At 32.2% G+C, this 242,998-nt stretch overlaps 6 protein-coding genes across 12 annotated transcripts in view; 3 read left to right on the top strand and 3 right to left on the bottom strand.

Annotated features, from left to right (window-relative positions):
• The window catches only part of LOC134714563 (solute carrier family 49 member 4-like), a 14,088-nt gene extending 4,224 nt beyond the window's left edge, over positions 1-9,864 (top strand). Inside the window, exons 4-12 of the mRNA XM_063575916.1 lie at positions 136-190; positions 1,313-1,389; positions 3,115-3,168; positions 4,057-4,186; positions 4,756-4,864; positions 6,372-6,439; positions 7,672-7,790; positions 8,187-8,369; positions 9,355-9,864. Coding sequence (XP_063431986.1) covers positions 136-190; positions 1,313-1,389; positions 3,115-3,168; positions 4,057-4,186; positions 4,756-4,864; positions 6,372-6,439; positions 7,672-7,790; positions 8,187-8,369; positions 9,355-9,551 — 992 coding nt within the window. The 3' untranslated portion in view covers positions 9,552-9,864. The remainder of the gene's footprint in view (positions 1-135; positions 191-1,312; positions 1,390-3,114; positions 3,169-4,056; positions 4,187-4,755; positions 4,865-6,371; positions 6,440-7,671; positions 7,791-8,186; positions 8,370-9,354) is intronic.
• Positions 9,865-23,484: 13,620 nt separating this feature from the next.
• On the bottom strand, positions 23,485-45,564 carry LOC134714581 (isocitrate dehydrogenase [NAD] subunit gamma, mitochondrial-like). 5 transcript variants are annotated; one of them, XR_010106553.1, is made up of 14 exons: positions 45,446-45,564; positions 42,564-42,614; positions 41,544-41,638; positions 40,525-40,640; positions 39,822-39,879; positions 31,956-32,088; positions 30,999-31,132; positions 30,425-30,527; positions 29,898-30,044; positions 28,405-28,499; positions 27,629-27,689; positions 27,203-27,291; positions 26,428-26,533; positions 23,485-23,731 (listed from the first exon to the last, which is right to left on the bottom strand). XR_010106553.1 is itself a non-coding variant. In XM_063575962.1 (14 exons), the coding sequence occupies exons 1-13, from the start codon at positions 45,515-45,517 to the stop codon at positions 24,360-24,362; spliced, it is 1,164 nt and encodes a 387-aa protein (XP_063432032.1). In that variant the 5' UTR covers positions 45,518-45,564; the 3' UTR covers positions 23,485-23,731; positions 24,344-24,359. The 5 variants fall into 5 exon arrangements, 4 of the variants coding, with proteins under 4 accessions (XP_063432032.1, XP_063432011.1, XP_063432041.1 ...); XM_063575962.1 differs by lacking the exon at positions 26,428-26,533 and adding an exon at positions 24,344-24,369; XM_063575941.1 differs by having other exon boundaries at positions 26,477-26,533.
• LOC134714603 (ankyrin repeat domain-containing protein 6-like) lies at positions 45,562-56,376 on the top strand. Its single transcript, XM_063575984.1, has 5 exons — positions 45,562-45,694; positions 47,786-47,927; positions 49,432-49,583; positions 49,861-50,060; positions 55,271-56,376. Exons 2-5 carry the CDS (start codon positions 47,786-47,788, stop codon positions 55,779-55,781), a joined length of 1,005 nt encoding a protein of 334 aa, XP_063432054.1. The 5' UTR covers positions 45,562-45,694; the 3' UTR covers positions 55,782-56,376.
• A 14,079-nt stretch (positions 56,377-70,455) lies between these two features.
• Positions 70,456-76,816, bottom strand: LOC134714571 (carnosine synthase 1-like). Its single transcript, XM_063575930.1, has 3 exons — positions 76,678-76,816; positions 72,431-72,551; positions 70,456-71,693 (listed from the first exon to the last, which is right to left on the bottom strand). Exons 2-3 carry the CDS (start codon positions 72,542-72,544, stop codon positions 70,518-70,520), a joined length of 1,290 nt encoding a protein of 429 aa, XP_063432000.1. The 5' UTR covers positions 72,545-72,551; positions 76,678-76,816; the 3' UTR covers positions 70,456-70,517.
• A 2,330-nt stretch (positions 76,817-79,146) lies between these two features.
• Positions 79,147-145,145, top strand: LOC134714608 (protein O-linked-mannose beta-1,2-N-acetylglucosaminyltransferase 1-like). 3 transcript variants are annotated; one of them, XM_063576014.1, is made up of 27 exons: positions 79,147-79,255; positions 82,202-82,286; positions 82,576-82,665; positions 83,113-83,160; positions 84,273-84,375; positions 85,325-85,383; positions 87,801-87,851; positions 88,208-88,289; positions 93,219-93,248; positions 96,207-96,303; positions 96,613-96,679; positions 103,064-103,235; positions 103,949-104,058; positions 107,461-107,545; positions 108,909-109,035; positions 109,736-109,805; positions 113,123-113,221; positions 115,504-115,599; positions 119,760-119,836; positions 120,237-120,330; positions 121,563-121,612; positions 122,377-122,503; positions 122,885-123,017; positions 124,457-124,618; positions 129,715-129,876; positions 132,067-132,198; positions 143,888-145,145. In XM_063576014.1, the coding sequence occupies exons 2-27, from the start codon at positions 82,244-82,246 to the stop codon at positions 143,997-143,999; spliced, it is 2,478 nt and encodes an 825-aa protein (XP_063432084.1). In that variant the 5' UTR covers positions 79,147-79,255; positions 82,202-82,243; the 3' UTR covers positions 144,000-145,145. The 3 variants fall into 3 exon arrangements, with proteins under 3 accessions (XP_063432084.1, XP_063432076.1, XP_063432067.1); XM_063576006.1 differs by lacking the exon at positions 93,219-93,248 and adding an exon at positions 101,376-101,393 and having other exon boundaries at positions 96,177-96,303; positions 96,613-96,661; XM_063575997.1 differs by lacking the exon at positions 93,219-93,248 and having other exon boundaries at positions 96,177-96,303.
• Positions 145,146-169,976: 24,831 nt separating this feature from the next.
• LOC134714627 (MIP-related peptides-like) lies at positions 169,977-204,865 on the bottom strand. Its single transcript, XM_063576027.1, has 4 exons — positions 204,660-204,865; positions 175,059-175,142; positions 171,928-172,459; positions 169,977-170,249 (listed from the first exon to the last, which is right to left on the bottom strand). The coding sequence occupies exons 1-4, from the start codon at positions 204,847-204,849 to the stop codon at positions 170,246-170,248; spliced, it is 810 nt and encodes a 269-aa protein (XP_063432097.1). The 5' UTR covers positions 204,850-204,865; the 3' UTR covers positions 169,977-170,245.
• Positions 204,866-242,998: the final 38,133 nt, after the last annotated feature.

The raw sequence follows: 242,998 nt of genomic DNA on the forward strand, positions 1-242,998 counted from the left end.
CAAACTTCAACCTATGTTTAACGTCACGAAGTGAAACATAGGAGTCATACGTCGAAGAACTATAGAACTGTGGCTCTGTTCCAACATCACAAATGTGTGAGTTTTCGTCATATATATAATGCTCTATTATTGCAGGTCCACAGCTAGTGTCGGCTCCAAAATACAAAACAATAGTAGCACAAGATATAAGGTAACATTATGAAAGTTTACATTGAACTGTCAGATAATTTCAAATAGTAGGCCCTGTGTGCAGTATGTATACAATTGCTGTCACGTCTAGTCAGAATGGGAAAGTCAAATTTGAATTAAGCCTCATGTAGAGAGATTGTCTCGCTCCATGCATGTTAAAAACCCTTTCAAACAAGATTTATAGTATCGTCTATAATTATATATCCTTATTTTCCAGTGGCATTCAGTCCGTGAACCCCTCATGCAGGAACATTTAGTTATTATTGTTACATGTAATTTGGTATCAGCCTGAATATGCATTAAATATTTGAGCCTGAACGATAAGCAATCAACAACAACTGTATCAACAATCAATCAAGATGTCGGTAAAACTTTCGATGTGATGACTTGAATAATTACGAACCTACCAATGCAAGATCGTCCTAGTAAGCAGCGAATTTAAAGTATTTCCGAAAATTTACTTTAAGAGAGCTTTTAGGTGTAGAATTGGAATTCACATGTTTTAAGTGTTCTATTATTGGTTTTTTTCTTTAATTTCAAAGATGATAAGTTAATGTTATCTTTTATAAATATTCCAACAACAAAAAAGAAATTAGCATGCATTAAGCATACCAAACGAGAAAACACCATTGTATACGGAACAAAGAGACATAATATACCAAAGGAACAATTAAAATTCATAAGTCGAAGCTGGAAACAGTATATATATGTTCCTGGTCGAAGAGAGCCCGACAAATTCTAATAAGTCAAACAATAGGCTCCAATACTCTTTATAAAACTTAGTACGGAGCAAGGCACCCAACCATGCATAAGACGAGGTTTTTGATCGCCGTTTGGAAGGCTAAGCAAATCAATCTAAATATGTGGCACTCGGTATCTTGATTTTGATAAAGACAAATCAGGAAAAAAATAGTATTATATGGTGTCACAAACGAGGAGAAGAAAACGGGGATCGTAACAATAAAGTAGCATAATTGGTTTCTAAATGAATATCGACTTTTCAGTAGACCTCAAAAGATTGACATCATAGTCATGATATTGATTAAGGGTTTTGCCTACATTAATTATATACAGGATTATTATTATGCAAACGTCAGTAAAACATTCTTTCTTTTGTTTCTAGCATGTTTAGTGGACACTCTTTTAATGTTGTTAATGGAACAACCACACCTGCATCAAATATATCTCATAATCATACAGGTATGAAAGTAGACATAGATAAAGCTTCAATATAATTATATTAAGACATTTTGTTTCAGTGATAACATGGGATCTCGATTCCCGTCGTAATGTATCGTCGTGCTCCGTGCTCTTCTGGTAGAGCTTCAAGTGAACTGTGAATTCTATGTTATTATCACATCTTTAAATGTGACCCCAAGACAAATATGCTTGTATGAACACAAACTAAGCCGAGGGTAGGATGTGATGACATAAGAATATAAACACAAAACTAAGGAGAAATAAAAACCCGTAAGAACAATAGCCAGGAAAATTATCCCAGGGGAAAAATACATTCAACGGTTCACAGAAAAACAAGAATGAGAAGTCACCTACAACCAAGAATGAGAAGTCACCTACAACCAAGAATGAGAAGTCACCTACAACCAGTGTTTATCTCACGTGATCTGAAGATGTTAGCAGTTTCTTGTCAGCAGGTTGACACGATCAAGAAGTTATGACCGCTAAACCCCGCCTATTCTCATTTCGTTCCATTGATTGACTGTTGGCTGCTTAAAGTCTAATGGGAAATGTGTCGTGCATGCTCAGGGCAAGGAAATACAATATGTAGGTCCTGTTATAAATTTCGTCCGGGATAAAGTTGGAGAATTTGGACTTTCACTGGAAAATGAAGCCATCATTTCCCCGGGGGTATCACCAGCCCAGTAGTCAGCACTTTTTCTGTGCTGACATGAATTATCATTGATATGGCTATATTTATAATTAACTGTTTACAAACCTCAGGCATGGATTACATTAGCTGGATTTGGCAAAACTTCAAGTAAGTTTGGTCCTCAATACTCTTCAACTTCGTACTTTATTTGGCCTTTTTAACGTTTTTGGATTCGAGCGTCACTGGTGAGTCTTTTGTAGACGAAACGCGGGTCTGGCGTATATACAAAATTTAGTACTGGTATCTATGATGAGTTTATTTGCTAGGGATAGAACTTTATCCTTGCAGCAGGCCTCCAAAAGACCCCTTAAAGAGTTCTTGCAAGAGTTCTGAACGTGCAGTAAGCATGGAACTATCTCTACACGAGACGTGACTGCGTATGTGTAACGACCACAATTGAACAGGTCATTTCTGCCAGTCGGAAGAAGACCTAAGTGGCCATATTTTCCTCCTTTGGTTTCTCAAATAAGACTACAGAACCAGGACATTTATGGCCGTAATATTGACTACCAAGCTGTTTACGGTCAACTGTCAGACTAGTCGAGACCCAGTTTATGTGTAGTTCATTGTATCCCCCGCGAACGATTTTTGGAGCATAGAAATCACTCTCGTTGCCAGTCTGTGCTTGTCTCGTTTTGACCAATATTTTTCTTTCTTTGAAGGTCATTAATATATGTTTATATTATGTTGCCCACTAGAAGAGTATGTATGCATCATCTATGCCAATAATTAATCAAAACATTGAGGTTGGGTCCTCATGTTATTACTTTTGTTTGAAAACACCTCTAGTTTATTTTAATCACCAACTTCTAAGATATATAGAATTGCATTACCAATTCGTTTGTAGTACATTTAGCTTCTACTATGTCTTTAAAAGAAAATTATAAATAGAATAAATCTGGTATATGAATGCAAAGTTTTGTTCTATTTTAAACATATTTTTTTATAATAATGTATAAAGTTGAAAATATACCTAAAACAAAAGTACATCTTAACAGACTGCCTGCTGATATCATTATCTTTATCATTTGTAGTGCTGTTAAATTTAGAGCAATTGAAAGACGACATCATGCGATTAATGTATTATGGTAAGTGTCAGAGTTTAAAGAGAACGACATCATTCGTGTATTTAGTACGCGGATGTATGTAAACCCACTTTAGAAACGTTGCGATAATTCTTTTAAAATAAAGTAGATGTTAATACTGTAAAGCTCAAGTGACTGGTATCAGTTAATCCGCCTCTCAATCAAACACGCACTATTTACAAAGATGTATGTTTTATGCTGATTAGGAATACATTAGTATCGCATTATTGTCAACATGGTAAACAAAAATTGGTCTACAGTTGATCATCATATAATACAACACATTAAATAAAAAAAATCATGTCTTAATTGTCGCCGCTGCAGGTATCACTGCGAATGTTTCAAGGTAAATTTGAATAGTCTTATATAATATGACAAATGATTAAATCTTGGAGACAAAATGTAAGAAAATCATTTTCCAAGAAGTTACATGAATTTCTCATTGTTAAATGTCATTCAGAAAATCTGATCTCCCTCACGTGTCCGTCTACTATAATTGTTGGTTTGTGTTCAGAACTGTTTGCCATTTGAAACTGGACAAATAACAGTTAATCCATCAAATGTCTGGTATTTAAATGTAAAAACCAGAAAACTTACCCCGAAACTCGACAACAACAAAAAAATAACATCCTAAAGATAAACATTCGGTCCTCATCTAAAGACAAGTGCCTACCTCTATATGTCTCCGAATATGAACTGATTGTGATAGGTTGTGGTAATTTACCATAGCCAACCACAGTTAAAAAAAAGACATTTACTGACGAGTTGCCAGCTGATTATACTCGGTCTCAAACAAGCCTTCATATCACAAAAAAAGACTTACATAGAAAGACTTAATCTTGATATGATTGTATATTAAAAGATTTTTAATATATAAATATTTTGTTTTAGAATGTGGTTTAGCAGCTTTAGTATTTATTGCCGTCCTTATATATTTTCCTGATAAGCCTCCATCGGCACCAAGTTACACAGCATCAGTCAAAAGAGTTGACTATCTAAATGCATTTTGTAAATTATTGACGTAAGTATCAATGAAATGGTATATATGTCTGCGTTTGTGTAGTGATAACTGCATATCATACCTGTCCATTAACGAAAGCTTGCGTTTTTTTCCCAGCTAAAGTAACGGGAGAGAATAGTTGCGGCTGCGCAAAGCGAGACAGTGTTGCAGATGTGACGAGTGTAAACCCGTCTGCTCTAACATTCTTCGGTTGGTTTATAGGCACAATATATAAATGAGTAAATTGAAATGTGGTGCAAACGTTGATAAGACAGTAACCCAACGACAAATACAGCCCAAACTACATCTAAATATGATTGATAATTGGTCTCCGTAATCTGTGCTGATTTAAGATTCTATGTTACTTGCGCATAATTATATTAATTTATTATTAATCCCAACCCGCGGAATCCACACAAGTGAATTCCTTATAATCCAAAAAAAAAGTCTCGTCTGAATATAAACTGGAGGATGAACTAGTTAAAGCTAATGTTACGTAAATATGGTCAAATGACACTGCTATGTATTGTTTTTGTCATTTCTCCTGAACTAAAACGGACATATTCAAATTGATATTCTGTTTCCTACAGCAATGGCCCTTTGTGGTTGATCTCATTGGCTTGTGCAATACCAACGGGTGTGTACGGAGCATGGGGCGCTGTACTGGATTTAATACTCAACCCTGTAGGAATATCTCAGGTACGATTACATATTAATGAAGGTAAAAAAATATATATAACGTTGTTCAAATCTTTTTGACAGCCACGTTTTTCTACTTAGTAAATAAAACCAGAATCCATAAAACTATCTTCTATATTTACTGTATACATAAGAAGGATTTATGAGTAACATAACTTCATATAAATAAAAACTTTATTTTGATTTGGCTTATACACAATGTAACAAAACTGATATATTGTGATAGCTATAAAGATACGGGGCTGAAGTACGTCCATTATTCATAGTTCATTATTCATTATTCAATAATGAATAATGAAATAGTTCATTATTCACTATTCAATATTGAAAAATGAATAATGAATAATGAAATGGTTTATGTTTCATTATTCAAATTGAACCGGTGAATAGTGAAAAAAATATAAAAAAATTTGACCGTGACACTATAGCTATATTTTGATTCGCAATGACCATAAAAGGGTTGACGGACGACTTAAATGCAACACTATGCATAAAAATGAGGAAATATAAAAAAGAAGATGTGGTATTATTATCAACGAGACAAACATCCACAAAAGACCAAAATGACACAGACATCAACAACTATAGCTCACCGTACAGCCTACAACAATGAGCAAAGCCCATACCGCATAGTCAGCTATGAAAGGCCCCAATAAAACAATGTAAAATAATTTAAACAAGACAACTAACGGCCTTATTTATTTTTAAAAAATGAACGAAAAACAAATATGTAACACATAGACAAATGACAACCACTAAATTACAGACTCCTGAATTGGTATAGACACATACATAAATAATTCAACGGGGTTAAACATGTTAGCCAATTTTGAATTATGAAATGGATATTTTGAATAATGGAATAGACTGCTGCGACCTTTTAGCCCCTAATTATAGATAAACCTTATACCTCATTCGAAAGCTTATTACGAGAGGAACACCATGTATATAGTCAACATGTTCCGCAACGCATATTAGAGGACTTAAATGTCGAAATACGCGTGAAAGTTAAGAAATAGCCAATTTTGAATAATGAAATGGATATTTTGAATAATGGAATGGACTGCTGCGACCTTTTAGCCCCTAATTATAGATAAACCTTATACCTCATTCGAAAGCTTATTACGAGAGGAATACCATGTATATAGTCAACATGTTCCGAAACGCATATTAGAGGACTTAAATGTCGAAATACGCGTGAAAGTTAAGAAATAGCCAATTTTGAATAATAAAATGGATATTTTGAATAATGGAATGGACTGCTGCGACCCTTTAGCCTCTAATTATAGATAAACTTAATACCTCATTCGAAAGCTTATAACGAGAGGAACAAGATGTATATAGTCAACATGCTCCACAACGCATATTACAGGACTAAAATGTCGAAATACGCGTGAAAGTTAAGAAATAGCCAATTTTGAATAATGAAATGGATATTTTGAATAATGGAATGGACTGCTGCGACCGTTTATAAAGATTGTGTTTTAAATTAAGTATATTTTTGCAGATGGAAGCCGGTTGGGTAGGATTTTACGCCACAATAGCAGGTGGTGTATCTTGTGTTTTTGTAGCCAGGTAAGATAACCCGATAAAACACTTAACCAGACGGGCACTGTACTCTTAAACTCCTATAAAAAAAAGTTCTATTACATTGATTTGGTTTGACAGTAGGTAGACATAAGATACAGAAAAAAGTATTAATAGAAGAGATGTGGGACACACTATTTTTTTAACAAACATTTTCGTCTTCATTGGTGATAAGAACGCTGAAAATCTGCCGCTAAGACAACTTAACTTCTTGAAAATCAGTAAAAAGAGCTATCATATAAGCCGATTCGATCGTCAAGATGTTTGTCTAAACATATTTCTCAAGTTTTCAACATCATTCTTTCTACAGTAAAATGACCTTTATAGAAATAGTGTTATGATGTATACTAAACAGAGTATGGATTCTTTAAATTTCAATCTTTCTCCAAACATGTTCAATTACAGTCTCAGTCACTATTTGCAATAATATCAAAACTTTTGATTGTTCTACGCTTTGTCCTTCTTTTCCCACACACTTTCAAATGAAATATCTAAAATAAAATCTTAAGTTAATTCTTATATTCAGATAATTTTTACGTTTCACACATGAAAATCAAACCAAACATTTACGGAAAAAGAGACATGTTTTGCTCCCTATTGTTAATTCTCCCTTTTTGGTCAGATATGTTCCTTTGTTCTATGCTTTATTTAAATCTCTCCGCGTGTTACATAATCAATTAACAGCATAATGGAACACAATTTAATAGAACGAGCCACGCTATTTAAAGTTATTAGAGATGAAAAAAAAAATTATGGTGAATAACTTAAGAGAAACATTTTCGCTTTTTACTTAATTTGATTGCAGATTTTAATAAGTATAAAACCCATATTTTATTAGAGAATTTGATGTCTCTTCACTTCGAAAGTTTTTTCATTATATTCGTTTGCTCTGTAACTGTACCGATTGCGTCCTATTCCCGATTATGATAGTTTGGCTCAGTGTGAATTCAACTGGCGGGTAATACGTGCATAGCAGGAGACTCTTACCATGTCGACGCACCATGTAACGTTCGATTTGGATTTTATGTGGTATAGTTCACTCTTTTTTTTGTGTTTTTTTTTCTCCCGTGATTTTTCGTTTCTATCTCTATTTACGAGATAAAATCGTCGCTGCAACTACTGTTGCATTAATTTAATATTTCCACATCTTTATATAAACAATAAACAATGTGATACTAGCTTGACGACTAAGTTTATGATTGTTTTTCTTTTCCTTTAAGGTTTTCCGATATATTTATGAAACATATGAAGTTGTTTCTGATGTGTTTATTTTTGTGCGGAGGAGGTGCAATTGTATGGTTTACTCTTATATGTACCAAAGTTTTAGCGTTCTTTACTGGTAAGTGTTAAATTTCCTGTCGAATATCTTTTTTTGAAGAGGGGACTTTCGCCACATTACTATCTTTAAAGAGAGTAAGTTGTTTCTTGTACTTCCTATTTTAGCTGAGTGTGTCCAGTTGTTCCAAAAATATGCAAAAATTAAAAAATAAACAATTGTTACAAGACTAAATATTCCCCAAAAGCACAAATCAGTGATGTATAACTCGTTCGGTTAAACGACATAGAGATCAGTGTGATTCAACGGACAAACGAATAATTTGATCTGAAACATCACAATATATATAATTGTTGTTGAAATAGGTGTCTGTGAACTTGTTATGGTCCATAGTATTTGCTTAGTACGACCCTTTTCGATACGAATTTATATTATTGACATTTTTCTCTTAATTTTCAGTACAGTTATACACCTCTAGTATTCTAGCAGGAATGTTTGTAAATGGTGGAATTGCGTTATTTTATGAACTATGTGCTGAAACGTCATATCCGGTCGCAGAAGGTGTAACTGGAGCTTTTCTGACGATTTTAAACAGCACTAGTGGTACTGTACTACTTTTTGTTCTACAGATACCTGGAATAGGTAAGGAAACAAACAACTAAAATTATATAAAAAAAAAAGTTGTCATGTTAATCAACAAGTGAACAAGCTTTACCTATGCAATAATGTATGTATGGTTGCATGCAGATTTAGTTACTATGAGTGAACGCAATATATGTTTACAAACATCTAAATGTCATGTGTAACAACTCTTCTAATGACAATATATATAAATCGAATAATCAAGGCTGGCACTAAAATTTACATATTCTTCGTTTCGAATTTAGCCGAAAAAATTTTGATATACAAATTGGCTTTGCCCTTGCAATTTTTTTACCTCCTTCAACGAAATTAAAAGCCATGCGTTCGTGACATCTCCGCATACACTCTGACTTATGACTAGGCTATATATTTATAGTTTTTGTTAGTCAAGTGATGCTTACTTTCGTCAGCTTTACCTCGTGGTTTATACACCCGATTATAATGCAGTGTATGTTGTTGATGGAATATATTATGAGTATATATATATATGTATATATTACATTTACATCAAAAGAATACAAATGACAATGTTGTAGGGAGTCTCTGTTACAAGGGAAAAATCAAAATAGGAAAACATTAGACCGAAATACAAACAAACAAAACAGTACTACCACGAACTACGTGTCCGTACAACAATTGGTAGATGCAAGCTCATTTTAATACAAAGCTAGAGTGGCATACGGTGATTAAGATAAGATCTTTTCTTAATGGACACAAAAAGGACATAATTCAGGAAATTTTTATGATTTGATGTGGTAACATTCGAGAATTTAGTTAAACAGACATACGCTTGTGGAATTGTTTTATTGACTTCTTAGGAAAATGATGATACATTGTATTCATGCTGTTTTTCATAAAAATCAAAGCTAAGTTCTCAAAATCCCTTTTTAAATACAAATGTTCATAAAATTATTCTTCTTACATGTAGTGTAAAACTTCTTTTTTCCACATGAGATGTTTAAAGTTCATTTCGTTTGTATTTCAGGGACATCATGGGTCAATTGGGCAGTGGTAGGAAGTATAGGTGCTGGACTTTTGTGTTTAATAATCTTCCCTGAACGATACGGAAGAACAGATCTGGATATAGCCATTCGGAGTTACACTGATATGGTTATAGATGTACCAGGTCTTACTGTTGACAATCCTACTACAAACCAAGCTGATGGTAGCCATTGTGAATGAACTCGGTTTTCATCTGTCGTTTAATCGATTTTGCTCTTTAATAATTGCCTAGACAGTTACAAATACAGTAAAGTCAACTGTCTAGCCCAGTTTTGCCAACCGATTATGCCAGTCTTGCAATACAATTGAAGATAAGAAACATTTTATTTTGTATTGCAGGAAACACTACTCTATAACGCAGTCATTAGAACTCCGGGTAGGGAAGTCGTGATTGCATTATAAACTTTATTGTTAAATATTATTGTAAGTTTGTTTATTTATGAAATGAATGCATTCTTTTTATTATTTTAAACAATAAGCATATTTTCAGTTAGTAATTTATATAAAGTTAAATCTTCAGTAACTGTTGCTTCATCAGCAGCGCAACAATTTTGTCTGGTTCGGGATTTCTTTAGCGTCTAGTTAAAAAATACTGACCTGAGTTGTGAACTCGGAAATATTTGTTAGTATACTGCTGAAATCCAGATGCAATATAAAAGAATGCGATGTGAGAGCACATAACTAATACACGACTACCAATTTTACATTTACAATACCAACAAGTACAATATACTCGTCGAATGAAATCCATATTTGGTAATGTCGGCTCTGAATTAAAACCTAATATTTTTATAGATACAAATGGAAAATGATTGTGCTAGTTGATACTGTACGGTACCCATGCCCCAAAATATAAAATGGTCTTTTTCAAAGTCTTCAACATTAATTTAAGAGAATGTTGTATGATTGATGAGACATTTATCCATCCATGACCAAAGGACAAGGACGTAACTAGTTGTCACGCACCATAATACCTTCAACAATGATCAAAACCCATACTCAAATGTCCCAGCATGACAAATTGTTCAATAATTCAAAGAGAGAAAACACATGGCCTGATTCATAATTAAAACAGTAAAAGGGAAAACAAATATGGCCGACAAAAACCATTGCCAACAACTCGGAATGACAGGGATATAAAGAATGAGATATAGATAACACATGTTTGTTAGCATTCGGAATCCCCTTAATCTTACACAGTACAAATAGAAACTAAAAATCCGTTGGAAAGATAAGATAAACAGGGATCACAACAAACTACATTAGCAAAAACACAAAGGTCACAAATGGTACCGAAAAAAAGTAGTCGCAGTAACATATAAACTATATTGAGGCTAGTTCAAAGCGAATTTGAACCAAATAATTAATCAAGACAAAAATATACAGTAATACATATTACAAGTTTGAACCCTGACGACACTGAAAATAAAAAATTCACGCATTTACCTATCATATGATGATACGATGATGTGATAAACTTAACAATAACTATTTTACCTGATTCCTTATAATACTCACATTATGTTGACACGTCTTAGTTCGTTTGTGCTAGCTCTGACATTTTAAACAAGCTAAACAATTACAGCATCGTCTGTTTTTCCGAAGTTTACCGATTACCTCTAGTCAGAAGAGCGCACTGTTTACAGGGGAAGTAATATTTTGTCACCAGTTCGCCCACTGTAGTATCTATTGATATGTGTTAAAAAATGTCATAAAAAAGATAGGTCACCACGCATTTTCTCAAGCTACAGGTCGTGACTATATGACAAATTTTGTATGGATTATACAGGAAAACGCACCATTATGTGATTAAAAGCTAAATTAAATGATAGAATTGTAAAATAAAGTACGAGAAGATAGTTTTTTATAAAATAATTTGAGAATATCAAAAGAAAAGATAGGGTCACCGTGCTTTTTTCAAGCTAAAATACAAAATAGCAAAATTCCATGTAGATTCCTTCAGAAAATGCACTATTTAAGAGTTACCTTCCCTTAAAATGCTAATTTAAAAATATTAAAAATCAAGCAGAAATAATCAACACTTGTACAAATATTAATATTTATAAATTATAATCTAATAAATTTGTTCTTTTAAATGCAAATTCACGTTAGTTATCTGCATTCCTGCATCAAATTTTGCTAACTTCATTCAAAATCTTGACCTTAGATTCTCCGTTTTTTACAATCCAAGATGGCGAAAGACACCCAAACCACCTTCAGTCATTTCAATTGATATCTTATAGTGCGTCTTTCTATGTTGTGATGTAACACTATTTTTTCAGATAAGGGTGAAGGTTGGTACCAATAGAAACGTTAACTAACGTTGCATATGTTTGCACCTATCCTAAGTCAGGAACCTGGAGTCGACTTCACAAAAAAAAACTTAATTAAGGACTTAGATTGATCGTAAGTCATGAACGATTCAGTAAACTTACAATCAATCTTAGTCGGAAGTTATTTTTGTGAAATCGACTCCTGGTATTCAGACAGTAGTTGCCGTTTGTTGATGTGGTTCATAAGTGTTTCTCGGTTCTCATTTGTTACATGGATTAGACCGTTGGTTTTCCCGAATGAATGGTTTCACGTGACACATGTATTTTTGAAGCCCATTTGCTTTGTTGTTCTGTGTGAGCCTAGGCTCTGTGTTTAACACCGTACTTGTGTCCTTGTCCATGAAATTTTGTCAGTTCCATCTGGACTATATTTCACTGAAAAATCACTATGAAATTCTGTTCATGACAATACTTCACTATGACATACTGGTTTTGAAAATATTTTTAATCGAATTATAGCACAATTAGAAATAGTACACAAGCATGCAGCATGCACATTTTTAGATTCATACAAATACAATAAAAATGGTTAATTATAGATTAAAGAATTGTCTAACGTATGTTTCATTTTATAACATAAAATTATACTGTACACATATAAGTAATGAACTGACAATTGTTTATTTTGTAAATATATACATGATAAACACAAGGTTAGCACGTGTGGCAGGAAAAATACTCCTTTATACCTTCGTTAACATGAATATATGTTGAAAACCTCCCAATCATGAGACAAAATTCCACGACAATCTGTCTATGAAATATTGTCTCAATACTCACAAAATATAACCTCTCTTTAAAAGGACACAATTTCATAGATTTAATCTGTGAAATATCGACGGTCTCAATTTACACAAAATATAACCCTCCGTTTAACAAAACGAAATTCCATAGTATTCATGTGTGAAATATTGTCTATAAACAGACAAAATTTCGCTATGAAAATTTGTCCTTCTTTGGACATTTGTCCATAGACGAGAACAGAATTTCATGATACAAAGTTATGAAATATTGTCTCATGGGACACTATTTTGCTTTACACTTTGACCCATAATGGTTTACTCTGCAAATTGTGACTTGGATGGAGAGATATCTCATTACCACTCATACCACCTCCTCTGAAATATATTTAAATACAAAACTCGATACGAGCTTGGTATCGCATGTGTATCTAATGAAATAAATTTCTCGCGTATTGCTTTTCTTTTTATAATTTGCAACTTGTACGGAATTTTTCCGGACTGGTTTTTATTATTATGTTATCAGTATCACATGAGCAGTCACGTGCTAATCATCGTACCGTCAAAATGGCGAAAGGATTCTCATTTTCCTTCTTCTTCGTACTTTTAGTTTTGACATTATTGTTTCCTGGAGTTCATGCATTTGATGCAGGGGACGCAATAGCCCTCGTCTTAGGACTAATTATTGGAGTTCTTGGTATTTGTGCATGTCTTGGATATTACGCCAGAAAGCGAGCGGGATGAAAAACTCGTGACACATCATCATATTGACTCAAAACATTACATTAATTTCATGTGCATCTTTTGGTGTTTCATCAACTATTTATATTTTAACAATGAATATTGAATAACTCGTGGCTTTTTATCAATCCAAGTATGAAAATTAGATTCCATTTGATGAGAATGGTAGATGTGAACCGAAGACAGGATGAACTGAAGACAAACTGAAGATTCTTACAAAGGAAAATACAAAATGAACAGGGGAGATTGTGCAATTTTGGATTTAAAAACTACTTCACCTATACAAAATTTATTAAAATAATGACCGCAGATCAGTGAAATCCAGTCCAGAGACCATGCATAGTTGTCTGCACATTAAATTCACAAGAAGAAAACTGTTTATTGACATTAAAGTTCAAATATTTCATTTTCAGTAAATTTACATAAACAATTATCAAGCATCAACTATTATGTGCAATATAAATTGTATATTGAACAAATTAGGGTGGGGGTTTTCACAGAACAAAATTTTCTACACCATAGGCATACAGAATGTGATATAAATTTTAATAATGTCAGATTAACATTCCAGTGACTTTCATGTTGCTTTGATATCAGTACATGTATGTACAAAAATGTATGAGAGTATATAAGTGTATGAGATTAAAAAGTGAGTTATTAGATACAAATGTTGTGCTGGTTTTTTTTTTATTCAATGGTGACTGATCAATGTACAAGATTGGACTTTCTTTCGTTGAAAGGTTCTTGCATTGCATTCACTTTAAGTTGGGTTACAGCTAGTAAGTTCATTAAAAACTTTATATTGGGGACCCCATGATTGTCCCATCTTTATCTTTTTGCAAATTTAACTTAACATCAAGCAGCTTGTGATCATGCTCTACACATGATACTGGCACCCTGCGCCTTTCAATTTCTAGCTGTAGACTGTGTAGTGATGTGTAATGAGCTTTCAGACCACCACTCATCAACTTCATGTTTACCAACTAAATGTAGCAGTGGTATAATAAGTATTGAGCTCATGTTCACTGTTCAGCTTGTTAAAAGGGGTTGTTTTCAGGAAAAAGGTACATGTTCATCTACTGGAATAAACTTAGGGAGGTCTTAAGAGCATTTAATTATTTGGCACCTGACATAATAAAATGAAAAGTGAAATTAACCAGTAAATTAAAAAACTGATTATTGTATTGGTAAATGAATATTATGAAATATAGGCATTAGAAGGTACATATAACATTGTATAAAAGACCTAGATGCTAATTGCTTCATGCCTTGTCTTATGATACAAAGTTTATGTCTATCATATGCACATATCCATTGTCTAATGACCCCCCTTTTTGAGGGTTTAGCCCCTGCTTGATATATATTTTGAGAGTGTTTTTGTCATATGAAATACTCACAACTTTGAGTAATTGAATAAGTGTATTTGATTTATGGGATCCCTGCTAGGTACATTTGTAGAACATATCTGACAAATACATGTAGGGTTAACCTGAACTTGGCCTCATTTCATTGATCAATTTACATGTTTTTGACTTTGACTTCATTTCATGAATCTTGTTATATGTTTCAAGATTTATAACAAAAATAAGGAGAAGTGGTTTGATTGCCAATTAGACTGCAGCTATAAAAAAAATAAGGAGAAGTGGTTTGATTGCCAATGAGACTGCAGCTATAACAAAAATAAGGAGAAATGGTTTGATTGCCAATGAGACTGCAGCTATAACAAAAATAAGGAGAAGTAGTGTGATTGCCAATGAGACTGCAGCTTAATCAAAGAAGGCAAAGACACCAATTTGCAAAGAAGAAGTAAATAAAGAAAGCATGATGTTTTTAACTATCCACCAAAGTTCAAATGATGTTGATGTAAGCAATTAAAATCAACAAAGAGAAAAGCCCATACCATCCATATGGTTGGCTATAAAGTCCCTGACTTAAAACAATAAGAAAAAAATCAACTTAGAAAATTAAGGACCTAATTTATGACAAAACAGTCTTTGAAATACAAATATGATAGATATCACGAATCATGATAGGCAAAGTATTACCCGCCCGGGAATTCCCGGGTGGGAAAACCCGGGTTTTCCCAGGCTGGGCAATACTCCCAGAAATGAGGAATACTGGGCATTACTGGGCAATATGATTTCTTAAGCTTATTTCAATATAAAATAGTAAAGTCTTTGTGTAGTTTCATAATAACAGCTAAATATATACTTTTTATACAGATAACCATTGACAGACATTTCTAAAAGAATGAAAAATTCAATTTCATTCCCTTCTATGTAGCCGGAATACAAGATTTCCACATTTAAGGAAACCTTGTTAATTACCAAGCATTGTTTCAATAATCCATACTTTGAAAAAAAAAATTATTGCAATGTTTAAGTGAATTGTTAATTTAAATGTTATACATTCATACATTTGTCATATTGCTAAATAAACACCCTAAGGGGTCATGCCATTAACACTTATAAATTTGAAAGAACTTATTATTGTTACATAAACAAATCTGCATTCTAATCAGAATAATTACTTACTAATTAGTGACAGTACATATATACATTATTTAAATGTAATTTTTCTTACATCATGTACATGTAATTGTTAATTCTTTATAGGAGTTAAATTTATTTAAAAAAAAAGTTTTTTGCTTTTTGATTTACAGTTTTACCAATCCAGACAAACAAAAAAGGTTATATAAATCTTAAATGTATAAAATTTGAGTTTGATCACTGAATCCTCTATAAAATTCAGACTAGTATTTGATATTGCCCAGTATTACCCACTAAAACCCAGTAAAACCCGGGTTTTCCCAGTATTTCCCACTGGGCTGGGCAATACTCATAAAACCCGGGTTTTTGCCAACCCTGATCATGATAGATATAAACCAACAACCATTGAACTGTAGGCTCCTTATTTTGGACAGTCACATAAAAAATATGGCAGGTTTAAACATGTTTGCAAGTGCTAAACTCTCCCCTTAACCAGAGGCAGTGGTGTAACAGTACAACATAAGAACAAATATAAAAATCAGTTGAAAAGACGTGCATGTAACGCATCAGATGGATACAACCAGAAATACATGTAACAAAAACACATATTGGACTTGGACAGATGCTAATAAATTAATTTGTACATAAAAAAAAAAGTGCTGATCTAAAATACTCCCAGTGAATGACAACAAACAATTTATAAAAAAACATGATCATGTACCTAAGAAAGAAATATCAATCAGTTCACATCCAATGGATTTAGGGTAAAAATGCATTAACAGTCAAAGAAAAACATGAAACATGATCTTGTGCAAAGCCAAACTGTGAGTATGACAGATTGTAATACAGTCAAACTTTAATTTCATGACAGTGAAAGGACATTTGTGTAATATTTAGTACGGTTTCAATTTACTGATACTGATTAACACCAATAAATATAATATTCAAAGATTTAATTACAGTGTTGAACAGGTTTGTGTTGCCAATTTAAATATAATGAGATCTGGTATGACTGCCAATGAGACAAGTATTCCACAGAGTTTAAGTAAAGTTGACGTAAGCAATCATAGGCAAATGTATGTACTTCAACCACGAGAAATCCATACCAAATTGTCAGCAATGAAAGACACCAACATTAAACAAATCATTAAAACAAAAATATTTTCTTGTTGGAGATAATTCCAGCTTCCCGGTTGGGAACTTTCCATTTCTATGTAGCAACATTCCAGCATCGCCTGCACACGTAGTATATATCTACCAATTGATAAGATATTACCGGACATTTATTTCCTATCATGATTTCCTTCATATAGGGTTGCTGCGCACAAGAAAGCTATTAAACCACGAGTTCCAAATGATGTGATTGAAAGCATCCCTTTGTAAGTTTTACAGACGCCATCACAAGTTGGTTGACAGTTATGAAAAATCAATTTCACAGGTGATAGCGGATATTTTCCTTATGTCGTAACTTCAATCCTGTTCCCTTTTCACGAAAAGGGAACAGGATTGAAGTTACGACATACGGAAGTATGGTTACCCTACAAAGGGTGTAAAGATCCAGGGAAGAAGAAGAAGAAGATATACCAAATTAGACTTATTTCCGGGTTTGTATGAACACGAGAAACACAACGGGTGTCACATGTAGAGCATGATCTGCTTAGCATTTCGGAGCACATGAAATCAACCCCGGTTTGGAAGGGTTTGCGCTGCTCAGTTGGGTTTTTTTAATGTTTCGTTTCGTGTACTATTTATCTTTTTAGTCATGTCAAGATTATTCTCGATTTATGAGTTTGGATGTCCCTCTGGTATCTTTCGACCTCTTCTGTGTATGTATTCTAACATTAGACACGTATCCTTTTGAATATGGCATAGTTTCACGGTACAGAAATAAAGAGAAGGTATACACGAGCCTTTATTTGGCCGCTGAATTTAAAAAAAAACAGTTTTGTTGGTCACATTGTAAAATATATAGTTGTGGGACAAAATGGATGTGTGCTTATGTTTTAATGCCGGAAAACGATATTTTACACGCATTAACATTTTTATGAAGAAGAATATCTTTTTGGGTGAAGTCAAAGATCAAGTCTAAATATCAATGGCAAGATCTCTTAATGGGCTATTTGGACAGTTTTTTCTTTCTTTTTTTTTTATCGTTTTTGCGCTTAGTTTAAGAAGTTTGAATCCTGAATGGAAATATGAAAGACAACACTCCAAACTGTTAACACTGGCAATATCTGTCAGAGTATTGTCTTATATAACATTAAAAAGTTTATAAAATTTATGATAGCCAATGAGAAAACTATCTTCAAAAGTTCAAATGTAGTAAGTGGGTATAAGCAAACGCACGGCCTTCAACATGCCGTGTAGTTGGCTATAAAAGGCATCGACATGAAAAATACGAAACAATCAATCGAGAAAACTTTACAGCTTAATTTATCATTGTTTGTTTTGCGAAAAACAAATATAACGATGGACTGACGACAACCAACTTCAGTCTCCCAAATTGGGTTAGACATTTCCAGTAATAAAAAATCAAGTTTCCCTAAAATAGCTGATTTCGTTAATTTCAATGTATTTCAACGAAAAAATAAAGCCGAAGACGTGTTAACGTACTGAGTCAACACAAAAGGTTTGATAATCTGACCAAACGTGTTGTAATTTCTACATCTTTAAACCTCTGATAGAAGTGTGCCGAATATTAAATGAAAAGAAACAAGAGTTATGTGAACAAAGCCTCCTCGAAACATAGTTACCATAATGTTACCACTATAACTCCCAGTGTAGTCTTTTATGAATTTCAACACTATAGGTAGAAATTTCGACGACTTTAAGTACAAAACCATTTAAAAAAAAACCTTACAGGAACCCGTCAACCATAACTGTTTACCAAACCGAAACCATTCAATGTAACTATCACAAACAGCTTATCTACACGATGTGACATATAACAACAGCTACTGAAATTATATAGAATACCGACTCCTTCGTGATTTCCTATCTGCAATACCAATTCGGTGGAATTTCGTTTGAATTAAAAGCGCCCGAGATGTCAAATAACCTATACATGTGTCGTGATTGTGAACACATTCAATGTCATGAGATAGAAGAGAGACGAAAGATACCAGAGGGAGAGTCAAACTCATAGATAGATAATAAACTGACAACGCCATGGCTAAAAATAAAAAGACAAACAGACAAATAATAGTACAGAAGACACAACATAAAAAACTAAAGATCACTAAAGACTAAGCAACCTGAACCCCACCGATAATTTAGGGTGATTTCAGGTGCTCCGAAAGGGTAAGCAGATCCTGCTCCACATGTGTCACCCGTCGTGTTGCATATGTTATTACAATTTCGGTAAATTGTTTTATTCGGTATAGGTCACATTCGTGAAAAGACAAAGGGTATTTAGTTAAAACATAAGGAAAATATCCGATATCTTCTGTGAAACGGTTATTCCATAACGGTCAACCAACTCGTGATAGCGTCCGTAAAATTAACGAAGGGAGGATTTCAACTTTACCCTTTGGAATTCTTAATTGGTTTAATAGCTTCCTTGTGAGTAGCAATCCTCTATCAAGAAAATCATGATAGGAAACACAAGCCCGGGAATATCGTATCAATTGGGAGATATATACTCCGTATGCAGGCGCTACTGGAATGTTGCTACATAGAAATGGAAAAAATCACAATTGGGAAGCTGAAATCATCCCTTTTGTCGTAAAGTTTAGTTTTTAATTAACCCTCATTGTCAATTTCTAGAAGTAATTAAAGATATGAGGCAGACTAAGCTGTATCTGTAGTATCCTTTATCTCTAATTCGATGGGATAGATTCGTTCAACACAGTCACCAAATTTTGTATTATTGAGTGAAAGAACATAATCTATATAGCGGAACGTATCATTGAAAAACAGGTCCGATCTGTCGAGATTAATATTGAAACTCAACCAAACAACTTTAAATTTGTTTTGCTTTTATTTTATTTTTTTCATGTACTTTTTTTTTGTCTTTTTCTTTTTGATTCATTGCGTTGTCAGTTTATTTAAAATTTCGAGTTACGAGTTTGAATATCCCTTTGGTATCTTACGCCTCTCTTTTGCTACTGCAGAATCAGTCATTGCTAAATTGGAAGATAAATCGAAAGATATTGAAGAGTCTAATCGTAAACACAAACAAATAAATCCTATAAATGGAGAGTATTTATTACAAAAATGACGGAAACTATTTTTAAGATAACCCCCGTGCGCATAATCATTATAGTTGTGTACGCCTAACAGAAGTTCCTCTAGAAATTTGTTATGAACAAATTTTTTTATCTCTTTTTGTTGGAACAAATATCATATAACCTTTATTCCGTAAGTAAACAAATCTTGTAACATTTATTTCTGTGGAATAATTATTACAGAATATATCTTCAATTCGTACTTATTTTAAGAAGAACTTTTATTTCATGACAATTGAACTACAAATACAATAAAAGGATGAAACAGATTCGCATGTTATATATAAAACTTGAGAATGTCCGTAACGACTTTCACGTAAACAGTTTAGAAAATCTGATTAAAATCGGAAACCTGACTATAAATCTTTACAAGTCAAAATTAGATTCAACAATACAACTGTGCGTTACAATCCCAACAATTGAAGTGTATGTCCTCGTACATGACGACATGTAGACCACCATTGTCCTGTTATGTTAAAGGTAGAAAACCGAGGTCACAAATGATGGTGAACCATCGAAAGCACAGTCGTAGCTCAAACGACACTGTTAGCACACACTGCCTGCCAAACAATGAATATTCCAAACATGAGGCGTTTGAAACTGGGAAGATTGATTGTAAACCTAACGTAAACACAGTCAATATTTTGCAAAAAACATTTTTTTTTTGGAAAATGTACCCAACATAACCAAACCACCCTGAACGAATAACAACCACCATCAACTAATATCTGCATGGAATCACCAACCTCCCATCATACTAATAGTATATCGACAACCTTAGAACATCAAGAGCAATTGTTATATTACTTCGAAATCATTGACAATTATATATATTTTAAATGTCATGTCAAATGTGTAGCCAACACCATCTAAGTTAATCGAGACCACAAGAGAAGTGATGAATAGTTGTTTGTTACAAACAGAAAATCTCAAATTCAGTTACTAGTATTAAAGAGTCAGAGGTATATTAAAACAGGAGAAAATTTGACAAAATCAAACATGGACTATTTTTGCACAAAATGTGGATTACAACTGGTATTACATTTAGCTAAACCTTCCACTGGTTTGACAGACTTAGTTGATTTTTATTAAGACATACGAACAAAGTTGATGAGAAAACAGACATATTAATTATGTTAATGCGATAATTAGTTCCAGCAGCCAAAATTGTGTAAACATATATCACACTGAGACATACAACAAATCTGACTACAAAGTCAAACAAAGATACAGCTAAATCTAACATTGACGCCAACAACACAATTTTGAAGTATGACAATCTAATTAAAATATAAATCTCTCAATATTAAATTAGATTGGTAGTATAAAATTAAATACAGTTTATACAGTATAATCTTTTTCTGTGAATTACAAATCAAGTAATATATAAAGACAAGGGTAAACAAAATGATAACAACCATAATAAACCTCTTACGTTCTGATCGCACATCTAGGCCTAACTACACCAATAACGTCCAAGGCAAAAAAAAAAAGCTTAAAAAATATTGAAGAAGACACTTAATATTAGGTTTCGGTAATTTTCGCTGAACATTTTTAGAAAAAAATGCTACAGTAGTATACAAATCAAGTAAGAGAAAGGACGAAAACGCTCTCTTGCAATAGTCTGGCTCATAAATCTACTGTTTAGACACCGATGAAGTCAGTCTACAAAGCCCGGCTGAGCTGCAAAAAGTAAAATCTACAAATATACTGAACAACTCCGAGGAAAATTCAAAAAGGAAAGTTGGCGAAATCAAAATCTCAAACACATTAAACGAATGCAAGCTCTTGAAAACTGTATGAATTAGGAAACATATACTTCATATTAATATATACTTGTTTGGGAACTAGACCATGAGACTACATATTTTCACGATGCTTCAGGCGGAACGAACTCAACTCAAATTGGTAATAGCACTGAAAGTACGCTATGGCTAATTAGTCACCACAGCCTCAGGCTTTATTGTAATCATTAAATCACCTCTCAGAGTGATCAAGAAGCAGATTGTATCAATGTAGAGCTCCGTCTTAATCAAAGACTTGGAAAAGGGAAATTGAAATCCGTTCATCCTTGCCCCTGGTGACCGGCATAGATACAGCCTGTTGATAAAAAAGTTATCAAAGGTACCAGGATTATAATTAAGTACGCCAGACGCGCGTTTCGTCTACATAAGACTCATCAGTGACGCTCATATCAAAATATTTATAAAGACAGTAGTCAACAACAAATCCGGATTACAAACTAAAACCGAGGCCGGAAAACGCACCAAGTTTAAAGGGAAAACAACGCAACAACAGAAATACTGAACTGCCATAAATAACACCAACATCGAAATAAAAGGCAAAACAGTGTAGTGGAAATGTGTTGCTCATAAAATATCAACAGTATCACTGCTGAAGGTTAAACCTCTGAAAACACTACAACTAAAAGTGGTGTACCAGAAAGAACAATTTCATATCCTATGATTTTCCTTTGGTATATAAATGGTATTGGATATTAGAGATAAAATCAAGTCAAAGTTGCACCTTTTCCGCAAATGACAGCCTTTTATACCTGTGAACAGATTAAACTGCTGACTTAATATATTTTGATGTTATATTTCACATGACTATAAAAGAGGGAGTTTTGGCTTGCCTCAAAACCAGGTTCAATCCACTATTTTTTCCTTTAAAAATGTCCTGTACCAAGTCAGGAATATGGCCATTGTTATATTTTAGTTCTTTTCTGTGTGTTACATTTTAACATTGCGTCGTTTGTTTTCTCTTATTTTTAGTGTAAAATGAATACGCATTGCTATAAGACGTGTCACGGTACTTGTCTATCCCATATTCATGTATTTGGTTTTGATGTTATATTTGTTATTCTTGTGGGATTTTGTCTGATGCTTAGTCCGGTTCTGTGTGTGTTACATTGTAGTGATGTGTCATTGTTCTCCTCTTATATTTAATGTCTTTCTCTCAGTTTCAGTTTGTTACCCGGATTTTGTTTTTTGTCCATGGATTTATGAGTTTTGAAGAGCGGTATACTACTGTTGCCTTTATTTAATTTAGGAGAGAGTATATCAAGCTTTAGTAAGGCAAAATGTTGAATATAGGAATAGCTAGAGATTGAAGGAAAACTTCTTTTGTTGAAGTACACTAACTAGCTATAGGATATTAATGGCTATTTTATGTTGAGAGTGAAATTTGCAAACCTTTTAATTTGTTATCTGGTCTCTAATGCGGCCAAGTTTAAATCATTTAGTATGTTGGTAACTGATCAAGGTTCTTAACTGTATTGATGTTTAATGTCAGGAGCTGATATTCCATGCTCTATTATTTTCTTTTTTATGATAAAACAAGGTGATTGTGGCCAGTTTTGGTTGCAATTGGCTATGTAGCTTCATAGGAAGAGATTTTATAACAGTAAATGGGTGATAACAATTAAATGATGCCAAGTGATGAGAAACGCTTACTTGGACATGGAATTTTGGGCAATATGTGTAAGCTAAAAGTGAATTCAAAGTTTTGACACAACAATTTAATAAATAATGAAACAATATTGCTTTTCTATGTATACAATAAAACTACAGTTAAAATACAACTACATGTATGAAAACAATTTATTGTCTTATTTATGAAGTAACTTTTTGATCTTATTAAGAGGATTTCACATAATGAATCTTGAAGATAATGTATTGAATTGATAGCTTAAAGTTATTGACTTCCATCAGCTGTAACTAGTTTTTATACAGGAAAATCTGTTATAAACATTCCATATAAACTTTTATTACTTTATCACAGTCCAGAAAGTTGAAGTTAAAAGATCAAGAGATTCATCTCATCAGTTTCCTGCAAATAAAAAAGTTTTTCTTAGTGACAATAAAAAAATATGAGAAATTTATACATAGTATTTTGACTAAAAGCTATGAAATTTACATCAAATAGAGAAAGGTCATAGATTTTAAACAGTTATTTTATTGTATTAATCTGTTTTTTTTATGAATAAAACCTTTATCCCTCCATAGAATGTTCAAAACAATTATTTTAATAACATAAATAGATTAGCTAGTTTAACAACATTACAAAAGAATGAGGCACCTTTGCAAAAATGTTTTCCTGTTTATCATTGGTCTGAGAATCAAATTCAAGTAAATATAGTTTACCGTTGTTTAAAAATATCAATATGTTTTAAAATTAGACAACATTAATATCACAAAAACAAAAGGTTGAAAATAAATATGATCAAAGAAACATTCAGTTCGGCTAAAATGTTTTTTTTTGTAGTTTAACCTTGGTTGGGGAGTCAGATTCAGTGAATACATCTTTGTAACCTATAAACAATAAATATTGACAACATAACAAAACGATTTTAAAACATAAAAATAATCAATAACTAACAAATTCAATAAAATATTGACAACATTTTTGAAATGCAACATTCACTGACAATGTGCAACTCACCACTTTGAACATTCAATCATTCCAAGCTGCAAGCAACAAGTATTTATATTTCAACTGTTTTGATTAATTATCAACATTTTTTAAATTCTGGCTGTTTGAATGTCTTTTATAATAATATCAGTACATTGTAATAGATAAACAGCTGCTCCTTGAGTGCATGCTATGTCTATCACTTTATATTGATCATTGAAATAATATATCACCAGAACAACTAATCTGAAAATATTTAAAATTGAAACATTACCCTCAATTTGCTTTCTCCTTTTATAGATTTTACAAGATGATCAGTTTGTAGATATGAATTCAAACTGCAATTTGGTAAAACATATTAGCAAACTGAAATTGTGAAAGTACAGAGCCTTTTGAAAACGTATAGTTACTTTAAATAACATCAAATGTCCTATGATATCCAAAAATAATCAATGTGTATGACTCATACACTAACAAATGTTGACTTGAATTGCTCTTTATAAAAAATTTCAAAATAATCATTCCTCTAACATGTAGTTTCTATGATCTGCATATTTTTGCACAAATCATCAATGTTGTCACAGGCATTTGCCTTAAACTGGCGAAATATTTTCCCTGTATGACTTGTAGGGTTAGGGTCAGTAGTTTCTACAAATACTTTTTAGACTTTCGTTTGCAAAATGTTCCATGATTTTGTATCGACACAACGGGGTTCATAAACATGGGAATGACTTATGGATACAAATTAATTACAGTTAGAATTTTGGTATAATTAAAAACAAACTGAATGTGATAGAATTAAACAGAAGTTTGTTTGTGTGAAATTAAAGAAATATGGTAAAAATTCTTATAGTTGTGATACAGTATATTTACACCAATTCAGAAACAAATTTGTAAGTTAAATATAAATTAGACTGATTCAGAAACAAATTTGCAAGTTATAATTAACACTGATTAAGAAACAAATTTTTAAGTAAATATATTTATCTTTATGTCTTATTTGTAATAAAATTGAGAATGGAAATGGGGAATGTGTCAAAGAGACAACAACCCGACCAACAGCAGAAGGTCACCAACAGGTCTTCAATGTAGCGAAAAATTCTCGCGCTTGGAGGCACCCTTCAGCTGGCCCCTAAACAAATATATACTAGTTCAGTGATAATGAACGCCATACTAATTTCCAAATTGTACACAAGAAACTAAAATTAAGATAATACAAGACTAACAAAGGCCAGAGGCTCCTGACTTGGGACAGGCGCAAAATTGTGTAAAATTGATTTGTTAACACCCCTAGATGTTAGTTCAGTGCATTCGGTGATCTTGTATAAATTATGGATACAGACTAGCTCAAGTAGAGCTTAACAAGATACATTGTACATGTTGCAATATATGGCTTATCTAAATACATGTAGTACAACAGAATGTTCCAACCTTGCACCTCTTGATCTAGAAAAATATCTTTTATCTAAAAATATGTCATTCCTTTATTTTACATTGATACAAATGAAGAAGAAAAAGAGTTAACCATTTTTAGAAAGGAAAATATCAAGCAATATTTTATTTGCTTTCAAAAAACTAAACCTAGCAGCAATTGGAGAGTGATTTCCCCAATTTCAAATTGCATACACAAAAGAGGAAAAGTCAGAGGAATATAGCGAGTAATTAAAAGACATATGAACAGGAATATTATTCTAGCTGTGTGCAACTTGTGGAAAATCTGCAATGTCTTTGCAATCTGAAAGCTAGAGGTGCTGTTATAAATGACAGAAGCTCCTAATAACCAAACAAGCATTTGTATGTAGTTTTAGTTTGGGATGAACATGCTGATCATATTTATTATCTATTTCATAGACAAGTATCACTTAAATTATAAACATCAAATCAATCCTAAATTTTAGTGAACTCTATCCATTTATCAACCTTTTAAGTTACCGGTATACCCTTGACCGTTAATTGAAAAAAATAGCTGCAAAATCAGTAGATTTTTCTCAGAGATACTTTGAAACCTGATTTTTGCAATGATTAATAAATGTCTTGAAATACATATGTTATCAAAGGCATGTGTAAAACACATTAAAACTAAGTTATTTGTGTATGACCTTAAAACTACATACTGAATGCTCTTATGCAAGGATTGAATTGGTTGTTCAAGGCGTTTGTTACCACTATGACTGGTGTCATGGTTTTGCACTGTATAAATTTTGTGCTACATTTCCACTCCTAATTGGAAGGAAATAGGAACAAAACATAATATAACATTATACAGGCTAAACATCAATCCTACAAAGAACTTTGCTATGGTTAGATTAATCTATATTAGTTTATATTCTATCTTCACAAACAATGCACTTTAAAATACCAGAATTTATTTCTTTTGTTTCTCCCACAATCTAAAAGTTAACATAATAAAATCTTCAGAAATAAATAAAAAAATAAAACTGTGACAAAAACATACAACAGTGTTTTATAAGTTTTAATAGCCTGAAAAATAACTTTTATGTTATTACTGTCTTAAAATCAAATTAGAGTCTTTTTGTTCCAATTTAATAACTCAGTTAAAACACACAATGAGTTAATATGGTGATTGCTATGTAAAACAACAAAACTTGAAGTACCATATCTTATAAATGTGCCATTTAAAATGAAATATGCATACACTTGTGTATATTATTGTGGATGAACTTATTCCAGTATTATTACAACAATGCATGTTTTGCAGCTGATGCAGGTAACAGATTCCTGCTAAGTTATTTGTACAAAAAAATAATTTGCCATGTCAACCATCTGGACAAAAACAAAACATGTCAGATCAAACATTTTCTATGTCATATAATATGTATTGCATTATTTGATATTATAAACTTAAAATGTACACCATTATTTGCTTACCAACTTCTAGCTTTAGGTTTGATATCGTCTATTATAGCCTGTACAACCTCTAATGTTGTTGCTTGTCCTCCCAAGTCTGGGGTATGGATCTACAAAACAAAGATTCTTCAATAACTTCTACTAATATTTATCTTTTAAAAGTAAATTTGAAAAGTTTTATATAGATTTTTGAACAAAAGACACAAAATATGAGATTAATCATTGTATTTTCCAAGTGCTGCATACACATAATGTTATCAAAATATAAAATTTATTTTTGAAAAACCAATATATTTTTTCAATAAAAAAAACACTGCAAAAACTTCAGAAAAGATTGTTATATTGCTCCACCTGACTGCTGCAATTTCCCATATAGTTGAATGACAGTATGTTTAAGTATCATGATGAAAACAAAATAAGAAAATATTGAATGTAATTTGTACTTACCTTCTTTTCACATAATACATCCATCACAGAGTCTCTTATTAAAGTGGCATGTTCATATTGGCTGAATATAAAGTAAAAATGTAAATAACATTATTTGTTTCAGTAAAATCACAATACATCTCAACTTGAGTAAAACAGAAACTTGTTGAAACTAATTTTTCTTAACAGGACATGCAATGAATATCATTTAGGATAGTAACTTAATCTTTGATATCCTAGAAGTCAGACTTGAAATCACATAAAAGTAAAATTACTTTGTTGCTATTTTCATACACTGTTATGGATATGCATTCCCCAGTGACATAATTCAAAAATTATATTTGGTTTTCCACATTTTCCTTTCACAAAATATAGAAACATGGCTAAATTCTGTCTCACCCAACAATTTTAGTAGCAGTGACCTTGATCCTCCATCCAATAACATTAGGCTTTTCCCAATCAATTTGTCTTCCATCTATATAAGTTTTTTTACAAATCAAGTCTGGTACACTCAAGCAATCATATGTTAAAAATAACTTGTTTCCAACAAACAGCATGATGAGCAAATGACCAAATGAAAGGACAAAAGGACAGACAGAGGGAAAAAAGACAACTAACATCCAAATTTATTGGCTTAGCTGATATAATGATGTTTCATACTAAACATTAACTTTTGTTACAAACAAATTGGCTTATAAATAAACTATATGGCTTTTAATTCAAGCTCCCTTTATAATTTAGCATATTGATAGTCAATATCAAACATTATGTCCATAAGTTATTAAAAATCAACCTACCCTAAATAATCTAACATGTCACAAGCTGCTAATAACATCCCTGAGGGATTGGCTATGTTCTTTCCTTTCAAAGATCTTCCTGAATTCCTTGTTCCCTGTATAAAGCATGTAACTTTTAAGAACATATCATGTTCATTTAGTTTCTATAACATATTAAATAATGTTATCACTTTTTTGAAACAACAAGGCATGGAAAATTACTAAATGACAAAAAATGAACATGTACGGTATTTATTTGATTGTTGGAGTTCTGAAATTGTGATTGTACCAAAACTATAAGCTTACCAGTGATTTTGCTAGCGCTCGTCACTTTCGTATTTTACGAAAAGAATTTTCGAAATGACGAAAATATTTCATTTCAATTTCGTCACTTAAATTTGGAAAGTGTAAAAATTTTTACACATCATATTTCTTGAATTCTACCTGTCTTTATGTTTCTGACAAGTTTATGACCCTCAGGTAATTAACGTTTACCACAGGTATTGAAAGTTGTGATGACAAGTAATCCGCCTATCGCCAATCAGATGGGTCACTAATCCCTTAATTATTATTATAAAACCTCATAAATGACCATCATAATAATCTATCTAAGTTAAATCAGTCAGTCAGCATTTCATTTTAATCATTTCTCACAATTCTGTCGTATTTTCTTCATTTGAACAAAATTCATAATCTTCCCGGACATTTCAACTTTATTTTACTTTCAATATTTCCTTTACGATCATTATTTGCAGTTTGCTTGTCCTACTTTCGTCATTTTAATGTATTTTCGTCATACTTTATATAAATGTTCATCAAAAACTTTCGACAACTTCGATTAAAAAGAATGAAATTTATTCAAAACGTAAATATTTTCACTTGCAAACAGGTGCTTCCTGTTCTATGTATTGTGCATGCGTGAAAGTTCGTAGATGAATCCGGTTTTATTCTGAAATTATTATTCAATTGTCACTTCCCGTTTTCATTTCATTTCGTTTAAAAATATAAGTAAACGTGATCTACAGTCTACAGTCATTAGAATCGTCACATTAAGTATAGATGCAGATCCTTCTATCCAATAATAAAGAAATTGATTCCAAATAGATATTTAAACGTATTTTCAAGGATATAAATGATTGTGAAGTGAAAAAGTCGTTACAAGTTCATTTGTGCAGTGGTTTAAAAAATAGAGGCACCCAACTTTTGTTGATCAGGGGTGTGCCCTGAAAATAACTGAAGTAAAGTTGTGAACCATATTACCAAATCCCTGATCTTATCTTCATATCTTAGCATCACATCAGTCAATTAATTCAACATTGACAATAACTGCCTACATTAGCAATCCTAATGTCTTCAAAGATCCTAGACTAGTCCTTGAAGGACTTAGACATATATGTATAGCTAGTTATATAATCATCCTAGACCCCTTGCTATTATAAAAAATAAGCCTGAATTTTATCACGCGCAAAAGTGACTAAAGCCCTCAAAATCCTATCTGAAACCCTGAAGCTTACTAATTCAAATACTGCATAGTCTTCACCCAGATTCATACCGGGCACCACACCTGGTCCACCAACCAAGCCTGCTGCTATGTTACTCAGGATATTACCATACAAGTTAGGCATCAATAACACATCAAATTGCTGGGGTCTAGATACCATCTGAAATCAAACAACATATTAAATATTTCCGTGAATACTAAACATAAAAGAATGTTAACTATTTAAAACAAACCAGTGGACCAAAAAGAAATGACATTTTTCAAACATTTCATAGTATTTTATTCTTTGCCTTACTTGTCAGAAAAAAGTCTTGTATGGTTATTTTGCAGAATGCATTCCATTCTCAATTTTTGTATTTATTATTCAAAGAAGGCACTAGTATCCTCAATATCAAAAACAGTTTTTGTTTTTGTGTAGTCAAATGTAATCAATCTAAAACTAAAGTAATGCAACAAAAATCAAATTATTTTCACATCCAATCCACAGTAACATACCCATTACTACTATAATAAATGATAAAGTGATTTTAAACTCTATACCTGCATACTAGCATTATCTATGATCATATCATTAAACTCTATATCTGGATACAAACAAGCAACTTTTCTACAGCTTTCTAAAAATAAACCATCTCCAAGTTTCCTGCAAAACAAAACAACGGTCAAAGACAAAATATCTTACAGACATGTACTATAAACTGTCAACTGACTAATAAATGTATCTAAATTTTCAAGTATTTCCATGCTATAATTTTGTACTTTTTAACCTTAAAAATGACTTTGTATGTAAATGATCACACATAACCTCCTTCTGTACAGGAAATTATATAACTTCTTGCAATCTTTAATTTATACAAGATATTCCTCAATAATATAATAATTTTCACATTTATCATTTAAACATTTTTTTTCTCATAAGATTTTAGGTGTACATGTATCTGACATGAGTTCTTGAATTTTTTTATTTTTTTTTCAATAAGTATAAATTTATACTAAAACAACTTTGTTTTATGGCTGTGCTAAAATCTTGCATCTAAATTTTAAAAAAATATTTATAATTAAAACCAACGTGTGTGTTACCAGAAAAGTTATATAATTCTCTGCAACTACATACATTATATTAGCCTTATGAATAGCTGTAACTTTCTTTCGTCCATGTCTTTTAGCAAAATCAAAAGCATATTTGGCTATTTTTGTGGACTTTTCTGCTGTGATTATTTTCAAGCTTTCTACCACTCCTGGGACATTCTAAAAATAAATTATATAATACAGTATTAAAAAAGCTGGATGTTAGATGTTTATGCTACATGAACAAGGCTACGTATTGTGACAATTTAAATTTTAAAATGATTTAGTGTTAACAATTATCTTATATGGTCATAAGGCATCATTATCCAGTAGATTGCATTAAAAAAAATATATACCACAAGATTATTTAAAAGTAACATTTAACAAAATCTAGGAAGATATCATTCGTTTGAAATCCTTTTTTATATATAAATCAAGTACAACAACCATACCCAAAGAGATAGTTGATTTAAGATATATTTCACTGGGAATATGATATGATTAGAATTTATTTTTTGACAAGACTGTGCAGTCAGACTACATTTTCTGATATGCCAATTGTAAATAGTTTTGAAATTAATGAGACGACAGAATTGAAATTGAGATTGCACTGAAATGGCTAGACTATATTATCATATCAATTATATAAAACAAGCTTAGTTGTTTTAACATTTAAATAGATAATTCTTTGTTTTGTGTTTGGTTATTACTTTTAGCTGTTGCAGTTAATGGATGATATTGAATTATTCTCTTACATCCTATAGTTCTAAGTCTCAAAAACAAAATATAAAGAAGAAAATTTATATGTTTCAAATTCATTGCATTACTCTTAAGTTTGTGTATTTATAAAAAGATTTGCCTCATTTTCTAAATTTGAGTATGCATTTACTGCATGTTCCAAGTTTGTGTATCTATAAATAGTCTTACTTCATGTTCCAAGTTTGTGTATCTATAAATAGTCTTACTTCATGTTCCAAGTTTGTGTATTTATAAATAGTCTTACTTCATGTTCTAAGTTTGTATATTCTCCTTCTGTGTTCTCTCTAATTAGGATCAGATCTATGTTATTATGTCTGGTTTTCACAGCAGGTATAGATCTACACCAAACAACACTTGCAAATAAATTTAACTGTGTTCTGGAAGGAACAATAAATTGAATAATTTTACATGTCAGACAAATACAAAATGACATTTACCTTGTTTCTTGTATTGGTTTCTATCAAGTCTTTAAATGAAAATTTTTTCAAATAATATGAACATTCAGAAAGATAAAAGCATAACTTTTTCATTTAGATTTTAAATTTGCAAAATTTTAAGATATAACTGTGATAAGTAACAATGAAGTGAAAAATGAATTGAATTTTTATGCCCCACCTACGATAGTAGAGGGGCATTATGTTTTCTGGTCTGTGCGTCCGTTCATCCGTCTGTTTGTTCGTCCATCTGTCCCGCTTCAGGTTAAAGTTTTTGGTCAAGGTAGTTTTTGATGAAGTTGAAGTCCAATCAACTTGGAACTTTCGTCCGTCTGTTAGTTTGTCCGTCTGTCCCGCTTCAGATTAAAGTTTTTGGTCAAGGTAGTTTTTGATGAAGTTGAAGTCCAATCAACTTGAAACTTAGTACACATGTTCCCTATGATATTATCTTTCTAATTTTAATGCCAAATTATATTTTTTATCCAATTTCATGGTCCATAGAACATGGAAAATGATAGTGCAAGTGGGGCATCCGTGTACTTTGGACACATTCTTGTTGTTAGAAACTTAGAGAAGTGTTATTTGTATAAACAAACACTCTAGTAATTTACCTATTGCTAGTATTGGTTCTATCATGTGACATACAAAAACATTGAGATATGGAATGATTGCTGATGAGCAAACTACCCTACAGAGTTTAAATGACCTGGATGTAAGCAATTATAGTTCAAACAATGAACTTCTAGTAAGCCAAAAATGACCCTGACATGAAACATGTCGCTCACCTTGGTATATGTGAATTAAACAAAGGAAGCAGACAGTTCATGACAAAATTGTTTTTAGGTGATTGTGATGTGTTTGTACATCTTACTTTACTGAACATTCTTGCTGCTTACAATTATCTCTATCTATAATGAACTTGTCTGTGTAGTTTCAGTGGAAAATGTTAGTAAACATTTACAAATTTTATGAAAATTGTTAAAAATCGATTATAAAGGACAATACAATAACTTCTTAGGGGGTCAATTGACCATTTTGGTCATTTAAACTTGTTTTTGAGTCTTAAATTGCTGTACATTATTGCTGTTTACAGTTCATCTCTATCTATAATAATATTCAAGATAATAACCCAAAACAGCAAAATTTCCTTAAAATTACCAATTTTATAGGGCAGCAACCTAACAACAAGTTGTACGATTCATCTAAAAATTTCACGGCAGATAGATCTTCAACAGATAAACAATTTGACCCCTTGTCAGATTTGCTCTAAATGCTTTGGTTTTAGAGTTATAAGCCAAAAACTGCATTTAACCTCCATGTTCTATTTTTAGCCGTGGTGGTTGGCCGGGTCAAAAAACACAATTTTAAAACAAGATACATCAATGATGATTGTGGCCAAGTTTCGATAAATTTGGCCCAGTAGTTTCAGAGGAAAAGATTTTTGTAAAAGATTATGGAGATTTATGAAAAATGGTTAAAAATTGACTATAAAGGGCAATAACTCCTAAAGGGGTCAACTGACCATTTTGGTCATGTTGACTTATTTGTCAAACCTTACTTTACTGAACATGATTGCTGTCTACAGTTTATCTCAATCTATAATAATATTCAAGATAATAACCAACCAGTTGCTTCACAGGGCGCAGCATTATACGACCGCAGATGTAGAACCCTGAACAGATGAGACAAGTATGGACACAACTTTTAAGTTTGATACAGCTTTAAATGTGGATTGTGATTAAATAGTTGACACAACATAGGTTTATGTCACATTATGATTTGGACCCTTTGGACCTTAATGTAGACCAATTTGAAAACTGGACCAAGAATTAAGAATCTACATACACAGTTAGATTTGGAATATCAAAGAACCCCATTTATTCAATTTTTGATGAAATCAAACAAAGTTTAATTTTGGACCCCAATTTGGACCAACTTGAAAACTGGGCCAATAATTAAAAATCTAAGTACATTTTTAGATTCAGCATATCAAAGAACCCCAAGGATTCAATTTTTGTCAAAATCAAACAAAGTTTCAGTTTGGACCCTTTGGACCTCAATGTGATCCAATTTGAAAACGGGACCAAAAATTAAGAATCTACATACACAGTTAGAATTGGCATATCAAAGAACCCCAATTATTCATTTTTTGATGAAATCAAACAAAGTTTAATTTTGGACCCTTTGGGCCCCAAATTCCTAAACTGTTGGGACCAAAACTCCCAAAATCAATACCAACCTACCTCTTATGGTCATAAACCTTGTGTTTAAATTTCATAGATTTCTATTCACTTATACTAAAGTTAAAATGTACTGATTTCAAATCAAATTTCTAATGAAGTTTGCAACAATAACTGCTCATTTAAATACATCATACAATATTAAAATGTAATAAAAAGTGCTTGTTATCACTGAATGGTAAAGATTGTTTTAATCAGGGGCGTGTCCAGGATATTTTAAAGGGGAGGCGTAGAATAAAACATTTCTCCGAGCGAAGCGAGGCGAAAAATATTTTGGACCTTTTTTTGGCTTAAAAACATAAAATAATAGAGAATTGCACTAATGTAACGGTTCCTAACTTGGAGCAGAGATGGGTCCGATTACTTTCAATGTAATTGATTAAATTACAATTACTTTGTCATTTGTACGATTAAATTAAATTAACAATTACATCATTTCTGAAATGTCTGATTAAATTAATGATTACATTGGCAAAGTAATCATGATTACATCTGATTACAATGAATTTTTAGAAAAGCACACATTTTGAATGATGTGAATGAATAAACGTTTAATATAACTATAGCATTTTTTAGAAAGAATTTTGTTTGATATATTATAAAAGAGGGACAAAATATACCAAAGGGACAATTATAAACTGTTAACTGCAAACTTCATCTATTTAATAAACCACAAAAGTTCATTACATACATACATGAACATTGTGTCACTGATTATGACCCATTACACTTCATCGTCAGTGCTCTATCCTTATATATATATGTGTTTTCAAGGTGCAGGTTATGGAGGTTAAAATATGGATAAAATAAAGTTACCAGTTAAAATCTATGTAAAATTTTAATGGAAGCGGATTAACATTGAAAACAAAATACAAGTACTAAAAATCATTGCATTTCACATATCCAGGCCAAATACATACACAAATGTGCTTATTTTAAACAAGATATGTGTCTAACTTTTGATTTAGTTTGTGCTAATTAGATAAGCTTCCACTTGTATAATTAATCTTTTATCATATATATTGTCCTACAGCTATACTAATTTGGTAATTGCAATAAAAACAAACCTTTATTGGTTTTCTACCTGTCAATCAACAGTTGACAAAAATCACAATATCAACAAAAGATTATAATTCAGGGTTAGAGAAAAGTATAACTTGAAAATAACAGTTATTATCAAATATATGTGTACATCTTTAAATTTTGAATATATGTACAATATCTTTTAACAAGGGAGACATAAGATTGTATTGTATGTCTCTTCTTGTGCTAATGAGGACTTTTCAGTACTGTAACAGTGAATTTTTATAGTATAGAAGTATACAAATCAATTAACATGCTTTATAAAGTAAACCAAACTATCTTAACATGATGAATATTTATTAAAGAAGAATAACAAAAGGGTTCATTTATTGAACATAAACAGAAATTAAGATTTTGTTCATTGTAATCAGAATGTAATCAAAAAGTAATCATGATTACAGGGTATTTTGAGAAGTAATTGATTAAATTAAATTACATGTAATCAGATTTTTGGCTGATTAATGATTACTTGAAAAATTGTAATCAATTACAGCTGATTAACGATTACAATTACAATTACCCCAAGTCTGACTTGGAGCATGTATATTTTATAGTTAAAGTGTCAGGGTGTGACATTTTTTATGCCGAGTTCTATCCATTAATTGTCTATTGTATATTAAAATGATTGGATGGATCTTAACAGCAGTAGACCAATAACGAGAAATTCTAAACTCAAGGATATAAGGAGTTACTTAACATTTCAATTCCTAGGCCAGGATTTTATGAACGAGAGGCGTGATTACGGTTGAGGGTCTATGGGGAAGCTCAGAAGCTCCTGAATTTCAACAATTTAGCATCAAATTATGAAGTAATCCCTCTATTTTTGATTAAGTTCGGGTTTCGTTGAACGACACACATGATATAAGAAAAATAAACACTGAAGAATAAAGTTCTTTCGTTCTGAGTATCGCTTTAATGTGGAAATATACATATTTCTAGTAAACATGTACCTTGACGCAAAACCTAAAATGAACACAGAAAAATACTGACGGACTCTCATTTCCAATTACTAGAGTGGATTCATTAGAACCATTTAACGTGGATTTCTCATAGCGTAATCGTCAATAATTTTATCAAAATCAAGTTTAATGTCTCTGTGAACATATAAAAGAAGCAGAGCATTTAGGCGATCCTCCTTCATGGTGCTTCTCAAATCATTCTTGATCAAATATTGTAAAAGGTATGATCTGTCTACATGTAAAATTTCAATGAATTATTATTAGTAGTTTAAATAGTGTGATTTCCCTTTAAGGGATCAGTTAGCTCTTTTGGTGGAGCTTGACGTGACGCTCGTCAAAGCAAGTAAGAAGAGAACTTTCATGATGTTTGGAAATAAAGTCGAGCATGCCCTTACATCAGTTAAGGTTGATGTTATTGACTCTGGTTTGTCCGGTTGATTTTCCCGAAACGACTACAAGAGTCTCATCTCTTGCCTGAATGTTTCAGGCGAAGGCATATCAGTATTGTAATAATCATAAACATCCTTCTCCATCTCTTCGGAGATAAGGTGAACTCGGAAAGGCAAAATTGACAGGGCACGAACAACAGAGACAGCCTCTTGACCAAAACGCATATCAAGTTGCTGAATTAGTTCATCAAGATAAGGTAAGTAGATTGCCCGTTTAAAGTATTCTTTATCTGATGAAGCGGGAACATTGTTACGTTGTGTCTGTCTAGCACAACGACGGGGCATTTTTAATTAATGAATATGATAAATTGCCATTATTCAATCATACAATACTAGCAGATTATAACGATAGTTTTTTTTTTTTTTTTTTTTTTTTAAGGGGGGGCGTACGCCCATTACGCCCTTACCTGGACCCGCCCCTGTTAATTTATCAGTTGGTAGTAAAAATGAAAATACATTGCATATTGTATTAAACTATGATTAAAGTTGATTCAACTACTATTCTATACAAAGAAAGATAACTTCAATTGAAAAAAATAATTGCTATTGCACAATATTGTACAATTAGATATTTCTTGCTATTGTGCAATACTGTGCAATTGAAAATTTCTTGCTATTGCACAATACTTAATATAATAATTTTGAATCCTGATTTGGACCAACTTGAAAACTGGGCCCATAATCAAAAATCAAAATACATGTTTAGATAAAGCATATCAAAGAAGCCCAAGAATTTAATTTTTGTTAAAATCAAACTTAGTTTAATTTTGGACCCTTTTGACCTTAATGTAGACCAATTTGAAAACTGGACCAAAAATTAAGAATCTACATACACAGTTACTGTTAGATTTGGAATATCAAAGAACCCCATTTATTAAATTTTTGATGAAATCAAACAAAGTTTAATTTTGGACCCCAATTTGGACCAACTTGAAAACTGGGCCAATAATTAAAAATCCTAATACATTTTTAGATTCAGCATATCAACGAACCCCAAGGATTCAATTTTTGTCAAAATCAAACAAAGTTTCAGTTTGGACCCTTCGGATCTAATGTAAACCAATTTGAAAACGGGACCAATAATTAAGTATCTACATACACAGTTAGATTCGGCATATCAAAGAACCCCAATTATTCATTTTTTGATGAAATCAAACAAAGTTTAATTTTGGACCCTTTGGGCCCCAAATTCCTAAACTGTTGGGACCAAAACTCCCAAAATCAATACCAACCTTCTTTTTATGGTCATAAACCTTGTGTTTAAATTTCATAGATTTCTATTCACTTATACTAAAGTTATAATGTGAAAACCAAGAAAAATGTTTATTTGGGCCCCTTTTTGGCCCCAAATTCCTAAACTGTTGGGATCTCAACTCCCCAAATCAATACCAACCTTCCTTTTGTGGTCATAAACCTTGTGTTTAAATTTCATAGATTTCTATTTACTTGAACTAAAGTTATTGTGCAAAAACCAAGAATAATGCTTATTTGGGCCCTTTTTGGCCCCTAATTCCTAAAATGTTGGGATCAAAACTCCCAAAATCAATCCCAACCTTCCTTTTGTGGTCATAAACCTTGTGTCAAAATTTCATAGATTTCTATTTACTTAAACTAAAGTTACTGTGCGAAAACCAAGAAAATGCTTATTTGGGCCCTTTTTGGCCCCTAATTCCTAAAATGTTGGGATCAAAACTCCCAAAATCAATCCCAACCTTCCTTTTATGGTCATAAACCTTGTGTTAAAATTTCATAGATTTCTATTCACTCTTACTAAAGTTACAGTGCGAAAACTAAAAGTATTCGGACAACGACGACGACGCCAACGTGATAGCAATATACGACGAAATTTTTTTCAAATTTTGCGGTCGTACAAAAACAGTAAAATTTCCTTTAAATAACCAATTTAGGGGCAGCAACCCAACAATAGGTTGTCTGATTCATCTGAAAATTACAGGGCAGATAGATCTTGACCTGATAAACAATTTTACCCCATGTCAGATTTGCTCTAAATGCTTTGGTTTTTGAGTTATAAGCCAAAAACTGCATTTTACCCCTCTTTTCTATTTTTAGCCATGGCGGCCATCTTGGTTGGTTGGCCGGGTCAAAAAACACAAATTTTAAACTAGATACATCAATGATGATTGTGGCCAAGTTTGGTTCAATTTGGCCCAGTAGTTTCAGAGGAGAAGATTTTTGTAAAAGTTAATGACGACGGACGCAGGAGGACGACGCCGGACGCAGGACGCCAAGTGATGGGAAAAGCTCACTTGGCCTTTAAGGCCAGGTGAGCTAAAAATGTGAAACAAATTCAAACAAGGAAACTAACAGCCTAATTTGTTTAAGGAATGACTGTAGTATTTTTTCTGTCTATGAAGTAATAACATAACAAATGTGGTGCACACTAAATAATCTGCATAGTGGGTTATTTTAAAGTGTGCACCACATTTGTTATGTTATTTCAAATACACAGAATAAATATTACAGTTATTTCTTATAATTTAATTCTAAATTCCATTTTAAACCGAAAAAAAAAATTAGGTCTATGGGCTGATAAACTAAACAATGTCAGCCAATCAAAAGACGTGTTACATCCGAAATTAAATTATAATAATACAATTTACTAAAAAAAAAAAAGCTACAGACCAATTACAACTATTGAATAATAGTCTCCTGACTTTGGACATGCACATAAAGAATATGGCAAGGTAAACAAATGTGTGAGCATGCGACCGCCCCTAAACCTAACACAGTGGGGTTAAAGCACAATATAATAGCTTATGAGCTCAACAGATCTATATGAAGCACATAAAAAAATTAATATAAACACAAAAGATACAAATAACCAAATTAAGAGTACTTGTCGTGTCTATAAGCTTATTTAAAGCCGATTAAAATAAATAATTATCTGGCTAATCCTTACATTTATATCTCTTCTTCATATTTACCTTAATTCAACATTCATTGATTTGAAACTGGGATCATCAAATTTTGTTTCAATATTTCCTGAAAAAGTAGTATAACTTAAATTATACATAGATTAAACAATATCAATCTGACACTATGTATATTTGTTAATAAACTCATTCTAGAATAGATATCACTATTATATGAAGGTATCTGTAAATTGAAAATAAAGGTTTACTCTAAATTTGATTTCAGGTTTAGGTCTGAATAATGTAAAAATAATTATGGAATGTGTATAAAATGGGACACCCCTGCTTTTATATAACATTATAGCATGTATTGGTTAATTATTCAAATGTTTATTTTTAGTTTAATATGTCTATATGTCATACTCCGCTTAATTCTTTCATTGATTTGTATAATTTGTGTATAAATGTTATATTATGCTGTATATTATCTATTGGATATTTATATTGTGTAAATCCAATAAGCTGTATTTGCTTACGGAAATAAAGTATTATTATAGAGGGACATAACTGAAGGCCAGTGGCTAATTAATTGGGTTTTGTGGTAATAAGCATGGTGTATATGTTTCATAGCATTTGGTACAGTCAACCTCAAGTAAGAGAACAGAAAAGAAAAATTCAGCATTTTTTCCATATGTAAAGGGGCATAACTCTAGTAAAGTAAAAGTGACGTTTATATGTGTCAGTTAAATCTGAGTTTATTTATCTAACTTCCCACCTTTAATGGCAACACCATTTCTCTGAACTGATAACAGAGCCCCTCTCATTGTTTCTGGATCTTCTTTTGATGCATTTATCTCTACTTCTTCAAAATCAATTGGAGCACCAGCATGTCTTTTAAAAAGAAAACCTCAAGTTTAGAAATGCTATTTATATTAAAGTTCATTATGTTCATAGTATTAAAAACTTTCATTTCTTTCGTAAAACCGTTGGAAAACACATGTGACCTTTTTCTTGCTGTTAATATCAAAACACAACAAAAATTTAAATTATTTGATGTCCACAAGATAATGTTTGAGCTGCGACAAATAGAAATTTACCTTATGCAAGTGCATGTATAAATATATGTAAAAAAATATTTTTGGAACATTCAAATACAAAATTATGTAACAAAAAAGCAACTTATAGATTTTCTTGTAACAAATCAATTTTCAAACATTTACAGACTTTCCATAGAGATTTTTTTAAACCAAAATAGGTTAAAAAATGTATTGATATTTATTTGCATAAGTTGATTTCTATTAGATAAAGCGCATACATACATAAGGCCAAATAAAAAAGCATGTGTGTTTCCTGTTTCCCTACCTACCCTATATTTTAAGCTTAGAAATAGCCTACCCTAAAGTTTTTTTGGTCATTTTTCAATAAGCACTGTTAAAGTCAGGATTTCTCTCCCATAGACTCAATGTAAAAAAAATTGGTAAAATAAAAAAAAATCCCTACCTACCTACCCTATTTTTTTCAAAGATGAAACAGGAAACACACATATTATTTTATTTGGCCTAATATATGCATATGCAATTCTATAAGATTTGGCTCCATTCCAATTAATGCAATGCAAACTGTAATAGATTAAGTACTGACTAACTTTCCAATACACAGATAGAAAAAAAAAATATTTGAATATGGAAAACCCTCAAAATGATTCACATTTTTTTTTTATGTCTAATGGTTTATTTTTTAACTTGGATGGAGAGTTGTCTCATTGGCACTCATACCACTTCTTTTTATATCTACCTAAAGACTTCCTGTACATGAGACATTAATTCTGGGCCTACTCCATCGCCTGTTAAAAGTGTTACTGTATTTCTTCCCCCATATCGTGATAAGTTCTGAAATGAAAAGTATATACGGTATACATGTCCTTCACATGGTAATTCAGAAATAACAGTACCAAGATCTGACCATATATATTTAACCTTACATAAACTTAGGTATTGAGGAGCCAGAATTGACCTTTACAAAATCGTGATGATGATATTATTACATGTAGTCTTAATAAGCTGTAAACTAACTTTCAGTAACTGACTACAGTACTATTACGGTAGATTGGTTCTTTGTGTCTTTTGTCTTTATGTAGATCATTTGTAGATGCTTCATGCTAATTTGGTGAGACAAACCATTTCACTCATATTTTACAGCTTGTTCTATGTTGTGCTGTTAAATTATAGGGAGGGGAGCGATCACAAACTTGTCCCCACAACATTATTAATGTCGCTATTTCATTTCTGGAGTGGTTGTTGTTGGTTTCTGTCATATTATCATGATTATATTTGTTTCATACTGTTTTATCATTATTGAATCAAGCTATTAGTTTTCTTATTTAAAATGGTTCACATTTTGTCATGTTGGACCTTTTAAAAAAAGTTTGGAAAAGTTTTGCTCATTGTTGAAAGCTGTTAAATTGATAACATCCAAATAGTTTTAACTCTCATTTAGTGGATTCTGGATAGATGTCCCATTAGAATGGAGGGGCAATTTCCTTATTTTTAAATTGTCTGTATTATCGCTAAGCATTAAGTAATAGGAATAAATAAATTGAAATGGAAAAAAGAGTTTACCAGTCTTGGATCATAATCATGATAATGGATCCCAATTTTAAATTTCGAAAAAATAATACTCATTACATTTGTACTATTCATCAGTTTAATACATAATAAATATAATTGAAGAGGTACATTGTAATATACTTTTTCACAACTCTGCTAATAATGAGTAAATAACTGAATATTCTATTGTTAGTTTATATGTATATACCTTGGGTTCTGTTTGTTTCTGTGAGTAGTTGACAACTTGCGTTCCATTAATCTGAAGTTAGAGTAACTTTGATATATTTAACATTCATGAAATGCATTGTTTTCACATTCAGCTGCTGCAATTAATCTTCAATAAATTTACATTTCAATAATCTGATTTTATTATAATTGGTTGATTCTGCAAATACATTATACCATGTTATACTCTTGTTGCCTTGAACTTGGTTGATTTGGAATTTTCCTATGCAGGTCCAAACTTTGTTCCATACAACTAAATTCTCTGTGTTAAGCCAATACACATACATGACATATAGATTTGTATCACTGCAAATTTATTTTTCAGTTTCAGTTTCTTTTTTTGACAATTTTTTGTAGGAAACTTTTTGTCTTAATATAAGCAAATCTTAGTGTATCTGTATGTATACATGAATTATGGAATGTCAATAGGGTGGGCAGCACAGGCACCTGTTTCTATCAATGGGAAGGTCGACTTTCAATGAATACTAGAAGCTAGAAAGGCAACATCAGAAGAAGCTATAAATAGTCAACCTTCTCATAGACCTTTACAATATTTGGGAATCTGAGACACTTGAACTTTTGACCTCATACAACAATAATTTTTCCTAAATTGTGATGTTTGAAATTTTCTATTGTAAGGTAAGAAATTATGAGAAACTGTGTGATTTCCAGTACTGAGGGAGAAAAATTGATAAGGTGTACATGTATATTGATAGATACAAGTGCATTTGAAGTCCAAATATAAAATAACATGAATAATGACATCTTGAAAGGCTCTTTTTTTATTTATATTTTTGGTGACAATGAGCATAATAAGGCTTTTTAATAGACATCACAAAAAAAATGAAAAAAGCCTTTCTGGATTGTGTCACAAAAAAATGAAAATAGCCTTTAAAGATGTCATGATTATTCTGATGCAGACCCAGTGACAAAGAAGGGAAGTAATGCTCTTTAATTATTGTCAAACAGAAATTTTCCGACTATTGTCATCGTCAAAGAAGTCTAAATTACAAAGTCCTTCATTTGATTCGTCAGAGGTCTCAAACAATTGTAGTACATGTAGTATAAACTGGTTTTTTTTTAAAATTGGAAGAATGGTACATGTATTACAGGCTGAAGACATAAAAAGGTCTACAGAGATTGATTCTGACTGTATAGAGTCTCAATTTGAATTCCGAGGGTTAGCAGCCTCAAAATCACCACCAGAGTATTGGAAAAATCTCGGAAGTTCATAGTCTAGATCAGAGGAACAAGCATTTCAGGGAAAAAATACATCAACTTAAAAAGAATACAACATTAGCTTTCACTGATGGCTCCTGCAAAGGAAATCCAGGTCCATGTGGGGCTGGGGCAGCTATTTTAATATCAAACAGCACAGAACATGTGGAGTTAACCCAGCAAGTTTCCAATAGAGGATCTATTTTATTAGGGGAATTAGTAGCTATCAAGCTAGTAATAGATTTTCTTATAATTCCAAACAACAGAAAAAACACTGAATCCATCCAAATTTTCTCAGACAGCCAATCAGCAATTGGAATTTTAACTTTAAATTGGAAATCAGATAATTATGGCAAAACTATTCATGATATTAAAATTGGTACATGTATTATTGGCACTTAAATTTGAAGGAATCATTGTTTCCATTGAATGGACCCCTGGACACGCTGACATACAAGGTAATGAACTAGCAGACCAACTAGCTAAAAAAGCAGCACAGGAGGCAGAAAAAATACAAAGCATTCCAACATTTACAAAGCAAGATATACAAAAAGGAGCAAAAGACAGTGTTATGGTAAAATGGCAAAACCGATGGGACACCAGTGATAAAGGAAGAAGATATTATGCCTTTCAACAAAATGTAAAAAATACACTTCCAAAAGACAAGCCGTCAACTGAAATATATAGAATAACTACTAGTCTAAGAACAGGATATTGCAATTTAAACTTTTACAAATCATAACAATATGCCCAGCACTCATCGACAAATGCAGCTGTGGACAAGTAGAAACAGTTGACCATTACCTACTGGATTGTGAAAATTATGAGGAGGCTAGAGAAAAACTCCGCTCAGCACTCTATAGCTACTTCATAACAGCAAAACTAACACTTGAATCTGAAGTATTGTTAGCAACAACAGAAAATGAAAATTACAAACATCACGTAGAAGATATTCAACATTTGTTAGGGGTCTTTATGAAAGATACTGGAAGGTTCCCAAAATAGATAGTTAGGGTTTTATAAGGGTTAATTATTTATTCAATTTTAATTTAAATTTTTTTGGTAATTAATTATTTATTTAGTTACATTTTTTTTTCTGCAGTGCCACATCATAAATACAAATGTACCAATGAGTTTTATACAAAAGTGACATAAATTTGCCAGTGTGATTCAAATTACAGAGAGATTATAGTGTCAAGTTGACACTTCTAAAGACTAAAGACTAAATTTAATGTGATATCATGGATATTATCAAGACAAGTTTATCTATTTATTGAGCAAAAAGAATTGTGCATTTTTTCTTATGCACCGAAATTAACCATTAAGTCATTTGGCAAGATTTGTTACCTTTTATCATCATAAAGATATTTGCATTTTTACGGCCCTCATGGGGAGGTCTCTCACTTGTAAATATAAATATGTTTTTAGATTTTCAAATATTTCTGATGAATATATATGAAAAATAAATATTTGATATATTTCTGTCTTGTGTTCAGAACTTTGTAAATGAAACAACAAAAAAGTATAAAACAAATTATCTGTTTTACAGCAGACGACGTGGGGAGGTCGTTTAAAATTATGCCTACTTCATGAAGCCTGTACCATTTATATGACTTCGTATGATACATTTTAACAATGGATATTTACCGAACATTTAGTGATATCTGATTTAGCCAAATTTAATAGCCTTGGCAGGCTTTTTGCAAGTGACCGCTGCATTATTGCACACTTCTGAAAAAAAATTCAGCCGGAAGTGAATAATGACCTTCAACTTAACCGGAAGTTAATGAAAATTGGGGCAGCGGATTGGGATGCAGAAATTTGCTGTTAGCAAAGAAACCATGAACGAAAACCTTTTAAAATGTTGTTGAAGAAGAATGAGCTGTCCCTTTGAAGGTTGTTATATAATGAAGTTTTAGGATAACTAATGCAAGGCACAAAGATTCATGACATTACCAATTATTTGTTCATTTTTCATTTTTCTGAGAATATAGACGGAATGGATATGAAATGTATACGGATTCTTAATAAATAAATGTTTATATTTGATCAAATTAAGATTAAAATGCTCGAACAGACCATTATCAGATCTGAAAACTATCCAAATAAATGGGGGAAACCACTGCACAAATGAAATATAGGTAAATGAATTACATAAATGTTCCAGGAAGGCAAGAGGCTGGTAATACACCTTATCGCTATTTGTCCGCCATTACTGGATATCACACAGGTTCCCATAAAATTTCAACTTCATAAAACAAAATATCTGACGCCACAATGGAAAAGTGATTGTTGTATGCGTCAAAAGGTCAAGCGGCCGGCCGTCAAGAGTAAGCTTATAGCGATAAGGTGTATGCCCTTTTATCGCTAATCCAGGCTGACCCTGCCGCTTGAACTTTTGATGCATGCAACGATTACTTTTTCATTGTGTCGTCAGATATTTTGTATTGTGACATCAAAATTTTACGGGAACCTGTGTCACAGTGTGATATCCAGTAATGGCGGACAAATAGCGATAAGGTGTATTAATATCGGGCATCATTTTAGTCCAAATAATGACGTCATAATTATTTGGACTAGCATAATTTCAGGTACAGTTAGCATTAAATTGGTTAAAATTTTACTGTGATTCGTCAAAGTATCCTTATGGTGATTCATCAGAGATCTCAAATAATTATCATTTAATAACGTCATTATTGGAAATAAAATAATGCGATTCTTCAAAATCAGTTGATGTTTTTATCGTCTGAAAGAAAGTGTGCCTTTTATCATGTATATCAAATATTAATGTTAACGTCATTTGCAAGAACTTTTACCGTTATTTGTCTTGACAGTACCCCCATTTCAACCCTCCTGAATCTTCAAGCATCCAACGATCATTTTCTACTAACATAAGCGTCTAATTAGTTTAGATTTACCTGTGATTTTTCAAATTCTCAAAAGGATTTGTCTAAGGTCTGAAATAAATATCTTTAGCGTCATTTTTTGAAAAAAATTATTGTGATGCATCAAAATCAGTAGATTTTTTTATTATCAAAAGAGAGTGTACATTTTATCAGGATGCAATATAAATTATGGTTAAGTCATTTGGCGAAACTTTTACAGTTATTTGTCATGAAGGTTCCCCAATTACTACCCTCATTAGGCACAGGTCAGCTACTACATCTACAAAATTTACACACTCTGACATTGTTCCCCATATTTCTCAAATTGTGTAAACATGGTAAATATGCACTACACATTGAACAATGAAACATTTTGGTTATATCTTTTGAGCAATTCTTTGAAGTATGACTATGTTTTTAAGTTTTCAATTTGCAGGTTATTTTTGTCACAATAATTAAGTGGGTAAAAAATGTGGCGGGTTTATAGTTTTGTAAATGAGAATTTTACCCTCCTGTTTTATGGCATTTATCAGTGTTTATGGTGTATTTGAGCTTAAAATCTAGATATATTCATTTAATTTTTATCTGAAAAAAAAAATTTATAGATGAAAAAAGCTGTAAAGCATGATAGGAAAATTCAAAGAAAAAGTCTTGTTTTTTGTAACATTTTCTAAGACAATTTGTTCAAATTACTGGGCATGTAATAACAAATTAAAGATTTTTTATGTAAATGTCTCAGATAAATGCAATGCATGCTTACTTTAAAAAAAAATTTTAACGGCAAAGCAAAAGTAAATTTTATATATTCATAAGTCATGTAAGTCTAATGATTATTTATTTTTTTATTTTTTTATTTTTGTGAGATGTATTAACTGATTAATTTTGTAGTTTGTGGCACTTCTAATTTTGTAGTTAATAAGTGTTGTTTCCCCTTTGGTAGCAATAATTGTATAGGCTACCTTTTGTAAGCTTAGCTAACATAACCTTATCATGCTTATATTTTAGTATGATTATATCATGTATATATAAAATGAACTTTTAAAAGATTGTAAATTTATGATCACATATAATAATAATAATTGGATCAAATTTCTTTTGTAAGATGGCAGTGAACAAGATGTTTATCTCAGCTCTGAAAAGAAATGATATAGACCGAGCTATTTCTCTTATGATTTGTCCAGGATACGATGTCAACTCAATAGCATACAAAGACTGTACACCACTTATACTGTCTACAAAGCTAGGTAAGTACTCAGGATGCAATGCCAACTCATTAGCATACAAAGACTGTACACCACTTATATTCTCTACAAAGCTAGGTAAGTAATTAGGATACAATGTCAACTCATCAGCATACAAAGACTGTACCCCACTTATATTGTCTACAAAGCTAGGTAAGTACTCAGGATACAATGTCAACTCATTAGCATACAAAGACTGCACACCACTTATATTGTCTACAAAGCTAGGTAAGTACTCAGGATACAATGTCAACTCATTAGCATACAAAGACTGTTCACCACTTATATTGTCTACAAAGCTAGATATAATTAGGATACAATGTCAACTCAATAGACAGCAACCATTTGATTTTCGGGGGGGGGGGAGGGGGGGGAGCTATGGATTTTTTAACCAGACAAACTTTTTTTTTCACCTTTGGCCAAAAACAATCTATTTTTTGGCGACAAGTTGAAAACAATTTGTTTCTTTCAATTTTAGCATTACATGTAGTGACAGCTGAGGGTGAAACAAACAATTTTTTTTCTCACGGTCAATCACAAATTATTTTTTTCTCCAAAAACTGGAAACTTTAAACTTTTTTTTTCCAATAAAATCCATAGCTCCCCCCACCCCAACCCCCCAGAAAATCAAATGGTTGCTCCCTTAGCATACAAAGACTGTACACCACTTATATTGACTACAAAGGACTAAAAAAAATGCATGCAAAACCAACAGATACAAAACAGTGCTAACAACCAGTGTTCTAGCTACAACTTTTGAACAGGGCGCAGCGCCCACCCTTTATTTGACACCCGTGGCTTTTTTCTGTCGTTCCTCAGGCGCTTTACCGTTTTTTATCATCGAAAAATCAGCATTTTTCTGCCTTAAAATACCATTAAAATTGTAATTGTTACATGAACAGGAAGTTCAGCTACCTGTGCAAGCTGTCAAATTAAGTGACCCATTAAGTGTATGGCTTTACCTGACAGCTTTGGTGGCAAACATATTGTTAATTAACACCAATTACCTTAGCTTTAGGTCACAAATAATTTGTGAATTCCAAAAAAGTTTGACAAACAATTTAATTACTTCCCCTTATAAGGCTTATTTATCACCTGTTTAACTTCCATCACCATAAAAGAAAAGAAAGAACTGTGACTAAAAAATAATACTTGCAAAACCAAAAGATAAAAAAACAGTGCTTCAAATGCTATTCTTCATTTAAAAATCACAGTGAAGCCCTCATCATGGTGACAAATTGTCACCTGCTTGCAAATGCAAGACAGCCACTAGCATCTGTTTATTAAGTGGAGTTCTTTTCTCGATATGGTATTGGCTTTCTTCATAAGAGAAGGCAGTACAGAAACCTGTTATTAAGTTTGTCTAATGGTTATTATGGTAAACTTGTAATAATTTGTCTTGTTTTATTTAACTTTTTATTTAAGGATCCATATTATGGTTGATACCATACCTTCTTTATTCATGTTTCCTATCTATAGCTAATTGGCTACACTTTTATATTTGTAGGATTAGTTAAGGTGGTGCAGCAGTTGTTGTCCCTTGGCGCTGATACAAACTGGCAAGATAAGAATGGTAGATCTGCTCTAACTCATGCTTGTATATCAGGCAATACAGAGATAATCAGAGAACTTTTCAAGGCTGGCTGTAATCTAAATAGGGTAAATATATTGTGTATATACGTAGTACTTAATCCAGAGGACTAGAACCCACATAGAAAAGAAGAGCTAAACCAAAGACCAGGAAAGGTTTGGTAAGACATTAAAAGGAAAGCTATTTTTTAAGGTCACAAAAAAAAAATCTTATCTGAAGTTGCAAAAGTTGATCTTTTCATCTACATCATCATCATGTATATTGAAGGATGTAAGTTATGAAATAAAACATGGGCTATATAGTTGTACCTAGAATCTAAGATTTTATATAAAATTCTAATTTTAGCCCACAGTTTTTGGGGACAGACCAATACATGAAGCTGTAGTATATGGTAGACTAGAGGCTGTAGAAGTGCTACTGAAGGCAGGAGTGGATATCAATTCTAAAAATAGTATCACAAAACAGACTGCATTACAGTTAGCTGTTCTATCAGAACAAAAAGAAGTTGTTGATCTATTGATTAGAAAGAATGTAGCCATAGACATGTAAGTCTGACAGTGTGCTTTTAGTAGCCATAGACATGTAAGTCTGATAGTGCTTTTAGTAGCCATAAACATGTAAGTCTGACAGTGTGCTTTTAGTAGCCATAGACATGTAAGTCTGATAGTGCTTTTAGTAGCCATAGACATATAAGTCTGACAGTGTGCTTTTAGTAGCCATAGACATGTAAGTCTGATAGTGCTTTTAGTAGCCATAAACATGTAAGTCTGACAGTGTGCTTTTAGTAGCCATAGACATATAAGTCTGACAGTGTGCTTTTAGAAGCCATAGACATGTAAGTCTGACAGTGTGCTTTTAGTAGCCATAGACATATAAGTCTGACATTGTGCTTTTAGACGCCATAGACATGTAAGTCTGACAGTGTGCTTTTAGTAGCCATAGACATATAAGTCTGACAGTGAGCTTTTAGTAGCCATAGACATGTAAGTCTGACAGTGGGCTTTTAGTAGCCATAGACATATAAGTCTGACAGTGTGCTTTAAGTAGCCATAGACATATAAGTCTGACAGTGTGCTTTAAGTAGCCATAGACATATAAGTCTGACAGTGCTTTTAGTAGCCATAGACATATAAGTCTGACAGCATGTATTTAGTAGCCATAGACATGTAAGTCTGACATTGTGCTTTTAGAAGCCATAGACATGTAAGTCTGACAGTGTGCTTTTAGTAGCCATAGACATGTAAGTCTGACAGTGTGCTTTTAGTAGCCATAGACATGTAAGTCTGACATTGTGCTTTTAGAAGCCATAGACATGTAAGTCTGACAGTGTGCTTTTAGTAGCCATAGACATATAAGTCTGACATTGTGCTTTTAGACGCCATAGACATGTAAGTCTGACAGTGTGCTTTTAGTAGCCATAGACATATAAGTCTGACAGTGTGCTTTTAGTAGCCATAGACATGTAAGTCTGACAGTGTGCTTTTAGTAGCCATAGACATGTAAGTCTGACAGTTTGCTTTTAGTAGCCATAGACATATAAGTCTGACAATGGGCTTTTTGTAGCCATAGACATGTAAGTCTGACAGTGGGCTTTTAGTAGCCATAGACATGTAAGTCTGACAGTGCTTTTAGTAGCCATAGACATATAAGTCTGACAGCATGTATTTAGTAGCCATAGACATGTAAGTCTGACAGTGTGCTTTTAGTAGCCATAGACATATAAGTCTGACAGCGTGTATTTAGTAGCCATAGACATAAGTCCAACAGTGTACTTTTAGTAGCCATAGACATGTAAGTCTGATAGTGCTTTTAGTAGCCATAAACATGTAAGTCTGACAGTGTATTTTTAGTAGCCATAGACATATAAGTCTGACAGTGAGCTTTTAGTAGCCATAGACATGTAAGTCTGACAGTGTGCTTTAAGTAGCCATAGACATATAAGTCTGACAGTGTGCTTTTAGTAGCCATAGACATGTAAGTCTGACAGTGTGCTTTTAGTAGCCATAGACATATAAGTCTGACAGTGTGCTTTTAGTAGCCATAGACATATAAGTCTGACAGTGAGCTTTTAGTAGCCATAGACATGTAAGTCTGACGGTGAGCTTTTAGTAGCCATAGACATATAAGTCTGACAGTGTGCTTTTAGTAGCCATAGACATGTAAGTCTGACAGTGTGCTTTTAGTAGCCATAGACATATAAGTCCGACAGTGTGCTTTTAGTAGCAAAAGACATGTAAGTCTGACAGTGTGCTTTTAGAAGCCATAGACATGTAAGTCTGATAGTGCTTTTAGTAGCCATAGCCGAGGCTCCGTGTTGAAGGCCGTACTTTAACCTATAATGGTTTAATTTTTAAATTGTTATTTGGATGGAGAGTTGTCTCATTGGCACTCACACCACATCTTCCTATATCTATAGACATGTAAGTCTGACAGTGTGTTTTTAGTTGCGATAGACATATGAGTCCGACAGTGTGCTTTTAGTAGCCATAGACATGTAAGTCTTATAGTGCTTTTAGTAGCCATAAACATGTAAGTCTGACAGTATGTTTTTAGTAGCCATAGACATATAAGTCTGACAGCGTGTATTTAGTAGCCATAGACATGTAAGTCCGACAGTGTGCTTTTAGTAGCCATAGACATGTAAGCCTGACAGTGTGCTTTTAGTAGCCATATGCATTGTAAGTCTAACAGTGTGTTTTTCTATAAAGTAGCCATAGACATATAAGTCTGACAACGTGTATTTAGTAGCCATAGACATGTAAGTGTGACTGTGCTTTTAGTAGCCATAGACATATAAATCTGACATTGTGCATTTAGTAGCCATATACATATAGGTCTGACAGTGGGCTTTTAGATGCCATATTCATGTTAGTCTGACAGTGGGCTTTTAGTAGCCATAATATTGTAAGTCTTAAAGTGTGCTTTTAGTAGCAATAGACATGCAAGTCTGACAGTGTGTTTTTAGTAGCCATAGACATGTAAGTCTGACAGTGTGTTTTTAGTAGCCATATACATGAAAGTCTGACAGTGGGCTTTTAGTAGCCATATACATTGTAAGTCTGACAGTGTGCTTTTAGTAGCCATAGACATGCAAGTCTCACAGTATGTTTTTAGTAGCCATAGACATATAAGTCTGACAATGGGCTTTTTGTAGCCATAGACATGTAAGTCTGACAGTGCTTTTAGTAGCCATAGACATATAAGTCTGACAATGGGCTTTTTGTAGCCATAGAAATGTAAGTCTGACAGTGCTTTTAGTAGCCATATACATGTAAGTCTATAGTGGGCTTTTAGTAGCCATGCATACACATGTAAGTCTGACAGTGTGCTTTTAGTAGCCATAGACATGTAAGTCTTACAATGGGCTTTTAGTAGCCATAAACATGTAAGTCTGACAGTGTGCTTTTAGTAGCCATAGACATGTAAGTCTGACAATGGGCTTTTAGTAGCCATAAACATGTAAGTCTGACAGTGTGTTTTTAGTAGCCATAGACATGTAAGTCTGACAGTGTGTTTTTAGAAGCCATAGACATATAAGTCTGACAGTGTGTTTTTAGAAGCCATAGACATGTAAGTCTGACAGTGTGCTTTTAGCAGCCATATGCATTGTAAGTCTAACAGTGTGTTTTTCTATAAAGTAGCCATAGACATATAAGTCTGACAGCGTGTATTTAGTAGCCATAGACATGTTAGTCTGACTGTGCTTTTAGTAGCCATAGACATATAAATCTGACATTGTGCATTTAGTAGCCATATACATATAGGTCTGACAGTGGGCTTTTAGTTGCCATATTCATGTTAGTCTGACAGTGGGCTTTTAGTAGCCATAATATTGTAAGTCTTAAAGTGTGCTTTTAGTAGCAATAGACATGCAAGTCTGACAGTGTGTTTTTAGTAGCCATAGACATGTAAGTCTGACAGTGTGTTTTTAGTAGCCATATACATGAAAGTCTGACAGTGGGCTTTTAGTAGCCATATACATTGTAAGTCTGACAGTGTGCTTTTAGTAGCCATAGACATGTAAGTCTGACAGTGGGCTTTTAGTAGCCATATACATTGTAAGTCTGACAGTGTATTTTTAGTAGCCATAGACATATAAGTCTGACAGTGTGTTTTTAGTAGCCATAGACATGTAAGTCTGACATTGTGCTTTTAGACGCCATATACATGAAAGTCTGACAATGGGCTTTTAGTAGCCATAGACATATAAGTCTGACAATGGGCTTTTTGTAGCCATAGACATGTAAGTCTGACAGTGCTTTTAGTAGCCATAGACATATAAGTCTGACAATGGGCTTTTTGTAGCCATAGAAATGTAAGTCTGACGGTGCTTTTAGTAGCCATATACATGTAAGTCTATAGTGGGCTTTTAGTAGCCATGCATACACATGTTAGTCTGACAGTGTGCTTTTAGTAGCCATAGACATGTAAGTCTTACAATGGGCTTTTAGTAGCCATAAACATGTAAGTCTGACAGTGTGCTTTTAGTAGCCATAGACATGTAAGTCTGACAATGGGCTTTTAGTAGCCATAAACATGTAAGTCTGACAGTGTGTTTTTAGAAGCCATAGACATGTAAGTCTGACAGTGTGTTTTTAGTAGCCATAGACATGTAAGTCTGACAGCATGTTTTTAGTAGCCATAGACATATAAGTCTGACAGTGTGTTTTTAGAAGCCATAGACATGTAAGTCTGACAGTGTGTTTTTAGTAGCCATAGACATGTAAGTCTGACAGTGTGTTTTTAGAAGCCAAAGACATGTAATAGTATGACGTAGTGCTTTTTGTAGCCATATACATTGTAAGTCTGACAGTGTGTTTTTAGAAGCCAAAGACATGTAATAGTATGACGTAGTGCTTTTTGTAGCCATAGACATATAAGTCTGACAGTGTGTTTTTAGTAGCCATAGACATGTACGTCTGACAGTGTGCTTTTAAATTTCAATTACAAAATTTTTGTCTACACTAATGAAATTTAAGCAGCAAGATAAGACTAAAATGCAGAGGATAATTAATATCTCTTAGTGTTACATTCATTTCTTACTTTTGTGCAATTGTTAAATGTTAATAGTTTTTATGCCCCACATACGATAGTAGAGGGGCATTATGTTTTCTGGTCTGTTGCTCTGTTTGTTCGTTCGTCTGTGTGTCCGTTCGCTATGCTTCAGGTTTCAGTTTTTGGTCAAGGTAGTTTTTGATGAAGCAGAAGTCCAATCAATTTGAAACTTAGTACACTTGTTGCTTATGATATGATCTTTTTAATTGTAAAGCCAAATTAGACTTTTGACCCCTATTTCACAGTCCACTGAACATGCTGGACATAGAAAATGAAAGTTAGAATTTCAGGTTAAAGTTTTTGGTCAAGGTAGTTTCTGATGAAATTGAAGTCCAATCAACTTGAAACTTAGTACACATGTTCCCTATTGTATAATCTTTCTAATTTTAATGCCAAATTAGATTTTTACCCAATTTCACAGTCCATGGAACATAGACAATGATAGTAAGATTGGGGCATCTGTGTATTTAGGACACATTCTTGTTTTTTTTTTTACTTTGTTTTTATTTTAAAAAAGTCTTGTGCAAGAGACCTGGTCATCTAGGGTTTCAACCCTATAGTTGATCATTTCTGTGTCATTTTGGTCTCTTGTGGAGAGTTGTCTCATTGACAATCATACCACATCATCTTTTTTGTAATCACATATTATGAAATATAAACTAAATGAAAAAGTAAATCCATCTTTTCTGTGTCATTGCAGCCCAACAAATGAAGGGGAAACAGCTTTACACTATGCAGTTCAAGTCAATGACTTTAGGATAGTTAAAAGTTTAATAGCAGCTGGAGCAAGCATTCATAAAAAGAACCAAATTGGTGAAACACCTTATCTTCTAGCTGTTCAGGAAGGGAAAATTGACCATGTGAAAACTTTAATTTTAGCTGGTTGCAAAATGTATTCTTCCTCCTATCTTTCACCACTTAGTCTGGCATGTACAAACTATAATCCCACTATGGTTAAATATCTTCTATCAGAGGGATACAATGCCAGTGAAGATAAATCATTTAGACAACATATATACATCAAAATGGAGGAACGACATCCAGAATTGTTGGACTATGTATATAACAGGTGCAGTAATCCATGCTCCCTAAAGGAACATTGTCGCATTTATATTAGACGGTTATTAAATAATAATATGAATGAAGTTGTTTCTGGATTAGTGTTACCAAAGACACTCAAAGAATGGATCCTGATAGATGTTATTTATTAATTAGATTTCTGTTTTAAATATCTTATAGAGCATTGGGCTTTCACTGAAAATCAATACAACATGTAGGTTCGAAACTTACTCTAATATTTTGTTATGTACATCTTGTATGGTATGGGTGTGTAGTTATCATTTACATAGTGCAGTAATCAGTTATGTTATATTTTAGGGAAAAAAAAGTATTTTAGTGGATACTTTTTTTTTAAAAGTCATCTTCTAATATATTTTCTAAATTTTAAATTTCTGTCAACATGTTTACATTTTTGTATATATGTTTCTGCTGTAAGCTAATGAGTCATTAAGTGTTACCGCTGTCAATTTTTGATAAGTTTCCTCTCTTTGAATTGGCCTAAACCAAATATATTTTTACTTGCAATTGAAAGAACTTTTATCATTGTCCAAATTCAATTAATTTGGAAGATACATATTACATATGAATGAATTTTATACTAGTGTTTATAAATATGTCACAATAGTTACAGAATATTAATAGTGTTATGAAAAACAGTTACATTCTAGGTTATAAAAAAGAAGATGTGGTATGATTGCCAATGAGACAACTATCCACAAAAGACCAAAATGACTCAGACATTAACAACTACAGCCTTCAACAATGAGCAAAGCCCATACTGCATAGTCAGCTATAAAAAGCCTGGATAAGACAATGTAAAACAATTCAAAGAGTTACAATATCATTAAACAGTTACAATGTCATGTCATTTTGTGTTTCCATTTTAATAGTGACATTTTATATTTATTTGTTTAAAGTGAATAAAATCATATATAGTTTGGTAAGCTTTAAACTTTGATAAGCTGTAGTACTTTTTTGGATGAGATAAATTGTTACATTGTCATTTTATTTTCTGTTCAAAGTTATATTTTGTATAAATATCTTCCATTCAAAAAAGGGATACCAACTTTTTCATTTTGTCTCTTTCTTCTGTTCCTTGTTTTATGTGGTCTCTTTGACAAAGGGAGACATTTTTAGGATGTCTTCTTCTTCTAGTTTTTGTTCTCATACAAAACTTAAATCTTCTTACTTTAATATGAAACAACTTGAAGTCTTAGTCCTTTCAATTTTTTTTACTTTAATATAGTTGCAAGTGAATATGATCATGTAGTTATGTTTGCTTTAAATTATATATGGTATCAGGCTCTTAATTTAAACAGGAAATTTTTGATAATTTAGTCATGTAAATGTTTAATTTTATCATGAATATAATCATGTAGTTTGGCTTCTCACAAGTCAAGACATCCTTTTAAAAAAATTAAAAGAAACGATTTCGTGATATGTATGTTAAGTAATTAATGAAATAATTCTAAATATTATTGTTTGTATGCCCTGTCTGTGTGTCAACCAGTAGAATGTCACATGCTGACTAGCAGTATCAAACGAAGAAGAAAAATTTGAGTTAGGTTTAAAAAAGTATAAAATTTTCTTGTTTGAGAATTGTTAGCATTAGTAAATGTATTACACTGAATATACCAACATATTATCTATTTCAAAAAAGTAGAAGCAGGCCCTGTATGTTCTGTATATTTTATATAGAAATAAAATCAAATGTTAGTTGGACATATTGCCAGCTTCTCTGTCAACTTTTGGGTTTTAACATGACTTTTTCTTTGAAATGTAATGTGAATGTAATGTGACCCACAGGAAATGCGGCATTTTTAGAAAAGGATACTTTTGCTTTTGATTCTGGCCTAATCTACTTATATAATTTTCAAACTCACATATACCCTATTTATATGAAGATTGTTTTTCCAGGGATATGGGACTTTTTTATAATAGAATTTTGTTATTTTGTCCTATATCTATAGACTTATAAGTTAAGCTGCAGTAGTAGATATTTTGAAATAATTTATTCTTGCTTGATTTTTTTTTAAAGACACGCCTCTTAAACTCTTTATAACTCTGAAACCATTTAGAGCAAATCTGACTGGGTTAAATTGTTTATCTTGTCAAGATCTATCTGCCATGAAATTTTCAAACGAATTGGACAAACGGTTGTTGGTTGCTGCCCCTTAATTGTCAATTTTAAGAAATTTTGCAGTTTTTTTGTTATTATCTTGAATATTATTATAGATAGAGATCAACTGTAAACAGCAATAATGTTCAGTAAAGTAAGATCTACAAATAAGTCAACACGACAAAAAATGTCAGTTGACCCTTTAAGGAGTTATTGCCCTTTAGAGTCAATTTTTAACAGTTTTCATAAATTTTTGTTATCATTTACAACTGTCGTTTGAAACTAGTAAGAGAAAGGAGTAGGGGCATACGGCCCTAATTTGGCCGGAAAATTACTGCAAATTTAAAAGTAATTGTACATATTCTTAAATAACTGAAAACTTGACTAAAGCATAAGGTATTAAGAAAAACAAAACAAATTTGACATTGAACAAGTTACCATGGCAACAAATCATGACTTTGCATATTATGTTAAATTTCGTGATTTTCCTTGATTTTTCATCAAATTTTAAATATATTTCAGATTGAAAAAGTATGTGCGCACCCAAGAAACAACTTTATATTTAGGGAGATTATGCCAATAGTTATAATAAAGCTTCTGTTAAATTATATTGTTGTTTCTTGGCTGCGCAGGATGTTTACACAACGGAAATAACGATAGAAAACTGCATAAATTCTGAATTTTTCATCGTTTTTGTAAAAACAGTACATATTATGACGTAATTGTGACGTCATTAAATAAAAATCTTTATGTTTTTATGCCCCACCTACGATAGTAGAGGGGAATTATGTTTTCTGGTCTGTGCCTCCGTTCGTTCGTTCGTTTGTCCGTCTGTGCATCCGTTCGTCCGTTCACTTCAGGTTAAAGTTTTTGGTCAAGGTAGTTTTTGATGAAGTTGTAGTCCAATCAACTTGAAACTAAGTACACATGTTCCCCATGATATGATCTTTCTAATTTTAATGCAAAATTATAGTTTTGACCCAATTTCATGGTCCACTGAACATAGAAAATAATAGTGCGAAATTCAGGTTAAAGTTTTTGGTCAAGGTAGTTTTTGATGAAGTTAAAGTTACATCAACTTGAAACTAAGTACACATGTTCCCTATGATATGATATTTCTAATTTTAATTCCAAATGAAAGTTTTGACCCCAATTTCACGGTCCACTAAACATAGAAAATGATAGTGCGAGTGGGGCATCCGTGTACTATGGACACATTCTTGTTCATTTATATTTCTTGACCCGATGTATTTCTAAATATTATGTGCCAATTTGAAATGGTTGTCAAAAATTTTATTTTCTTGGGCCAAAACTAGGCCTTAATGCCCCTACTCCTTTAACCAAACTTGGCCACAATCATCATTAGGGTATCTAGTTTAAAAAATATGTCTGTTGACCTGGCCAACCAACCAAGATGGCTGCCATGGCTAAAAATAGAACATAGGGGGTAAAATATAGGTTTTGGCTTATTACTCTGAAACCAAAGTAATTAGAGCAAATCAGACATGGGTTAAATTGTGTATCTAGTCAACATCTATCTGCCCTGGAACGTTCAGATGAATTGGACAACTGGTTGTTGGGTTTCTGCCCCCAATTGGTGATTTTTAAGGAAATTTTTCCATTTTTTGTTATTATCTTGAATACTGTTATAGATAGAGATAAGTTGTAAACAGCAATAATGTTCAGCAAAATAAGATCTACAAATAAATTAAATGATTTAAATGGTCAGTTGACCCCTTAAGGAGTAATTGCCCTTTATAGTAAATTTTTAACAATTTTCATTAATTTGGAAAGATTTTGTAAGTTTTTACAAAATATATCCTCTTTAAAAAATGGCCAAGTTTATTACAGATAGAAAAAAATGTAAGTAATAAGAATTTTCATTTAAGTAAAATCTACAAACACATCAATATCACCAAAACACAATTTTGACATGAATCCATCTGTGTCCTTTGTTTAATATGCACATAGACCAAGGTGAGTGACACAGGCTCTTGAGAGCCTCTAGTTAAGATATTTTTGTCCTAAGTTACAGGTTACAGTAGTTTAATCATTAGAAACTGATATTAAAAACCATTAAATACATTTTTAAAAGTCCTGACTTTGAATTGAACCTTCATAGTTCTAGGATTAGTTTGTCAAAATACAGTTATTTATGTTGTCATTTTCACTAGTGACATTAATTATTTTAACAATTGTATAGTTTGTAAGCGCTTCTTCTCTCAATGTGTTATTACTTGTGAGATTTTAAATGGCCAACTGTTTAGACAAGTGTATTATAAATGGATAATTGTATTATATGCTAATAAAAGTAACATGTGCTTTTTGTCATCATTGGTCATTTTAAATATTTCATTGATTCTTACACTTTTTTACCATCTTTATTTCTTTAGTGTCATTAATTATTATTTATTATAGATTTTGTTGAAGTTATTTGTTGATTTTGTTGTTGATTGTTTTTGTTTTCATGGATTTATATTGCCTTTAAGTGGTAAGATAGAGAAGAAAATATTGTGAATAAAGCTACTGAAAATGGATAAATGTGTCATTTAATATAAAGATGTATATAGAGACAATTACGTCTTGATTCTTCAACAAATGTTTACCCTCTTGTTGTGATACGAAACTCCTATTTAGCTCACCTGGCCCAAAGTGACAAGCAAGCTTTTCTCATCACTTGTTGTATGATGTCCATCTTCGTTTACATTTTGAACTTCTTCTGAAGAACCACTTAATGGTATGAAAACAAACATGGCTTGAATATCCCTTATGGGGTGCTGACTAAGTGTTGCTTTCGAAGCTCATCCATCATGCAAGATGGGCCCCAGCAGGGGACTCAGTTTCAAATAGGACTCTATGGACAATACATACAAATGTCTTCTTCAATAGAACCACTGAATGAAATGAAACCAAACATGGCTTGAATGTTTCCTATGAGGAGCTGACCAAATGTGTTTACTTTAAAGCTGTGCCATCATCCAAGATTGCTGTCAGAGGACACCAACTTAGTTTTACATAGGTACCCTTGGGTATAATACAAGCAAATGTCTTCTTTTAATAAAACCACAAAATAGAATAAAATAAAACATAGCATGAATGTTTCTAATGAGGTGCTGACCAAGTTTTGTAGCTTTGTAGGCGATCCATCATTCGAGATAGCCTTTCGCAGGGACTTCGTTTAACATAGAACCTTATAATGGCAATACATACAATTTTTTTCCTGTAGAGAACAACTGAATGGAATGAAACCAAACATGGCATGAATGTTCCTTGTGAGGTGCTGAATAAGTGCTGTTGTTTTGAAGCCGATCTATCATCCAAGTTGGGCACCACAGAGGGACTTAGGAAAATACATGCAGATGTCCCCTTTTATAGAACCATTAAATGGAACGAAATAAAACATGGCATGAATGTTTCTTACATGATGCTGACCATGTGTTGTAATTTTGTAGGTGATCAATCATCCAAGATGGCCGCCAGGACTTAATTTAACATAGGACCCTAAGGGAAATACATATAAATGTTTTCTTTTGTAGAACCACTGAATGAAATGAAACCAAACATTGCATGAATATTCCATTTGAGGTGATGACCAAGTGTATTTACTTTGTAGCAAACCCATCAAACAAGATGGCTGCCAACAGGGGACTTGGAACAAAGGACCCTTTGGGAAATACAAATGTATATTCAATAAAATTGAGAATGGAAATAGGGTATGTGTCAATGAAGCAACAACCCGACCAAAGAGCAGACAACAGCTCTTCAATAGAGAGAGAAACTCCAGCACTCGAAGGTGTGCTTCAGCTAGCCCCTACACAAGAATGTGCACTAGTTCATTGATGAAGGACATCATACTAAGCTGTCTTCTAGAAAAACGCTTGATGGATTGAAACCAAACAAGGTATGATTGTTTAAATTCTTTTGTGGTGCTGACCAAGTGTTGTTACTTTTTATTTGATTTGTTTCATAAAGTTATTTTCTACAATTTCAATTAATGTATTGGTACTTTCTGTAAACTTTACAAAAGTAATGCTTTTGATTGAATTACAGTGTAAATATTAAATCAAACTTTGCCTCAATCATTATAAGGGTATCTGTTATGATTTTAATCTATTTTTACATGATTTCCAAAACTAATGTAGAATCAGAGCGACACTGGCTCTTCGGGGCCTCTAATTTGATATAAAAATGTTGTGGGTTTGCTAGGTCACAGCACACACCATGTTTTGGTTTTATATATTGTAAGCTTACCAGAATATGCATAGATCGATTTACTCAAAACTTTACTAATTGGAATTAGTGAAAGTAGACTTCTGAATTTCTTATTTACTTTAGATTTCAGATTTAAATTTAAGCCCATTTTTTAGCTCACCTGGCCCGAAGGACCAAGTGAGCTTTTCTCATCACTTTGCGTCCGTCGTAGTCGTCTGTTAACTTTTACAATGTGACCGGTGACCCAGCCATCAAACCAAGATGGTCACCATGGCTAAAAATAGAACATAGGGGTAAAATGCAGTTTTTGGCTTATAACTCAAAAACCAAAGCATTTAGAGCAAATCTGACATGGGGGTTAACTTGTTTATCAGGGGAAGATCTATCTGCTCTGAAATTTTCAGATCATCCGAATCGGACAACCCGTTGTTGGGTTACTGCCCCTGAATTGGTAATGTTAAGGAAATTTTGCTGTTTTGACTGCCATGTTGTTTGACCTGGCAAACACTTATTGAAGTATACCACACAAGCTAGTAGATTTAACCTTGAAGATATGCCACATACCTGCTATGGTTAGAGAAAATGCGTCAGTACTATTTCAACAACTTTATAATGAGGTTTACAGTTGCAGACTACACAACAGCGTGGCAAAGACTAGAAATGGAAATCGTTACTGGATGTACCATATCAGTAGTTCTATTTTAAACAGCAATGAATCTCGTAGTAAAATTAGCAGAGAAGAGGACCAGAGGACCTGTAATGTCATCTGGGGTAAGTCAGCCACCAACAAGAGCATTCAGGGACGACATGACAATGTCCTGGAAGGCAAGTGGATGTTGCATGTACTTGTCTGGTATAGGTGACCTTATAGACTGGGCACGGATAAAGTTCAAGCCTTCAAAATCCAGGAGTCTTATATTAAGTACAAGGTGTGGTGCTATCAGCATTGAACATTACCAAGGATAACATGGCCTCTGTTGATGTACGAAGTACCTCTTACCAAAGTTGAACGTTTAGAGATAACGTTCAACAGACACTTACGCAAATGACTTGGGGTTTCAAAGAGTATTATCAGGATTGGTTTTGAACAGCACCAGTTCAAAACTTCGACTACTACTGTGTTCTATTACAGAGGAGTTTAAAGTCACCAAACCCAGACAAGTCATGATGTTAAGGTAGATATGGTGTCTTCCTCCATTTTGGATTTTGAAATACCCGAAAACAAGGTCTAGATTTTTGTCGAGCCTGCAACTTTAGTTGCAGAAAGCTCGACATAGGGATAGTGATCCGGCGGCGGTGTTAGTTCACTTCTTAAAAGCTTTGTATTTTAGTAGGTTGAAGACCTGGATGCTTCATACTTTGTAAAAAAGATGCCTCATGTTACGAAGTTTCCGTCAGTCACATGGTCAATGTCCTTCACCTCATTTTCATGGTTCAGTGACTACTTGAAAAAAAAAGTTAAAGATTTTTTGTAATGTTTAATTCTCTCTTATTAGTAGTAATAGGATAAATATATTTTGTATGTGCATACATTGCAAGGTCCTCATGCCCGTCAGACAGTTTTTACTTGACCTCGACCTCATTTCATGGATCAGTGGACAAGGTTAAGTTTTGGTGGTCAAGTCCATAACTCAGATACTATAAGCAATATGTCTTGTATATTTGGTGTATGGAAGGACTGTAAGATGTACATGTCCAAATGGCAGGTGTCATCTGACCGTGACCTAATTTTCAGGGTTCAGTGGTTATAGTTCAGTTTTTGTGTTTTAGTCTGTTTTTCTTATACTGTATGCAATAGGTCTACTATATTTGGTGTATGAAATGAATGTAAGGTGTACATGTACATGTCTAGCTGGCAGGTGTCATCTGACCTTGACCTCATTTTCATGGTGCAATAGTCAAAGTTAAGTTTTTGAGTTTTGGTCTTTTTTTCTAATTCTATATGCAATAGGTCAACTATATTTGGTGTATGGAAATATTTTATGATCTTATTGTCAGTTGCGCACGTTTTATTTGAACATGACCTCCTTTTCACGGTTCATTGCTCATGTTGCTCAGTGTTAAGTTTTTGTGTTTTTGGTCTGTTTTTCTTAATATATAAGCAATAGGTCAACTATATTTGTTGTATGGAAGAATTGTTAGCTGTAAATGTCTGCCTGGCATTGTCCATCTGACCTTGACCTTATTTTCATATGGTTCATTGGTCAATGTTTAATTTTCTTGGATAATGTTAAGTTTATGTGTTTTTATTTTATCTTGATTGAGATGTCAAGTTTATGTGACAGTTGTAATAGAGCTGTATATTATGTGACAGTTGTAATAAAGCTTTTATTTTGAAGACTATCCACAAAATATCAATGATTAGTAAAGAAGGCGAGACATTTCAGCGTGTGCACTCTTGTTGATAAATTGTGCAAATTTTGAAATTATTAGGTAATTCCTAAGTAAGATTTTTCATTATAATATAGAATATGCCATGTTTTATCATATTTATGGTTGTATTTTACGATTCATTTGTTTACAACTTTGCCAAATAAGGGGAGACAACTCAAATGCAAGGGCAGATCATTCAGATAGTGTTACTGTTACTAGTTATCAAAAGCACCAGGATTACAATTTTATACGCCAGACGCGCGTTTCGTCTATATAAGACTCATCAGTGACGCTCAGATCAAAATAGTTACAAAGCCAAACAAATACAAAGTTGAAGAGCATAGAGGACCCAAAATTCCAAAAAGCAATAGACTGTGTTAGGAATTTACACCTTTTATTACAAGATTGATCGTTTATATAAATATACAGCGTTAATTTCCATTGTTTAACGAGAGCGTACATTTCAAATGAATAAAATGAATGAAAACTACGGTTTCTTGTTTGTGCATTGTGATAAAAAGTTCGTATGTATAATTACTTTCATTTGTTTCTTACTCTGTCTTGTATTGTTCTCTTCGTACTTTTGCAAATATTCAATTTCATGACTGCATCAAGTGTTTCTATCAGTTTACCATAGTGATATCACATGGTAAGGTTAGAAATTAATGGTAAACCCTAGTTTTAAGATCCGATTTTCGATTAACAGTGGTAAGGTAATCGTTGCAAAAAATCCTGCTCAAACTTTTGTGAAAGACGTTTTAACTTTGAATTGTTGCGAGAGTTTATGTTCTATGTTGAAGGCACTTGCATATAGTGACCTGAAATACAAGTACTGTTCTATTGAGTTTAGATACATGACTTCTGTTTCTGTCCCTGACCTATGTTTGCTGTATTCGGCATGTGTAGTGCATCATGCTATGAGACATTGATACGTTATGAAATTTCGTGCAGGACTGCTTTGTGGGTTTTTTTTGGCATGGAACTCCTGACCAGACTATGACTTTTTGACTCTTGACCTATGCAGTGTGGGTGTATCATCATGATGTATACAGTGTGTTCCTTTGTATATTACCCTGAACTAGAAGTATAATTCTAAATTGACCTAGCTTGCTTCTGAATATGTAGCATGAAGATGTATTGTCATAAGATGTCTTGTGGCACGAGAAACTTTATATGATCTTGACCTTTGCCCTCATTGTACAACTTGTATATTATGTTTGAAGTATATGGAGAATCTTCTGATTGCACTCATATCTAATATTTTTATATTTTTATTAAATATTTAGTTATATTTGTATATTTTTAATTGTAAGATCGGTTTTATGTATTGGAGTTTGAACTAGTACACATTTTGAAGTCCGCCGCCGGGCGAGGGATTTTCTCACTTTGTTAAAAACCCATTGGTGACCTTTGACTGCTTTTTGCCTTTTTGTCATGTTACTGTCTCTTAAACACATTTCACATTTCCATTCTCAATTTTTGATATGAAGAATGTTTTGATCAAATGAAAACTAAATCTTTTTATTGCTGTGAAAATTAGAAAGAATATTTACTGCTCTAGTAGCACCATGTACTGCAAGTTGTGATAGATTGATAATTCAAAATGGTTCAATCATTTTACCTTGGATTTCATTTGATGGACATGTTGATATGGATAGTCTGTTTAAGCATCTTAAAAATCACACGAAGGTATACGCATGTCAATAAACTGAACTCAGTGCGAATTAAGAACCTTTAAAGTACACTTAGACAAAGAGCTCAATCTAGTGAAACACTTTTTTATGCTGGTCACTGTCTGTTATCAAACTGCACCGCAATCCTAAAAAAATATGCAAGTTAATTCTAATAGAAGTAGAAGCCAAAGGAAGTAAATAAACCGTTTACTGAAATAAATGTACACTATGTCTATGGGCCACAGATGCCCCTGCTTGTGAAAAGAAAACACAAGTAAACTCCACATATAGAAACAGGATTCACGTAATTTTGACTGTTAATTGACCATAAGCATTGTGTATAAGTTTCAAAACATTTGGTTGAGGCAACTAAAGTTAAAGAACAGAAACAGCAGATTAAGCATGATCTTTCCTATCTTTAGTCTACGTGTTGATATCTGTATCATTAGTACTAGTACCAACTTCTTATATCTAATAACTCTTGAACAGTAACACCACCAAATATCGAACTTGATAGAGCGTGTTATGGGGGTAATACGCATTACGTATAAGGTTTATAAAATTTGATTGAGTCAAATTTATTTAAAAGAACGAAAACGCTAATTCAGCATTTTCTATGTTTTTAAAGGAACATGATAACTCTTGAACGGTAAAAGTGACGCTACCAAATTTCAAATTCATTTTTTTTGTATGTGGAAATAACCATTGTCCCAGCTAGGTTAGGGAGATGGTGAAGACCCCGCTAACATGTTCAACCCCGCCCTATATTTAGTATGCATGTGCCAGTCGCAAGTCAGTGGCCTTTACATTTGTCCATTGCTTTCCTCGTTTGAATTTCGTTTTATCGTGTTTTTTTCTATGTTGTGATGTTATAATAATGTTTCATCCAGCTGCAAATGTTTGCACCTGTCCTAAGTCAGGAATCTGATGTAGTTATCGTTTGTTTGTGTAATTTATACGTTTTTCTCGTTTCTCGTTTTTTTATTTAGATTAGACCGTTGGTTTTCTCCATTGAATTGTTTTACACTAGTAGTTTTTGGGCCCTTTATAGCTTGTGGTTCGGTGAGAGCAAAGGCTCCGTATGAAGGCCGTACATTGACCTATAATGGTTTACTTTTATAAATTGTTATTTGGATATAGAGATTTGTCTCATTGGCACTCATACAACATCTTCTATACCTATTTGCTCATTGTTGAAAGCCGTATGGTGACATATAGTTGTTAATTTCTGTGCTACCTGGTCTCTTGTGGAGAGTTCTTCTTTGGCTCTCATGCCACATGAGGTGAAGGGTGTGGATCCTGCTAGCATGTTTAATCCGCCGCATTCTGTTTGTATGTACCTGTCCCAAGTCAGGAGACTCTAATTCATGAATTGTCGTTTGTTTATGTGTTACATATTTGTTTTTGTTCATTTTTTGTACATAATTTGTCCGTTTCTTTCTCAGTGCTTTTTATAACTGACTATGCGGTACGGACTTTGCTCATTGTCGAAGGCCGTAGGGTGACTTATAGCTGTTAATTTCTGTATCATTTAGTCTTTTGTGGAGTGTTCTTATTGGCACTTATGACACATCTTCTTTTTATTTTGTGTATAAGTTTTGTAGTATTTGGTTGAGGCCACTAAAGTTAAAACAACGGAACCCTTTTTTTTTTACGTTCGGGACGAACGGACTAGAGTAACTCCGCAGTTTATGTTCCTTTTCTATGGTACCAACACAGAAGTTCTGACTAGTGTGCTGGTGCTACGCATTCCACCAGCACTGTCATTAATACACACACACACACACACAATTTTATTATAAAAATATTCAATCTTCATTTTGAAGTGATTCTTTTTGGCCTATAATGATTATATAGATATAGGAAGATGTGGTGTGAGTGCCAATGAGACAACTCTCCATCCAAATAACAATTTAAAAATTAAACCATTATAGGTTAAAGTACGGCCTTCAACACGGAGCCTTGGCTCACACCGAACAACAAGCTATAAAGGGCCCCAAAATTACTAGTGTAAAACCATTCAAACGGGAAAACCAACGGTCTAATGCATGCCTTAATAATATTTCACAAGTAGTATCAAATTTGACAAATTTATTGTTATATTTTATAACTTATTTTTCAATTAAACTTAAATTGATCATCACTTTCTTTTTAAATGTCTTTTAAGATTCCGTTTTGAACAAAACGATTTGTTACATATTATATACTTCACACGTATTTCTATCAAATCTGATATTATTACAAAGCGGCTATTAAATAAAATGCATTCGAACTTTAAATGTGCATTTAAATATATATGCAATTCGTCAACTGGTGAAGTGGCTAGATGCATATATCGTTGGCCAATTGAACGACAGGTCTCCAAATTTTGTTGTTTTAAAACGTCTAGAAATATTAAAGGAAATAAATAAAAACAGAACGACTGAATTAAATAAAATAATGTTCGATATAATTAACCATTTCGATTTATTTTTAAAATCTAAACGATGCTTTATTTTTATCTAGTTTCCTAATCATTAGAATGAGAAAATAAATACCTTACAGCTTCTTTAACCGTCGATCCTGAAATGTTAACAATTTTAGCGTCTTTGACCTACTTTACCTTTTTATTCGGATACTTGTGGTTATCTTCTTCAAGTTCAACGGGAACATTAGAATAATCTAGAAAAGAACCCAGATGGAACCAGGAATTCGGGTTGCTATAACCAAACAACCCGGATGTTGAACCAGTTACCATGGTTTCGAACCAAAGAACCAAGGTTCAGAACCAAACAACCCAGATGGAACCAGGGTTTAGAACCAGAGTGCCCGGATAGAACCTTATTGCATTCGGAATTCTCATGACTTTTTATACCTTCAACGTATTTTCCAAATCATTTATTTATTTAGTATATTTATATATAATGTATCAAGAAAACGAGTCCGGTGATCCCATTTTTTCTTCTTCTTATCTGAAATAATAATATTGGAGCTATCTTCTCACATTTCATTTCAAAATTCTATGGTGTGGTTTTCGTTTTATGACCAGATATTGGGTTTTTCATGCATAATCTATACAAAATTTGACAATTTTGCTCAACCTGTAGTGTGAAAATAAGTCCGGTGACTCATTCTTTTTATTAATGTTCTGAAACAAGCAGGATATAAACTACATTTTGGCAAACTATTAAGAAATTCTTTGGATTATAATTTAGACACCCCATCTACTTGAAGAGACTGCGCAAATGACAAGGATAAAAAGCAAATGTTTATGTCAGGATAGGAAGGAAGTTGATGGCCAAGAGCGCTGTTGAAGATACAGAGAGGCGATAAAGACATAGTGGGAGTTGTAAAATCAGGACGACTTGGTTTTGATAACATTTAGCAACCACTATGACAGTCAGCAGATGCAAGCCATAGGAGGAAACTTGTTCAGCAAGCTAGGACTAACTGGACTAGTAAGAAGAAGCTTGGTAGGAAAGTTGGGAGACAGTCAGAGGAAGCTTCTGGTTGGGTATGGAGGAAAAGGGAAGGGCAGTTGAAGAGCAAGCTGGTTCCTGGCTAAGCCTGATCAACTCAGTCGGTGCACCCCCTAGAAATTGTCGTGAACAGCGTCGAAATAGTCGAGGAGAGGGGATCCACCTGATGGTAGAACCAGCTGAGCAGTGGAAACACTGTATTCAAGTTAAGGTATTCTTGACTTGCAATTTTTTTACTACATGATTACATTTCATATTATCACACATATTTTCCAAAAAATATTTGATGGCATTTGTTGTTGAATTTTAACAAGCCTCATGTTTTTCAGAATTGTCTGAAGTGTTTATTTGGTCACAATTTTGTCCTCATTTGTTTTTGTTTACACCTAATGTGGACGTGTATAATATTTTGTTTACAAATTTATATGGTTGAAATATAATATTAAATTTTAGGACCAAACATTTTTTTTTGTATACCTAATTCTATTTAAGTCCGGAAATGTAACTTATATTCGTTTATTCTTCTCATATGCAATCATTGCTATCGGATATGACGCACGTGTCCACATCGGCTGTGCCAGAGGGACAACACATGTGTCCCCTCCGGCCATATTTTTAATTTATGCAAGCACCTTCTCATTATTGTATCCCTTTCAAAGAACGTAATATTTTGATATGACAACACCAATACAAGGAGTAGGAATGAGTATTGACATGACTTTGATTAACCCCGCAACATTTGATTGTGCCTGTCTCAAGACAGGAGTCAGGTGACTAGTTGATAGACAAATACCTAAATTAGGTAAAACTTTCTAAACTATCAGTTTGTACTATCAAATCAACTATTTTGATTGTAAAGCTCAAATTTTGGGCACAATGATTGGTTAATAAAAATATATATCTATCTATCTATCACGTGATATGTACTGCCATGGTGCGATTTATTTATTTGGTGTTGTTTTTTTTTGCAATGTATCTTAAAGAGGAACATAATGGTTTTAAGTACAAATAAACAAATTGAAGTGTTTCGAATAGATTTTTTTTTTATCTATTTTAAAAGTGTTTTAAAAATTCCTTTACATCGTAACTGTCCGTGTTGAAACCTATTGAATTCCAAACTGTTAATAGTTTTTCTTTTGTTTTTCGGATATCTTGATCTATGAAAGCAAGAGAACAAAATGGTATTTCATTTCCATCATTTTCACAATCTTCTAAACTGTTGCTTAATTGGTGATAACTTATAATTCCCTTGTTATCCATATCTTTGAATAGATCAACCGTTTGTAACTTCGTCAAATGTTCTTTATGTACAGACGGTACACAAGCTATGCCCATTATTTGATGAGTTGGAACCGGTTTAGTAATTTCTGGACGAATTCCTAAACAAGTCATGAAAGTATACAATAGAAGATCGATTCCATAGCATGTCAATACCCAGTCCCTTATATAAAAACTAGGCATTCTAGCATTCATTTCTATAAGCTTTGGTCCATCAGAGGTCATTTTCATTTCGACGTTGAAAACCCCGTCGACCAACCCTATACCAATACAACATTTATGTGCAGCAGTCATAAGTTCTTCTACTGCGTCTTTTGATAGACAGCTAGGCATTGTGGCGGCTGTTTCTGTAAATCTATCCTTCCTTGTTGGGCCATAGTCGGTTACAAACGAAGCAATTAGCTCCCTCTGAAATAGTATAAGTTCAATACCATGCTGAGTCCCTTCTATGAACTCCATCAATGTGAAATTGTTTCCATGTGTTAACGCTTCATTCTCATAAGTCACTTTGAACTGTTCTAAATCTGTAATACGTTTTACACCGGCACCACAGCATCCGTTTTCCGGTTTCATAACGGCGGGAACTCCAACATAAGAAAATGCATTTTCGATGTCAGATAAAGTATTGATTTGGTAACATTTTACAATAAACTGGTGTGTCTGCTCTTTTGTTTTTAATACCTCATAAGTTGTACCTTTATATTTAGCCACATATGCTGCTTCTTGTCCTGGGCCGTGTAAATTTTGATGGTGACAAATGATTGCGGCTAAAGGGCCACATGTGTCTAAAAATGTAACACAGCCGTCAATTGTTACTCCTTTCTCCTTTAGAATTTTAATTATGCATGTTGCATGCTCCTGGTCCGTTTGGTGACTCTGAAAGTCGTATTCAATAAATGCTGTAACCTTTGAAATGGCAAGGTTTTTATCATCAGGGTCAACCAAAACAATCTACAGTAGAACATATATAATAAACAACAATGAAATAAAAACAAACGTAGCTTTGTCCTAAGTCATGCAGAATAGACTATAATAGAATAGAATGGAATGCATCAGAATGATTTAAGTTCTATCGTTGTTATTGGTTCATGCTGTCACGAAATTAAAGTTCCTTCATAAGTGGAAGAAATATTCTGTAGTATTAATTCTATTGGAGGTAATTGTTCTGTATTATAGTATTTGTTCCGTATTCCAGTATTTGTTCCGTATTACAGTATGTGTTCCTTATTACAGTATCTGTTCCGTATTGCACTTATTGGTTCCGTCAGGGACGTATATATTTTAAGTCCTTGGGTATCGAATATTTGTGCCAACAGGAACAGGAACAAATATTATGACATTGTTTAGAACAAAGAACTTCTGTTAGACGAAACAAATATACGTTGACAATACCAGTCTGTCATATCAGTTTTTCGTAAATTGTTGTGTTATAAATTAGTTTTTTTATGTTGAATTTCTCGTTTGCATGACTTTTATTTTCTCATCGGCACTCTTACCACATTTTATATATGTAGTTAAATGGGAAGTGGCTTTTATTATATTAATTTGTTGAACGTGAACTGTTAAGATGTTATTCGCTTAATTCGAAAATGAATATAAACTACTGGAAAAAAAAATATATCAGCATACATGTCAACATACATGTAACATAAAATAATTAAGTTATGTAAAGCCACTGTATCACTTACCTTAATTCCAAATTCTTTATAAACATCCCAAATAAATCGTTGACAATAACCACCAACACCAATCACCAACACAGTTTTGTCCTGCATAGCCAGAAATTCTCGTGGTGTGATCATTGCTATGCTAAATAATGTATTAAAAGATGTTTGTTTTGTTCACACATCGTTGTCAATTTAATGGAATTTTAAGCGACTGTCAAACAAGTGAGAGGTTAAGCTAGTATTTCACCAGGTAAAATCCACCAAGAAAATAACTGTACCAAGTCGGAAATATTACAGTTGTTATCCATTTGTTTGATGTGTTTGAGCTAAAGCCTTTTCATTTTGACTTTCTGTTTTGACTAATGCTCCTCGGAGTTTGGTATTTTTTGTTACTAGTATTACTTTTTAGTTTTTACAATTAACACGACAGTATTAATTAGTGAAACATAAAGTTAACGTCTTTTCATATCCCTCTTATTCCATTACTGCCGATATGTGGAGTAATGATGTAAAAACAATAATGACTAAATGTAGTCTACAAGATGTGTATTTCAATCAAAACTCAGAACGACGACCAACGGCTCAAATCGTATCTTGTGTTAAGAACAAGCTCGTTGAACTGCATCAACAGGAATGATGGCTAAATACATTGCAAGATATGCCTAAATTACGAACATATAACAACATAAAAACTGACTATAAGGTAGAGCCATACTTGAAAAAGTGTTTATCAAGACAACAACGATCCGTGATAGCCCGGATGCGAAGCGGAACTTTACATTTAGAGATCGAAAAGGGCAGATTTCGTAATGTGCCACTTGACCAACGCCTTTGTAAAATACTGTTGTCAGGTCATTGCATATTTTGACTTTAATATTGATTCACCTATAGGGTCTTTGCATCGGAACTTAACACATTTTTTTTAAAAACAGTTGTTGGCATGACACGAGTTATGTTCTTCTCATATTTTTTATGATAGTACGATACTTAACCCCTAACGGGAGGGATTGTGCCTGATATTCATATGATGAAGACATAATCTTTCAATCAGTTTAATTGAGGTCTGGAGCTGGCATGTCAGTTATTAACTGATATAGTAGTCTGGTGTTATGTGTATTTTTGTCATTTTATATATTTTCTTTAGTTACATCTTCTGACATCGAACTCGGACGTCTCTTGATCTGAATTTTAACGTGCGTATTGTTATGCGTTTACTTTTCTACATTGGCTAGAGGTAAAAGAGAGGGTTGAGATCTCATAATAGATATAGGAAGATGTGGTGTAAGTGCCAATGAGACAACTCTCTGTCCAAATAACTGTTAATTTATTCATATTAGAAGTGGGACATTTAAAGACGTATCGTATCCGTTTCTGATACGTTGACGTATCTGAGAAAATATCTACGTATCTGAGAAAATATATATGTGTTAGTGTTTAATAGATTATTTTCATGTTTAAATATATGTCTTTCTATGTTTGATATCTTTCTTTCATTTATATCCATTGCTACACTCTTTTTATTACATGATAGTTTTCAATTTATGAATACTCGTGTATATGTTAATGTAATCACTCGATATCTAAACCATCACCACTTCTCCGTCCTGAAATAAAGATTTATGATATAAAATTGAAGATGTGGTATGATTGCCAATGAGACAACTATCCACAAACCACTGAATTACAAGCTTCTGACTTGGGACAGGCACATACACAATTAATGTGTGTGTGTGGGGGGGGGGGGGGGGGTAAACATGTTAGCGGGATCCCAACCCTCCGCCTAACCTGGGACAGTGGTATAACAGTACAACATAAGGACGAACTATAAAAATCAGTTGAAAAAGGCTTAACTCAACAGATAGACAAAAAATACAAGTGGACGTGGCCGGGTACTTATACATCCCGACACAAAAAGACACAATGAACAGATCTGAGAGTACTCTCAGTATCTGACAGCTAGTTCAAAGCCACTAACAACTAATAAAAAAAATCATACCTCTGAGACTAAACAATCAATCCGTACACATCTAACATACAATGTATTTAGTGTAAAGACGTCATAAACAGCCAGAGAAAAATATGACCCTGTGCAATTCCAAGTTACAGGTATCGACAGATTGTAGATCCATGAAAATGTATATATATATAACATACTAGTAAAACTTAGTAAGCTTTTAATCTACTGATAACAAAATCCATATTTATACCAATAAAAACAAAATGCAATGATCTTATTACAGTGTTGAAAAGGTAACCTTTTAGAATTAAGTTTATTCAAAGGAGCAACAAGTTTACATGGATCATTTCTAAATTACCGAGTACGGTTTATAACAACATTTCCGTAAAATTGAGGATGTGCTATCCCGTTTGAAATAAGTTTTCTACAGATACAACAAAACTTCAAAACCAAATCTTTATACCTATGGAAAAATTTTACCAGTAATACATAGGTTGCGTTCGTTAAAAATTAAAAACGACACAACAGACACGGGCATAGCGAACAAGTTGTGAAATATAAACACCGTTAGATGGTGCCACAGGAACATCACCATCTAAAAATGGAAAATTAACAAAAGGGGACGAAAAATCGTCTCTATTGTCGTAAATTTAAGTGTGTAGTTTCCCAATTGAAACCGAAATATTTAAATCCAGGAAAGGACAGTTATTACCGAATACATTTGATTTATTTAAAGAAAGTTCTTTGGGGTACATTTCAGCAGTATATTGAGAAAATTCTTGATTATTTAACGAAAAAATATCATCAAGATAACGGTAAGTGTTATTGAATTTATCAATTTAATGCAATTTCGACGGGTCGTTACTGAGTTTAGTCATAAACTGTGATTCGTAACAGTATAAAAATAAGTCTGTTATTAAAGGGCCACAATTAGTGCCCATGGGGATTCCTACAACCTGTCGATACACTTTGTTGCCGAAACGTACGTAAATATTATCAAGGAGAAAATTAACAGCTTCAATAATCTCATCACACCTCCAGTAAGTATATCTAGCATATTTACCTTTCTCATCAGAGAAGAAGGCTTTAAATGAGTTGCAGCAAATATATCTACATTCAGCTTTACCAAACGACCATTTAATTAAATAGGAAAACTTTTGTTTAAGGTGGTACCTAACACTACAGGGAGATAACTCTGTAAAGTCAGCTTCACGTTTTTAATGACGTTGTGTTGTAAAAGGAATATTAAGCTTCTCAATGATCAAAATTGGTGTTTGTCAAACTGCTATATAACCAGTGTATTTTTTCTGACAAAACTGTTGGTTCAAATTTTTTGAAATTTTGAAATTTTTGTTAAAGTGTAAAAGTTTATACTTTGACATAATTTTATGAAAATTAAACTCTCCAAATTAATTTTAGTGAAAGAATTGGGTACCATGATCTCAATTCTATACTACCGTTTACGTAAAAATAATAATACTGATAATAATAATATCTAGCTTGAGTTTAATTATATCACTGAATAAGACCAAACAGCTGAGTGTACTGTAGTAAATAATAAGATACAAATCGGAGGTTTACAAAAACAACCAAATTATAGGACTTTTGTGTGTATTGTTTCTTATAGAAAACAACTATGTAAAATGAAGAGCAAATAATTGATTTTTTTTTTTATTAAAAAGCCTAAAACAATATATGGTATCTGTAATCCCCCCCTCGATTAGTCCAATTTTGATATCAATGTTATTGTTCCCCTACTAGAGAATTTTACGTTTGAAACGAAACTGACGTACGTTAACGCAAGAAACTTCGGCTTACAATTATATGAACTTATAAAACATAATATAAATTGTGGTTATCTCCCTGCGCCTGAAACAAAATTTCAGATTTCAGTTATAATAATGTACTTTCATGTAACAGAAACAGACCATTCGATTGGGGGGGGGGGGGGGGGGGGGCAGTTGTTGGGAATTTTCAAAACAATTTCCACGTCAGAGTCTCTATCCCCCTCCCATTTTTTTTAAATGATCGATGACTTTTAAATTACAAATTAAATACAGAATAACCGTAAACTGTCTCGAAATATCAATGTTGGCTGAACCAAAAAATGGCCGCAAAACAAGATGATTGGAATAAAAAAAATCATGTTGGCAAGCTTGGACAAATGGGCTTAATCAAAATTTCGCCGTAAAAGTTTATCCATGCACCCCCTCACCTTAAAATGAATTGGTTGCAGCCTTATCAAAAACAATGGACATCTATTTAGCTGAACAAAAGTAAAATGTGTACAAAAAAAGACGTTATAACTTACCGTTCGTGTTTTTCCAGGTTTTTTTTTTAAAAGTTAAATATGTCAGACAGCACAACTACCATTCATTCAAATACATCACTTGACTGACATCCCTTTTATATGAAATTAAGTTATTGTTGCATAAAATTTTATTAAATACGTAGCAATTTGTACGTGACCCCGTTTAAGTTTATATGTCAACAAAACCATCAACCGTTCTCGTGATAAAATATTGGCTAAAGCGTAGTAGACTGAACTGTCTAATGAACATGCTGTTATCGGTCATTGCCATGGCGTAAATAAAATTTAGACTAATGCAATCAAAGTACTCCGGTACTGTTTACTCGAATGAACCCAAGTTTGTAGATTATTACGGCACGAAGGGTCCACAGATGCATAGACAAAAGACAATTTCAAAACAAAGTGAGGAACCTCGTACTTTACATTTAAATGTATCTATTCCCTCTTTAGGGGAACAAATCATATTGAACACTGTTATTGCAGAGGCGGATTTAGGGGGGGGTAGGGTGCCCGGGCCCCCCCTTTTTGGGAAAAAATTTGGTTGCTTATATAGGGAATCACTGAAGCGTGACTGGAGCGGGCCCCCTCTTAGGTCAGTCAGTGGGCCCCCACTTATAAAAATTCCTGGGTCCGCCACTGTATTGATTGCACTATAAATGGGCATTGGTTATTGAGATATTATACCTGGGATTTTTGACATTTACTTCTTTATTCTTAATATCTTTCGAAAAATAACATTATTTGATATATTTAGATTTAAGGACATATAGGTTAAAAGTCTATAGCTAAAAAAAAACTTTGATAGTAAGTTACCGGTATATATCTATCAATTGACCATTTGCTACCTTGAAATTCAGAGTATATCTGAAACATAGCCCTGCTTGCGAAACTATTCTGTCAAGTTTTTAACGTCTAAGAACAATAAAATTGGAAGAATTTAAGATAAATGTATAATTCAGTAAATGTAAAATGTCTATGCAATGGAAAAAAAGGTAACAGGAATATTGTTCATGATACCAAATCCCTCACACACTTGACTTACTTTTTTATTTATTTATTACCTAATTACAAATTCCACATTTGCGCCGAAAAAGGGGGGTACAACTATAGCATTGATCCGGTTAAAGTCATAAGAAACCTCAAGTAAAAAAAAATTAATGCATATGTTTTTTATAAATCAATGGATAGTCTTCATTATAAAACTTATGTACATATACTTTTTTCTGAAGAAAATTCTTTAATTTATTCATATTTAGAAGAAGTTTACTTTATTTGAATTGCTTCCTTCCAGCAAGCAATTCCCCCGACATATTTTCCGTATGCAAGGTGACCTCAGTGTGACCCATCTCGTAAATATCCGGTGACCACAATACGCATGGATGTCCTTAAAATAAACTATTATCTGTATTTACATGCACAGGCACTTGTCTCAACAAAAAAGTTCCTATATACCTTAATATAATATGTTATATTAAGGTATATATAGGAAATTTTTTTTTGAGACAAGTGCCTGTGCACTGACCGATTGAAAAAAAAATGACGATTATACAAAATTTACACGAAATAAATGATAAATTCGAGTACAGAAGACTAAGTTTATGATGTGTGCATGCGTTGGTTCAAGAATTGGAAGAACATTATTTTCACCGGTCACTCGTTTCTTATGACTTTAAAAGGGGGTTGTTCAAAAGGTACCGGAATAGACTTACGGTAGTGGAATTTGTAATTAGGTAATAAATAAATAAAAAGTTATTACTCGTGTTTAATTAAATTTGTCCATATTTACCTGTAACATGAATGCGTGCATATTTTATCAAAAGCTGCACGTCTAAAGTAAAACGCGGTAATGATTTACGCAAGTGGTATGCAACGCGTTCAATACTTTTATTAACTTATAAAAGTTACCCGACCATGAGAGCAAAAATAATTATCGCTAAATAAGAGCCTATAGGTAAACATACAATACAATACTGTAAAAAAGATAACTGGCCAAGTATATCTGTACTACATCTTTGCTTTATGTGTTGTCAAGTGTGTGAGGAATTTGGTCAAGCCCCGTTTTGATTATATTTAGCCAAGTAGTTTCAGAGGAGAATATTTTTGTAGCAACCCAACAACTGATTGTCCGATTCATCTGAAATTTCAGGGCAGATAAATATTGACTTGATAAACAATCAAACAACTTGTCAGATTTGCTCTAAACGAGCCAATTAATTTTTAGTGAGGGTGTTGGCTACCACCTTGAGAGCCTCTAGTTTTCCCTTCCCCCTTTTTTACCAAGGTTGGAACCCCTTTTTAAAATGGCTGGATTCGTACTAGTCCAAATAAGTATGACGTCTTGAAAGGTTATTGTATCTTATTTTTCTGTGACGCCTCCCCTGGACTAGATCCACCCCCGAATACGGGGAAGTATTCCATATACGGATACTGTACGTAGTCCGAACCGAAAATTGTCAGGAGTTTTAACGAGTTTTATCACTTCCGGATTAAAAATTATTAAAAATTTGTAAAAATATTTTTTTTCAGTATATTATTTAGAAAGTTGTGCATAAGCAAAAAATAAAATAAGAAATCTGAGGTAAGAAATCGCTCATTGGCCCCATTTGCATCGTAAATATTTTCTGTAAAACGCTATACAAAGGACATTTCACATGAACATGATGAATGAAGAAAAATTATGTACACATTTATAAATGGGTTTCAACACATCCGTGTCCATTCGCTACAATACTATTCCAATCTCTCTGTATGTAATTTCCATCACTTTGAATATTTACAATGCATAATGTGTTTACCTACAGGGATCATCACAATAGTCGGGTCCTGGGGCCGGGGCCCCCGCCCCCTTTTTCATGGGATTTTTTTTTTATTACATGTATATAGGGAATCATTAATGCATGACTGGAGCAGACCCTCTTTCAGGTCAGTCAGCGGGCCCCCTTATGAAAAATTCTTGATCCGCCACCGATCACTACATTTTGTCCTACTGTGCTTGTTTAATGAAAGTTAGCATATTAAAGAAAATGGTAATCTGTATCTGTATCTGTATTTTCCACTTGTGTAATTAGGATGGGTACGTCACAGATTCCTTTCGGCTATTATGTGACGCGTTGGTCTGCGCACAATTAGTCGCGCTTGCTGAGGAGTGCTGATTTAAACTCCTCGGTAGTAGTGGCGCACACTACTGAGTCTTCCAGATGGTTCCAGTTTATTGCAGTGCGCACAAAAATAGAGTTCTTGTACTGTTCTGTCTTACTAGTTGGAACTATGACTGCACGTTTGTTGTTACGGACTTGGTGGTCTATAATGTTTTTTGTTACAAAGTTATTATATGTTGTTGCTTTGATTTGTCTCTTTGGTCTATGAAATTGGATTAAATCGTCGGGAGGAAGCGCTGGTATCTTCCCCTCAACCACTTTGAAACAGAAGATCAGTCATTGTTGTTGGTGTCTTGATTGTAATGACGGGAGCTGAAGTTCTTTCAGCATTTTTGTCATACATCCTTCCTCTCTTGATTTGTAGTCTTTTGTAATGAATCTAGCACCTCTCTTTTGTATGGATTCTAGTTTGTCAATGTCTTTTTGGATATATGGGTCCCAAATAATTGATCCATACTCCATTATTGATCGTATGAGAGCTATATATGCAGTTTTACGGCATTCCATAGGACAGTGTTGTAGGTTTCTTCTAAGGAAGCCTAGGGTAGAACTGGCTTTGTTACACGTATTTGTTATTTGTTCTTTCCATTTAAGATCTTCTTGTATTTGGAGTCCTAGGTATGGGTTGGATGACACTTGTTCAAGCGTGTGGTTGTTAAGGTTGTAAAAACGCTGACTTTTACTTTTCAGGCTAAGCATATAACATTTTTTGGCGTTGAAGCGCATACCCCAGTCGTCGGCCCATTTTTCTAGTGATTTGAGATCCTCTTGTAGTTTGTTATGGTCATTTTGGTTTTTGATTTCCCAGTAGAGCAAACAGTCGTCTGCAAATAGTCGTACTGATGAGTTTACTGCATCTGGGAGATCATTTATATGACACAGGAAGAGGATGGGTCCTAGTACCGTTCCTTGGGGGACTCTGGATTCAACTGAGGCATTTCTTGAGTTTTCTCCATCAAGTTGTACTAGCATTTTTCTTTCGGTTAGGAATGAAGTTAGCCATTTGTGGATATTTCCTCTAATTCCATATTGGTCTATTTTGTGCAAGAGTCTATCAAGAGGTACTGTGTCGAACGCCTTTGAAAAATCCAGAATCGCAATATCTACTTGGTTTCCTTTATCGTAGGATTGTAGCATATCATGGATTGTAATGGCAAGTTGGGTCTCACAGGAATATCCAGATCTAAAGCCGTGGTTTAGTGATGTTAATACATTATGCTTTTCCAGATGTTTGAGTATATGACGGCATATGATGTGCTCAAGAAGTTTACATGGTACTGATGTCAATGAGACTGGCCTGTAGTTTTCGGCCGCGTGTCAGTCTCCTTTCTTAAATATGCTAGAGATGTTTGCATTTCTCCAATCCTCTGGTAGTGTACCACTGTCTAGTGAGAGCTGGAATATGAGTGTTATTATTGGTGCCAGATGTTCGGCGCATTGTTTTAGAACTCTGTTTGGTATATTGTCAGGACCAGATGCTTTGGATGTGTTTACTCTCTGTAGCAGCTTTTTAACTCCTTCTGATCTGATGGTAATTTGATGTATGGAGTCTTTTACCCTGATGTTTGTTTTGGGTAGTGTTTTAGTTGTTCCTTTTGTGAAGACAGACGCAAATTGCTCCAGTAGAATTTGCGCCTTCTCCTTACTGTCGTTTATGAGCTGTCCATGTTTCTTTAGTGGTGCAACCCCTATATTGTCCTGTTTCCTTGACTTAACATACTTCCAGAAGGGTTTTGTGTTGTTCTTATTCATTCTTTCAATTATAGCGTTGTTAATATAATTGTTTTCTGCTTTCCTAATTTCTCTTTTGCATGTTTTTTGGAAATGGCGGTAGTTTGTCCATGATTTTGTTCTTTTGGCCTGGTTATACAAGTTTTGTTTTTTCTTCAGCATCTTTTTGATCTTTTGTGTTATCCATGGTAGTCTGTTGTTGGAATTGACTATTTTTGATGGTATGTTTTTATCAAGGCTGACAAATAGGTGTTTCTTGAACATCAGCCATGTCAGCCATGCTTCGTTGACATTTTGGTTGTTTTGGATACTGTTACTTATCTGTGATAATAGTGAATCTAGATCTTTATTCACTTCATCCCAGTTGGCTCTTGCCCAGGTGTAGACTTTCCGAGGATTAGATTTGTAGTAGAAAGGTTTGATGTCTGTAATAGTTTAGACTTTAAGTTGTCTCATGGAACTAGAGAAATTCATCAATTAAATGTAATAATATATAGGCCTGACCTACCATTTATAGTAAAGTCTCTGCTAATTCCAAATGCAAATAGGAGACCCTTTTTACAAATCTGTGTAAACCTTGAAAATGCTGACAAAAACATAAGCTTATATAGAAATTATGTGTTTTTCTATTGCAGGTTATTATCATGACACATGTTTGATTAATTGATAAATTTGTGATGATCAGAAGAATAAGGAGGTTGTTGGGAAGAAAGCTTGCAGGTAACTAGTGAAGAGTTTTAAGATGCTTTAGGTCCACTATTTGTTAATCATGTTAATGTTTAAAACTATAGTTACTTTACAATGGTGAATGGACTCAACCATTTACATACATGTTTATATTATTAAGGAAAAAAGAAAATGTAAAACAAAGAAAAAAAAAGAAACAACATTCCTTCATGCTTACCGGTGTTTTAATGCATGAAATGTTGTTTCCTAAATATCAATATATGAAATCTTATTTTTGGTAAATATTTATGCTCTTTTGTGTAAATCCAATTTTTATTTCCAGGTTGCAGTAAAAGTTTGGCATTGCTTTGTTTTAGTTTAGCTGCTGTATATTTATACTTCAACAGATCAAGAAGTCAGTTTGAATTACAAGGTATGAATAAAAAGTATTTACAGATTTACTGTTGATAAATATTGTTTAACAGAAGAAATAAGTAATTTAATTTATATTTGGTAAGATCTTTAATTTGAAAACAGGAATTTTCCCTGTCAAGCAAAGGGAGTACAGATTTTAGTTTAAAGACTGATTGGAAAGGAGTCAGAATAATGGTAGGGTACAATGGCTTTCTGCACATTAAAGATCTGACTCATCATGAGGGCTTAATTTTGCATCTAATTTCTAATCCTAATGCATGTGATATTAGCCACTGGAAATTTGATACCAATCCATCATTATTATCACCAACTTTCTGTTTTCTAATTCATTGCTAAGCACCACAAAAGCTGTCTTGAAATTATTATCTCAGTTTGAATAATTATCTACATGACTAAATATAACTATTGCTATTATAATAATTAACTTACTTATTTTATTTTTCAGGAGTGAGAGATGTTTGGGATGCAAATGGTGTACAGTCACCAGAAAAAGGTATCTCAAATGGATATCTACAATTTTTTTAAAGTCATAAAAAACCTCAAATTAAAAAAAAATCAATTGATAGTTTTCATTACAAAACTTATGTACACATACTTTTTTCTGAAGAAAATTCTTTAATTTGTTCATATTTAGAAGAAGTTTACTTTATTTTAATTGCTTCCAGGAAGCAATTTCCCAACATATTTTCGAATGCAAGGTGACCTCAGTGTGACCCATCTGGTAAAAATCTGGTGATCGCAATAAGCATGGATGTCCTTAAAATAAACAATTATCTGATTGTACATGTTAAACACATGCTCAATATCCATGCTTTTTTGTTGTTTGTTGACAAACAGGTGACAACTGTTAAACTTTGGCTTCAAAACACGAACTTTTATTACCTGCCATATTTTCACAACAACACTGACCGATTGAGTAAAAAATTGACGAGTACAGTATACAAAATTTATGCCAAAAAAAAATTGATAAAATCGTGCACAGAAGAAGAAGTTTATGATGTTTGTATGCATTGGTTCAAGAATTGGAATAACATTATTTTTCACCGGTCACTCGTTTATCATGACTTTTAAAAAAAATTCTATTAAATATACTGTTTTGCCTTAATTTATACAGTAGGTTTGAAAGTTTCAACAGGTGCCAACCTTCACCCTTACCTGAAACAGTGGTGTAACATTACAACAGAAAAAAATGCACTATACTTAACAGATTCCACCATGTCTCTGGTGAGATCTGATATTACTTTTCAGTTGAATAAAGATATTTAGAATACCCTGTGTTTTAAATTGGAGATGTCTCCAAAGGAGAAATAATGTATTGCAACCAATGCAGTAATAAAATCTATATTTTTATGGTGTATTTGCAAGGACATATAAAACAAAGAATTGTTTATATATTAATTCTTGATAATAAATTATAATTGAACATGTGAATGTGAAATAATTTTTAATCAATTAAAACAAAAACTCATATCCTCAGAACTGAATTTATATCATGCATGACAAGTACAGTTTTGAACAAGCTTTATCCTTGTCCATCCTTTGATACTTTTAACCTTTGAAACACACCTGTATCTCAGACATAACCTTAAGATGATACTGTTGTAGGTGCAGCGTGTGGTGTGGTATGTGGAATCGGACAAAAATCATTTTATGTAAAAACAGGGACTGACAATACAATTGGACCAACAATATGTTATGATGGTAAAGTGTAAGTATCAATTTTCAAAGACCTCAAGGAATGGTTCATTCTTGTTGATATATTTGCTTATATTATGCAATTCTAAGGTTACAGTACACCTTATCGCTATTTGTCAGCCATTACTGGATATCACACAGGTTCCGGTAAAATTTTGATGTCATAATACAAAATATCTGAAGCCACAATGGAAAAGTGTTTTTTGTATGCATCGAAAGTTCAAGCGGCTGGGTCAGCCGAGATTAGCAATAAGGTGTATTAGTACAATGAAAAATAAACAATCTTGATCACTTAGCCCAGTACTTAAAAGTTTTCCATAAATAAAGATAACATGTTTTTTATATAACTGCAAAAATGGAAAATTGTTTGGTTGTATATTGGTACGACGTTGGCGTTGTCATCGTCCGGCGTTGTCTTCTTCCAAAGACTTTTTTCGCATTATAACTTTATTATAAGTCAACAGTAATCCATAAAATTTAAACACAAAGTTTATGACCATAAAATGAAGGTTGGGATTGATTTTGGGAGTTTTGGTCTCAACAGATAAGAAAAAGGGCCCAAATAAGCATTTTTCTTGGTTTTTGCACAATAACTTTAGTATAATGTAACAGAAATCTATGAAATTTTAACATAAGGTTTATGACCACAAAAGGAAGGTTGGGATTGATTTTGGAAGTTTTGGTCCCAACAGTTTAGGAATAAGGGGCCAAAAGGTCCAAAATTAAACTTTGTTTGATTTCATAAAAAAATGAATTATTGGGGCTCTTTGGATATGCCAAGTCTAACCTTTGTTTTTTATTGCATTAACTTAGAATACCTCTAAAGAATGGCATTCTAAAACATTTGTATCACTTAGAATTGATGGTATAATTGTATGATTAATATTTCCAGAATTGATGGTATAATTGTATGATATATATTTTTAGAATTGATGGTATAGTTGTATGATATATATTTCCAGAATTATAAGTCCAGACAACAATAATGGAGGAAGAGGCCTTAATATATTGGTTATTGATAGTAAGTATGTTGATCAAGATCAGTCATTAGGTTCTTTCAGGGAGAAAGCTTTTGTTGTCCAGGGCTTTCCCTTGAAATTGAAGTAGAAAGCTCAATTGAAATTATAGGCGGCTGTAACATGTGCCGGACGCCCACCAAGCTGTAAGCTTCTTGCCTTACGGCAGGGGGTCTGAAGGCTGCTCAAGGCCCCCATAAGCTCGCATAAATAGAGCAAAATCCTGCATTATCGCAATCTCCTGGCACCTAATTTCATCTTTCAAATGACCATTTTTTATGTATGAAATTAAAGAAAGAAAGAAAAATCTCAAAGAAATTTCATTTCAAAGGGCCAAGTGAGCTTTTCTCATCACTTGGCGTTTTTTATTACAAAAATCTTCTCCTCTGAAACTACTGGGCCAAATTTAACCAAACTTGGCCACAATCATCATTGGGGTATGTAGTTAAACAATTTTGTCCTGTGACCCGCAAAACTAACTAAGATGGCAGCCATGGCTGAAAATAGAACATAGGGGTAATATGTAGATTCTGGCTTATAACTTTGATACCAAAGCATTAAGAGCAAATCAGATAGATTACTATTGTTTATTAAGTCAAGATCTATCTGCCATGCAATTTTCAGATGAATCGGACAATGGATTGTTGGGTAACTGCCCCTCAATTGTTAATTTTAAGGATTTTTTTTCTGTTTTCGGTTATTATCTTGAAAATTAATATAGATAGAGATAAACTGTAAACAGTAATAATGTTCAGCAAAGTAAGATCTACAAATAAGTCAACATGATCAAAATGGTCAGTTGACCCCTTAAGGAGTTACTGCCCTTAATAGTAATTTTTTACCAATTTTTTGTAAATTTTTGTTATCTTTTACAAATATCTTCTCCTCTGAAACTACTGGACCATATTTAACCAAACTAAGCCAAAATCATTATTAGGGTATCTAGTTTTAAAAATGTGTGCGGTGACCCGGCCATCCAACCAAGATAGCCGCCATGGCTAAAAATAGAACATAGGGGTAAAATGTAGATTTTGATTTATTACTCTGAAACCAAAACATTTAAAGCAAATCTTACAAGGGGTTAACTTGTTTATCTAGTAAATATCTATCTGTCCTGAAATTTTCAGATGAATTGGACAACTGGTTGTTGGGTTTCTGCCCCCCAATTGTAATTTTTAAAGAAATTTAGCTGTTTTGGGTTATCTTGAATACTATTAGAAATAGAGATAAACTGTAAACAGCAATTATGTTCAGCAAATTAAGATCTATAAATAAGTCAACTTGACCAAAATGGTTGACCCCTTAAGGAGTTATTGCCCTTCATAGTCATTTTAACAATTTTCATCAATTTGGTAAATTTTGGTAAGTTTTTACAAAATGTTTTCCTCTGTAACTAAAGCGCCAAGTTCATTACAGATAGAGAAAATTGTAAGCAACAAGAATGTTCAGTAAAGTAAGATCTACATACACATCACCGTCACCAAAACACTATTTTGTCATGAATCCATCTGTTTTCTTTGTTTAATATGCACATAGACCAAGGTGAGCGACACAGGCTCTTAAGAGCTTCTAGTTTTGTAAACTGTTCAATAAGTTGGATACATAAATCATTTGGAAATGTTATTTATTTGAGATCGAGTCGACAATATTCTACTTTCATTTTTGACTTTGATTCTCTTAGCACCACATTGGTTTTGAAAAATGAACTTCAAAAGATACTGTTTTCCAGATTCTTAACAATATGATCTACTACACTTTCTTTGATTTGACTGATATTAATCCATAACATAAGATTGTCATCCTATCTGACTGTCTTCACGTTTTAAAAGCAAAAAAAAGCCAACGAGTTAATGACCAGAGGAACATCTCTACTGTTATCGTTCAATGAAAACCGGAATGTCTCTCTTGTTATCTTTGAAAAGAAACGATGCATTCTGACTTTAAATAGACAACCAATCAGCGACCTGAATTCATGTGAACTATATTTATATATTTAGCCCAAGGTAAACACTGACTTTTCATCCTTGATAATTGTGACCACGACTTTGCAACAATACGTCTCTTGGCTGCCTGTAAACATTGAAAAAGATATTTTTTTCTTTTTTGAATTTATATTTTTGTCAGTGAAGTAGCCGGCACTTGAAGCCACTGTAACCGGCAGATTTCCGCCAGCTACAGGCTTCAATTGAAAGCCCTGGTTGTCAACAAATAAATTTTCAGTTTAAATGTAAACAGTTTCACTTCAGTTTGAATTAAAGTCATAAAATTACACCTATGTGTTATGCATTTTTTTCATTTACTCAAAAACTACCACTAATTGGGAAATTACAGAAAATGACACTTTCAAACGAAACAGAATGTTTTCAAATTTACTGTATACATGATTTAGGTTAACATTTAATGCAAACTTTTTCTACTTCAGTCCAGAAGATGGAGGTTGGAGATGTTAAGACCTTTGACACATATACTGACGGTAGGTGCCATTTTATTAGTTTTAATTTTGGCATATAACTTTCTGTAGAACTTCATTAATTTTATATGCAGAGTTTTATTTTATTTTTTATTTTTTAGCTTTTTGTCAATTAAATTTATTTACTTCAGATTAATTATGTTATAAATTGTGAAGTTATTAAATAGAACTTAATGGTATTGTTAGGTTATATCATTAGACTTATTTATAGTGTTTGAATGTTTTTAACATCAGGCCATGTGAATAAGATTAGATAGTTATCAGCATTACAGACAGCAAGAAAGTTTTTCTTCATAACCTTAGTAACAAAAGAAAAATAGATAAAGTTAATTTTTTTTAGTAAATTTGATTCATTTCAGATGCAGCATTTTTACAATATATGAGGAAAGCACCAAAACATGCAGTTATCATCTTAGTTACACATGATGAAATCACAGAACGGTTTGTAAAATTACCACTAGTCATATGGTTTATCAGTTCTGATTGTTTTCTAAAAAGAAATCTTTCAGATTTTTACTGCTTGATGTAAACATTCTTTCCACCACACAGAAGTACCACTAAATAACTAGTATACTGTGTATATTGGTTGGTCTATTCTAGGTGAAAGTTTATCTTTTTATGTCCTGCCTACAATAGTAGGGGCATTTATAATAATGTTCTTTAGTCTGTGCATCTGTCAATTATTACATCTATCTTTTCATCTGTCCTTTATTGGTTTAACGTTTTTGATAAAAATAGTTTACAATGAAGTTATGGTCACATCAACTTCTGTCTTTGTAAGCATGTTTGTGTGATGTGAACTTCATGTCAGATTACTGTTTTGACACCAATATCATCATTCACTGAACATATAAATGTGGAAGATTGAAATTTGTACAATCTGAGGCCAAGCAATGATATAAACTTTCATATGTTAAAAAAAAAAAAAAAAAAACTTAGGTCAAAGTAATTAGTTGCAGTATTTTACCATGAAGTGTGGTAACTTCACCTTGCAACTTAGTACACATATTCATCACTGTGATTTAAAATTTTAACACTAATTGTATTATGATAAGGTAGGTTGATAGTCTCTAAAAAGTACATTGCCTCTAATTTGCATTTCATTTAAGAATTGAATGCTTTTTATAAGACCGCAAAATTTGAAAATATTTTCGTTGTATATTGCTATCACGTTGGCGTCGTCCGAATACTTTTAGTTTTCGCACTCTAACTTTAGTAAAAGTAAATAGAAATCTATGAAATTTTAACACAAGGTTTATGACTACAAAAGGAAGGTTGGGATTGATTTTGGGAGTTTTGGTCCCAACATTTTAGGAATTAGGGGCCAAAAAGGGCCCAAATAAGCATTTTCTTGGTTTTCGCACTATAACTTTAGTTTAAGTTTATAGAAATTTATGAAATTTTGACACAAGGTTTATGACCACAAATGAAAGGTTTGGGATTGATTTTGGGAGTTTCGGTTCCAACAGTTTAGGAATAAGGGGCCAAAAAAGGGCCCAAATAAGCATTATTCTTGGTTTTCGCACAATAACTTTAGTTTAAGTAAATGGAAATCAATGAAATTTAAACACAATGTTTATTACCACAAAAGGAAGGTTGGTATTGATTTTGGGAGTTAAGGTCCCAACAGTTTAGGAATTAGGGCCAAAAAGGGACCCAAATAAGCATTTTACTTGGTTTTCGCACCATAACTTTAGTATAAGTAAATAGAAATCTATGAAATTTAAACACAAGGTTTATGATCATAAAAGGAAGGTTGGTATTGATTTTGGGAGTTTTGGTCCCAACAGTTTAGGAATAAGGGGCCCAAAGGGTCCCAAAATTAAACTTTGTTTGATTTCATCAAAAATTGAATAATTGGGGTTCTTTGATATGCCGAATCTAACTGTGTATGTAGATTCTTAATTTTTGGTCCCGTTTTCAAATTAGTCTACATTAAGGTCCAAAGGGTCCAAAATTAAACTTAGTTTGATTTTGACAAAAATTGAATCGGTTGGGTTCTTTGATATGCTGAATCTAAAAATGTACTTAGATTTTTTATTATTGGCCCAGTTTTCAAGTTGGTCCAAGTCAGGATTCAAAATTATTATATTAAGTAATGTGCAATAGCAAGAAATTTTCAATTGCACAGTATTCAGCAATAGCAAGAAATCTTCAATTGTACAGTATTGTGCAATAGCAAGAAATTTTCAGTTGCACAGTATTGTTCAATAGCAAGAAATCTTCAATTAACAGTATTGCACAATAGCAAGAAATATCTAATTGCAAAATATTGTGCAATAGCAAGAAATCAATGAGAGTTATCTTTCTTTGTCCAGAATAGATATTTGTGCAATAGCAAGATATTTTCAATATTTTTTGAAAATTTGAGTTATCTTTCTTTGTCCAGTATAGTAGTTGAATCAACTTGAATCATTGTTTTATACAATATACAATGTATTTTCACTTTTACTACCAACTGATAAATTAAAACAATCTTTACCATTCAGTGATAACAAGCACTGTTTTTTACATTTTAATATTTTATGATTTAATTAAATGAGCAGTTATTGTTGCCAACTCCATTAGAAATTTGAATTGAGGTCAGTTTTGGAATAAGGGAAAAGGGGATGTGAAAACAAAATTGGGGGGGGGGGGGGGGGGGGGTCAACTTTTCTCATTTCAGATTTTATAATAAAAAGAAAATTTCTTCAAACTTTTTTTTGAGAGGATTAATATTTAACAGCATAGTGAATTGCTCAAAGGCAAACATGTTTTTTTAAGTTCTTTAGACCACATTCATTCTGTGTCAAAAACCTATGCTGTGTCAACTATTTAATCACAATCCAAATTCAGAGCTGAATCCAGCTTGAATGTTGTGTCCATACTTTCCCCAATCATTCAGGGTTCAACCTCTGCGGTCGTATAAAGCTGTGCCCTGCGGAGCATCTGGTTTGTAACTTCATTGGGGTGTAAAAGCATTGACCTAAGTACACTTTGTATAAAGCACAGCAGCATTTCATTTTAAAAATGTGCGCACGGTCAATGCTTTTACAACCATAAAAAGTTACAAAAAGAAGCATTCAATACTTAAGTTATGATTACATGTTTAAAAGAGGGACGAAAGATACCAAAAGGACAGTCAAACACATAAATCTAAAATAAACTGATAATGCCATGCCTAAAAATGAAAAAGACAAACAGACAAACAATAGTACACATGACCCAACATAGAAAACTAAAGAATAAACAACACGAACCCCAACAAAAACTAGGGGTGATCTCAGGTGCTCTTGAAGGGTAAGCAGATCCTGCTCCACATGTTGCACCCGTCGTGTTGCTAATGTGATAACAAATCCGGTAAGTAGTCTTAATTCGGTAGGTCACATTCATGAAAGGCAAGGGGATTGTAGTTACGAAGTAAGGAACATATCCGATATCATTTGTGAAATGGTTATTCCATAACAGTCAACCAACTTGTGATGGCGTCCGTAAAATTTACGAAGGGATGATTTCAACTTTAGCATTTTGAACTCTTGGTTTAACAGCTTACTTGTGAGCAGCAACCCTCTATCAAGAAAATCATGATAGGAAATGCAAGCATGGGAATATCGTTTCAATTGGGAAATATGTACCCCGTATGCAGGTGCTGCTGGAATGTTGCTACTTAGAAATGGAAAGTTCACAATTGGAAAGCTGAAATCATCTCTTTTGTCGTTTTCAACTGACCCTCATTGTCAATTTCTAGATGTAAGTCAAGATATGAGGCCGACTTAACTATATCTGTAGTATCCTTTATCTCTAGTTCGTTGGATAGATGCGTTCCACATATTCACCAAATTTTGAACTATTTAGTGAAAGAACATCATCTATATAGCTGAAAGTAGAGTTAGAGGATATTTCTAACTTCTTATCTTTCTTCTTAAGAAGGTCGTGCATGAAGTCAGCCTCATTATAATAATAAAATTATAATAATAAAACAAGTGGGCAAGTAGAGGATCATCAAAACACAATTTTTATTATTGCGAACCAAATGAAAGTTTACCACAGAGTCGTTTGCTCTTGACCAAGGTATTTAAACTTTTGCAAGTTCACCTGTCCCATTGAATCAATACAATAGCTATTTTTTTCTGTGTAGTTTACTGACTGAGACCTTTAAATTTCTTCTATGAAAAATCTATCACTCATTCATAAATTTGCCTGACCAAAAAAATATCTTCTTTGTTGATTGAAATACATGTATAAACTGCATGTGATACAGTATTTATTCAATATCAATAACTATTTTCAATCTGTTAAATATAAGCACTGATTCAATTATAAAAAGTTTATTTCTGAATTTTGTTTAACTACTGCATGCATATAAATTCCAAAGAATTTGCATGTTTTTTTGTGGTTTAGTTATAAAGAATACATTTATGAAGACCTTAATTAAAACATTATCATTTCAAGTTTTTATTTGTGAACACACTTAAAAAGCAAATTTTAATATGTAAAATATTGGAATTTGATCAGAAATCAACCCTTAATTTTTAAATCAGTGTTTATTTTATACAAATTGAAAATGTGTTATTGATATTGAATAAATACAACATCACATGCAGTTTTATAATTCCTTATTTGTACATGTATTTCCTTCAATTACAGTTCAATTTTTTGTTCAGTTAAATTAATCAGTGAGTGATAGATTTCTCTTGCATGAAATTGAAAGGTCCCATTGAATAAACTAAACAGATAACAATAGCTGTTGTATTTGTTTGATGGGACAATAGAACATACAAAAGTTTAAATCGACAGGTAACTTGCAAATGAATCTGTGGAAAACTTAATTTAATTTACCTGTGCACCTTATCATGGGACCTCGTGTCATCATGAATGATAAATTTTATTGTGTAATGAAGTTGATTAAGGAATAATATAAGATTTCAGTTAGTCAATCAGAATATCGTATTTTGATGAAACATACATCTAATGACCTGTGCTAAGTTTGTTAAGTTTGTTAAGAAAGAATAAATAAAATTGTTTTGTTTATTTATTTTGCAGACTGAGCAATGAAGGGAGGCAATGGTATAGGTTAAGGGGTTGTTTATTTCTTTTGTAGACTGAGCAATGAAGGGAGACAATGGTTTAGGTTAATGGGTTGTTTATTTATTTTGTAGACTGAGCAATGAAGGGAGACAATGGTATAGGTTAATGGGAAGTTTATTTATTTTGTAGACTGAGCAATGAAGGGAGACAATGGTTTAGGTTAATGGGTTGTTTATTTATTTTGTAGACTGAGCAATGAAGGGAGACAATGGTTTAGGTTAAGGGGTTGTTTATTTATTTTGCAGACTGAGCAATGAAGGGAGACAATGGTATAGGTTAATGGGTTGTTTATTTCTTTTGTAGACTGAGCAATGAAGGGAGACAATGGTTTAGGTTAATGGGTTGTTTATTTATTTTGCAGACTGAGCAATGAAGGGAGACAATGGTTTAGGTTAATGGGAAGTTTATTTATTTTGTAGACTGAGCAATGAAGGGAGACAATGGTTTAGGTTAATGGGTTGTTTATTTATTTTGTAGACTGAGCAATGAAGGGAGACAATGGTTTAGGTTAATGGGAAGTTTATTTATTTTGAAGACTGAGCAATGAAGGGAGACAATGGTTTAGGTTAATGGGTTGTTTATTTATTTTGTAGACTGAACAATGAAGGGAGACAATGGTTTGGGTTAATGGGAAGTTTATTTATTTTGCAGACTGAGCAGTGAAGGGAGACAATGGTTTAGGTTAATGGGAAGTTTATTTATCATGCAGACTGAGCAATGAAGGGAGACAATGGTTTAGGTTAATGGGAAGTTTATTTATTTTGCAGACTGAGCAATGAAGGGAGACAATGGTTTAGGTTAATGGGTTGTTTATTTATTTTGCAGACTGAGCAATGAAGGGAGGCAATGGTTTAGGTTAATGGGAAGTTTATTTATTTTGCAGACTGAGCAATGAAGGGAGACAATGGTTTAGGTTAATGGGAAGTTTATTTATTTTGCAGACTGAGCAATGAAGGGAGACAATGGTTTAGGTTAATGGGTTGTTTATTTATTTTGCAGACTGAGCAATGAAGGGAGGCAATGGTTTAGGTTAATGGGTTGTTTATTTATTTTGTAAACTGAGCAATGAAGGGAGACAATGGTTTAGGTTAATGGGAAGTTTATTTATTTTGCAGACTGAGCAATGAAGGGAGACAATGGTTTAGGTTAATGGGTTGTTTATTTATTTTGCAGACTGAGCAATGAAGGGAGACAATGGTTTAGGTTAATGGGTTGTTTATTTATTTTGCAGACTGAGCAATGAAGGGAGGCAATGGTTTAGGTTAATGTTTTGTTTATTTATTTTGCAGACTGAGCAATGAAAGGAGACAATGGTTTAGGTTAATGTTTTGTTTATTTATTTTGTAGACTGAGCAATGAAGGGAGACAATGGTTTAGGTTAATGGGTTGTTTATTTATTTTGTAGACTGAGCAATGAAGGGAGACAATGGTTTAGGTTAATGTTTTGTTTATTTATTTTGCAGACTGAGCAATGAAAGGAGACAATGGTTAAGGTTAATGGGTTGTTTATTTATTTTGTAGACTGAGCAATGAAGGGAGACAATGGTTTAGGTTAATGTTTTGTTTATTTATTTTGCAGACTGAGCAATGAAAGGAGACAATGGTTTAGGTTAATGTTTTGTTTATTTATTTTGCAGACTGAGCAATGAAGGGAGACAATGGTTTAGGTTAATGTTTTGTTTATTTATTTTGCAGACTGAGCAATGAAGGGAGACAATGGTTTAGGTTAATGGGAAGTTTATTTATTTTGCAGACTGAGCAATGAAAGGAGACAATGGTTTAGGTTAATGGGAAGTTTATTTATTTTGTAGACTGAGCAATGAAGGGAGACAATGGTTTAGGTTAATGGGAAGTTTATTTATTTTGTAGACTGAGCAATGAAGGGAGACAATGGTTTAGGTTAATGGGAAGTTTATTTATTTTGTAGACTGAGCAATGAAGGGAGACAATGGTTTAGGTTAATGGGTTGTTTCTTTATTTTGCAGACTGAGCAATGAAGGGAGACAATGGTTTAGGTTAATGGGTTGTTTATTTATTTTGTAGACTGAGCAATGAAGGGAGACAATGGTTTAGGTTAATGGGAAGTTTATTTATTTTGTAGACTGAGCAATGAAGGGAGACAATGGTTTAGGTTAATGGGTTGTTTCTTTATTTTGCAGACTGAGCAATGAAGGGAGACAATGGTTTAGGTTAATGGGTTGTTTATTTATTTTGCAGACTGAGCAATGAAGGGAGACAATGGTTTAGGTTAATGGGTTGCTTATTTATTTTGCAGACTGAGCAATGAAGGGAGACAATGGTTTAGGTTAATGGGTTGTTTATTTATTTTGTAGACTGAGCAATGAAGGGAGACAATGGTTTAGGTTAATGGGTTGTTTATTTATTTTGTAGACTGAGCAATGAAGGGAGGCAATGGTTTAGGTTAATGGGAAGTTTATTTATTTTGCAGACTGAGCAATGAAGGGAGACAATGGTTTAGGTTAATGGGTTGTTTATTTATTTTGCAGATTGAGCAATGAAGGGAGGCAATGGTTTAGGTTAATGGGTTGTTTATTTATTTTGTAGACTGAGCAATGAAGGGAGACAATGGTTTTGGTTAATGGGAAGTTTATTTATTTTGCAGACTGAGCAATGAAGGGAGACAATGGTTAAGGTTAATGGGTTGTTTATTTATTTTGTAGACTGAGCAATGAAGGGAGGCAATGGTTTAGGTTAATGGGTTGTTTATTTATTTTGCAGACTGAGCAATGAAGGGAGGCAATGGTTTAGGTTAATGGGTTGTTTATTTATTTTGCAGACTGAGCAATGAAGGGAGACAATGGTTTAGGTTAATGGGTTGTTTATTTATTTTGTAGACTGAGCAATGAAGGGAGACAATGGTTTAGGTTAATGGGAAGTTTATTTATTTTGTAAACTGAGCAATGAAGGAAGACAATGGTTTAGGTTAATGGGTTGTTTATTTATTTTGTAAACTGAGCAATGAAGGGAGACAATGGTTTAGGTTAATGGGTTGTTTATTTATTTTGTAAACTGAGCAATGAAGGGAGACAATGGTTTAGGTTAATGGGTTGTTTATTTATTTTGTAAACTGAGCAATGAAGGAAGACAATGGTTTAGGTTAATGGGTTGTTTATTTATTTTGTAAACTGAGCAATGAAGGGAGACAATGGTTTAGGTTAATGGGTTGTTTATTTATTTTGTAAACTGAGCAATGAAGGGAGACAATGGTTTAGGTTAATGGGTTGTTTATTTATATTGCAGACTGAGCAATGAAGGAAGACAATGGTTTAGGTTAATGGGAAGTTACTTGATAGACAATGTCGGCTTTAGAGATGCCTTTGTAATGGTGGGACAGATTGGACTGGAACAGAAACAAGCTATTGAATTTGTAAGTTGAAAACTATTCATATTACCCATGTCAGTTTTGGAAGTCCCAATTATTTTTTTTTGAGGAGTAACATTTTTACTTTACATTATTTGAACTACTGCTTGATAAGAAGTTGAAAGTAAATGAGATATACCCCCTTATCTATATAAATCATATTAAAGAAAACGGTTAATTAGAAGAAATATTGTTATTCATAAAGATTCTTGTCAACATGTAGTATAAAAAAACCTTGAATGGTTCAATTTGTATTACAAAGACAAGTTTAAAGACTTTGTGGAAAAACTGTTCAAATTTTCTTTTTCTTTTCAGCATAAAAAGAGAGAACATGGTGGCTACAGCTTACCCATTGAAAAGAAAGGTTGCTTCTCTCTACCTCGTAAGTAAGACATGAAAAGAAAGGTTGCTTCTCTCTACCTCGTAAGTAAGACATGAAAAGAAAGGTTGCTTCTCTCTCCCTCCTAAGTAAGACATGAAAAGAAAGGTTGCTTCTCTTTCCCTCGTAAGTAAGATATGAAAAGAAAGGTTGCTTCTCTCTACCTCGTAAGTAAGACATGAAAAGAAAGGCTGCTTCTCTTTCCCTCGTAAGTAAGATATGAAAAGAAAGGTTGCTTCTCTTTACCTCGTAAGTAAGACATGAAAAGAAAGGTTGCTTCTCTCTCCCTCGTAAGTAAGACATGAAAAGAAAGGTTGCTTCTCTCTACCTTGTAAGTAAGACATGAAAAGAAAGGCTGCTTCTCTCTACCTCGTAAGTAAGACATGAAAAGAAAGGTTGCTTCTCTCTACCTCGTAAGTAAGACATGAAAAGAAAGGTTGCTTCTCTTTACCTCGTAAGTAAGACATGAAAAGAAAGGTTGCTTCTCTTTACCTCGTAAGTAAGACATGAAAAGAAAGGCTGCTTCTCTCTACCTCGTAAGTAAGACATGAAAAGAAAGGTTGCTTCTCTCTACCTCGTAAGTAAGACATGAAAAGAAAGGCTGCTTCTCTCTACCTCATAAGTAAAACATGAAAAGAAAGGTTGCTTCTCTCTACCTCGTAAGTAAGACATGAAAAGAAAGGTTGTTTCTCTCTACCTCGTAAGTAAGACATGAAAAGAAAGGTTGCTTCTCTCTACCTCATAAGTAAGACATGAAAAGAAAGGCTGCTTCTCTCTTCCTCGTAAGTAAGACATGAAAAGAAAGGCTGCTTCTCTCTATCTCGTAAGTAAGACATGAAAAGAAAGGTTGCTTCTCTCTCCCTTGTAAGTAAGACATGAAAAGAAAGGTTGCTTCTCTCTACCTCGTTAGTAAGACATGAAAAGAAAGGCTGCTTCTCTCTACCTCCTAAGTAAGACATGAAAAGACAGGCTGCTTCTCTCTACCTCGTAAGTAAGACATGAAATGAAAGGTTGCTTCTCTCTTCCTCGTAAGTAAGACATGAAAAGAAAGGTTGCTTCTCTCTACCTCGTAAGTAAGACATGAAAAGAAAGGTTGCTTCTCTCTACCTCGTAAGTAAGATATGAAAAGAAAGGCTGCTTCTCTCTACCTCGTAAGTAAGACATGAAAAGAAAGGTTGCTTCTCTCAACCTCGTAAGTAAGACATGAAAAGAAAGGTTGCTTCTCTCTACCTCCTAAGTAAGACATGAAAAGAAAGGTTGCTTCTCTCTACCTCGTAAGTAAGACATGAAAAGAAAGGTTGCTTCTCTCTACCTCGTAAGTTAGACATGAAAAGAAAGGTTGCTTCTCTCTACCTCGTAAGTAAGACATGAAAAGAAAGGTTGCTTCTCTTTCCCTCGTAAGTAAGACATTAAAAGAAAGGTTGCTTCTCTCTACCTCGTAAGTAAGACATGAAAAGAAAGGCTGCTTCTCTCTCCCTTGTAAGTAAGACATGAAAAGAAAGGCTGCTTCTCTTTACCTCGTAAGTAAGACATGAAAAGAAAGGCTGCTTCTCTCTACCTCGTAAGTAAGACATGAAAAGAAAGGTTGCTTCTCTCTACCTCGTAAGTAAGACATGAAAAGAAAGGCTGCTTCTCTCTACCTCGTAAGTAAGACATGAAAAGAAAGGTTGCTTCTCTCTACCTCGTAAGTAAGACATGAAAAGAAAGGTTGCTTCTCTCTACCTCGTAAGTAAGACATGAAAAGAAAGGCTGCTTCTCTCTACCTCGTAAGTAAGACATGAAAAGAAAGGCTGCTTCTCTCTATCTCGTAAGTAAGACATGAAAAGAAAGGTTGCTTCTCTCTCCCTTGTAAGTAAGACATGAAAAGAAAGGTTGCTTCTCTCTACCTCGTTAGTAAGACATGAAAAGAAAGGCTGCTTCTCTCTACCTCCTAAGTAAGACATGAAAAGAAAGGCTGCTTCTCTCTACCTCGTAAGTAAGACATGAAAAGAAAGGTTGCTTCTCTCTACCTCGTAAGTAAGACATGAAATGAAAGGTTGCTTCTCTCTTCCTCGTAAGTAAGACATGAAAAGAAAGGTTGCTTCTCTCTACCTCGTAAGTTAGACATGAAAAGAAAGGTTGCTTCTCTCTACCTCGTAAGTAAGACATGAAAAGAAAGGTTGCTTCTCTTTCCCTCGTAAGTAAGACATGAAAAGAAAGGTTGCTTCTCTCTACCTCGTAAGTAAGACATGAAAAGAAAGGCTACTTCTCTCTCCCTTGTAAGTAAGACATGAAAAGAAAGGCTGCTTCTCTTTACCTCATAAGTAAGACATGAAAAGAAAGGCTGCTTCTCTCTACCTCGTAAGTAAGACATGAAAAGAAAGGTTGCTTCTCTCTACCTCGTAAGTAAGACATGAAAAGAAAGGTTGCTTCTCTCTACCTCGTAAGTAAGACATGAAAAGAAAGGCTGCTTCTCTCTACCTCGTAAGTAAGACATGAAAAGAAAGGCTGCTTCTCTCTATCTCGTAAGTAAGACATGAAAAGAAAGGTTGCTTCTCTCTCCCTTGTAAGTAAGACATGAAAAGAAAGGTTGCTTCTCTCTACCTCGTTAGTAAGACATGAAAAGAAAGGCTGCTTCTCTCTACCTCCTAAGTAAGACATGAAAAGAAAGGCTGCTTCTCTCTACCTCGTAAGTAAGACATGAAAAGAAAGGTTGCTTCTCTCTACCTCGTAAGTAAGACATGAAATGAAAGGTTGCTTCTCTCTTCCTCGTAAGTAAGACATGAAAAGAAAGGTTGCTTCTCTCTACCTCGTAAGTTAGACATGAAAAGAAAGGTTGCTTCTCTCTACCTCGTAAGTAAGACATGAAAAGAAAGGTTGCTTCTCTTTCCCTCGTAAGTAAGACATGAAAAGAAAGGTTGCTTCTCTCTACCTCGTAAGTAAGACATGAAAAGAAAGGCTACTTCTCTCTCCCTTGTAAGTAAGACATGAAAAGAAAGGCTGCTTCTCTTTACCTCATAAGTAAGACATGAAAAGAAAGGCTGCTTCTCTCTACCTCGTAAGTAAGACATGAAAAGAAAGGTTGCTTCTCTCAACCTCGTAAGTAAGAAATGAAAAGAAAGGTTGCTTCTCTCTCCCTCGTAAGTAAGACATGAAAAGAAAGGCTGCTTCTCTTTCCCTTGTAAGTAAGACATGAAAAGAAAGGCTGCTTCTCTCTCCCTTGTAAGTAAGACATGAAAAGAAAGGTTGCTTCTCTCTACCTCGTAAGTAAGACATGAAAAGAAAGGTTGCTTCTCTCTACCTCCTAAGTAAGACATGAAAAGAAAGGTTGCTTCTCTCTACCTCGTAAGTAAGACATGAAAAGAAAGGTTGCTTCTCTTTCCCTTGTAAGTAAGACATGAAAAGAAAGGTTGCTTCTCTCTACCTCGTAAGTAAGACATGAAAAGAAAGGTTGCTTCTGTCTACCTCGTAAGTAAGACATGAAAAGAAAGGCGGCTTCTCTCTCCCTCGTAAGTAAGACATGAAAAGAAAGGTTGCTTCTCTCTACCTCGTAAGTAAGACATGAAAAGAAAGGCTGCTTCTCTTTACCTGGTAAGTAAGACATGAAAAGAAAGGTTGCTTCTCTCTACCTCGTAAGTAAGACATGAAAAGAAAGGTTGCTTCTCTCTACCTCGTAAGTAAGACATGAAAAGAAAGGTTGCTTCTCTCTCCCTCGTAAGTAAGACATGAAAAGAAAGGCTGCTTCTCTTTCCCTCGTAAGTAAGACATGAAAAGAAAGGCTGCTTCTCTCTCCCTTGTAAGTAAGACATGAAAAAAAAGGTTGCTTCTCTCTACCTCGTAAGTAAGACATGAAAAGAAAGGTTGCTTCTCTCTACCTCGCAAGTAAGACATGAAAAGAAAGGTTGCTTCTCTCTTCCTCGTAAGTAAGACTTGAAAAGAAAGGCTGCTTCTCTCTACCTCGTAAGTAAGACATGAAAAGAAAGGCTGCTTCTCTCTCCCTTGTAAGTAAGACATGAAAAGAAAGGCTGCTTCTCTTTACCTCGTAAGTAAGACATGAAAAGAAAGGCTGCTTCTCTCTACCTCGTAAGTAAGACATGAAAAGAAAGGTTGCTTCTCTCTACCTCGTAAGTAAGACATGAAAAGAAAGGTTGCTTCTCTCTCCCTCGTAAGTAAGACATGAAAAGAAAGGCTGCTTCTCTTTTCCTCGTAAGTAAGACATGAAAAGAAAGGCTGCTTCTCTCTCCCTTGTAAGTAAGACATGAAAAGAAAGGTTGCTTCTCTCTACCTCGTAAGTAAGACATGAAAAGAAAGGTTGCTTCTCTCTACCTCGTAAGTAAGACATGAAAAGAAAGGTTGCTTCTCTCTACCTCGTAAGTAAGACATGAAAAGAAAGGTTGCTTCTCTCACCTCGTAAGTAAGACATGAAAAGAAAGGTTGCTTCTCTCTCCCTCGTAAGTAAGACATGAAAAGAAAGGCTGCTTCTCTTTCCCTCGTAAGTAAGACATGAAAAGAAAGGCTGCTTCTCTCTCCCTCGTAAGTAAGACATGAAAAGAAAGGTTGCTTCTCTCTACCTCGTAAGTAAGACATGAAAAGAAAGGTTGCTTCTCTCTACCTCGCAAGTAAGACATGAAAAGAAAGGTTGCTTCTCTCTTCCTCGCAAGTAAGACATGAAAAGAAAGGTTGCTTCTCTCTTCCTCGTAAGTAAGACTTGAAAAGAAAGGCTGCTTCTCTCTACCTCGTAAGTAAGACATGAAAAGAAAGGCTGCTTCTCTCTCCCTTGTAAGTAAGACATGAAAAGAAAGGCTGCTTCTCTTTACCTCGTAAGTAAGACATGAAAAGAAAGGCTGCTTCTCTCTACCTCGTAAGTAAGACATGAAAAGAAAGGTTGCTTCTCTCTACCTCGTAAGTAAGACATGAAAAGAAAGGTTACTTCTCTCTCCCTCGTAAGTAAGACATGAAAAGAAAGGCTGCTTCTCTTTCCCTCGTAAGTAAGACATGAAAAGAAAGGCTGCTTCTCTCTCCCTTGTAAGTAAGACATGAAAAGAAAGGTTGCTTCTCTCTACCTCGTAAGTAAGACATGAAAAGAAAGGTTGCTTCTCTCTACCTCGCAAGTAAGACATGAAAAGAAAGGTTGCTTCTCTCTTCCTCGTAAGTAAGACTTGAAAAGAAAGGCTGCTTCTCTCTACCTCGTAAGTAAGACATGAAAAGAAAGGTTGCTTCTCTCTACCTCGTAAGTAAGACATGAAAAGAAAGGCTGCTTCTCTCTACCTCGTAAGTAAGACATGAAAAGAAAGGCTGCTTCTCTCTACCTCGTAAGTAAGACATGAAAAGAAAGGCTGCTTCTCTTTCCCTCTTAAGTAAGACATGAAAAGAAAGGTTGCTTCTCTCTACCAATTAACCATTTAACCGTTCGAACCACCGAATACTGGATACCAAAAAAGATAATCGGTTAACCATACTTTTTTTTTCAATTTTAATAGATTTGATATAAATTTGTATTGAAATCATTAAATATTTGCGTTTTCTTTGACGGATCAATTTTCCAGTATATTGATCAGTATTGTTTATCCAAAAATATAAAATTGATTAGAAGTTGTCTCTAAGCTCGGGACAAGATCTTAAGGAAACATAATTAGTTTCATGTTTTATTAACAGTATTTTTTAATCAGTATTACAATTAAATTTTATGATTTACTTGTTCTTAAATTGTGTAGACCTACATCTGAATGTGCAATCTCTGTCGTGCAAGTCTTTGTCATACTTTAAACTAAATGTTAACTTAAAAACTATAAAAAACAGACCAATGTGAATATAATCAATGTATACTTGATGGTATGAATATCAGGATTAATCAATCAATTTTAATTGAAACACCTCACATTATTTCGAAGACAACAAGACAAAATGAAAGAATCATCGGTTTCAGACATATTCAATTCTACGAGATCAAGAAGGTTTTTTTTCAATTTTGAAGTTAGTACAAACGCCATAGTCAATACTGTGTATTTGATAATTAAAAGTCAAATTTCGACAGGAATCTTCACAGATAAGCCTTATAAAACCAAAGGTCAAACTTCAATCCATTGTATTATAAAAACGTTAATGTATGACTTGGATGGAATGTAGTCACATTGACACTCATACCACATTTTCTTATATCTATGTGTAGGGTACTATTGATAAGGCCTTCAAACAGTAACTTAAACTACCAGTTAACCGGTTAATCAGATGAACGATTATATGAGTAACCGGTTAGGCAAAAGTGTACGATTTCACAACACTACTTAAAATAGACTTAGAAAAAAGTCTTTTAAAGCATCAACACTTGCTAAATTTTACCTGGACATATATAAAAAGACAATTATGTTTACGCAGAAGTATAATTATAATCTGTCTCCTGTTTTTCAGTTGGTCCATTGAGGGATATTTCTCAGTTCATTCCGAAAGTAACAGAGATGGTTATAGAAAAGTTAGACAAGTGTGGATTGACTACAGAATGTGGAGAAGATAAATTTACTGCTATGGTGGATACTGGTGATGGTGATCAGAGAAAACCAACAATCTGTATTAATGGTGAAATGTACGTAGTAATAATATTAATGTTGAAATGTAAGAGTTATAGTACATACATTGCTTGTTCATTGGATGCATTGTTATGTCATGAGACAGCAAACCAAATATACAAATATCCAATTGACCTCTGGAGGTCAACATATAGTCTTACATTATAGGCATATGTCTTTACAACATATAAGGTTCTAAATTTATCCCCTGTTTGTTAGATAGTTGTGAATAGAAATTATGAAGCATCTGCCATCAATAAGTCATTCTCAAAAGTAAAATGAATATAGCATGTAATAAGACAATTATTTAAGCACAATATGAATAAGAAGATATGGAATAATTGTCTTTGAGACAACTCTCCATCCAAGTCACAATGTGTAAAAATTTAACAATCAAAGGTCAAAGTTTGGTCTTCAACAAGATGCCTTGGCTCTAGCTGAACAGCAAGCTATAAAAGACACCAAAATGACTAGTGTAAATCAATTCAAACAGGAAAACCAATAGTCAAATCAATACAAAAAACAAGCAAAGAAGAAAAGTTATGAACCACACCAACAAACGACAACCACTGAACAGCAGGCAGCTGACTCAGATTGTCATCAAGATTTTGTATCAGTAGATATTATCACAAGGCTTTCATATTAACTTGATGTGTTTAGATAAAATCTGATATTATTTTAAGGGATAACAAAAAGACTCATTTTTCAAATGATATTGTTCTTTTTACAGTGTTCTGGGTGAAAGGGTGAACCATGCAGGGAGAGGATTTAATGTAGCCGTATTGAGTTCTATAGAGAAGAAAGTCTCCACTGTAACAGTGTTTGATACGTATGAAAAAGGTTGGTTTATGAGTCATGATAATATATATAGTATTATTGATGTGCATTCAGTTAGACTCACTTTAGTTTCAGTAAATAAGAATCAAACCCTGTTCAAACACATTCATATTATTTATATGTTTTTAGTTCACCTTGTTTGATGTAAAACATGGCTGCCACCAGCAATTTTTGATTCTGTATCTAATTTAAAAAAAAGTTTCTCTGTGAAATATTTTAAAATTTGATGGGATAGATCAACCTGAAGCTTAATTCATCAATTATCTTCTCTTGAGTAATAAGATCTAATATATAATCAACAGTTGACAGACCATCTCATTAAAGGCATGTATTAATTTTTGTTTTATGTTTAAAGCATGTTTTGATCGGAATTGGCCATTATTATATTATGAAAATTTGTTTTTGTTATGTTATGTTATTTGTTATTGTTTTTATGTTATTCACAAATAGTGCAGTAGTATAAAGGAGTAGGTCTGTTAAGGACTGATTTTGGCCTCAAATTTCAAGTTCATCAATGAAAGGTACTTCAGTCAATTAGTTTAAGTGAAAGATTTTAACTGATTATGGTGACTTGAAAAACACCGGTACCACTCAGATTACAATTCTACCTTGACAGGTCAGTTTGTATCTAGCCTATAAAATACTTATTTAGCCTTGAGAATTGAAAGGTCAGTTTATCCCATTCATACAATAGGACTTTACCTATAAGGGTCAGAATGGGGTTTACAGAATAGAGAATACATGTAATAGCAACAAAAGATAGAGAATAGAGAAAATGAACATCACAATAAAGAATAGAGAATAATTTACTGCATTGCAAAAGTATAAAGAATGACTGTGCAAAATAAAGGGTTACTTGGGTAACTGTAATGCAATACTGATAATATAATCATGATCAATGTACATAATTGATAAATAATCTTGTAACACTTACAGAAAGACTAAATTGGAAAATCATTTTCATGAGAATTTTACAGAATGAGTTATTTCAAGGCTATTAAAAGAAAATGCCCTAAAACTTTAAAGAATACAGATATTAAAAAAACCCATCCAGGTCCTCATGTTATTTACATTGTCAAAATATAGGCCACACCATTGTTATTCCAAGAATAATCTAGACATCTAGTCAAACTGGTTTTAAACTAGAGATCTAGTCAAACTGGTTTGGTATAACTGACAGTTTGCTCCTGCTCTAGATGTCTATTTCACAGTGACCTTATGTGTTTGTGCTTAGAGTACATTGTACTGTCATATTTATTGATTTTCTGTTGGGACATGACCTAAACATTCAAAACAGTGGCTTGAGATTTCAATTTAAAAGGAATCAATAAAATCTTAGAAAGTTTATTCTATATGAACTTATTTTAGTATAATAAATTAATATTTGGAATTTTATATCCTGATTGATGATTTTTTTGGGGACCAAGATGTTTTCTTCATTCTAATTCACATTATAATTATTTAACCTTCAATTCACATTAAAAGATAAAAAAAAATTCAGCTCTCGTTTAAAATATTTTGCAACTAAATTTAATAATCCGTTAGAATTTGGTGTAAACAAAAAACAAGAGAACCTGCAAGCATAGTCTATTTCTATAAATCAAGCCGATAGTTTTTTTTAAATCTGAAAAGAAAACTAACACGTAAAAAAAAGGCCAAAAGTAACCCCTAAAATTCAACATTAACATATTTTAAATAATTGAATCAAGATGCACAAAGTTTAAGCATTGGTCAGAATATAGGGTTCTTTTGTACTTTAACAATATCACAATAACAATAAAGTGACCTTAATTTTGGACAAGGTAAATGGCATGAAGCCAATTTTACCAACTTCTTTTGTATGAATGGGATAAACTGACCTTTCAATTCTCAAGGCTAAATAAGTATTTTATAGGCTAAATACAAACTTACCTGTCAAGGTAGAATTGTAATCTGAGTGGTACAGGTGTTTTTCAAGTCACCATAAGTCATTAAAGACGCTCATACTCAAGCTTAAATATGGAAAATCTATCAATTATGTCATAATATGTCTCTTTTCAAATAGTTTTTGTCAAAAATGCAAGCAGCCTCATCTGTGTTCACCCTCAACCTTTATATATGTTATGTATTATTATCAAATATAACTTACATTTAGACATTATGAATGTACACTAATGCTGCTACTTCCTTTTGAAACAGAAACTGTCTAAAATTTAACTCAAATACTAAAGTTCTGAAGATTTCAATAATTTATCATGATTTAATGATACTAGTAACCAATATTTGTGCATTGTATTGTCAAAGACAGCCCATATTTATGTAGTAGAAGTATTCTACATGCTAATAAATAGCTTAAAGATTACATTTTAACAATTTCGTGAAACTGCTATATTTTGGGGCCAAAAAAGGGTCTTACTGGACCCACTCCTTTGCATATCACAAAACAAAATTTTTTGAAGGTTAAACTTCCATTTAGAAAATCTATTCTTTACAGTCAGAAAGAGCTAGTTTGTCTGTATGTCCGTCAGGTATCAGGTTAAAGTTTTGGGAAGGTACTAAGTTTACCAATAGAAGTTTCAACATCAAATTACCACAGTACAATTGACAATATTAACAAATAAGGGTTTTGACCCAAATTAACTTGGTCACTAAACATAGAAGAATAGAGTAAGTAGGACACAGTTTCCTATGGACACTGATTCTTGTTTCCTTTATTATTTTACATAATTTCCATTGTACATGTTCTTCCGCAGAAAATAAATGTGAATTATCAGGTTTTGTTAAAGCTTTAAGTGGAACTTTGTCATTCATAACTTTTTTTTCTAATTTAAAAAGTAAACTTTTTTATTTCATTTACCTATATTTTGGAGTACCTTGAGTGTCAACTTGTGTATTTACTTTCACACTAAGTTTTTATGCTCCACCTATGATAGTAGAGGGGCATTATGTTTTCTGGTTTGTGCATCCGTCTGCCCGTCCGTTCGTCTGTTCATCTGTTTGTCTGTTCATTCATTCGTCTGTCCCGCTTCAGGTTAAAGGTTTTGGTCGAGGTAGTTTTTGATGAAGTTGAAGTCCAATCAACTTGAAACTTTAGAGTTCTGACCCCAATTTCACAGTCCACTGAACATAGAAAATGATAGTGGGAGTGGGGCATCCATGTACTGGGGACACATTTTTGTTCTTTATACTTTGTCCTCAAATTTTGTAATATAGAATAAAAGGGAGATAATCAATTTAAGTTTTTATTGACTAGTCTATTATGTATCAAGAGGCCCTTTATTTAGACCAAAAAAATTAGATTACTCATTATTTCTTTGAACAAGCCTGATTCCCAAGCATTTCAGTAACAAGACAATAAAAGGTTTACATTTGTGTCAGCCAGTTTGCATGTGTGTTTTGACTAATCATTAACCTATATGACTGTAGACAGTTCAAGCATGGAAGTTTTCTTGGAGAGTTTGGTGGAGGGAGACATTATTATAGCTGTTGTAAATGATGATGGACAGAGAAAGTAAGTAAGAGTTCACCCAAGGGAGACATTATATCATAGTCCATTGACTGACACTTTTGCATAGTATGCATGCTAAAGGTTGCACTTTGTAAAAACAGATGTTTCTCAAACCACGCCTCTTTTGGGGAGATGTATACTATTCATAGGAAATTAATTTTGTTTACATACTGGTTTCCAGTTATGATCTCTATGTTTAATCTCATAGAGACATACATTGGAAATGTTACCAGTAAATATACATATGCATATTTTGTATATTGAAATCTGTGGTAATCCTAAAGTCAAGGTAAGGGTAGTTAAGAAATTTAGTGTTAGTTCCACTCTTAGCAGTTTGGGGCATATACACATTAAAAATATGCCGCACAGCCCTATATTTTGACCTTTGAGAAAAAATTGTAGTGCATTTGAAGTTTCCATTCTTGGATATAATTTTTTCAAAATTTCTTCATAGTAAAAGTGGTACAGTTTTGGTCGTAAAAGGAGTGCCTATGGAAAATTGTCTTGTGGATATTTACAGTTATTACATTGATTTCCCAGTTAAATAAAAACCGATAATTTCACATGTGGTTATTTCACTCTCTGATGTCATACAATAATAGGCGTTGTTAAGACATCGATTACAGCGGATGAAAACAAATTGTGAATGTGTAGAAAAAAATATAGTTCCTTACATGTTTTGCATTAATTTCTTTAAAAAAAGCCATTTGCCACTGTAATAAAAAGAATAATTAATTAAAGAATTCAAATATCGAAAAATATTCAACTCATGACCAAACAATACTGATATTTAACTCATGCGCTACGCGCATATGTGAATTAATGTGTTGTTCAGTCACACGTTGAACATTTTTCTCTATTTGAATTCATCGATTAGTTATTTTATAAAAATGCAACCTATAGCTTTTGATTGGAATTATTTTAACACCAATATTAACAAAGGAAATGAATGGTAAAAATAAGATTTACACTAAGTCTCAAGTGCTTTGTTTGATTTGACTCAAGGAAGCTGGAATTGAAATATTTTTAAGTAAAGACCTCAGTTTTCCTTCATTGTATTGTACTTAGGATGTTTATTTCTTGTTTTGCCTAGTGTTAAGACAGTCAGACAGTGTATCATTTACATTATATGTGGTTTACATTAAAATACCTACTAAAATCATATCAAAACAAAACCAAAATATGGGTAAAAAATATTAAAAATCCAAAGGATGTTGATATAGTGAGACATTAAAACCATAGTTAAAGAGCAACAATATTTAGTAATAACTATGGGTTATATAGGTTGAATACTCATGGTAGGGACGTATGTAAATAATCGGCTTGGTAGTAGTATGAACTATATTTAGTAATACCTATGTTATAGGTTGAATACTCATGGCAGGGATGTATATAACCAGCTTGGTAGTAGTATGATACAAAACCTTAGATTCCGTGATGTTTGGTACTTTGTTGGTAAGAAAGGAATCAAAGGATTTACTAGCACTGAACAGGTAAGCAGAATTATGTGCCATTGTGGTGTCAGAAATTTTCTATGATGATGTAAAAGAAGTTCTAGGTGAACCTGTGTGATGTCCAGTAATGGAGGATAGATAGTGATAATGTATAGAAATTATACAATGTCATCTGCATATATTAAAGAACTTAAGCAAACATTTCTCTATAAATGATTATATTTTATTAAGTAAAACTCAACTCATCAGCCTGAATAAAACTCCTTTATCCTGCAATCAGTCTTGTATTGTACAAATAACAGGTACACAAATAAAATTTTGCTTTATTTGTACTTGTCCATGTTGAGCAAACGGCAATGTGGATATTTCTTTTAATGTACCAGTTCATTTGGGGGCCCTCTTCACAGTCCCTTTTATCAAAGTTTTTGAAAAACTAGAGAGCATGATTTAGATTGTTTAACTAAAGCTTCAAGTGTTGGTAGTATATTTCAGGATAAAAAAAAATATATGTACATTGTCGTAAAATAGAAAATTTATTTTTACTCACTTAGAAACAGGAGAAAACTCGGCAAGGCTTAATTTTCGTCCTGTTTCTAAACCTCATACAAATAGATTATATATTTTCCGACAATGTACATATATTGTATATTTATTGTCAGTTCAAATTTCAGTTAAAAGGGACTGACTGAAGAAAAGGCATAAAGTTAATTGACTAAATATTTAACATTTATAATTACAGATAAGTTTTGCTGGATATGATGGTAGCTGGCCAGCATCTATGAAGGAGTCTTTTTGTTTACCTTATAACTGTAAGTTATATAGAGTACCAAAAGCAGAAATTGTAATTGAAACATGGTTTTCACATGGTAAATTCAGACTGAAAAATAAACTTGATTATTCAAGGAGAAATATCACCCACAGAGTACCCTCTCCAGTTTTTTCAGACCAATACTGTGTCATTGCTTTAATTTTTGACAAGTTAAGAGACTGGATTCTTTGGTTTAATGGAAGAACAAGTAAACCAAGTCAGCATCCATTTAAAAGAGATTGTTATGTATTATTTTTCATTATGAACAAAGGACTAGGTGCAGTAAGAACCCTTTTTGGCCCCAAAATATAGCAGTTTTACAAAATTGTTAAAATGTAAACTTTTAGTTATTTATTGGACAGTAGAATGCTTCTGCTACATAAATATGGGCTGTTTTTGACAATACAATGCACATATATTGGGTACTAGCACCATTAAGTCATGCTAAATTATTGAAATCTTCACAATTCTAGCATTTTAGTTAAATTTTAGATGGTTTTCGTGTAAAACAGAAGTGGCCGCATTCGTGTTCATCCTTAATATTGAAATGCAAGTTGTATTTTATGATATTTCATAACATATATAAAGGTTGAGGATGAACACAGATACAACCACTTTCATTTTTGACAAAAACCATCTGAAAAGTGACATTTTTTGGTATATTTGGTATATTTTTCATATTTGAGCTTGAATCGGATTGTTTTTAATGACTAAATCAGTTAAAATCTTTCACATTAACTAATTGAGTCAAATGAAATAGACACTTAAGTGTTTAAAAAGGGGTCAAAATCTTTCTTGAGATGAACCTGAAATTTGAGGCCAAAACTGGTCCTTATCGGACCTACTCAGTGGGATTTCCAGTGACACTAGAACAATAGAAAAGTCACTCTTCTTATGAAAGAGACAGAAAAGGTATAAAACAGGAGAGACAATTTACGCATAAAACCCGATATGCATAGGGATGAATATCTCTTAAAACACAAAACCATTATATAACTTTTATACATGTACAACCACTATAAATAAAGTATATGTTAAAGCTAAATTTGTTAATATACGATTTTTTAATTGCCAAACATGCTGTTAATTGAACAACCTATTGTTCAACATAGGGGTGTGTAAAAATCTGCCAGATTTGACTGCATATTTTTATTTTTATTTTGAAAAAAATATATATCAAATGTAACTTTCTGGGTATCCAATTTTTAATGTGTTCCGAAATGTACTTTCGTCACAAGAATTTTTCAAAGTTGTGTCATTTTGTCTATATGAATGTCGGTAAATTCGTATGATCCAGCACACCGACAGGTATATCGTTGGGACAACATGATATAATGTAATCAATATACGTGAAAGATTACCTAATGTGAAGTTTATCAAAATCATCATAACATAATTGATCAACACATTATGTTTGAACAACATGAGTCCTACAATATAAGATTTTAATGGTGCATATCATTTACATTCAACGTTTTTATGGGATTTTTTTTTACTACAATGTAACCTCGAGGTTCAACGTTGATAGTAAAAACAAATCCCAGAAATTTTTTGAATGATATTGTAAATGATATGAACCTTCGAATTCTTATAATATCGGAATAGAAAAAATGTGATCCGAAATTAACCATGCACGTGTGTTACAGAAGATTATGAACTTTTATGATGTTCAGGGGGTAAGGGTTTTTCTTAAACAATATTATGATCCAAAATTTAATGAATTTTGTTGGCAATACTTTAATATAAACACTACATATAGCAAAGTATATATTAAATCTCAATGTATTATTATTAGGAAAAGTGTTTGACTCGGTAAAAAAAATCTTCCCCCTCCCCCTGTATTGCATGTAAAGGTTTAAACCTAAAGGATTCGCACTAACTGCCTAAAAGTGTCCGCTCTAGTCTTGAATCAGTGATTTTGTTTATCATAAACAAATTATTGTCTCACACTGAAAGGGACCAAAAGCTGGTCAAAACAACTAAGATTTACAAAACATTACAAACAAAAACCATCAGTTGGGCAATCTTACTGGAATCTGATTATCTCTACGGATACATAATGCAACACTAATGACACAATTAAGTTTTGGAATCATCCGAATGATTTTATTCACAAAGAATGTTTCTCATTGGTATACATTTCTATGCTCTTGTCTTTTCGGAGTTTATATTGGAAATTAAAAATTGCTGCATGAAAGACACTAGCTCCACATTCCTATGCATATGATTGTCATATGTTCGAGAATCATTCCATAAAATATCCGTTTGATATCCTTTCAATGCATGACACTGTCTAGGGGTTTTTCTGCCACAATTACAAGGAAAACCTGGCTAAACTTGTGCTAAATCAAACACTTGAATCTTACATCGCTATTGATGTTAAGCAATTATTTAAAGGTCCATCCGAAACTGTTGGGTTTTATGACAGTCTTCCTTCCATACAGACCATCGCTGCAAAATAATTTGAACATTCAATTAGATGATTATAATATTATTTGACAATCCAAAGAGAACCTGAAAATATCATGAATTTCTAGCAAGTTAAGTTTCTACGATATTCTTTATCATTTGACAAAATACTATGCATCTGAATTAAATGGTTTACTATTTGAAAAAGCGCGCCTTCTTTTACTTTAATTTACTTCCCTTTATTTCACATAGCAACAAATATTAAAAACGGCCAGATTTGACTGCATATCATTTTTTTCCCCCAAAAAAATATATGTCAAGTAGAATAATTAACTTTACAAATTGGGAGAAAATCAAGATGTTCCGACTATAGGTTAGTATTAAAAAAAAATAATGAAAGGATGGCATGATTACAGGTTTGAACGGCTGACGACACTTAAAATCGAAAATTCACTTATTTACCTATCATATGAAGATAAGATGATGTGATAAACTTAACAATTAATAATTTACCTGGTGCATTATCATATTCACATTACACTGACACGTCTTAGTTCGTCTGTGTTAACTCATTTCAAGCTCGTAAACAATGTACACTATTTTCCGCTGTTCTTTACCGATTACCTCTAGTCAGAAGAGCGCACTGTTTACAGGGGAGGTACTATTTTGTCACCTGTTCCCGCACTGTACTTCTTTTCTTTATTATCAAATAAAGGTACCTCAAAAACATTAATATTGTAATAATTTTGTATGAGGGTATGGCCAATGAATATATAGAATTGATATTTTTGCCATACAATTTATTTTGTTAAAACTATCTCTGTACACAGTACTGTAAGTTGAATACTATCATTCTGTGTTGTAATTCTCAGTTTGAACTGTTACATTAATGATTGATATTGATTACAGTTAAAGGTACAGATGTCCCCCCAACACCTAAATCTAAGAGAAATGAAGCAAGGAGAGAATTTTGTAAAAAGTATGATGGCTATGAACATTTATGTGATCGTAAGTAAATACAGTGCTTTCTATGGATTTGAAATAATGCACAATATATTCCTAAGAAATCATGTATCTTTTATTAAATATACAGCAGACTTTTGTATCCTTGTATTGTTTGTGTACCATGAACATTAGTATCCTTTAAATATAAATGAATAAGTCTTTTGTTATAAGCTTACCTGAGGATGGTAACAGGACAAATTTTATGGGCGATGGGTGTGCACCTTTTTAGCTAACCTGGCACAAAGGGCCAAGTGAGCTTTTCTCATCACTTGGCGTCCGTCATCCGTCGTCGTTAACTTTTACAAAAATCTTCTTCTCTGAAACTACTGGGCCAAATAAAATCAAACTTGGCCACAATCATCATTGGGGTATTTAGTTTAAAAGTTGTGTTTGGTGACCCTGCCAACTAACCAAGATGGCCGCCATGGCTAAAAATAGAACATAGGGGTAAAATGCAGTTTTTGGCTTATAACTCAAAAACCAAAGCATTTAGAGCAAATCTGACATGGGTGAAATTGTTCATCAGGTGAAGTTCTATCTGCCCTGAAATTTTCAGAAGAATCAGAGAACCCGTTGTTGGGTTGCTGTCCCTGAATTGGTAATTTTAAGAAAATTTTGCTGTTTTTGGTTATTATCTTGAATATTATTAGAGATAGAGTTAAACTGTAAACAGCCAAATTTTTCAGCAAAGTAAGATTTACAAATAAGTCAACATGAACAAAATGGTCAATTGACCCCCTAAGGAGTTATTGTCCTTTATAGTCAATTTTTAACAATTTTCATAAAATTTGTAAATTTTTCCTACCTGTTACATTTTCCACAGAAACTACTGGGCCAAGTTCATTATAGATAGTGATAATTGTAAGCAGCAAGAATGTTCATTAAAGTAAGATGTACAAACATATCACCATCACCAAAACACAATTTTGTCATGAATCCATCTGCTTCCTTTGTTTAATATTCACATAGACCAAGGTGAGCGACACAGGCTCTTTAGAGCCTCTAGTTTGTTATTATCTTGAATATCATTATAGATAGAGATAAACTGGAAACAGCAATAATTTACAGCAAAGTAAGACCTAAAAATAAGTCAACATGACCAAAATGGTCAATTTACCCCCTAAGGAGTTATTGCCCTTTATAGTAAATTTTTAACAATTTTCATAAAATTAGTAAATTTTTACTAACATTTTCCACTGAAACTACTGGGCCAATCATTATAGATGGGGATAATTGTACACAGCAAGAATGTTCAGTAAAGTAAGATCTACAAACACATCACCATCACCAAAACACAATTTTGTCATGAATCCATCTGTGTCCTTTGTTGAATATTCACATAGACCAAGGTGAGCAACACAGGCTCTTTAGTTTGTAATTATCTTGAATATTATTATAGATAGAGATAAACTGTAAACAGCAATAATGTACACCAAAGTAATACCTAAAAATAAGTGAACATGACCAAAATGGTCAATTGACCCTTAAGGAGTTGTTGTCTATTTTTGAACAATTTTCATAAAATTTGTAAATTTTTACTAACATTTTCCACTGAAACTACTTGGCCAAGTTCATTATAGATAGAGATAATTGTAAGCAGCAAGAATGTTCGATAAAGTAAGATGTACAAACACATCACCTTCACCAAAACACAATTTTGTCATGAATCCATCTGCTTCCTTTGTTTAATATTCACATAGACCAAGCTGAGCGACACAAGCCTCTAGTTTAAATCTGTTTAACAAGTACTTTCAGTTTGCAAATACTTTAAATTAAGAATTTGGATTGACAGTATGCTGATTATGACAACACAAGTATTTTTACAGACAGAACTTATGCAAATTTTTAGGAAATTTTTATTTGAAATACCTGTCAGTATGATTCATAAAAAAGGGGGGAGAGTTTTATCCACTTGAATTCTCTCTCTGATTTGAGAAGCATTGACCTCTCTTTTGATAAGAAGAGGTAGCAGACAGCACCATCCTGTGTGTAAAGAAGTAGCTATAATTGTTTATAATTCAGAGTTTAGTACGATCATGATGTCCTCCATTATCACTGAACTAGTATAGATATTTGTTTAGGAAGCCTCAGGGTGCAGTAGTTTCTCGCCTGCTTTGAAGACCTATTGGTGACCTTCTGCTGTTGTTTGTTCTATGGTCGGGTTGTTTTCTCTTTGACACTTTCCCCATTTCCATTCTCAGTTTTAATATCCACACTATTTAGATACACTAGTCCATAGAAAACTTGTAATGTCTTTATGCATCTGACAACCATTATTATTATAGCTGCAGCAGTAGATGAAACCTTACAAGGCGTAGAGTTAGTAGACAGAAGCCATACTAATGATGCAATATATAAAGTACCTATAGTCATTATACCAGGTAAGAAGTAAACCTAATACAGCTTTCTTTATTGCCAAAACATTAAGTTTTAGTTATAAGGAATATCTATTTAAAACTGCTAAATGATTCCAAATTATTTTTATCAGTCCAACATTTTTTCTTCAATTAGATTAGGCCAGGATTTTTTAATTTGTTGGTTTACGGATCCGCCGACCTTAGAATAAAAATAAAATTGACTTTTCATGCTTTTTTATTCCCGCCCACCCAAACAAATACATTATCCCTGAAAAATAATTAAATTCTTCTTTTTTTATGAAATGAAATGCATGAATCACTAACAAAATTGATAACACTCTGTTGTGAAAAAATAAAACTTCCAGTTTACGTTTCTAAAAATAGACAAATAAATTATAACTGACCTTGAAATGTCGTTTATGCAAATAATTTTGCGGAACGAAATCTGTGTTTAAAACTCATTAGACAATAAGTTCATTTCCCTTATTTGTCATCAGTCTGTAAGATGCATAATCTCATAGAAATAGACTTGTCCAAATGTGGACAGGTGGAAAGCACCTTGGAAGTAAAAGTTCTGAATATCAACAAGTCATTTAGAATTTTCTTGTTTCATGGATAATTAAAAAAAAATATCATCCATTTGGATTAAAAACGAGAATGCATGACACTAGATTAACCCGATATTCTCGTTTTTTCCGTGGACGAGTCTATTACGTTTTTGACACGTGTGTTGAAACTTATTTTCGTACGATGTTTTTTACATTTTTTTCTTTATCAGTTTTCGTTTTTGAAGATCATTACTCACCAAGTTTTTTGGAATTGATTCAGAGCTATGTGAATTTGTTTTTCTTGTTTGTGAAAAGACGATTTAATTTCGTCTTTGTCTGTGAACACCCCCCTTTTTTACGGCAAATCATTAGACAATGTCATGCGATATTTATGACAGCTGAGCAAGAATATTTCATCGAACTAAAATTTGAAATGGTGACAAAATAGCATAAAAAAACATTTTGTTAGAAAGGTGAAATATATATTTATTTTGCATTTTTTTTCTGTCTTGAAAGATTTTTTTTGATTTTTTTTCTCGACCAACTGACCCGACTTTTTCATGGGGAAAATCCGTAAACCAACAAATTAAAAAACCATGGCCTTAGTATCATTATGTATTAGTTAAGTTACTATTGGCTCTATTTGATAGTTAACTGACATGTTTAAAAAGTTTGTTTTATATCATTAGAATGAGGTTTGAAATGTTAAGATGACTGATTATATACATGTAATTAGCAGTTATTTTTATACTATTTCCATCGTAAACTTTCTAGGACTAGTGCCACTGTTTAATAGTATGTATAATATAATAAATCACATAGATTTATCGCATCTAACCCAGAAATCTCCCTCCAAAACAGGAAAATAAATTAGGGAATTATACCTGTGTTTCTTAAGAGCACTACTAGCAAACAATAATGCAAGTGATTAAACAAAATGTAAAGCTGTCTTCTTGTAAATCATTAAATAAGACCGCAAAATTAGTGAAATTAGGAAATTTTGGTAGAGATTTAAATTAAAAAAACAACTAGATAAAGCTTGTCAAATTATTATATTAAGAGAGGGAGATTTGAATCTGCAGTGAAATTTCTTCCCTTCATTCAAAAGAGTTAGAGGGTTTGGTACTGCTTTTTGTGAGGGAGTAGCATTCCTTACTATGGTATAAGGACACTAGCTTCCCTGCACATTTTTTGCTATAAAACATTAGCATCCCATACACCTATTGGTGGTATTTCCTATTTAGTGTTAATGGGTGAAAAAAAATATTCCCCAAACATAAATTATTTCAGTAAAAGTAAACAAATTGTACCAATACATTGTCCACACATACAGATTGTTGATAAGCACTGATTGTTAGAGTTGTCTGGCACCAGTATTGTTTAGACTTAAACCCTAGGCATGAAATCTATAGTGTATATCTGCAAATCTTTTATAAATACACAAGCTTTACACACACTTACATTTATTCATATGTAAATGTATTTATGTATCATTCTAATAGCTGGAGTACATATTACATTTCTGTATATATACTTTTAACATAAGTATGACATGAATCAAATTATACGTTTTTGTTTGAAACATTTATATCCTACTAATATGAATTGAAATTAGATATAATGCTTAGGTTTATTACTTATGTTTTACACTTTGAAGTAGGCTTAGTTTAAAGGTGAAGGGTCATGTAGTCTGCATTAATTTATTTAAAAATGTTATGGTATATATTAATGAACCAGTTCATTTATAATGAATCATGTAAAATGTGATTCAATTGGTTTGAAGCCTTCAAAGAAATTTGTTCGATATCAGATTGAGAATTTTCTCTTACCAGATGAGGTATGAATTTTATAAAATGTATTCAATCTTTTGCCAAGGGAGACAACTCCAATATTATCCTATAAAATGTATTGTAAAATGCATGCAGTTATCGGTCCTTGTAAGTCTGCTGTATTTTTTTTGTTGTGGAATATTGCAATTATATTCATTCATAAATGAAGACTTAAAGACAGTATTGGTGAATAGGTCCACTTAAAAGATTGAAATTTTGAGAAAGTCTAGAAAATAGGATATGAAATTGGACTTAACTATTGTTGACACTGAATTTGAAATTTGAACAGGTTGTTCGGAAGGCAAAGCAAGCAATTACTCGTGTTTAACAGTTAATTGAATATTTCAAGAAATATTTTTATGCCTTTATGGGCATTATGTATTCTGGTCTGTGCGTGCATTCGTTTTCGTCCTTCCATTCGTCTGTCTGTCCTACTTTAGATTGAAGTTTTTGATGAAGTTGAAGTCTAATCAACTTGAAACTTAGTACACATGTTCCCTATGAAGTGATCCTTTTAATTTTAATGCCAAATTAGAGATTGTACTCCATTTTCACGGTCCACTGAAAATGATAGTGTGGATGGAGCATCCATGTTCTATGGACACATTCTTGTTTTGGTCAAACATTGTTCTTGAAATATCCTTAGTTGAAAATGTAAGGTACATAAATGTATTGCAAGTACAGATAATATTTTCGTTGAATGCAGTATCATTAATAAATGTTTATAAGTCTCCTACCAACTAAGTTGAAAAGAATTAAGGTTTGCACTTTGTCTGTAGGGGACTAATTATTGCATTGCAATACTCACAGAATGCTTGTTTCATATCAATTTGTGGGTACCACGATTTCCCGAGAAATACGAGAAAAACGTAATATCCCGAAAACAAGATTATATATCCCGAGAACAAGATTTTTAATGGTGTTATATGTGTTTTTTTTGCTTAAATTAGTGTAACAACATACAATGATTAAGGTTTATGGCGTTCATAATTAATAAAAGTACACGCAATCTTTAGAAAATCGTTATCTTAGTAAAAAAAAAATTGACGAATCATAATTCTTAACAATAACAATAACGATATTTACGTCAATCAGTTTTTATACTGCAATCAGCTATTTTACTATACAGATAAAGCTATACGTATAAACGTTAGCTGTATACGTCAATGACCCCGACTAACCTATAACTTATAAGCCCCGCCTCCTTATTGTATTTCATCAACAACGTCACGTCACGACCATGACAACGTAAACTTTTATAAATTTAAACTTTTATGTCTTCAAATTGGTTATTTATATACCATGATTATCAAATGTTATTTATTAAGTTCATTTTCCCTTTCTAATTCCTTAATATGTCAATATCTTATCGCCTGGACTACGCTCATAGGGAAATAGTTTTTTCTCCCACAGCTCATTACTTATGACCTCCATTTTTCGGCCGGTGACCTAAACAGGAAGTTGTATAAATGGGTGTTTTTCCCGGAATGGTTAAATAGCGATAAGGTGTATTGCGTTCAACAAGGATTTTGCATACAAGACATACAAATAGGATTTTTGACCTGAAATTGCATTTTTATTGAATAAAATCGAGTAATATCTCTCATTAGTATTCTTAATTATTGTGAAAAATTGGTAAAAACACAATAAAAACACCTATAACACAATTAAAAATCTTGTTCTCGGGATATATAATCTTGTTTTCGGGATATTACGTTTTTCTCGTATTTCTTGGGAAATCATGCTACCGTCAATTTGTATTATTTTAGAATTTCTTGTTTAATATGTTTTAATTATTAACATACAGGTGTTAACCACAATGCAATAGTAAGAACCATGGAAACCACACTGATGCAACCTGGGATAAAACCTAATATGGTTCTGGTATGTACAGAACATTTTGAGATGTGCAAAAATGCAATTTTGTTTATAATGAAAATAAAACAAGTTGATCATGGTGATGTGGTATGAGTGCAAATGATACAATTATTTAACAGAGTCTAGAAGAAGTGGATGTTATTGACTGCTGATCATCATACAACCAGCAATGAAAAAAAAACCATAAAGTGTAGTCAGTTAAAAAATACCCTGACATAATAGAATGTGACACAGCTCAAATTGTCATTAGATTTGGTTATCAATTTCTGGTATTGTATGTGTGCCAATTCCTAGAACTTTTAAAACAGATTTTTAAAACAAATGATTTATTTATATACTTGCTTAATAATTATTTACTGCATTTTTACCGAATTAATAAATTCAATTTCTGTTACGTTATATTTAGGTTGCCTACGATGAAAATTTTCCAGAATATGGTGAACTATCAACATTATTTGGTTTCCACAATATCAGTGTGAAAGCTAGCACTACTTATGAAGGTAGGTCTTTCATTTAAATGTTATTAAATACTAACAGTTAAGATTTTTGTTCTCACCTGCAACAAAAGTTTTTTTGCCGTTTGATTTACTCTGGAGTTAAAGTTTTAGACATCTTTGTCAAACCTTCTAGGAATTTAATTGAAATAAAGGTAACTAGATGAAGCTTCTTCATTATCAAGAAATGCCATCTGATGAATGTTTTTTGCTTTCTGTATTTTAGCTAGCTATAAAACCAGTTTAATCCACAATTTTCTACACCAGAAAATGTCTGTACCAAATCAGGAATATGAATTTTTATCCAATTATTTGATGTATTTGAGCTTTTGATTTTGCCATTTTATTATGCGTCTGTTTATTTTTTTCTCAGAGTTTAATACTTTTGTGATTTTACTTTTTACTGATGCATTCTATATGGATTTTGCGCTTTTCTAGTAAAGATGTACATCCTATTTCGCCAATTAATAGTATATATTGTAAATAGGAATTCACCTGTGGTGTTTCATTTCATTTTGCATAATTTGGATACTAGCATATAATGTGGTGGTGTTTAACCAGTTTGACATGTACAAGTATATAATGTGGTGGTGTTTAACCAGTTTGACATGTAAAGCATATAATGTGGTGGTGTTTAACCAGTTTGACATGTACAAGTATATAATGTGGTGGTGTTTAACCAGTTTGACATGTAAAGCATATAATGTGGTGGTGTTTAACCAGTTTGACATGTACAAGTATATAATGAGTTGGTGTTTAACCAGTTTGACATGTACAAGCATATAATGTGGTGGTGTTTAATCAGTTTGACATGTACAAGCATATAATGTGGTGGTGTTTAACCAGTTTGACATGTACAAGTATATAATGTGGTGGTATTTAACAAGTTTGACTTGTACAAGTATATATAATGTGGTGGTGTTTAACCAGTTTGACTTGTACATGTATATAATGTGATGGTGTTTAACCAGTTTGACTTGTACACTTATATATAATGTGGTGTTTAACCAGTTTGACTTGTACAAGTATATAATGTGGTGGTGTTTAACCAGTTTGACTTGTTCAAGTATATAATCTGGTGGTGTTTAACCAGTTTGACATGTGCAAACAACTCCCCTATGCCACCTAAACCATATGTTGTAAAAGTAAAACTCAAAATAAGAAACCTGCACAATAGAGAAATATGTTCTAAAAAGTTTTCTTTGAGTTTTGATGAGTAATATGTTGATGTCTTTCAGATGTATTAAACAAAGCTATAGAAGCAGGCTGGAATTACTTTGATGTAAAGGTAGGCATGAATTACTTTGATGTAAATGTAGGCATGAATTACTTTGATTTAAAGGTAGGCATAAATTACTTTGATGTAAAAGTAGGCATGAATCATTCATAAAAGCATAGGATAAAATTATTTAAAAAAAAGTTTGAAACAGCTAATGTATTGACCAATTTTTCACACAAGTACATTCTCAGTGTGTGTGTAATTCATTAGTTTAACCAAGTTTACTTCATTTTTACAGAAAAAGAAGAAGTTAGTGTGAAAGGTTCTGATGATATAAACATGTAGTGTACACTAAGAAATTATTGCAATGTTTTAATACCCCTGCTTTATAAAAGTGGGATATACTGTTTTACCTTCATTAGATTGTCCATCCGTCCCATGAATATTTTTGGCGCATCTTGTCAGGAACTACATAACAAGGATTTCTGATATTTGTATTAGGATATATATGAGTCAGCTATACCGTCTGATGCGTTTTCTGATTCATTATTCAACTACTTCCTGTTAACTTTATACTTTTAGCAGGCAGGGGTATCATTGGCTCACACCAAACAGCAAGCTATAAAGGGCTTAAAGAATTACAAATTACTAGTGTAAAACTATTCAACACTCTTATCTATATAAAAAACAAGAAACGTGAAACACTTATGAACCACAGCTTCAAACAACAACTACTGAACATCAGATTTCTAGTTTCTCCCCATCTGTCAGAAAATAAAGAATTTTCTATATGTCTGTCAGTATGTTATAATGAAGAAAACATTTCATTTCAGGACCACATTATTATAATTGAAGAAGAACTTATCTTGGCTCCAGATTTCTTGTCCTTCATGCAGCAGTGCCTTAGTGTATTAGACAGTGATCCTACCATATTGGCAGTCTCTGGGTGGAATTACAATGGTACAGTATATCTTTGGGGGGGGGGGGGTCATAAAGCAGTGCCTTAGTGTATTAGACAGTGATCCTACCATACTAGCTGTCTCTGGGTGGAATTACAATGGTACTGTTTAGTACAAAGTTTACAATTGTTTTCATTTTTTACTGAGCTTCTCTTTCACTGAGATTTCCCTAATATTTTTAATTTGTAATACATTTTTAGAATATGCCTAAAATTGTTTAATGCACAAAAATAAATAGATTTTATGGGAAATGTCTAATTTCTGAAATTTAGTCGAATTATTTCAAGTTTGTTGAATATTTATCGTGCTTATTTTAATTTCTTAATATCATTCAAACTTCTACTTTTACTTTTTCTCTGTAATTATTATTTTTTGTTGCTAGGTTATGATGTAACATCTGGGGATAGAGAAGTGGTCTACAGAGTCGAGGAATTTCCAGGATTAGCTTTCATGTTACGTCGAAATGTTGTAGAGAAATATATGTTAGGAAAACTCTCCAAATGTTGTCATAAAAGGTAATTAGCTTAAAGATTTGTGTTTTAACAAGTGATTTGGTTTATGCTTTAAAAAATATATGATATTTTTTACAGAAATATTCTTTTATACAGAAATTTATACATAGATTATATAAAAATGTAAAGGTTGGTGCATCATCTATATTTTCATAAAAAAAACTGTTTTGTTTCAGATATGATATTTCCCAGTAAACTGAGTATAGCTTTCAAACTATTAATATTTTTTTCCTCCACTTAACTGAAAATAGCAAAGGTTAAATATATTTAATCCTTTTATGAATTTGATCTATGTATTAAGTATGTAGATCATTAACTAAGGATTATGTTATAAAAAGGTTATATTTTTCACATGTTTAAGCATGTAAAGCCATCTGACAATTATTTTTATAACAGTTCGAGGATAGGACGTACAAAGGGTATATTATATTACATATCATCTAAATTTTCAAAGTTAGATTTCAAAAAATCATTCAAAATTTTAAGTTCTGGTTTATTAAGAATAAATGATTATAAAAGAATCATTAATGGCTAATGAGTAATAAGTTTATTATACTCCAGATCCAAATAAGGAGGAGGATATACATGTTTATCTCAGTTTATCCTTACACTGCTTACACATAATCTCAGCATCTACAAAATCTAGCTTTAATAGATATAGGAAGATGTGGTATTAGTGCCAATGAGACAACTCTCCATCCTAATAACAATTTATAAAAGTAAACCATTATAGGTCAATGTACAGCCTTCAACATGAAGCCTTGGCTCACACCAAACAACAAGCTATTAAGGGCCCCAAAATTACATGTGTAAAACTATTCAAAGGAGAAAACCAACAGTGTAATCTATATAAAAAAAACAAGATACGAGAAACACATATAAATTACAATAAGCTTCATTTGGCTATACCACACTGTATGATACATTTCTGATCCTTTAATCTTCTGCTTCTTGTTGGCTGAAACACGTGATATCTTTTAGGATATCATGCTACTACCAGTGAATGGAATTTTCATGATATAATTTTATATTCAACAACAATTTAAGAGCAGGGATATAGTTGTAAATTTTCTTTTTTTCCTTTTAAATGATAAGTACAACCTACCATATTTTTGATCTAATAATTCTTTTCTTTGCAATTTGATTGATGTATTTATCATACTGTGGATCAGTTTATTTACTTGGGTACAGGTGTTTGTGGATTGGGGAAAATATGCTTTGTGAATAACATATTACATTGTTTTAAAAAGTCTTTATACAAACCTTTAAAAAAAATCACATCTGAATATTCAATTTCTGGTTCACCTGTACTAAGGAAATCCACGAAATTGGTATTCCAGGAATAATAATTAATAAGTATGAGATTAAATACTATTATCAAAATCAGAAAATAAAAGAACTTTACAACAATTATCATGTGTATATATTGAATACCTTTTCAGAGTTTGGGATCATTGGGTTCTAACTGATGAAGCAGGGAATGAGATAACGGGAGATGTTATAGTTCCAGATGTATCAAGAGTGTTTCATCAACCATATCAAAGTGCCAAAGATGAAGACAAACACCTTGTGGAACTGTTCCAGAAACCCAGGCTCACTAATGTGTAAGTTTGTAGAACTATTCCAGAAACCCAGACTCACTAATGTGTAAGTTTGTGGAACTGTTTCAGAAACCCAGACTCACTATTGTGTAAGTTTGTGGAACTGTTCCAGAAACCCAGACTCACTTACGTGTAAGTTAATATAATGTAAGGGTACCCAGATTGCACCGAGTACCCAAATTGCACCTATTTAGAAAAAATAGCAACGATAATCTTACAAGATTTCCTAGAGACTAAACAATTTGTATTTTTATTATTTAATACTATGCACGTCTTTCAACATAGGTAAACATATTTAGATATACACAAAACGTTCACAGTATTTATCAACAGATGGACTGTTTACTGAAAAAGCAAAATGTTCGAAAACGTTATCATGCGATGTCATCAAATCGTCATCTTTCTAAAATTAGCAAATACAATATATTACGAGTATCCATTTCGTAAAATATGAAGAGTAAGCATGGAATGATATCCAATTGTTCAAAATATTTGAAAAAAATAAACAAAAGCTCGGTTATTAGACTTTTAACGATGTGAATTTAAGCATGGATGCAATTTGGGTACTCCTCATTACAGAATCATGGATAGTTTGAAGGTTGATTCAAACCCATTTTTGTATGACTCAATATGAATTAAAAATTAAATTGGTGTACAACTATACAATAAAGAAGGATAGGGCTACAAAATAAACACAGTATGGACATTTTTTTCTGAATCTTAAAAAAACGTAGGTGAAAAAACTGTCAAAATAGGTGCAATTTGGGTACCTTCACGTTAAACTTTGTAGAATTGTTCCGGAAACCGAGATTCACTAATGTGTAAGTTAATATAAACTGAAAGTCTTTGTAGAACTGTTCCAGAAACCCAGACTCACTTACGTGTAAGTTAATATAAACTTTGTAGAATTGTTCCAGAAACCCAGATTCACTAATGTGTAAGTTAATATAAACTGAAAGTCTTTGTAGAACTGTTCCAGAAACCCAGACTCACTAACGTGTAAGTTAATATAAACTTTGTAGAATTGTTCCAGAAACCCAGGTTCACTAATGTGTAAGTTAATATAAACTGAGGTCTTTGTAGAACTGTTCCAGAAACCCAGATTCACTAATGTGTAAGTTAATATAAACTGAAAGTCTTTGTAGAACTGTTCCAGAAACCCAGACTCACTTACGTGTAAGTTAATATAAACTTTGTAGAATTGTTCCGGAAACCGAGATTCACTAATGTCTAAGTTAATATAAACTTAAGGAAGTCTTTGTAAAATTGTTCCAGAAACCCAGAATTACTAATGTGCAAGTTATTATAAACTTTTAGCTTATTTTACTTGGACTCACACTACTTAAGAAAAGAAGTGAGATTTCTCTAGAGACAGAACCACAGAATTGAATAAGGAAATAACAAAATTAAATGGAGAATTAATTTTAAAATCTTTCCTCTAAAGTATACTTATTACAAAACTGATGGGAAATTCAGTAACTTTTTTACCTAGAAAAATTATTTTGTCTGTTCATTTTTAATTTAATTTTCTTGATGAGTATTTATATGATAATCAGACAATATATTTTAGAAATGTATTCCCTTTTGTATTTAGATAAATTTGATTTTGACTCATGATAAAGTATGACGCCTCTCTAATTCCTGCTGAAGCTTATGTAATTCAGTTATAGTTTTGCACAAATTTCAATATAAAGCATATTACATTGTACAACCACTTATTTTTGTTGACTATTTATTATCTCCCCTTTGATCAGTAGAGTTGGAAAAGGAGACAAGATGTTGGGTTAATTTTTTGGTCTTTGTTATTTAAACCTAATGAACAGATGATTTTAAGGGGTCTTTAAGAATTGAACCTGGATTGTCAAGGTCATTTACATCCCCTGTGTCCATCTGTCTGTGTGACCGTTTGCGCCACTTGGTGTTTGGCTTATAACCTTTGACCTATTTAACTTAGGTAGACCAAACTCAGTATACTGATGCATCATGGGATGGGATTCATATATCGAAGTCAAGTTACTCTGACCTTGACCTAAACCTTTGATTCCTATGATACTCAAAAACTGTACATCTGTGACTGTCTGTTTGTACCAGTGTCTGGTTTATAACTTTGGTACTATTGAACTTTCTGATTTGTGTTCTCTGCATAACTTATTACCATAGCACTAAGATTTAAGAAACCTTTGTATGCAGAAGCATCATACTGACCTTGACTTCAATGATAGTACAACATTGTCTGATTTGTGTATGGTGTATAACTTTTGTATCATATCGCTTAGCTACACGTACTGGACTACTGGTAATAAGGGCCCCGCCAAAGGCGGGTCGCCCTATAGTGATCAGTCTGTCCGTCCGTCCGTCCGTAACAATTTGTGTCCGCTCCATATCTAGAGAACCATTATGATTTCATACTTTCTACTTTACATGTTTATTAACCACCACCAGAGGGTGTGTCATGATGTATGTACAACTTCCTAGGTCAAAGGTCAAGGTCAAAAACTTTGGTTTCAGTTGACAACCCCGTGTCCTGTGGTGAAGATCCTGTCCGCTCCATATCTAGATAACCTTTATGATTTTATACTTAATACTTCACATGTTTATTAACCAACACCAGAGGGTGTGTCATCATGTATGTACAACCTCCTAGGTCAAAGGTCAAGGTCAAAAACTTTGGTTTCAGTTGACAACCCTGTGTCCTGTGGTGAAGATCGTTTATGCTCTATATCTTGAGAACCATTATGATTTCAAATATTATACTTGACATCCATTTTAACCAACACCAGAGAGTGTGTCATGATGTATGTACAACTTCCTAGGTCAAAGGTCTGTCTGTCTGTTGGTCTGTCCATCGCTAACAAATTTGATTCACACTATATTTTGAGAGGACAGCTGTTATTATTTCATACTTTATACCTGACAAACATTTTCAACTTAACATATATATTAACCAACACCAGAGAATGTGTCATAATGTATGCATCCTAGTTCAAAGGTCTGTCTGTTGGTCTGTCCATCTGTTCGTTGTTCTTAACAAATTGTGTCCGCTCTACCTCTCGAGAACGGTTAATATTTCATACTTTATACTTGGTGGGTCATTATATATTGAAGGCATGATTCTAAAAATATGTGACAAATATCAATTGGGCAGCACCTTAAAACATATTGTTCAAACATCAATCCATATATCCAGAAGTCACCTTAGAGTAGTCAACAATGAGTTCACATCATGCAGTCATATCACTATTATACTATGAAAGTAAGTTGAGAATATTTATCAGTTTTAACTTAAAATCTTAGAATAAAATCACACATAAGACTATGTAATAACTTCAAATAATGCTTCATATCAGATTATCCATACAACTTATTTACCCCACGTTATTGACAGCGGGGCCCACAGAGATGGCTCCCATCTCAATGGTATCTAGTTTGTATGCAAAAGCATTTGATGGGAAGTGTCAAACATCAAAATCGTGTCACTCTTACATTGACCTTCACCCTTATACTAGTTATTTGTGTTTGGGAAATAACTGTTTTCTCTGGTTGTGAAGTGTGCAGATGCATTAATGTTAATAATCGGTAAGATAAGTCAATGTCATTATACTGAACTTCACAGCAGCAACTAAAATACTTGCTTACTATTTTACTGCTATATTCTGTAAATTAAAAAACACCAATATGCACTATAATTAGATAATTGATACCATTTTCATATTCATGAATATTCATGATATATTTACCAGTGACAATTATTGAAAACAAATCAGTAGTTTTTTTTAATTGTTTTTTAAAGAAAAGAATTACTTGGAATTATAATTATCTTTAGTCAATATTAGTGGCAATAATATCAATAATAAAAAAATATTGATAATGAAAAAAAACCAATATTTTTTAATTTGTTATAAATATAAAAAAAACAAGCATTTCATGATGAAGATTAAGAAATCAATTAATATTGATATTACAAGAGATTATTACTTCTTTTGTCAATGAAAACAAATATTATGCCTTTTTCACATGTTTAATAAATTGAAACTACAATAGAAAAGAAATAAAATTTCAGAATAACATAAAAAACTGTTTGCATGTTAAATAGAGATATTTCCTTGGAGATTATAAGGATTAATATTATATCGAAAAGTGTGAATCTTCACTTATAACTCATCTCCATCCTAATAATCAGTTATATTAGATCAATATTATCTTGTTCCTATCAAATTGACAACAATATTGCTTCCAACATATTGGTCCCCAGGGCTTTCAACAGAAATTTAGAAAGAAATTTATTTTAATTGGTCTCTGGTTAGGAGCACCTGTCAGATTAACATATTTTCTTGCTAAATGAATTTGTCAAATAGAATTAATGTTTTATTTCTATCATTGGTTCAGTTGCCTTTTCTCTTTATGCAAAATAGTGTTTAATTAATAGATTTTACTCATATTATTCCTAGCATACAGCTATACACACACACGTTTTAAGAATGACTAAAAACACAGTAGATTCTTAATGATATTAAATTTCTGTTACAAGACATCTTAATTTTGTAATTCATTTTGTTCTAGTATTTCAGAATTTTACTGTCAGTTGACATTTTATTTCAAATGCATAAAAAAGACATCATTGTCATCAAGTAGCACCTTGTAAAATTTCATTTCACAAACATATTTTAAAACTGCTAAGTTTAGTCTTGAAAATTGCACATGCTTATATATTTGCATATTGTCCTGTAACTCAGGTGTTTGTATGCTACATCCTGAAGTTAGATACCATTTATCTAATGAAAGGCTGAGCCTTGATATATTCTGTAAAAGCAGACATTTTCTTGGAGGATTTTTAATTTCGTTTTATACTTCGTGGGGAGAATATATCCACGAAATTAAAACCCACACACAAATTAACCTACATATAATATCACTTCACAATTACAGGAAACCACAGAATTAAATCTCAATGAAATGGTATATAGAGAAAAAACCACAACATTTTAACCCCAAGAAAATTAATTTGCTTTTAATTTTTAAGAATAAAAGAATTCTATACATAGATTCCTTATTAAAATAAATGGAAAGTAATAAAAAAACCATTTTTTTTTCTTTTACAGTGAAGGAGATATGACATTAAAAAACATGGATGCTTTGAGCTCAGAAAAATATGATGCCTTAATACAAAGTTTTATTGAGAACAGTGAAGAATTTACACTTGAACATTTACAGAACTGTATACAAGACCCAGTGCTTAAAGTACCCATAGTGGCTGAGTCAAAGTAAGAATAAAAATGGTTTACAATATTAGTGATTATTTCATGCAACATTCACCGGTCCATATAATATCCACCTCTTCCTCTCAATAAAAATAAAAAGTGATAACTAGGATGCTGATGATAAGACAAGAAAAGATTTGTAAACAGTTTTTTACCAAGAGATTCAAATGCAGTGCTATGTATAATGTAGTACAGTAAAGAAAGAGATCTGATTTCTCAGGAGTTCATTTCATTATCATGTCATTTAATGTGAAATCTCATTAAGTTATCATAAAAGGTTATATATGATCTGTAGGAAATCTGCATTTAGCATTTTCAGCAGAAATAAAGTAAAAATGTCTGACTGGCTCCAATAGTTGTTGACTGACCCCTTTATGTGTCTTGGTTTTCAAAAATGAAAACCAGCTACATGTAACTATTATGATATGAAAATAAGGAGATGTGGTATAATTTCAAATGATATAACTATCCATTTATATTTACTTAAGTGCTGCTCTACAAAAGTGAAAGCCATTTTAGCCAAGCCACAAGTGTATTCCTCTCAATGCTTAAAAAGGAATATATGGATGTATAAAATAGACAAATAAATGTCTCTGTTTTCAAAAATGAAGAACAGCTGACTATTACAATATGAAAAAAAGTAGATGTCACATGATTTCCAATGAGACAACTTTGTTACTACTGGTATCCATTTATATTTACTAAACTGGTGCTCTACAAAAGTCAAATGTATATCCCTTTCAATGTAGAAAGACATCACAGCACTATGTATGCATCATATGATGAGTTATACAGTCTATATATAGACTTGGTATTATATTAAGGATGATATACTTTTAAAAGAATGATGGATTTTTTCCTCATGCCTAAAGATGATGACCTACTTTAAGGTTTTTAATTGAACAATGGTGAGGTACTGACTGACATGATGTGTCATTAGGGATCACACACTTTTCAACGACAATATGGCCTTTGAACTTTAACTTTAATATGCACCTAAAAAAGTAAAGGTAACAAAACCAAAATTTCAAAACTGAGAAAAGAAATTTCGTGATGCATCAATAAATATTTCAAAAACCATAAGAATTATTTTACATCTGATGAAAGGTATCAAAACTGTTTATTGGGGTTTTTTTTACACTTTTTTTTTTTAGAGATATTTCATTATTTATTATGTTTAGCATCATTTTTCATAACAGTCAAACGCCCACGTCAGAAAGATCATAGAATAATGACTATTATCTAGATATTTCATATATACATATATATATTCATCATAATTGAAATCAGATGATTTAGTGTTTAAAATACTGATTAATAAAATGATAATGGCATGAAAAAGAACTCAAATGAGCTAAATTTTAGTTCATAATCATTGAAAATTAAAAAACATATATATAAAATTAATTTTAACTCATTTGTTTTTAGTTTTTAATCACATGCTCCAGAAAACGATTCATGCTTCACATAATACATTTTGTATTTTCTTAATTATTTGCTTTTTAAAAGATATAAATCAGTAGTTTATAATAATTTCTGTTAGATCAAATGAAATAATAGAATTGTTAATGATAAAGTAAAAAATGAACTGTAGCACTTTAATTGACAAAACTTTGTACGCACAACCATGAGACTGATCTTGTAATTCTAGTTCAGAATTTACAGTGCAAATCAGTAGTTTATCAAAATTAAGTAATTTACAGAATTATTGAAAATAAAATTCCTGTCACATATGTTGTGTTAAGTATTATCCAGACTTTCAACATGCCATTCAGTAAAAAACTAGTTATGTTGGCAAACTCAAGGTATTTGGACATCCTCTTCTTTTTATTAAAAATAAATCTCTCTGTATGTGACCTGGGTCAAATTTATCCCTACAATGTTAGATTGGTAAATATAATGAGGGGGGATAGGACCTTTATTGGGACGCCTGGATCGGGTGTTTTAAGCTCGGGATTTCGGGATTGACCCTTTCAGGATCTTGGATTTTTTTTGTTTGCGAATTTCGGCCCTCAGGATTTTGTGTTTTTAAGCCCAGGATTTCAGGATTTCGTTTTTTCAAGCCCAGGATTTCGGGATCAGGACCCCTCCTATCCCCCCTCTATAATGTGCTTTGTTCTTATCTTAGTGGGATTTGAACCCATGTTTGTGACATAATAGTAACTTTACATATATTGTACTGTCTATTTTCAGACCCAACTTTGTAATATTTTACCATCAGAAAGATAAGAATGATTATGGTGTGTTACAGAAGATAAGTCGGTGCTTTGGATTATTCTGGGTACCAGATCTTCCTCCAAGGAACCAGTTTAGAGGAGTCATAAGGTTAGAAAGTTTATAATAATCTTTAAATACTGTTTTCAACATCAATGGTTATTGTTTTAACTAGATATTTTACTGGTTGGTCTGGGCTGACCATTCTTGGCTTGAATGACAGCCTTATTTAGATCAGATAAAACTTGTAGTAAAATTACTTGAGGCTGGAGGAAACTGAATTCTAAGTCGTCTCCAGTCAATTATTATTTTTTTTTCTTCAATTTTGTTGTCAGCAATTCAATTTTATTTCCTAAACTAGATCTTGAGTACAGATTAAGTTCTCTTTGTTTATTAAGCAAGTGTGTGTAAATGTGTGGAAAAGAAGTAAAATCTATTTCCAATCGTTGATAAGGCATCACTAGTGTCAAAGTTGACAAATGGTCCATTCTAGTTAGAATAAAACTGTGCAATGGCTTATTTTGTATGCTTAGTCACAGTACAATACAGCAACTTAAAAACTGTGTTTATCTCCATATTGTTATATAACCACAGAATATAAGAATATTTTTAAACATATCAAATATTGTTCATCTGACAGTCTGTCTGTCAATCTGTCCATCCCGCACCATGTCTGGGGAGTTACTGTTGTACCTTAGAATTTAGGCTGATCAAACTTGGTATTCAGATGCAATTTCTGACATTTTTATTTATCATTGTGCCACCGGTTTTTAAAAAAAACATTTGTTATAAACATTGACCTTTTAAAACAGATTACATTTATGCAAAGAAAAATTAGTTTGGGACTGAAAAGGCTCTGTGCTCATGGTAGGAGGTCACCACATCATCAATGATGAATTAACCAAAGCTGTAGGGTAGTAAATTTCTGGTTTAATCACTCACTGAAGGGGAATGGACATTTTTTAACTTATAACATTAATGAAAATTGAAACCTGTATCCATTAAACCTAGCTGCTAATATGTAGATAAAATTTATTTTGACAAATGTTCATTTCTCGTCTTTAAATAGAAATAAAACTTGAACAATAATTAATTCTCAGAAACAGTGTTACCATTATCTGCATTACTGAATTTTAATTATATATCAAACATCATCATTGATAAAATGCATATGTATGAATACAAAGTTGACAATAACATGGAAACAGCAGTCAGTCAAACTCGGTAAACAGTTTTAAAAAATTTATTCAATAATCAGGATTTAAAATTTGACCTGTGTTAATAATTTCAGACAAAGTCATTTAATATTCATCATAAACTGGAAGCCACTTTCTTATGCTTCCTTTGTCTGTTCAACTTAATAAAGGACTTCTAAAAATCATTAAATTGATGCTGATTCAAATATTGACATCAAATGTCATCCACTGTCAATCAATCAGCATGAAGATAGAATTCTCTGCAGACAAGTTATAAATTCTCTGCTGACAAGTTAACAAATGTGGGGACATATGAACTGTCCTATGTGTAGTTGATTAGCTTCATATTCTATTACTTTATTACTGAGCACAAAATAAAAGATTGAAATAATTATTCAATACAATTGAGTGTATATCCACTTTATATAGACTGCCTTTCGGAACTGTAGTAGAACAAATTAAATTGATTAGAAATTAAGCACCATTCAATTTAACAGAAGGATACCTGTAATGATATTTCAAATTATTACCGGTTTATTTTTTGCAGTTTGTTACAAGTACTATGACTACTAAGTCAAAAAAAAACTATTTCACATCTGAAATAAATATTGAAATTTTACTCCTCTGACACCATACAGCAAATTATAGAATGACATTGTCAACAAAGTTGCATCAGAATAGATTAAGGTGGTACCTAACACTACAGGGAGATAACTCTGTAAAATTAGCTAAACATTTTGATTCATTGTGTTGTTAAGGGAATATTAAGCTTCTCAATGATCAAAATAAGTGTTTGTCAAACTGCTATATAACCAGTGTAATTTTCCTGATATAGTCCAGTCAATCTAGCATACATTTGACCCTAACTTAAAGTAATTGCAACAGAAGATTTTTAAGTTTTAATCTATAGCATTATACCCCAAATATACACAGAAAAAAGTCCCATAAAATCACCATTTAAAATTCCTATGGAGATTTGTATTGAAAAGGGAGATAACTCTTGCAAAAAAGGCAGAAATATCAAACAAAATTGATATAAAGTTATATCTTTACTGCTTCTATTCATCAGAATGTATTGATTCTAGATTTTTTAGTGGTCTTTACAGTATAATAAACAACTCTTAAGGTGTTTTCATATATTTCATCAAGCTATAATCTAGATTTCGTAATTCATTAGTTGACCATTTATTGAATTTTTCAACATGTCAAGGTAAAGAATCTCAAATTTGATAAAAATAATTAAGCATGTATTCTTCTTTTTGTGGTTTAAAGTTTCTTTAGATAAGTAAGTTGCTGAAATAATATAATATACAGATATAAACATTACCAAATTTTCACATTATTTTTTCAAAATGGTTACAAAGCTTCAAATTTGCAAATTCTTTAATGAAAAATGCATGAAAAAAATGAAATTACCCATACCATTTTGGTTTTCTACATTTCATTAGCAGAAGATTATATATTTCAGTCAAATACAAACTTATAACCCCATGAAAGTATCATACTGTACATAAATTTCAAGAAAAACAACCAAAAACTGACCAAAAAAGACTCATTTTTGTAAGAGTTATCTCCCCTTCCAATGTTAATTTTCATAGAAAATTAAAAGTGCTGATTTTGAGTTTTCCTCAAGTTAGATTTTATGAGACTTTTTTCTGTGTATATAAAGGGCATAATGCTATAGATTAGAACTGAAACATTTTCTGTTGCAATTAGTTTGAGGTTAAATCTTAGTTTGACTGGACTAATAAAACGGTTGGTTCAAATGTTTTGAAATTTTTATATATTTATCAAAGGGTCAAAGTTAATAAAATGTAAAAATTTTAAGAAAATTAAACAAGCCAAATTAATCTTTTAGTTAAAATGTTGAGTACCACCTTAAGGATGGATAGAAAGATACTGTAGATTCCTTATTTTTGTGGTTTGAGCCTTGAGGAAAACTTGCATATTCATGGATATCTAATTTTGTGGTTTTGTCAAAGTCTGCATACATTCCTTTAAGAACATTGTAATTTGTTGTACATTTAAATTCGTGGTTCCCCTGTTCCCAGGAAAATTGGTATTGAACGAATATTAATGAATCCACAGTATACAGCCTTTTAGTTAGCATTTTCTATATGAAAAGAATTTTTCTAAAGGAAAAGCATTTTCTATATGAAAAGCATTTTATACATAGAAATGCCAATGCTATATAAAAGTATATAATCTTACAATTTAAACATAAAAAAATATTCTAATTTTCCCAGACCAACACTAAAAATAAACTAATGTGCTAAAAGTATCTAATCTTACATATTTAAATTGTCACAGAACAAGACCAAAAAAAGACTAATGTGCTAATTCCATTGTGAATTTATGTGCTGTTTGGTCTTTATTTGGGGCTCTTATGAGTTTTATCATCTCTGGCCCAGTGACTTATGTTACAGTTTATTGATTATTTATCTTAATAGACACTGTTGAATTAAAATAATTAAAATTAGCTTCTTATTTTTATACACATATATTGAAAAGTTGTATTTGGTTTAATTTGATTTAATTTATTTATGACATTTTTTCTCAACCTTGATCAATTTAGTTAGCTATTTTATCATAGTCCTGCCAACAAATAGCTTTTTATCTATTAATTTATTTAAGGAAGTTTGAGTATAAAGGAAAAATTATAGACTTATTTTATGCTTTGCAAAAATGTAGTATAAATTGTGATATGTTCACAAAAATGAAATAAAAAAATTAGTTCACCAAGCTTGTTTTCAAGCTACATGTTGTAAGATAGGACACATTTTGTTTGTATTATATACTGAAAAAGTATCTTTCTGTGAAAAGAAGGAAAACGAAAAAGTAGAAATCTGAAATAGCATGAATAAGAATATAAGACGATCCTGTTTGTAAAATCTTTTTATAATGGGAAATGGAAAATTGGTTAACATTGAGTTTTTTCTTACTATATCATAAAATAGACAAAATATCTTGTAAATTTCTATATGAATTATACTATTTCAGACTAAACCCGCTTGTAAAATATGTCAAACAAAGCTAGCAATAATATTCTATGTTTGTAAATGTATGAGTAACTATATGATCACATATTAATTTGTTCATTTAATGAAAATTCTTAATGGTAAATTGCACAAAAGACTCCAATAATACCTTAAGGTCATTCACAGGTTAGACTAAACACTACCTAGTACTCATTCGGCTATGATATATTAAAAAACCCATTGCAAGTAATATGAAGGCAGAAACAAATATATCTCCATGCACTTGTTTAGGAGATGTAAGCATTTACAAACTTGTCAGAAAATAGGAGTTCTCTTGATTCTTCATATGTTTTGTTTAGAAATCATTTTACTGTAAAAATCTTCTTAAAATTACAGGTGTAGAACCATATTTATAAGGCTGTAAGTAAATATTTATCCAGTGAAATATGCCAGGAGAATTGGGGGATAATGGGCAAAGTTTCTGAAACTATTATTATAAATTTTAAAAGATTAAGGATCTAAAATTATATTATAAATAAAAGACTGGCATGGGCAGCAAATATTAATATTGTTTCGATATTTTTTCTGGATGAAGGTGTTATACTTAAATTCAGAGTATTTCACATCTGGTTGCATTCCAAAAAGGGTTGTAAAAAAATAATCCATTGAAATTGACAGTTGTAGGAAATTAATCCTACATTTCATTGCAGTAAAAATGTTTCATAGTCATAAACTTAAACATGATATATCTTGTGTTTTTAAGCACCATTATTTTTTTTATTTTTTGGTTTCTATAGAATGTTTTGGAAATTGAAGTTACATGAATACTAAAGATTGTACACAGGATAAAAAAGGGTGAAAATTTGATTGGTTAACATTCAGTGATGTTTATTTTCTTATATGCAATTAAACTTTATGTGAAATTTTGTCTATAGTACTGGACAGGATAAAACTTTACCCATGCAGGTATTTCTTTATTTGAAACAAAGATAAATTCTGCAATTTTTTTTAAAAATAACTTATTTTAAAAACGAAGACTAATTGGGGGAAATCAATGGTCAGGCAGTGGTATTACACATTGTAACATGCTCCCAGCCATTTATATTCAACATGTGACACAGTGATCGCATCCTAATGATTTCCCCAAGCACCAATGAAGTATGAAAGCATGTAAATGCACGACACACGATTTAACTGTGTGTAGATGTTATAAATGAAGTACACGTCTGGGAATGATAATTTCTAGATCAATAGAAATTAAATGATATATTGTTTGATTTTGACATGATTTGTATAATTATTACCACGATATGTAGTTTGAGGGTACATTTCTCATTTTATTACGGCATTTTATAAGTAATTACTCTAATGGAAAACCAGATTTACCCTGTAGCAAAGTAAACTCTATTTGACAAATGGGAAAAGAGCATCTGATTATTATAAAGTAATACGATGGCACTTTGTTCTTGTATTGAATGCAATCAAAAGGTGACAGTGTTTTAATTTATAGTTTAGAATCATTGTGTCGCTGTAATGTGTCTTATGTAATATGATTCCAAGACCTGAAAGGCCTTAACAATAATAAAACAATATATATAATGTAATACTATATATATAATATAATGCTGAAAATACCTTGCCCTGAAGAAAGGATAAAAATCACATTAAGAAAGTTAAAAGCTTGATTGCTTCATTTAATGAAGGATTGTTACAACGTTTTTAATGCCCTGTTTAGATATTCTTTGATTCCTAATGATTTTTGTGAAATTATATCACATTCATATACAACTTTTAAGTTCATGAAAAATATGGCAACATTTACAAGTATTTCTAAGCATTTTCATTCTGTTCGTCCACAATGTTCAATGAAAATTGATAACCTATGAACATTTAGCTATGTATGCATCAATCTCTTTGCCTCAGCTTGGGGAAAATACTGTACCAAGACTTTATGGTGACCGTTGCCAACAGCTTTTGAACTCTGGTGGAAAGTTGGTTCATTGGCAATCATATACCTATTATTCATATTTGCAATATCCCAACAATCATACAAGCAAAATAATATTTCATTCAACTAGGGTTTTCACGAAGAGATAAGGCTATAAATTGAACCTGATATCAGTTTAATAACTACAGTTTTACTGCTGTAGAAATACTCCTATAAACTATATATATATATATATCTGTTTTCAAGGAAATTTAATAACTATGTCAAGAGAAAATTTATTGCTTGAATTATCATGTGGATATATTTATGACAGACTATGGAATAATAAATAAGATTTGCTTCGTCTTATAAGGAAAAACATACTTTTTCACATCTATTCCGTATCATATGACAATTCTTTTGAGATTCAAAATTATTGCTATCTAGCTTAGTAGTATCATAAACAATTAAGCTTCAGATATCAATATTTCACCTTCTTAGTGATCAAATGGGGAAGTTCGCCTGAATATTAACATGCTGGCCTATTACTAATTAAAGTGGTAAAATGGCCTATATATTAACATGCTAGCCTCTTACTAATTAAATGGGGAAGATGGCCTAAATATTAACATGCTAGCCTCTTACTAATTAAATGGGGAAGATGGCCTAAATGTTAACATGCTAGCCTCTTACTAAATAAATGGGGAAGATGGCCTAAATATTAAAATTGCTAGCTTTTTACTAATTAAATGGGGAAGATGGCCTAAATATTAACATGCTAGCCTCTTACTAATTAAATGGGAAAGATGGCCTAAATATTAAAATTGCTAGCTTCTTACTAATTAAATGGGGAAGATGGCCTAAATATTAAAATTGCTAGCTTTTTACTAATTAAATGGGGAAGATGGCCTAAATATTAACATGCTAGCCTCTTACTAATTAAATGAGGAAGATGGCCCTAATATTAACATGCTAGCTAGCCTCTTACTAGAAATTTTAATATGATCTGCAGCATACTTCATATGACATTGTATATTTTGATGAGTATGGACTGGGTAGAAACTTTTAATATGGTCTGCAGCATACTACAAATGACATTGTATATTTTAATGAGTATGTACTGGGTAGAAACTTTCAATATGATCTGCAGCATACTACAAATGACATTGTATATTTTAATGAGTATGGACTGGGTATAAACTTTTAATATGGTCTGCAGCATACTACAAATGACATTGTATATTTTAATGAGTAGGGACTGGGTAGAAACTTTTAATATGATCTGCAGCATACTACAAATAACATTGTATACTTTAATGAGTATGGACTGGGTAGAAACTTTTAATATGGTCTGCAGCATACTACAAATGACATTATATATTTTAATGAGTATGGACTGGGTAGAAACTTTTAATATGGTCTGCAGCATACTACAAATGACATTGTATATTTTAATAAGTATGGACTGGGTAGAAACTTTTAATATGATCTGCAGCATACTACAAATGACATTGTATATTTTAATGAGTATGGACTGGGTAGAAACTTTTAATATGATCTGCAGCATACTACAAATGACATTGTATATTTTAATAAGTATGGACTGGGTAGAAACTTTTAATATGATCTGCCAGGGGCGGATCCAGGACCTCGATATCTGGGGGGGCACCATAAATATTTTTTTTAGAAATATATATGCGAGTGTTGGTGAGTGGGTGTTTTGTTTGTTTGTTTGTTTTTTTTTTGTTTGGCTGTTTTGTTATTTTGGTGGGTTTTTTTTTGGGGGGGGGGGGGGTCAGATCATCGTTTCTTTATTTCTCCGTGTGTTTATAATTTTTTTATTTTTCACTTTATATTCCTTTCAATTGATCTTTATTATATGACCTAAACATGCATCAAATATTTGTTACTGGACGTTTAAAAACCATGCAACACTGAATCAATGTAAAAAAGAAGATGTGGTATGATTGCCAATGAGTCAACTATCCACAAAAGATCAAAATGACACAGACATTAACAACTGTAGGTCACCGTACAGCTTTCAATAATGAGCAAAGCCCATACTGCATAGTCAGCTATAATAACAAGGCCCCGATAAGACAATGTAAAGCAATTCAAAGGAGAAAACTTACGGCCTTATTTATGTAAAAAAATTAAAGAAAAAAAACAAATATGTAACACATAAAAAAACGACAACAACTGAATTACAGGCTTCTGACTTGGGACAGGCACATACATAAACAATGTCAATGTTTTCTTTATATTTCATCACCTCTATTTCTATTATTTTTTTTTGCCTCGCTTCCATACTTATTTTTTTGCACATTGTTCTAATATCTGTAAAACACCTTCATATCCTTATAGATGGTGACCTTTTGCATAGCCTCATACATGTACATGGTAATTGAAACAAGCATTATCGACATTAAACATAATTATAACTATTATTTGTACCTATTCTCCAAAACACAGATCAGAAGTTTCACCTAATAATCGATCTTAATCGGTATTGTATTTAATTATAAACCAATTCAAATTTGTACTATTCCAATCAACATGTACAAATGTATTTACATAAAAGCTTTTGCACAGAGACATTACACATGGGTGTCGATATTCACACACCCGCCAATAAGTTGTCATAAATCACGCATGGGGACGCTGGTATTAATTAACGGCCAGTTTAAGAAGCCTTATCAAGCTGTGACAATTTCTGCACTAAATAAGAAGTTTCAGTAGTATAATAAAATTATGTTAGAAATTTTTTTTTGGTGACCTGAACTGGGGGGGGGGGGGGGGGGGGGGCACGTGCCCCTTGTGCCCCCCGGTAAATCCGCCACTGTGTGCAGCATACTACAAATGACATTGTATATTTTGATGAGTATGGACTGGATAGAAACTTCAATATGATCTGCAGCATACTACAAATGACATTATATATTTTAATGAGTATGGGCTGGGTAGAAACTTTTAATATGGTCTGCAACATACTACAAATGACATTATATATTTTAATGAGTATGGACTGGGTAGAAACTTTTAATATGGTCTGCACCATACTACAAATGACATTATATAAATTAATGAGTATGGACTGGGTAGAAACTTTTAATATGGTCTGCAGCATACTACAAATGACATTGTATATTTTAATGAGTATGGACTGGGTTGAAACTTTTAATATGGTCTGCAGCATACTACAAATGACATTATATATATTAATGAGTATGGACTGGGTAGAAACTTTTAATATGGTCTGCAGCATACTACAAATGACATTGTATACTTTAATGAGTATGGACTGGGTAGAAACTTTTAATATGATCTGCAGCATACTACAAATGACATTATATATATTAATGAGTATGGACTGGGTAGAAACTTTTAATATGGTCTGCAGCATACTGCAAATGACATTGTATACTTTAATGAGTATGGACTGGGTAGAAACTTTTAATATGATCTGCAGCATACTACAAATAACATTATATATATTAATGAGTATGGACTGGGTAGAAACTTTTAATATGGTCTGCAGCATACTACAAATGACATTATATATTTTAATGAGTATGGACTGGGTAGAAACTTTTAATATGGTCTGCACCATACTACAGATGACATTATATAAATTAATGAGTATGGACTGGGTAGAAACTTTTAATATGGTCTGCAGCATACTACAAATGACATTGTATACTTTAATGAGTATGGACTGGGTAGAAACTTTTAATATGGTCTGCAGCATACTACAAATGACATTGTATGCTTTAATGAGTATGGACTGGGTAGAAACTTTTAATATGATCTGCAGCATACTACAAATGACATTGTATACTTTAATGAGTATGGACTGGGTAGAAACTTTTAATATGGTCTGCAGCATACTACAAATGACATTGTATGCTTTAATGAGTATGGACTGGGTAGAAACTTTTAATATGGTCATTGAGATGAATACTGTAAGAACTCAGTTATGATTGTTTTAGAAAGTACCCCATTTAAGTTCAGATGAAGTTGTTTGTTATAACTACATGTATTTATCCACAGAGATTTTTCGCTAAAAACTAATTATATATATTATACTATTATACTTTTATAACATATTCATATATATTTAGCTATTTTTCAGTCTGTTATTTATTCAGTTTTATATATATTGTAAGGTCCTCAATAGGCCTGAAATGTTTGACCTTGGCAGTCAAGTAAGTCAAATTAAGCCAAAATCAGCAGAACAATGAAAACTATTGACTTCACAAGAAACCACTCTTTTATCTAGAAGAAGTCTAATGAAAAATATATCTTTGTTGTGTGTATATGTACTTTTGATTTGTTTTGATTAAAGAAGTTGTTTAGTTAAAAAAAGAAAAAAAAAAATTCTGTTTCTATGAGATTTTGTTCAAGGATTAACCCCACTAATGGAAGAGATTTTAAGCTCTCTCAGATCTATATAATGATAAAATGTCTTTAAATGTCATTTTACAAGAAGACTATATTCATTAACACTTCATTTGATGCAATTAGCAGTGATACATCCTTGTGTTGAATACCTATGCCATTTATAATTAAATCAATTGTTAATCCACTAAGATTTTAGTCAAGACACTAATACACAGCATCTCTGAACATGGACTTATCTCTGATTGGCTAATTTGAACAGGTGCCCTTTAAATTAGTTCATTATCACCCCAGGAGTGGAGAATGTTCTTCATTAAGATCAATGATTGATATATCACCAACAGAAGTTTCAATGGGGAGGTATTGTTTAGAAAACCGATACCAAGAGAGTTCTGCGTCAATAACGTAAAAGTCAATGGCTTTTACGATCATTTGTATGAAAAAATGATTTTGTCTTCATGTGGGATTTTCTTTTTGATTTAATGGATAAATTGTATGATCAAAGATTGAATGTTTTCTTACAGTGAACATCTGTGGTGAAATGTTAGTAAATATTGTGATCAGATTAACACTGGCAGTTTGCTGTAGGTGTTGAGTACTATAAACACGGACACTTTTGTACAAAAATTTGCCATTGATAACAAAAAACTTTATCATGGGTTGTTATAAATTACATCAGAATTTGGCTTCACTTTAATTTTGGTTTCAAATTGTACAAACTCCTCATAATAATATCTTAAATATCTTACATAGAAACAACAACACCACAATCTTGTTCACATGAAACTTGGATAGAACTACTGTTGAATACAAACTACAACCAACCAATTTTAATTAGCTAAGATTGTCAGTTTTCCTACCACAGGAATGAATAGCTTCCCTAACCATTAAAAACTGATGCCACAAAATAGCCAATAGAAAGTGGCATTAAATCCAATCAATCACTTCACCCAATGAGCAGATCAGTATAAAATATTAAAGATGTTAGTTTTATTGCCAATGCGACAACTATCCATTAATGAGCAAAACTCATACCATATAATCAGCTATAAATGGCCTTGACATGACAAAATTTGAAACAATTCAAGCTAAAAAAATCAAGTCTGATTTATGACGAAACAATAACCAACAGCAATTATTTCAGACAAACAGACAACAACAAATGACAATCACTCCAAATATATATTTTTTTCATTTGATAAACTATTCTTCCAAGCATTGTAAAGTAAATGTATTATATTTTTTTTGTAAATGATGTCTGTTGCTCAAATGTAACCATTGTATTTTGTTTCCATTTACAGGTTCTATTATGATGACAGAAACGTTCTTTTAGTTGGATCTTCATCCAAATTTTACAAATATAAACAAGAAACTAGATATTTACTGACCATTGATAATGTTGGTAAAAGCTGAGACAGGCCAAATAGAAATACTTGTATTTGTTACAACGAACAAGTAATGTCATGAATAGTGTCATACAATTTATGCCAATTTGCTTTATGCAAAAAAAAGAAAAGGATTTTAGCCTAATTTATCGGATGCCAATATATTATGTCAACTGCTATTTTGAAGCATGGTGAAGCGTATTTTTTTGTTTCCAGTTGGTGTATTCAATTTAAAATTAAAATTGTATCTCAGCTAGACAGCTGTAAGTTTGAATGCCGTACCTGACTTGTCATCCTTAGGTGATGAAGTTTACCTTTATAATAGTGATTCTTGTTAGTTAGGTTAATTGCCAACTGAGAAACAAATTTAAAATCAACAAAAATCTGTTTTATAAACAGCTTCTAATCAAATTTTAATTGAGAGAACTGTTAAGTTGCAAACATAGGAATAAAGATGGTTGATTTTTTTAAAATTATCTTTATTAGAATTACCTGAACAAAATATCCACTGTATTTAAGTGAAACAAAATTAGTGGTGTTGAATAACTATATATACTGTACCGGTACATACTCAGATTAAAGTCTGTTGGGATACTGTTATACTCCCTTTCATACAAGGTAATTGCCAACAGGGCATTCATGGTTTTTTTTTTTTTTTTTATATTGTTTGTTTTTCCTCAGTATTATTATATTGGATATTGATTTATTTGTTTTATTATTTGTGCAATACTGCTGGTAACATTGTAAATTACATAGTAATGATTATATAGTAGTTGATACATATGTGTTACTGAGATTTGAAATCCATATATTATTCATATACAAATAAAACTCATATAGGGTTCATAACATTCCAAAAATATTTGATGTTTTGTAGTAGTAGTTAAATTTTCATGATGGAATATTTTGGATGAATCTTTCTTGAAGCTGTCAGAACAACATCAACTTAGTTTTTAAGCAAAGTTTGTCATCTTAATAAAAAAAAGTTACTGGAATTACATTTACCTCTACCGTCTGCCACAGTCAATATGAATAAATCCAGCGTATGCACAGTTATTAATTGTAAAATAATTATCATGATAAACTATAAAGAGTGTTATAGTATGTACTGACACATTGGGTGTTGTACTGACACATTGTGTTTTGTACTGACATATTGTGTTGTACTGTCACATTGTGTTGTACTGTCACCTTGCGTGTTGTGATAACACATTGTATATTGTACTGACACATTGTGTATTGTACGGATACATTGTGTTGTACTGACACATTGTGTGCCTTACTGTCACATTATGTGTTGTACAAACACATTGTGTATTGTACTGACTCATTGTGTGCTGTACTGATACATTGTGTATTCTGTTTTAGAACATACTGACACATTGTGTATTCAGCTTCTGTATATATGCAACTTGTATTTGTCAGTGAGCTAATGTTTTAGAACATACTGACACATTGTCTATTCAGCTTCCGTATATATGCAACTTGTATTTGTCAGTGAGTGAATGCCGTTAGATGTTAATGTAGGTTTGAATTGCTATAATTAATTAAATATTATGAAGTTTTATTTTGATGGCTTACTAAGGATGTGTATGTGTATATAGATTTGTTTATGTCTGTTGATATAAATGTATTTACATTTTGATAGTTTATGTGTGTGTTTGTTAAAGTTTCAAACCATAAATGGCATTTTAATGCTAATGATCTTTATCAAAGTCTTTTGCTTTTAGGTTAAATGCTTTATAAATTCAGTTTCTCATACATTACAATTCACACCAGACACATCAGTTTACATTAAAGTAGTTACAAGCAATGTATATTTACTGGAAAACATTTTCCAGTTAGATTAACAATTGGCTAGCCTATGTATAGTTGTAATATTTTACCCAACAAATTACTTCTCTACTTAGTTCTATTAATGCAGTGTATTTGTCAAATAACATAGAGTAAATTATTCATGTAAAAAAAGAGTAACAGTTTCCTTTTTGTCCGTTTAGTTGCACTGTTAATAGTGCTAGCACACCCATCAGCTTAAACTTTAATTTAATAAAAAAAAAAAATTATTGTGGCTCAGGATTTTATTACTATTAATCTTTTTGTTTTGGCATAACCTTGTTTTGCTGTAGTCCATAAAATAAGTTTTACAGACAAGGAAATGTCACCATAAATGCCATATAGTTAAAATTGTGCAATGTATCAGGTACACACGTACTAATTGAAATGTTTTGAATTGTTAGAACAAAGGAGGTGTAAGATACCAAAGGGAGAATAAAAACTAAAACACGGAAGAAACACGGCAATCTTACCAAAAAATGATAAGTGACAAAAAGACAGCAGCCAACAAAATACTAAATAATGATTGAAGAATGGGCAACAAAGCTCTACCCTAAATGTGAGGGGGATTTTTATGTGCTTTGGTTGTTAACAGATTCTGCTTCTGTTTGCCCTGTGATGGTTTTAACATTTACTCTATAGTAATCGAACAAAGTAGGAAGTAAAACAATTCAAATAGTTTTGTTATCTAAAGGAATATTATTTGACAACACATAAAGGAATTGTAATATGAAATCTTATAACAATGCTACGTATAAACTTATTTACAAAGTCATGAACTATAAGCATTTGTGATGTGAATGCATTGTCACACATTTTTTCTTTTGAAAAATGTTTAACAGTACTATTTATATTGGATTATTTATACATGTATTGTGAAAATTGTGAATGCATTTAAAAACTTGTAGTGTTACCATATTTACATTTTACAGTATCTCGTGTTCACATTTATATATTTCAATATGAACAAAATATGAAATCCAATTATGTTATCGATCATTTATTCTCCATATTAGTATTAGTGTGCAATATTTTATAGCTTTCAATTTAATCTGTCTCTTTAAGTATGTGTCACTGTTTTGTTTCCGTCATTATTTGTTTCTTAAGCTGTTTGTAAAACATATCAGATAATGAAAGAAAAAATTGGACTAACGAAGTTAGCTTGTTTGATTTAGGAATTGTTCCTGACTTTTGATAATTATGATTCTATTTTTGTTTATTTTGTAAGTAAAATATATGTAGAAAACACTAGTGGATTACCTCTTATCAACCACTGGATGGGCAATTGTTATTTTCATATCGGATTAACATATTTTGTATTTATTATTGATATGTTACATATAGTCTACATTTTCCTTTATCTTTTTATTATACATTTTATATCAATCTCTCTTTGTTATATAATGTACAAGTATGAAGAAAACTCAATGGTAAACTTATTTTTAAGAACAAATTCTACTTATTTGATATTTAAAGGAAAGACATATTTAAATATTGAATAATTATATAACTTTTACTCAAGAGCAAACATTAAAACCAGATATAAAAGTAATACTGCATTAGAGATGTTAAACATATACTCTATTTATAAATATTCTTGCATGACTTTTAAATGGTTAGGAAACTTGGTGTACATGGGCAAAAATTTGAAAACAGAAAAAAATTAAATCAAGAATATTAAATTGACCACAAGGGTTGCTCTTTTATTTTGAAAGTTTTTGCATTTCTCTTTTCATTGGTTGCAAGTTCTTTAGTTTAATTAATTTTGTGTAAGTTTTCTTTTTTTCCCCATTTATAGATAGAAAAATATATAGATTTGCTATTCTCATAGTTTTTTTAATCCATGTTGCACTTTGTATAATGGTAGGCAATGCAGATATAATTCACAGTTTTTGGAGTTTATTTTAATTTCAGTATTAGCTTCTTATTTTTAATAAAACTATTTAACTATGTACATGATGTAAAAGAAAATGAAAGGTTTTCACAGGTAATTTTTTTTTAACCTAATGTGTTACACCTTATTTGGAGAATTGGAGTTTACCTCAATTTGATAACAAATTAATGAATGTCGGACAAAAAGTCACAGTTGAGTTTTTAGAATATTTTTCTTTAAACATCAAAACACTATAAAAAATAAAATAAAATTTCTTGAACTTTTATATATAAAACAACTTTGATGTTAAAATTTATTCTATAAATATTAATAATAATAAACTAATTGTTATGAAAACTAAATGTCAAAGTGGCTTGAAATATACCCTATGCATGTTTAACAATTTCCTGAACTTAAAAATGAATAAATGTAATAAAAAGAAAATATTTCAAGATTTTTCTCTTATATATTCAAATAATTGTCAACAAATTCTTGTGACTTTTTGTCATGTGACTTTCTGTCCTTTTAATAACCAAAAATGTAGACCTTTTTCATCAACATCATTATAATTTGAAAACAATAAATAAGTGCCATATCATTTGTCAAGCTTTAATTTGTTGTATAGACAAGCTTATGATTATATTACAATATTATGGTATGGACTTTTTCTGAATTCTTTCTCATTAATCATACAAATTATTTGTTTGCCAAAACATTGATCTTTTGATATAAATTGAAGTATATAAAATCGACGAATTTTTGTATTGCTAAATTGCTGAAGGAAATGACAAACAATAACAGCAATATAATTGTATATTAACAAGATACATAACTAACTAAAGAACAAAATTCCTAAAGAACCTCAATTATAAAATTATATCCACTGGGAGGAGGCAATAAATGAATATTTTGATTATTTGTAGTCGTGCAGGAAATGAGCAAGTATATGTTGATGTATATGTATATGTTAATTTATTCAATAGTTTTATACTGTTATGATATGTAATAACAATAAACATATTTAATGAATCCTTGTTTCTTTAAACATTTACTTTCAAGTATAAAATTATTAAAATAATCATGCACTGAATTTTATTGTAACATTTGTCACTGGGTATGAAAAAAAGCCAACCAAACAACCTTATGGTATTTCTTTTGGTTTGTAACATTTGAAAAATAGAAAGACTTGACTGTAATAAGCAGTAATTATTTATCTACTGCTTAAAAAAAATTCAAGTTGTGTATTGTAACCTGTCTTGAAGGAATATTTGTTGGTTATTGTTGGAAAAGAACCAGAGTTACCTCTATAAAGGCACCGACGCATCTGGCATCTAAATATTCCTCTGTTTCAGAATATGATTTATACAGACAAGTGCTAATTTTGTTTTGTCTGTACAGTACCCACATTTGATTAAATATGGTGTACTGTTGCTTTGATTTAGGCAACAGTAGTGTAGTCACCATGCAAATACACACTTAAAAAGTCCCAATGGGGGAAAGGACTCAATCAGTAAAATTACAGATTAGACTACTTTTTCTGGTATCTAAAAAAACTAACGCTGAGTCTGTGATGACATTTGGTTAATGAGTTGAGACGCAGACTTATAAGTCAACCAATACAACATGATGACTCTAAATTGTATGCAGTGTCTTTTTCAGGCCTTCTTCTTCACAACACTTATTTCTAAGCTTGCTTTTGGTTATGGGGAGAATATGAGTTCCGTGTCTTCTTAGTTACACCTAACATCTTTTGAGAAGTAATTGTTTAATGTTGTTTTTTATAAAAAAAAAAATTATTATGAAGGGGGAAAAAGCATTAAATTATATTTACATCTATGTAAGTCAACCAACTACGTTTAGGAATGGAATACTATAGACATAAGGGACACATTATACTGGACAGCCGGTCTTCTTGTCACTTGAAACAGCTATAAAACTGGAAAACTGGACTTTCTATAGAATGAATGAGCTCTAATACTGGACTGCCCGTCTTCCTTTTACTTGAATAAGCTTTAAAACTGGACAGCCGGTCTTCCTGTAATTTGTATCAGCTATTATCCTGGTCAGACGGTTTTTCTGTAGCATGTATCAGTTCTGGTACTGAACAGCTAGTCTACCTGTAACTTAAATAAGCTCTTTTACTGGACAACTGGTATTCCTGTTATTTGAATCTGCTATTATATTGCATAGCCGGTCTTCCTGTTGCATAGATCAGCTCTTATACTGGAAAGCCGATCTTTCTGAAGCATGAATCAGCTCTTATATTGGATAGCTAGTCTTTCTATAGCATGGATCAGTTCTTGTACTGGACAGCTAGTCTTCCTGTTACTAGTACTTGAATCCGCTCTGATGCTGGACAGCCAGTATTTTTGTAGCAGGGTTCATCTCTTATACTGGACAGCCGATCTTGCTGTAGCATGTATCAGCTCTTATACTGGTCAGCCGGTCTTTCTGTAGCATTGATCAGTTTTTGTACTGGACATATGGTCCTCCTGTTACTTAGATAAGCTCTTATACTGGCCAGTCAGCCTTCCTGTAACATGGGTCAGCTCTTATACTGGACAGCCTGTCTTCCTGTAACTTAAATTAGCTCCTATACTTGACAGCCGGTCTTCCTGTAACTTGAATCATCTAATTTATCGGATAGCCGGTCTTCCTGACTTCTTGATATAAAGTGATAAAAATGCCTCCGTATTGCTTAACATTTCTTTCTGTGAAAATGACAAACTTGTATGTTAAAACTTTCTTTTCCCGTGTGAGTATAGTACAAATCAAAGTTCATGTACATAAAAACAGACCAGTGACGCTCAAATAAACAATTAGAGTTAAAAGTCTATCGGCATTTTCTCAGCCTTCTCATTTTGAATATATTTGGTTGATCTGTTGCGGGATATTAAACTCAACTTCAAACAACCCCGAAACAGCCGAATCTATCCCTTTAAATAGGAATGTTAACAGTACATTCAAATGGCTAATTAAAAACAAATCTTCATATGAGTTAACTTAAAGCTAACATCTACATTCACGAATTTAAAACATCAATAACTAACTGCTACACGATCTGTTCGTGACAGCCATAAAATAGTGTTAAACGAATATATATTGTCTTAGTTTATATCTGTTCAAAATATCAATTACCAATTCCAACACATCCTTAGGAAAACTACAATCCTTGAATTAGAGAACGCATCATTCTATCAATTCTTAATTGCGTTATTTCTTAAACTCTGAAGACACGAATATATTGAATTAACTTTAATCAAATTATATATAACATCTAATGCAGAGCGTTTCAACATATGTTATTGTTTTTAATTCACTGAGCTGTGTTTGGAGTACTTTATATCAATATGACCAATCATCTACCTTGACCAGTCCAATAGTTTACCTTAATAAGATGGCTTCATAGCCATCCATCCAACCACAAACACCAACCAAACACTTGCATAGTGGTGATGGACTAAATCTGTCAATTGTTTATTGTAAATCAAAGACGCCAATTACAACCAGAATAATCTATTTAAATTTAGGTATGCACAAATTATTACAATAACAAGAAGATAAAAGAAAAGAAAACAGTATTGACTTTGATAAAGGCAGTGATCCTAAACTAAATACTAAATGAAATGTTCCGGTGTTCGACATCTGCACATGCATGAATAGCATTTATATAAATGAAAATGGTGTTCTTCATTGATACACAGAATTATAAATGGAATAAACATCAAAACAAACATAAATGTCAAAGGTCTATTTCTTTCATCCTTCACCAAACTTATCAGCACTTAGCAACGTCCTTCTATACAATTGTAATAGTGCAAAAAAAAGACATTCTCAATATAGAATCTTTACTATATTGTTCAAATTTTCAAAATAGGTTGAATATGTTCGATATACTTTAATGCAATTGTACGAGCAAAAAAAAATACTTCATCCTATCAAAATATTAATAAATGTACTGTTATTTAATTAATGTCTTCCTGTACTGCTATTCGTTGATTTTTGTCGAGCCTTCGACTTTAGTCGAAAAAGCGAGACTAAACAGTACATTCCGTCGTCGTCGTCGGCGGCAGCGGCGTCCACAAATATTATAGTTAAAGTTTTTGAAATTTTAAGCTTGTTTATGATCATAAGATAGTATCCAGAAGTAAATTTTGTCAAAATAAAATTCCATTTTTTCCGTATTTTACTTATAAATGGACTTAGTTTTTCTGCGGGAAAACATTACATTCACTCTGTGGTTAAAGTTTTTAAAATTTTAATAACTTTCTTAAACAATCCTTGGTTTGTATCAAACTTAGAAAGAAGCTTGTTTATGATCATTAGATAGTAACCAGAAGTAAATTTTGTAAAACGATAAATCCATTTTTTCCGTATTTTACTTAGATTTTTTGCCAGGAAACAACACATTCACTCTGTGGTTAAATTTTTATTTACTCTCTTATACTATTTAAAATAGTATAAAAGAGTAAATACCGAAATGATCGTTAAGTCTTGTACTTGCATGTGCCATATCTGTTAGTGGTTTGCATGATGATATTCCCAAACTATCAACCCTAAACAGAGCACAGTATATGCAGTAAGCTCCTTTTTGTGAAGGTGAGTACACTAGCCCATCATAGCGATATAGCCAATTCAGCTGAAACAGTCTGTTCTTTCCTGCATATTTTTTTATAGGAAAGTTATAGTTTATTCCAGGTTGGAAATGATTTCTTATCAAATTAAATTTCTCTTCGTTTGTTAGTTTACGTGTTGATTGTTTTACTAAACCAATGTCGTTTGTACTTATATGTAAGTCGGGGGTTGATTCTTTAATCTGATCACTTTTATTCGTATCAGTGCTAGGTCCATTTCAAGTTGTTGGTACTTCAGAGGGGGCTGATTTGTGGCGTTACTTGAAGGAAAGAGGTATAAGTTACTAAAAAATTAGAATGAACGAAACTTTTAGACAAACAGATGATGGAACGGGGGTATTCATTCAATATAGAATGTTTATGTGACTTTAAAACTTTAAAATTATTTTTGAATTTTGGCATCACAGTAAAAAAATATACTGGTCGAGAAAAGTTATTAGACAAACTTTAAAAATTTAGGAAAACGTAAAAAAAGTAAAAAAAGATCGAGGACTGTCTCTTCATTTTTACACCTTAACATCAAAGAAATCGACCAAGTAATTAGCGATTGTTGACTACATGTTCATTGTATAAACATACCTGTCAAGGTACATGTATTTAGCCTTAAGGTTAGTAAAGACAACTTTATGACTGGTGATTACGATAGACAAATTCATTTGATCGACGAATTTAATTTTTCAAAATGTTCAAGGTGCACCATTTTTTGGTACATGGTGCACCATTTTTTCAAACCCAGGGGGTGGTCACCGGCACCGGGTGACCACCCCCTGGACCCGCCTCCGATTTTTAATATGTACCAAACTAGGACAGAAGCTTATTTATGATAAAAAGGTAGTATCTAGAAGGAAATTTTGCGAATATTTTGTACCTGTGTGTCTATATTTTACTTGTAAATGGACTTAGTTTTTCTTCCAGTTAACATTACATCCATATAGTTAAAGTTTTTAAAACATTTATTAGATTCATAAGCTATCCTGGATTTTTTCCAAACTTGGACAGAAGCTTCTTACAATAAAAAAATATTATCAAGCAGAATATTTTTATTGATTTTTTCCCTCATTTTTTTTAGCCTGCAATTTACAGCAAAAGTAGGCGAGACACTGGGTTCCGCGGAACCCTTTCAAAAAAAAATTCCGTATGCAGTCAGTTTTACTACGAGACCTCTCGCTAGAATTTCGGCAACCGCACAGTACATGTGCAACGGAAACCGTAATGAAAGAATTTAAATAAACTTGTACATGTTGGCCACTTCTGTAACGAGGGAATGCATAACAGAAACCAAAATTTCATAAGAATTATATTTATATACTTTCATTTTGTTTTGTAAAGTGTCGCATTTTATGATAATAGTTATCAAATGTACCAGGATTGTAATTTAGTACGCCAGGCGCGCGTTTCGTCTACACAAGACTCTTCAGTGACGCTCATATCAAAATATGTATAAGCCAAAACAAGTACAAAGTTGAAGAGCATTGAGGATCAAAAAATAAGTTGTGCCAAATACGGCTAAGGTAATCTATGCCTGATAAAGCAGTTGGAAAAATATGAATGTTCCTCCCAAATTTTAGTTGATGGTTTTATCGATAACATTAATTTTACAATCCACCTTTAATATTATTGATTCTTGGTTTTCTACTTGAAATCATAAATCTCTTTTTATGCCCCATTTATGGGCATTATGTTTTCTGGTCTGTGCGTCCGTCCGTCCGTTCGTTCGTGAGTCCCACTTCAGGTTAAAGTTTTTGGTCGAGGTAGTTTTTGATGAAGTTGAAGTCCAATCAACTTAAAACTTAGTACACATGTTCCCTATGATATGATCTTTCTTATTGTAATGCCAAATTAGATGTTCACGGTCCACAGAACATAGTAAATGATAGTGCGGATGGGGCATCCGTGTACTGGGGACACATTCTTGTTATTATATGAAAAAAGGACAAAGGTGCGAGTAAATGAGTAAACTTTAAATAATAAAATACAAATGTCTTTTACAAAAATACCGAACTCCAATTGAAATTAAAAACGGAGAATTCTTCATAAAATTGCAAAATCGAAAGCTCAAACACATCTAACGAGGGAAACAACTGTCATATTCTTGACTTGGTACAGGCATTTCCTTATGTAGAAAATAGTGGATTGAGTCTGATTATAGCTAGCTGAGCCTCTCACTTGATTGACAGTCGCAGACAACAAATGTGTGAGCAAATTAAACAGATGTAAAAACGTCAAAAATTAAGGGTACATCCGTATTGGGGGAAATAGAGACAGATATTATCGCGGGAATTATATATATTCATTTGTAATTATATGCGTTAGCGCTATCTATATGTAACGTCATGGTATCCGTGTAAAAACGTTATTTCATTGTCATTCTATCATTAAATCATTATTTGTGCATATACGTCTTTTCCCACTTCATATATACAACGCATTCTACAATATACGATTACTAAAAGCAGTTAACATAGTAATTATCTTAGACACTATAAAAACTAAAAACGTTTTAACAAAGAATCACACAATTGCATGCAAACCAAGTTCATAAGTAAAAATGTAAGACTAGAATTGAAAATTGAACATAACACTGTTACACAATGTCGGGATGTATAAGAACCGAACCTCGTCATAAGTATACTACCAAACATGGACTAATCAGGAAAGATTTTACTATACAAGGACACACAAAGATATCTTTAACACGTGAAACTCCTATGAAAGATCTCAACTCTGTAATAGAAGTTGGTTCTGGCCAGTTTTTGACTATCTCGATTTTCTTTGAGATCTCGTTTTCTGTAACAATATGAACTAAGTCTTCTACCTTTTTTGAAAACAATTTACATTTTCTTGATATGAGTTTGAGTTTGCAGTCGAAAGTCTTTCAAAAAACTAAATCAAGGTTTGTTACATTTCATCAATGGTTTTCCGAAAATAATTACATTATCCAAATATAATTTTTATTAAAGTCCCATTGCATACCTGCTAGTACGGTTTCCATAAATCGTTTAAAAGTTGCAGGGACGTTTCAAAGGCCGAACCGAATTACTTGGAATTGAAAAAGTCCGTGCGGTTTTCGGAAGTTCCTTATTATATTATTGTTCGTTTCTGTGTGTGTTACATTTTAACGTTGCGTCTTTTGTTTCTCTTATTTTTTAGTGTAAATTCACATTGCGATAAGACGTGTCACGGTACTTGTCTATCCCAAATTCATGTATTTGTTTTAAATGTTATTATTGTTATTCTCGTTTTTTTAAAACTCCCATTGCATACCTGCTAGTACGGTTTCCACAAATCCTTTAAAGTTGCAGGGACGTTTCAAAGGCCGAACCGAATCACTTGGAATTGAAAAAGTCCGTGTGGTTTTTGGAAGCTCCTTATTATATTATTGTTCGTTTCTGTGTGTGTTACATTTTAACGTTGCGTCGTTTGTTTTCTCTTATTTTTGAGTGTAAATTCACATTGCGATAAGACGTGTCACGGTACTTGTCAATCCCAAATTCATGGATTTGTTTTTGATGTTATTATTGTTATTCACGTAGGATTTTGTCTGATGCTTGGTCCGTGTCAGTGTGTGTTACATTTTAGTGTTGTGTCGTTGTTCTCCTTTTATATTTAATGCGTTTTCCTCGGTTTTAGTTTGCTATCCCGATTTTGTTTTTTGTCCATGGATTTATGAGTTTTGAACAGCGGTATACTACTGATGCCTTTATTTAGCCTCGACTTCTACTTTTTTTTTAAAACCCATATCAAAAGTACTGAAAAACTTTGCTGCGGGGGACTGATTCAACGAATCGTCAATCCTAGGAAGAGGATATGCATCTTTGGTTGAAACTTTATTTCACCTACGATAGTCAACACAGAAACGTTTCTATCCATCCCTTTTTTTTAACAAGTACATTAATCCCTGATTCCCAAGGACTTGTTGACGACTTTATCAATTTTTATTTGGCATATCATTTATATGCAAAAACAAACGAAAGCCACTGAATTACAGACTCTGAATTTTGGAAAGGCACCTACAGAATGTGGCGAAATTGAAGTCTTTTATTGAGACATTATTTTATGTTCTTTTTTTGTTTGCGTATACGTTGTTTAGGCTTTGCTCAATGTTTTGTAATATTAATTGTCGTTTTTCCTTTTGGTCATGGTGTTATTTGACTTAATTCTTAGTTAAATCATGTACTGTTTCATTGTTAAAAATGATAAAGCAACATTCACAAAGACAAATAAGAGTTTAATATAACATTTTACCATGACGATACACAACACCATCACCCAGAATCTACACTTCAAGACCATCGTGTATTATTTATGAAGTTGATACGGAATGTTTATCAGCAAGCTCTTGGTATCTTCTAATTAAATTTTGAGAAACACGTTTAGACGTTTTTTGACATAACATTGGATCATCAACTTTCTGATCAGACACTTGTAACAACTTTCTGATCAAACACTGGTAACAAATTTCTGATCAGACACTGGTGACGTATTATAAAAATAGTATAAGCTTCAAACTTTTGAATATCGAGATCAAATTACTAAACACCTACAAATAAAGAAACCATACAGCAACTTCACCTTAGAGTACTTATATGAACATGGACAAGATATTGTGCAATCTTTAAAGTTCTGAAAACAAACAAAAATCAATAAAAACATGGATAAGTGAATAAATTGTACACAGAATATAATAATGATTTGTATGGGTACAAATAAAATTTAATGTTGATATTTGAAAAACTATCCACCAGAGTTCAAATGACGAAGACATTGTTGCTATTGAGACATCTTTCTGCCAAAAGACCGAAGTTGAGAGTTTTAGACAACAATGTAGATAACCGCAATTACCTCAACAATGAGCAAAATTATTACCGTATAGTTGGATGTCAAAGTTTTTGATAACAAAATACAACTGCCAGTCAGAGGGTTTAACTTCCGAATCAGACAAAACTTTCAATTTCACGGAATAATTAGTTAACACAGCCATTAACATAATTCGTCCATTTAAGTTATTAGTAGCATGTCACTACTCAGAAGATAAAGTAAATGTAACTGAAAGTCAATCGTTTTATGTAAGGTATGGTTTCTTTTAGTTCAGGCAGCAAATATAAAGTGGAAATCGATTGATGTCTAGGTCGCTTTAAGATTAATCGTTGTTGAAGCCTGCTTGTATATGATTTTGTTGAGCCTGCGACTTTTTCGCAAAAGAGAGATATTCCGTCGTGGGCGACAGCGTCCACAAATATTCACACTGTTGTTAAAGATTTTGTAATTTTAATATCCTTCTTAAAATGTCCAGGATTTCTACCAAACTTGGACAGAAGCATGTTTTTGAGCTTCGCTCTCATCCCATATAGAACTTACTGACCCCGTATATATCGTATTAGGTCACTAACACAATATGTAACTAATATTATCGCTATTTTGTGCATTTTTCCTTTGATCTTTTTTGTGATAATTTTCATATCATGCTTCTCGCTTGAGATGGAAAAATTATCGCTAGAAACTAAGGAGACCACGTGGCGTTGCTAACGAAATTGACATTGAAATTGACAACGTCGTCATAGGTAAAATAGCGATAAACAGATTATCATTGGTCATCTCAACTCGATTGCTTTTCTCACTTTCGCTGTTCCAGCTCAAGCGAGAAAAATCAATCTCGTTGAGATGATCAACGATAATCTATAAATATCTGATGATTTTTTTATAATTGCTTTGGGGCGAACAAATACTATCTAATCATGAAATGATATACTGTCTGGAAACCTCTTTTGTAGTTATATAGGATCTCGACAGTCTGGTTTCAATCGAATTTTTTTCATTTCGAGTCCGATTTTGTGATTTTCTTATGATTTAAAAAAAAATACTATTTCTCATTCAAAATATCGTATCGAACTTTCATAATGATTGGCTATTACTGTTTCTTATCATTATTATAATTCCTGTCTTTGTAATAAAGGCAAAAAGACAAAAATATGGATGCCATATAGAAAAACTGGAACTTTTCCCGAAATGCACTGGTTTGACGTATTAAAAGTTACGATTGGGAATAAGAGACAATAAAAAAGATACTGGTTTAACATCGGCAATCAAATGGCCGACGAGTAAGTAGCAATGAATATTCTTTTTATGAGTATTAAAAATATGAAAAAAGTATATATGAGATTTAAAGACCAAAACAAAATGACATCAATTCATTCTAGAGCTGTTAACCACAAGATTATTTTTAAACTATAAAGGCGTAGATAGTTGAAAATCTAGGCCAGCAAGATACACTGACTCTTTAAGTGTTAAAATGAAGCAAAGCTATATGCGTTTAGTATCGAATGTTTAAAGATACTGAGTGGGGACATATTTAATGTAAAACAATAAAAGTAGTTCCTATGCTTATTGGAATGTTTTACTTATAATTTGAAGGGATTTTAAAAAGGCCCATATGTCTAATTTGAGGGGGAATTTTTTACTATGAGAATCACGCAATGCTAAGCTTACGTTTGATATGACCGAAGTCTTCTCTAAAATATTTTCATCCACATAAGAAATGAAAAAAACAATAAACGAAAAAAAATATAAAATACAAATAACGAGATAGCTCATTTTTCCTAAAATCTAAACTATAAAAATTCAGGTTATTCATAGAATAACATCACAGGGAAAAACTCCGGTAATATCAGGTATATTTGCTTAAATGTGAGGCTTGCCATATTCAAATTATCGCCAATGTATGTCGCCCGTCAATACATACTTGTCTGTCTTTAAGAAGAAAAAAATGGTTTTCGAGCTATCTGATGTTTTAAATTGTCATTCTAATTTGTGATTATATCTTACGAAGGTTGTATTTAAAAAAAAACACACGTGGTGTATGCATGTGTCTTCATGTGATACGTTTTACGTCGATTTCTTATCTTTAATGTTTGAACTAAGTGATTAGCATAAAGGGGCACTAGATATATAAAAATTCTAAAGTATGATTTTTCTTTTTCAAACATTAATGAAAGTGAAAGAGTGAAATAATATTTCGCCTTCAGCAGCCAGTATGGTTCAACTTTGTTAATTTATGCTGTGAAACATTGATGATGAACTATTCGCTTGCAAGTGAACAATTCGACCTCATTGAATCCGTATTCATGTGAACTTTAATTTTAACCCTTAGCTAGAGATGGATAGCGCATGAATTGGGCGTGTTCGGTTATCTAAAGGAAACGAATATCAACATTGAAAGTGAAACAAAGGTAAATCATTTGACTGACTGATTCGATTCACAAAATCATTAATATACGGGTAAAACGATGATCACTTTCTATTCATATCTTTAAATTATGTTTATATCGCTATAGATATGACCATCGGAGGTATTTGGAGGTCAAGTCGATAGTTAACTATATAGCGTCAAGACTCAAATTCACACGAAACGAAGCTACATATCATCGATCCCATGCTCTGTTAATTGTTTATTTTCGACTTTTCATAATTATGCCCAACCTACGATAGTAGAGGGGCATTATGTTTTCTGGTCTGTGCCTCCGTTCGTTCGTTCGTCCGTTCTTTCGTCCCACTTCAGGTTAAAGTTTTTGGTCAAGGTAGTTTTTGATGAAGTTGAAGTCCAATCCACTTGAAACTTAGTACACATGTTCCCCATGATATGATCTTTCTAATGTTTATGCCAAATTATAGTTTTGACCCCAATTTCATGGTCAACTGAACATGGAAAATGATAGTACGAGTGGGGCATCCGTGTACTATGGACACATTCTTGTTTGGATAAATGTTTTACATGGATATTGATCAAATATGAGAATTTGAGTCAAATCAGTGAATATGAATTTGACAGCTAGTGCCCCTTTAATTAAGTGTAGAAATTTTGTATTTGCGATTTCATTCCTCGTGCTTATATAGTGACTTCGAAATATATTTTTCTAAGAAGTATGGTGGTATTGGTTGCAGGTTTTGTTGGTTTTGTCTCGTACGGACCAATAGTTTTGGTACTTTTGTTTGACTTTTTATTTACTACAATTATACAATGTATAAAACCAGCAAATTAGCTTTTCAAAACAACCTGATTTTTCTGCCCTTTTCCCAGTTTCACCCATTTCATCTATTGTAATAAATAACTATCATAGTTTTTGTGTAAAGCACGAGGGGGTAACTTCCTATTATTGGGTATACGGGGATGTGCAAAAATATGGGTCCTAATTTTGCGAGATTTTATATAAAAATGATCCTCCTTTTTAATGACATCCTATATTAAAATGCATTTACGTTTGATAACTGTATATTGATTTGTTGTATGATCTGCATATCATATATAAATATGCTATTAAGAATCTTACATTATTAATGGTCAATTATTATATTAAATAAATCAATTCATTTGAAAGTTCACCTTTCAAATAAGTTCCCAAATGAACCCCGGAAATTTGTCTCCTAATTTGATCTTTAATAACAATCCATGCGTATATATAACGATAAAATATATGTGCACCAAACGATGTCAATCCATATATAAAAACTTAAGGATAACTGGTATATTTATGAACTATGAGTGATGATGAGTTAGTGCTTATATAACCATGGGTTATATTTTAAATATTGTATATAAGTATAGGTCATTCTTTCTTAAATATTTATATAACTATAGGTACTGAATTTCAGTGAATGTTATATTAAAATGGGTACGTTTTTTGAGGCAAAAATGGCACACCCTACCAGAAAATATCGAAGTTAAGCCCCCCCCCCCCCCCCCCCCGGGTGGTGTAAAGGGTATCAGCAAAATGCCCTAACATTGCTAATGTGTTTATCAATTCGACCCGTTGTAACACAAAAAGAAATGCGAACACACATTTTTCTTTGTTGAAGCAATGGGACAAAAAGGAGACGTAAAATAGGCGACAATGTTACAGAACACAATAATAAAGATAGATCTAAGCAAACAGTCCTGTAATTACATTTAACAACTGCTAACAAAGCTTGAATCGAAAGTTCTGCCAATGCCACAATCACTATATCACTTGTTAAAATATCTTCATTGCATAACAGAATGCAGGCCATCGGTATAAAAAATGATCGAATATTCCGCTCGTTATTTACCAATTCAAACACTTTGAAAAAAAGATTTGAAAAAATGAAGAAATGTTATTTCTGTGAAAGTTTCCTAACGTTTGGTCTGAACTTATTTCCATTTCTTGGGACCAGGAAGTAAATTCCTCTAAAATAGTTGATAGGGATAGTTAATTTCGTCTCCAATACAATAAAGAGTGGTTCATCCTCCAATGTTTGTTCGCGTTCATTCGTGACTTCGGTCTATTATACTGGTACATGTATTATCTATATCTTAGCTCATTCGAACTGATTTTCATTGTATTTTCTCATATGACTTTTTGTTATATCAAGATACTTAACAAGGTTTTTGATTGATTGTTGGTGTTAAACGCCACTTTAATCACTCTGGGTAGATGAAGCCGGATATCATGAATGAATCACCGACCGTTGATATATAAACTAGCAATCCAAGTTAATTTTAAAAGATTGGAGTCGAACGCTCCTGCAAAATGTGTGTATGGTTCGAACTCACAACCTCAGTGATGACAGGTTAGAGTGTTTTTTAATAGATGAATATTCAGCTCATAGGCCCAAACCAAAGAGAATTGAGATCCTGAAAAAATACTTTGCTATCGCCGTATGTTCGTGTGTCTATCCCAAATAAGATAACTAGCTCGTTAGTAATTTTCTGCTGTTTTTTCTTTTGACTTTAAAGTTCTGTACAAAATAACCGTACCTATATTTGGAAATATTGTGAACAAATTCATTGAGAATTAGATCGGAGTCATATTTTGAGGATTTGCAAAATTGTATAAGATATAAATGAAAATATTGGAATCGACATGAATATTGTCCATATGGTTTTTTCTCATTGTTTCACATTCAGTATTCCGATGCCTATTACAGTTTTATATTGTTTGGGTTTTTTTTTGTTCGTTTTGAAGGCCGAACATGTTTACTTATAGTTATTTTTTGGAGGAGTGGTTGCCTTTAAACAATCATACCACATCTTATATCTATGTGTTTGCATTAAACAACATAAACGTAGAAATAAAGCTACTAAATTGGAAAATGAACAAGCTTTAGAAAAATAAAGAGTTTGATCATGAGTAGAGAATAAGATGACCCCCATATTTCTATGCACTCTTACTCATAGTGGATAATCTGTTGGAAATATTTCTAACCTTTTCTAACAAATGGAACTCTCCAAACACTGACAAGTTCTCCGAAACGATACTACCGATTACTAAATTATGTTCATAAATACTTTCTATTAAAACTGATAACGAAAAGAGATTAAAGTAAAAAATAAACTTACAAAAAATATTATTATCCCTTCTCATAGTAACACTCGATCAGACAAGAATTATTAGATGCCAGTGTAACTAACTTCTAGAAATGCAATTTCATCTTTTTTTTTATAATAATGAAAATAAGACAATGTGCATTTCAATGTTTATTTCAAGTTCAATAGGTGAACAGATGTTTTCCAAAATATTACGATTGAGGTTTCAAATTATTTTTTAATCAGTATCGTTTCCAATGTAAAAAAAACAACTATTGATCGTATCATCCTTTTCATTAGAAGATTGTTCGCGCGTCAACAGTCCCAATGTGACATTCTTCCGTCCAACATTATTAAAATCATCAATTTTCTAATAACTATGTTCATTTTATAAATTTTATAAATATTAATGTGTTGCACTAAATTGAGGTTTGAACTGCTTCAGAATTTTTGACCTTGGATGGCTTTGGTTGTTCTCTAATTACTTTAATGAACATAGAAACTGTGTACGTACTTGTACATGGCTTATAAATAGTTCCGTCCCTAGGACATACACACACCTTTTTTTAGACACTACGTACACGAGCACTGACATCGGTAGCAGACGTTCAATTTGTTCTTAATTCAAGCTCATTCAATTATTCATGGGATACACTTGTTAATTTTTACACGAATCTGTTAAGAAAATAAATTTATTTAAAGAGAATAAATTACTTCTCTTTTCTATGTGAAACAAATATATCAAAAATCAAACCATTTGCTAATGACATAAATATGAATAAAATGATGAGTGGGTCATACCATACGTCCATGAGATATCAATCCAACAACGCAAAAACCAAAAACATCTGGAGGCCGAATTACTGTCTTCCATTGAAGAAAAATATCAACACTTATAATATGTTGTGTCATGTGTACTATTGTTTTTCTGTTTCACCGTGTAGAACGCCACATGCGGGGTGTCGACTATGTTTGACACGGGGTGGCAATTTCGAAGCGAAGAAAAACTGTCAACGTAAGTTCAAATATAAAAATTTCTGTATGTAGAATTCTTAGTATCATATAATGTACTGCACGGGAGGAACTGAAACACAATCTATTTCCTGCAAGCAAAATCAGTCGTTTTCAGTGTTCTGTTTTCTCAAACACCTCTCCCTAGTTTTCCGTGTTGCAGATTTTGAGGCTTCATATGCACATTTCTGGATAAAAAACTACTTTAGACGACTTCCCTCTGCATCATTTATATAGAATTGAATTCCCATTATGGAATTTAACAAAATGCTAGCATCATACTTAAAATTAATTGGTTTTAAAACTATTTTTTCATCAAAATTTAAAGTGTCGCTCGGGGTGTCAGATTTTGCATCTCAAGGGGTAGAGGCTTCCAATAAAAAACGAATAGATTTGCATATGAATCGTGTACATTTGTCTTTTGTCTGATCCTTTTTAATTCAAACACATCTGCTATGTCATGACGACAAATAAAAAACTGAAAGAGCTTCATGTTGACTGTTTTTTTAGTCATATAAGACATGTGCTTTTGATTTCATAAATAATTAAACATGAATCAAAATATTTTGATTTGAAGCAAGAAAATTATTCCTCTTCCTTTTCAGTCACTTTCATGGTCAGATAAAAAGTCACTGATGTGGCTCAATGCACCAAAACATGGAGGAAAATCATACAGCAGACCTCCATATAAGATTTTGCCAAAGCCACCAACAGTCAAACTCTATCATTGGCATCAAAGGTCTTCATCAGGTTCGTTTCAAAATCGTCTGTGCATGCTGCAAAAACAACTCCGTCCGAAACGAAATGGTTTACTCTCTCAAATGCAAACCTCATCAGCATCTTTATCATCAAATAACCATACTGCTTGAAGGAGACATGAAGCCGAAGACACTCTATTCTCAACAATTTTAAAAAGCGATTCAAAATCTTAAAAAAACTTTATATATATGGCTGTTGATTTTCTATCTTTTAATCGAACGATAAAAACAAATAAATATCCTTTCGACAATCTTCTCCTCGACTTTCTTTGGGACGGTCAGAGTTATGTCAAAAAATAACATCAGAACTATGGTATCGGGAAACAAATACTGAAGAGGTTTAGGAAAACTCGCTACAGACTTTTTCTAGGTAATTTTTTATAGTTTATGGGTGGATAAAAAATTATTGGATACATTACCGAAAACTTGTGTAAGCGAGGAATGGGTGATCCCCAAGATGCAGGAATTAGTTATGCAGTTTTAAATCAAAAGATACTATCAGACCTCTTCAAAATAGATATTTATATCCCAAAGAATGACCTCATCGCCATGGACCTTGATATCCAAAAGTGTGACCAGGCATTCTTTTGCCTGTATTGAAAATGTTAGGTAACCAACAAAATTATTAGTTTATGTTATGTGCTGACAGTTTAGAAGATGAAAAAAATTAAAGGAAAGAAAAACACTACCAGAAGACCAAATAAATACAAAGCAAATAATTCTTGGATATAGACAAGTTTTTGGAACTTTTTCTTTGTCAAAGAGCACATGAGGCGCCTAAAGATTTAGGTCTACGATTGAAAGGCCGTAAAGAGCTCACCATCCGCCAAAAAATTTAAAGTTTTAAGGAATGGCGGACGACAATTGGCATTAATCGAGATTTGTGTTTGTGATCAGTGTTTCATTGTATCAGCTAACGGAACTTTGTGGAAATTGCCTTTCTTGTATCAACTCGGTTCTTTCTAGTGCCAGTGATATATTTGGAACAAACTCCCATTATGTTAATGAAAGCACAGTACACATCTTGTATCAAAGAAACCATGTCAGCCTCTTGGAACATGATGAAATGTTTCAATGTTAGAACCAAGATATTTTAAACAAAGGTCAGACGTAAGGATTCTTAGTATCAAAGTCCATGGCGATGAAGTCTGATAGTATCTTATGACTTGAAACTGCAAAACTTATTTCTTCGTCTTGAGGGTTGTCCATTCTGCGCCCACATAAGCTTTCTGTCATATGTTCAATACTTTTTGATACACCTATCAAACTTACCATTTGGATAAAAATTAGAAATCAGCAGCAAATTTTTTTTTCGAGATTTTGAATCGCTGTTTTGAAATAGTCAAGAATAGAAGTGTCATCGTCTGCAGGTCTCCTCGGAGCTGTATTGCCATTTGATGATAAAGATGCTGGTGAGAGTTTCATTGACGAGAGTAACCGAATTCGTTTTGGAGTGAGAGCTTTTTGCGGTGAGTACGTCCGCTTTCGATAGGAGCCTGATGATGAACTCTGATGGAGTTTGACTGTTGGTAGCTTCGGTAAAATCTTATATATGGAGGTCTGCTCTTTGATTTTTCACCATGTTTCGGTGCATTGAGCCACACCAGTGACTTTTTTCTGACCGTGATAGTAACTGAAAAGAAAAAGAAATCTTTTTCCACCTGTGATTTTTTTTATTACTATTTACGGAATCAAAAGCATATGTTTTATATGACTAATAAAGCAGACAAAATTAAGATATTTTTTTTTTTGTTATCATAATATAGGAGTTGTGTTTGAATTAATAAGGATCAGACAAAAGACAAATTTACACGATTCATATGCAAATCTATTCGTTTTTTATTGGAAGCCTCTACCCCTTGAGATGCAAAATCTGACACCCCGAGCGACACTTTATATTTTGATAAAAAACTAGTTTTAAAACCAATTAATTTTAAGTATGATGCTAGCATTTTGTTGAATTCCATAATGGGAATTCAATTCTATAAAAATGATGCAGAGGGAAGTCGTCTAAAGTAGTTTTTATCCAGACATTTGCATATGAAGCCTCAAAATCTGCAACACGGAAAACTAGGGAGAGGTGTTTGAGAAAACAGAACACTGAAAACGACTGATTTTGCTTGCAGGAAATAGATTGTGTTTTAGTTCCTTCCGTGCAGTACATTATATGGTACTAAGAATTCTAGATGAAGAAATTTTGATACTTGAACTTACTTTGACAGTTTTTCATCGCTTCGAAATTGCCACCCCGTGTCAAACATAGCCGACACCCCACATGTGGCGTTCTACACGGTGTGTTTGTCTTTTTCATTTTTAGCCATGGCGTTGTCAGTTTGTTTTAGATTTATGAGTTTGACTTTCCCTTTTGTATCTTTCGTACCTCTTTTATACAATTTTGCAAATTTTCAAAATATGACTCCGATTTAATTATCGATGAACTTGTTCACAATATTGGCAAATATAGGTTCGGTTATTGTGTACAGAACTCGGATTTATCATCTAGTATTTTTTAACCTGTAAATTGGGGTTTGATATAAAAAAATAAAGAGATTCTGTTCATATAAACCTAATAGTATGGTGCTATATGTTTTTCATTGGTGATTTATATATTTTTGCGATGTTTTTCTCTTCTGAATATTACTCTTCGTTATAATTTAACCCTATAAAATCGGTGGTTGTCGTTGTGTCTTTGTTTATTTCTGTCCATAAGACATTTGGTTTTGATTGCAGATAATTGGGTTTCACTTTATACACAAATGTTTAACCCAAGTTATGCAGAGCAGATTAAACAAGGTAATAGCGGACAATGGGACACCTTTGACTGCAGGTTCCTGACTTTGGACATGTTCACACATAATATGGCGGTGTTAAAATAATGTTTGTTAACGCTTAGCACTCTCCTCATGTGGGACAGTAGTGTAACAGCACAACATACGAACAAACTGTAAAAATCAGTTGCTATTGTATTAACTCGAAAAATCGGTACGAGGCACAAAAACCATAAAAACAATAGACACAATACATCGACAGCAAAGTATCGACAGTTACTGAAAGCTAGTTAAAAAAACAAATACACCTAAACATAAAGCATGTTCTCCAATACTAAGTATCAATCAGTACACATCCAACGGATCTAGTATAGAGGCGCCTTAACCCATTTTGTGTACATACATTAGACCGTTAGTTTTCTCGTTTGAATTGTTTTACATTGTCATTTCGGTCCTTTTATAGCTGACTGTGCGGCATGGGTTTTGTTCATTGTTGAAGGTCGTACGGTGACCTACAGTTGATCATTTCTGTGTCATTTTGGTCTCTTGTGGAGAGTTGTATCATTGGTAATCATACCATATCTTCTTCTTTTTATTATAAACGCATATATGAAATAACTATATTGTTGGGTTGCCGACTCATTGACGTTTGTTTATAACATAACTTTGACCCCTTTTTAATTTTAATGGTTTTAGACTTTATATATATCATTCGTTCAATAACGAGTGTTCCTTATAAAGATCATTCCAGCGAGCTGAAAATCTTGATTTTTTTCCTTAACTACTATGAAGTGTAAACACCACTTTATATAAAACAAAACAAACGTGAACATTGATATTAAGAAAAAAATAATTGAAACCCGGGAAGATTAAACGCAACAATAACACAGTGACTTAACTTAGACTGCTTTACTAGTGAAATGTCTGTAATCGTGAAAAAAATGATCTAGAAAAAAACATTTGTACATGGGTTGATCCATATGACTAAAAGAACATCTAGGGTCATCAAAATCGCATGTGATTGCACATTTGAAACCTAAATGTTCAGCTGTTTAGATGTAAAACAGAATTCAAAGATTTAACATGCGGTAATTATAATTACGTATAGGGCATTGAGGCTGATATACTGCTACTCAGCGACACAAAAACAGAAAAGACATCTATAGGTCACTCAACATTCAGTCCATACTATATGTCAATCACCTCCTAACCTAGAAACTTCTGGATAAATGTTACAGAGGAGACCAAAGATAATATCAAATTCCCTTACTACCAAATACAGTAAGACAAAATACATGAAAATTCAAGACAATGTCAACATGTAGTAGTAGGGTAAAAGTAGATTTTTGGAACACAAAACTGAGAAGAAAGGTAGGAAATCAAATTGACAATGCCATGGCTATGGACAAAAACGATCAACAGACAAAACACAGTATCTAAAACTCAACTTTGTAAACCAAAGACGGAGCAACACGAACCCCGTTAAAAACGGAGAATATCAGGGTTGACTGACGGGTAATCGGATCTTGCTCACATGGCAACAGTCTTTCTGATAATGTTAACTTTACAAACCCAGTGATAACTCAATTGGTTACGACAGTGGAAACACATTTGTCGTCATCTTTGAAATAAATATCATTTAATGGTCAACCAACTCATGATATCTGCCGTAAAATTTTCGAAGGATTGATTTGAATTTCCCCACTGGGAACTATTGGTTTCCAAAATTCCTTGTAACCAGCAACTCTCTATCAAGGCAATCATGACAGAAAATGCAAGCTCTGGAATAAAGTATCAATTGAGAGATATATAATATGTATGCACGCTATATTGCACGCTCTGGAATAAAGTACCAATTGAGAGATATATTATACGTATGCAGACTCTGAACATTCACAGATGGGTCGGGGAAATCGTCTCTTTTGTCGTAAAGCTGTGTTATTAACCAAAGTTTCTTTTCAATTTCAAGAGTTCTAGTTGCATCCTTTATTTAAATTTTAACGTGATAGATGCGTCCAGCACAGTCATCAAAAATATTTAGTTAGCAAAAATCATCTTCGTATCGGAGTGTGAAAATAAAGAATCAGGATAGCTTCTTTTCATTCTTCATTTCAATACTTTCCATTTTAACCTCAATCAAAGGAATAATAAGAGTAACATATAAAAAAAAAACGTACAATCAAAATTACATATTGTAACAATTACATCCTATCTTGTAAAATAATAATAAAATGTATCGCATCAAAGAATGCTCCCAAATGCTGAAAGCTAGCTCAAAGTACTTAAAACTGCTGATACATAGATAATGAATATATAAAATGGGAGTCTTTAGGCATTATTAAAAATCAAATATCCAAATTTAGCTTTTTATTCTCACTCGTCGCACCCGAAACATTATTAACAAACTATGTATGTACACGATACAACGCAAAAAAGAACATTAAAATAAAATCTGAATGCATAATGAGTTATGATTTGATGGGAAATATTTACAAAAGCAATAATATCTAGAACTTTCGGATATAACCGGACCCATATTTAGCTACTTAAAACGTTTAGTAAACAAACGATGAATATTTAGCCAATCCAATCTCCGCGGCGTCTTTGTTGTAATTTTCCATATCTGTATGAAGGGTAACGTTTACCGAGAAATTCCATTGTGCGTTTACCCAAAAATTCCATTGCGCGTTTCCCAAGAAATTCCATGTATCGTTTATCTACAGGAATAGTATTGCGTTTTCCTAAGAATTCCATGTTTCTTTTGCCAATGAATTCCATACCGCGCTTTTGACTGACGCTACTTTGAAAGGGTTTCCAGCTCATTCTTTTACCAATAAACTCGGCATATTTTTTGTCTTTTTTCCCTAAAAACTCAAAATATTTTTTTAATTCTTCTTTTTCATCGTCCTGACCGGGATCCGTAAAAGCTAAGGATTGAATACTTGGTAGTCTGCCATTTTCCAGATACTTGACACTAGAAAGATATGGAATGTCTAACGGAGGCGAGTCATTATCGGGTGTGGTGAGGAGATTAGCAGAAATTTGGAGAGCTCGGTCTACGGCGTCAGAATCGCCTAGATCATCTACAATATGAAGAATATAATTATAATAACTAATTGAGAAAGGTTAGTAAAATAAAATGCATTGTATTATATCTAAATTCTAAATTATTCGTTAAATTGTTAAAAATGCCATGGAAAATAAACTAATTCTGTAGCAAAATATGAATATTAACAAATGAATTCGGTCAATATTTCTCTGAACAAATAACTAAGCATAAAGAAATAATTGTATAAAAGTGAAAGATACTTAAGTTTTTAAAATTAAGATATACTTCCCTCGACAATTAATATCAACCTGACAAACAAACAAAATGATTATGATATACAACAACAAACTTAGACAATTCTTTGTAAAAAAAAACCAAATGTGTGTATAGTGGGGCCTGCTCAAATTCAAATTCCATGATACGGGTTTCTTGCCTTAATATAATAGTGAGGCTAAAGCAATCGGCGTAAAACCTGAATTTAGTGAATGTTTGATGCAGAAACTACTTTGTTGTATTACAAAACATTAACATTCCTGCCATGTTCTATATTGTCAAATATTTGATGATTTCATGCATAACTTTATTTTACATAATTTGTTCACAATATAGTTTTAGAAAGAATAAACAAATCAAATATCAATTTTATCTGCGACACTTTGACCATTTTAACACTCAAAATTTAACATGAAGTATTCAGTTTTTTTATCCTTTTAAGTTTTTGCTTTTCATCTTTTATTATTCATAGAGAATTTACATTTTTTTTACATTACTTTTATATTTGTCATAAAGATATTAAGGATGATTGGACAGGGAAAATGCAGAACAAATGGGCAACACTGTCTAAAGTTATTTTCAAATTTCATTTTAAGAAAACAGGGGAAAAAAATCTATAAAGATAATTAGATAACAATAGATTAAAGTGTTAGAAAATATTTCATTGGTTAAGAAAATGAAATGCAAACAAAGAATTGTCGGTGATTATAAATATATATTACATTACATACAGTATATTATAGATATATAGCACACTTGTATATACACTTGCCCTGCAATATTGAATCCTATATAGCCATGCGCATGCTATTATAATACTTTCCCAATACATGTGCGTGTGCGCCCGAAAACCGCAGAGGTAATTGCTGACTGTTTGTGCATATACTGTATCTTGTAAACCGTATTCGAGTTATTTGACTTTATCTATTTATTAACACAAATACTGAAATATTTCAGCCAAAATATTTTTGAGAAACTCGAAAACGTTTCGCAAGAATCGCACATGCGTACGTGTATACTCTAATATGACATTAGGATTATTTGTGACCACCAAACAACATCGCACTTACGTCCTTCTGTTTTCATTACTTATTAATTCTCGTTGCATTGTAGGTACTACATAGCTTAAACCTGGATTTAAATCATCTAATGCAAAATCAGCGCTGCGCCGCCGCCCGACAAAAAACGGAGTGTCAAAGCGCTTCTGTGAAACAATATTGGGCAAACTGTTGCCTTCCCTTTTCCCTACAAATTCTGGTACAACAAATCGTTTTGAAAAATCAGAAAACATGGGATGGCCATTTAAAATTTGCATTTCCTGAGGTAAATAAAGCCGTTCCCTTTCCCTTTTGTTCTTTATATCATTGTTTAGCATATCGAAATTTACACTGCTTAAACTAGCGCTATTTTGCTCGTATTCGCTTGCTGCATTAACTGACCTTTTTCCTCCAACATAATAACTAGTATCAGCTGGTCGAGCATTTTCTCTTTTACCAACAAACAATGGGGAATCGCGCCGTCCAACAAACATAGGGGATCCTCTCCTTCCTACAAACATTGGTGCTCCTCGCTTGCCCACAAATCTTGGTGCGTAGCGCTTTCCAATAAATAAAGGTGCTCGCCGTCTGCCAACAAACATAGGCGACCGCCGTTTGCCAACAAATCTCGGAGCCCATTTCGCTTCTCTCTCAAATGGCGATAATTCTGAATTTGACTCTGCATCAGTGTGTGTATTAAAATCCCCTGAAAGGTGTTGCGATTCAGACAAACTTTCATCATAACTTTTGAGCAAATCTATTAAGAATTTTTGTTCATCTTCTTGGTCATCATTTTCTTCTTGTTGTTTTATAAGTAACTTTTCAACTTCGTCCTCGCCCATTGTCCGTTTACCAACAAACCGTGGTATATGCGAAGCACGCATCCTTATTGTATGCGCAAGATCTGCATCTTCGCTTTCGCTTTGTTCAAATCCTGTCAATGCAAAAAGAAATGATACAAAATTAGAAATAATATAACCAAATGTAGTTTTCATTTTACAGCTTAAAATGCTTTGAACTGCCGAACTTTATAATCGTATTATGAACGCGCATACACTGATCTTAATATTTTGTTTTTTATTGACTGAATATACAATGTAATTCAAACAAATACTATCTGGTTAAATAAGCGGGCAATGATTCTGTGATTTTTTTGTAAAAAAAAAGTGTTACTAAATATTCACAGATTAATATAATGTCATTTACCCGCTAATACGATTGTTTTCAAACATCAGTATATTTACAAATAACACGAACAGGACATTTACAATTGAATGCGATTGTCATCAATACAGTTCTCATTGTTCTATCTTTATTTCATCAACCGTAACTACTATGTTCAAGTAAACTTTCAATTTATAGAATTATTGCATGTATATCTGATTTTTAAATTTTACCACCAGTAGTATGGTATTTTGTTTAAAAGACGTTATTTTTTAAAATACAAATCGGCATGAAAAGCCAAGCAAGGAGGACTATTTGAAACGACTTAAATCCACGCAGAGATTTTGCACATTAGTAAAGTACTGCTATATAAAACTGTATGTTTCAAATAACCTCTATTGATAGCCAATCAACATTCAATATTAATGATGCCGTCTAAGTACCGGAAATGTAAGCTTATTTGCCGCGCTGAAGGTTAAATCATCGGATACATTCTACGATATACTTCCTTTAAATGAATTGACAAAATGGCTCATATGTTTTCACATCTTATGCAACGACTGAGAATAGACTTATTCAAAACAGAGGGCGATGCTTAAATATAAAGCTTACGCCGATATAGTGCGAAGTATGATCAAGTAAATTGTTTTACTAAATAAAATCACAGGACATAACTGATACAAATAAGACTCCAATAAAACTCAGGAAACTATTACTGTAGTTCCGTAATTTTACCTTTTATGACAACTTAAGATAGCGTGATTGCATTGTAAGAGGCAATTCTTTCTTCTTTTTTTTTCTTTCAATTTCTCAGTACTGTAGATGTTGACGTGATTGCCTCTTATTTCGCAATTGAAAAAGTGAAAACATAAAAATATTGGCAATATTGAGTGCTTAACAGGTGTGCTGCAATTTGCTATAATATAAATATTGGAGAAAATTCGTAGTTTCCGTTCTGATTCCAAACCCTGTAATGAAATATTCAACAAGGCTAATCACATTTTAGGGATTGTTAAATCAAAAATTCATTCAAAATCTGGTAGAATGTTTATCTTTGCCATCTATAAAGATCAAATTGTGATTTCAAATTATCGTCTATTACTTAATATCGCATTACAGTGACTATAGTACTCTCTATTACAATTCGGATACACTATTTGTGCTATTTGTATGACAAAGAGTTTTAATACTCTTGAGCAAAACATTATATCTGTATTTTTATTATTATAGCATGTCTAGAATACTGTTGAATAAGCCAACAGCAAATATTTGCATTAACCAGTGTTCTGCATCTACTGCACACAACATATGTACATGCTCTGTATGTACACTCCCTTAAGTTTCTTACTCCCATATAAATATAAGCGTCCGTACATAACATATGTACATGCTCTGTATGTACACTCCTTTAAGTTTCTTACTCCCATATAAATATAAGCGTCCGTACATAACATATGTACATGCTCTGTATGTACACTCCTTTAAGTTTCTTACTCCCATATAAATATAAGCGTCCGTACATAACACATGTACATGCTCTGTATGTACACTCCTTTAAGTTTCTTACTCCCATATAAATATAAGCGTCCGTACATAACATATGTACATGCTCTGTATGTACACTCCTTTAAGTTTCTTGCTCTCATATACATGTCATCATGTTAGCGTCCGTACATAACATATGTACATGCAGGTTTATAAATTTGATAAATGATCCCAATTTCCATTCTCATTTTATTTAGTAAAGCCCTACTTCCTCTAGAGTGAGCCGATCTCATCGGCTACGGCTCTACTCTGTATGTCAACTCATTTAAGTTTAATTCGCTGAATTTTGTATGTAAAGCAGAATATATTTAGTCTCTTGGTTCAGTTATTTCTACTAAAGATATTGATAGACCAAACACTATAGTTACTATAAACTATGTTTGACTTTTGTGTGCAATATTGTCCTCTTCAATCTGTTATACTCAACATTTTGTACTTCCATGACATGAAGTCACGTCACGAAGTCGCCCTTTGACTTCATAGCTATGTCGTTTCCCTGGAACTTAAAAATCTCAACAAAATCACATGAGAAATAAATGAAAGATGTTTTGTAATCTGTTTTGATATCATATTAAGATACTTTCATGGGTAAAATTCGCCGCGATTTAAGCTTTTTTGCGCTTTTATCATATTACCAGCGTAAGATAAACAATAATTTTTGAAACATGCCTACAAAACATATCAATGTTGAAACTGTAAATCAGAAATATAGCGATCCATTGCCTTTAAAAGATTTCACTTGATGTTATTTACGGGTCAAAACGTTAAAATATACACAATCATTATTATGAATATGTAAATACAAAAATACAAAGCATCATTACCTGTTCCATTGGCGAAAGTTCTTACAATTAAACATGAAATGGTCAGAAACGTTGTTGGTAAATTCATTCTGTGCCCCGGAATATCTGGAAAAAAAATCAAGATAAGTGTGAGGTAAACAATCAAGGTTTAATAAACACAAAATAAAATATATTAACTATAACATACAAATGCCATTCGTTGTCCTGTTTTGATTTTTTTTTCAATATGTTAAATAAAAGATCGGCATGATACTCTACTTTCTTAGTTACAGGAAATGTTTAATTTATCAATTGTCGTTTGGTGCATGCGACGCGCTATTGTGCACGAGTAACACATGGTTACATATAAAGTATTATTCTGTACAGTGGCATTAGAATAGTACGCAGATACCAAGAGTCAAGTATGAAAAAAATTTACACTTTTTTAAAAAGACAAATGACGACAAGACTAATTACAGCCATAACACTTAATAATAAACAACACTGAAACACATTCATACACGCTGAAACATGTTTAAATTGCACTAAAATATGTGGCATATGCCACTGAAACAGGTGCCGTACACATTGAAAAACATGTCAGACGCACAGAAACATTTAGTATGCGCACTGAAAAAGTTTCCGTACGCACTTAAGGGGGCTCCTGGGTATAAATGAATTTTTTTTCCTAATATAGGATTTCGCTATATTTTTTCATAAATAAACTTTATCATATACTTAAAAGAAAAATGAAATAAAAAAGTGGGGTCACCGTTCATTTAAGCTAAAATCTGCCTCTGGAAGAAGCATACATTTTTGTTAATGTCCTTTTTTTCTGTTGAACTAATAGGAGAAAAAGAGGAAATATCGAAATAAAAAAATAACCTAATATAAGAAATCGGTTAAATTTTACAATTATTTAGTTTATTTACAGCTTATTTGAAAACAATAATAAAAAATATAGGTCACCGATGAGTTAAAAAAGATATTTCAAATTTAAGGCCAAAAAATGGCATTTTTGCACCAAAGGGAGATAATTTGGATTTTTTTCAATTTTTAAAGTCATCTTGGGCCAAACCAAATCATTTTTTTGGTTTGTTTTTTGTACCATATCATAAAGTAACAACTAATAGTGTAATAAATAAAATTAGTAATGAAACAATAAAGGTTTAATTTTTTGCTAAAATTTTTGTACCCACGAGCCACCTTAAACACGTTAAAACACTAAAATAATAATTCTGTTATATATAGGTGTCGTACACACTAAGATAGATGTCATACGCACCAAAATGGGTGACAATCGTTCTGAAGTAGGTGTCATACACCCTTAAATATATAGCATGCACTGAAATAAGTGTCGATCTTACTGATACATCTATCGTTTTTACTGAAATAGTTATCGCACGCACTTCAAAACACGTGAGTAACGCCCCGAATTGTATTTAAAAAAAGGCATTTCGGGAACGTTAACTTTATATATATATAAACAAGTCTAAATTGAAAACTACGATAAAACGTATGATTGCGTTGGATAAAAATCGCAATTTTTATACGTGTGCATGTCAAAACAAATTTCGTTGTAGAAGGGTCTCAATATGGCACAAACAATCATTTTCCAAAAGACCAAAAAAAGTGAAAGAGTATATTTAAACAAAACGCATTTGACTAACAGGTCGAACAACTGATGTTCTTAAACCGTGCTCACTGCCATTGGCGATTGCCAAATAAAATTGATCACAAGATGTAACAAAATGGATCTTAATTAAAATAACTTTTGATACTCAACAGAAAACAATAAAATATATATATTTCACCCATGGGATAGACAAAATTAACCAATTTGTTATGGAACGACTTAATGCGAATGTGGTTTTATTTTTTTGTTTAATCTTTTCAGTTAATACCAATTTAATATGCTTGATATCGTGACGGATTAGCAATGAAGGGGGTTTCCACAAGTCGTGTAAGCAAGTACAGATTTAATTACACATCACACTCTCGGTAGAACAATTAACTTATTTTTTATAGCGTGTAAAAGATATTGTCTTACTAACACTGCTATCATATCTATAAGAGTTTAAATAAATCCATTCTTTACACAACAAATGTATCATGTATTATTAAAACGTCCGTAACCAGGATATAGGGTTATCGCATGAATAGTTATAAATATATATTGTCCCGAGTAGATATGTTTATTGCACGAGCTTGCAATATATATTTACGAGCGAAGTTCATTCATTCGTTTATTTGAACTATTCACTATGCAATAACCGTTTATGCAATCTGTTAAATTGTCCCTTTTAAAATAGTTATGCGATGATGACTGATGTACCCATATTTTGACTATTTTATTAATTGTGACTGTTTATTTATCGCATCATGTAAATATAACGGAATTTGATGAGACTGTTATTAAAGAGAGAGGGTTAGCGCTATAGAACCAGGTTTAATCCACCATTTTCTACATTTGGAAACGCCTGTACCAAGTCAGGAATATGACAGTTCTTGTCTATTCGTTTTTGATGCGTTTTGTTATTTGATTTTGCCATGTGATTATGGACTTTCCGTATTGATTTTCCTCTGAGTTCAGTATTTTTGTGATTTTACTTTTTATTGTGTTTTCGCTTTTAGGGAAATATTGCGTTTCAAACAATAAACTGAAATATCCATATGTAGAGAAATAAAAAGATTTAATATCAATGCCAATGTGAAAAATCCATTCTCCACAAGATACCAAATGGCGTAGAAATTACAACTATAGGTCACGCTATGTATATATGGTTAAATATATGATCTTAAATTATTGTACCTGAATTCTAAGCTCTTAATTGATATATTAAAAAGAGGCAACAGAAGCCCTGCCCAATGGACATATGTGCCGATATATGCAAATTAATGTCCAGTATAATATACAAAAAGTATAATACAAAACCACTTCTGTTCATTGCTTTGCTTTTATCATTCTATTCAAGCACACTATATATATTACTGAGTTGAGTGTGTTCCTATGCGTACGTCTAACAAAATTATAATTTAATTTACACGTATATTAAAGAGCTTTCGTTAAGGGGTACAATCAAAAAACAAAAGTTAAGCACAACAACTTTTGGCTGAAAATAAAATAAAACGAACTGTCGATTAGTCTTCAATATTTGTCTTTTATTCTTTAACTGATTGTTTGTAACGTTGGTTACGTAGTGGCAAATTTGTCATGTATGTTCAGGACGAGAACAACTTTATCTTAAGCATTTATATTCAAAAGTACAACAGTAATGTTGGTCAAATTTTAAACAGCTACACTATGCACAAGCGTTGAGAATATGTAAAAATTGAACGTGGCCTGGTTTCAACAGCATATACCATCTAAAATGCTGAAGTGAATCTGATGGCATAATTGATTGCATATGAAGCTAACTTTTCCCTCGTACAAAATATGGGAGCGACAAATCGATTCAATATTCTTTAACCTATTCAATGTCCTTTAAACATGAATGCTGTTTATTTCATATTATTTTGGGAATTTTCTACAAAGATATGAGCTCTCAAAGCTTTCGCTCATTAACCTCAATGGAAGTGTTGCAGTACTTTCATTGAGTGGTATATTTCGTATGTTTTGTCGTACTAAAATCATGACTTCTTATAATCGACTTGATTGTCAGTCATGTGTATACCTCGAGAGAATTAAGCAATGACATTTTACATGTAAAAAGTAATTGTCGTTTCAGACGGGTGTAGCAAAAGTAGCCTGTATCAATTAAAATTTAATTTCTAATTGTCCACCAGTTCTCATGTCTCTTTTGAGATGTTTACTTATGTAAAAGAATCGCCAAGTCATCTGGACTGAAGTAAATAATTCGAAGTCGGATTTATCTACATTCATACAAAATTGTCTTTTAGCATTGATTCCTGGTTCTGATAAATACTGCATGTAAATAGTTTGAACGGTTACGCAATTAGAGCACTGATTAATGAAGTGTAAAACAAGACGTGCACAGTGGAAAGTAATGTCAATTAACAACTCAAATATGGCGGGAAAATGACGATTATTACTTCTTGTCTGCTATTTTGTTTTCCTTACGTAAGACACCAGCCATTAATCTTAAACTTCTCATTTTTTTTCTCGCAGTTTTCCTTTTTAATATGTTGGTTAAGTATTTTTGACAATATGTGATATCAGGTCATTCTTAAAGGGGCACTAGCTACGAGAAATATAAAGAGGTATAAAAAAAAAATCAAAAGTAAGATTTTTTTTGTTGAATCATTAATGAAAGTGAAATAGTGAAATAATAATTTGCTTTTATCAGCTAAAATGGTTCAATTTTGTCAAATTAAGGTAATAAACATTGAAAATGAATTATTCACTTGCAAGTGAATAACTCGACCTTCTAAAACCCGTATTATGTGAACTCCAATTTAACCCAGTAGAAAGAGAAAGAATAACTCATACATTGTCCGTGTACGGTTATTTAAAGGAAAATAATGTCAATATTGAAAGTGAAACTAAGGTAAATAATTTGATTAACTGATTCGATCCACAAAAAGTCACTCTCATAAATGTTAAAACGACGATAAACATTAATTATGAACATATAACACAAAACGAAACTACATCTTTTTGAGACCACCTATTCTTTTGATAGTTTGGAAAAATGTTTTAACAGTGTTATAAATAAAATATGAGAATTTGAATCAAATCGATGTGCCCCATTAATTGACATAGAAAGCCAATTATCTAATGTTCTCACTTGTACGACTTATTTGACCTAGAAAGACAAAGTTCTCACCTCTACGATTAATAATTAACACCCAGTGGTCGTATTTCAAAATCGTTGTTAATCTGTCAAACATTTTTTAATATGTGTGACTTTTCGTGATAAATAAAAAAAAAAAACATAGATAAAATTTATCGGTATTAAATTTCGTGCAAAAAAACCTGGACTGGAGGAAAGTTATGTATGCAATATCGCTTTTCTGAATCGCTTGTTTCTGTAATTCGTATATTGCATATTCAAAAGCTTTTTATGAGCATGGTATTTGTTCATTGTAGAAGGCTGTATATCACTTTGTTGTTATGTCGTTATTTATAGATAACATATATACTGGTGAAATTTACCCCAAGGAACTTACTTTAAATAATCAATTTATTCGGTAATAACTGTCCTTTCCTGGATTTAGATATTTCGGTTTTAAACGGGAAACTCCTCACTAAAATTAACGACAAAAGAGACGATTTTTCGTTCCCTATTGTTCATTTTCCATTTTTAGATGGTGATGTTCCTTTGGCACCATCTTACGGTGTTTATATTTCACAACTTGTTCGCTATGCCCGTGTCTAATGTGACGTTTTTGATTTTCTAATGAACTACAGGTAAATTATTTAACCAGGGATATCTCTACCATAAATTACTTAAAACCTTTACTAAATTTTTCCATAGATTTAAAGATTTGGTTTTGAAGATTGGTTGTGCCTGTAATTTTTTTTTATTTCAAACGGGATAGCACATCCTCATTTTTACGGAAATGTTGTTAACCGTGCCCGGAAATTTAGAAATGATCCATGTAAATTTGTCGCTCAATTAAATAAACTTATTCTAAAAGGTAACCTATTCAATACTGTAATAAGATCATTGAATATTGTTTTTATTGGTATTAATATTGATTTTGTTATCAGTAAATCAAAAGCTAACTAAATATTACTAGTATGTTTAATACATATACATATTCATGGATCTACAAGCTGACGATACCTGTAACTTGGCATTGCACAAGGTCATGTTTTTCTCTGGCTGTTTATGACGTATCTACACTAAATCCATTGGATGTTGGATGTGTACGGATTGATAGTTTAGTCTAAGATGCATGATTTTATTATTAGTTGTTAGTGGCTTTGAACTAGCTGTCAGATAACTGCGAGTACTCTCAAATCTGTTCATTGTGTCTCTTAGTGTCGGGATGTATAAGTACCCGGCCACGTCCACTTGTATTTTTGTCCATCTGATGAGTTCAGCCTTTTTCAACTGATTTTTATAGTTCGTTCTTATGTTGTACTGTTATACCACTGTCCCAGGTTAGGGGAGGGTTGGGATCCCTCTAAAATGTTTAACTCCGCCACATTATTTATGAATGTGCCTGTCCCAAGTCAGGAGCCTGTAATTCAGTGGTTGTCGTTTGTTTATGTGTTACATATTTGTTTTTCGTTCATTTTTTACATAAATGAGGCCGTTAGTTTTCTCGTTTGAATTGTTTTACATTGTCTTATTGTTGAAGGCCGTACGGTGACCTATAGTTGTTAATGTCTGTGTCATTTTGTTTTTTTTGTGGATAGTTGTCTCATTGGCAATCATACCACATCTTCTTTTTAGCTCACCTGGCCCGAAGGGCCAAGTGAGCTTTTCTCATCACTTGGCGTCCGGCGTCCGTCGTCCGTCGTCCGTCGTCTGTCGTCCGTCGTCCGTCGTCGTCCGGCGTTAGCTTTTACAAAAATCTTCTCCTCTGAAACTACTGGGCCAAATCAAACCAAACTTGGCCACAATCATCATTGGGATATCTAGTTTAAAAAATGTGTGGCGTGACCCGGTCATCCAACCAAGATGGCCGCCACGGCTAAAAATAGAACATAGGGGTAAAATGCAGTTTTTGGCTTATAACTCAAAAACCAAAGCATTTAGAGGAAATCTGACATGGGGTAAAAATGTTTATCAGGTCAAGATCTATCTGCCCTGAAATTTTCAGATGAATCGGTCAACCTGTTGTTGGGTTGCTGCCCCTGAATTGGTAATTTTGAGGAAATTTTGCTGTTTTTGGTTATTATCTTGAATATTATTATAGATAGAGATAAACTGTAAACAGCAATAATGTTCAGCAAAGTTAGATTTACAAATAAGTCAACATGACCGAAATGGTCAGTTGACCCCTTTAGGAGTTATTGCCCTTTATAGTCAACTTTTAACCATTTTTCATAAATCTAAGTAATCTTTTACAAAAATCTTCTCCTCTGAAACTACTGAGCCAAATTAATCCAAACTTGGCCACAATCATCTTTGGGGTATCTTGTTTGAAAAATGTGTTCGATGACCTGGCCATTCAACCAAGATGGCCGCCATGGCTAAAAATAGAACAGGGGTAAAATGTAGATTTTGGCTTATAACTCTGAAACCAAAGCATTTAGAGCAAATCTGACAAGAAGTTAAAATGTTAATCAAGTCAATATCTATCTGCCCTGAAATTTTCAGATGAATTAGACAATCGGTTGTTGGCTTGCTGCCCTCCAATTGGTAATTTTTAAAGAAATTTTGCCGTTTTTGGTTATTATCTTGAATACTATTATAGATAGAGATAAACTGTAAACAGCAATAATGTTCAGCAAAGTTAGATTTACAAATAAGTCAACATGACCGAAATGGTCAGTTGACCCCTTTAGGAGTTATTGCCCTTTATAGTCAATTTTTAACCATTTTTCATAAATCTAAGTAATCTTTTACAAAAATCTTCTCCTCTGAAACTACTGAACCAAATTAATCCAAACTTGGCCACAATCATCTTTGGGGTATCTAGTTTAAAAAATGTGTGGCGTGACCCGGTCAACCAACCAAGATGGCCGCCACGGCTAAAAATAGAACATAGGGGTAAAATGCAGTTTTTGGCTTATAACTCAAAAACCAAAGCATTTTGAGGAAATTTGACATGGGATAAAAATGTTTATCAGGTCAAGATCTATCTGCCCTGAAATTTTCAGATGAATCGGTCAACCTGTTGTTGGGTTGCTGCCCCTGAATTGGTAATTTTGAGGAAATTTTGCTGTTTTTGGTTATTATCTTGAATATTATTATAGATAGAAATAAACTGTAAACATCAATAATGTTCAGCAAAGTTAGATTTACAAATAAGTCAACATGACCGAAATGGTCAGTTGACCCCTTTAGGAGTTATTGCCCTTTATAGTCAACTTTTAATCATTTTTCATAAATCTAAGTAATCTTTTACAAAAATCTTCTCCTCTAAAACTACTGAGCCAAATTAATCCAAACTTGGCCACAATCATCTTTGGGGTATCTTGTTTGAAAAATGTGTTCGATGACCTGGCCATTCAACCAAGATGGCCGCCATGGCTAAAAATAGAACAGGGGTAAAATGTAGATTTTGGCTTATAACTCTGAAACCAAAGCATTTAGAGCAAATCTGACAAGAAGTTAAAATGTTAATCAAGTCAATATCTATCTGCCCTGAAATTTTCAGATGAATTAGACAATCGGTTGTTGGCTTGCTGCCCTCCAATTGGTAATTTTTAAAGAAATTTTGCCGTTTTTGGTTATTATCTTGAATACTATTATAGATAGAGATAAACTGTAAACAGCAATAATGTTCAACAAAGTAAGATCTACAAATAAGTCAACATGACCTAAATGGTCAATTGACCCCTTAAGGAGTTATTGCCCTTTATAATCAATTTTTAACAATTTTCATTAATTCGGTAAATTTATGTAAATTTTTACCAAATATTTTTTCTGTTACTAATGGGCAAGGTTCATTATAGATATAATTGTAAGAAGCAAGAACGTTCAGTAAAGTAAGAACTTCAAACACATCACCATCACCAAAATACAATTTTGTCATGAATCCATTTGTGTCCTTTGTTTAATATGCACATAGACCAAGGTGAGCGACACAGGCTCTTTAGAGCCTCTAGTTTATATATACGATCTGGTTAGAAAACAGATATATGTGCAAGCTTTACTTCATTATACTTTGATTAAAGACCTTTCGGGATCCTCTTGTGTTGTAGTAATGATAATTTTTTTTTAAGGCTAACATTTCATTGGCTGATGTTATAATTACCAGAACAGAAATTCAAACGGAGTACCGATCATTTTAATTATGATTAATTTATTTTCAACTGATCGTCAAGTAAAACTGATGCACCTCTAAGGTGTCATCCCACAAAACAACTAAAAGAACCGTATTCTGTCAATGACTGTAGTCATCCCACAAACCAGCTAAAAGAACCATATTCTGTCAATGACTGTTGTCATCCCACAAACAAGCTAAAAGAACCATATTCTGTCACATGACTGTAGTCAAGTTTTTGTCATTGGCTGTTGTCTATCATTATAAATTTTTGTATACTGTTATATTAAATCAGGTCATGTATAGGTTTTCTGTTTTGAGTTAAAACACATTTCGACCTGTTAAACTTTACTGGAAGGTATGGGTTTTGCTTATTGTTGAAGCCTTAAGGTTGATATGCAGTTGCTAATATCCCTTTCTTTTTTGTCGTTTGTGGAGAATTGTCTAAATTGGAAAGATAAACGGTCCATATGTTGTCATTGCAGCTGATATATAAATAGCTTTTTAGGCTGTTACAATAAAAATATCACGCCTCACGCCTAAAATATCACCGAAAAATTAATTAAAAACAAACTAAGACTGCGGTTTAATTCCAAGCTACTTAGGCTCTTAAACATGTTAATATTCGTTCATTCTTATAAGTTTATTATCAGCTGGATCGGAGACGGCTGTCATACTGCGGTAGTTTGAACCGAGACACAACCCGCTCTTCTTTTACATGATTAATTGACATTTCATACCGAGTCTACATCCTGGTCACGTGTTAATGAGATTTAATCAATGAACATGAGAGATTAATAAGCGAGGGTTAAACTGTGTCTCACTTGGGACGTATCATCATAATTGACGTAAAAACTACTTATATCAATATCATCCATCACTTATCTAGTCCTAAGACCGATACGCCACAGTCACAACGATCGCTTCTCCACGTAGATGCAATTAGCTCCATCATGTTACTGATCCATGAAGTAATATCGTAGGAATTTGTGGTTCTCACTCAGGAGTTGGTCTTCAACAATTAATCAGAAACATTTCCATAACCAATATCAGCTTTTTATTAAAAGATCACTTGATATACAAGCTTTTAAAATTTGCTCCGAAATTTGTTTGGTATAAAATTGTTTATTTTATACTTTTTTATACTTACATCATAAGTTTCTTACTAAACGATTAATTCTTTATCATATCAAAAGCAGAATATTCAAATGTCGTTATAATAATAATTCTTATATTAAGTTTGCAAAATACAATAAATCTTCACAGACCTGTAGCAAAAGTGGTTTTTTTTTTTTTTTGTGGTTATCGCCAAATTTAACAAACTTTAAGACCCATTTAGATTTCATTAGCAAAAACTTTTGCAGCATCTTATAGTATTTTTGCTTTAATTCTAGACCAAATACATTTTAGAAAAGTCCAGTACAACATAAATAGATTTGTTTGTCAAAGACGGGTTTCTTAACCGTTTAAATCATATGTCTGTTTAGTTCCACTCTATTATAAAGCTATTTATGTTTTCAGTACGGTCAACCCTCTTATAAAGTAATTTATATTTTCAAAACGGTTTTATCCAATACATATTAATGTACCATCAATATTAAATTTTGATGTTCGTATGCATACTATATAGAACCAATTATGTTTAAGTCGTGTATGTGACATTTTCCCTGATAATCACTTCTTAAGCATGTAATTCCTCTTTTGGACATTTTAGTTACTTATACTTTGAATACTGTAATCTAAGTTTGTACCCATTGACCCAAACTTTCATAAATCATTGGCGTGATGAAACGGTGGATAGCATTAAATGTCATATACAAGAACATATCATTTCTGTGTCATTTTGTATCTTGTAAACAGTTGTTTCATTGTCAACCATACTACATCTTTTTTCATATATATGTATCGGGGTAGGTATTTCCACTAATGCAAGTCATCTTTTGGCAACTATCCCAAATGTTTGCGAAAAGCTCAAATAGATATCAAAGCAACGACACCAATAATCCGACAATTGACTTTTACCGAGAGGTCAACATCCAGTAACCAACGTGAAACAGGAGGCTGTACAATAATACAATTCAGTCTTTGTTTTTCAAAATTCTATTTCATTATTTTCCAATTTAGATCTTGAAAAATGTACGCCTAACAATGAAAACAAAGCCGTATCGTATAATAATTAACAGCTAAAGTGCCTCTAGACATATGCCTATAATGTCAAACTGGTTACATGGAAAGGCTTCTTAAATCACTATTAATGAAAAAGCTATTTTCCTACAACTTTTGCCTGTTGGGATCTGATGCTTGTGTCGAGATTAATCATGGTTTCTGTCATAAAAATTACCCGTAGACTAGTAACAGTTGACAATCTATTTCTGGTATCACATAGAAGACCTACAGAGACACGACTTTCATAGGACATTGCTGTATCAAGTTTTCCGCTAGGTTTTGGCAGTGAGCTTTATTTCAATATACAAATACAAGTTAACAGCGTAACTCAGAGGCAAATAGTTTTGTGTTTGAAATTCCATGAATGTGAAAACATAAAAAATGGAAACTGATTGGTTTCAAAGTTTTTGAAATATTACAACTTCTAATACCACTCCACTACGACTACTACTACCAATAATAGTATATGTTTTAATGTTATTATTATTATTATTACTGTTATTATTTGTTTGTTGTTGTAAAACATAATCGATTGATAGACACATTCCATTTTGTGAAATTAAAACTCATCACATCATTTATGACACGAAGTCTATCATGCGAAAAATATCCTCCATCAGATTCATACTAACAGATATAAATCACGAATCCCCAGACCTATGGGGAAGTATTTTCCTATACCTTAGCATTTTCTCCATGTTTTGTTTTGATTTGTCTGTTAGTATTTACTTCTAAAGATAATAATTAACATATCACTTGTCACAGACTATCTATAAATTATGAAAAAACATCAGAAGCTATAACCCGAAGCCTCAAATACAACCATCCGATTCCTTACCAGAACAGTCAATGTTGTTAGTGTTTATGTGATGTACCCTATAGAATAATTCAAAGGTAATTGAAAGTGTTCAAAAATTGGACAGTGTTGATATTGTTCCTATTGTTGACATTGTGACTGATTAATATGGAGCATTAGTAGTTATGTCAGATATGTTTTACCTTATTGCTTTACTAAAACAGTAATAAGCAGATAAAGCAATTGCATTCGTGAGATAATGAGTAGATTGGTTTTGATTGATTTTTAGAACTACTAACTATTCAAACTTTTAAAATATAAGTAAAAAAGAACTATAAAAATCACACCAAACAACTGTTATATCCTTTAACCAATAACCAGGATAACTCAAAGAAACCAAACAAGCTGATATGAATGAACACTAGAAATTAAAAAAACAAAACAATCTTAAGTGTATATAAGGTATTCCTTTATACAACCACAAATATGGTGACGTTTCATCGGTTACGAGCGCCTGGCGTATCAATTATATAAGCCTGGTACCTTGGATAACAATTTACCTAAGGCTATCAAGGTAAGACGAGTCATGAGTATGAAGAATACAACCATCCAAACTAACAACCCAATACACAAACATCGACTCAATTAATAACAATTAACCTGTACAGTACGACTGCCAAACAACCCAGCAAACAAAAATCAACTCAATTAATAACAATTAACCTGTACAGTACGACTGCCAAACAACCAAACAACCAAGCACACAAAAACCTTCTCACTCAGTAACAAATAACGTGTACAGTACGGCTACCAACAAGATAACATCAAGTATTGAACCAGAAAAATACGAGTATATAAATACCCGTACATGGGTCTAAATGCTCTCTAAAATAATACATATCTTAATATAATCTGAACAAAATAACAAAGAATGTGAAGTTATGCTATGAAGTCTTTCGAGTATTATTGTGTGTAAGAAATCGATTACAAATTCATCTTACAAAAGTTTAAAGAAATACGTGCGTGTAATGTAACTTTCATCAAATTAAAATAAAAGTTAAAATTGTCAAGGCTTTCCCAAGGGATTGCAATTAATTTTGTCTGTAGTTTCAAAATAATCAAACTCAAGTTTAGTTAGGAAAATTATTTTTGTTTAGGTATTTCTTCAGATTACGTGCTCGTGTTAACATCGTATAATCATAAATTTGTGTATTTAAGGATTTAATCTTTCTTTGTTTTCTATTGTAAAGGTTACATAATTTGCGTTCACCTAGAGTTAATCTTTAATATATTGAAGAATAACCTGTATCAAATAAGAAGATCTTATTGTCAATAAGACAACTCTTCACCAGACACACCAGCCAATTTAGGAGTTAAAAACAGTACGCGTAGTAATCTACAAAAGGCCCTGAAATGACAATTGTAAACAATTCAAATCAAATCGCTTAACTACAGCTCCTACCTCTTGACAAGCACATACAAAATGTGGCGAGGTTAAACATGTTTTCTATCGCCAAACCTTCATCTAACCTGGGTCAGCGATGAAATAGTTGAACAAAAGAAAAAATTATAAAAATCAGCTGAAAAGAGCTGAGCTGATCAGATCGATAAAAAGCACACAGAAAATATAACAAGAACACAAAAGACACAAAGTACACATTTTGGAGTATTCGCGGTTACTTAAAGCTAGCTCAAATCCAATAACAGATAATAAAAAAAATCCTGTTTATTAGAAAAGTTATCAGTCAGTACACATCCAAAATCTAAAGGATTTAGTGCAAGACGTCATAAACAGTTATTAGAATAATCCAAGAAATAAAAGTGAATTTACTAACATCAGTTTGTTTTTCAGTTGAAAAGAAATATTATCAACCTTATCACGCAATGCAATTGCTATGCTATATTAAATTAACAGGATTAATTCAAAATATACAGTTAGACAAAAATTAAGCAAAACCGGCTTTAAATTCGATTAAAGATTGTAATTTTCTAAAAAAAAAAAATACTACAATTTGTTAAGTAAGTGCGAGGCATATAATGAGCTCAAATTTCATAAATATATCTTTATTGGTTTTAAATAAACAGTATATCGAACAGATGGAAAAAGGATATTTGGAAAAGTAACTATAAAGATTTTATTTATTCATAAATGACATCACACACTCTAGATATTCTGAGCTGATTTTTAAGAATCCTTTAAAACCAATCATAGTTCAGTTGTTTTACTGATAAAATCATTGAATGAATAAGTTATAATTGAACAGCTAAATATTTCTGCATGTCAACCTTAAAATGTCTTTCTAAACTACTTTCTTCCAATCATATCCACCTTATCATGCATACAAAGCCTGTGACTTGACGTTTTGAAAAATATGAAGTTAATTCCACACGTTTTTAAAAGGTCCCTCTGGGGTAGATACAAAAATGTCTACATGTTACAACTCCACAATATCGTGCTGCTGATCAAGTATGACGTCATTCTGTTCAGCAATGCCTTAGAAAAAGTAAAATTAATTAAAATATCGTACTCCAATGAAAATTCAAACCGGAAATTCCCTTAACAAATGGCAGAATCAAAAGCTTTAATACATCAAACGAATAGATAACAACTGACCTTTTACAGACATTTCCTTGTGTAGAAAATGGTAGATTCAAACTGGTTTTGGAGCCAGCTAAACCTCTCACTTATATGACAGTCGCATAAAATTTCATTACACAAAAGTTTGTTCGACACAATGATAAAACTATTGGAAAACAGTTTGAACTTGTCTGATAGATCAGAAGTCTGTATAAACCATCCAGATCAACACTGTCAAGCTGCTGGCAAAATATAATGCTATCTTGTCAATAGTATCTCAGAACAGTGTGACAAATATGTTTGTTAGATGAATAGACGGACAAGGGAAATGGACCCGTGGAGTTCAGGTATAGAAAAATGATATTTTTATGACATAAACATAACATTGTATATTTATCTGGCGATAGTTTAAGACTTCAAAATGAATGCACAAAGAAGTTTTATATTATATATGACACCCATTACAATCTTTATTGTATAATTGTTTTAATTTCTTGTCTTGTATTCAATATATAACATAGATATAATAAACAACTATGCTACAATACAAATATGACATTCGTTTAACATTTATTACGTTAGCTGAATTATTATTTTTTTTGTCTTCCGATTCTGCTATGGATTTTGGATTTTGTTTTATGCAGTCAACAAGTGTTCATTCTTGTTATTATAATGTATTGGTTCTGAGTGTATCTTGTTAATTTGCTTATCACATCAATTTGGTTACAATTTATTTTACACGATTACTATTCCTGTCCAACTGTAATTAAAATGCAATTTTATTTGACTCTAATTTAACGTCAAACTCAACTGACATGCCGTTTTGAAATAAGACAACAGCTTGATAACATTTTTTTTCGTTTAAATCTTGCATCAAGTTACACTGCCTTCGTGACCGTCAAACCTCAATTCGTAGGCGAAAACTCTCAAATACAGCATTGTCATACCCTGATAATACACTGTTATAGATACTCTGTTGGGGACAACTAACTTAATAGCTATCGTTTATTTATTTTTCTTTATGCTTTTTCTATGATTATTGAATTCATTCTTGAACTATGTTCTTGTTGGTTTTCCGTGAGCAGATAATTAACTCTTTTTTGTTTGGGTTTATTTACAAACGAATCATCCGATAAAAGTCTGCAAACGAGTGAAAACTGACTCCTCTCCTAATGGAAATCAGCAGGGTAAAATGTTGTCTAACACCATAGAGAACACAAAAGCATATATCAGATTGTACTTACAGAATGAAATCTATTTAAAAAGATTTTATATAAATAATGTCAACTTGGCGCACTTTGTTCAAAGAAGACAAAAAAAGAGAGTAGTCCGTTTTTCTCCATTTAGATGCTCAGCATTGGTGGATTAAAAAGTAGAATAACAAACATACCGATCTCAAAGGAACATTCTTAAAAGAAAAGCCCTTTATCAAATAGCTCAAACACATCAAACGAATGGAATTAAATCAATTGATTTGCTTTACGCCACCTTATCAAGGATGGACAGGAAACTAAAGTCAATAGACTAAGTGCTTAATCGCGCCTTATATCATATGTGATAAATTTTGTTAATACTCTGTTTTAAATACAAGTACTAGTAACTTATATTTAGTAGATATATAGAGTTGTGGTACAATGTATATGATTGCTTAAAAGGACATCCATCCATCAAAGAATGAAGGTTAAGGGTATAAATAATGCCAATCATTATATGCAAACCCAAACCGTTTAGAAAGTTATATAAGACAGCGGTGTTACACATTGTTATATAAGGCAGCGGGGTAACACATTGTTATATAAGACAGCGGGGTAACACATTGTTATATAAGGCAGCGGGGTAACACATTGTTATATAAGACAGCGGGGTAACACATTGTTATATAAGGCAGCGGGGTAACACATTGTTATATAAGGCAGCGGGGTAACACATTGTTATATAAGACAGCGGGGTAACACATTGTTATATAAGACAGCGGGGTAACACATTGTTATATAAGGCAGCGGGGTAACACATTGTTATATAAGACAGCGGGGTAACACATTGTTATATAAGACAGCGGGGTAACACATTGTTATATAAGACAGCGGGGTAACACATTGTTATATAAGACAGCGGGGTAACACATTGTTAAACAGTTTCGTGGATTCATGTCGCATTTCATGGCGAAATTGCGTCAAAACAAAACATTAGAAGAAAATTCGGTATTAAATCAATTGAGAGGCTTTGTCTCATCAGATCGGTACCAGATACAAAGACTGGTAAAATGACACACCGTATTGGTTTAAAATTACTCCCTATTACTAACAACTGTTACAATATCAACAAAGCGTAACTTTGACCAATGCCAAAAGATAAGTTTATCTACAGGATGTCGTTTATTCAAATTATCCGGCAGATAGTTTACATGGGTCTTTTTTTTTATAAACAAATTAGGATTTGATATCAAGTTTATAATAATACGTCTACAGATACAGCCAATCTTCCAATAATAGTCTTTACCTCTATGTACGAATTAAGAAGACATGTACTATGCAATAACCAATAACAGTATCCCCGACTAAATACTTTACATATCATACATATAGATTACGATCATTGAAACCTTAAAATGTCAGTTAAGACACGGGCTATGCCATTTGGAAAATATACACTCCGTAAGAAGCGACCAAAAGGACAATCACCATTCAAAAGAAGGAAAGTAAACATTGATGAGCGAATACTTTTCTGTTTTGTCGTTAAACTTAGTATTCATCTTGTGAAACAGTTGGTTCTGAAATCACGCAATGTATCTTAAACATCGAAAGAAAGAGTTGTACATTCCAGAAATTAATTCATTATTTGCATATGTTCTAAAGAAAACTTCATGAATGATTATCAAAGTTTCAACGCATGCTGCATGCTTTAAATATCGGTTGTCATCGTTGATTGACTGCTATATGTTTGCGTAAAGGTCAGGTGAAAATACATCATGCAAATACAGGACGAAAACAATTCATCACCGTTCTACTAAACGTATAAACTGTGGAGATATTTGGAAAATAACTACTGTCATTTCAAAATAGTTATCAAAGGTACCAGGCTTATAATTTAATGCGCAAGACGCGCGTTTCGTTCATCAGTGACGGTCAGATCAAAATAGTAAGAAAGCCAAACAAGTACAAAGTTAAAGGACCAAAAATTCCAAAAGTTGTGCCAATTCGGCTAAGGTAATATATGCCTTGGTTAAGTATATCTTTAGTCAAAAGATAGTATATAAGGAAGAGGGAAAGACATTTTATCCTGCAATGTGTACAGAAGAAAAACCGGATTTAACATCAATGTTCTGATTGGTTGTGTATGTGTTTTGCTGTGCGGTAGATACGTAGCAGAAATACGATCTAATATACTGCACAATAAAACACGTGGTTGCATATTTTCATATCTCGCACGTCAAAACACGTGTCTTAAGTATTAACATATACACATCAAGATGTATTTTAAAACATATCCAGCACAAACGGACAATTCCCTCAGTATAGGTCTAAATGTCTGACCTAAACATTTTATGTTGACCATATTTCTATACCCGGTTTTAACGATTATGGTATAATTCAGGCTAGCTTTTGGTATTTCTTTTACATTTTGTCGTCTGTTCACCTATACAATATATTATTGAATTTAGACCTTTTAACAATTATACATGTTGCTCAATAATCTTGTGCAATCTGGAGTCAGTTAACGGATTGATAGTAGTCAGATAATGGAACGATTTTAGTAAAGATAACAATTAAAACCATTTAATATTTATTCAATATGTGGACTGATTGTTATTTTACTACAAAATCGGCTATGAAGAACAGCGCCTTTGTTGTCATGGAGATTAAAAAAAAAGGGAACATGACTTAAGCAAAGTGGTTTTCATAGATTGATTACATTTCAATTGAGAACGATAATACGCTTAAAATATTTCTTGTAACACCATATGCTACTTAAGCTCTGTAAACATTCCTCTTACACATTTTTAGAAAGAATCAAATATTGTCTTAATGAAGATTATGGATACATTGATATACTATTTATATCCCGGTAGCCATACAGACAGCATATAAAAGTTAAATACATATTTACCAGCAATTGCAAAGAACATAACAGAAAAAGCATAGATACATTTAAATGTATTTGTTAGTTTTCATCATGACGATTGCTTTGTAGAATTACATTATAAACAGTCTTTTTGGTTATTTATCATTTCACGATACATGTATTTTGATAGTGATAAAAGTGCTCGTTCTATGGTATTGAAATGAAATGAAAGGATTGAGTAATGCTAATGACATTGTGCACGGAACAAAAGTCGTGTTCAAACAAATGCATTTTTAGGAACAAAAGACGTGGTTAAACAAATGCAATTCTAGTCGTCTGCTGATTACCATCTTAAGTAATTCTTAGGATTGAATTCGATATTTTAAAACTGATAACTGGGCCTTGAAAGACAAACTCCTCGTATTATCTGGAAAACAAACAAATCTACTATCGACCATCATAGATTCTGTGTGACAGACTGCACTAAGACAAATATCTTAGCAACATTAAATATTTCTTACTGAGCCTACTCATGTTTAGAAATCTTTAAGACCAACCTAAACCATGGAAACTATTTTATTTGATCAAATTTAAAGCTATTAAGTTCATATAGTTCCAAATTATTAACTGAATAAAAAGTAAAATGACAAAAATACGGACATGGAAAATTGAAAACGGAAAGTCCCTAATCACAAACAAAATGAACGCCCATACACATCAAATAACTGGATAACATCTGTCATTTTCCTATCTCAAAACAGGTCTTTCTCATGTGGAACAAGTTGAATTATATCTGGTTTTATAGGTAGCCAAACCTCTCACCTGAATTGAAGTCACATACAGTTCCATAATATTGACAATAATGTTTGACAACAGCAAATAGCCATTATGAGAAAAAAATGTCAAATAAAAGGAAAAGTAGTATACCGCTGATCAATATGGAATACTAACTAAAACCGAGGGAAACACATCAGTTATAAGAAAAAAAAGAACGAAGCAACGGTTACACTGAAGTGCAAAAAAAATTTCCAAAACCCGATAGAGCAACATACATAGAAACGAACTTCTGTAAACCAACCTAATTTCGCGGATACTTTATTTCGCGTTTTACCTTTTCTAATCTACTTCGCGGCTATTTAATTTCACGATTTTCGAAAAAAAAACTTTATGCAGTTTGATATGAAAAAAAAGATAAAAGTTTTTGCATATTCTCGACGATGTTTATTTTGCGTTAGTTTTCTACTCGCGAAAGTCGCGAAAATTAATCGTTCGCGAAAATAAGATGGTTTACAGTATTTGATAACAAACATAGGTATAGCAGTCAACACTGTTAAAATTTGTATCACTATAAAAACAAATAGATAAAATCTCAGTAAAATCTCTATGATATCAACACACTGGCTCAATAGTATAAAAACTGTTCTTGCAAAGAATATTTAAGAATTAAACAATGTGGGTAAATTTTTAAAATTAAATAAGAAACAACGTGATTAAAATATTGAACAGTTATACGTGTGTCACACTTTGATTTGATTTAAAATTACATAGTGTGAACTTCGCATACACAAGACATCTCATAAACGACCCAGGTCCAGCATGAAATCTGTTTGTTCATATTCATAAACTACAAAACCTTCCACAGTTAAACCATTTTGCGATTTTTAGAAAGATTGACCATTCAATTTATATGATGAAACTTATGTGTCTGTAAATGTTATATGGAGCATGTATTATTAATTTGTCTAACATTGTGTATCATCTTTTAAAGGGCACTTGCTTTCGGAATTTATTTTTCAAATACCGTCCATTTCTGTGTTCTATCCACCGAGGATAGTGTGTGTGTATGGTGACAGATATGTAATACGATTACAAGTTTGAAAACTTCAGAAACCAGGAATAGCATAATTAGGTTTGGCATTGCTATAACGATTTTATGAAGACAAATTTGAAGCAATAAACTGAGTTCACACTATTGTAATGCAATTTGTCACCTAGAGAGCTATTACACTAAGGATTTGTTAAATAGAGTCTGATTATAACTAAGTCATATGTGTTACGGTAACTACTTAGATCACAGAGACAGAGACTGAAAAATAGCAGTCAAATATTGCTGACGATTCTCATCATACTTCTACTGAATGTGAAAAAAACACAGGTTGAAGACAATAAACGTACAACTTCCGCATACTAATTTGTCTTAACTTAGTTACCACTCACTCAATTTTCCCTCGTGATCTTAAAAAACATGAGAAATATTTTTCTTTACGGATTTGACTAGCTTATATGTTAATATGTCTAAGTCACTGCTTTAAAATGCTTCGTGACGTCTGCTGTTCTTTGACTTCGGGTTTATGATTGTCGCATGGCATCTTCTTTGTTAATCCTCGTTTTTAATGAAATGTTCAATTTAAAAATATCGTCACATCATTTCAGCGTTTCTTGGACTCGTTTTTAACTTTAGTGATCGGCCTTTGGTTTTTCATTTCTGATTTGCAGGCGACTTCAAAACGAGGATATTTTTCTGTGTAGTGTGTGATTGTGTCTATATGTCTTATGGAGATGTATTCACTTCTTACAAAAAGTTAGAAATAGAAAGTATTCAGAAATATCAAAACTTATATCTACGATAGCAACTGCCCGATCTTTATCCTTTTGTAATACAATTTGATAGCGAATTGATCAATGTATGTCTTTAAGACTAGTTTTAGACAATTATAAATGTGTCTAAATCTTTGTTTAACTGTTTATATATAGAGGTTATGCTTGGATATTTGATGAGTCAATTAGTTTTAAGTAGTGAGTAGTTTAAATATATATATTTGTGTATGAATTTATGGTTTCCCTCAGAAAAGGTCTTTGCATCTAGTATTATTTTAGCCTTTCGTAGTTGTGATTGAATTGATTTAAAAGTAGAAATGTTATAGGTTCAATTGACAAGATATTAGTTCGATGACTTATTAGATCATTCAAATTTCCAATAAACATTATTCCTTAGTGAAAAGCTTGTAGTATTATTTGATTTCAATTCACACATGCTAAGTTAGTAAATATTTAAACAATCGTATGTTTAACTGTCAATAAAGTCCGTGTTTGGTTGTTAGTGATTTTTGATACTGATTAATGACACATGCTACTTTAACATTTAGTCAAATCAACGATCGGGCTAAATTATCAGTGGGCAAAGTTCCTTAACACTGTTTTTTTTCAAGCTTTAAAAAAAATGCATGGTATCCTAAAGAGGCGTTGGGGGAAGTAAATCGGTAAATTTGTAAAAGGTATTTAATTGACATGCCCTTTAAGTGAAGACGCCATTTTCAACATCGTTCACTCTAGCTTAATTATTTTCAATATAGAATGAATTACTCCTCTAGCAATGCGAATTAACTAACAACTTTTGTATGGTTGTTACACTTATTTTAAAGAAAAGAAATAAATTTCAATTATTTAGTTATTCTTCGTCCAATTATTCATTTCCTTTAACAATTGAAAGCTAAAGAAGCCATATCGTTTCTCGTGAGAGCCTACGGTTGTTGATGGAAAACATATCTTAAATTCAATAATTATGTATAGTATAACAAATGAAAAGTCAAGTTTTTAGATGGAGACAAAACGAGGATTCTGTAACTTGTCTTATCAATTGTTAAGAGCACTTCGGTACTGGCATGAAAGTACTAATATTGTGTATTGAAATTTGATGTAACAACATTTTGGAATTATTTCAAATATAGAAATATATTTCTTTCATGCAAAGCTCTGATTCCTAGCCCGACCTAATTTTTCTAAAAATAATTTACGGTTTTTAATGTTTTTAATTATGTTCCAGTTATGAAATATTCTGCCATCGAGTATCTCTGTAAAGTCATTATATTTTTAGGGACTCCCTATTTGAATTTGCTACATGGAGTTCGATCGGTTTTTTTTTGTTATACTTTTTCATTGTCAAAATGCGCATCTGGTAGAGTAATAATTAGTATCGCTAATGTTATAAGTAACATGTCAACTTCCTTATGTGAGCAGCAGTAAACCTTTTAATTTGACTTTGACATTTGAATTAAAGCAGAATGTTTATAATTTGAAGAAAAACAATTTAATCAAAGAACAATATTATGTTTCAATGACTTTATAACACCAAACATATGAACCCTTACAATGTTTTATTGCAGAAATATAGAGGACGATAGTTTTTTTAATAGTATTTCCAAATTACTAATTGATTTAAAGTATAACGCGATATTCGGTGACTATGACAACCTCCTCCATACTAAATAGAAAAGAAGTGTGAAAATATTATTGAATGTGTGAAATATCTGTCATATAATGCCACACATAAATCTAATAAACTTTCTAATTAACTACTACTGGATGATCATCACTGGTAATTACCATTCTGGTCATGTTGGACTCAAATTGAGAATCAAGTTAAATTAAGTACATCGAATATACAGTTATTAAAGTTCCTATAGGACATGTTTTCCTGGTTGATATTAGTGTTACACATGTTTAGTCGATATATATACATATATATTATCGTCCTTCTGATTGCTTCCGTCCTGGGCGATTAAAGTTTGCTGTAAATGAATCCACATTATTGACAATGTCAAAATATTAAATAGGAATCTGTTGACAAAATTGGCTTATTATATTTGATTATTAGTTATACATGTATTAAAATAAAAGAATAACAATAAAACACAATTAAGAACTCTTTCTTTTTTGTTGCGCGTTAAGGAATTGAGATGAATAGTTATAAATATTTTAATGTACTCTTGTTTGCTTCAACTATGTTGAATGTCCTTGAAGTCAAAATTTATTATTAATATAAATTCTGGATACGAATTTTTATTTTTCAAAACTAAAAAGATCTCATTTAACTAGTTTTTCTTTGATTCTTATTAATGCCTGAAGAAATAGTGAGAAATGACTGTATACAAACGATGGAAAGTTTCTCCCCTGAGACCAATTGATTTACAAAATGATTTTCACCTGATTCACATGAGCGAGTTTTTCTTTTCTTAATAATATTATGTTGTTGTCTCTCGGAACAAAATGCATAAAACAAAGACATTATTAGACTTTTTAGGGAAAATAGAATTGTAAATATACATATTTAAACTTTTAAGATAAGTTAATGTTTGGTGATACAATTTCGATAATTTTGAACGCAAAAATGAAAGCATTTGATGTCATAAGTATAGATATTTTTTGTCAGAAGACATCATTGGGTTAGTTGCAGCAATGATCTGTTAAGTAAAAATATCAGATTTGTAGTAGAATAAATCGTTTGACATAAGTTGTTTTTAAATCACATTTGACTTTTTTCATTTGCATATTATATTATTCTGGGATGTCTAACAGAAAATCCGACATGAAATGGAACCAATACAGATTACATGTACTATTATTTTCTTATATTTTTGCCGATCTTCCAAACTTGAAATCATGGTAAAAAAGTATAACGGTATCATATCACGTGACCAATTCAATATAATAGTCAATTGTATTGTTCAGGAATTTATCCTCTTTGCTAAATATTTAACTGTTTACACAGCTCTTTAACGTTTCGAAAAACCAAGATGTCCTCGAATAATGACGGAAATGCCCGACATATCCACCGGAAATTGGTGTATTATTGTATTGAATGTCAGGTTATTCAAGAAAACAGTGAACATAGGAATCACTGTGCAAATTTATTTAATGTACATAAATAGTATTTGTCCATATTGTGTAAGATAAACTTTTATAGCACAGTGTCGTTTTGAGATCAGTTGGACAAACATTGCATTAAGGTACTTGACATCGAAAAGTATTATGACCTAAAGATTCTAGAAATAATTTCATTGAAATATATCGGTAGCGCCATTAGTGATTACACTTAACAGGTAGTTCACTTACATTGTTTTCGTGTGCATTGTCGATCCTGAGAACGAGCAAATAATAGCTCATTCTACAGTTTTTATATTTACCTGCTTTAGTGCAGTAGTAATCATTTCGGTGTTGATATTAATATGAATTATATGGTCATTTTTATAATTTTACTGCTTGGAAAAGTATTAATTATTCGAAATACTAAGGATTTTCTTATCTGGGCATATATTACCTTAGTCGTAACACGAGTCTGGCGTATCAAATTATAAGCCTGGTACATTTTGATAACTTTTAGAAGGTAACATGTTATATGCATGTAAATATGATGTATATATATATTAATTCATATTTAATTTATTTCCATGTTTATAACGTATTTGGTTTCAATACCTATCAAACAAGTTTACTGTTTTCGTTACATAGACTATGACGTTTTTTATTACCAGTCTTTGAAATAAATATTTCAAAAATATTATCAGGGTTGTTGTACAGCCCGTTGTCAATTTTTCACGAATTTGATAAATGAAGTCAATATACGCTAAATGTCTTTCCTAGAAGTGAGACATTTACCACCGTGAGAAATGCTTGTTTCGTAAAAATTTCTAAGCACTTTTCTTTTTCACATTTCATAGAAACATTCAATCTCTATAAACAGGGAAGCCTATAGGGAATTGTAACAGACACATTTACAGATATGCTCATAAGCTTTAGCACCGCATTTCCTTATGACACCATAATTTTATCATGCACCATTCGAGATATTAATAACACATAAGGTATAAAACTTGTAATATGTTCTGATGTTGAGCTCTGGGAGAAGTTATTGATCGGAAATCGTAACTTGTTGAAACACATTAAAGGGCTTATTTTTACATTTGATTCTGTACGCTCAATGAAACTTTGTAATAATATATTTTAAAGGAGTTTTTACTGCTGTTCCCTTATTGATTCTTACAAAATTTTCGCCTTAAAAAAACGAAAGAGTTTCTCGATTTATTAACGTGTTGCATTTTCTTATCAACAACAAAACCCTACGATAGCTTTATATAGGATGAGTTTTCATGAAGATAGTACTTTTAATCTCTCTTTATTGATAGTCTAAAAAGTGCTTGGTGATGAACAATTGTGATGTCATCTGATGTTATACATATGAACCAATTTTATTTTTTATAAATGTGTCTAACGAAGATGTCATCCGTTATATATTTCGACCAGTTGTAGTTAATAAACGATTTTTAACTTAATGCTTACACAATTCAGAAGTCTATTAACCGATATAACCGTTATATTTTTAGATGGTTCGAATCTCTTTAACTTATCATAAGACTACCACCCTAATATAAACCAAGTATGATATTCTCATGAGTCCAAGTTTTCGTAAAATATTATCTTAAAAATCATGCTTATCTCAAAATTCAAATAGAAAATATATCTCAAAAAGGCATAAAATATTTTATTGTTCACACCATAACAGCTTATCCACGTCCTAAATCATTTTGGCGTAATAATATATTTCTTTAGAGGCTCATTAAACTGATTGACATTTTTGATATAAAATACCAACAGCCTGTTGAGCCAATGTGGGATTATTTTATTGAGATGATAGAAAACAAAACAATCATACAATGATGTTATATAGAGAGTCATTGTTCGGATTGTTCGAATGTATTTGTACAATCAGAAATTCATTTGACATTCTGAACTGTAGAAAGGTTAATAATTATCCGATCTTTTTTTGTTACCCCGTCCTTCATTTTGACTCTGGTGATTTAATTTCTAAGACAAAACATACTATTTTGAATTAATTAGTTGGATATATGTATAATATTCAGTGTCATATTGTCAAGCACCCTTTCAGTAGATACATTCGTATTTTTCTGACATCACAATGCAGTGACAAATGGATACGATAATTTAAGCCATGCTTTTGGAAGTTATAATACTCCAGGTATGGCCGTTCAATAAGTTCAGATTTTCTGTGATAATAGATTGTGCCGTTTCTAGATTTCTTTTGACTCAGGTCAGTTTGGTACCTAATGATGCTTATATCAACATTTATATTTCTTTTCATTACACATGTTTCGTACTTTTCACTCTTTATTCAACTCTGTACTTGTACCAACGTTTTAACCATTCCATTGGATTTATTCAAGGAATTTCTTTTTACGAGATTTACCACAGGAGTGACTTTCAAACGGATTATATATTGCAGTGATGGCTCTCCGGTGATATATGTATGGCTATTGTGAATTCCTGTGTCCTATATTACTGTAGCGGCTTTCTCTTTGCTGTAGAGAGTTTCCACTAATATGTATTACAACAGATATTTCCCAATGCCAAATTTTACCACTGTGTTTCCAATAAGATATTTTACTTCAGAGAGTTTCCAATGAGAGACTTTTGTCTCCTTTGAAGTACATTGATAGGTCGTATAATATTGAAATAAAAAAAAATCTTATCATGTAACAAATCGAGAAGACAGTTGGTTTCCATTCGTTTGATGTGATTGAGCTTTTGGTTTCGCTATTTGAGAAGGGACTTTCCGTTTTGAATTTTCCTTGGGTTCAATATTTTTGTCATTTTACTTTAAACGCTCAATTTTAAACTTAAAATAAATGTTTTATTTTATGTTAGAACTTGATAAAAGCCTCTTTACCCGTTACTGGTATCGATAAAGCGTGTATTACCTACCTATAATTTGATACATACGTTAGTATTCGTTGTCTTACCACTGACAGAAAGATGTGGTTGAGACAGCTATTCAACAATTTGTGTTGAGCAAAAACATGTAGAGGTTAAAATAACCACAAAAAAAAAACGTGTAGAGCACTGTACCTTTTTAGGTCAAGATTTGCATTATTAGAATCGTTTAAATCTTTCAATTTTTTAACTGTTTTCAATTTGAAACAAATTAGTAAATTCAATTTATATTTACTGGTATATAAATATGATATTCATATCAACGTACTATTTTCATATATACTTCAGAGGAGGCAATTATTTCAACTTGGAATTATTTTTGATTTGAAACTGGCATAATTTGTTTTCCTTGAACTTTTTAATAAAAACCATGTTTATTCTGTATTTTTATTGTTAACGAGTGATTCATAACTCTTTCCATACAATATATGTTGTATAATTAGTGTTGTTAGCAGCACAGTATTGAAAAAAATGATATGTTCTTTGTATTAAAAAGTGTGTAGTGCCGCACCGACAATTAAAGTACAGAATAAACATGAAATTTATTAAAAATTTGTTACAAGAAATTATGCAAACTCCATATTAAAATATGATACCAGGTCATTCATGTTAAATAATGGGGAGTATCGAACTATAAGTCATGACATCTATGAAAAAAAGAAAAAAAAGTATATTTTCTAATTTATTTATAGATGTCCATTGAACATACTATGTGTTGGAAATAACAGGATAGTACTTCACAGAAAGAAACAAGATGTCTCATTGCATTTTGTATAAAAGGTAAAATGTTATTCGTCCTAATCGCGTTTCTGGATGTACCTTGATTTCATCAGGAATACTTTAAGTCTAATATTTGAAAGACAAGGATGTATACGAAACGAAAACTTCAAAGAGTATTACAAGAAAGTATTTTTTCAACGTGTATTTATTCCACTTTGAACATTTTTATAAACTATGCCATAATATGTGTTCCTGTTGGAATAAATAATCTATAACCGTTATTACACAATAAATAAATACTGATATTTATTTGTTCCATATGAAATAATATTACAAATAATTTTTTCCACATAATGAAATTCCTGTACCAAGATTAGAATATGACAGTTGTTTTCCATTTATTTGATGTGTTTGATCTTTTGATATTGTCATTTGACAATGTTAAGGACTTTTCGTGTTGAAATTTCCTTGCAGTTCGGTATTGTTGTTTTTTTACTTTTCAATAACATGTCAGTGCCATCTGACATAACCTCGTGGATGATAAAGAATGACAAATTTTTATTAATTATATTGCTATTATTGAGAAAACGAGGAGTAATGTATATGATTTAACACCTTTTGGACAATTCAAGGTGATATAGATTTCACTAACGATGACTGTGAATCAAGAATAGAATGTTCATAAGATGTCATTTACAATTTGCGTTAAAAAAAATTAATGTTTTGTATTGAAACCATTGCATGTATTGAAATCATTGCAAGTATTGAAATCATTGCATGTATTGTAATAAATAAACGTTTCTTTGTATTAAACTATGTAAATAACTGAAATTCATACATGTTCCATCCAACATACTTTGATAAACACTTAATTTATGTAAAATATATTTTTTACTTTCTAAACTTTCTTGTTACAATTCAACAGTGGTTTCTTGATATTTAAAAAAAGAAGATATGGTATGATTGCCAATGAGACAACTGTCCACAAGAGACCAAAATGACACATACATTAACAACTATAGGTCACCGTATGGCCTTCAACAATGAGCAAAGCTCATATCGCATAGTCAGCTATAAAAGGCCCCGATATGACACCAATGTAAAACAATTCTAAACGAGACTTATTTGTAAAAAAAATTAACTAATCCAAATATGTAATGTCATGACGGTTGTTTTGGAAAGAAATTGTCGGTTTGCTTCCCATTGTTGTTGTCAGAACGACTCATTTTATTTATTAACTTATTTCACCTTTGGAATTTTATTTGGTTGAGATATTAAGATTAAAGATAAAAAATAATATCCAATAAACAAGAAATTTTGAAATGATTAATAAATTGCACAAAGGTGTCAAATATTGTATGTTACAAAAATGTAAATGAGGTTTACGATTCAATTAGTCAAATCAGTTTTCTGTATTTCTCTTTCTGTATGATTTTATGTACACCTTATGTGTTCTTTTTGTAAATCAAGTATGTCATTGATGATTCGTTTGAATGATTATTAAACGTATAAATGTTTATTAAACGTATGAATGTTGATTAAATGTATGAATGTTTAATAGACGTTTGAATGTTAATTAAACTTAAAAGTATTTTAAAAACATCTTGGTAATAAGAAGTTTATTTGAGATATCTATATAACTTCGCAGCCTATTATTAAAAAGCAATCCATTTTTCATATTTACACAAATCAAATCTTTCCATGGAACATGTTAACAAACAGTCGAATATTATTTTTAACATTTATTTTCATACGTAAAATAAAAAATATAACGTAACATTTGAATTTAAATGTATGTATTAATGTACTTATTCAATGGTATAACAGTAACAAACTGTTTAAAAAATCGAAAAAAAAGTAATTATTTTTTTAAAGGGCACTTTTTTAAATACATAAAGTTTTTACTTACGGTTCCAATTATGCCGTGGTTCTACTCCTCTTCTGTTGCTGTTAATGCCAATGAAATAAAAGTTAATTGTATGTAGTCCCTTTTTGATCTTTTCGTGTATCTGTAATCTACAGATTTTACTTTTATATGGAATTGCCAATAACAGGGCGTGACTATTGACGCAGACCGCCTTACGCTTCCCACAATACATACGTCGACTTATCGTTCAAGTCTTTATAAAAGAAATTTATAATTAGTTTCTGGATGTCTCTATTAGCTTTTAACATTGAATATTTTTTTTCAAGCATCATATGCCTCCTTGAGAAAAAAGCTTTTAACGATTTAAGCGTAGGTGAGATAGATATATATTTCAGATCTATTGAAACAATGATTTCTCTAGAGAAAACTAACTTGCGAATCAAATGTAAAGTTAATAATTTATTTTAAACGACAACTTCTTGAAAGCGTTATTAGAGCTATAATTGAAAAGCAAACGCATCTCCTATAAAAAAAAAATGGTGATGAAAATATTGACTAATTTTAAACAATTACCGGAGTAAAAATTAAGGTGATAATTGCCATATTTTTGCAGGACATTTTATAGAGTTAAACGTGTTACATAGGAAGATAAACTTTTTTAATTCTATGAATATATGATATAGTATTAAGTTTTATATGTGGCTAATGCATTGTAAGTTACCGTCGTGCATGTCATATTTAGATTTTGGACAAAATCAAAAGTACAAATGTATTATAAATCCTTCCATGACATCATTTTCAATTTTTCAAAGTACTTATTTGCCAAATATCAGCAATGCTAAATTTCTTCAGATCTTTTAAATGATGTCTAGTCAGTTATGAACGAGAGAGAAAAACCGAAGGAAAAGAGAGAGTCGATTTTATAAAAACTGACTGCAGGATTATCAAAACTATAAACGGTCAAAAGACAGAGTATTGCATTTGATAAGGAACTTTCCGATTTGAATTTTCCTTGGAGTTATGTATTTTCGTTGTATTTCTTTTTGCATAGGAACAATACGATCGAGCAACACGAATTCCACAAAAGCCCTTGTTGAATTCAGGTTCTCAGTGATTCACACTTTATTCCTTTGCTCAACAGAATTAGTATATTTAAAAAAAAAATGCATATGGAGAGAAAAAAATGACTCGTATCATGACTCCTTCTTTAAGCATAATCTCTTCCGTATGCTTCCGTATTGAATATTGACCAAACAATAAAAAAAATCCTATCTTAAAAGGAATTTTTGATAACTCTTGTATCGCAGGACATTCAGAACGAGTATATCTAATAGACGAACATTGATGAACTTACAATATTTTTTTTAGAATATGGTTCTTTGTTACGGGTTTTCTTTATAGATATTCGAAAGATCTTCAGCATTAAAGCAAATAAAAATATCCTCCTATTTAAATTCTCCTTTAATCCCAAAATATGCATAGGTAATAGAATATAAAAAGACAATATTTGGGTATAAGCTTATTACACACAAGTCTTTCGTGGTCAGCGTTTGTGTTTTTTTTTTCTAATTCTAAGGCTAAATGCTATACAATATGCATGGTCTGGATTTAAAGAACAGCTTCTAAGTAATTAACTAATAACAATTTAAAGAATACTCGAAATTTGAAATTCAAACCGTGTCAGCTTCAATTTGGATATTAGTTGATTGGTATATCTATGAATGAATATATACCTGTCCAGTGATTTACACATTGAATTTTCGTAAATAGTGATTAAGTGTAATAAGTAAAATGCGCATCAATATTTTATATTCCTTAAGGGTACGGATGAAACGATAATATCATTAAGGGAAAAGTAAACATCCGGAATGTCGATTTTTAAACTATCATCAAATCTATAATCTATATTCATATAGGATAATGCTCTATGAAACTGACCAGTATACCATCAGCATGTAGGAAAATGCATTCCTAAAAAAATAGTTCAAAGCAAAATTCGAAACTGTTCTTTTTTTTAATTTTTACTACTGCAAATTGATAGAAGTGACTATTTCATTTTTAGCAAGAGTTCGCTGTTTTCAATATTCATACATTATAAATAGTACTACAGAATTAAAATTCATATATTTAAAGTTTATTGGATTTATTTCTTATCATTATTTTGAAACTTAACGTAAACCTTTAAGCACCGAATTTCAAAAATGAACATGATACGTCATTTAGGTGGTATTTTCCTCGGCGTTCGGTACATTTTGTGATTGACCTTTTTGCAAATTGAAAATTTCGATTTCAAAACTGTAGAAAGCATTTGTTTTGTAGCAGTTGTTTTCCTCTTATATCTGATGTGTTCCCCTCGGTTTTAAAGTTATGTTTCTGTTGTGTCGTTTTTTTCCTCTTATATTTGAGTGTGGTTCACATTACTATAAGATATAAGACATATCAAGGTACTTTCCTATAAGACGTGTCACGGTACTTTTCTATAAGACGTGTTACGGTACTTTTCTATCCCAAATTTAGGTATTTAGTTTTGATGTTATTTTTGTTATTCTCATCCGATTTTGTCTAATGCTTAGTTCGTTTCTGTGTGTTACATTTTAATGTTGTTTCGTTGTTCTCTTATATTTAATGCGTTTCCCTCAGTTTTAATTTGTAACCCGGATTTGTTAATTTTTTTTATCGATTTATGAGTTTCGAACAGCGGTATACTACTGTTGCCTTTATTTTTGGTTTGTGCTTGGATTTGATTCAGTCAAAGAGATTTATGACTATTTGTTGCTGTTGCCCATATTCATCTTGTAAAATAGGGTTCTATCAATTATTCATATTACAATATATTTATATATATAAACAAATATATACTAGTTCAGTGATAATGAACGCCATACTAATTTCCAAATTGTACACAAGAAACAAAATTTAAAATTGTTTTCATGTTAATTGAGGATATATATATGATACGATGATCAGTGTTTGTATGCCAAAAATACAAAAAAGAACCTGATGAATTTATACGGAACTTCTTCAGAATCATTTTGAGTACCCAAATACATAACTTTTAATAAGGCGATTGAAGATATACAGGAGGCTATAGTAATTGAAAAGTCAACGTCTCGTTGATCATTTTATGTAGTTGACAATAAGGATGATCCAGAAAAGATATGTGTATACACCAAACAAAGAAGGCCAACGTTTTATTTCTTTACCTTTGACAGACGCTTTTGTTACCCTCTCAGAAGTCTTCTTAGTTTTCTACATTATTCTTTTAGAATGGTTACTAGTCAAGTCAGAAGACAAAAGTAGAAGACAATAGAAGAAGACAAAAGTAGAGATAAGAGTGTGATCACCAGTCACAATGGACTCATTCAGTTCAAAGGCCTTTATAGGATCCATGCAGTTTTTTAAGAGCTAACGAATATAATATATCATAGATGCATTCTTCGCTATAGCATACTTGTACAATATAAATAATATCAATTAACCTTTCAAAACAAATTTTAAGGAAATGCTGCAAATATCAGAGTTACAATGTCATGGTTCTTACTAAGATTCATTCCAAACTTCACAAAATGGCGGAGAAAATTATCAATATTATTATGAGGTATGCTATGTCTAAGTGGATAGTTGGGTGTAAGAAGCTTTTTGATATCTTGAAGAATAATCTTACTGCTGTACTATTACTAACTTCTAAAACACCCTTTAAATCCCACAAGGCCAATCATTATCTACACCACTCATAATTTGTAAATAGAACAAGCCACAAGACACTGAAATTACGATGATTTCAGGAAGATGAAAACACGCTTCAAAAAGAAAATTCAGCAAAGCAGAACAGATACACTTCTTCGGACCTCAATACGATGTACCCTATATTCCTGTCTTAACACGACTACGAGGGTCTCTATGCGTAGTTTTTAATCAGTTTCGCGACTACAGTCATGAGGCTTGATAAAACTTGCAATCCGGTAAGGGCACAAGGTTTGACAAACCCAATATTCAATTCAGATATGTTATTTCTCGACGCTGTATCATCACGGCATGTACTGCAGCTCAGTGAGTATACTATTGTACTATTGACAATAATTAAATGACTTAAAGGAAAAATACCTAGTGCTAAATATCTGATGAATTACAATAATGTAGATTCAATATTATTCGTTGGATACCAATTTTCGTGGATTTCGTTGGTACAGGGGTACCACAAATTAAATTGTCCAACGAAATACACATTTGCTAAGGGATTGTATGCAGAATTTGTTGAATCAGCGAATTAAAATATCCACTAACATGCAAGTTTTCATCAATCCACGAAAATAAATGAATCCACAGGCTTTGTCATCTTAGTAAACGTTTTTTTTTTTTGTTTTTTTTTTTACATAATTCACTCTTGTAGTTTTGTCTTGTTAAAATCTTTATTTTCTAAGGAAAACAACTGATATCAGATGCATCAGTAGTTAAATGCTGTTGAAATCTCTTCTTTGAACAATGTTCTGTTCAAAACTCTAAAGGTATATAACCGTCAAAATGCTTCTCTCTCAATGAAATGTGACAATAGCTAACGTATTGAACGACACGGGAACAATAAATGCACGTTCTCTATATGAACAAGTTTATGTAGAAAACAAAAGAAGAGTATTTCATAAATATATTTTAGTTTAAAAGCTAAACAGATGAAAACTGCTTCTTTTTTAGAAAGCCGATTATAAGATAAACAAAACAATGCAAAAATACTATGACGTAACGTGAGGAGTAAAACACGCTACCCTTTTAATGTTTATAGTTATTTAAATGATAATTGTTTTTCAAATAAATATATACCCGGCCACGTCTACTTGTATTTTTTTCTTTCTGACGAGTAAAGCCTTTTGCAACTGATTTTTATAGATCGTTCTTATGTTGTACTGTTATACCACTGTCGTAGGTTAGGGAAGGGTTGGGTTACCGCTAACATGTTTAACCCCACCACATTATGTATGTATGTGCCTGTCTCAAGTCAGGAGCCTGTAATTCAGTGGTTGTCGTTTGTTTATGTGTTACATATTTATTTTTCTTTAATTTTTTGTACATAAATAAGGTCGTAAGTGTTCTCGTATGAATAATTTTACATCGTCATGTCGGGGCTTTTTATAGCTGACTATGCTGAATGGGCTTTGTTCATTGTTGAAGGCCGTACGGTGACCTGTAGTTGTTAATTTCTGTGTCATTTTGGTATATTCTGGAGAGTTGTCTCATTGACAATCATACCACATCTTTTTTTTTATATATTAATATCTTTAAACAAAATCATTGATGCTTACCAAAGTTTAATGATATCTTGAATGCAGTCCAACATCCATGCACAAGAAAGTGAAAATTTCATATCTTCTCTCAATTATAAAATGGTTAAGTAGTGATATAAATCTGTCATTTCATACTGATAAGGCGACTGATATTATTACAACAAACAGATGTTTGAAACACAAAATTGTTAACTTTAAAAGTTTAGGAAAAATGCACAGGCACTTGTGGGGTTGACCCTCCCCCTTTTTTCTTAATTTTTGGTGTTTAATTAACTTTTTTTGGAAATGTTCTTGATTTTGTTTATCCTGACTTTTAAGATTAATTTGAAAACCCAATTATTTTTAAATATGTTTTTTTTTTAATATTTTAATCTTGCAATTTATTGAAAAAAATAAATTTTGTAAAAAAATCAAAATCACATATATATCAGAAAAAAAGATACATTTCTTGATTGGTATTGTGTATTTATTTTAATCTCTTCTTGCAATTGTCACCTATAAATTGAGAAAGAAGCCATGTGGCATCTGTGAACTAACATAATATAATTGATGTGACAGTTTAATTTGAAAATATTGTGTTTTGTAAGTGGTGCAGGAGATAAGTTCACTTTTTATTCAACATCATTTTGATGCAAATTCTTGGGCTTAGTTTGAAGACTGAATGGAATGGAATTTAACATTTTCAGTCTTGTTATATATCTATTTCTACGTCGTAAGTTTTATAGAGAGTGTAGTATTCAATTTCTATTTTAGTGTTCATCGTTTGTTTTATAATATTTTTCTGTTTTAATAGTTCGTAGTAGTCTACCATTATGATTAAGATTTAGCCACTATCATATAGTCTACTGTTGTTTATATATGATATATGTGAGACTTGTCCCTGATTACAGTATAATAAACACGTTCATAAATAGAAAGGTCAATCAACTCACAGTAATAACATAATCAAACAACTTTAATTTGTCTTCATTCTACAAGGAAGTTTAGTAAGACATATCAAGTGATACCTATAAAGTGCGATGCTAATTTAAGGTAGTTTTTTCAAACTACTTGGTTACAGCCTTTAGACATTAGGCAACCTTCAATGTTTAAAAAATTGATATTCAAAATTATATTTTTTCTTTTTATATATGACATGGTATGATGAAAACTGTCAATTTTGAACTAGAAGATGCCTTAGAAAAATATTCGTTGAAGGATGAGGAACATCAAACGAAAATAAAACAATGACAAATACAACATTCAACAAAGTATAACTGAAAACAAAAGATAACACAAATTCCACTTAAGTCGGGCTGAACTTATTAAGATTTATTTTATTCTTAATATCTTTTAACTATGTACTTATCTTGGCCTTTTAACCTTTTTATTCGCGCGTCATTGGTATGTCTGTTGTGTACGAAACACACACCTGGCAGAAACAGTTATAAGCCTGGTATCTGAAATGAAGGTTTTGTCGTCAAATTATGATACGGGAAGATATCGTATATTCAGTAATTGAGGTCCTGTTACAATATAACAAAAGGAAACCAAACAACACAATACAATAAAAATTCTTTTTATTGTCAATTATGACGGCCAATAATTTCGGTAGTTCAATTAAGTTAAAATTAATACAAGTGATTACATATTGATAACATTGATTGGTTATTATAACAGTTAAATCAAATACAATTTTTTCGTGTAGAAAAGGTTCTACAGATATCATAGATATATACTCATAAGGTCCGACCATACGCGTATGGTCCGATCGTACGCATATGGTCGGGGTAATTAACATCCTGTTACAGCTTACTTTTAATATTTTTAAAGTCTTCATATGGTATGAAATTCATCAAAACGACGCTATCATATAGGTAATTTTATTATGATAAAAAGATTAGCTAAAAAAAAGTTAATTGCACTTACTTGTCAAAACTATAATAAAAATATTTTTCTATACCGACGGTCATTACCAATGACTATTGCCGATTTGTTATTACAGGTGAATGGCAATATGTCGACTCAAATAATTAAATTCCAAAAAATTCTTAATGAACTGTTACACAAGAAGTAACTGGAAAGTAACGCAGGTTTTTTTTCAGTCTTGTGAATATGGTGTATTGTAGTCATTTTGCGATTTTTGAGATCTAAGAGCTTATTAAAAACACCGTAGAGTTCAGAATGGCCAAAGACCTCGGTATCACCTTACGCAGCTTCAAAAAGGCTAGCTGTTCACTCGCAAACAAAAGGTTTAACTGAAAATCATCGTGCACTACCAAGGCACGCAAATGCCAAAAAGCCATGATACCGTGTGGTATTAAATGTCACTCCAAGAATACATGCAAGAATGTTACTAGCGATGAAAACTTACTATGGCATCAATATTAAATTTTTACGTATTTTTTTAATTATAAAATTAACAAACTGTCATTTAACAAGCAATACTTTAATTTTGGATGTAACGCGTCTTTTGATTGGCTGACGTTGTTTTGTTTATCATATCATCGACACAATTTTGTCATGTGATCATGTCGTCATTATAATCTTTTCATGATTTACGCCGGTTTATAATGGGATATAGAATTAAGTTATAAGAAATACATTTGTAACTGTAATATTTTGTCAGTCTCAGAAATAACACAAAAAATGTGATGCAAATTGTTAATAGCCCACTACGCGCGTTTTTTATGTTATTTCTTCATAGACAGAAAAAAAATATGACATTCATTCCTTAAAGGGGCATTAGCTGTCAAATTTTTGGTCACCGATTTGACTCGAATTCTCATATTTGATTTATAACAATGTAAAACATTCATCCAAATTATCAAAAGTCTAGAATAAACAGTTTACAGAGCATGGGGTAGATAATATATAGGTTCGTTTCGTGTGTATGTTAGTCCAGACGCCATCTAATTAACTATCGATTTGACCTCAGACTACCATATAAGCGATGTTAACATAAATAAAGATATGAATAGATTAAACCAACACGTGCAATTGGATTTTTATAGGTCTGTTTGATTTTATTTTATAGATTAAAAATAGATGTTTCTCATTGTTTTTAACCGTATAAGAATGATTTTATGTGCATCGAATTAGTAATCAAAAGATTTACCATAGTTTCACTTTCATATGAGTTTTGAACAGCGGTATACTACTGTTGCCTTTATTTATTCATTGTTGACATTCTTTTTCTTTAAATAACCAGTACACGTACAATGCATGCGTTGTCAATCTCTAGCTAGGGGTTAAATTGAAGTTCACATGAATACGGATATAAAGAGATCGACTCATTCACTTGCAAGTGAATATCTAATTATCAATGTTTTTTAGCGTAATTTGACAAAATTGAACCTTTTTGGCTGCAAAAAGCGAATTGTTATTTCACCATTTCACTTTCATTATTGATTGATCAGAAAAAAATCAAACTTTATATTTTTTTATATAACTCGTAGCTACTGTCCATTTAAAGTCATAAGAAACCTCCAATTAAAATAAAATAATACATATGCTTTTTATTAATCAATAGATAATTTCATTATAAAACTTATGAACATATGCTTTTTTTTGAAAAAAAATCTTTAATTTGTTCAATTTAGAAGAAGTTTACTTTATTTTAGTTGCTTCCTTCCAGGAAGCAATTTCCCGACATATTTTCCGTACGCAAAGTGACCTCCGGTGATCGCTAAAATAAACTATTATCTGATTGTACATGTTAAACACGTGCTCAATACGCATGCTTTTTTTTGTAGTCTCGATCATCCAGCCGATTTATTTTTCAAAGTAGAGCTATATTTAGATATGCGTCTGGGTAATCGAGACTAGCTTTTTTGTTGTTTGTTGACGAACAGGTGACAATCGTTATACTTCGGCTTCAAAACATGAACTTTAATTACCTGCCATATTTTTACAACAACACTGACCTATTGAAAAAAAAAACCGATTGTACGAAATTTATGAGAAAAAAATAAAATCGTACACAGAAGACTTAGTTTATGATGTTTGTATGCATTGGTTCAAGAATTAAAATAACATTATTTTTCATCAGTCACTCGTTTATTATGACTTAAGGTGGTATGGGAGTCTAAAATAAAAATGATAGAATTTGTTCATACTTTGTCAAAATGTAGTATCTATTGATACATGTTAAAAAATATTATAAAAATGATAGGTCACCGTGCATTTTCTCAAGCTACAGGTTGTGACAAAATGACAAATTTTGTATGGATTATACAGGAAAAAACAACATTTTGTGAATAGAAACTAAACAAAATGATAGAATTGTAAAATAGATTAGGAAAAGATTGCTTTCAGACAATGCTTTGAGAATATCAAAAGAAAAGATAGGGTCACCGTACGTTTTTCCCCGCTAAAAGACAAAATAGGAAAATTTCATGAAGAGTCCTTCAGAAAATGCACTGTTTTAGAGTTAGCTCCCCTTAAAATGCCAATTTAAAAATATTCAAAAACAAACCAAAAATAATCTACACTTGTAAAAATATTAATATTTCTAAGTTATATTCTTATAAATTGGTTCTTTTAAATGAAAATTCTCATTAAATATCTGCATTCCTGCATCATGTTTTGCTAACTTGATATTAAATATGGACCTTAGATTCTCTGTTTTTTACAATCCAAAATGGCGAAAGACACCCATACCACCTTAAATTGATTTTTTAGATACAGTTTTTGTATTATTGAAACGTTTATAATGTAATTTGAAAAAATAACAAAATGGTCTAAATACTGATATGGTCCGGCCCGTAAATAACCAAACGAGTATTATACTCATATGGTCCGAAAAATACGCCTACGGTCGGACCATACGCGTATGGTCTGATCATATGAGTTAGGCATAAGGTCATGACCATACGCTTATGGTCCAAATACTCATATTGGTCCGGAACACAAGTTACAGTGATGGAATCTGTTTCTCTAATGATTTCTATTCTTCCTTTTCAAAGATTTGAGGACAGTTGTGTACTTTTGATGTGACGTCATCAGGCATGGTCGCTTCTTTGCATGACGTCATAATAAGAAATTTCAGAAGAAAACAAGAAAATTTAACGTCACAATTAAATTTCAACCAATCATTTGCCGAAAACAGATCTTTCACTAAAGAGGAGAAATATTTTTCTCACACCGGTCAGGAAATGTAAAAATTGCCCAAAAATTAGAGAATTAGATTTCTCTCTTTATATCAAGTACACAATGATAAACTTTCTTTTTAATGATGACATTATCTTCAGACGACATTAATTTTTTTAAATTTGATTTAATTCGGAGGCTTTCAAAGTTTTTAGTTAACCTTATTTAAATAATTATATATAATCAGATCTTTTTTTCTTAAAATAAATAAAATAATTTTTTTGAAATAAAACGACTGGTGCCGAATACGCGCAGGAATTGCCTACCCTTCCGGAGCACCTGGTTTCACTCCCGGTTTTTAGTGGAGTTATAGTTTTGTTTCTTATTTATTATTTATAACTGTTGATGTAAATGTCCTTTGGTTTTGTGAGTCTTTGTTAACTCCTTGGTTTTGATTGTTATTGTCTTCTTCAAGAGGACATTGAGGAAGAAAACGAATTTCATCTTCAACTTCAGTGTTGCATAATTTAGAAACTATATCCCCCTTCAAATTGATGTGCACTGAATCTCATTCTCATTAGACAACCATAATGTAGTCTGGGTGCGTGCGGCTTCTGTCCACTATTGCTAGTTGGCACAATGATGTTTACACAGACTCTGTTTGGACCTGCCAAGTGGGAAGATGATTTTGATGTTAAAACACCTTTTTCGGAAACAAGGTAGATAGGATGTGTTGTTCGTTGATTGCTTAATCGTCGAAGAAAAGAGATTTTGTATTATTCAGAATAAAACAGGCAAACAAATATGTTACTGTTGGCTATGTCTGAAATTATAGTAACGAAGGTTGCCGTTTGAAACTGGTGGCTTCTTCAATATATTTTAATGTTAGTACATGTCACCTACAAGGCGATAACATAGGATTTTTTTTCAAGGCCAATGCCAAGGTACCCAATTAAGTTTACAAATTGAATCGGATTAAATTTTAATCCTAGCTTTGGAAAATACAACCTGAAAACCATGTACATTTGACACCGTGTTGCACGAAAGGCATATTCCCAGAAGAGAAAAAGTAACATTCTGAAATAAAAATCTTCTACAAATATTTCTTGATGCTTCCTTGTGACCTTTTGAATGCCAAATATAGATAATTATTTGTCTTCTTTTTGGTTCATAACATTGAAATAGCAGAAATCTTATAAGATTGCATTTGACAAAAATAAAATTTGATGGGAATTTAAAAAACTAATGCTGGAACTGTTCTTGAGAAAATATATAAAAAATGTAAAATCAAAAAAAGCCAAAAGAAAATCGAAAAAAATTCAAAACGAAAAGTCCCTAATCAAATGGAAAATTCAAATGATAAAACACATCAAACGAATTGACAACTACTGTCATATTACAGTACATTCAATCTCAATTATATTTTTTACTTACATATTTAAAATTCTGTCACATTAACCAATTATATTTATTTGGGTTGATCAACGAATTTTGTCAATATAACGTAAATGTCAACAGCTTAAATATGAGTTAGGTGTTGGTAACTATCTAAATAAAAAACAGGTAAAAGTAAAATTACAAAAAATGGACTTCAAGGAAAATTCAAAACGCAAAGACTTTAAGTCATTTATCAAATATCAAAATCAACTAATACAAATAAAAGCTCTATTTATTCTTACTGTGTACAGTTTTTTTGTGTGTGTGGAAAAAGGGGAATTAAAATGGGGTTTTTAAAAGCTAACTAAATCTCTTACTTGTATAAATAAAGGCAACAGTAGTATGACAGTCAATTAGAGGTCCATTTTATTGAAAACAATGTATGAACAAAACATACGTATAAATACCGAGCCACGCAAAGAGTAAAGTTAAACAATATACAATACAAATAAAACAACCAATGTAACACGTAGCTACGATGATTTACAAACGAAGTAACTAGAACATTTACTTCAAGAGCATCATGTATTCTTTGTGAAATTGATTATCAACATGGTCTTGGTCCCATCCGATGAACTATGTTAGAAAAAGGACAAGACGTTCTTTGACATAACCCTGATTCATCGACTTTTCTGCTCAGACACTGGTGACATTTAATGAAGAATGATTGCATTGGCAAGCTCTTGGCAAGCGAATGATTTTGGAAATGTGCAGGTTAAGATGGTATATTGCTGTTAAGGTAAGATGACCGCTGTTGTCAAATTCGAGGTATCCGTCTAAAATTGTCCTTACTTGATGAAATGAGCGTCCAGTTTTATCCGGTTTGATAGAAATTCTCCTTGTTTTGGAATTTACATTGATTTGTTTTTGTTCATGATTTTCATATGATGAAGACATTATCCTGCAATCAGTTTAATTGAGATCTGGAGCTTGCATGTTAGTAGTTGTCATTTGTTATTTATGTATTACTGTCAATTTGTTTATTTTCTTTTGTTACCTATTCTGACACCGGACTCGGAGTTTTCTTAAATTGAGTATTACTGTGCGTATTGTTGTGCGTTTGTTTTTTCTACATTGGGTAGATGTATAGGGGGAGGATTGAGATCTCCAAAAACATGTTTAATCCCGCTGCATTTTGCGCCTGTTCCAAGTCTAGAGCCTCTGGCCTTTGTTAGTCTTGTATGATTTTTAATTTTTGTTTCTCGTGTATAATTCAAAGTTTAGTATGGCGTCCATTATCACTGAACTAGTATATATATTTGTTTAGGGGCAAACTGAAGGACGCCTCCGAGTGCGGTAGTTTCTCGCTGCATTGAAGACCAATTGGTGGCTTTCTGTTGTTGTCTGCTCTATGGTCGGGTTGTTGTCTCTTTGACACATTTTCCATTTTAATTCTCTGTTTTCTTTTGTTATATGTACAGATCATCTACAATGACAATAGGATAATGATTTATCACACATTTTTACTTGATAACTTTTTTTTCTTATCAGACCAGCTGTCGGATATCGACACCCTATTCAATTTCAATATGAGAGAATTAATATATATGTTTTGTTCCTAGAGTGTGCGTGTTCTTAACGCAACGATGTGCAGCACACAGGACAAACAATCAAAAAACGAAACGAAACGAAAAAACAAAACAAACCAAAAATACCTAAACGTGAAATAGATGGCTCATTATGTCATACATTATGAATTATTTCTAACATTTTCTATACAGGTTCTTCAGGTTTGTATCAGTATTGACCCATATCATGACCCTGGAATGAAGCTCTTGGTCCAATCTGGCATTTCTCAGAATAATACCAGTGCCGATTGAAAGATAACCATGAAAAAATCTTTTAAATGTCAAGTGAAACCACTAGCAATCGTATACGATCGTTTCCAACACCAGGTCCTAATAACTGTTTGGCTATGTTATACAATGCTGCATTATGGGTTATAATTATGGAATTAAGTATGTATGTATACTTATGAAACAATAAGCTTTTAAGTCACTTGACTAATCTGTTAAATCATGGTCAAACAATGATTCCAAAATCTTCCAGTGTTACTGTATTACACGTTAGAAAACTGATGGAAATCATATTACTCTGTATGGTGTATGATGTTAAACATTTGCGACTATCATACAAATGAGAGGTTATGCTACCTATAAAACCAGGTTCAATTTTGCTTTGTTAGGAAGATTACAGTTGTTTCCCATTCGCTTGATTTGTTTGCGCTTTTGATTTTGGCATTTGATAAGGGACTTTCCGTTATGCAATTTAACTTGTAGTTCGATATTTTATTGTTTTATTTTTTTGTGGGAAAGATGAAAAGTATCGTAAGGGTAAATGCGCTAATACAGAGGATGACATAAGTCATTGGAATTTGGAGTGATTCATTATAATAAAATATTGCTATAATCGGATTTGTCGCTTCTCGTTGCTGCAACATCTCCTGCTCTACCAAATAGGAGTTAGACTGCCTTAGACATGTTAGACGTGTACAGTTTGGAAGGGTAAACTAATAAATGCTTGCCTTTATTTGCAAGAATCAGTGATATAAGTGACATGAATTATCATTGATATATTATAAAATTGACTGTTTACAAAACATTGAATTTTTGAAGTACGAAGGCTTTTCTACCTCAGGAATATAACCTTAGTTATTTTAGGAAAACATTTAGGAATTTCAGACTTGGGGTCAATTACATTGGAATGTAATTAATTAAATTACACATTACATTGCAAAAATGATCAATTACATCAATTACACATTACATTGCAAAAATGATCAATTACATCAATTACACATTACACTGTTTTTGAAATGTAATTAATTAAATTACAATTACTTTACTAAAGTAATTAATTAAATTACACATTACATTTCGTCATGGTATTTTTTAACAATATTATACATGCATAAATAATGCATGTGTAAAATATTCATGTAAGCATAGTTTAAGCGTTGTATTTCATAATCATTAGCTATTTTAATGTTTTGTCATTTAGTCTGAATCTCTCTGGTCTGAACACTTTGACATCAATTCTAAATAGCTTTTCGACAGGAGCTGATGTGGCAGATATTACTTGATCAGAACATGGAAGTTCTATGATCAGAAGATCATCATATTGAAAGGAGGGGGAATTGGTTCCTATTAACTTGCCAATACATCAAGGGGTATTGTGACATCTCATAAATGAAGTCATTTAAATTAAACATAATATAAATAAAGATATTATACATAAATCATAAATATTGTTTTTACATTAAAAATATCAAAAAGTGTGCTTGTCACAATATTGAAAATAATTTTCAGTACAAATAATGTATGTATAATGTCTAAATGTAAGCAATATTTTGCTAATAAGATAAAAAAAAATACATGTAACAGTGACATTTCCCCTAGACATTTTAATCTGATTAATTGCTGTTTGTTTTTACAGCTGTTATTTTCTATTTCTATAATCCTTTTGTGTATACTTATTTGAAAAAATGATTGTGTGCAGTGATTTTAAATTCTAAATGAACTGTCTAAGAAAGATTTTTCACAGTGACACTTTTTTTTGTTTTTGTTTAACAAGGTGATTAATTACTTATCAATCTATTTAGTTAAAAGATCTTTCTTAAAAAACGGAACACTAATAGATGATTCTCACATTTTTTTAATTTAAAATTAAATAATAATTATTAAAAAAAACCATCTGCAGATCAAATAAATATTAATATACATTGTAACTTCAGTATGAATTATAGAATTCATATATTAAAGAAGTATGTGATATCAATATTTGAAAAACAAGTATTATTTTACAATTTATATTATTAAACACAAATCCTTATCTTTAACACCATTAAAGTATATGTAGTTGAAATGTAATTCAAGAGTAATTGAGCATTACATGCTTTTTTCAATGTAATTAATTAAATTACAATTACATGTAATTAAAAAACTGCTCAATTACACATTACATTTAATTACATGGTAATTGTAATGCATTACACTTAATTACTATTACATTTTCAATTACCCCATCCCTGAGGAATTTATGTGTCCTCAATGCTCTTCAACTTCGTATTTATTTGAGCTGTTTTACTTTTTGAATTTGACGTCATTGACGAATCTTTTGTAGACGGAACGCGCGTCTGGCGTAAATACAAAATTTTAATCTTGGTATAGTGAGTTTATCTTAACTTTAATTGTACAGAATATAACTAGAGGTTATATACATGTGCGTCCATATTTGTTGTTTTGTTTAATTACCAATCCTTTAAGTAGACTGAAAAAAGATTAAAAAATACTTTAAACTAAATAATACATGAAATTAAATGATTACCCAATTTTCTAAAACAAAATTGTAGAGCATCATACTGAAAATGTCGAGATCTGAAACTAAATCACGATGACTCAAATGTGTCGTTTAAGACTGTAATGACAAAATATTGTTGACATATTACCATAGTTGTCTGCGAAAAGAGGAGCTGCCGCTTAACTCAGTAATGTAACTGAAGCGCATTTCATTGTACTATGAATCGTTGACAAATTACCCGATTTTCGAACAAAGTGGACATATATGTACGGAATCTCCAATACAGTCACCTAAGCGTTAAGTATTAGTCATACTTTTCAGAATTTGTGCTAACTTTCTTGCTTTCTTGCAAAAAACAAGAGATTTTTTAAAGATTAAAATGATTAGTGATTGTGTTATTATAAATCAATACGTATTGAAAGCCAACACTAAATGTTTTCATCAATTTGTTTACCCATGTAAACTTTATTTCAATTTCTTTTTAGAACACCATGAACACGTTGCCTATATACTCAGATGAAATATGTGTCTGAATTCATTTAAACTAAAGTTAAGGAAAAGATAAAAAAAAAAAAAAAAGGGTTTAGTAAAACAATTTATTGCATAGCAATATAATATTTCCCACAGAAAATAACCAAATGTTAGCGTGCAATAAGTTCCAATATTGCACTAGTGCAAAAACAAATCAAAATTCACGACGTCATCAACGACAAAATCTTTGTTTAAAACAAATTCTACCTTCTAATATTATATTGCTATACCATAAAAGTGTTATATTGAGGAATATTCATGCAATAATCCTCACCGTGTATCATCAGTACACCGGATATAGGTACTAACCAAGCGGGCATAATCGATTTTGACATTACACGGAAATGAAAATCTTTGTTTTGCTTTATCAATATTCAATGTACATTTCTCAACATTTGAAATTCCTGCTCCCAAATAATTCTCGCAACGATTTTTTCCTATTCATATAACAACTTTTATATTCTAATAAGAACAATTAACTTGTAGATGCGCAAATAGTTGTGACTGTGAACACCAACTTGCAATTTCGATACAGTTGTTGAGACATTTACATGTTTTATCTGAAAGTAACCTAATACAGGGCAAAAGTAATAGTTACCAATCACAAACCTACCCGTGATTACTCATTCCTGGAAACTTTTTGGGTAATAAACGAGTATGAAAATAAAGTTTTTGTGTTCGGTGTACAACAACTTAACTATGCACTGTACCTAAGGATTTATGTGGTCAGCTAAACACCGTACACAACGCTTCTTAAGTGATAAAATATCGAAAAACAATATGTGTATGAAAGATTGCAATGCCAATTATTGAAAACAGCTATACTTATTACACACACATTGACCTTTTATCAGAAAAAGTGTTGCAATGAATATAGAATTATATCGGATGAGACGAGGGCCACTTTCTTTGACAAATATTTGCACATGCTTTTATAATGTTTTAGTAATCCCTTTTGTTTTGGGAAAATAATGAGACATCTCTCATCATCAACCTACGACCGAATCATTTCTTAAAACAGCAAATATGTTTAAATTGATGTACATATTGATATTATGTGAACAAAACACAGATTTTCGATACCGTGTAAGATCAAAATCGCTCACGCCTGCTTGGTTAGTTCCTGTATCCGCTGTACGATGATACATGACCCTATAGTACCATCAGTACAGATTAATATATGTGCATAATTTGAATGATAACGTGATAGATATTTTATTTATGACAAGTATGTTGTGCTGCTTTTGATTTGTAGATAGTTAGATAGATGTGAATTAACATAACTATTTAAGGGATGATATTACTGATGATTAATGCACATTTCCCGTATCTGTTTACATTTCTATATATATATGACGTTAGTAGCCCTAATTACCAATAAGAAAATTAAATCATAATCCAAGATTATTCATAACACACAAAGATCAATAGGTATTTACCAGAATGATCTGGTTATCAATTAAACGATTTTAAATTACGACAGCTGTTAGCATGAAGCCTTTTCGCCTTTATTTGCCAATATAAAGAACCTTTTACGGTCTAGTATATTAAGCTGTCAAGATTCAGTCATAATAAGAAGACTAGTTCTGATGGAACACTTACTAACATTAGATATTGTATTGGTTCTTAAATACAATATTGTCTGTTTCGTATTTGGACGACACTCAAACTTTATTTTGTTACGTATTTGGTTAGAACACACATGATATCTTGTGTTTCGTATTGGACAAATCAAACACATCAACAGCCTTCTGTTTTTGATTTGGACATACCACATTAACACAATTCGGTATGTTTCGATTATGGACATATACCACACAATCCCTATTAAATAGTATTTTGATAAACTCATCATAGATATCAGGACTATTTTCTATATACATCAGACTCGCGTTTCGTCTACAAAAGACGTATCAGTGACGTTCGAATCCAAAAATGTTTTAAAGTACAGAGTTGTAGAGCATTGATGACATAAATTCCTAAAAGTTTTACCAAAGACAGCTAAGGTAATCTATGTCTGAGGTAGAAAAGCCTTAGTATTTCAAAAATTCTAAATTTTGTAAACAGTTTTATTTATAAATATAACCATATCAATGATAAGATAAATCATACACAGTACTGTTTGTTACGTATTTGGACATCACCAACCTGACACGTCTTTTTCATAACGTAAACCTTTCGGTAAAACCGAAAATGTATGGTAAACGTTTATTATCCTCTATCCCTTTACGGGCACCTGATGTCACTTAACACTTGTTATGCCCCACCTACGATAGTAGAGGGCATTATATGTTCTGGTCTGTGCCTCCGTTCGTTCTTCCTGCTCAGGTTAAAGTTTTTAGTCAAGGTAGTTTTTGATGAAGTTGAAGTTCAATCAACTTGAAACTTACTACACATGTTCCCCATGATATGATCTTTCTAATTGTATTGTCAAATTATAGTTTTGACCCCAATTTCATGGTCCACTGAATATAGAAAATGATAGTGCGAAGCTCAGGTTAAAGTTTTTGGCCAAGGTAGTTTTTGATGAAGTTGAAGTCCAATCAACTTGAAACTTAGTATACATGTTCCCTATGATATGACCTTTCTAAATTTAATTCTAAATTAAAGTATTGACCCCAATTTTACGGTTCACTGAACATGGAAAGTTACAGTGCGAGTGGGGCATCCGTGTACTATGGACACATTCTTGTTACTGAAGACTTAGTTTGAGTTATTGTATCTCTACACTTGTGTACAAGTTCGCGTGCTGTCTTGTTTTTCTTGTCCTGGTACGTTTACTTTTTTGAAACTTTTGATAAGTTTTAGTTTTGTGTTTTCCTTTACTCGGTGTTTACGGCTGAGTGTTGATCTGTTCTTTCAATTCCATAACTAACCTTAATAATGCAGTGACTTCAATTACCATTAAATATATTGTATTGAACAACAACGTATTTCATTCACAATGTATTTATGAAGCGAAGAAGTCTGTTGCAAGTTAAACACATTTGTCACTGACCTTATATATCGTAATAATGTTATTTTGTCTACCCAATTAATGATAGATGTTCTTTGAAATTAATATTAAAAAAGGATTAAAATAAAGTTTGCAAATGCGAAGAATATGAACCCTTGCAACAGATATTATAAAAAAAAAAAATTACTTTTCCGTAATTGCACGACACCTAATTACACCTCATAAAGATCATGAACCAAAGATCAGAACAATTTGATGAATGCATTTGAGTACATATTAAATAAGAGGGACGAAAGATTCCAGAAGATAGTCAAACTCATCAATCGAAAAAAAAGGCAAAGCCTGGTGAAAAAAAAAAAACCCCAAAAAAACAGACAAACAATAGAACACATAACACAACATAGAAAACTAAAGAATAAGCAACAAGAACCCCACCAAAACCTAGGGGTGATCTCAGGTGCTCCGGAAGAGTAAGCAGATCCTGTTCCACACGTGCAACTGTGACGACACTACAAATGTATGAGTAGAATATGAAATAAATTGGGGTTTTTTCATGAGAACGCCCATCCTGTTCCACAATAATCTTGACAGATAAACTTTAAATTGATAAAACTATATCAAATGCCATGAATGTTTATGAAATGTACAGAAAGGATCGTGCATTTTAAGCAGGGCAGTAAATGTGTGTGATTATATTCTTTTTAAAAAATAATTTAGTACAATGGATAACAACATTCCAGATATTTTAAGAGACATGTTTTGTCGAAATGCGCATCTGGTGCAAGAAAATTGGTACCGTTAATTTCATTATTAAGAAAAACAGACAAGAATCTGTCGAGTAGATAAACCCAACAATTATGGTATGAAAGTCAATAAGTTCATAGAATATTTGATGAAAACTGTTTAATCCATACAAAACCAACACGTCAAGATAACATATCAGACCCTTTACATGCTTTACTAAGAATAATTCTGTCATTAATGGAATTTTTATCAGTTAAATGTGCAATCAGTTGCAGTGTTATGGCTGACTTTAATTTGAAAGCAAAAATAAAACAGTAAGTTTTAATTCTAAAAAAGGGTTATATAAATGGAGTTTAACCGTTATTAAGAGCTGATCAATTTTATTTAAAATTTAAAAACAAATACCATACTAAAATGAGTGGTTGAATTTTACAACAGATACATGATGAAAAACAATTGTATCTCATTTTCAAAACTACTTCACAGATAACTAGAAAAATGATTCGAATAATCATCTTAAAATAGTTTACTAGGGAACACACACTGAAGAACACAAAGTAATTAATATATGAGATACAGTATATGTAAACATTGATACATGTATAGGTTGATAATTGTGTAACGTAAAAACGTTATATCTAAGTTCTATAGAATGAAATTTAGAAACTTCTGTTTGGAAATGTATCTGGATCTGAAACCGTGTATAATTTACTAGTAGTGAAAAGGGTGGAAGTTAATACGATTTCCTTTACCTAAAAAAACGAGAGCAAAATAACTTTATTTTAACCTGTAGAAATATCGAATAACAACGTAAAAAGTAAAATGGTTAAAAAATATCAAGTTTGATTTATGTGTATATGTAATGGGGAAACACCAACATAAGGTTAAAAAAAATAAGGGTTTCAAATTGATAAAATTAATCAAGTAGCTTAATACTTTAACTGCTATATAAGTGTGAGATTTAGCTGCTTGATATAAAACCAGGTTAGACCCACAATTTTATTCGGAAAATGTCTGTACCAAATCTGGCAGTTGTTTTTCACATGTTCCGTTGACTGATAGCGTTTAATTTTGTCAATTTGTATTGACTTTTTGATTCAGCACTGAATTTTCTATTTTGCGTCATCCTTTTTCTTTGCCAATTATAATCAATTCCTCAATTTTAAATGAGGGATTGTTTATATTACTTGGAAGTTCATACTAAATTTTCAATTTTAAAACTTTAAAAAAAAATGTGTGTTTAGAATGTCAGCTATATTCATATTCACTGTATGTAAACAATATTTGACTTTCAGATTTAAGATAAAATGTAGGATCACCAGACTTTAATAATTTAGAAATAGATTTTATAACCTCTTCAAATTAATTAATGCCTGGTGGTACGATTTTATCTGTTATTTCATTTATAATTTCTTGTTGTTTTTGTACTAAAATATGGAGTTTTATACTGAATCATAAATGAGCACTTCCTACTTTAATATGAAACGGGTGTTAAATGTAAAAGAGGCGAAGTACGTCTGACCAGTGTTAAGCCATTGATAAGCTTAATGATTAGAAAAAAACAAAATCATTCAGTTTTGAAGAAAAAACAGATTTCGAAACTTAAATCTGAAACTGTAAAACTACATTGATATTGTGATTCTACATTTTTCTTAATAGATAAAGTTTTACAACAATTTTCCGTTATGAAGTGGAAAATATTTACGTTGATATTCTTTGCAACATAAAGGGTTTAACAAATAGATCAGTTAATGGTATCAGACCTGCTACCACTAGACAATTAATTTAATGAACGATATAATTTTGCTGCACCTGAGTAGTTTTTCGACAATCAATGTCATTTCAGTGATGTTCGAGGCCAAAATATGTAAAAATCAAAAGCTTACTTCAAAGATGCAGAGCAAGTAGCTCAATACTCATAGTTTTGTGACCGTTTTAACAGTATCATTAGAAGAAAAAAATGAATCACTTACTTAGTAGACAGATACGAAAATCTCAAAAATTTGATAAATACAAATCAGAAAATGCCAAACTTGTATAAAAATATGAGGCTCTTATGTTATTTTCTAGGTACGAGTAGTTATCAAACACAACAAATAAATATTGATCCGTTCTCGTTATAAAAGTATTTTAAAATGCAAATGAGAAAAACTTAACAGTATTAAAACGATTGTTTTAATATAAACAAAGCCGAATGTCTTATGTATTCATTGTACAGGTGTATGATATTTCAAAATTAATTTCAATAGAAAAGAAAAGACATCTACTACGGGGCGCCGAATGGGACTCTTGTGGTTTTGTACAAAATTCAATTCTGTCATAACAAAATCATTTTTGTCTTACAAAACTATGTGCTACAGACTTGTTTTGTGAGAACTTCAATTTTGTGATGACAAAATTCATTTGTGTAGACAAAATTCATTTTTGTCATGACAAAATTCATTTTTGTAGACAAAATTCATATTTGTCATGACAAAAGTCAATTTTGTCTTAAAGGTATGCAAATATAAACATATTTGCATACAAAATTGACTTTTGTTACCTGATATGGAAATTAAATCACAAAAGTCAATTGTGTACGGTAAGATTCAATTTTGTGAGACAAAATTGACTTTTGTGAAACAAAATTAACTTTTGTGAGACAAAATTGACTTTTGTGAGACAATATTGACTTTTGTGAGACAAAATTGACTTTTGTGAGACAAAATTCAATTTTGTCATTTTTGTTGAGACAAAATTCAATTTTGTCATTTTAGTTGAGACAATATTCAATTTTGTCATTTTTATTGAGAGAAAAGTCAATTTTGTAAATTTTGTTGAGACAAAAGTCCATTTTGTAAATTTTATTGAGACAAAAGTCAATTTTGTTAATTTTGTTGAGACAAAAGTCAATTTTGTCAATTTTGTTGAGACAAAAGTCAATTTTGTGACGACAAAATACATTTTTGTGATGACAAAATTCAATTTTGTAACAACAAAATTGACTTTTATGAGACAAAATTGACTTTCGTGAGACAAAATTGACTTTCGTGAGACAAAAATCAATTTTGTTGAGACAAAATTCAATTTTGTTAATTTTGTTGAGACAAAATTCAATTTTGTTGAGACAAAATTCAATTTTGTCAATTTTGTTGAGACACAAGTCAATTTTGTCAATTTTGTCTCACAAAAGTCAATTTTGTGTAACAAAAGTCAATTTTGTGTAACAAAAGTAATTTTTGTGTAACAAAAGTCAATTTTGTGTAACAAAAGTAATTTTTGTGTAACAAAAGTCAATTTTGTGTAACAAAAGTCAATTTTGTGTAACAAAAGTCAATTTTGTGTAACAAAAGTCGATTTTGTAAAACAAACTAAACTAATTTAAATACAAAATTGACTTTTGTCGCTCAATTTTCAAATTAGGTAACAAAAGTCAAGTCTGTGTAACAAAAATGAATTTTGTCATGACAAAAGTGACCTTTGTCCGCTGATAGATAATTTTGTATGACAAAATTTCAAATTTGTAGTATGATACAAATTTTGTTAAACTGAACTCATTTTTGTTGAACAAAAGTCACTTTTGTCCGTACAAAATTGAATTTTGAGTACAAAACCACAAGAGTCCCATTCGGCGCCCCGTATCTACGAGCTAAATTGCAATGTATGATAAATGTATTTTCTCCGGTATGAAATGATATTTCTATAATCATCTGGCATCATAATCATCGTTTAATAAAAAAAAAAGTTTAATAGTTTGGAAAGAGGTTTCTTTAACGTGTCTAAAAGTAAAATCAAGGGAAATAGGACCTTGTTCGTTGTTGCTCTGCGTTTAGCATGTTGTGTAGACTATAATTTGCTTGTGTTTTTCTAAATGACGAGTGTTCTTGTGTGTTTTTGCGCTGTATTTCTATCGGTAGTGGTGTCATATTAGCAATAATTCTTAATATTGCCATCTAAGCGGGATGTTTAGCTGGCCATATTTTTGAACAGCGGTATACTACTGTTGCCTTTATTTATATCTTGTGCTATGAGATGTTATTTATCTCTTGTGCTATGAGATGACATTTCCTGATTCGGAAGTCAAAATGCTTTTAAACATTCCATGTGTCACATTCAAATATATATTTCAAATAATTCTAATTAAGAAAATAAAGGAAACAATAAAAATAATGATGTAATAGTGGCTTATTTAGCAAACATTGACTTCAAAACAAACAAAAAAAGACAAAAAAGGCTTCTCAAATACTAACTGCGGATTCTTAGTCATCAGTGTGAACTGCAGGGATATATGTATTGCTTTTGAATCAATTTTTGGAATAGGTTTTGGTCATTCTCTGCAATTAACAAGGTTTTAAACAACTATATATTATGTATGTGCAAGTAAAATGAAAACTAACTGTTTTAGTAAAAAATAATTTCTGGATTTTAGGTAAATGTCAGCAAAATTTATTATAAACATTTATGGACTCTTGCATGCATCTTAAACCACAACATGTACGATTACGCAGTATTGCTAGTCGTTTATAAATTTTGAAATGAAAAGTGCAAGATTTCACCAAGTTGTATTTTTAATAGCAAAGGACTTTTCATTAATTTTTACTTAATCGAGAGAAAATTTGTGCTCTAACTTTTTTTTAAACATCAATGAAATGATAGGGATGAGAAGGTAGCTTACTAGAATTGTACGGAACTTTGCGTTCAATGTATATTTGAAAGTAACTCGCACTTATGTATGATGATGCTACAAAAGAGATTGCAGTGCATCGAATTGAAATTAATTAATTGATTTTTTTTGTTTCAAGCCATTCGCTTTTGTAGATAAAGTAAAATAACAAAAATAACTAAATGGGTAAATAGTTATGGGGAAATGAAGTAACATAAATCCTCGGTATTTAAAGGTTGACTGTCTTTTAAGGAAGATAAGTATTACGGTTGCAGAAAAAATACCACAGACTGGGGTTTGAGAAGGGCTGTTTGATATATTGAACTGAACTGACCGTTAAGTTCATATTTTTTGTCGAATTACAACAGGTTTGAATGAAATATATGAATATTAATAACGCTTTATTACGACGTTGCCACCAAGAACCGTTGACAAATTAGATCCATTCCCACTCCTATTTAGGTGCATCTTGTTTTCAAAATCAATGAAGAATATAATTGAGAAGAAATATATGATTGTCAGTTGAATACTACGTGACTGTTGTAATCCATCGCTTAATGGGCTCTTAACGAAAAATAAAAGTATTTGTTCTTGGTTTTTGAACTAGATCAAACAGCAAACGGAAATGCAAAATGTTTCAATGAATTGTTATATAAAGTTTTGTTAAGTTTTAGATATAAAAAAAAATAACAATTAATTACAGGGGTATGAATAAGAAGCCTCAATGATCATGTATCCTTGATTCTGCTGAAAATAGAATGAAACTTTGAAAATGTTACAAAAAAGAAGAAAAATTCCAACCTGTCGTCAATTGAAAGATCGGCCGCTTGGTGCATAGACCCCGTATTGAAAATAAGAATAGAGGATAAAAAATATTAAATACAGTTATTGTAATGCCAATGTCTACTATATAAGAGCACTTTAAATAAGCAAACAGTAAAACTGAAGAGTAAAGTATTTTTGAAAAATTCAAAGCCCCCAATGTTGTTTTATACCTTGATTTTCTATTACAGAGATAGGAACATCGGTAAACTATTTCCCTAATGGATTTATGTTATAATTAAAGAAAGAGGGACAAAAGATACCAAAGGGACAGTCAAACTCGTAAATCTAAAACAAACTGACAACGCCATGGCTAAATATGAAAAAGACAAACAGAAAAACAATTGTACACATGACACAACATAGAAAACTAAAGAAAAAACAACACGAACCCCACCAAAAACTAGGGGTGATATCAGGTGCTCCGGAAGGGTAAGCAGATCCTGCTCCACATGCGGCACCCGTCGTATTGCTTATGTGATTACAAATCCGGTAAATAGTCTAATTCGGTAGGTCAAATTCATGAAAGGGAAGGGGATTGTAGTTACGACGTAAGGAACATATCCGATAACATTTGTGAAACGGTTATTCCATAAATCAGGAAAGTTTTAATTGAGACATTTGTGTTAGATTTTGACAACTTTTATGGACTTCCCCCTTTATAATTTACCTTGGCGTACACTATTTGTGTTAATACTTTTTACCAAGGATCTAAAAATTGCATAAATCATTAATAGTCAACCGTGCCTGAAAAAGTTGAAGCCTAAGTTTAACCTTATTTATTGTTTAGATTTTCATTCCAAAGGCGCAGAAAGGAACACAAAGTAGAAAGTTGTACAGGAAAAATAACGCATTTAATTTTAAACAGCAATATAAATGATAGTAAAAACAGAAGTGCAACCAAAGCAATGGTAAACTCTTGTATCTACTAGTATTAGATTGATCAATCAAAACGCTGGTTTAAGCTGGGGTCACACATTCACGATTTTTACTGTCGTCCTTGAAAGAACAATTCTCGATTAAAATTTGTCAAAAGTCTTATTAAAATCCTTTAAATGGTGGATTGAAATTAAAACTTTAATTAAAATTTATAAAACAAATAATTTAATCACGACAACAAACAGATATTGCTCAGGAAGCGTCGATATTAAACCGTTTCCAAGCGTTTTTATCCCGATAATCCCGTTCTCAATTCGCTTCTTAAGCTGGCGTCACACATTCACGATTTTTACTGCCGTCCTTGACAGGACCATTCCCGATTAAAATTTGTCAAAAGTCTGATCAAGATCCTGTAAATCGTGGATGGAAATTCAAACTTAAATTAAAATTTGTAAAACAAATAATTTAATCACGACAACAATCAGATATTGTTCAGGAAGCGCCGAAATTCCAAGCGAATTTATCCCAATAATCCCGTTCTCAATCCGCTTCTTATCCAATTTGTATCTTTCGCCAGGTAAATTTCGACCGAGCCTGTTACGACTGCGTCCCGATTCTACCTAATGAAATCCGACAGAGATCAGACAGTAACCAGACAATGAACCGACGCTGACGGAAGTTATCCGTTCGAAAAATGAAGGCATAATCGGGATCAGCAGGTACTGTCGGAACGTAATCCTATCACGGTCCGCTCTATCGCGAATGCAAACGGCTTTTTCTGGTCTCACTCGTATTTAATTCTGTAATTGTCGGGACTCTGACGTGGCCATTATTGACGAATTTCGTATTAAAAACGGGACTGTTCTGGAACGGTTTCGGCAAAAACGGTTCGCAATCGACAAGATCTGGATGCAATCTGGACATTGTTAGGATTTTGATCCGATACATCAGCAGAATCTGTCACGACATAGGCACGATTGTAATCCGACTAGACAAAATCGGCTGAGTTTTCCCGAATGTTATGGGACGCATCTAACTGTGCTTCGCCGAACTTTTCGGACCCTTCCCGACCCGTAGGAATCTGTTACGAACTTAAACGACTAGCGTTCAGAAAATGATAGGACAATCCAGATAATTGAGGATAGTAATCAGACTTTTTCACTTTTCTTGTCGTATCTCTGTCTGATCTCAGACGGGAGCAATAATCAGCAATGTGTGAACCCTGTATTAAAAAGGTTTGGTGGGATTTGGAAGACTTAGCAATATAAATTTCTTTGTACGGCCAATTATGATATTTGAGTCACCATAGAAATTCCAAAAAACACAGAACATATATAAGTTGTAGTCATGTTGTTTTCCTCTATGGTTAGTCTTGTGGAAATATATGTGGGTTTCCATGTGAATTGCCGATACCTTATTTCAGTATCCAGCGGATTACTCTGCCCCACGGCCTGTATTTCCGGGAAACTGAGATCATCCCCAGTTTCTGGCTGGGTACGTCTTGCTCAGTCTTTACTTATCTATGTTATATTGTGTGTACTGTTGTTTGTCTGTATGTCTGCTGTATTAAAGCTATGACATTGATAATTTTTTTACCTCGACTTATGAGTTCGAATGTCCCTTTTGGTATCTTTCGCCTTTCTATTATACAATTTGATTTCCAGACAAAAAAAGATATTAATAGTGGATTTGTCTTTATCGAAAACAAAAAAGAATCTAGAGCGGGCGAGCGCTAATCAATTTTCAGTCTTGAAATAACCATCTAATGCTGAATATGATTTCCTTCCTCATACAGCAATGATAATTTGTTTGGTATGTCAAATATATGTATCTGCTACAAGTTATATGAGATTAAAATATTTGGAATATTACTATATACAGTTAAAATTGTTTTACAATAACCTCAGAACAATTTATCTTTTAAACGTTATGTTTTTATTCTTCGCCTTTAAAATAAGTTTTAAAGTATGCGTTCAAACTGTACATTAGATATTTATATATTTGAAATGTGTAATGTTTTTGTAATACACAAACTATCCTTGATACGGGGCGATTAAAGTTTGGCATAGTGTGATGTCATTTTTCATTGTTGTTGACCGTATGGTGACGTCTATTTGGCAGTGCTGTGTTATCGTGTTGCGATCTCACTGACGTAAATCATATATCTGATTGTATTCATATAGAACAAACTGTTCTTTCGGGAAAGAAATAACATTATAAAGGGAGAGATGTTATAACATGTAAACTTTGTCTATAAATAAATTGCCTACTATTCCTACTAATGACGTTTTTATTGGTTGATTTGAGGACAATGAAGCACTATAAACCAGACTGTCGATGGGAAGACTACACAAAGTCATTTGTTATATATTTCCGTTATTTATAATTAATTTAATGCAGTCAAGTGATTCTGTAAACTAACATTTATCAAAGACTGCTCTACTGATTACTTGATGTTAAAACTTCCCCCAAGGTTTGACCGACGTGCTTCCCGACTGAATATTGGCATTCCCATGATAGTAACTCTGTATAAACACCAATGATGTAATTGAATGCTTGGGGTCAGTTGTTTTGAAGGTTTGCAATTTATTGCTCAACCTAGCAGCCATATATGGGAATTGGTAATAATATCGTTGAAAATATCATACAAGCTGGAGCTCTTGGAAAGTATTGATTTCAATAATTATATAGATCGTTAGCGGAGCATTTAATATGATCTTAGACCACCTATAGCATTTTGTTTTACAAGTTATCATCGTTAAATGTATAAATGCTATATTTTATAAATAACTTGTTCAGCTATACAACTTCTATTATGATAGAATAAAGAATATTTATAACTGGCTTCTAAGATGACATATTGGCACTTTGCAATTATTCTCTAAAGTAAAGTAAAGTACATTGTAAAACAAGGTTTACACACTCTTTGTTTCATACACCGAAAAAAATATAACCAAAATTTGTTGAAAATGTATGATTAAAACAAATATTGACTTCAGCACTTTCTTAACACCTAAATGGATCAATTTTTCGTTTCTATTAATATATGTAATTCTGAATTAAAGTGTTACAGTAGATTCCATATATTGTGTATTTGAATAAAGGGGTTGCCTCTGTTTGTATTAACTCTATGTAATATCGTTTTTAAAACGTGCTCTCCGGATCACCTTGTTGTGGTGGGGTCCGCCTCTTTTGTTTGGCGCGATAAATATTTTGATATGAGCGTCACTGATGAGTCTTATGTAGACTAAACGCGCGTCTGGCGTACTAAATTATAATCCTGGTACCTTTGATAAATATTGTAAACGGATCCTTACTCCTAAAATTGCATGTTCTGTGAGTTACAGGACTAACAAAAACCCTAACAAAAAGATTAGTGTTTACCTTAAATCATGCATATTTTGTAATACCAATAATTTTTACTCCAGGAATTACCCTAGCTGTATTTGGAAGAAAAAAAACTTTCGAAATTATGGTTCTCGATGCGAAACTATGTTCATGATTTGGTATTTCAACTTTTTTCTGTTTTATCCCAATGTCACTGGTGATTCTTTTGTATAAGAATCGTGAGTCTGGCGTACACAATGATGAGTATGTTATCTTTGGTAAGTTTTTTTGTATGTCTCCTGTATGGAATAGTTGTTAAAACCTTTATCATATTTGTATAATGTAGAAGACGTACAGATACATTGTCTTTAGTGAGGATTCCTTTCCTCATTTATATTTCACACATTTTATGGGATGATGCACAATTTCCTTCCAAATGATAATCATAGATATGTTTGCCATTATAAGATAATTGTTTACATTGGTAAACAGCCGGAAGAAATGAACTCTTATTTGAAAGTAATATTATTGTTGTAATAGACCACTTTCGAGTTCATCCGTCACCGGCAAAAACTCGTCAATTATGCACGCCTTTATGACGTCATTTACCAGATAGAGGGGGTCGCCTGTATCCATGCACTATTTACGTTCATCAAGCGTCTTAGTGATCGTCTTTGTGCAGGATAAACTAGAAATAATGGTTGCTCTGTAGGTACTTACTGACAATTCCCTAATGACAGCAGTGTTGATTGTCAATTTTGAGAATTCAATTTGCCGAATAATGCGTACAATATAGAATTATAGTTTTCCAACCACACGCTCAACATTGGATGGGAAGTGAGGACGCCCCTAAACGCACAAATGACGGCGATAAAGACGCGTATAATTGACGAGTTTTTTCCGGTGACGGATGAACTCGAAAGTGGTCTATTGTTTTAATATGGACCAGATACTTGTATTTTGCTGAATTTATTTTCACATTGTTGTTGCACTTCGGTGTTCCTGTTGTTCCTTTGTTAACATCTTTTGATGTTAGTGTGTTTCCCTAGTTTTTTGTTTGTATTCCTGATTTGTTTTCGCTCCATCGACTTTTTAACACCGATATACTGCTGTAGCCTTCATTTACTTTTTTTTAAGATGATTTCATGAGGATTTATTCTTTCTATTCTACTATCTAACTTGATTCATATTTACATATAAGAAGATCAAAATTTAACATGTTTGCAACGAGTTTTTTTCACTTCATCTTTGTCTCCGTAAAAAAAGTCGATGGAAAAAATTAATTGACAGTACTAGTTTTCTCGGCCATCTTTCATCCTCTCTATAAAGAAATGACATGCTCTAGCATGCGATATTATTAAGCACTGAAATCGTTAATTCTTATAATGTATGATGACTTCCTGAAGCTTTTAGTCAGATGTTTTTCGTGTTTAACTCACAGTTGCTTTCAAAGTTTAAATACGCGCATGTAATTGGATGTTCACGTGCAGACTACCAACAATTAACATTCAAAATGTTTTGTACCTGCTGTTTTCCTCGCGGACAGAACATATTCGATTTATTTCGCCATTCTACCTTTATTATTGTAATGATGCATACTGTGTTCCCGTTTACTTGATGTTAAACACCGACACTTTCAGACAAATACGGGCTTTCAATACAATATAAGCGTCAAAGGTATACTAAAGAGAATATTATTAACGAATTCAATGTTTCGCTTTGTAATGTATTTTGGTTGCAAACGCAATGATTAAAGTGCATCTTCTCACCAGTCCAGAAAGCTTTATAAATCAACTGTTTACTCTGATTGTTTACCAAACTTTATTAAATTGTTCAAATTCTAAGAATTTTGTTCCCTAGAAATAGATTACTGTAACTGTAGTTGGCAATTTTTTTTTTAAGTTTTGAACCTCAATGCTCTTCAACTTCGTAATTTATTTGGCCTTTTAACTTGTGAGAGTCTTTTTCAAGCGAAATGCGGGTCTGGCGTAGAAAATTATAAGCCCGGTATCTTTAATGAGTTGTTTAATATAAAGATGGGCAAAGATTCAATTCTTTAACAACACTATACAACTAAAAAATAAACTCAATTCTTATAATTACATCTGCATGCTATAAACATAAAATTAAGAATTAAATCTGGCCTTTTGTTTGTTTACTTGGATGATAATTTAGCGTTGGCTGTTATTGATAGCACGTTCAGGCATTGGTGTTGCATGTTTAACGAAAATAAATGTAACAATAGGAATACCCCGCGGCCAATCAAAATGACGTAATCGTGAAAACCTTCTAATTATATTGTATAACACATAATTAAAATGTACTTGTATTTAGGACTAAGTAAATAGGATGCCCCAGCTCCGCCCATATTTGAATCTATGAAAATGAATTATCACGGCATATTGTGTGTCATGATGATACATTTGAGGATTGAAATGTGGGCGATGCGAAAGTGTCCTCTGAAATGCATGAAAACTATAAGATTACTTCACAAATGATATCGGATATGTTCCTTACGTCGTAACTACAATCCCCTTCCCTTTAATGAATTTGACCTACCGAATTATACTATTTACCGGATTTGTAATCACATAAGCAACACGACGGGTGCCGCATGTGGAGCAGGATCTGCTTACCCTTCCGGAGCACCTGAGATCACCCCTAGTTTTTGGTGGGGTTCGTGTTGTTTATTCTTTAGTTTTCTATGTTGTGTCATGTGTACTATGGTTTTTCTGTTTGTCTTTTTCATTTTTAGCCATGGCGTTGTCAGTTTGTTTTAGATTTACGAGTTTGACTGTCCCTTTAGTATCTTTCGTCCCTCGTTTCTGATTGAAATCTTAGGTCATAGGAAGAATAAATCATAAATAAATTAATTGTATTCGTAAATCATTCAATGGTACTTGAAAGCGACGGTATATGTCAAATTACCCACCCCACTACAAAACTTCGGGATCTGTCTATACTGGGAACAGTATATCTATGTCAATATTTGTGTTCCTGGCTTTTAAATTAATGTAAAATTTTAAAAGGGCATATCTGATAGACAGAACATTGTCAACTTATATTCAAACAGATATATAACGCTTACATTATTATACTTATTATTATTTGTTTGCTTGTATGTGTGTGTTGTAACGTGTCTTGTATTTTATTTAAATTTTTCAATGAATAGGAATGTTCTTTGATGAAAGAGAGGAGAACGATACCAAAGGCATAAGCAAACTCATAAGTCGAGAACGATACCAAATCATAATCAAACGCATAAGTCGAGAACTATACCAAAGGCATAATCAAACTCATAAGTCGATAACTATACCAAAGGCATAATCAAACTCATAAGTCGAGAACTATACCAAAGGCATAATCAAACTCATAAGTGGAGAACTATACCAAAGGCATAATCATACGCATAAGTCGAAATAGTTATCAAAGCTACCAGGATTGTAATTTAGTACGCCAGACGCGCGTTTCGTCTACATAAGACTTATGAGTGACGCTCATATCAAAATATTTATAAAGCCAAACAATTTACACAAAGTTGAAGAGCATTGAGGATCCAAAATTCCAAAAAGTTGTGCCAAATACGGCTAAGGTTATCTATGCGTGGGATAAGAAAATCCTTAGTTTTTAGAAAAAATCAAACTTTTGTAACAGGAAATTTATCAAAATGACCACATTATTGGTATTCATGTCAACACCGAAGTGTTGACTACTGGGCTGGTGATACCCTCGAGGACGAAACGTCCACCAGCAGTGGCATCGACCCAGTGGTGTAAATAGTTATCAAAGCTACCAGGATTATAATTTAGTACGCCAGACGCGCGTTTCGTCTACGAAAAATATACCAAAGGCATAATCAAACTCTTAAGTCGAGAACTATACCAAAGGCCTAGCGAAACTCCTAGGTCCAGAACCATACCAAAGGCCTAACCAAACGCATAAGTCGAGAACTATACCAAAGGAATAATCAAACTCATAAGTCGAGAACTATACCAAAGGCATAATCAAACGCATAAGTCGAGAACTATACCAAAGGAATAATCAAACTCATAAGTCGAGAACTATACCTAAGGCCTAACCAAACTCATAAGTCGATAACGATAACAAAGGCCTTACCAAACTCATACTTAGAGCACTATGCCAAAGGCATAATCAAACTCATAAGTCGAAAACGATATCAAAGGCATACTCAAACTCATTATTCGAGAACTATACCACAAGGCATAATCAAACTCATAAGTCGAGAACGATTCCAAAGGCATACTCAAACTCATAAGTCGAGAACTATACCAAAGGCATAATGAGACTCATAAGTCGAGATCGATACCAATTGCCAAATCAAACTTATAAGTCGAGACCTGATAATCTGATAGGCCGGTCGTAGCAAAACCTCATTTTTGATTATGGGATTTATTCAGCATATTGAATGGCCTTTTTGCGGAACATGATGAATATCTTAAATTTTTAAAGTTGACGGGTAAAATGTGTAATTGATTTCGATATATAGGTTTGATCAGCCTCTGCGTGAAGAAATATAATACAAAAAAAAACACATACAAAAACACCAGAAAAACAAATATATCAACAAAAAAGTACTAACTGAAGGTTTGCAGCAGACAGATTAACACATGATATAATGGTTGTTTATATTCAACTCCAATTTCACCAACCACTAGGACAGTGCGTAAGAGCAGAAATGATATGGGACAACCTTTGAAATTCATAAATACATAACCAAGTCAGGCCGAATATAGTTATCAAAGGTACCATGATTATAATTAAGTACGTCAGACGACCGTTTCGTCTACATAAGACTCATCCGTGACGCTCATATCAAAATATTTATAAAGCCAAACAAGTACAAAGTTCAAGAGAATTGAGGATCCAAAATTCCAAAAAAGTTGTGCCAAATACGGCTAAGGTAATATATGCCTGGGATAAGAAAATTCTTAGTTTTTTGCATTTAATGAATCGCAAGACAGATCAATTTTCATAAAACGAACATACCACTTCTCCATATTTTTATAAATTTAATATAGAGATAAAATATATTACTGAGGCATAACAGTCACATATTCATGCTATTTCTTATTTTCTATATGTCTTTAACTCAGAACCGATAGAATATTGTGTTATCAAACAAGATCTTGTTTCACACCTTTAATAAGAGAAGTGGAAACACAACACAGTGGCAGTTTGTTTTATTTAATACATCTACAAGCAAAAACACGAAAAAGATAAATGAAACAGAACAAAATCGCCACGACCAATAATTAACACGAAGTGACAAAACCAATTATAGCGTAAAAAATCATCAATTATCATAACGGTCATATCTCACAGCAGAAATTCTTATTAAACTTTCACCAACTGACGAAGAAAACCTTTTAAAAGACACGACTCCAGACAGTGCATTTCCTGTTAGTATCGAATTCTACTGCCAAACAATTGTAAATAAATCGGAGAAATTCCAAAGAAACACAAAACATTACAAGGAGTTATTTTCGTTGAGCTGTTCTGTGCATGTTGTTTGGTTAAATGATTTACTGGTGGAGACAAAAATACACGAATTACAATTTTGTTTCCGCTCAGATTTCATTCATGTTAATGGAATTAAAAATATACATCAAGGATAAAACTTAATATGACTTGTGTGTCAGAAAAACTTATTATTAAAGTTAAGTCTATATTCTATTTAACTTTTCCTAAAATGATAAATATCTATAGCACTCTAATTTGTGTTTCGTTTATTGTAACTTCAAAATAATATTGGGTTTCTCTTTCTAAATTTACTGATTGGTATCGGAGCATTACTCGTCATGAGCGAATTGATGATTGTCGTCACTATATTGAAGTAGTTCAAGTTGCTGTAAACACATTGGAACGCATTGGTTCACTATCTGGGGTTTTGCGTTGTGGTTCTTATAATTTTGTTAAGATACTTTTTTCTGTTGAACTAATAGGAGAAATAGAGGTAATATCGAAATACAATAAGAACTAAATTTTAGAAATCGCTTTAATTTTACAATTGTTTAGTTTAAGTACAGCTTATTTGAAAAAAATAATAAAAAAAAATATAGGTTACAGATGAGTAAAAAAGGATATTCCCATTTCCATTTGAATGCAAAAAAAGGCATTTTTGCACCAAACGGAGATAATTTGGAGCTTTTTCAATGTAATGAACATTTTATGAAGACATCTTGAGCCAAAATGAATTGATATGTTTTGGTTGATTTTTGTACCATACAAGTAGCAACAGGATACAACATCATGCACACGTGTTAATACTACAATACTCATTATTTAAGGCCGCACGGTGACATATAGTTGATTTATTCTACGTATTTGCTCTGATGGAGAGTTGGCTATCATACCACATCTTATTTTTATAAGGATTACATTAAATATATCCATATAAGTAGTATCTGAATTGCTACATTGTAAATAAAACCAAACAGACAATATTGAAAGATTTTACTGTATAAAGAGAAATTAGCTTCGATTTCAACAAAAAATATAAAATGTGATATGTTTTTCTTCTTTCAAACACTTATAAATGCCTTAGAGTGAACTAATATTTTGCTATGAGCACTTAATGTATTATTCGCTTGCAAGTCACTCGAATATGCAATTGTGCAATCTTCAATTTTACCTTAGCAGGGAAAGGTTACGAATGTTCTGATTCTGTCAACAAAAATTGTCTCATACAAAATCATAAGACACGAAATAAAACAAGACCAAACAAAATCGTTTTATACTCTTGGATGTGTTTCTATGCATTTGTATTTATATGCTAGTTTACATCGAGTCATATACTATCGACATTCGTTAGATGTTTAGTTCAAGCTATGGCGTCCAACACTCTTAAAAACCATGCAACATTCTGATACAGTAAAAGCCAGTAAATGCGTTGCTAGTTGTATCTTTTGCACTTATTGTAATATGTGTATATATACGTCTTTGTCATGTGTGTTATACATTAAATATATGATATTAGCCAAACTGTTGAACATGAATTTGAGCTAATATCCCTTTAATGTCAGAAAATTGATAACTTTCAAGGTGTTATGTTTCAATTTATTTATGTGAATTAACACAATCAACTTGAAAAAACCCACCTCTTATGATTTATTGAAACAAAGTAATAACAACGGTTTTGATTGTAGTAGAAAATTCTTATACCAGGTGCGCCTATCTTTTACTTATTAATCCAGAAGGCGTTAGGTTCAACCTTTTTTATTTCTATTGTATATGAACAATAAGAAGGCGCTGTTCTTTTATCGAACTTATTATATCGGATTGTTATTTGTACAACGAGAAACAGAATGTTTTCTCTTTAGATGTTTCTCTCTGATATTTTCATGTAAAATAGTTTTTCTATTACCATTGTAATCCTAGACATCTAGAGTAAAAAAATGTAATTGAGCCGCAAAATCGAAAATTCAATCAAATAGAAAAACCACAAGAGTAAAGGAGAAAAACTACTGCACTTAGACAGCGTTAGATGGTTCTCTCCCCTGTGTTTCAAAGCTGTTTACAAGAACAAAAGCTACAAGACATCCCATCAAAATCACGTGGAATCAAACGGAAACTATATGTTTGTTTTTGATAACTGAAGGAAAATGTTGACTTCTTGTTAGAAGTATTTGCAGGCTGAATTCCCTAGCTACAAAGGCTTCTGTCATCAATCGACCTGTAAATGGATTAATTTAGTTATTAAAGTCTCTTAGGGGGAAAAAGTCAAGCCAAATTCAAGTGTTTTCACACAATTAGCGACACAATTTTTATTGAAAGGATTGGAGTCGGCTTAACAAAATTGTGTATATCTTAAGATTGGATATTTGGTGTTGATTAACAGAAATATGGAGAGAGAAGACTACGCAGTACTGTAATAATGAAATAACTAAATTACATATAATATTTATCAGTAAGATCTATTATGTAAAAAAAAAAGGCTCCATTCTTTTACAAAAGACCATTTGTATTGATATTTATTACAAAAGTATTTGGACAGAGTAATATTCATCTTTGTCACAACGTAAAGTTCTTGAACACACACTTTGATTGTGACAAATCTGATATTCATTGTAATAACAGTTAACAAAGAGTGTACACAAATCGCATTTGCAGTTTTGGCAGTGTCCTGTCCGCCATGGAGGAAGACCAGGTTTCATTTTGAGAGATATTTTTTACCAAACAACGACCTTTCTGTATAAAAGTTTTTGAAATCAATTCAATCTGGAAATTTTATATAAACTACGCACGGTGTCTTCCTCCTATTCCCACTTTTTAAAAATTCTATTCCTTCTATTCCCACTTGCAAATAACAATAGATGTTTTGATAAATAACTTGTTTTTATAACAATCAAGGTTAATTTGAATTTCACCTAAGATTTAC

The sequence above is a fragment of the Mytilus trossulus genome, chromosome 1, assembly GCF_036588685.1.
Source record: "Mytilus trossulus isolate FHL-02 chromosome 1, PNRI_Mtr1.1.1.hap1, whole genome shotgun sequence".
NCBI classification, from domain to species: Eukaryota; Metazoa; Mollusca; class Bivalvia; order Mytilida; family Mytilidae; genus Mytilus; species Mytilus trossulus.

Coding starts and splice junctions, on each gene's coding strand:
- LOC134714608 (XM_063576014.1), top strand. CDS start 82,244: ATGATCAGAAGAATAAGGAGGTTGTTGGGAAGAAAGCTTGCAG. Junction 104,059..107,460: donor GTTTGATACGTATGAAAAAG/GTTGGTTTATGA, acceptor ATATGACTGTAG/ACAGTTCAAGCATGGAAGTT. Junction 107,546..108,908: donor AATGATGATGGACAGAGAAA/GTAAGTAAGAGT, acceptor CCTATGTTATAG/GTTGAATACTCATGGCAGGG.
- LOC134714571 (XM_063575930.1), bottom strand. CDS start 72,544: ATGATCACACCACGAGAATTTCTGGCTATGCAGGACAAAACTGTGTTG. Junction 71,694..72,430: donor ATAAAGAATTTGGAATTAAG/GTAAGTGATACA, acceptor GTTCTACTGTAG/ATTGTTTTGGTTGACCCTGA.
- LOC134714603 (XM_063575984.1), top strand. CDS start 47,786: ATGGCAGTGAACAAGATGTTTATCTCAGCTCTGAAAAGAAATGATATA. Junction 49,584..49,860: donor CTGGCTGTAATCTAAATAGG/GTAAATATATTG, acceptor TTCTAATTTTAG/CCCACAGTTTTTGGGGACAG. Junction 50,061..55,270: donor AAGAATGTAGCCATAGACAT/GTAAGTCTGACA, acceptor GTGTCATTGCAG/CCCAACAAATGAAGGGGAAA.
- LOC134714581 (XM_063575941.1), bottom strand. CDS start 45,517: ATGCAGCGGTCACTTGCAAAAAGCCTGCCAAGGCTATTAAATTTGGCT. Junction 30,528..30,998: donor ATTCATAAGGCTAATATAAT/GTATGTAGTTGC, acceptor TTTGTTTTGCAG/GAAACTTGGAGATGGTTTAT. Junction 27,690..28,404: donor GACATGTTAGATTATTTAGG/GTAGGTTGATTT, acceptor CTTTATATTCAG/CCAATATGAACATGCCACTT.
- LOC134714627 (XM_063576027.1), bottom strand. CDS start 204,849: ATGTATTGTGGGAAGCGTAAGGCGGTCTGCGTCAATAGTCACGCCCTG. Junction 175,143..204,659: donor ACCACGGCATAATTGGAACC/GTAAGTAAAAAC, acceptor TTTTTTTTCCAG/ATATTCCGGGGCACAGAATG. Junction 172,460..175,058: donor AACTTTCGCCAATGGAACAG/GTAATGATGCTT, acceptor TTGCATTGACAG/GATTTGAACAAAGCGAAAGC.